The sequence below is a fragment of the Polypterus senegalus genome, chromosome 11 (genome assembly GCF_016835505.1).
Source record: "Polypterus senegalus isolate Bchr_013 chromosome 11, ASM1683550v1, whole genome shotgun sequence".
Taxonomy (NCBI): domain Eukaryota; kingdom Metazoa; phylum Chordata; class Cladistia; order Polypteriformes; family Polypteridae; genus Polypterus; species Polypterus senegalus.
Window position 1 is genome coordinate 54,645,876 of NC_053164.1, and position 277,041 is coordinate 54,922,916.

Below are 277,041 nucleotides of genomic sequence, written 5' to 3' on the forward strand. Positions count from 1 at the left end.
TTCCTGTGCCTCTCTGAACTTAGATTTTAGCTGACTACTAAATCAATAAGTTTCATTTGGAACACACTCCACATCTCCTGAAAATGGGTCTGCAAACAGCTGCAAGATGTTATGGTGTGACCTAAAGTCAGCAAAATGGTGATCAAATTCCTGCAGTGGATTTTCAATAGCAGATGTATATGTATCGCTCCAGAATGCTGTGGGAAATGAGTGAGATTTTTGGCAGAAAGCTGTGTTCTCCATAATTTCAATTTTGTGGTGAAGGCTTTCACACTTTCATAAGCTACTATTGTGACGATGCAGGTTCGCTCCAGGCTCTACTTCTGGGAGCTCTTGAACCCAACACCGTCAGTAATGTCACAGAGATGAGCTGACAAATGAGGACAATTCTCAAATGAAGCCAGGGGTTATTTCCAAAAAGTGCTAAGGTGCTTTTATTAAAACAACAGTTGTGTCCAGACAGAAACAGTCAGTGCAGTGCTCCAAAGTTCCAATATATAAATAAATAAATACAGTGAAAGGTTGGGATAAAAAAAAAAATATCAATAAATAAATCCTTTAAAATCCAAGGTTAAAATCAGAAGTTAAAATGCAGTTTCTAATCGTGATCTCAGCACACCTCCATCTCATCCTCCCCGGGTTACCCATCGCTCCCGTAGCCGGCGGAGACCCAACAGCCACAAGCTCATTTCAGCCAACCTCCGTCTTGGCTGTCTTAAAGACATCACGTCTAGACCGTCCAAGGTCAGCTCTCCTTCCTTCGCGCTCCCGTAGTCGCACCTCAGATCCTTCGGGAGGACACCCGCCTTGCTCACCCCATTCCACCCGAACATTCATTGGGGCAAACTAGCCCTTAGAGCGCAACAGCTTAATGTTCCTTCACGGGGCACCAGCTCGTGCTGTCTCCTCCTTCCAGGTGGCCGGATCACAACTTTCAAGACTGCCTTTTTGTCCTTTAACCTCTTTCTTTTTTCCCTCTTTTCCTCAATCCCTCTCAGTTTCTCAATTCATCTCTATATCCCCTTTCCTTTGTGCCAGCCTGTATATATACACCTGTGTCTCTGTGGGTGCAGTGCCTTAATTACACGCCACAGGAATGCCAATGAAGCAATCGCACCCACAAGTGCAGGTGCACCTCCCTCCAACTACTTCAATTAACTCCCCGCGGCCGTACAATCACGGCCACTGAGAGTGACACTGCTTTACGGATTTAAAACCTGGCCCTTTTTTAAAGCCGTGGACTCGCTATACCACAACTATGATGAGCTCATCAGGACCCTGGAGCTTCAAGTTAAGTATGTTCATCTCCTGTTTAATGCCCACTAAAGAAAGCAAGGTCCATGACCCATTGTGCATCTTCTAAATCAGGAACATCAATTCTACCATGAAATTTTTCACCTCTGTTCTCAACACAAAAAATCTCTCCAGGATATTTTGCCTGCTGAGCCAGAGCACCTCAGTAAAGTACATCACCATAAGTTGACTCGGTTTCTCCTAAAAAGGCTCTGAACTGGTGATGCTGTAAACTCTTTGATTTTAAAAAAATCATCTAGGAAATGATATGTACAGTAAGCATTGCTTATTTAAAATATCCTCACAAGTGATTTATGATTTTCCTGACTTTATCATTTATAGACTGAAGCACACAAAAATTTTACTTTAATGCTTCAAAAGACATTTTAACTCTTCATCGGGTTCTTCTTTCAAAAATGGTGCACTTCAAGAAATTTGATTTGCAGTTAGTCACAGACACTTCACAACTAGCAGTAGGACATCCAACAATGCCATTTTTGCATCATATTTAAAAAAACAAAAATGAGATATCAGACTTTTTGAAGTAACTAAAATGCTCCCATCTTTCAAATCAGGAAACTATAGCCCTGAATGCTATGCCATTGTACAGTTTCTAACTTATTTAAAAATACAAACTACCAAAAACTAAACATTGGGTGCCCAAGTATACAGGTTTACATTATTTAGTACATCTGTGAAATACAGGCATACAATAATAAGCCACTTATCCTAGCCTATCGATTCCATGCATCACTAATTAAATACATTTAAATAGGACATCTGTCAAAATTAAATTATGAATATGCTTTTATCTTTTTAATCATTGCTCCAACAGATTAATGTGGGTACTACTTTATCCATGTCTGCCAATGGCAGGCAGTCTGATGGTCATGCAGCCCCAGGATCAGCACCAGGATCAGCCCCAACCAGTACAGAAAGCAGTGAGCCTCAGGATGCTGCTGGCTCACAAGCCCCTTCCAGTCAAGCTCAGGCCCATCCTTTGGGGACACACGTACCAACCACTCAGCCACACACATCAGCCACATCGTCACAGGCTCCACCCAACCATTCAAGAGTGATTCGCATTACCCACCAAACTATGGAGCCAATGGTAATGATGCAAATGAACATTGATGGTGAGTTTTTGTGTTTTTTGGTTTATTTTGCATCTGAATTTATGCTTGACACTGCTTTAAAAAATCCTATTTCAGTTAAAATCATTACATTACATAAAACAGCCTGAGAAAAAATGTAAAGTGTCTACACTTTATAGTGATAAGTAATATAAATTGTTTAACTGGTGCCTGTTTTTTATTAGTCTAACTACTGTTATACATTTGTACTTGTGCAATTTCTTGCCATTCAGTGTGGAAGGTTTAAGTTATAAGACATGACATGCTAGTAGCCTTAACTTTTGAAAATGACAAAATGCCTTCCTATTGTTTCTATCCTAATCATCTACAACTGGTCACCTTTTAGAGTGTATTTTTTTCTTAATTGCAAGGCATGCTACATCATATCTAGCAATATAATCATACATTTTTTTCAGGATCATTAAAGCATTACTTTTTAGTATCTGTTTGGCTTTTATCATGCCTTAATTTCTTTAAAATTTTATAATTTAAGAAGATATCAGTGTTAAACCATAAGCATAGAAGAACACCTGAATAGTTCTATTTCATTCACAAGTGTAAAATGCTGTTATAGCCTACAACATTGGACTTAAAAAGATCAGAGAAACCACTCCAGTTTTAGCATTCATTCCCTTTACATTTATTTACTTAATGAAGTTAAAATACATTTTGTTATCAATTTTCTAAAAAAAAATGCAATTTTTAAATGCAATCACCTATCTTCAATTTTTGATAAATTTGAAAAAAAGAATGTAAAGCTATTGATAACGAATGTCTTTGTTCTAGTTTTTACCTTTTGTTCTTTTAATTTTGCATAACAGCCTTTGTTTATCTGACTTCTTCCCTAGTAGATTCTGGCCCAGGTTCAGCTGGCACTGGCTCAGGACCCTCTGTACCCTCTGGGCAAAATGGAGGTAAGAAACATTACTATGTTCTTCTAAAATACATATGAAATTAAATAGCTCTAATATAATCAATAACATTTTTGGCAACTTTTTTTTTTTTTTTTTAAATTGGCTGAGAACTCTTAGGCTACTTGTATTCATTTATTATGCCGTGACTTAAAGATTTTAGCCTTCAGCCCCTTTTCCATGCAAATAATTGTCACAAATTGGGATTTTTGATCAATTTAACAAGAGAATTGTTATTTAAAAATATCGTATTCAAGGTGCTGTCCCAAAAAAAAATAAAAATAATAAAATTCCAGAAACGTAAATTAACCCCCACCTACTTCTATTACAGCAGGTAGTCTTTTTGGATAAGCCTTTTTAATTTTGGACAGAGTGATGGAACTAGATTTGCCCATTCATCTTTGGAAAGTCCCTCAAGCTGTGCCAGGTTTTCAGTGTGGTTAATATCTAGACTCTTAATGGCCCCTCGAGGACCTTAGTTGTCTTCATGTTAAGCTGTTCAGTTGTTGCCGAAAAACTCACTTCTCACTTGGAAATGTGAATGATTTTAGCTTTTTTTGTACTCTGGTAATAAGTCAGGTGCAGGGTGACAGCAATTTACCCGGCTCATTAAATTCTAATATGCTTTATCAATGAGTTTATCATTTCATAGAACATGGAAACCAAATAAATGTGTTTTTGTCTTGCACTGTGTCTGTGCAGTTGTAATTAAGTTGTATTTTTTATTTAATACTTTAGGTAGTGCACCACAGATGCAAATTCCAGGACTCCCTGCTGAATTCATGCAGGCAATAGTTCATCAGATAACTCAGCAGGCAGTTTCTATGACAACAGGTGGTCAGCCAGTTCCAGGATTTCAACCTCCTCAAGCTCGTGTCGTCATTACTCGGCCGTCCTTTGCTCAACGACCTCCAAATGCAACTCAGAGGCCCCCAACAATAAACCTGAGGCCACCTCAGACAGCTCAGCCAGGACAACTTGGTCCTCAGGTATATAGGATTGAAAAATAAGTATTGTATATTTCATGTTATACAGGAAGATTCACTTGAAAGCGGCCCCGAATATTCTGTAATAACTGTTGCTAGGACGAAGCAATCTGAATAAAACAATGTGCTATGTGCTCCTTAGTATATGGAGCTTCGAACAAGCCAGGATGCCCCTGCGTCGGAGCGATGAGATAGGCGCCGGATAGCCGTCACAAGGTTTAACCTCTGTAACTTTTGAGTGCATACCGCGCGTACCCCTTCACTCCATCATTCGATTTCTCATCAGGATGGTGGTGTAACAGTATTAAGCAGCACTTCTTCATGGTGCGAACCTGATGGGTCAACAATTCATTTAAACAATGTCAGAATCAACTGGATGATCATGAGTTAATGGAAGGTTGCTTCCAGCAAGGTGGACCAACGTGACACACGTCGGCAAGGAGCATTGTAGAAATTGAGTCCTCCTTCGGCAGCAGAGTAATTTCGAAGGAGCTTTGGCCACCACATTCGCTGGATCTGAAACAACCAGACTTCTTCCTTTGGGGTATGCTCAAAGGAAAAGTCTATCGGAACAAGCCTCGCACTGTGGAAGATTTGAAGGAAAACATCCAACGTGAAATTGCTGCTATTTCCCCTGAAACGCTTGCCGATACGTTCAGGAAAATTGAGCACCATGTCGAAATGTGTCTGGCAGAAAATGGAAACCGCTTCCAGCTTCACATGTAATGCAATCAATTACACATATGTCAAGGTATGTAGCGTATTTTTTTTGGTTCAGATTGCTTCATCCTAACGGGAGTTACAACAGAATATTTGGGGCCTCTTTAGAGTGAATCTCCCTGTATATGTAAGAAGATGTTTTACAAAATGTAAAATAGTTTTAAATCATTGCACATTTGATCAGAAATAATGAAACTCTCAAACTGTATTACAATAACAATTAGGAAGTTGTTTACAAGTACAGGGGGTACGTCGACATATGAAGAAGTTTATGACGCTCACTCCCATGAAAACTAGAAAAAAAAAAATTGAGATGTGAGCATTTTGGCTTACACCATTAGCGTTGTACTTACGGACTACATGGGCAAACTAGTTTGACAGAAGAATATGCAGTAGCACGGCGTTTGAGCGATGGTGTTGGCAAACTAGTTTGGTTGCACGCAGCACAAGTGTTCCGTTTGTGTTGCTTGCTTTGTTGACTTTTGGCCTTGATCATGGCTCCTAAATGAAAGTCAGAGTCTTCAGATGGTAGTGCTTCGAAGAAGGGGAAAGTCATCACAATGGAAGTGAAATTAGACATTGTAAAGAGATCAGAAAACGGAGAATAGGCGACGAACATCGGCCATGTGCCCAGCCTTAGCCTCTCTACTGTAGCAACAGTTATCAAGGATAAAGCCCATATCCTAGAGCATGTAAAGGGATAAGCCCCTATGAAATCAACTGTGATTACTAAACAGTGAAATTGCAAATTGATTGAGATGAAAAGATTGCTATAAATTGGAATAAAGGTAAGGAATTTTGTTACACTCATTTTTTGTCATTTGTTTCTGTTACTACAATACAGTGTACAGTACAATATATTTGTGTCCTTTTCCTTTTTCTGTGGCTTAGTTGTGTTTTTATGTTCTAGATTATGATTTCACAACTGTATTAGGATAGGTAAGTAACTTAGGGTAGGGTGTGTTTTGACTTACACCAAAATTCGGGTTACATCACTGTCATAGGAATGGAACTGTGTTGTAATCTGAGGACCCCCTGTACCAGTTTTCTCAATCAGGCACATCAGTTTAAAAATGTTACACAAAATCATTGCATTGTTTTCTTAATTATACTTTTTTTTTTTTTTTTTCTGTTTCCTGATATTGCTTCTTGTTAACAAGACTGGTCCCATACAAAGTGCTTCCCTTTCTCAGATGATAAGTGGATTAGTGGGCCAGCTTCTGATGCAGCCTGTGGTGATGGGTAAGGCTTCTTTATTTTGCTTCAGTCTTCTTCTGCTGTAACTGCAAATTAAAGGAGTAGTTTGGTGACATGCATTTGTTTACCCCGGAGACTTGTAAATGTTAAATAAGTGTCTCCACTAGTCACCTAACAGTTACGATCAATGGGACATCAGAAGAAACGCGTTCAATTTAACACTTTCTTTTAGGTGTAAATGGACTGTTGAGTCCATTTAGTCCTCATGTGTTGGTCCATTTGGTTATTCTGATTTAACAGTATATACATCTTTGCACTCATCACTTCATTTAACTACATACACAGAAGGATGAGTTGCTTGTTGACACCCTAGCTGCATACGGTATAACCAAGTTATGCAAATCGTAAGTAAGAGTTTTGTCAATCCTGAAAATTCTGGGCATCTCCTTAAGTTATCTTCAGCCTTTTAAGAGGGTTGTGGGTGTTTGCAATGCAGTTCACTTCAGAATATGCTGAATTCATGCATCTGGGACATGTTCATTCACTTACTTGTTTTAAATGAACAATCTGCTGCACTGAATTGAGTAATTGGTGACAGTTGGTAAGTTTGTTTTTCATTGTTATTTTGTCAACGAAAGAAATTAGTTTTATCATTAATTATGGTGGTGGTTTGAACTAATTTAATAAATTGTATTACAATCAATGAAATCATTGTTTTATCATTTTTAATTAAAGTATAGGTATTCTTTAAAATTAAAAATCTTGAAATTTACATACCATACCTTTCTGCATGCATTTACTTTGTCCTACCATTTAATTCCACAAATTGTATTCCATGTGTTTTGATCTTTTATCAGTTTTGTGGTGTTTGTGAATTAATTGACATTTCTTCTCGTTTCCCATATTTTTTTGGATTGCCTGAACTTTTTTTATTACCTAAGTTTTAAATTTTTTATTTTTTTTTGAAAATGCGCAATAAACAGTAAACAGCATCGTAGAAGAAAATTAATCGGTTGCATACATGTTTACGCTATGATTTTTCATATAAACAGAATGAAAGAGTTAAAGACAGGACTAGAATAATGTATGATTCTGGGAATATCTAATAACAGGTAGTCCCTAGGTTACGGACATCTGACCTACGACTTACGAACGGGGCCACAGCAGCAACGCATGCGCCTCAGTACCTGCCATTGAGGGTGAACGGGGCGGCGAGGGGTAGCATTGTAGTGTGCCTCGGGTGGCTGTTGAATGGGGGCGGTGGTGGGCGATTCACTACCCGCCTTTGGCCACACCATGTTCGTTCTCGGTGGGCGGACGCTGCAGGCAGTATACTGTAGTGGAGGTGACTGGGTGGTTGGCAGGTTGTGAACCACCCCATGCCGATCCCATTCATTCTCAATAGCAAGCCTGCTTGTACTGTTGTGCACATAGCAGGAAGTTGTCTCTTGTCAGTACATCAGATGTGTTGACGACAGGTGCCTTCCAGCTGTTATAGTGTATACAGTGCTGTGCAGAAGAGCTCATCTTAACCTATTGTCTTCACCCTCACCCTTCAAGAATGTCTCTGAAATACAAATCTGATGCAAGTGCTGGTCATACAGTAAAGAAGAGAAAAACCATCACCATTGAAAATAAAGTAGAAATAATAAAAAGGTCCGAGAGAGGTGAAACTCCATCATTCATTGGCAGAGCACTTGGTTACAGTCGGTCACCAATAGCATTTATTAAAATAATGCACCACTTCCGACTTGCATAGAAATTCAACTAAGGTACAAATCTACAGGCCCTATCTCGTACGTAACCCAGGGACTTGCCTGTATTCATCTTAATTAGTAATAGTTTATTAACTGCGTTAGTTATCTGTTATTTAATTTATCAACAATGCAAAAAACTTACATGGTACAAACACAAAATAACACCGTAATTGGAAATTTATCTAATCAGGTTATAGAATTTTCAAATAAAGTTGAAGTTTGAATAGGTACGTGTTTTGTTTCACAAGTTGACATATTCATACAATTATATAATTTCTATGTATACGAGAAAGTCAATTGGACAACACTCCAGATTTTTGTTTATTTCTTTTAGGTCAGACTGGTGCTCCTCCAGCTTCTTCCAGTGATCCTTCAGCTTCATCTTCTGCACCTCCATCATCTGCTAGTACCTCGGGACAGACTTGTACCTCCACTACCAGCACTGCTTCCACTGGCTATCCATCACCTACAGCCCCTTCACCTCCATTTGAGGCTCAACAGTTATCCCAACTTCTTGGTTCACTCCTTGGTGCTGCTGGTGGAGTATCACCCTCTATCACTGTTGCTATGCCAGGGGTACCAGCCTTCATACAGGGTGTGACAGACTTTATTCAGGTAAAGTGCTGGAAAAATCTAGAGATTGCACAATTTTAGAATAGCTTTAAATATAAAGACATTTTTGTTTTAAGATTGAAAACTTAATAAAGTTATTTACTTGAAATTACTTTAAACAGTCACATCTCTTTTTTAATTGTTCATGTATGTAGATTTTAGAACATTTTGATTATTTAGAAAGTTGAAATGAATGCAGTTTTAAAGAAACAATTTACTGTATCTTTTAGATCGGCAAATGAATACATTTTTCTTTGCTTTCTTTATTACAAGTAAATTTTTGGTTGACACCTGCATTTTCAATACATGTAGCCTAGCCAGCAAAATAAACTATTTTTTGATTTTTATATGGTTTAATCATTTATTTTTGGCCTTTTTACCTCTAGGCTGCTCAGCCAGTCCATACATCACAACAAACTAATGATGCATCAGGTTCACAGCAACAGAGTCAACCTGATGCAAGTGCTGCTCCACAGGCTCCACCATCTTCTCAGCAACAACCGGGGGCAGCAGGAGTAGGGGAGTCACTAAGCCCTGAGTTCTTTACTAGCGTAGTACAAGGAGTACTTTCTTCCATGATGGGATCTCTAGGAGCACAGCAGGGTAGCACTGAAAGCATTGCCGAATTCATTCAAAGACTATCAAGTACAAGCAACATCTTTGAACCAGGCAGTGGTGCTGCTGTTGGTAAGTAAATAATTTAGTCTGCGTCTTGATGTACATCTGGACTATCTAGAGCTATGTAGCCGGCTGTGGATACCCACCTCTTCTTATCGTCAATAACACTAATGCACTATCCCATCCAGTTTGTTTGGTAACCTGATTGAAGGATCATTCTGCTTTGTGCATGCCTACTATACCACCCAATAAACCTCACTTAATTGCACCTTTGAAGAAATATACTAACATTTCCATGAGTACAATAAAGCATGTGGCAACACAGATTTTTCTGTAATGCTATGAGAACCACATGTTGAAAGCAGTACTTTGAACTTTGCTGTTCTGTGTATTACCATGTGATGCTCCACTGACTTTGGAACTTTGTCCATTGCATTAACTCCCTTCTATCAGATTGTGTTAGAAAACTAAGAGGAAAATGTGTCAATCAGTTTAGGAAAATTATATTTTTTCCTTTTATTATTTAAGTATAGGATGCATAATGAAATGACCAAAACAGTATTAAACTAGCAATCTATGTTTAACTTCTTGTTTTTTCACATATTGCTTTATCACTGCTGCTTTTTCGACTGATGGAGCTTATTTGTGTTGCCTACCAAATGATTATATCCTCAGACTGCTTGCTGGCAGATTAAGTTGTTTTAAAGTTTATGATAGCAATAGAAACAAAGTGTATCATCACAGGGTGTTTTGTAATACATAATCTCTCTATTATATAAAAAATTTTGGGATGAGACAAGACTTTTTCAGAGAGATAATTTCACATCCCGTGAGACGAGACTTTGTGCCAAGAGATGAACTGAAAACCTAATAGGCCCAAACAGAAGGAAATAAAAGACGAACAGTAGAAAAAGAAAAGACAAAGAGTAGAAGACAAAGTAGAACGTCGTTAAAAATGTTGGTGCGATACACATGCAGAGAAAGAGATCAAATATATGGACATAGGTGATATGACAGAGCTACTACAAGTTTCATTTCAAAGAAACCACAATTCAGTCAGGTTTATATTTATGATCATGGAGAAGCGATGCAACATAGAATCGAACAAATTAAACAATCGGACGTATTAGAAATTATACTGCCAATAATGGATATAAATCCATATGTCCAAAAATATCGAACTTTACACGAAATGTATCTGAAAAACATGGACAAAGAAGTTTTCTTGGATTTTTATATGAATCCAAAAGATCACACTCGCATATATAATAAAGCAACATGTGACAAATTGTCCGCGATAATAGTTTCGAAAGACTGAGATATCGAAGACAGAGCTGACATTCGTGTTTATCCAAAAGCACAGCACGATTCGTTGCAAGCGGCAGATCCAGGAAATGACTAGTACGTAGGGCCCGCGTAGGGGTTGGCAAGCAGAGGCAGAGCCCCCTAGTTTTTTAGATGATAAAGAGATATCATTACAGATATCTTTGTGCAGAATTTTACATTTTTTTTTACCACAAACACTGAGTGGATCCTCCCTCTTTTTTTTTTGCCTGCTGATCACAAAGATCTACATGTAGACATGCTTTATCTGCTATATTCCAGGTACTTTCCAGGCTGGTGGGTGGACAGTTGTCTTTCCCGTAATGCCACTGGCAGTTTTGTCTCCAAAAACAAGAAACAAAAGACTTCTAAAGAAAGCAATTTTAGGAAATAATCTATTTTTTATATGAATGTTTTTTTTTTTTACCATGACTTAAACCTTAATCATAACCTTGACATTTTAAAAACTGTAACTTTGGTATAAATGACATAAGCAACTTTCAGTGAAGAATTTATCCTGGAACAAGCAGTTAATAAGTTATATATTTTTAGCTTTTACCAATCTCGGGATATGCCACAAAGTCATCTTATGTTCATCCTTAACTACTTGCACCATTTTTCATCTCATAAGTACTTACGCAGTGTACTTTATGCATTAGTGTTAAAATGGCTATTTATATGCACGGTGTGAGTTTTTAATATAAAACATTGCAATAATTTTGAATTATGCATATTTTTAATGTAATTTAATACCATATTACTGAATAATAGATACTTTATTAATCCCAAGGGGAAATTCACATACTCCAGCAGCATCATAATGATAAAAAAAAACACAATATTAGATTAAAGAGTGATAAAAATGCAGGTATGAGGTTTAACCCCTTGGGTGGAATTGAAGAGTCGCATAGTGTGGGGGAGGAACAATCTCCTCAGTCTGTCAGTGGAGCAGGACAGTGACCGCAGTCTGTATGACAGTCTTGGACTATCTGAAAATAAACCCGATACACTTCTCCAATGCTGATTTGTCACTAGTCACACTGTCATCCACTGCAGGATTCGCAGATTTACTATATTTCACTTCATTTGTTAAATGTTCTTTGCAGACAAAGTCATTGCAAGAAGAAAATCTCATCGTTGTCATACATTTGTAAGTACCCGCACAGTGTACCAAGTGCACATATGGAACTGTGCCATTTAAATGAAAGATATGTTTGGGTAGAGCATGCCCCTGACTATCGTGCTGAGGATAGATGGTGGATGCTGCCAGCAGGTTTAAGTAAAAGGAACACTGGACTAAAATAACTTCGATTGGTGTATAAAATACACCAGTATGAGTACTAGTTAAGGTGAGAGCAGGCAAAATTATATTTCTTCAGAATGCAATTCTAAATAATTTCCTATTATTGATAATCTTATCGTTTAGGTTTCTTTGGGGAACTTCTATCTCTGATTTGCCAGAACTTTTCCATGGTGGATATGGTAATGCTTTTACATGGTCAGTTTCAGCCATTACAGAGAATACAGCCACAGCTGAGTGGCTTCTTTAGAGAGCAGTACCTACAAGGACGAGAGCCTACTGATACCAACATAAGGGTGAGTGCATATGCCTTAGAATGCAGTCGGGTAAATACACAAAGTAATAAATGTAATTGCCCAGATGATTTTGGAGGGTTTTTTTGTAGTTTTTTTTTTTTTTTTTATTATTAATAATAATTGAGATGGTATTAATGCAGAAATGCACAAAGGAAGGTGGCCAAGCAAGAAAATATAGGTGGTCAGCACTGTTATTTTTATTCATTTTTTTAATAAATAACAAGCCTCTCATTTCCTTAGAACATTAATGTGCTGTTCGGTTCACTTTTTTTCCAATTTATCTTTACTTCATAAACAACTTTCTGCAAGTTATTACTTATTAAAGTTAGTACTTTATTTTGTTCCTATACATTTTATGCACTCCATATCAGCAGTATACAACTATGGTATAATTCATATTTATGTTTCTGGGGGAGAAACAAGCAGCTGATGAATGCTTGCCACCACTGCAGTAGTAAAGTGTCTGCCATAGCACAGTTGCTGTTAACATTTCCAAGGCCATTGCAATTTCCATCCATCCTCTTCCGCTTATCCGAGATCGGTTTGCGGGGGCAGCAGCTTGAGCAGAGATACCCAGACTTCCCTCTCCCCGGCCACTTCTTCTAGCTCTTCCGGGGGAATCCCAAGGCATTCCCAGGCCAGCCGAGAGACATAGTCCCTCCAGCGTGTCTTGGGTCATCCCCGGGGCCTCCTCCCGATTAGACGTGCCTGGAACACCTCATCAGGGAGGTGTCCAGGAGGCATTTTAATCAGATGCCCGAGCCACCTCCTCTGACTCCTCCCAATGCGGAGGAGCAGCGGCTGTACTCTGAGCCCCACTCTTGGATGACTGAAATTCTCACCCTGTCTTTAAGGGAAAGCCCAGACACCCTGTGGAGGAAACTCATTTGGGCCGCTTGCAATCGCAATCTTGTACTTTCGGTCACTACCCATAGCTTATGACCATAGGTGAGGGTAGGAACGTAGATCGACTGGTAAAATTGAGAGCTTTGCCTTACAGCTCAGCTCCTTTTTCACCACGACAGACAGATGCAGAGCCCGCATCACTGTGGACGCCGTACCGATCCGCCTGTCGATCTCGCGCTCCATTCTTCCCTCATTCGTGAAGAAGACCGCGAGATACATGAACTCCTCCACTTGGAACTGGATCTAGCTCCTAACCCTGAGTGGGCACTCCAGCCTTTTCTGGCTGAGGACCATGGTCTCGGATTTGGAGGTGCTGATTCCCATCCCAGCCGCTTCACACTCAGCTGCGAACCGATACAGAGAGAGTTGAAGATCACGGCCTGATGAAGCAAACAAGACAACTGCAAAAAGCAGTGACCCAATCCTGAATCCACCAAACCGGACCCCCTCAACGCAGTGGCTGCGCCTAGAAATTCTGTCCATAAAAGTTATGAACAGAATCGGTGACAAAGGGCAGCCCTGGCGGAGTCCAACTCTCACTAGAAACGGGTTTGACTTACTGCCGGCAATGCGGACCAAGCTCTGACACCGATCGTACAGGGACCGGACAGCCCATATCAGGGGGTCCGGTACGTCATACTCTTGGAGTACCCCCCACAGGATTCCTCGAGGGACACGGTTGAACGCTTTTTCCAAGTCCATAAAACACATGTACAGTGATCCCTCCTCGATCACGGGGGTTGCGTTGCAGAGCTCCCCACGATAGATGAAAATCCGCGAAGTAGAAACCATATGTTTGTATGGTTATTTTTATATATTTTAAGCCCTTATAAACTCTCCCACACTGTTAACCTTATTAGAGCCCTCTAAACATAAAATAACACCCTTTAGTCAAAAGTTTAAACTGTGCTCCATGACAAGACATAGATGACAGTTCTTTCTCGCAACAAAAAAAAATGCAAATATATCTTCTCTTCAAAGGAGTGCGTGTGTCAGGAGCAGAGAATTTCAGAGAGAGAGAGAGCGCTCGTTAAGAAAAGCAAACAATCAAAGAATCAATACGTGCTTTTGTGCTTTTAAGTATGCCGAAGCACCGCAATGAAGCGGCATTTTTTAGAGGAGCGTCCGTATCCTCTAGGCAAACAGCCCCTCTGCTCACACCCCCTCCGTCAGGCAGAGAGAGTGAGAGAGACATAGAAAAGCAAACAATCAAGCACCGCGTGGAAAGCAAATCGTATATCATTGAGGAGTTGTAGTTAATATGTAATACGTGCTCTGATTGGGTAGCTTCTAAGCCATCCGCCAATAGCGTCCCTTGTATGAAATGAACTGGGTAAACAAACTGAGGAAGCATGTACCATAAATTAAAAGACCCATTGTCCGCAGAAATCCACAAACCAGAGAAAAATCTGTGATATATATTTAGATATGCTTACATTTAAAATCCGCGATGGAGTGAAGCCGCAAAAGTCAAAGCGCGATATAGAGAGGGATTACTGTAGACTGGTTGGGCAAACTCCCATGCACCTTCCAGGACCCTGCTAAGGATGTAGAGCTGGTCCACTGTTCCGCAACGAAAACCACACTGTTCCTCCTGAATCCGAGGTTCGACTATCTGACGGACCCTCCTCTCCAAGGAGTTTTTTGACCACCTCGGTGACCTCAGTTCAAAGGATGGGGGAGACCACCTCCGAGTCCCCAGGCTGTGCTTCCTCATTGGAAGGCATTTTAGTGGGATTACGGAGGTCTTTGAAGTACTCATCCAACCCACCCCCCTGACCCACAACGTCCCAAGTCGAGGTCAGCAGCGCACCATCCCCACCATATACAATGTTGGCACTGCACTGCTTCCCCCTCCTGAGACTCCAGACGGTGGACCAGAATCTCCTCGAAGCTGTCCGAAAGTCGTTCTCCATGGCCTCCTCAAACTCCTCCCACGCCCGAGTTTTTGCCTCAGCAACCACCGAAGCCGCATCGGCACCGACCACCTTACAGCCGTAGCTCCGGTCATCAGCCTCAACAATAGAGGCATGGAACATGGCCCATTCAATCTCAATGTCCCCCCACCTCACTTGGGATGTGGTCAAAGTTCTGCCGGAGGTGGGAGTTGAAGCTACTTCTGACAGGGGACTCTGCCATATGTTCCCAGCAGACCCTCACAACACGTTTGGGCCTACCAGACCTAACTGGCATCCTCCCCCACCATCGAGGCCTACTCACCACCAGGTGGTGATCAGTTGACAGCTCCATCCCTCTCTTTACCCGAGTGTCCAGACATGTGGCCGCAGGTCCGACGACACGACCACAAAGTCGATCATCGAACTGAGGCCTAGGGTGTCCTGGTGCCAAAAGCACATATGAACACCCCTATGCTTGAACATGGTGTTTGTTATGGACAATCCATGACGAGTACAGAAGTCCAGTAACAAAACACCGCTCGGGTTCAGATCTGGGAGACCATTCCTCCCAGTCACACCTTTCCAAGTCTCACTGTCATTGCCCACGTGAGCATTGAAGTCTCCAGAAGGTATGCCCTGTAGCACCCCCTCCAGGGACTCCAAAAAGGGTGGGTACGCGCAAACAACAGTTAGGACCTGACCCCCCCTTCTGAAGGCTGAGGGAGACTACCCTCTCATCCACCGGGATAAACCCCAATGAACAGGTTCCAAGTCGGGGGGGCAATAAGTATGCCCACATCTGCTCAGCGCCTCTCACTTGGGGCAACTCCACAGTGGTAGAGAGTCCAGCCCCTCTCAAGGAGATTGGTTCCAGAGTCCAAGCTGTGCGTCGAGGTGAGCCCAACTTTATCTAGCGGGAACCTCGCGCACTAGCTCAGGCTCCTTCCCCTTCAGGGAGGTGGCATTTCACGTCCCATGAGCCAGCTGCTGTAGCTGAGGATCGGACCGCCAAGGTCCCCGCCTTCGGCCACCATCCAACACTGCACCCGACCTCCTTGGCCCCTCCCATAGGTGGTGAGCCCATGGAAAAGGGGACCCATGTTACCTCTTCGGGCTGTGCCCGGCCAAGCCCTATGGGTGCAGGTGCTCGCCATCAAGCCCCACCTCCAGGCCTGGCTCCAGAGGGGGGCCCCGGTGACCCGCGTCCGGGCAAGGGAAAACGCCATCTGAAGTTTTTATTCATCATGGAAGGTTTGCTGAACCGCTCTTTGTCTCATCCCTCACCTAGGACCAGTTTGCCTTGGGTGGTCCTACCAGGGTCATAAAGCCCCGGACAACAGAGCTCCTAGGATCGTTGGGACACACAAACCCCTCCACCACGATATGTTGGCGGTTCGAGGAGGGGCAATTTGTGTTTGGCTAAAACTGTAGTTCATATCTCTCGGGTATAAAGTTGATGAAAAAATTTGAAGGTGTTCATCCCAATGTTCTTCATTTTAGCTTGTTAAGCAAATTGCAATGGAAAAATAGCATATTTATTTATAGTAAAATTAGTGGTCATAAGATATTCTTAGTAATTTGTTCTTATTGATGGAAGAGTTGTAGTTGCCATATACTGTGCTTTTTTAAAAAAAAAAGTGTTGTATAAAAGAGAATCTTAATTTAGCTTTTTATGTTTACATGAAAGCACATAATTTTTATTTAATTTAATCACAAACCTTTCAGTACTTAATACCTAGAATAATCAAAAGGTAGAGAATTCCCAGTTAAAATATAAGAATCTTTTCCACTATTTACTTGAAGCTAAATGGAATCAGACTAAACCAAGGTAGAAAGTTGTTTGTGTTTAGTTCAGTTTGCTGAAATGTGGTGCTGCAAGATGAAATATTCTTTCAAAAAAGCACTGTATTCAACAAAACTATTTGATTTGTTTGTATTTTATAAAGCCAATATTTCATTAATATTTGTTGCTAGATTGAAGTTTTTTTCCTTCCCCACCCCCTTAAATGTGTGCTGCTCTTTCTTTTTCAGTGACTGATATGAAGTTGCTTATTTAAGTATAAACCTCATTAGTAAATTATTTGTGTTATTAATAAACGCTTTTATATCACATCTTGCAACAGTAGATGCAGTGTATTGGTTGGTTTGCACAAAGATTTAATGCTGCTCTGAACCATGGAATGACAATATTACGTTCAGAATACTTTTTCTTTTCTTTTTTTTCTGTTATTTTTATTCATCAAATATAAAATGTTATTCATTTATAAATAAATAATTCCAGTTTAAAGTGTAGTACTTAACTGTGTGGATCGGTTTCTTCATTTGGCATCACCCAATATACTTCAACACCTTTTTGCTTACATTAAAAAATGTACTGCATTTTTCATAAAGTTGCCTGTTTAATGTTTTCAGTACACCTCTGCATTAATAAAAATTAAACAATTTTAAGACCTTTTTTCGTTAATTGAGTTTAAATAGTTATTTCACTTATAACACCTGGAGGAGAAACAAAAAATGCATCTCATGTTGTTGGTATACTGAATTTAAAACTGTCAAACATAATTTAGCTGATATCGGGTTTTCCTTTGGTGACAAATGTATGTACTCTTTGCCTGCAGAATTAAAAGCATCATGTTTTTTTGAAGCATTAAGGAAAAAAAAAACAATGTGTAGTGTTTTTGGCACATTTTGCCTACTAGTAAGTGACAAAGAAGACTTGCCATCAATTACTTAGGGTCTTTTTTCATAATATATGCACCACTGTGATGTTTTTGTTTGTTTTTCAATTTTGCTTAGTCTTATGTTCCTTGCATTTTTTTATGCTTTATATTTGTATTGTCTTACGTAACATGCAGCACATCATTAACTCATTTACAAAAAGATGTCATTTTAAAATATTAAGGTGGAATTATCACTAGAGTACTGCAGTTTATTTTAAGTACTGCCCAATTCTCTGTATGCATTATTCTGAATATATACTGCAGAGAATATCCTTCTTTTTTTATTTATAGGCTGCAACTGATAACCTTATAAATGGATTGGAAGAATACATTACAGAGAGTTTTGTAAGTATGTCGTTAATCTGTTTAATTTATTTTATTTAAATTAATAAAGCATTGTGGCTAAAATTCTGAGCTGTACGATCAACTTCCTTATACAATATAACTTACACAATTTAAAATGATTATTTTCTTCCATTGTACCAATTGTAGTGAGTAAGTACAGTATAGAAATAATTTTTTTATCTGCATTGCAAGAAACTTTCAGTGAAAACATAAGCTGACTGGGTCTTATTTAACACATTTAATTTAAATGCTGTAATAAATAGATGCAAATGTCAAAGTAGTCTGTTTCATTACAGATAGTTTATAACATTTTTATCAAATATTTTCTTTTTGTTTAGTCTTCTGTGCATGTGCGAGAAGGTGTAGATATCACAAGGACCAACCTGGATTTTTTGCGTGAGCAGTTCAACCGAATTGCTACTCACATTCTTCATTGTACTGGTAATTCAGTTTTATTTGTATTTTTCATTAGGTTGAATAATTAAAATCAAAATCTATAAAGGCAAAAACCAGTATAAAAAGAATTACTGATGCCTGGTACCTATATATGCATATAGAAATTTATTTATTAAGATTATCACTTTGTAGCTAAAATTACTTAAAATCCTTAATTCAGACTCCTGAAATAATAATGGGCAGGATCCCTTACACTCAGTCACAATAAGGGAAATTCCTACCTTAAATGTTCAGTGTAGATGTGTTGGTGGAACACACTACTGACCTGTTTTGATTTGTAACTATTAATCATTTGAACTGAGACACCCTGATTAGTAAAACACAGGAGGAGAAGATATTCAGGTGCACAACATCTCCCAACTTTTTGTTTACATTACTGAAAAGTATTTCATACTTTTTTTTTAATAAAAAATAGAGGCAAAATGACATACTTGGCAACTGGTTGCAAGTGTAACCTTTAACACTAAGGTTTGCAGCCAAGGAACAGTCTGTCATAGCATCTTTGTTCCTGATATATTCATGTAGCCTGTTGTTATGGTGGAGATGCATGTTAAATCTGTCAACGGCTGCAAGTTGCATTGTATCATCAAAACATGCTACTTAGATACACTTCACATGTGTGGATGATTTTAGTGGTCAAAGTGTATTATGAACACACACATTAACTTTACCTATAAGTACCTATGTCTACACAGCAGCCGAGAACGTCTCTGCTAACCTGTCAATCATATGTTCTGGTAGAACATTTTGTGTCTATAGCACCATTGAATTTAAATGTCTTCATGTGTCTTCTTGAGATATAACATTTGATTGCCATTCAGAAGTCCATTATGAGTGTCAGCATATTGGCTGTGGCATGCTTGGTTTTAAGGTCTTTCTTTTTTGGGTAGCTGTTGACATTGCCTGTAGATCGAATATGGTATCCTAGTTCAAGGTAATCAACTGCTGAAAGGTTTTGCTGTTGGTCACGTAACTAGCAACTAGGGGTGCTCTAAATCAGTTTTTTGATCATGTTGCTAAAATTTACTTATTCTGATTTGTTTTCTTTATCCTGTTGCATTTTTGTTTTTATTTTATGCTAGGTTCCTGCATAACCAGCCATGTAGCCATAACCAGTCTTATATTCCATATTAAAGTGGTAATTTTATAATTAAAATGCAGACCACTGGTGTTACCTGTTCATTTTTAATAGACAAAATTAAATTATGTAGGCGTATTTCTCAGAAACCATAAAAAAAGTAAAATCCCTTTAAAAATACTATTTTAAGCTAATAAAACATGTACAATAAATATTTATTCATATTAAACATGCCATTAAAGAAGATAATTCTGGTCATAATTTCAAGTCACAGTTCTGATAAAATGTTTATTAAGAAGATAAAAGCATAACATGCTTAACAAGTTAACATACAAAATCTGTAAGCCTAATGTAACATGCCTAATTTTTAGTAACCAGAAAGGGCAAAGTCGTCTTTATCTGTTACCTTTCTAATTAAGAATTTCAATTGCTTGGGTGGGGGGTTGACTTGACTTGAACCTAGTTTTATCAAATTTGATTTGTTTGTATGGAATGTTGTTTGATTTTCAGTTGCTGTTCTATACTCAAGCTTGCTTACTGTCCATCCTCTGACAAGAAGTGTCCATTTTAATCACAGGACAAAATTAAAATCTCTGTACTGTTTGTTTCAATTTCTGTCGAAGGTGCACCACTCATTTCTTATACTCTACTGTTCCTCTCCATGGACTAGACAACTCATCAGATTCCCTTTTCTCAGCAGATTACTCCACTTTCTTTAATGTAAAATCTAATATTCTAGCCTTCACTATGTCCTAAAGTCTGTCAGCTCTCTTCTTACAGGAAGTTTGCCAACAAAAAGATGTGTGCCTCCTCAATTACCTACATTGTTTGTGTAAAGCAGCACTACAATTAATTTAAAACTTAGAAAGCAGGTTCTTTTTTTTTGAGATTGACTCATTTTCTGTTCACCAATTGAGTCATTGGGAGTTAGAATTGGTCCATCTCAGTTGGTAGCCAGTTGAACTAAGCATCACTATTGTTAACTTGTCTTATTCTATTGTTTTACACTTCCCCTGACAATCAATTATCATAGTTTTTTCTTGCTATAAAGTAATGTGATATGTAAGTTAAATACTGCCTTCATTCGCTAGTGAACATCACCTCTCAAATTAACTCTACATCAATCTGCAATGCAGCTAGGTACTTAAAGTTAGTATCACAATTGTAAACCTAGAGTCAATAAAATTATCCATTGTAAACTCTTGATTTAGATTATTCAGTTAGTGTTTCATTACTTACTTTCAAGTTATATCTTTTGCAGTTTCTATATGAGCTTAATTTGTGCCATTTTTGATTTGTTTGGTCATTGTCCCTTTAAAATATATCTTTTTAGTTACTGTCTTGTGCATGTTCCAGTTTGAAAAGTAGCCTTGGCCTTAGCTGGTCTTGTTGTCTTTAGTAGACAATTCCATAAATGTTTTCTTTCTTCCTTGCCTAGGAGTATTTTTATGTTATATAATAAGTATTTAACACTTGCATAAGTAATTTGACAATATATTTTCACAAATAATTTTGATAAAAAAATAGGCTGAAACCTGTTGCCCCAATAGGATTAGTTCCTGCTTTGTGCCTAAAGCAGTTGGTATAAACTTTGATTCCACCTACCTCATGGCCTTAATTGTCAGGATGGTAAATGTGTTGATTCATTTTGTGAAATTGGTGTTAAATTAATGATATTTGACTTCTGACAAATTATTTCTAATGTGCTTTTTGCAGATCACTCTTTTGGACAACGGCTTTTGGAACTGTGCAACCAAGGCCTGTTTGAGTGCTTGGCCTTGAATCTTTATTGCCTAAGAGGGGAACAAACTGCCCTTACTGCAGTAATAAATGATCGAATAGTAAGTCAGTGAAATGTTGAAATTATTTTAATTTATGTTGTATTCTTGAGTGCGAGTCCTTTGTGTGTTCAGCACAACTTTTTGCATTGTATGTTTTAATCACTTTTTGAAATCTGCTTCAGCGTCGTATGTCTGCAGATGTGAATCCTTCTTTGGTTAACTGGCTCACTGCTATGATGGGAATGAGACTTCAGGTTATCCTAGAACATATGCCTGTTACTGAAGAGAATATTTTGCATTATGTCAGAAACTTACAGGTATTTATGTTGCTGGAACGTAACCCTATTTAATCTGTTTGATATTACGTTGAGTATCTTCAGTTCAAGCATAAATACATTAAATCTCAGATGTAAAATTTTTCATAATATTAAAAAATAAAGTTTGCATGAAGAATTAAATGAGGTCTAAGTATAGTTTGATTGCACATGTCTGAATGTATCCACTCTTGCTCGTATTCTGTGTAACTACCCTGCTGTATCTTTCCTATTTTTCATACCATGATTATAAAACAGGAAACATTACATTTTTCATTATACTTTTTAATTAATTTGTTTTATACTACCACATGTAGTGTTTTCTATTATTTTATTGATGTTTCCTTCATTTCTGTGATTTTATTATTCATCTATTTTGCAACTAGTTAAAGCAATGTTACCTTTAGTCTTGCATAATTAGAATTAAATGCTTAACAGCTTAGGACAAACAAATTTTGGTATTTAGAAAATTTAAGTTCTTTGGTTTCACAATTGTAACCACATTTTTTTTTTTCTTTTTTTTTTTTTAATAAAATACACCTGAATAGTTGTCATGTAATCGTACTATGTGGTAATCTACCAGTTTGATTTTAATGACCCCATCAGTGAAAATATTAATCTCCCTGCTTTCAGAGTGATTCTACTGGAGAATGTGCAGCCGAGTCTCACATTGAAGAGATGCCAGAAGTGTCAGAGGTAAAATTAATTATAACATTTTTGTCAAAGTATTCTTATTTATTGTTTTATTATAACCACAAGTGTACACAGCTTAAATCATTCTTTGTAATATTGCTTCAGTATACCATTCATTTTTATATTTAGGCCTTGTATAAAACCATCTCTGCAAAATTGAATGTACAAGCCTTTTGCTAAAGGCTAGTGTGTCAAATGCAAGAGAGGTTATGGTCAGTTTTATAGGCTTCATAGACATTGCAAATAGGGCTAGGTATTAGCATTGATGTCCCAATTCAATTTCAATTCACAATATCCTAATTCGATATCATCATGATTGAATTAGCATGGACTGATGTATTTAAATTGCTGGCTTTTAAAGAGATGACTTAACCATACATAGAGAACATTAATATAATGTTAGAAATTTCTTTTCAAGAAGAGTTTGCAGAGTGTCTTCAAAGTGACTTAATAACATATGCATTATCATGGAATCACATTTAAGAAGCAATACTTGATTAGTAATAAATAGTTAACGTTGGAATATGCATGATGTGGAAGATATCATTGCTATTTAGAAACTTTTTCACAGTACTGCATTCATTTAAAATTCACTTTAATTTAACAAACATGTATAGCCACATCAGAGTCGACACACGTTGTGTATGAGGGCGCTTAGTTTTAATACAATGCAATGACATCTAGTTTATATAACATCTATAACATCTTGCAAATAATATTAAAATGAGAGTAGCAAAATACCCGCGCTTCGAAGTGAAGAAGTAGTGTGTTAAAGAATTAATGAAAAAGAAAAGGAAACATTTTTAAAAATAACGTAACATGATTGTCAATGTAATTGGTTTGTCACTGTTCTGAGTGTTGCTGTCATATATATATATATATATATATATATATATATATATATATAATATTTTAGGGGACCAGATGGGTTCGGCTATAAAGGAGGACAAAATTATCAAATTTTCCAACTCCAATCAACCGCTGTCCATTGCACCGTCGGGCGGAAATAGAATATAAAACAGTGTTGCCGCTACTTGATGTTACAATTATTGATAACGTAATGTGATGCGGATTAATGGAGAATGGCCACAGGCTGCTCATTCTCGGTATATATCATATGTAATTAGTCAAAAACGGTCAACTCTGTTCGTGATTCTGCGAAAGGAGGACATTTTCATGAATTTTTGGAATGCCTGGAGGACAGAGGAAACCATGTTAAAAAAAGAGGACATGTCCTCCTTTTGGAGGACGTCAGGTTACCCATATATATATATATATATATATATATATATATATATATATATATATATTGATTGTCATGCTTGGCTCACAGATTAGAGACAGAGACATTCGAGATTGTGGAAATAAGAAGGATTTTTATTCAAACACTGCAAACAAACAATTTGTCACTTCAAACTTGCTCCTTGACAAAGATGACAGTTTTGTCTTTCAATTAAGGGTTTCGTAAGTTTCTTCTTCTTTGAATGTATACGCGTCAGGAGCAGAGGCAGTCTGAGAGAGAGAAAGCAAAACAAATCAATACCAAATCTGACAAGCGCTGCGCATGGCTTTTAAGTCGGCGGAGTACCGCGCAAGGCTTATATTACGTGTTATAGTGCAAGGATAAGGAGTAATGTGAGGGTAGTCAGTGTTTCAGGCTTTGTGGTTTTCCATGAGGTGTCTGTCTCTATTTGGGGTGCGATCAGCCCTCCAGCTCACACCCTCCCCCTCAGCTTTATTCACTCCCTGTACCAAGTTCATGTTCACGTAGTCGTGATAGTACGTCTGCGTTGACGTGTTCAGAACCTGGCCGGTGCTTTACTGTGAAACTATAAGGTTGTAAACCCAGAAACCATCTCATTAGACGAGAGTTTGTATCTTTCTGTCGGTACAACCACTGGAGTGGAGCATGATCAGTTACCAAAGTGAAGTTTCGTCCCCACAAGTAATAGCGAAGTGCTTCCACAGCCCACCTGATTGCCAAGCATTCTTTCTCAATTGTAGATAATTACGCTCCCTAGGTAGTAATTTCCTACTTAAATATGTGATTGGATGTTCCTCTCCATCAAAAATCTGAGACAACACTGCCCACACCAAACACGCTTGCGTCTGTTTGCAAGATAAAATCTTTTGTGAAATCCGGGTTTCTTAGAACCGGGTAAGAAGACAATGCTTTTTTTAAATCGCTGAAAGAACGTTCAATTTTCTGTCCACAAGATAGGTCGGTTTTTCTTGCCTCTAGTAAGTTCTGTAAGGGGAGCAGCTCTATGTGCAAAATTTGGGATGAATCTTCTGTAGTAACCAGCAAGCCCCAGAAAAGCGCGCACCTGCTTCTGTGTCCCAGGTCTCGGATAAGCAAGCATTTCTTCTATTTTCCTTAATTGTGGCCTAAGTAAACCCTTGCCCATAGAATAGCCTAGGTAATGTGTCTCAGACATGCCCAGTTTACATTTTTTTGGGTTAGCAGTAAGGCCAGCCTGTTTCAGGCTTCTAAGAACGGCTTGAAGCCGCTCTAAGTGTGTTCGCCAATCATTGCTGAAAATCACAACATCGTCAAGATATGCCCCAGGATATTCAGAGTGAGGATGCAGGATCTGATCCATCATGCGTTGAAAAGTCAGAGGTGCCCCGTGAAGACCAAACGGGAGTCTTGTAAATTCATAAAGTCCATCCAGGGTCGCGAATGCTGTTTTCTCACAACTGCTAGCCTCTAAAGGCACCTGCCAATAGCCTTTCGTGAGATCTAGCGTGGAGATATAGCTTGCCTGACCCAGTTTTTCCAACAGTTCATCGACACGGGGCATGGGATAAGCATCGAATTTAGAGACCTTATTCAAGCGTCTGAAATCGATACAGAACCGAACCGAACCATCTTGCTTTGGGACTAATACGACCGGGCTGCACCAGTCACTTTTACTTTCATGAATTACACCCAGTGTCAGCATCTTTTTTACTACTTCGCGTACAATATTTCGTCGTGCTTCCGGAATCCGGAATGTCCGCATCTGTACGTGAACGCCAGGCTCAGTGGTAATATGTTTTGTGATGTTGGTTTTGCCTGGTAAATCTGAAAAGACATCAGTGTTCCGTTCTATCAAAGATAACAGTTCTGTCTTTTGCGTGTCAGTAAGATCGTTACCAATGGTAACATCGGTCTGAGAAACAGCAGCCAAGGAAGTGTTAACCTTTTGTCGGTGGTGCCATTCCTTCAAGAGGTTAATGTGTAAAATCTGGAATGGTTTGCGCTGGCCTGGTATTCTAACCTTGTAATTTACGGACTCACACGCTCCTCAATAATGGCGGGGCCCTGCCATTTAGCTAAGAATTTGTGTGGATCCGAGGGAACCAGTACCAAAACACGATCGCCAGGTTTGAATTCACGGAGCTTACTGCGCCTATCGTAAAGACGCTTCTGAGTTTCCTGTTCTCGTTGTTGGTGTTCCACAGCAATAGAGGAAAGCATAGAAATTCTGTCTTGCAACGAAATTAGTCGATCTGCAAAGCTTGGACCTTGAGCTGCTCTCTCGTTTCCCTATCCATTCCTCACGTACCACATCCAGGATGCCTCACGCCGCCTGCCAATAACAACTCGAAGGGACTCAAGCCAGTGGACACCTGTGGTGATTCTCGCACCACATACAAAACAAAAGGTAGGACAGTGTTCCATATTGTGGGATCATTATGAGCAACTCGCCTGATCATCTGTTTCAATGTTTTGTTAAATCGCTCGGTTAAACCATTGTTTGAGGATGGTAAACAGTAGTACTCAGTTTCTTAATAGCAAAGCTGTCACACAATTGTTTCATCACGCGAGAAGTGAAAGGTGTGCCTTGATCAGTTAAGATTTCTCTAGGGATACCAATACGAGTAAAAGTATCACATAGTGCTTTGGCTACAGTCAAGAGTTGGCCTTTTCAGCGCGATCATTTCTGGATATCGTGTCGCATAATCAACCAACACCAGCAAATATTGGTACCCATCCTTAGTCTTAGGTAAAGGTCCCACAATATCTAATCCCACACGCTGAAAGGGAACTTCCAATATGGGCATAGGACAAAGGGGAGCCGAGGAGGCTTATAAGCAGAGACGATCTGGCAGTCTGGACATGAAGTACAAAACCATTCAACATCTTTTCCCATATTAAGCCAATAAAATCGTTTTGATAACCGGTCTCTAGTTTTGTTGGAACCGAGGTGCCCCCCCCAAGATGTGTGAATGTGCCAGATGCAAAACAGTTTCCCTATGTGCTTCAGGTACCACCAGTTGTTCAATAAATTCCCCTCAAATGATCTGAGATCACTCTGAAAAGGCAACTGTCCTTTTCTATAAAGTGTGGGGTTTTCACACCCCCGGAATTACGCTCTTGGTAATAAGAGTCATTAGCAGAGCGAGCCTGTTTAAATGCATATTCTAATGAGCTATCCGTATGCTGCAAACGCACAAAATCTGATTGTTCGTTAACACTCGGTTTGTGTTTGGAGGCGTTTGCAATCTGGGAAGATGTAGGACCACCAGCCCATTCTGGAAGATTGTCAGGGGTGACCTCCTCCTTCTCACTGGAGAGATCGGGTTCAATATCTAAGTTGGGATTTAGATTTTCACCGGCCGCTACCAGTTCTTCGTCTTGGTTTCTTCTTCTCTCCCCCCCCAAGTTCTATATTGGACTGAGCTACTGGTCCCTGACATTTATTAATCAGTTTAGGAAAAAGGGCATTTCTCCGTCCTATGAGTAATGGCCATGGGCAGGAATCTAAGACTGCAGTCCAGACTTTAAAATGACGACCCCTGTAAGTTAAAGGAAGAAGTAATGTCTGATAAACTTTAACATCACCATGTACACATCGTATTTTTACAGTCTCACAGTCTCTAAGGGATCTTTCATCAAGACAGTCTCGTCTCACAATACAAAGTTTACTCCCCGAATCTAACAATGCTGAGATTTCTCTGCCCCCCAATTTAACCGGGACAAATAATCCATCTTTTCCTTCCGACGAACATGTAATATTCGAGCAACAAACCTTGGCCAGTCCAACTTCCATCGACTGAGCTGGAGACAAACGATATTCTCTTGCCAAATGAACGAGTTGATCACACTGGAAACATCTACGGTCGGCGCCGCTGCCAAAATATCCTCTGTGACATCCTCGGTTTCCTCGGCCAGCTGGTGCAGCTTCCCCAGAGACTGGCATCTCTGTTACGACCAGGTTCCCCGGAGGCCTACCTGACCTCATTCGATTTTCCGGTCCACCAGCTTGTCGATGTTGTTGTCGCCGATCGAAGTAACGAAGATGTCCGGGGCGTTCATTCCCTGTTTGCGAAGATTTGCCAAATCTACTGCTTTTCCTCCAAGTGGTTTGTGAACATTCCAGTCATCTTGACATAATCGTTAACGCCTCAATATCATGACGTAGAAATTCATCTCATATGACTGTAGGTATACCATTCAACAGTATATTCATTACCACTTTCTCTACAACTCGCTCCATCTCATTTCCTTCAAACCTGCAGGTCACTTTATGTATTAAATCTTGAATTTGCGCACGGATCGGGCCATCCATATTCAGCTTCCAGTCGTTTAATTCGAACCCTTTTGGCGGTCTTAGTTAAAAAAGTCTTAGTTTTACATAGAACCACTTGTTCTTTCAGGAACTCATAATCGCCCAGCTTATCTCTGGGCACATTACGTAAAGAGTAAAGAGCATCTCCAGATAAAAAGGGTGTGATTATAACGGCCCACTGTCGTCTGTCCCATCCCAGCATGGTTGCGACTTGTTCAAAGGCTATTAGGAACATCTCTGGGTCATCGTTAGGGACCATTTTCGTTAGTATATTCTTCGCATTTTCAGGTAGAGGTGGTAAAGGGATGTACGGTTGACGGTTAATAATTGGAACATTTGGATCATGAATATATCGTCGATTTCCCATATCAGGAATTGTAGGCATGTCATCTTCCAGATCATCAGGGAGTAGAATATTTTGAGCCAATTGATATAAATCTTCACTGGTATCCATCTGTGCAACCACTCCTGGTACCACTTGTCACGCTTGGGTCACAGATTTGCACAGAGACACTCGAGATCGTGGAAATAAGAAGGATTTTTATTCAAAATCTGCAAACAAACATTTGTCTCTTCAAACTTGCTCCTTGACAAAGATGACAGTTTCGTCTTTCAGTTAAGGGTTTCGTAAGTTTCTTCTTCTTCGAGTGTATACGCGTCAGGGGCAGAGGCAGTCTGAGAGAGAGAGAAAACAAAACAAATCAATACCAAATCTGACTGGCGCTGCGCACGGCTTTTAAGTTGGCGGAGTACCGCGCGAGGCTTGTATTACACGTTCTAGTGCAAGGATAAGGAGTAATGTGAGGGTAGTCAGTGTTTCAGGCTTTGTGGTTTTCCCAGGGGAGTCTGTCTCTATTTGGGGTGCGATCAGCCCTCCAGCTCAATATATATATACATACATACATACATAGAGTAATCCCTACTCGATCGCGGGGGTTGCGTTCCAGACCCCCCCGCGATAGGTGAAACTCCGCGAAGTAGAAACCATATGTTTGTATGGTTATTTTTATATATTTTAAGCCCTTATAAACTCTCCCACACTGTTAACCTTATTAGAGCCCTCTAGACATGAAATAACACCCTTTAGTCAAAAGTTTAAACTGTGCTCCATGTCAAGACTGAGATGGCAGTTCTTTCTCACAATTAAGAGAATGCAAACATATCTTCTCTTTAAAGGAGTGCCGTTAGGAGCAGAAAATGTCAGAGTGAGCGCTCGCTAAGAAAAGCAAACAATCAAAAAATCAATAGTGCTTTTAAGTATGCAGAAGCACCGCGATAAAGCGGCATTTTGTAGAGGACCGTCCGTGTCCTCTGTGCAAACAGCCCCTCTGCTCACACCCCCTCCGTCAGGCAGAGAGAGTGAGAGAGAGAGAGAGAGAGAGAAGCAAACAATCAAGCACTGCGCGGGAAGCATATCTTATATCATTGAGGAGTTTTAGTTGATATGTAATACATGCTCTGATTGGGTAGCTTCTAAGCCATCCGCCAATAGCGTCCCTTGTATGAAATGAACTGGGCAAACAAACTGAGGAAGCATGTACCATAAATTAAAAGACCCATTGTCCGCAGAAAGCCGCGAACTAGTGAAAAATCCGTGATATATATTTAGATGTGCTTACATTTAAAATCCGCGATAGAGTGAAGCCGCGAAAGTCGAAGCGCGATATAGCGAGGGATTACTGTGTGTGTGTGTGTGTATATGTATATGTGTATATATATATATATATATATATATATATATATATATATATATATATATACACACACACACACACAAAAACATATCTATACTAATAAAAGGCAAAGCCCTCACTGACTGACTCACTCACTCATCCATCACTAATTCTCCAACTACCTGTGTAGGTAGAAGGCTTAAATTTGCCAGGCTTATTCCTTACAGCTTATTTACAAAAGATGGGCAGGTTTCATTTCGAAATTCTACGCGTAATGGTCATAACTGGAACCTATTTTCATCCATGATGTTAATTATATTTTGTCTATGAATACTTATTAAATAATTCCAAATAGTCTGTCCGCTTCCTTTCATAGCTTTTCCGATGGTTTACTGCTTCCAGGCATTTATTTTCTTATTAAAGCATTTAACCAATCCCATTTCAGCCATCATTTGTTGCCAGGCAGAGAGACCTTCACAATCCGTTGTGCAGGCAATCTAACACAGAATAAATGTAAATTTATTCAGACCCATTGATTGGATAGAAGCCAATATGAGGAACTCTACGAGGCCACTGAACATGCACGGCAAGCGCTCCGAGCGTCCTCTTGTGCACTATGGCCAACTCCATGGCAGGATTCTGGACAATATTATTTGCCAGACACAGACCAGATTTTAAGAAAAACGAAAACCTGATTTTTGTAAAGCTCCTCGCACCGCAGAAGTTTCGGGAATGCAAGAAAAATTTCACGCATGCAGCCTTCTCTAGTTTAACACAAGAGCCCCGGAGCGGTTTTTGATTTGTCTCAGCTAAAAACAGAACTGACTGTAATGCATGCCATGGATGATTTTGCAGGAAAAATCTCCCACTGATCTCCTTGACTTCCTTCATCAGAAAAATCTGAGTGAGAGCATGGGGCGGCTGACGTCCGAGGTTCGATTCCCGAGAGGGGGTGCAGTGAGTGTGTATGCCTGATGAGCCCAGAATTAGGGCGAAACATGTGCCGCATACTCTTTGCATTATTTGACAGTAAAACTATACATATATACAGGTATATATACACACACACACTAGGCTGACCCGCCTTTTAAGGCGACTGACTTTTAAGTTGACCACTTCTTAAGGCAATTCAATATGTAGATCAATTTGATATTTTATACAAACTCATTAATTTGGTTATATTGCATTTGAGCGGTATTACTTTAATACTCGTAGTTTCTGTTATTTTGTGATGAAATTTAAACTTTTTCTATATTGAGGTCGCCCTTTTGAACCCCTCTGATATTTACTATGTGGTGAGGCATTTGTACTCCATCAACATTAATTATTTCCAGAGACATAATTTTGTCTATTTTTCCAGCGCATCGCGCACAAAAGCAAGGGAACGATGGGAGCACCAGAACTCTGCTCACATCATGTCGCCGCATAAGCTGCAAGTAGTAAGTCTGTGATAAGCGGAATACCGCAACGCTTTCCACTCCCGGGACGGAAGCACAATCCCGACCGCTTTCATATTTTAAGAAAGAAGAAGAAGATATCGCACAGTCTGGAGTAGAAAATCATCTTTTACCTTGGAAAACAAAACTACAAATCCCATCGCATTGCAAAATGGACGGGGCGTGTGTGAAACTCCGCGCCTGCGTAGCACTCACGGGACGGAATGACAACCGACGGCTTTTATATAGAAGGTGATATATATATATTGCTCAAAAGAATTGAAGGAACACTTTTTAATCAGAGTATAGCATAAAGTCAATGAAACTTATGGGATATTAATCTGGTCAGTTAAGTAGCAGAGGGGGTTGTTAATCAGTTTGAGCTACTGTGGTGTTAATGAAATTAACAACAGATGCACTAGAGGGGCAACAATGAGATGACCCCCAAAACAAGAATGGTTTAACAGGTGGAGGCCACTGACATTTTTCCCTCCTCATCTTTTCTGACTGTTTCTTTACTAGTTTTGCATTTGGCTACAGTCAGTGTCACTACTGGTAGCATGAGGCCATACCTGGACCCTACAGAGGTTGCACAGGTTGTCCAACTTCTCCAGGATGGCACATCAATACGTGTCATTGCCAGAAGGTTTGCTGTGTCTCCCTGCACAGTCTCAAGGGCATGGAGGAGATTCTAGGAGACAAGCAGTTACTCTAGGAGAGCTGGAGAGGGCCATAGAAGGTCCATAACCCATCAGCAGGATCAGTATCATTACCTTTGGGCAAGGAGGAACAGGATGAGCACTGCCAGAGCCCTACAAAATGACCTCCAGCAGGCCACTGGTGTGAATGTCTCTGACCAAACAACCAGAAAGACTTCATGAGGGTGACCCAAGGGCCCCATGTCCTCTAATGGGCCCTGAGCTCACTGCCCAGCAGCATGCAGCTCGATTGGCATTCGCCATAGAATACCAGAATTGGCAGATGCACCACTGGTGCCCTGTGCTTTTACAGATGAGAGCAGGTTCACCCTGAGCACGTGACAGAAGTGAAAGGGTCTGGAGAAGCCATGGAGAACATTATGCTGCCTGTAACATCATTCAGCATGAGCAGTTTGGTGGTGGGTTAATGATTGTCTGGGGAGGCATATCCATGGAGGGTCACATAGACCGCTACAGGCTTGACAAAGGCACCTTGGCTGCCATTAGGTATCAGAATGAAATCCTTGGACCCATTGTCAGACCCTATGCTGGTACAGTGGCTCCTGGTGCACGACAATTCCTGGCGTCATGTGGTGAGTGTATGCAGGCAGTTCCTGGAGGATAAAGGAATTGATACCATTGACTGGCCACCACACTTTACTGACCTAAATCCAATAGAACACCTCTGGGACATTATGTTTTGGTCCATCCAATGCCACCAGGTTGCACCTCAGACTGTCCAGGAGCTCAGTGATGCCCTGGTCCAGATCTGGGAGGAGATCCCCCACAACACCATCTCATCTCATTAGAAGCATGCACCGATGTTGTCAGGCATGTATACAAGAACACAGGGGCCATACAAAGTGCTGCGTACAATTTTGAGTTGCTACAATTAAATTTTGGCAAAATGGACTAGCCTGCCTCATAATTTTTTTCACTTTGATTTTTGGGGCGTCTTTGAATTCAGGGCTCTGTAGGTTGATCATTTTCATTTCCATCAAACGATGTGGCATCCTTCCATTCCTAACACATTACCCAGTCTATATCAGTATAGATATCCAGGAGGATTTCTTTTTCCCATTGAGATCTGATGTGTTTTCAAAGTGTTCCTTTAATTTTTTTGAGCAGTTTATATATATGTATATATATATATATATATATGTGTATGTGTGTATATATATATATATATATATATATATATATATATATATGTATGTGTGTATATATATGTATATATGTATATGTGTATGTGTGTATATATATGTATATATATATATATGTATATATATATGTATATATATATATATATATATATATATGTATATATATATATATATATATATATATATATATATATATATATATATATATATATATATATATATATATATATATATATATATATATATATATATATATATATATATATATATATATATATATATATATATATATATATATATATATATATATATATATATATATATATATATATATATATATATATATATATATATATATATATATATATATATATATATATATATATATATATATATATATATATATATATATATATATATATATATATATATATATGTGTGTATATATATATATATATATATATGTGTGTATATATATATATATATATATATATATACATACATATATATATATATATATATATATATACATATATATATGTGTGTATATATATATATATATATACATATATATATAGATATACACATATATATATATATATATATATGTGTGTGTGTGTGTGTGTGTGTGTGTGTGTGTATGTATATATACAGTAATCCTTCCTCGATCGCAGGGGTTGTGTTCCAGAACCTCCCGCGATAGGTGAAAATCCGCGAAGTAGAAACCATTTGTTTGTATGGTTATTTTTATATATTTTAAGCTCTTAGAAACTCTCCCACACTGTTTATAAATATTCTCCGCACAGAATATAGATTATACAGATACAGAATACAGATTATACAGTAAACCCTCGTTTATAGCGGTTGATCTGCTCCTGACAGATAAATGAATTTCCAAGAAGTAGGATTCTTTATTTATAAATCTAATATTTTCGCAGTTAGAGCATTGAAAACCTGTTTACGACCTTCTAAATACGTTTTTTTAACATTATTAGAGCCCTCTAGACTTGAAATAACACCCTTTAGTCAAAAGTTTAAACTGTGCTCTATGACAAGACAGAGATGACAGTTCTTTCTCACAATTAAAAGAATGCAAACAGATCTTCCTCTTCAAGGTGCGCGTCAGGAACAGAGAATGTCAGAGAGAGTAAAGTAAGCAATCAAAAATCAATAGGGCTGTTGCGCTTTTAAGTATGCAAGCACCGTGATCAATTGAAGGGATCAATGTGAAGGTAGCCTTTCAGCATTTTTTACAGGCGTCCGTATCTTCTAAGCAAACAGCCCTCTGCTCACACCCTCTCAGGAGCAGATAATGGGGCCAATCAAACGCCTCCCTGATGGTATTGCATGATGGATAATTATCTGCCTGTATTTCTCAGAGAGAGTGAGAGACAGAGAAAAGCAAACATTGAAAAATCAATACGGGCTTTTAAGTGTGCGAAGCAGCGCGCTGGAAGCATATCGTATATCATTGAGGAGTTTTATTTAATATGTAATACGTGCTCTGATTGGGTAGCTTCTCAGCCATCCGCCAATAGTGTCCCTTGTATGAAATCAACTGGGCAAACAAACTGAGGAAGCATGTAACATAAATTGAAAGACCCATTGTCCGCAGAAATCCGCGTACCAGCAGAAAATCCGTGATATATATTTAGATGTGCTTACATTTAAAATCCGCGATGGAGTGAAGCCGCAAAAAGTCGAAGGATATAGCGAGGGATTACTGTATATATGTATATATATGTTTATATATATATATATATATGTATTTATATGTATATATATGTATGTATATATGTGTGTGTGTATATCTACATATATGTGTGTGTGTGTGTGTATATATGTATATGTATGTATATATATATATACACACACACATATATATATATATATATATTATATATATGTGTGTGTGTGTGTATATATATATATATATATATGTGTGTGTGTGTGTGTGTGTGTATGTATGTATATATATATATATATATATACATATACATATACATATACATATAGCAAAATACCCACGCTTCGCAGCGGAGAAGTGGTGTGTTAAAGAAGAAACATTTTAAAAATAACATAACCTGATTGTCAATGTAATTTTTTTGTCACTGTCATGAGTTTGGTGTCATTAAGGATTTGATTATCATTATTTCTTTCAATCAGGTTCGTATTTGGAGGACGTGGTGTTATGAAGTTACATTCCGTGTTTGTCAACCGTTGTAAAGATAACAGGTTTCATTCATTGAAGTGTTCACTACGCAAAACGCTACTCGTGAATGTAAGATGTTTAACAGGCATTCCCGGTTTTAACTTGTGCCAATTGTACCATTATGATAATGTTCCCGCACGGAGGATTTGGAGAGACGCACTGGGAGAAGTATAATCTGAACTTCTCTACAGTTTTGTTTATTTTCCGGTTGTAATGTTCATCGAATTTACGTATCATCTGGTCCAGTGGCGGACCATGCATCTCACACCTAGGCCTTCAGGAGTGCTCTGTCTGAATCAACCCGCCCCTCAAAAACTAATTTAAGGTTATAAAAAACATCTTAATATGCGGAAATACAGTATAAAGAGCTGCTGCATCGCAGATAGATAACTCCTGTAGCCACAATAAATGCCTTTATTGAATAGACAAACCAGGGGTGAATAAGTTCCTTTCTACTGCAGCCACAGCCGCAACACACATAAAAAACATCAATAATAACTCATAAACTTGCAATATTATTTAGGAAAATCGCAACATTTTACTCACCAAAAATTTGGTTTATTTGTAAACAAAATCCATCCTACTCTCTTTCCTCAAAAACAGTTCAATTACTCTGTCGTACAGATTATCTGTGCGCTTCAGTTCCATCAAAAAGTCTCTTTCTATCGCCATCAAAGCCAATGTTGAAAGTCGAACCTGCCCTGTCGTATTTCTGGCATAAGTTTTAATTCGCTTTAGGGCTGAAAATGTCCGCTGGACAGAAGCAGTGTACACAGGAATGGTCACCGCCAAATATACCAATGTGAACAGCCGCCCCATGCTCTCATTCAGGTTTTTTGATGAAAGATCAGTGGGAGATTTTCCTGCAAAATCCATGGCATACATTACAGTCAGTTCTGTTTTTAGCCGAGACAGATCATAAACTGCTCCGTTACTCTTGTGTTAAACTGGAGAAGGCTGCATGCAGGAAATTTATCTTGTATTCCCGAAACTTCTGGGGGTCGAGGAGCGTGACAAACATCAGTTTTTTGTGGTCTTGAAATCTGGTCTGTGTCTGGCAAATAATATTGTCCAGAATCCTGCCATGGAGTTGGCGGTAGCGTGCGTGAGGATCTTGCGCTCGGAGTGCCTGTGGTGCGTTCAGTGGCCTCGTAGAGTTCCTCATATCGCCTTCTTTCCAGTCAATGGGTCTCAATACGGTGACGTTGCCGTACGCCTGCTAGAGGACCGTACTGACACCAACTCAAAATCTGATTGGTTGAAGCAACAGTTTAATTTACATTTATTCTGTGTTAGAGGGCCTGCACCACGGATTGTGGAGGCCTCTCTGTTTGGCAACAAATGATGGCTGAAATGTGATTGGTTAAACGTTTTAATACGAATATACATGCACAACCATCAGAAAAGCTATGAAAGGAAGCGGATAGACTATTTGGAATTATTTAATAAGTATTCATGGACAAAATATAATTAACATCAGTTTGTAATTCAGATATTTTTTTAGGTCAGCAGAGAAAGGCATGACTTTGCCAGGTCTTTAGCATCGAGGCTTTATACCCTGCGTCTTCTCATTAAACTTTTATCTCGCGAATATCTTGTGCAATCTTGGAATGTCCATGGCTTTATTTAATTTTAGCTCATACCCGGCACTTAAGTTTCTCTCGCACTTTCGCTGAGGGAAGGTTTCCGCAGTAGCTGCACTTATGAATATGCTAAGCACAGCTCTTCACCCACGAATATTTACCTTATATGGGCAGGCACTCAATTATGTGGGAGGCGTGATGATGCGAGACACACCTCCGCCTCACACGGCGAGCAAGCTGCAGGCTATTACAGTATATGGACAAAAGTAGGTTCTAGTTATGACCGTTGCGTGTAGAATTTCGAAATGAAACCTGGCCAACTTTTGTAAGTAAGCTGTAAGGAATGAGCCTGCCAAATTTCAGCCTTCTACCTACACGGGAAGTTGGAGAATTAGTGATGAGTGAGTGAGTCAGTCAGTCAGTTAGTGAGGGCTTTGCCTTTTATTAGTATAGATAATCAAATATTGCTTCTTAAATAGTAAATGTTATTCAGTAACCTATTTGAGTGTTTTGAATGTACATGTGGGCACCCTTCAACTAAATTATTAGCCAAATTTATATCCCATTCGGAAATTTACACTAATCTTGAATTAGTCAAAATGAAACATACAGCAGGAAGACTCGTATCTTTTTATAATTCTACAAGTTTCACAAATCTTCAGTTGCTCATGTGTAGCAGTTACATTAATCGGTCTCAAAAATGTGTCCTCACATTTCCTACCCAGACAAAAAGCTTTTTGAAATAAGGATCTAGATCTAATTCTTGTTGACAGTGGCACTGGGTGAATGGAACATATAAGACATAAACCCAGACATCGTGATTGACAGTGCTGTTAATATGATCTGTGCAGTACAGCTTATAGTGCTACTTCATGTCAGCTGCTTTGTGCATGAGCTTTCTTTGGTATAGCAGGCTGTTCTTAATATTCTGACAATTGCCCACTTGCTTAGCAAGGTGATGCATGTTGGAAAACATTTCCACTGTAGCAGTACAGCTAGCTACATGGTTAAAGAGAAGTAAGGTTTATTGGACATGTTAACATACAGACTTGTGATTGATGCGATCATTAGATGGGAAACCGCATAGGAAATGCTAGAAAGGTTTTTGGAACAACAGCCAGCTATCTCAGCTGCTCTTTATTTAGGCAGTAAGGTTGCTCCTGGTGTGACTGGAATCCAGTACTCTTTTCTGCAACACATCCTCCACAAGTGCCCAGTAGTTATTAATGTAGTGACATGGGATTTTAATATAGGAATTGGCTGCCATATATGGGCAGCTGTCACAGGTTAAGGCTGCTGTCTTCTTTGACCTGAGAGACCTGGCAATGCTTTGCCCAAGATCTTAATAAAGCCTAGGTACAATAACTTCACTCATTTGCTTTCTGGTTAGTATAGCATACCACAGCTCCAAAACCTGTTTCACTTGTCGAAAGCCCTTGTTTTCAAGAACAATGTAGAGTCTCAAATCTTTACAGATAAAAGCTGCTATAGAGTATTATTTTTTTGGACATGAGGCAATTTAACTGGAAGCTTAGAGAATAGAGATTAATGAGATCGATCTTGTGGGACAATGAATGTATATTGAATTGTTTAAACGAAACATAACGATTAACAGGAAAATAGATACTTTTATCCAGGCCTAATTGTAAATGTGATGGTTAACAGTTATATTTTGGATTGAATGAGTCTGTTGTGCAAACCATGGGTGGTTACTGCAAATAACCATGCATTTAAATACACGTTTTTATCTCTGTTTTTAAAAACTTACACTAACAGCTGATTATTTACTGAGCATAGAGTTGTAAAACTATATTTACACTACTTTCCTTTTCTACAGTTAATTAGTGTCAGCAAATATTGTTTATTTATTTATATATTTTAAATTCTACAGAGAGATGATCCTTCTGCTTCTCCAGTTCCGGCTACCACAGCTGAGGAAGCGATGGCTTCACCAGAGCAGCCGGTTTCCATGAGCAGCCAAAGAGAAGACTCTGAGGCAGAACCTTGGGCTGCAGCTGTGCCACCAGTAATTTTTAAACCTCATACTTCTATTTAGCAGTGAAAGGAGTGCTGTTACTAGTCTATGAAAAGTTAAAAATTTACCAATAAGTTTTCAGAAATTGCTATGTACAGTAGATGTTAAAAGTCTACACACCCCTGCCAAGAAAATTTGCAAAATTGCAATCCATACAAAGAAGATGAAAACAAGTCAGAAACTGATTATTGAACAAAGGAAAAAAATCATATAAAAAACTGGTTGCATTAGTGTGCACACCTTTTAATAGTCAAGTATGTGCCTGTGCTTAGAATCAACCAATCACAATAAGTCTTATCTCAAATACTGTAGTAGTTTGTGTACACCTGACATCAATTAAAGTGGCTCTGCTTGAGCTCAGATAAAGTTGGGCTGTTCCTGTAGGATTATTCCAATATCCTCTTGGTTGCTACTCACTCCAAAAGCTGTGATCTGTAAAGAGCTTTTTAAACATGAACGGGGTCTCATCATTGGAAGATATTAATTAGGACAGAGGTACTTTCTGTATCCAGTGTACCTGAATTTCTTAAATACATTAAGATAGCAAGTGTTACTGTGTTACACTAAGGTTATGTGGCCAAACCAGGAGTCTTGTTTATAACATTTTGTGTGGATTTGAGCATGCAAGTATGCATACACCAAAAAAACGTAAAATGCATACAGTTAAAAAAAAAAAAAAAAGTTTTTCTTAAACATAGCATACGCACATTTGTGTACAATATACCCTTTATCAATCACAATCCTCCTGTAACTATGTGTACATGAATGCGCCTTGGAACTGGCCTGGTTGCCCCCCTGAAACAGCTATATATATATATATATATATATATATATATATATATATATTCATCCTTGTGCATATGCCTTCACAATAATATAAGCCTTTGTTGATTAGTAGATAAGCCTCTCACCTGACTTATCCAATGTGTGTCATTGGATAAGGCATCTGCATCTGAGAGGGTAGCCACCGACATTATATTGAATGCTATAGACCAGTGAATGGCAACCTTTTTTCGAGTTGCGGTGCACTAAATCCAAAAATTTTCTTTTGCGGCGCACCTGAGGGGACTGCCCATAAATAAAGTCGTGACGACACAATCTATGGACAGTCGCCAATAAAAACAGTTAATTTTACAAGTTTGAAAGACATTGTATTAATAAAGGATTCAAAGGATAAATCTTAAATTTAATTAATGTGAACGTTGAGATTGTTTTTCAGCACATATGAGATTGATGTGAGGATCAATTTTCGAAAGACAGACGCGCATTTCCTTGTCGATTATTTAAAGTCTCTCGCGTTTCTTAGACTTCATTTCCGTAAGTGTTCATTTATCTGTTTTTCCAACATAAAATATATTTTTTAAACAACACTAGCAATTTTAAATATTTTACAAAAATTTTCGTGGCCCCCTTAGAAAATTCTGCACCGGTTGCCCGACGATGCTATAGACTATATGAGAAAGTGACGGTTCAGCCAGTTATCCTACCACCAAGCCAGCCATTATATACTGCACCATCGGCAAGTCGTCTGTCAGTGCTAATTTGCATCAAAATAAATGAATCCTGGGATGACTCGAGCATTCAAGAGATGTTTGTCGTTCTCATTTTAGCATCACAGATGACTTGTATCCTAAGAGTGGAATGTAACTGGTTACTGTTAAAGTCAGATCCATTATTATTTTCAAAGTGCAAATAGGAATTGTGATTATGTGGCATATGTCTGTGCAACAAGGTTTACAAAATAAGATTGACTTTAAATGTTACCAGTCATAACCCTTCAAAATATTGATGTTAAGAGGAGGCTATCAGCTATTACTTACTGTTGTGCAGGTAGGTCTCCTTGAAGGGAAACATAAATAATTTATCGACCAAAAAACTCTTTTAGGTTTTATTAATGGCAGCAAAACGTTCCAGACTCATCTGCTAGCACTGAAAATTTCAGTGTGCTCCAGTGCTGAGTGAAAACCCCAGTGCTAGTTTGCTACCACTACTGAGCTGGAAAATCTACAACCACTCAGCTGCTTTGATGAAGGATCGGTTGGGTCATGAATTTCAATGATATTTGCAAGTCACCAACTCAGTTTGTATTAAAATTTCCAACTGCTGTTTTACATCTGGTAAGGTAAAAGCTTTGCGGCCCATTGGTACAATAATGTGTGTGACTAGAATAAGGGGTATCGAAAGATACGTTTTTGATTTTTCTGTATTAATCAAATTGTGGATAGGGTCATTTGTGTATGCAAAATCAAATTACAAGGAATGTCAAAATGATAATATTTTTGTTTACTGTTACTCAGTATACGACTACTGGTCAGATGTTCAAAATTATAACAGATATTATTTGGTCCTGTAGGTGGATATATCATATATGTCATCTAAAAAGTAGGTCATCACTTTATCTTCAACATGTAAGTGGAGTGAAATTAGTATTAACTAAAACCATTCAAACGAGGTCGCTTTTAGACCATTATACATACGGTATAATGCAGCTGTATAAATGAAGTATTTAATAAAGTACAAAGTTAAAATATTTTTTAAATTATGATTATTAAAAAAAGTAGCTCTTCGCATTTGATCATATTACAGGATCTGTGAGTTTTGCGTAATGGGTTGTATAAAGTATGCCACACCCTTAGTCCATGTTGTAATTTGGTTTAAAAAGATTTTGTCTTCATTGCAGGAATGGGTTCCTATAATTCGTCAGGACTTGCAGTCACAAAGGAAAATGAAATCTCAGCCTCCCCTCAGTGATGCATATTTGTGTGGAATGCCTGCCAAACGCAGAAAGGTTAGTTTAATTAAGCTTTTTTTTTTTTTTTTTTTTTTTATGGAAAACGGAGTCATGAAGCCATAAAGTAATAAGAGAAATGTAGAGTGTCTAATCAGCATAAACACATGTCTGACATGCACAAGAGAAAGTACATCATTGGAATGCTCTGAGCCTGTGACAAGATGCTCACCTTAGCATATATTTTACTAATGAAAGACAACAGACAACATGGAAGCTTAAAATTTATTTGATAGAAGACACCCTGGTGTATGGAAAAATAACATTTATTGCTTTGGATTAACTTAAACGTTTATTGCAAACAAACAACTTAGAAATATGGAGGGGTCTCACCAATGGAACACCTCATGCATTAGTGACTATGGATCTTTTAAAACACAATTTTGGTAGCTTGATGGCTTGAAACTCTATATACAATGTCAACAGGGTTAACTTTTCACTTCGTCTCTAGCAGTTAATGTAGTTAAGATTAATATCCTAATCAATATTGTACTCGTAATTATTAATAAATCATTTTTTAAAACTGTTAACTTCATCTGGAAAGAAAATCTTGCAAGGAGTCCCCTCAATATACTGTTTCTGTACTCTTTTCTTTAGTAATTAATACCAGTGTACTAGTAAACAGATTGGACTTCACTAACTTAAAATATAGAACCAGTGTAGGAAACACTTTTAGCCACTGGTTTTTGCTAATCCATTACCAGATAACATTGTATTTGTACCCTCCCTATTTTGCACAGTATTTTAAGTCTAGGAAGTTACTGGATATTCCAACCTATAGAGAGTTTTATATTGATAATACGTTTGCACCTTTTGATCAGCTCAGGTGTAAACATGGAATTTGGGATTTATAAGTTGTTTTTGTCAAAGTTACTTCTTCCCTAATCTTACATCAACACATTCAAAGATTTAAATTATTAATATGAAACATTGACAGCATTTCTAGACTTTATAATTATTGTCACAATGTTCACAGGTAGAACACCATCGACAATACTGGGGTAAAAAGACCTCTCTATTCCTTACGCAAGGAATACAATTCAGCAATTCATAGTATTCATTCCTCTTTAGTTTGTGCAAAACACTCTAACTCAAACTGAAAATGCAACAAACCTCTCTACATTTAAATTATTAAAAATTTTCTTTGTATTGGATCTTAATTGTGAATGATGTGAGGTAGTTGCACTTGGTCATTTGTATTGGGGCTTTCAAATTTGAGAAAAGATTTATTTTTTATCTGTCAGATAGTGTAGGATTTGCAGTCACTGCTGAACCTCTAACAGCAGGGTCTGGCGTTCTCAGGCAAGTTTAGAATAATGATAAGCTGATAATTATTTCCTATGCTACATTGTTAGTGTGTCAACTATTTCTGTTCAACTGGAAGAATCATAATTCACCTTCCATAGCTCAGTGGGAAAATGTGAGCTATATGATTTTGTCTTGCTCCCATGCACCCTTCAGCAACCAAGGCATAGAAAAATTACAGTGCATCCGGAAAGTATTCACAGCGTATCACTTTTTCCACATTTTGTTATGTTACAGCCTTATTCCAAAATGGATTAAATTCATTTTTTTCCTCAGAATTCTACACACAATACCCCATAATGACAACATGAAAAAAGTTTACTTGAGATTTTTGCAAATTTATTAAAAATAAAAAAATTGAGAAAGCACATGTACATAAGTATTCACAGCCTTGGCCATGAAGCTCAAAATTGAGCTCAGGTGCATCCTGTTTCCCCTGATCATCCTTGAGATGTTTCTGCAGCTTAATTGGAGTCCACCTGTGGTAAATTCAGTTGATTGGACATGATTTGGAAAGGCACACAGCTGTCTATATAAGGTCCCACAGTTGACAGTTCATGTCAGAGCACAAACCAAGCATGAAGTCAAAGGAATTGTCTGTAGAACTCCGAGACAGGATTGTCTCAAGGCACAAATCTGGGGAAGGTTACAGAAAAATTTCTGCTCCTTTGAAGGTCCCAATGAGTACGGTGGCCTACATGATCCGTAAGTGGAATAAGTTCGAAACTACCAGGACTCTTCCTAGAGCTGTGTTCAGGTAGATAGAGGCAGGCAGCTGGGAGAGGGGGCCTAAGGGAGAACATGGTAGATGCTCAAGGGGATTGAAGAGGGTCTACTCCAGCTGAACATGGCCATGGCTGGAATGACCCTATCCTTGTAGTGGGCTTCAACGCAAGTCCAGGGAGAAGCGGCTGGAGATAAGTGGAGCGAGGTGAAGTTCAGAGAGGGAGCCCTGCTGGATCCACCAATCAGGCCTGTATTGTAAAGTGGCCAGACGGAAGCCACTCCTTAGTAAAAGGCACGTGGCTGCCTGCCTGGAGTTTGCTAAAAGGCACCTGAAGGACTCTCAGACCATGAGAAACAAAATTCTCTGGTCTGATGAGACAAAGATTGAACTCTTGGGTGTGAATGCCAGGCACCGCTCATCACCAGGCCAATACCATCCCTACAGTGAAGCATGGTGGTGGCAGCATCATACTGTGGGAATGTTTTTCAGTGGCAGGAACTGGGAGACTAGTCAGGATAAAGGGAAAGATGACTGCAGCAATGTACAGAGACATCCTGGATGAAAACCTGCTCCAGAGCGCTCTTGACCTCAGACATCTTTCAGCAGGACAATGACCCTAAGCACACAGCCAAGGTATCAAAGCAGTGTCTTCAGGACAACTCTGTGAATGTCCTTGAGTGGCCCAGCCAGAGCCCAGACTTGAATCCAATTGAAAATCTCTGGAGAGATCTTAAAATGGCTGTGCACTGACGCTTCCCATCCAACCTGATGGAGCTTGAGAGGTGCTGCAAAGAGGAATGGGCGAAACTGGCCAAGGATAGGTGTGCCAAGCTTGTGGCATCATATTCAAAGAGACTTGAGGCTGTAATTGCTGCCAAAGGTGCATTGACAAAGTATTGAGCAAAGGCTGTGAATACTTATGCACATGTGATTTCTCAGTTTTTTTTTTTTTATTTTTTAATAAATTTATAAAAACCTCAAGTAAACGTTTTTGACGTTGTCATTATGGGGTGTTGTGTGTAGAATTCTGAGGAAAAAAATGAATTTAATCCATTTTGGAATAAGGCTGTAACATAACAAAATGTGGAAAATGTGATGCGCTGTGAATACTTTCCGGGTGCACTGTAAGTACTTTTCCTTGGCCGAGACAGATTCCAAATCGTCGCTCCTGTATCTTTGGCTTTACTATTGGACTGAGCCCTCCTCTCTGCACTCTTGCTATGCCTTACCTGGGAGTGTGATAAGTGGTCCGTGGTGTTGGGAAAGTTTTAAGTAAATAATTATGTGTGGGGCTGCAATCGGGTGAGGGTGTGTGCAGGTACTCTCTGCTCCGTGGCTGCTTGGGGTACTTGGCCGATTGTGTTGCATAAACATGCTGAAGCAGGAAGATTGGTTGGGCACTTCAGTTGAGCCTCGGAGGGATTGGCTGCTTGTACCTGCACCCAGTAAAATAGGAGATTTAAAAGGAGCCTGTACAGGACAGAGAGGAAGTCGAGGAACAAGTCTGGAGTCAAATGAATAAGCCAGAGTAAGAAAGAACAGGAACAATAAGGAAACACAAAAGTTGAAAGAAGGGATGACAAAGGTGGCAGATGTATGAGCAGTGTTCAGGTAGATAGAGGCAGGCAGCTGGGAGAGGGGGCCTAAGGGAGAACATGGTAGATGCTCAAGGGGATTGAAGAGGGTCTACTCCAGCTGAACATGGCCATGGCTGGAATGACCCTATCCTTGTAGTGGGCTTCAACGCAAGTCCAGGGAGAAGCGGCTGGAGATAAGTGGAGCGAGGTGAAGTTCAGAGAGGGAGCCCTGCTGGATGCCTGTAGTTAGCCAGGGACCCAAGGCAGTGCTTGTGTTGCTTCCAGAAGAATAACATGCCATGTCTCAAAGCTGAAATTATCTCAAACTAGTTTCTTAAGCATTCCAATGAGTTCCCTGTGCTCAGATGGTCCCCACCGTCCAGATCTCAGTCCAATAGAGCACCTTTTGAACATGGTGGAACAGCAGGTTTGTGTCATGGATATCCGGCTGACAAATCTGCACCAACTGCATGGTGCTATCATGTTAAAAATCCCTGAGGAATGTTTCCAGCATCTTTTTGAATCTATGCCATGAAGAATTATAGCAGTTCCGAAGGCAAAAGGGGGTCCATCCCGGTACTAGGAAGGTATACTTAATAAAGTGGCTGGTGAATGTATGTGTGTATATGTATGTACACACTGTCACGCTTGGGTCACAGATTTGCACGGAGACACAGGAGGTTGAAGAAACAAGAAGGATTTTTATTCAAACACTGCAAACAAACATTTGTCTCTTCAATCTTGCTCCTTGAAAAAGGTGACAGTTTCGTCTATCAGTTAAAGGTAAGTGTGCGTATCTTCTTCAAAGGAGTACACGTCAGGAGCAGGAACAGTCAGAGAGAGAAAGCAAAACAAATCAATACCAAAACTGACAGGCGCTGCGCAAGGCTTTTAAGTAAGAGGAGTACGGCGCGAGAGTTGTATTACACGTTATATTAAAAATGAGAAGGGTAAGGAGCAATGTGAAGGTAGTCTGCGTTTCAGGGGTTGGGGTTTTCTAAGGGGCGTCTGTATCCTCTTGGGGTGCGATCAGCCCTCCGGCTCACAACACACGTACGTACAGGGATGAGGAAAAAACGGTCTATATTTATTCATATGGAAAAAGACCTTCTGGTTATTATTTCAATAGCTTTATTAACTCAAAAGAATGTCACATTGGCACAGTGCACTTAGGTACAATTTTGTTAATAATGGTTTGAGTTAATAAAGTTATTGCCCACCCAGTTTTGCATACACAGGTGAAATTCCGCTGTAACGAAGTTCATGGGACCATTAAAATATTTTGTGGTTATACGGTTTGACAATGACTCGCCATCTCTAATGGCAGTAGCATAAGAACAGCTCAGTAGCTGCACTGCTTCATCTGGTAAACAGTAAAACTAGGACAAAGTAATTGGTTGTCCTCAGCAGGGTCAGGCTTACTGCGTAATGTACTTGTTGCATGAACTTTAGAACTTTTAACACCAGGATTTGACCTGCTCTTCATCATACTTTCCTGGTCTGCCACAATGGTGATTCCAAGCCACTGGTGTTCTTCTAATCAGAAGATGGGAGCTAAAGCAAGATTGCTTTTCGCGGCTCCTAACAGCTTTTGTTTTGAATGAAGTCTTGAGATTGTGCCTGCCTTCTCTATACAGTAATAAAGTACATGTATTTTCCTTGAGAACCGGGACTCACCTTCTTGTCTCTCGTGCAACTCTGTGACCCAAGCTTGACAATATCTGTATAAAAAAAATCACTTCTTAAACTACAAAAAAATTTGAAAATGAGACATTATATGTAACTTTTTATCGAAATACAGGTATGAATACAGAGCAAAATTGTGGATCACTGACTGACAGCTATACCTGTATGATGTCGCACCTACACTCTCGTTGGGTCTCTCCAGGGCTGGAAATTTCACAACAGACTGTCTCTCTCTTTCGTTGTAACAAGAAAGAGACAGCCTATTGCAGGGTTCCTCAGACTCGGCGAAAGTGTAGGTGCAACATTAAGTATTTTTTGCATCACATTATTGTGTATGGTGGCCATTTTTGGTTGAAAACACATTTGTTATATTGAAATTTACATTTCGTTAAAACTAAATCTGTTAAACATGACGTGTGAACGTTTGACCAGGCCAACAAAAAGTGTTTGCTATCCTGAAAATTTCATAACTTAAGTATTCACTATTGCGAGAGTTGACCTATGTTTCTATCATTTGCTGTTGTCTTAAGATTTCATGCTATTGTGATATGCAGGTGCAATAAGAATTTTTTTTGTGGGGGGGATCTCTTTTAGACAGTCCAAAATGATGGTCCTTTCCTGTCCTTGACGGAAGCAGTAAATAGAGCTGCCAAAACAGCAGGAGCTAAGCCCGTAACAAGCCCAGAGAGCCTCCAAGGAGATTTGGAAAAACCTCAGTTGCAGGAGGCCTATTCAAAACAAGTATGTAATGCTCTTCTGTCATTTTCATATTTATTAAAATCTTTACAAGGCAATTCTATATTGTGTCTAGACCCTGCGCTGACCCCTAGATGTCATGCGAGAAAACAAGTTCCCCTTGGGGCATTAACAAAGTATATCAAATCAAAAAAATATATATAGTATTTAAAGCTTTACCACTTTCTGTTATCTTTCTTAAAGGCTCCACACATTCCTCTTATTTATTACATGTTTGTATGTAGTAGGGTGTTCTACCGTGTTAGCCATTACGGATGCAATGAAAGTCAAGCAAAATGACACCTTTTATTGGCTAACTAAACAGATTACAATATGCAAGCTTTCAGGGCAGCTCAGGCCCCTTCTTCAGGCAGGTTATAATACAGAAACTGGAGTTACCTGAGTTTATATAGACACTAGGACAGAGATAGCATTGGAAAACCTTTAAGTGGGTCATCTTCAATGTAAAAAATTAACAGACCCCTCCAGCCTAAGGGCATACTCACACTGGCAATTTGTTCTGTGCCCAAGCACATTTGTCCACTTGTAACCACACAAAGTCTAGTTCGTTTATCTAGTGTGATCGCTCTGTGCTGGGCCAACCGTATCGTGCCCTGACCCACTTGGAAGAGGTGGGGCCGAGTACGGCTCAGTAGCATTTGGGAACAGTGTGACAGTTAAACGTGCCCAAGCACAGAAAACAGATGTGATGTCATTGTTGCAACAAGTCTGTGCAATTCTCATTTCATTCAACACCATTCGAGTTAAAAATACACCTTACACATGAACGTGAATTGAAGCTGGCAAGAAAAGCTGCAAACTCCTTCCTTAACATCATTTGTCTCTGTAAAAAGTGCAGCATGGTTAACAGCAAAACGCTGCACTTCACACTCCATAAATCTGTAAGATGTAGAGCAGTGTTATCCTGCCCTACATGACTCCAAAAACCACAAAATAAGTAAAATAATTTTGACATGCATGCTGTCACTCTGTTTGGATCTTGTTTTAGCTTTAAGGTCATGGCGAAAGCGTGCACAGGCCTGAAATGTTAAGCTCAGTATGAGTGCAGGCCATCAGGGTAGTAGGAAAGGAGGTGCAATCTTGCTTGGGCACGGTATGGAACAAACATGCCTAGTGTGAGTAAACTCTAAGATTCATTTAACAGAACAGGAGAACAATGTGTAGTCAAGATCTTTTGATAACTAACAAAATCTTTTGAAGTTTTTGATAGTAGTAGGGTGTTTTCCATATAATTTGGATGTGTAGTCAGATTGTCTAGGTTAGTAAGAGAGATTTAAATAATTCTTGAATCTGGTCATAATACTGTTGTCTCTATTTAAATAAACCATGTTGTAATGTGTTAAATTTTAACAAGAGAGAAAGGGGAATGGGAAGTTAAATTGATAACTAAGATTTAAAGGTGTCATTTTGCTTGACTTCTCATTACTTGTTTGTAGTAATAATGGCTGAGAGAGAAAAAAATCATTTTTTGATAACTGACATAACAAAAGTTTATAATAAAATAGACTGCAGTGCTTCAAACAATATAATAAAACATGAAGGAAAAACTTTACTTACATAATTTATATGTCAGATATCCAGTGATATGCTTTCAACATTCTGAACATATATGTATTTTTAAAAAAAATATTGTTAAACACTTCTAGTAATACATTCAAGGGAGCTTTTAAATTGAAGACCTGCCTTATCAATTGGTCAAGAGCCTAGGGCTGTGAGCCCTGTCTTCAGTTGACCATCAAATGAAATAGCTGGTTTGTAAAATATTCAGACACTTCCTCTAAAGTACACACTGGCAAGTAAATCACATTGATGAACACAAGCTATGTGGCTCACCCAGTTATGACATAAAAAAATCAACACCATCAACAAAACTGCCACAAGACTCACTGGGTCAGACTCTTTTTAATTGCAAAATTGTTAAAACTTTTTCCCTCTCTTCACCTATGGAAATATCCCTCTTTTTACTTACAGAGATTTGTTTTTCATGTAGGAAACAGTCTATTAGGTTTCTTTTATTAGCTGAGATTTACTTGGTTACTCTTTTCAAGATTGAAAACTTTATTCATCACACACAGTTATCCAGGTACAACGTTCAGTGAAATTAAAAGCTGGTCTACTCCAAGATTGTGCAAAACAAACACACAACAGAATAAATAATAAAATTAAGAAAAAGAACATAAAAATTAACTAAGTTAAACTAGATTAAAATTGAGTTAAAATCTGAAACAGTAAAAAATATAAAGTGCCTGTGCAGTAAGTTACTGTGACTGTGCCATGAGTTTCAGGTTTGAATGTTTGTTGGCATGTCATAGTTCAGGATCCTGGTCATAGTTGGAGCTCGACCGGAATGCGTCCCAGTCCCTGTCATCAAGTGTGTCATGTATGCTGCTCAAAAAAATGAAAGGAACACTTTTTAATTGGAGTATAGCATCAAGTCAGTGAAACTTCTGAGATATTGATCTGGTCAGTTAAGTAGCAGAGGGGGTTGTTAATCAGTTTCAGCTGCTTTGGTGCTAATTTAATTAACAGGTGCACTAGAGGGGCAACAATGAGACCACCCCCAAAACAGGAATGAATGGTTTAACAGGTGGAGGCCACTGACATTTTTTCCTTCTCATCTTTTCTGACTGTTTTTTCACTAGTTTGGCATTTGATTACAGTCAGTGTCACTACTGGTAGCATGAGGCAATACCTAGACCCAACAGAGGTTGCACAGGTAGTCCAACTTCTCCAGGATTGCACATCAATACATGTCATTGCCAGAAGGCTTGCTGTCTCCCGCAGCACAGTCACAAGGGTATGGAGGAGTTTCCAGGATACCGGCAGTTAATCTAGGAGAGCTGGACAGGGCCGTAGAAGGTGCTTAACCTATCGGCAGGACCGGCATCTGCTCCCTTGGGCAAAGAGGAACAGGATGGAGCTCTACCAGAGCCCTACAAAATGACCTCAAGCAGGCCTCTGACTAAACCATTAGAAACGGACTTCATGGGGGTGTCCTGAGGGCCTGACGTCCTCTAGTGGGCCCTGTGCTCACTGCCCGGCACCGTGGAGCTCGATTGGCATTTGCCATAGAATACTAGAATTGGCAGGTCCACCACTGGTGCCCTGTGCTTTTCACAGATGAGAGCAGGTTCACCCTGAGCATGTGTGACAGACATGAAAGGGTTTGGAGAAGCTGTAACATCGTTCAGCATGACCGGTTTGGTGGTGGGTCAGTGATGGTCTGAGGAGGCATATCCATGCATGCATGGATTGACTCACCAACCTCTACAGGCTAGACAACAGCACCTTGACTTCCATTAGGTGGCGGGATGAAATCCTTGGACCCATTGTCAGACCTTATGCTGGTGCAGTGGGTCCTGCGTTCCTCCTGGTGCATGACAATGCCCGGCCTCATGTGGTGAGTGTATGCAGGCAGTTTCTGGAGGGTGAAGGAATTGATACCATTGACTGGCCCCCACACTATCCTGACCTAAATCCAATAGAACAACTCAGGTACAATTATGTTTCGGTCCATCCTATGCCACAAGGTTGCACCTCAGGCTATCCAGGAGCTCAGTGATGCACTGGTCCAGATCTGGGAGGAGATCCCCCAGGATGCCATCTGTCATCTCAGCAGCATGCCCCAGTGTTCTCAAGCATTCATACAAGCACGTGGTGGCCATACAAACTACTGAGTATAATTTTGAGTTGCTGCAGTGAAATTTTTGCAAAATGGACTAGCCTGCCTCATTTTTTTCACTTTGATTTTCAGGGTGTCTTTGAATTCAGCCCTGTATTTGCCTGACTTGAACTGGGTGTAACAATGGTCCAGTGTGTTTTCTCCCTCTGGTTGGACATGTGACATGCTTGTGAAAGCTTGACATGACCCATTCAAGGTTAGCTTTGTTAAAGCCCCCCCAGCACAATAAACATTGCTTCTGGGTGCTTGATTAGATGTTCACTGAGCACATCATGGAGTTTAGACCTCATCTATGTTAGGTGATAATAACAGCAGAAAACCCATGCTCTGAAAAATGGAGAAATGCAGGTGAAAGCCGTGTTTAAGTCAAACAAAGAACACTGCAGTCCTCATTGTCCTGTTGAAATTTAATTATGACGCAAAAGGTCATCCATCTTGTTTTCGAGTGATTGGACATTTGCTAGCATGGTACTGGGCAGAAGAGAATGATGTGGTCTGTTCTGCACGCCAGCTCTTTTGCCACAATGTTTCTTTCTCCACCACTTTGGTTTGGCTGCTATAGGGTCTTCGTTATTGTTCCCCTCATCACATAGGATCTCACGGAGAATCTCACTTGGACACATCAGGTCAATAGGTAGATATGCAATGTGATGAAAAATAACCAAAAAGTTAAGTAAATGCACAATCAAAGTCAGACAACTGAGCAGTGCCATCTTGGAGAATTAATTAATCCTCTCAGCTGTCATCAAGAAACAAGCACAAAAGCTTCTTATCTCATATCTTCGTAGTAGTGGCATCATGTATTAGTTTCCAAATGGCAAGAGCGTGCCTCCATTACCTCCTGTGGTAAGCGTAGCTATCAATCTGTGCTACTTCTACATGCCTGACCCTGTAGCTCCCATACTCTCAGCTCTGCATCATTACCTGCATTTGGCTTGAGTTTTACGTTTCCCTTATCTCCGATATTATTAAAAGGTAATAAACTAATCAGCAGGCAGAAAATAGAGTTACAGCACAAGTGTTTAAACAAAACAGGTCAAATTGACACTTTCCAATCAGAACAATAAGACTCCACCCATTTTATATTAACAGTACCATTTTATAACATTGGTTAAATTGGTTGAGTATCCTTTTTTAGAAATAGTTCACACAGCGTAATATAAACTTTTTTCCCCAGGCATTTGTGAATTGTTTTACTTTGATTTATTTTGAAATACTTCTCTGATATCTTTTTCATAATAAACAGATGTAGGAAAATAGTTATTTTTTGTTTGCATGTCATTTTTAAAAGGCAGAAGGTTAAGATAAAATGAAGCGACTAAATGTTTAGAATCTTAACATACAGTTGATCTAAAATTAATAAAACATAATAATTAATACAAAATGATATTGACGTCTATTAATGCATTTTTATAGATAACCAGTCAATTAGCAGTTTATGACTTCAAAAACAAAGAATTTAAACGAGAATCCTATTTAAATGAATAAGGTGGACAATATGCGTATCACATTAAATGAATGAATCTCCATCTTGCAATGTTGCTTATTCAGTTGCTGTTTCCCCACTGCAGATTTTTCTTGTGTGTTCCCCATATTCAACCAAGCTAGACAACTTTTTTCCGCCCTAATGAAATTTTAATATTGTAACTGTATCATTCTAAAGGTGTTCATTCACATGTGTGCTTTTCTAGTAGCTTTAATCCTTTTTATTTAAAGCTTCAGTGATGCAAACAATAATTTTTGTTTGTTGTTTTTAGCTAAAAATGGACATAAAGAAGAGAATACAGGATGATCCAGATTATAGTACTCAGCGCTTTCCCAACACTCATCGGGCTTTCTCTGAAGACTCCTAACTTTTTACCAAACTGTTATTCCTTCAAGCTACCAGCCACATTTTTTCTGACACATTTTAGCTGATGGCTGTCTTTTCTGCCATTCATAGATTCCAGAATTTTTTTTCCATCCCCTATGCTATCCATGTTTGAAACTGACTTTTCTCAAGGATGGTACTTATTTTACTGGTCAGACTGTTTGTGAATAAGCACATGTGCAATCAAGAAGGCCTAAAGTGAGCAATTCCAAATGGAACTTGACTTTTTGGTATAAAAAGAAGACACTGTACCTTGAAGAACAGACATACTTTCTTTTAGACAAAAGAGCAAATATTTGAGACTAAATGTGTTTTCATTAAATATTTTATTCATATTTGTCTCATCTATAGCATGGACTAGTAAATTTGTGCCCAAATCTGTGCTGTACAGTATGTGCAACTTATCCACTTAAGGTTATTGCTGCTGACTACTGCTTTTGCAAATCTCCTTGAACCATTGACTCTTTTTGCTTATAATAATGCTGGATGTTCTGTGATCAGGGTATAAGCTCCCTGTTGGCTTTTATCACTATGTATAATTCTGTTTTGTTTCCAAATGTATAGTGGCAGAAGTCAGTTTAAATATTCTTGCAGTGTACAGTATAATGACTGAAAAGAAAAAGTTTGGTTGAACTGTCACATTCAGGAATTTCAGTGTAAACATTTTGTAAGGAAAAATAAGACAAAATACCAACCATGGCCTATTACAGCTAACAACATACACGCAGGAATGTACTTTTTGTTTTTAAATTAAGTCTTTAATCTTATTTTTTTGTTGTTTGAAACAATTGAGTTGAGTTCTAGTATCATTAAAAGTACAAATGATTATGCAGCCTTTTTGGAGATTTTTGTGTGGACCATTTTTCAATATTGTATGAATTATAATGTATTTGTTTTGCATTAGCTCAGTTATAACTTGCCATTCCTTATTAAAATCAAAATGTACAGATAAGTTGATTTCTGAGGTCAAAATGGGCCTTTTGAGTCAGATATTAAACACTGTGTGTGATGAGCAATCATTATAGGTTAGGCAAGTCTTTTTAAGTGGTAGGATGTGTCCGCAGATTGATCAGAGAATGAAAATGAGTTAAAGACAGAGATATTGATGAGAATATTCATATCAGCACATTTTTTACATTTCTCTATCAGAGCTAGCAGTATAAAATGTATTGATCTTTAAATTTTGAATTGCTAATAACACGTTTTGTATTTTGAAAGGTTTTTCTAATTTTCACATCCTTGAATATAGGCCCTTTGGGCAACTGAAAGACTACACCTTTTTAGCCTTTCACACGCATTCAGGCCCGCTCAGTCCTTTGCTGACAGCAGCAAGAGGCATTATTTTCTGGCCAGAAGTTTGTGACATCATTTAAGAAGTTATAAAATATGAATACAACATGTTGCTTTATGTAGTACAGGGTGAGCCAAAAAGAAGTACCACATTTCAAATGTTTATTCTACAAAAACTCTACAAGATGAAATAGATGAATTTCATTATGACACAAGAAAGGATATACAAAATAGATTTTTTTTTTACTGTGTTTTAAAAATGATGTCTTCAAGTTGGTGGCCATTCTTCACGATACACTCGGATGATTTCTGAACACTCACATGACTCGTTCAGCCATTTCAAGGGTAATAGCAGCGATTTTGTGGTGAATAGCATCCTTGAGGGCTTCAAGTAATTGAGGTCAGTGTCTGTATACCTTGGATTTGTGATATCCCCACACGAAGAAACTGCAAGGAGCGAGATCAGGCGAACGTGAAGGTAACCCAACATCACCTCTCAGGGAAATAACCTTCCCCAGAAACATCTCCTGCAAAACTTGCTTGGATCTCTGCACCATGTAAGCTGTTGTTCCATCTCGTTTAAACGGGGCATCCACCACATCCATTTTGTCTAGTTGGGGTTGCAAAAAGTTCTTTAGTATTTCAATGTAACTTTCTAAAGTGACAGTGACTGTTGCTCCCTTATCCTCAAAAAACTAAGGGCCTACAATTCCAAATTCTGTAACAGCACACCAAACTGTAACACACTCGCTGAGCAGGGATTTCTGATGAAGTTCATGAGGGTTGCTTTCACACCAAAAGAGAAAGTTTTTCTTATTCATGCAACCATTCAATTGAAAATGTGCCTCTTCACTGAACACGACGATAGCATCTCAAATGGTTTGCAGATTGTTCACGCACAACTCTTTCCCAGTCTCTCTGTGACCTACTGCACTGCCATCATTTTGTGTGGATGGAAATTAAGGTCCTCATGCAAAATCCTCATTTAAGACGTGTTGGAGATACCTGAGGCAGAAGCATTTTGCGCAGTGAATGTCTAGGAGACTGCAAAATTGATCCCCTTACAGCTTGGATGTTTTAAGGCAATCATGCAGTCCAAGGACAGCCTGTAGATTTTCTGTTCAATGTTCTACCCAGCTGCCTAAATTTAGCCACCCACTGACGAATATGTTTCCGATTTGGGATGTCACCATTAGGAAGAATGCTGAATTGCATTGGTGAGTTTGCATAGTGATGATGGATTCGTTGTTCTTGAAGAACGTTTCGACAGTGAAAGCACAGTGCCCACTGGACCAAGGGCATGTTGCAGATTGAAAACTACAAGGAATCGCCTATCAATGAACCTGCACCCCAACCCACTCAGCTGCCTCCACCTTGCACAGTGACCTTGAGAAATGTGGAACTTCATTTTGGCTCATTTTGTATTACATTTAAAGAATTATTTAACAACTCATATAGAAAACTAAGCTTACAAAAATACAATTGTAGTATTGCCCCTTTTAGCTTGTAGGCAGTTTGCATAACTGCCCTCCAGTCCCTGACATCGACTTGTTGAAATCTTTGACCACTCCTTCATGCAAAATCTATTCAGTTGCAAGATGTTTGTAGATTTTCTATCATGTCCTGCTCATTTCAAATCCCCATAGCATCTCAGTTTAATATAAATCAGGGTTTTGACTAGGCCAGTCTATAACCCTCTATTTCTTCTTTTTGAACTATTCCTTGGTGGATTTCATACTCTGCTTTAAATCATTATCCTGTTGAAAGGTCCACTTCTGGCTCAACCTTTTGCACAGATGGCATCACATTCTCCTCAAGCACACTTTGGTGTGCAACAGAATTCATAGTTGTTGTGGTGATTGCAAGCTGCCCAGGACCTGAGGCAGCAAAGCAACCCCAAACCATAACTTTTCCATCATTCTGCATAGTTGGTATAAGGTTTTTCTCCTGAACTACTTACTGTCTTTGGTTTGTGCCAAGCATGCCTACTATAACTATGGCTAAACAACTTTTATCTTTGATTCATTTAATTGTTCCAGAAAGCCTGCTCTTTGCCTATTTGTTCCATGTCAAATGGTAGTCTTTCTCTAAGTTCTTCAAGACAGCACAGGCTTTTTCCTGGCACACTTCACATGCAGGTCCAGTTTGTCCAATCTCTGATTGTAGATGCATTCACTTCGACACCAACTTTTACAAGTTACCTGCAGTGGTAGGACCAGTGCTAGGTCCTACAGTGAAATTTTGCAGTTCTTGTAGGCTTCTTTTCATATTGAACAGTCCGCTCTTCGGGTGAATTTGCTGGGCCAACCAGTCCTGGATGAATTGCCAGTCATTGCCAGAAATGTCCTAACAGTTTCAAATCATTTGGCAATCTTATTAAATTCCTTGCCAGACTCCTAGGCATCCACAGCCCTTTTTTTAGGAAGGCTTGGCATGACGACACTGCACAGGCCAATAGCAAAGACAACATCAGAGCCTTGATATACGTGATTTAAATCAAAAAAGGTTCCAACTGCATACACCGTAACAACAAAACCTGAAAAACTGCTCAAAAAAATTAAAGGAACAATTTGAAAACACATCAGATCTCAATGGAAAAAAAAATCATGCTGTATATCTATACTGATAATCTGGGTTATGAGTTAGGAATGAAAAAATGCCACATCATTTGATGGAAATGAAAATTATCAACCTACAGAGGGCTGAATTTAAAGGCACCCCAAAAATCAAAGTGAAAAAATTATGCGGCGGGCTACTCCATTTTGCCGAAATTTCATTGCAGCAAATCAAAATTGTACTCGGTAGTTTGTATGGACCCCACGTGCTTGTATGAATGCCTGACAACATTGGAGCATGCTCCTAATTAGACAATGAATGGTGTCCTGGGGGTTCTACTCCCAGATCTGGGCCAAGGCATCAATGAATTTCTGGACAGTCTGAGGTGCAACCTGGCGGTGTCGGATGAACCAAAACATAATGTCCCAGAGGTGTTTTATTTAGGTCAGGTGAGCTTGGGGGCCAGTCGATGGTATCAATTCCTTCATCCTCCAGGAACTGCCTGTATACTCTCACCACATGAGGCCAGGCATTGTTGTGTACCAGGAGGAACCCAGGACCCACCGCACCAGCACAGGGTCTGACAAGGGGTTCAAGGATCTCATCCCGATACCTAATGCCACTCAAAGTACCGTTGTCTAGCCTGTAGAGGTCTGTGCGTCCCTCCATTGATATGGCTCCCCAGACCATCACTGAACCACCAAACCGGTCATGCTGAACAATGTTTTACATGGCAGCATAACATTCTCCACAGCTTCTTCAGACCCTTTGACGTCTGTCATATGTGCTCAGGGTGAACCTGCTCTCATCTGCGAAAAGCACAAGGTGCCAGTGATGGACCTGCCAATTCTGGTATTCTATGGCAAATGCCAATGGAGCTCTACGGTGCTGGGCAGTGAGCACAGAACCCACTAGAGGACATCGGGCCCATAGGCCACCCTCATGAAATCTGTTTTTGATTGTTTGGTCAGATACATTCACACCAGTGGCCTGACTGGAGGTCATTTTGTAGGGCTCTGGCAGTGCTCCTCCTGTTCCTCCTTGCCCAAAGGAGCAGATACCGGTCCTGCTAATGGGTTAAGGACCTTCTATGGCCCTGTGCAGCTCTCCTAGAGTCCTGCCCTTGAGACTGTGCTGAGAGACACAGCAAACCTTCTGCCAATGGCATGTATTGATGTGCCATCCCAGAGAATGTTTGACTACCTGTACAACCTCTGTAGGGTCCAGGTATCACCTCGTGCTACCAGTAGTGACACTGACTGTAGCCAAATGCAAAACTAGTGAAGAAACAGTCAGAAAAGATGAGAAGGGAAAAATGTCAGTGGTCTCCACCTGTTAAACCATTCCTGTTTTGGGGTTGTCTCATTGTTGCCCTTCTAGTGCACCTGTTGTTAATTTCATTAACTTTAAAGCAGCTGAAACTAATTAACAACCCCCTCTGCTACTTAACTGACCAGATCAATAGCCCAGAAGTTTCATTGACTTGATGCTATACTCTGATTAAAAGGTGTTCCTTTCATTTTTTTGAGCAGTATATACAGCGCCCTCCACAATTATTGGCACCCTTGGTTAAGATATGTTCTTAGGATTCTAATAAATTGGGTTTTTTTCCCAAAAAATATAGGCTCACAACAAAAAAAAAAAGAGAAAAATCCAACCTTTAATTGAAGTACATTTATTCATTGAGAAATAAATCCCACATTAAGAAATACATTTTTTAAATGAAATCATGTGTGCCACAATTATTGGCACCCCTGCTATTAATATTTCATACAACCCCCTTTTGCCAACAAGACAGGACTTAATCTTCTTCTATAACATTTCGCAAGGTTGGACAATACAGAGACATGGATTTTTGACCATTCCTTTTTGCACAATTTTTCTAGATCCTCCAGAGTCCTGGGTCCTCTCCTCTTCAGCTCACCCCACAGGTTTTCAATGGGGTTGAGGTTTGGGGACTGAGATGGCCATGGAAGGAGCTTGACTTTGTGTCTGCTGAGCCATTTTTGTGTAGATTTTGCCATGTGTTTAGGGTCATTATCGTGCTGAAGACCCAATGATGACCCATCTTTAGCTTTCTGGCAGAGGCCTCCAGATTTTGATTTAAAATGTCCTGGTATTTCAAGGAAATCATGATGCCATGCATCCTAACAAGGTTTCCAGGGCCTTTGGAAGAGAAACAGCCCCACGGTACCACATATCCTCCACCATACTTTACAGTGGGCATGAGGTGCTTTTCCGCATACTCATTCTTGAATTCATACCAAACCCACTTAGAATGTTTGTGGCCAAAAAGCTCATTTTTAGTCTTATCTGACCAAAGCACACAGTCCCATTGGAAACCCAGCACTGCTTAGCAAACTCCAGACATGTACATTTGTGATTGTAGGTGAGAAAAGGCTTATTCCTTGCATGTTGGCATGGAGATAGCGTCTTATGGTTGTAATGGAGACTTACCATTCTTTGGTGCAGTTCTCTAAAAGTGAGCTTTGGAGAACATTTTACTTCTCTTACCATCCTCCTCACTGTGCGTGGTGGCAAGATAAACTTGGGTCCTCGTCCAGCCTTGTTTGTCACTGTTCCTGTTGTTTTACACTTCTTTATTCCTCCTTTGACTGTAGATACAGGTGGGTTTAGGCGAGGAGCTATTTTCTTGTAGCCATTATCTGACTTATGAAGGTCGACACACATCTTCCTTACTTGAACAGCATGTTCTCTTGTCTTTCCCATGTTGAGGAGTGGCTAAGAGCAATAGGACTCTGTCACATCATATTTATACCCCAGGGACAAAGGAAGTCATTAATTACTATTCAAAAGTTCCAATTTTCTCTGATCAACTTTAAAAAATAAACTAGAAATTACAAAAATGCTTCTATTACATTTATTTTATAGGAATTGTTTGGGGGGCCAATAATTATGGCACACATGATTTCATGTAAAATATGTATTTCTTAATGTGGGATTTTTTTTCCCCCAATGAATAAATGTACTTCAATTAAAGGTCGGATTTTTGTTTTTTTTGTGTTGTGAGTCTATATTTTTTGGGAAAAAAACAGAATTTATTGGAAGCTTAAGAACACATTTTAACCAGGGGTGTCAATAATTGTGGAGGGCACTGTATATATATATATATATATATATACACACACACACACACTAGGGAGTTCCCCCCGCTTGCTTCGCTCGCCAGTTCCCCCGGCCTGCCTTATGCGCCAGCCACTTCACGTCTCTGCCGCTCGCGTTGTGAAGAGGGGGACTGAACTAACCCCAAGGAGACACAGTTGCTCCTCGTAAACCCCCTCTTAAACGGTGATACAATGGGAAACAAATAGTTTTTTTTTATCTTCTCTTTGCTCGATCATCTGCAGGCTTGCTTCTGCTGCCGTGTCACGTGATCTGCATCTTACACCGTGCTTTGAACATTTAAAAGCCTGTACAGCAGCTGTCCTACTCTTTGTCTTTTCTTTCCGGCCCCGGGATTGGTTAAATCTTTTGGCACAAAGTCTCGTTTTGCAGAACGAGAGTTCTTGATATTTTTTAGTTTAGAATTTAAAAACAGAATAAGAATCTGAAAATCTAACAAACAACATCTCATTAAAGTTTGGTAAATTCTGAAAAGAATTATACCAAACATATATATGTAGGTTTTAAACTAAGCCTGATTTAAAGCATGACAAAAAAGTGACATAAAAACATCACATAAAATCGTTGCACAAAATCATTGCACTTTTAGGCTTAGGATTTTATATATAGAGAGTAGATATATATGGACCATGCAATGATCCTTCGAGACGGGCAATTTTTAATCGTGAGACATCACTGATTTCAAGGTTTGATTGACATTTTTGCCAGGAGGGGGAGCTGAATTGGATGCAACACCTCCTGCTTATCCTAAGCCAATTTCTCCTGATGCTGGTCCTGGCTGTAGCACAGCAATTTTAACTGTGCAGCGCATCTCTTTTTGAACTGCAGTGCTGGTGTTATCGGGGACAAAGGTCGTCGACTGAGTTTCATTGCTTAGTGGCATGATGGTACCTGTTGCTTCAATGGGGTCTCAAATCCCCCCAACCCCTTGATGGTTGATCTGTATCATTTCTATGTGACGCTTGATGCTTTATAGGATACCTCAATCCCTGGATCGTCAATCAAGTGTCTAAGCTTCACAAGAGTATTGAAATATTGAAATTTATAAAGGCAAATTATTCATCTATTGCAGTGTTTTGTGGTTCAGTGTTCTAATCTTGATAGTACAGATTTGCGTTAGAGTGTATAATATCAGGTTTTGAGGGCACTTAGAAGGGCTAGCTGGAAAGTGCAGTGTTGCAGTATTTTAAGGTGGACATTTTAAATTCAGCATTTATTTAAATAAATTAGATTCAATAATATTTATTGAATTCTTTACTTTCTCTGTTTATAGTGTGAAATAATGGCAGTAAATTTAGAATCACTATGATATATAATAAAACAGAATTTTCAAAAATCAAGATGATGAGAAACTGACTCTCGCCCGCATCACTAGACTCAAGGTAGGAACCAACCCATTGGGAAGGCAGTCCATCGTGGTCCACACATCCTTAAGACCAGGTTAAATTTGCCAGATAATCTGAAATGCAAAAACATCAACAAATTGTCTCCATGTGCATGCTGTGTTCTGAGCCCGTAATTTCCACCTCAAGCTTTGAGAATGGTTCGACTTTCTGTGTCCAGCTCTTCAAATGTAACTTTCAGGTCTAAGCATGAAACAGTGCCCTCATTCCACAGGCTGTATGAATTCTGCATTGGTGATGGTAATAATAATAATTCATTTTATTTATGTAGAATCTATCCCATGCTCAAGGTGCTTAGTGACACAGTAGTGCCATTTTATATGCAGGGGTAGCAAGCATCAAGTACCTTCTTTCCATTAGTGGTCGTTGTGCTTAATGTGTCATGATTTGCTTGAGTGGGGCTATGATTTTTACCAATTTAAGTAGATTACAAAAAGTAAATTAAGCAACGTTTGGTTACACTTCACAGTAACTGTTGAAGAATAGTTTGAAAACGTTTACCTCCCTCAGTACTGTTGTCTCAGTATGAAAGTGAAGACAGCGTGACTCAACGAAAACTTTATGAAGGGATTGAAAGGTTTAAAGCAAGAAGTGTAAACCAACGAAACTGGACGTGATCAACCATCAACATCACATCGACATGGCAAAAGCCTTCATCAGAAGAGATTGATGGATTAAATAGTTTGCTTTTGCTTAAGTTTTCAATATCAGCTATGGATCTGCACTTGCCCTAGTGCATGATGTCTTCGGGGTACCGTAAACTTTTCTAAAAGATGGCTACTGAAACAGCTTACTAATCTGCACAAGCCAAAATCATTTAGTGAATTCCAGCAGGTTTCACTCCTCCTGCCCAAAGAAATCTCACTCTTTCCATTTGACCCTGGTTTCAACAAGACTAACGGCAAAGTGCTGCGCTGTGTGTGTTCAAACTACCCACAGGCCATTACAAACGTGCTGTGATTACTGCGCAATTATCAAATTGACTTCACTGTTCGGTTTACCCTCTTAATAGCTTTAGTTTCAGCTTCTGTTATACCTGACCATCATTCTAGAATGCCTTTATAAAAGAAACAAGATCTCTGCCACTCTTCTGATGCTGTCCGAGATGATTTGCATATGAAATTCTTATTAGTAATGGTAGCTTGTTCCTGTGTTACACGCGGTGTAAGTATCTGCCTTTGTGAGCACAGTGGATTGGCTTTACTCCGCTTCAAACAGAAGCCAATAAGGAGAGAGAGAGAAAGATAATACTTTATCTGTCCCCCAAGGCAAAATTAAAACTTTACAGAAGCTCAAGAAAAAAAATACATATATACTCAGCAAAAAAAGAAACGTCCTCTGACTTTCAACTATTTTTACTTTCAGTAAACTTAATGTGTAAATATTTGTATGAACAGTAAAAGAGTCAACACCATAAGACATAAACTAAAAATGTTTCACAATGTGTCCCTGAATGAAGGGAGGCTCAAAATCAAAAGTACCAGTCAGTATCTGGTGTGGCCACCAGCTGCTTGAAGTACTGCAGTGCATCTCCTCCTCATGGACTGGACCAGATTTGTCAGTTCTTGCTGTGAGATGTTACCCCACTCTTCCACCAAGGCACCTGCAAGGTTCTGGATAATTTCTGGGGGGAATGGCCCTAGCCATCGATCCAAATCGATCCCGCTCCAGGGTACAGGCCTCGGTGTAACGCTCATTCCTTTGACGATAAACACGAATCCGTCCATCACCCCTGGTGAGACAAAACCGTGACTCATCAGTGAAGAGCACTTTTTGCCACTCCTGTCTGGTCCAGCGAAGGTGGGTTTGTGCCCATAGGCGGCGTTGTTGCTGGTGATGTCTGGTATGGACCTGCATTACAACAGGCCTACAAGCCCTCAGTCCAGCCTCTCTCAGCCTATTGCGGACAGTCTGAGCACTGATGGAGGGATTGTGTGTTCCTGGTGTGACTCGGGCAGTTGTTGTGGCCATCCTGTACCTGTCACGCAGGTGTGATATTCGGATGTACCGATCCTGTGCAGGTGTTGTTACACGTGGTCTTCCACTGCGAGGATGATCAGCTGTCCTTCCTGTCTCCCTGTAGCGCTGTCTTAGGCGTCTCACAGTGCAGACATGGCAATTTATTGCCCTAGCCACATCAGCAGTCCTCATGCCTCCCTGCAGCATGCCTAATGCACGTTCACGCAGATAAGCAGGGACCCTGGGCATCTTTCTTTGGGTGTTTTTCACAGTCGGTAGACAAGTCTCTTTAGTGTCCTGCGTTTTTAGAACTGTGACCTTAAATGCCTACTATCTGTAAGCTGTTAAGGTCTTAACGACCATTCCACAGGTGCATGTTAATTAATTGATTATGGTTAATTGAACATGCATAGAAAACATTGTTTAAACCCTTTACAATGAAGATCTGTAAAGTTATTTGGATTTTTAAAACATTATTGTTGAAATACACAGTCCTGAAAAAGGGACGTTTCTTTTTTTGCTGAGTATATATCTATATGTACACATATACACACAGGGCTGGGCAAAAGTATATGAGGCTAGCAATTTGAGCACTTACGAGCTTGTACCTAAGTGTACTGGGCCATTGTGACATTCTTTTGAGTTAATAAACCTATTGTAATAATGAAACCTGCATGTCTTTTTCTATACAAGCAACTGTAAACCTACTTTTACCCACCACTGTATATACATGTGTGTGTGTGTGTGTGTGTGTGTGTGTGGTCATACCTAGTCCAGATGTACCACAATTAATAGCATTAACATTTATACAACATGTCCAGCTTGTTGTATCCACAAAAGGAACATCCTGCCAGAAGTTTGTCCCATCCAAAGTGGCCTGGCTGAAGTTACCAGAATTCAGAATGACTAATCATTACAGTGTTGATCACAGAGTAAATCATTTATGTTGCTGTTTTTAAAAATAAATATCCACAGGAAGATGCAACTGGGCATCTTCAGTAGATAGATGGTCTCATTGTGCTCAATAATCGCTGTGGGCTTAGTGAGTTGTTCATGAAGTTTTGTCCTTTTTGTCATTAATTTTAAAACGATGTTTAAAATGCTTGAGTAACACTTTAGGTACTACAAAAAAGCATCTATTGCTCCTTTACTCTTATTTAACAAGACCTTAATACACAGTTTTGGGTGTCCATAACAAAACATCAGTCTTCAATATCAACCAACAATCAAAACGTCACTTTTACTTGTTCTGAGGTGGCGTAACTGAGACCTGTAAATCGCAACGATGAATAACCCACTGTATCTGCTGATCTATACTAATAAAAGGCAAAGCCCTCACTGACTCATCACTAATTCTCCAACATCCCGTGTAGGTAGAAGGCTGAAATTTGGCAGGCTTATTCCTTACAGCTTACTTACAAAAGTTAAGCAGGTTTCATTTCGAAATTCTACACGTAACGGTCATAACGGTCGACAACATCCGCCATGTTGAAATTTCTTATTTATGGGCCCCATCTTCACGATATTTAGTAGGCGGCTTCCCCGTGCTAACCGAAACCGATGTACGTACTTATTTCGATGGTATGACGCCAAATTGAACTTTCCAACGTCACTAATTTTCCAACTTCTCTTGTAGGTAGAAGGCTGACCCCATCTTCACGAAGTAAAGAAAAAGTGTCAAATCAAGTCAAAGTTCATTAGTAAAACACAAAGAAAACAAGCTGATGTGTCATTTTAAATATGTGTACTCTGGTTTTATAAATCAACTATGACCTTTCATTTTTGATGTACATTTAAATTGCATCAACGGGACTCTGGAGTGAAGTTCATCCTATCTCCCTCAAACTTTCTGTGTCCCAGTGGCACCTGACATTTGTAATTTCTGTTATTCAGCCTTTCCAGGACTCATTAATTTGCTCCCTTAAGATGTTGAAATGCTAATTACAGTATTTTATTTTATGATTGTTAGTACATTTTTAAATACAACAACTGAAAAAGCAAATTGAACTCTTTATGTCTTTGTATATAATCTTTAATTTACACTAAATTAAGGTTTTTATCTTTATTCACAGAAAACAGCAAAGTAAAAAAAAAAAAAAAACAAAATCTGAACTGAAAACCATCCCACATCTTCATAATATGCAGGATTTGTGAATTTGTACTTTAAATTGGATGTGCGTGTAACTGTGCCCATTCATGGCTGATTTTAGTCTAATTTTTCTTCACACAGCAGAAATGGATTAAGAAACTTTAGAAATGGACAGATGAATGTTTAGAAGAAGTAATATTACTTTTGATGATTTGTTTAGCTTTATGTTTCTATCAGTGTCTCAAGCAGTGGATAATTTATGCTTTTCCTCAAGTTCCTGTTAAATCAGTTTCTATATTTCTGTGTCATTTGTGAGGGATACCCACCTCAGGATCTGGAAGTTGCAGTCTCCGCAGTCATTATGACAATACTGTTTTCTTAGATTAGATTAGATTAGATTAGATTAGATAAAATAAACTTTATTAGTACCATGGGGAAATTCCCTTGCATACAGCAGCAGAAGCATAAAAACAACGATAAAGACTTACTGGGCAAATAACACAGCCAGTCAATCATCCATCCACCCATTATCCAACCCACTATATCCTAACTACAGGGTCACGGGGGTCTGTTGGAGCCAATCCCAGCCAACACAGGGCACAAGGCAGGAATCAAACCCTGGGCAGGGCGCACACACACACCAAGCACAATTTAGAATCCCCAATGCACCTAACCGGCATGACTTTGGACTGTGGGAGGAAACTGGAGTACCCGGAGGAAACCCACACAGACATGGGGAGAATATGCAAACTCCACGCATGGAGGACCCAAGAAGCGAACCCATGTCTTCTAACTGCGAGGCAGCAGTGCTACCACTGCGCCACCATGCTGCCCGCCAATCTATACTAATAAAAGGCAAAGCCCTCACTCACTCACTCACTCACTCATTCACTCACTCACTCACTCACTCACTCACTCACTCACTCACTCACTCACTCACTCACTGACTCACTCACTGACTCATCACTAATTCTCCAACTTCCCGTGTGGGTGGAAGGCTGAAATTTGGCAGGTTCATTCCTTACAGCTTCCTTACAAAAGTTGGGCAGGTTTCATTTCGAAATTCTACGCGTAATGGTCATAACTGGAAGCTGTTTTCTCCATTTACTGTAATGGAGATGAGCTTGAACGCCGTGGGGGCGGAGTTTCGTGTGACATCATCACGCCTCCCACGTAATCACGCAGTACATAGAAAACCAGGAAGACCTCAAAAAAGCACTGAAGAAAACATGCATTATATAATTGAGAAGGCAGCGAAACAATAAGAAGCGAGCGAGTGACATATACAACCATATTCATGAGTTCTGCTACTGAAACAAAGCACGATGTAAACCTACACTTTAAATTAAGTTCATAGACAGGCTGCGCTGGCGTTTGTAATTTAGTGCCTGCCCATATAAGGCCGTCCGTCAGCGGCAATCCAATAGCAAACTGCCACGGGTAAATATTCACGGGTGAAGGACTGTGCTTATGCAGAGGAAGATGAGATGGTCAGGGTGGTGTTTGACACAAACTCAGCGAAACTGCAAGAGAAAGTTTTAAGTGCCAGGACTATGGTAACATTAAATACAGCCATGGACATAGCACGAGATGGCACCAGCACAGCTGGGAACCTTCGATGCAAGTACACCGAGTGGCTCACGTGAACTGACGCAGTGCACAGATAAAAGGCAACAGTTCCAAAGAGCGCTGAACAAAACCGAATTACACAATTGAAAAGGCAGCAAAAATATGAAGCGTCTGATAAGCATATTCATAAATCCAGCTACTGCGGAAACAAAGCACACGGTGGAAAAAGTCAATGTCCCGCTAAAGGAAGACAGTGTAAAAACCCGTGCATGCAGTGTGTCAGGTCTCAGATAAAGAAGAAGACAAGCTGTTTATTGATGCAGTAAGAAACGAATCGATGAATGAAACCTGTCATCTTTACAACGATTGACAAACACGGAATGTAACTTGAACACAACACATCCTACAAATACGAACCTGATTGAAAGAAATAATGATAATCAAATCATTGATGACAGCAACACTCAGTAACACTCACAAAACAAATACTGTATATTGACAGTCATGTTACGTTATTTTTAAAATGTTCCCTTTTCTTTTTCTAGCTTTTTTAACACACTACTTCTCCGCTGCGATACGCGGGTGTATATATATATATATATCCCGATCTACATACTCGAATAATGGATACTTTATTCGCCATCAATGATTGTTTTGGTAAAGCCATACTCAGTGTATTCATTAGATGAACGGTAAAAAAGTAAGAGCGAGGGGAGGATGACTTATTGAGGCATGCAGGCTGTAGTGCGTGTCAACTCTATCTGAATTGGCGATCACATTTGAAAAAATATATCTTTTCAAGTTCTATTTAGTCCATATGTGTCAAACTCAAGGGCCAGGCCACATCCGCCCGGCGTAATTATATCCGGCCCGCGAGATCATTTTATATACTGTATTATTGTTATCAAAGCCCGGGTATATGAAGCGCTGGTAACACAAACTATTCTACACTTATTGCGTTAATCAAGTCTAGCTTATGATGCTGCAAGTTATTGCGAAGCTAGTTCACACGATGCTGAAGAGAAAAGTTGATTCTGAAAACAGAGCCTTTAAAAACCGATGGGAGGCTGAGTATATGTTTACTGAACCCGTGTGTCTCATTTGTGGAGCTAATGTGGCTGTAATTGCAGAATTTAATCTAAGACGGCACTATGAGACAAAACATCAGGGTAACCTGAATGCAATGCAGAAGATACAGAAAGCAGAAGAATTAAATAAGAATCTGACACTTCAGCTGACGTTTTTGCCCGTGCACAATCACAAAGTGATTTCAAGTGAAGCTGCTTTTATGGGAGACACAAATGCACCAGTGCAACTTGCCCCACTTTCCCTGTTGCCAAGTAATGTTGAACCAAGTCGTCACTACGGTGTTCCCAAATATGCACTTTGCTGATAAACTGAGCGCACTGAGTTTGCACGGCGCTTTGGTGACTTTGAAGAACAAAAAAAGTCCGTCTACATGCGGCTCGAACCTTGTGCATGTTTGGTAGCACATATCTGTGTGAGAAGCTCTTCTCAGTGATAAAGACTAACAAAACAGCACACAGGAGTCGCCTCACTGATGAGCACCTTCAATCCATCCTGAGAATCTCCACAACACAGAACCTCACACCACACATAAACGAACCTGTGGCCAAAAAAAGATGCCAGGCGTCCAGCTCTAAAATGACATATGAGCAAAGACAACTGAATGATTTGATTTGTTATTGCTAAAAGGAACACATTTTATTTATATTTCCAGGTTTTGTTATGCAGCATGTTCATATTTGAATTTGTATAATTTTGACAGGATATATTTTTATGGAGAGCAAAATCTTTTGGGATATTTAAAATCTTAAGTTTATTTTTTATATAAAATTACATAAGAGTAAAGAAATTTGAATGTTTGTTCTTTTCACGTTTACTTTATTTCTAGCTTGTATAATTTAGACAGGATATATTTTTATGGAGAGCAAAATATTATAAGTTGTTTAAGGTTTGAGTTGATTTATTCACAAATAATATTCCTGTCTGTTTTTACCATTCCTACCAAAGATATTTCTGTCGACTAAATAAAAATTCCTTCTATTTAAAATTTAAATAGAACTTGAACAAATACGATAGTTCATAATATCCACGCAGACTTGCACGTAAGAGCGGGAGTTATCCGTTTTAACAAGCAGCGTATTGCACTGATACGAAATAGCTGTGTGTGTATATATGTAGATATGTATGTATATGTATATATATGTTTATATATGTGTGTGTGTATGTATATATATACAGTATATATATATGTATTTGTGTGTATATATGTGTGTGTATGTATATATATGTGTATATGTATAGATATGTATATATATATGTTTATGTGTGTGTGTGTAAATATATATATTGTGACGGACAGCCGGGTCCAATGCCCGGCCGGGACGCCTCTGATGCATACGTCCCGGGGGAGCCATCATGGACTTTGCAATACCTCCCCTGGGGCGCTTGGGGGCACTCTCCCTGGCAATGGATTCCTCCTCAATCTCCCCCGTGGCTCCATGGGACATGGAGTCCACCACAGCAGCCCGGTTGGGAGATGGGGTGGCCGCTAGGGGGTGCTGCAGAGAGCCAGCCACCTCACTGGACGGTTTATCAGCCCCACCCGGAGGTGCAATTAAGACCAGCTGGTCAGGCACCTGGATCACTTCCGGGTGGGGTATAAGGGCCTGCCTCCCAGCAATCGAGGCCAGAATCGGGAGGAAGAGGACGAGGTTGCCTGGGAGGAGTGGTGGAGCAGGAAAGTGTGGGTTTGTGTTGGTTTCTTTGTGTGTTTGTGCTTTGGACTGTGTTGGGCCGGTGGGACACGGGAAGACGTGTGCCCATGGCTGAAGAGGAAAAAATAAAAGACCTTGAGTGTGAACACGTGCCTCTGCGTATTCTGTGCCGGGTCGGGCGCTATAAAGCGCCTAGTTTACAATATATATTTATATATATATATATATATATATATATATATATATATATATATATATATATATATATATGACAGCAACACTCATCACTCACAACAGTGACAAAACAATTACATTGACAATCATGTTACGTTATTTTCAAAATGTTTCCTTTTCTTTTTCATTGCTTCTTTAACACACTACTTCTCCGCTGTGAAGCGCGGGTATTTGGCTAGTCAATCAATAAACCAATAAACAAACAAACAAATAAATATGTATATTGTGCAGAAATTTCAAAATTAATATAAAGGGTGTCAGGAGGAAACAGTGGGTTGCCTGATAGTAGTTGGCAGTAAAGTAATTACAAATCTATTTTTTTTTTTTTCTTAATCAGTATAAATGTTGGGTAATTGGTGACCAAAAATAGCCTAAGAGGTTTGTGTGTAAGTTTGTCTATTGGTGTCTTCTTGATAAACGGCACTAAGGCAGATTCTGTTTCTGCATGACCTGGTAAGAAATTCAGTAAATTAGTTAATATATAAAATTATATTATTTGCTCTGAAGAAATTATAAAACTGTTGGTAAAAAGGAAAAACACATCATAGCTTAATGTGCATATCTGGAATCTAAACATATTTCTAAAAATTATTTTATAATTTAAAGCTCCTAGCTTGACACATATTGGTGATATAAAATAATAATAATAAGATAAAGCCAAATTTCTCTAAAATAATGATTAAAAGTTTGGATAGATAAACAGATGGCTGCTTGCAAACAGCTCTCAAAAGCTACTAATGGTTAATGTGGATATAATGCAAAAATTCTGTAAATCTGATTGCAGTTATAATATTTTTGGAGAATGAATATGCATGTTATATAAAATAAAGACTTTGTACTTCCCATGGACTTTATGCAAGCAACAATTTTAGGAGCACTTCCTTCAAGTGTCTGAGTTATGAGTCTAAGCCTGTTAAACATAACATCTTCATACTGTTGTATGATGATAGGGAAGATGTGTTTTTTACTGCTTCTCTAGTTTATTCCAAACAGTTTATTGCAGTGTTTCTCAACCTTTAAGTATTTGTGATCTGAGTTTTCATAACAGTTTTAATCGCACCCCCCTAACGTTTTTTTGAAAGGAGCCCACTAATACCAATTTGTTTTTTTTAATTAATAATGTATCATAGATGCATATTTTATTATACCTACTTTACTTTTATCGTTATTTATCTAACTCTATATTTATTTTTCTAGTATCAGAATGTAGTTTAAGTTAATTTGTTTTAATTTCAGCAGATATTTTTTTCATATTTTTGATTCTTGTTTTCTTTTTTTCACATCTTCGCACCCCACAGGTTTAGAACCACTGGTTTATTGATTTAGATGGGAGTTCTTCATTAGACTGTTTAGCAATATTATTAACAATAAGACACTGCTCAGATTACTCCAAGTGACCTCACTAAGTTTCCACAGAGGAGTAGCAGACTTACAGACTGCTGTGAACAGAAGCAGGGCAGCCAGGCATATCAGTGAGCCTCAATGGCAGCTCCTCATGGTTCATACTGCTGGGTGTTGTGGACGAAATCTCAGACCCGACAGCAGGTGTGGTTATAAAGCAGCTTTATTTTTAGAGTCACAGTGAGAAGAGTTTCAGAAAAGCAGACAATCAAATATACATGACAGCGTCAGGGCTCTTCTGAACCCAGTCTGTTGGGTGGGGTCCAGTTTTATACCCCTAGAATGCGTAATTTAATAACATTATAAAATGTAACAGTCAACACATTTATTATACACAAACCTTTAGCCCCTTCAACGCCCCTTGTGCAACTTGATTTCTTGGCCCTTTTGTTATGGCGTTCAGATGTAAGCTAAGGGAAAACGTGATAAGGCAGACTCATGTGTGGAATGCTCAGACCTTGAGTCCTTTGCACAAATATTTTTCTGTTTGCTAAAACAAAGCATGCTATTACATGGTTTTGTAAAGCTTACTTCTCAGACATGAATTAGTACAAGGGAACGAAGAGAACATTCATCTTCCACATTCCCCCCTTTTTTAGCAAACAAAAATATTTGATCAGGGGAGAGTTGAGTAGGAAAGGGTAGGAGAGAGGGATGGAGTGGAGTGGGCGGAGGAGTGTGGGGTGGCTGTGCTGATCTGAAGCATTTTTCTTTGTGTAAAAAGTAAGCCTTTGCCATGAGGCAGTAAAATACTTGGATACAATGTATCTTATCAAAGGAACAATACAGCAAGCTACAAGCAGGAGAACAATTAAAGCAACCGTAAGAGAGATGAAAACTGATTTAAGCCATTGGCCCCAGGACCCAAAAGTGGACATAAACCATTTGTCCCAAGGATTAGAAATGCCAGAATTAGTAGCTAGTTCATGTCAAATCAGCTAAAGCACGGGTGATTGATCCATCAGGAGCTGTATTATTAGGGATATAGGTACAGCATGCATCACCAAACATAGCACAAACGCCTCCTTTCTCAGCCAAGAGCATATCTAAAGCCAATCGATTTTGCCAGGTCATGAGGGATGTTTTATCAAGTTGCTCATGGATACCTTCAACAGCTTCTTTAGTAAAATTTAAGAATCTTTGTTGATTATAATAGAGGTAATTAATCCAATCTACATTTTTGTTTATAGTAACCTGAGGAAAAATAGACTCAAATTCGGCAGCAACTTGGTCCCTTGCCTTGAACTTATCAGGGACTCCACGAGGGACTCGAATGGAATCAAAATACACCCCAGGGCCATGTAGGGAAAACTGGGAAGGGTCCACAGAATGGGGTTGACATTGTCGGCCAAACATGGTCGACACATGGAAGGCAGTTAAAGGGAAAAGTCGGAAAGGCATAACAAATTGTATTAAAGCAGAAGTGCCAGTCCAGTCAGGTGGAAGGATGTCAAGCAATTTAGACCTATGGCACATCCACCAAATATCAGTATTCTGAGTAATCAGAAAAATTGATAATTTGGAAGCTAAAGAGGAAGAATTAATCGGAAAAGTTTGGAAACAAAAGAGGATGGGATATTACCAACATTTGTGCCACGAGAGGAAGTGAGGTTTCTAAAAACAGGTATAAATACCTTCATCAGGCTGGAATATCGGGAGTCATGGGAAGAGTAGGGGAAAAGAAGGGAAAGTGTAATGTAATTAGAGTCGATTGGAATAGAGGAAGAGATAAAAAGGGCAAGTAGGCAAGGAAGGCCAGTAGGATCAGATATGTTAGAAAGAGGAAAAGGGACAGTGGCCAAATGTGGCCTAGCTATAGCACATGCATAGCAATCAGATTGATTCACTTGTCTAGCGAATATAATACCCATTGCAGCCAACGGTTCTGATCCCCATACCCAATTTCAATCGAAAAAGTGGAAGAAGAGGTGGAAATATTCATGACCTTGACAGGGGGCGGGTTTGGACCAGGGGTAGGAGAGAGAGGTGTGTGTGTGGGGAAATGGGAGGTGTTAGTAACAGGGTTCTCAACCTTAATTTGAAATCTCCCTAGAGGATCTATTCCAGATACACATGCCCCTAAAATATAGGTTCCTGAATCATGTAAAGAAGGGTTCTTCAGAGTAATGATCAAAGGTTACAATGGTATTCGCACATTCATGAGGGGCATGTCCTTTTATAATAGAAAACGATATTTCAGACCATACTTCTGGGCCTTATAGGGTTAATAAACCCCAGTCATCAGTTCCAGTATTAGCCAAAACCCAGTCCCACATGTCACAGTTACTTCGAATCCAGAGTTTGTAACAGTTACACATACATATTTGTCAGACCAGTTCCACTGGATTTGTCGATCAGTCCCACAGTCAATAATAGAACAGAAATCCACCTGAACTGATGTGGTGATTCCGAAAGGAAAAGTCAAGGTGACCAGAGCAGTCGACAAGGGGATGGAAAGACATAGTAGGACCACAATCAAGGGTGCCATCTTTTGCAATGTGAGATGTGAATCCAAGCAGGCAGTCCCTCAACTTTAACAGCATGTGGTGTCTACAGCAGAACTTGGAACGGTCCTCTCCACCGAGGGTGATGCCAATGTTTCCTTCGAGTATCTCTAGCCAGAATCCAGGTTCCTAATGGAATCGGGGAGTCCTTTGATGGAGGACTAGTTCTCCAGGCCTGATTCACCTGCTCGTGGACTTCCTTCAGAGAAGCTCGGAGACCTGTAAGACTGGAAAGAAGATCATTGTCCACAGTATGCAGTGTAACATTACCTATGACCATGCCGACTGGCATGGGCCATCCGGTCAGAATTTCGAATGGCACAGCCCTAACTGCCAATGTGTTCTTCCCCTTAATCCCATCAAGGCCAGAGGCAGAGCATCAGGCCAAGTTAAATTTGTTTGCTCACAGATTTTAGCCAATTTAGATTGCAAGGTACCATTGCATCGTTCCACAATACCTCCACTCTGGGGGTGGTATTTGCAATAATGATGCACATTTATCTGGAGCCAGGTGGTTCAAATGTGTGCCATTATCAGTTTGTAATTTCTGTGGTATTCCCCATCTAGGAATGATTTCCTTTATCAAAGCTTTTGCCACAGGTTTGGCATCTGCATGTTTGGAAGGGAAAGCTTCCACCCATCGGAGAACACATCAACAGTTACTAAACAGTATCGGTACCCCTTTGATGGTGTTAATTCAATGAAGTCCATTTGAAGGTGTTCTAATGGACCCATTAGGTTAGGTGTAATGGCGGGACTTACCTGGGTGCCCTTTCCTACATTAAACTTTTGACATAATGCACAGCACCTGCAGAACTGCTCTGCATATGTAGAGAAACCTACAGCTTCCCAATATTTTTCAACATCTTGAACCATGGCGTCTTTTCCAGCATGGTCTAGGCCATGGGCGATTTTTTCCATACCTGGGAAAGAAGCTTTTGGGAGGAAAGGTTTGTTAGTTTGCTTATGGGTCCAGACTCCATCAGAGAGGGACCCTTCTTTGGACCATTTTCTCTTCTCTGTGTCCGTGGCTGCATTCTGTAAAGAAATAATTTGATTATCAGTGTCCTGGTCATTTCTCTGTTGGAATAAAAGATTGGTGTGTTATTATACGCAGCCCGTTTAGCAAAATGATCAGCTAATTTGTTTCCTTTACTGACAGGATCCTGTTTTCCTATGTGAGCTTGACATTTAATGATCGCTAGCTTTGATGGTTTCGTTATGGCCTCTAAGAGGGATTCTTTTAGTTTTTTGATGCTGAATGGGCTTGCCAGTACTGGTCTTGAATCCCCTGAGTTTCCATAATGCCCCATGATCATGGCAGACTCCAAAAGCATATCTAGAATCAGTATAGATAGTTACAATTTTTCCCTCTGACAACTGACAAGCTCAGGTGAGAGCTATCAACTCAGCTGCCTGCGCTTAAACTTGAAGAAATTGGTTTGCTTCCAGCAGGTGTTCCCCTTTGACCACTGCATAGCTGGTTGAAGGTGTTCCATTTTCCAATCATAAAGAACATCCATCCACAAAAATTATCTCTCCTGTTCCTAAGGGTGTTTCCTGTAGGTCTGGTCTAGGTTTTATAACCTTAGTTATTTTATCATGACAGTTGTGGGTTCCCCTTGATTTTCAGTTGGAAGCAATGTAGCTGGATTTAAGGTGGAGCACCTTTCTATGGTAACGTTTGACAATGTACAGAGTATATTTTGGTAGTGTATTGCCCTAGCAGTAGTGAGATGTGATGTTTTAACCTGTACTAAAATGGAGTGTACGGCGTGAGGCACTTTTACCACTAGGGGGCTCATGAGCACTATATCTGTACTGGCTAGCACGGCCTCTGTTGTGGCTGCTACAGCTCTGAGACAGGTTGGATGTCCCACAGCCACTGGATCCAATTTTTCAAAAAATAGGCTAAGCCTTTGTTTTTCTCCATGGAGTTGTGTAAAAACTGCATTCATATATCCCCCCTTTTCGTCCACGAACAGAGTGAATGGACGAGATAGTCAACAGTCCCAACGCATGCAAACAGTTGGGCATTTTTTTTAAGTCACATAGAGCCTTCCCAGCTTGATCATTCCATGCCACCTGACCAGAAAGGGGGAGATCAGGGGTGACCGCTAAAGTTTGCAAAAGCTGTGCTCTTTCATTGAAGTTTAAAATCCATTGCCTGCAGTATCCTATAATGCCTAATACAGACATAACCTGTTGCTTTGTAACAGGTCTAGGAAGATTTTGAATGGTGTTTATAAGATCGCTAGAGAGAGAGAGCTCTTGTTTCACAAGAAATGTCATGACCTGAAAGTTCACAGTTGTTTGAATGAACTGTAGTTTTGTTTTAGAAACTTTATGGCCATTTTCTGCTAAATAATAACAATTGCTGAGTATCCCGTGCACAATCTGCTTTCGTAGTACTAGATAGATAGATAGATAGATAGATAGATAGATAGATAGATAGATAGATAGATAGATAGATAGATAGATAGATAGATAGATAGATAGATAGATAGATAGAACACAACATTCCACATACTGTATCAATACACTGTCTTTTTCCGGCCAAAAGCCTTTTTTTGAGCAAGAGCTTATCCAATACACAAGGGTTAAAATATATTCCTGAGGCATAACGGTCCTTGTCCAACGGCGGTTTTGGAAAGTAAAGGCAAACCAGAATTGAGAGTCGGAGTCAGAGAAATAACAGGCGGACGAGGGTATCGTAGAAAGAATAGTGGAAGGATTAGTAACAATAGGTGCCGTAGGAAAAACTGCAGAATTAACGTGTCGAAGATCTTGAACAAAAACGCCATGAACCGTCAGCCTTTTAAACAGGTAAAACGGGGGAGTTGACTGGAGAGTGTTTAATTTGAATGATTGCTCCACGTTTCACGAGATCGGAATGTACGGCGGAGATGCCAGCCTCTGCTGCTGGAGACAGAGGATACTGGGAGCGATGCGGGCGGAAGGATGATTTTTGGGTAAATCACCAGTGGCTCACAGTGTGCTATCCTTCCATAATCATTTTTCCCCTGGGACCAAAGTGCATCGGGAAGTGAGGAAAGCCAAGTGGGAGAGGCGGTTTGCAATGAAAAGCAGAAAGGGAAGGACGGCACAATGCACGATGTACTAAAAAATCATTTTGAAGCACAAACTTTAGTTATCAAATGATCTGAGGTATCAAAGATACCCGAAGCAACATGTAGCCAGTCCGTCCTATTGAGACATTGTTCCACCCAATCCCCAATTTCAACTCAGTGAACGGTGCTAGAATTGGCTAAAGAAAACATGGGGAACCGAACCTCCGAAATAGAAAACGCTTTGGGAATATGTAAGTGCACTGACAGCAGCAGCTGTGTTTGCATGAGAAAAAAATGCAAGGGATATGGAGGGTCTCTGGGCTAGTACCTGAAAAGAGAAAAGATTCTAACCAAGGTGTGTCCACTTCAGAAGGGAAGTACTGGGCAGTGCAGTGGAGGGTGTTGGGGACTTGCAAGTGGGGAAAAGAATATAAAGGAAAAGAGTGTAGGGCTTTAGAAGAATGGTGTGTGAGGAGATGTTCAGGGTCCGAGCTGCAAAAGAGGGCTTAGTGTTGGGGGAGGTTTGGCACAGGAATTTAGGAATAGAACAGTGAAACCCTCGTTTGGTTAGAGAAATAGAGAGGGAGAGCTTAGTCATCATCCCTTCCTAAACAGATTAACAGGGCAGAGCTGATTTAACAAAAAACGGTGCATCAAAGTGGAACCACTGAAATGAAGCTGAACCCGAAGAGTTTTAGACACCAGCAAAACATGAGGTTGTCCAGAAGTAGTAAGTACAGTCAGTGTATCGTTCGAGGCAGACTAGAAAAGCAGTTTCAGTGCCATTCAGCAAAGTCAATAAAGGATCTGTGTCCGCATGGCAAGTGAGCAAAGGCAACTGAAAAGAGTGGCTGGGGGTCCCTGTGAAAGGAATATCCTCAGGTTCAGGTAAGGAAGGCGGGGGAGGAAGCTGATGTGGGCAATTGCGGCAGAAGTGTCCCATCGTAACAGGCAAGATGTGTAGGTGCTTGATCTGAGGGGAGAGGCGGCTGAGCAGATGAAGAATTCGGATTAGGAAGCAAAAATCCACGACCTCTCCCCCAGCTTCGCCCCTGTTCTCGGAAAATCCACGTCTTTCACGTCCTCGCCCCCTGCCTGAGGCAGCTCCACCTGCATAATAATTCATTTGTGCCACGATTAACTTGGTCTGAGTGTCTGACTCTTTTTGTTTAGTCTGTCGTTCAGCATGCTCCCGCGTGTCTTTTAACTTCATCAAAAGTGGCACTTTCATCCAAATACAGGACGTGCGTACTTTATTTTGGATATCACTTCTGAGTCCTGACAGAAAAGGAGGAACTCCTGCCTTGGCATGGTCGTCTGGGCTGTCTAAGCCAGAATGGTTTGTCAACAAGTCCTGAATGCGGTGTGCCCATTCATCTACCGTCTCATCTTTCTTTTGTTTGGCAGCTGAAAAGGTAGTCGGTGCCCTTTTTATATTTTGCAGCTATTGCAGTTTTCACGGGTTCCCATTTGGCAAGGAAAGGACCCTCATTATTTTGTCCACGAGGAAATGCCTCATTCCACTGCCACTGTACTCCATTATGCTGCCCATGATTGACAGTAGCTCAAATGGTGCCCATCTTTCTGTGTAGCACTTGGGTCCACTCGGCTGCACTGGGTTTGTACATATTATCTAGCTGCTGCACCTGTTCCACAAACTTCACCCCCCCGATTACCTTACGATCAGGCAATTCGGACACTACGTCTTTCAGCTCTTGAATATCTCAGTTACGATGTATCATTACAGTAGTGGGGTTAGCATTTTCTGGGGATTGTGTGGGATCGTGTCGGGGGTCAGGAACCTCAATTAAAGGGCATGAAAATGTGGGTGCTAAAGGTTTAGGGGACTTAAATGGGGTAAGGTTTTCAGGGGTCTTATCTCTGAGGGTTTTGGTTCTAGCACGTTGTGAAATGGAGGGCTTTTTGTGTGAGTTAGAAGAGCCTCCCATAGCCCCTAACAAGTGGCCGTCAGTCTCATCATCAGGATGTGTAAGTGAGGAGGGGTCGCACTGATATTGTTCATCAAAGAAATCATCAGTAACTGGGGCATCGGTAACCACAGGAGCCGTTGGGGCAATGAGTGAATGTGGCAGTGGAAGGGGTTGTGGGTAAAGTGTTGGGGAAGAGAGCACTGGATATAAAAGGGTTTTTTTTTTTATCACTCCTCTTCCTCCTTCCTTCAGACTGGGGTCCCGTATCAGCCTACACTTTCTGTAAAGCTATAAGCAGCTCTTCTTTTCCTTTCTATTCTTAAGTTCAGCAACTAAAAGCTCATTCCGTTTTTGTGCCACTTCCAATGTAGGGTCTTTAATAACCAATTCCCATCTGTCATAAATATCCATCCGATAAGGACCTCCATTACAACAACCCTGTGTATTTCTGCAAAGTGTTTTTCTAATGTCCTGTGTCTCATTCATATCTCCGGTTCCTTCCACTACACCATCTACCTCCACTGTCCTTATTCTACTTTCTACATGCTTTTTTAAATCCTGTCTTCTTTTCAATGAGCTTTCTAGGGGACCCGCCTTTCGATCCCGACAGCGCACTAGGAGCCTGGCGATCCCCCAAAAATAATCCTTCTAACGTTAGGTTTTTTAGGACTCTTGGGGGACTGTTTGACTGGCTACTGATTGTTTTTCCCATAGTGAGTGGCAGGATCTCAGCAGAAAGTGACTCAGCCCTCGATAAATCCCGTTCCACCCGCCGTCCGCTCCTATTCCCGGATTACAGCTTCAGGTGACTTCTGGTATTCGCATCAGCAGAATCCTACATCAATACGCCCCGTGGAGTCCAGGATATGGAGGTTTTTACCCCGATCCCTTCATCAGACGGTTTGTATGCGTCAATCTGCCAGGGTATTGTCTCCGTCACCTTAGCAACCCGTTGAAACAAGAGTATGACCAGACAGCAGATGAAAAACTCGACCTCCCGTTTATTTAGACACACATTCTCTAAATAGCCCTTTCACCCCGTTCCTCAAATTATTATAGGAGCGTGCCACTCGCCCCTTTTCTAATCCTTTCCACAGGGGTGACTAGCTAACATTCACACTGTGCCATTTTCCGTAGGGTCCCAAGTCACTTTCCGTGAGCCCTTAGAACCCTCCTATGTATTTTCCATACAGTATGCTTTCTTATTCTTTATTTTGCATATGCTTTTTATTCCTTTTCCTTCTATATTCATATTACTTCCAGCACACCAGTCAAACTAACAGGAATCCCCCGATCTACTCACCGTGACTCCATCCACCTGCATGGAAATGCCCGTCAAGTCGTGCCTCGTATCGGCTAGGAGGAGGTCAGGGACTCCCCACGCAGGAAACACCCAAGGCAGGCCAATCCTACATTTACCGAAGCTGGACCCGACCCGGCCGGAATCGGCTCCACCACGGTCCTCTGGACGATCCTGCACGAGGAGCCGTCTGCCATCTCCTGCCCCACTTTGGGCGCCAAAACTGTGGACGAAATCTCAGACCCGACAGCAGGTGTGGTTATAAAGCAGCTTTATTTTTAGAGTCACGGTGAGAAGAGTTTCAGAAAAGCAGACAATCAAATATACATGACAGCGTCAGGGCTCTTCTGAACCCCGTCTGTTGGGTGGGGTCCAGTTTTATACCCCTAGAATGCGTAATTTAATATCATTATAAAATGTAACAGTCAACACTTTATTATACACAATCCTTGAGCCCCTTCAATGTCCCTTATGCAACTTAATTTCTTGGCCCCTTTTGTTATGGTGTTCAGATGTAAGCTAAGGGAAAACGTGATAAGGCAGACTCATGTGTGGAATGCTCAGACCTTGAGTCCTTTGCACATACATTTGTCTGTTTGCTAAAACAAAGCATACTTGGTTTTGTAAAGCTTACTTCTCAGACATGAATTAGTACAAGGGAACGAAGAGAACATTCGTCTTCCACAATGTTCTCTGCTCAAGTGAAGTCAAGCCTCTTCTGTGCCCTCAGATCACAACATCTGCCATGCCAAACCTCATGCACTGCTCTGTAACCCACCAGTCACACACATCTCCACCCTCCAAAGATTCAGAAGTGGAAGCCTAAAAAAGTGACAAGTGAGATGACTCGTGTCAATGTGTCAACATTTTATTATTTCTTCTTTTTTGTTATAGACCTTGCTCTATACTTATGTAGATGCTTTCGTTTGAAAGGTAAGTGGAATTAGTAAAGATTTAATTCAGGACTGCCATTGAGTAATATGAATTCAAGACGTGGTGCACTGGTGCTGCTGTGGTTTGCAGGATTGCCTAGTGGGTAGCACACAGTTCTGTTCTGATGCTTTGTTTCCCAGTAACCCCCATAATGTCTCTTTTTCATTGTCTAGAACTTTTACATTTGTACTTTTAAAATGATTTTTTCCTGTATATAGCATGGTTGTGATACACAAAATCCTATCACTTTTTGCCTTCTTATTCAAATGTGTTTGTGTGGTCTACTCAGTTCTCTCTGTTTTGATGTGAGGCACCTTAGGTGACTTTGGTTTCTTTCTTCACTGCAGAACATTCATTAAAGGCTGAACGATATCCTGACTCTGTGTGTGTGTGTGTGTGTGTGTATGCATCGCTGTCTCATCACACACTTGATCTCTGCCAGTAGAATCTCCATTTACTGTTAAAATCAATTATTCAAAAAATAAAGAGATTTATTTTAGTGAAAGATTGTCATTTTATTTAAGCTTTATGTTTCAGGTTTATATTTCTTTTCATTAATTGTTAATGGAACACACCAATTAATGATTCAATTAATAGTTTAACTCATTAACCACATCAATACAGCCAGTTTATTAATGCTGAAGCTTTCATATGAAAGGATGCCACACGCATCCATCTTTTTTTCTGATTGTTCTTAATCCATTTACTGTGTTTTGAAAATTCTGGGCCAAAAGACAACACCAGCCTGGACATGGTGTCAGTCCATCACAGTACAATTACACTCAATGTGTTCAGTAAAACAATTCACTGTAAGCAGCAAGTGTTTGGATTAGAGGAGGAAAATCTGTGTACCCTGTGCAGACAGCGACTGTGCTTCAATCTTCTATTACAGCATATGAACAGAAGATGACATTCCCTAAGCTGTTAGCACCTTCATTATGATGTTGGTCCTCTGGGACCCAAACTCTCCATACTGTGTCCATTTCTCATTTGATTTATAATTCTGCATACATCCCTTTGCTGAACTCACTTCACAGACATTGGATTTAAGTACAGAATGGCTGCTCTCTTACCTAATCCACTACTTTGCTTGCATTTCTGTTGTTTCTCCGTGTGTAACAACTGTATATTACAAATTTGTATTTCTGCCTGACATGAAAACACATTTTAAAGATGTTACATATGTTGATTATATGAAAACAATATAAAAACAATTCTCAAGAGAGACAGATAGAATATAAAATGTTTCTAATCCGATGCTTAATTATTAAATTGTGTTATTAGAAGAAAATGAAACAATCTCTACACAACTACTTGCCTATTTCAACTAACAACCTAAGTTTGTTTTTTTCTTACACCTAGAAGGAGCTTCTTCAGTTACCTATTTGCATAAACATTACTGTAAGATTCACAGATGTACAGTCCATTGGCCATTCAATACAGAGGATAAATCCATACTTGAGTTTTTGATCATCTTTTTGCACAAAGGTACTGTTGGAAACTGTGGTTAATCTGAGCAGCATTAAGCACAAAGCAGAAATCAAGCATAATAGCTGCAAACCCTCACTGGCCCGGTGGTTGAACAGGAACCCACATGGAAGACGTTTCAGTCCTCACGGCTGCCACGCTGCGTGACCATCTGTTCACAAAATGTGCCAACAATTGAAATACTATTAATTGGAAGCTTTTTAAAAATAATCAGGTTGATAAATATGATATTCAGTTTGGGTTCAGGTATCAGAGTGCTGATGCAGGTGGTGTTTCTGAAGTGATGAACTCACCAGTTTTCATGAAGCCCCGCATTTGGGTCCTATATGTGGATGTCCATCCAGAGTTACATGTACTTCATGACACAGAATTTTACTTGGCAGAGCCAAATCACAGAAGGAGTTTTGATTATTAATAATTTCATCTCAATAATCAGGGAAGATATGAGTTATCATCCTTATTCTGCACAGTCGGGCAAGCTGCTCGTTCCTCGTGTTTGCCATCTACGAATGATTAACACTACCTGCATCAGCAGTTGGATTCTTAAATGTAACTTTAATATTATCTATCGGAGGATTTTTATTTGAAGCAGCTTAAAAATAACAGTACTCATGTTAATGTGTATTTATTTTTTGAATGTATTCAAAACAAATTCAAACATGAATCACGCACACAGCATTCTGTCAGCTGCTCAGAGATATCTGATACTTGATGGATTCCTCCTTTTATTCAGGTTCAATACATTTTATTGTACGACTTTAAGAACACTCAGTGTCCAGTCTCACGTAACAGCTGCAGACTCACACAGGTTTTTATGTCAGACTCGGCCAATGCTCCAGTTTGCCACACTTATACTTGTCATGCCATATCAGCCATTATCAGCATCAAGTAGACATTTGCAGTGCCTCTCTGATGTTCGCAGATGAACTGCTCTCTGCTGGAAGTTGAAAGGCCTTCCTCCCCAAGCCATAAAGATGGTATCGGAAACGGGGAGCTGATTTTAACTACCACAGGTGTGCTTATCATTAGATCTGCTCTTCCTACCACATTATTACTTCAGTGCAGTAACCACACAATCCACAAGTGCGGATGTGTGCATAAATGATCATATATAATCATATGTAAATTGCTGCCATTGTTATATGTTGCAGTTTATTTTCCAAAATAAAAAAGAAATTACTATCAAAACAAATGTAATAATGGCAGGGCACAGTGGGTAGCGCTGCTGCCTCACAGTTAGGAGACCTGGGTTCGCTTCCCGGGTCCTCCCTGCGTGGAGTTTGCATGTTCTCCCCATGTCTGCGTGGGTTTCCTCTGCGTGCTCCGGTTTCCTCCCACACCTGCCCAGGGTTTGTTTCCTGCCTTGTGCCCTGTGTTGGCTGGGATTGGCTCCAGCAGACCCCTGTGACCCTGTGTTAGGATGTAGCAGGTTGAATAATGGATGGATGGATATTGCAAAAACTGTAAATAGTAGATATGATATACTGTACAATAAGTAAACATATGCATAGAGTATATGTATTACCATACAGTTGTTATTTTTGTATATTTTAAAAATATATTAACCTGACTTTCAAAAATCATCCAATAGATAGCTCACAGGTATTTTTATACTGAGATATAAATTCTAAATACTGTATATTCCCATTGTGACACATCACAAATTACAAACCCAGTGTTAATTTAATAATCTGCAATTTTCTGTTCTCAGTAGAGTACTTTGTTTGTAAATTGTAACTAAAAATTGGCATTTTCAGAAAAAGTATATCTAAATTGTTTTATTAATTCTTAAACATACATGCCTTTCATATGCTGAGTTTTCAATCAGTGCTTTAATAACCCAGTTATTCACAGAGACCTGATTTCTAAATTGTCATTTTTTACTCTTATTCTGGTTTGAGAAATGGGTGTGATGAGGATTGGATAGGATTAGAAATTATTACATTAGAGGGTCTGCTCAAGTTGGACAGTTGGGAAACAAAGTCAGAGAGGCGAGATTGCGTTGGTTTGGACATGTGCAGAGGAGAGATGCTGGGTATATGGGGAGAAGAATGCTAAGGACAGAGCTGCCAGGGAAAAGGAAAAGAGGAAGGCCTAAGCAAAGGTTTATGGATGTGGTGAGAGAGGACATGTACAGTAGGTGATGGGTGTCACAGAACAAGATGCAGAGGACAGAAAGATATGGAAGAAGATGATCCGCTGTGGCAACCCCTAACGGGAGCTACTGAAAGAAGAAGAAGAAGATTCTGGTTAGAGAAACCAGCATATTCGAATAGGACAGGGGCAGGCAGCATCGGTCCTGGAAGGCCTCAGTGGCTGCAGGTTTTTGTTCCAATCCTGTTTCTTAATGAGAAGTCAATTATTGCTGATGAAGCACTAACTGCTCAAGTGACATTTCGATGCTTCATCATTTTAGTGGTCTTACTTGTTAAGGTCTTCCCTGCCCCCATTCATTGCTTATTTCAGTCTTAAACAGCTGCATACACTGTTTTAATGGCTCCTAATTAGCAAAAAGATGCAAATGACAAAGGAGCCAGCAGTTTTCTAACTAACTTGTTTCCAGTTACACCTGTGTGGATTCATCATGTACAGTTTGGTTTAATAAAACACTTAACAGAAAAATGTGACAGTCTGAAAATGATTTGTTTTATTTAGGCTTCAAATCATTTGGATGATTTCATTGGAAAGGAAAATAAAATCTACGATATAAGAACCTAACATTGCAGACTAATACGCCTTAAAATTAAATAAGATCTGAGACTGGCAATCATTGGTTTCTAATTAAGCAATTGAAGAAGGGGCCTGAGTTGCCTTGAAAGCTTGCATGTTGTCATTTTATTAGTTAGCCAATAAAAGGTCTCATCTTGCTTGACTTCTCACTACATTCATAATGGCTAACAGGGTACAACACCCTAGTACTATCAATAAAGTGTCAGCTTTGTTTTCATCTAGCTATTTGCTATAGATAAATTGAAACAGTGTGATTGGGTGCCATAGGGGCTAATGTCCATACCACAAATCATGGGTGGCTCAGGTCAGAGATGTTAAATGGGGCAGATGTTATTTACTTCACAGCACCTGAACGACTAAATATATTTATAAAGCACAAGACAATTATCACAGGCTTCATGTTTGTTTTCCATCCACGGTGGCAGATGATGACATTTAACTCTTTTTATATGCAGTTTAATGATGTCAGAGCATTTTGCCAAAGGACAACTCCAGAAGCGTAATTGCTCATGTAAATGGAGTCTTTTAAAAAACCAGGATTCAGCTTTAACTGGGTTACTCATGTTATCCTGGTTTTCTGTGTGCATGTTAACACACTCGTTGTGATTGTAGTTTATTGGTTTGTATTATGATATACACTACATGACAATGTAACTCTTCTCACTAATGGGTTTTTGAGCGAAGCGATCGTGACCAGATCGGAGCACTTCTCCTTAGCGTGCATTCAGCTGTGACACACAATCCTCCTCCTCGTCCTTCAGAACGCACACAGCAATAGAACAGCAATCTTGGCAGAAGCAGCACAAAGCCAGTAGCTGATCTGTCCACTTCTGCTTAGCGTGCGTTCAGACCCCACCCTTCACAACACGGGGAGCGTTATAAGTGCCGCGAGAAAGAGATTTAACCACACCTAGGGCAGGAAATAAAGGACAAATATTGCTTTCACAAAAGTAAAAATGAAATTAATGCATATTTAGCAATTCCCATGAAACTAACAATCTCTTTAAATTTTTTATCTGGTAAACCAAACGAGGAAATGTGGGCAAGCGAAGCGAGCAGGGGGGGAGCCCCCTAGTGATAATAATATAATCTATACTAATAAAAGGCAAAGCCCTCACTGACTGACTGACTGACTGACTGACTGACTCACTCACTCACTCACTCACTCACTCACTCACTCATCACTAATTCTCCAACTTCCCGTGTAGGTAGAAGGCTGAAATTTGGCAGCCTTATTCCTCACAGCTTACTTACAAAAGTTAAGTAGGTTTCATTTTGAAATTCTGTGCGTAACGGTCATAACTGAATCCTACTTACGTACATATATACGTCCATAGCCTGCAGCTCGGTGGCCGATTTAGGCAGAGTTGCGTCTCCCATCACCACGCCTCCCACATAGTTGGCTGCCTGCCTATATTGAGTCCCCCATCCCCATGCCTCCCACGTAATGGACTGCCTGCTCATATAAGGCCGTGCGTCAGCAGCAATCCAAGCTGTGAGAAAACAGTAAGAAGGAGGCGTGTCAGACGTTGTGCTACATTTTCTGATGCAGCTAGACGAAAACAACTTCGTGACGCTGCCGCCAAATACTCGCAGACAAATCCACAAGTTAATAGACACGCTGTCGCTAAATACCATCCATCCATTTTCCAACCCACTGAATCCAAACACAGGGGGTCTGCTGGAGCCAGTCCCAGCCAACAAGGCAGGAACCAATCCTGGGCAGGGTGCCAACCCACCACAGGACACACACAAACACCAGGGCCAATTTAGAATCACCAATCCACCATGACTTTGGACTGTGGGAGGAAATCAGATCGCCCGGAGGAAACCCACGCAGACACGGGGAGAACATGCAAACTCCACGCAGGGAGGACCGGGGAAGCGAACCCGGGTCTCCTAACTGTGAGGCAGCAGCGCTACCACTGCGCCACCGTGCCGCCTGGTGCTAAATACTCGCAGGCAAATCCACAACTTCATAGAGACGCTGTCGCTAAATACTCGCAGAAAAATCCACAAGTTAATAGACACGCTGCCGCTAATACTCACGGGCTAATCCACATTTTCATAGAGACGCTGCCGCTAAATACTCACGGGCTAATCCACAAGTTCATGGAGAAGCTGTCGCTAAATACTAGCAGGCAATTCCACAAGTTCATAGACAGGCTGCCAGTAAATATTCGCAGGCAAATCCACAAGTTAATACCGGGAATGCCTGTTAAACATCTTAGATTCACGAGTAGCGATTTGGGTGGTGAGATGCCTATCGAGGTGATCACCATCGATCAAAGAACAGTCACTTACCGAGTGGTTTCCATGCCCGGAGATGCCGCCTGCCTTTTCCATTCTCTGTGTTACATATTGCACTGACATATCAGGCTCAATCTTGATATCCAGAGGAACATTGTGTCCTTTGTATTGAATGACTGGGACAGGTTCAAGGTGTGGACTGATGACGGTACAGGAGATAATTATACTACACAGGAGCACTAGAAGAGTGAAATGCTTAAGCACTTCACCTATGCTTCTGCATATGAGTTGATGGCTGCCGATGAATTGTTTGGTTATCACTTTCAACTGTACCGAAATGGCCAAATATTTTACACCTTTGGAGAATCGCCAATGCCTCTTAAACATCTTAGATTCAGACGTGACAATTTGAGTAGTGGACACTTTGATGTTTATGAATGTTTCAACTCTTAAAAGCTGGATGCAAAGTTAACGATGAAGCCGGTTGTATACTTACAACGCTTGACAGTTGCCAAATGTCACTTCAACACAAGTCCTGCAAATACTAACGTAATTGAAACAAACCATGAAACTCAAACCGATTATGACAGCATCAATCCCATCTGTGAGAAAACAATAAAAAGGAGGCATGTCAGACGTTGTGCTACATTTTTTGATGCAGCTAGATGAAAACAACTTCGTGATGCTGCCACCTAATACTCGCAGAAAAATCCACAAGTTCATAGACACGCTGCCGCTAAATATTCGCAGGCAAATCCACAACTTAATACCGGGAATGCCTGTTAAACATTTTAGATTCACGAGTACCGATTTGGGTACTGAACACTTTGATGAATGAAACCTGATATCTTTACAACGGTTCACAAACACGGAATGTAACTTGAACACAACACATCCTCCAAATACGAACCTGATTGAAAGAAATAATGATAATCAAATCCTTGATGACAGGAACACTCATAACAGTGACAAAACATTGACAATCATGTTACATTATTTTTAAAATGTTTCCTTTTCTTTTTCATAACTTCTTTAACACACTTTAACACACTACTTCTCCACTGCGTAGCGCTGGTATTTTGCTAGTAGTATTAATAAATCCGCGATGTAGTGGGGGTGCAATAGCTGAACCACGATAGAGCGGAGGATTACTGTATTGATAAATGAGATGAGACAGAGTAGAGGAATCAGGTGGAGAACGCCTGAGCTTGTGGATCTTGCTTAGAAATGGCTTCTTCTTTGCACTGTAGAGTTTCAGCTGTCAACGGCGGATGGCACGGTGGATTGTGTTCACTGACAATGGTTTCTGGAAGTATTCCTGAGCCCATTCTGTGATTTTCTTTACAGTAGCATTCCTGTTTGTGGTGCAGTGTCGTTTAAGGGCCCGGAGATCACGGGCATCCAGTATGGTTTTACGGCCTTGACCCTTACGCACAGAGATTGTTCCAGATTCTCTGAATCTTCGGATGATGTTATGCACAGTTGATGATGAAAGATGCAAAGTCTTTGCAATTTTTCGCTGGGTAACACCTTTCTGATATTGCTCCACTATCTTTCTGCGCAACACTGTGGGAATTGGTGATCCTCTACCCATCTTGGCTTCTGAGAGACACTGCCACTCTGAGAAGCTCTTTTTATACCCAATCATGTTGCCAATTGATCTAATTAGTGTTTATTGGTCTTCCAGCTCTTCGTTATGCTCAAATTTACTTTTTCCAGCCTCTTATTGCTACTTGTCCCAACTTTTTTGGGATTTGTTGACACCGTGAAATTTTGAATCAACATATTTTTCCTTTAAAATGATACATTTACTCGGATAAAACATTTGATCTATCATCTACGTTCTATTACAAATAAAATATTGACATTTGCCATCTCCACATCATTGCATTCAGTTGTTATTCACAATTTGTTTAGTGTCCCAACTTTTTTGGAATCCGGTTTGTACATTAATTAAAACAAGTTCTGTGGCATCTGAACTCATTTCCCACTCCCTGGTCATAAACTAATTGAAAAAAAAAACATCTGGAAAAGATGCATAAATTACTGGTACAATACAGAAAAAATGTACAAGAAAGGATGCTTTCAATTCCTGTAATTAAAGTCCTGTAACTTCAGTTCATTCTGGTTCATTTGAGCAAAATAGATCAGTGCTCAAAATGGTATCATATCAGATTATTGGGTCAAACCCTTTGGAAGCTGATTTGGTTTCCGGCTATTGACAGTAGTGCTAAAAGGTCAACTTGAAGTGAGGATTGCTCATATAAATGCATTTTTATCTCTTTCCAGTCTCTCCAGGATAGCTTTGTAATTTTAAGCATGATGCGTTCTGTTCTCCCACTGATTTATTTTCATGATGTGTGGATATTAATGTTTGCTAATTGTCTAAATGAGTTTAAATAAAAATAAAGTCACAAAGAAATCTGTGAGCTACATTCAGCTCTCTAGTTTCTCATGATTTGTAGGGTTAGTGCAGACAAGTGTTCTGCTTTCCAGTGTATTTTATTGTACAACTTTAAAAATAACCACTGTTCACTCTCGTATAAATCCTCCAGACTCAAGTAGGTTTTTAGGTCAAGCTGAGTCAATGGTCCTTTTTAACACTCTTGTACTCACCATTTCCGATATAATAACAGTTGCATAGTTTTTTTCAGTGTCACCCAGTCTCCTGCACTATCATTCAGATCTTGACAAGTAAGCTGTATATTCTGGTGAAAGTAGGAAGGCTTTGCTCCTGTTGCCATAAATATGGTTTCAGAAATGAAAAATGGATTTTTATAACCACACATGTGCATATGCTTCCATCTGCCCTTCTTATCACATCAGTGGGTGTAACTTCAGTGTAGTAACCACATAATCCACAAGTGCAGAAGTGAGCATTCAGAAGTTTGAATAAAGAGGTATGCACACTAACTAAGTAGTCAGCCTGTAGTTTTTCTTGTATTTTACTTGTTTTTCTTGTTTTCAACAAGGACTCATTAAAAAAATTCCAGTCTTTAAATCACAGCTCTGAAAGTAAAACCTTTTTGGCAACTAAAACATTTTTTATTTGAAAACTCAATAAAAGGAATATTAGCCCGGAGAGAGATGTGATTTGCACCAAGCAATAATTTAACACACATTTAATAATAATAATAATAATAATAATAATACATTTTATTTAATAGGCACTCAAGGTCACCTTAAAATGAAATTAAACAACATTAATAAAATAAAAACAAAGAGAACAATAAATCAAGAAGCAATAATTAGCAAACAAACAAACATTCACAGTTGCTATGCCAGTTTGAAAAGATAAGTTTTGAGGGTAGTTTTAAAATGTGTTATGGAATCGAGTTGACGGATATAAGAGGGAAGAGAATTCCCGAGTTGAGGAGCACTATGAGAGACGCCCGAGCTCCCATAGCACAGAGTTTGATGTGTGGTACAGAAAGTAGAGCTGCAGATGAGAATCAGAGTGAGCGAGACGAGTGTCAGTCTGTAGGAGATCAGTGAGGTTGTGGAGAGCTATAAATGTTCAGAGCGATATTTTGTATTGTATTCTGTAGTTAACAGGGAGCCAGTGAAGTTGAGAGAGAAAAGGTGTAGTATGTTCAGTGGATTTAGAACAGGTGATTATCCTAGCAGCAGAATTTTGAATAAATTGTAAGTGATGGATACATTTTTTGTGGGATGCCAGATAGAATAGCATTACAGTAATACGTGAGGTGACTCAGGGCATTAACCGATGCTTCAGTACTGTGTTGTGTAAGAACAGGACAAACTCTAGAAATGTTTTGGAGATGGAAGAAGGCAGTCTGAGAAATGTTTCTTATATGGGAAGAAAAAGAGAGTACTGTCTAGAATGACACCCAGGCTCTTAACCTGGGAAGAGATGTTTGTGTTAATATTGTTAATCAAAACAGATGAATGTTTAACCTTAGGAAGTGTGGATTTATTGACTTTTTTTTGCTTTGCGCCCTAGCCCATCATATTGTCTATGGGGGAGGAACAACAGCTTTAGATTGATCCAAAATTTCAATCTCTGGTTTTTGGCGGATCTCGATGTTATAAGATCCCCTGAGACTGACTATCTTGATGATGGGTGTGTGTGTCTGTCTGTGTGTCACAATTTCTTGAGGACGGTCTAGAGCTAAAACGGCTGGACAGAAAAATGCCAAACTCAAAACTTAAACCTGTTATTAGATGACAATGTGCTGATTATTTTTTGAGCCAAATCGTGCAGGAGAAAGATACACTCTAGAGGAACCCTCATATATCATAATCCCGCAATTTAATTATGAATTCTTCTCATCAATTGCTATTTTAATGACCTATTTTATGATCAGAAAGATCAGCTTCAGAGCGGTGAATAATTACAGAAATATTATAGAACTAGCCAACCTGCGGCGTAGCATACACTGCATAATCAGGCCGCTTTTTAAATGATTTTTAAGCACAGAGGAAAAAATAAACATTTGAAAAATCTGTAATTTAATAAACCACCAAGAAAAGTAACATTGCAACAATGCACGCTACGAACCAACATACAATTGTCCGTGACTGAAAACCGCACTGCCCGCTTATGTGCCCGCCCCCAACTCCCTACCTGAGTCGCTTTCGTCTGTGTACAGTCCACACACACCTGTGAGTCACGTTGACTGTTAATTTTCCAAACACCGCCTCTGTCGGTTTCCACGTTGATTTTTCATTGTTCTTTGCGGTTCCGGCTGCTTTTTTTTATATATAATCCACCAAGTCACCCGACCATGGGGGGCTTTACAAAGGGCAGGTACTTAATCAGTGCAAGCGTATGACCTGCACATACTGGGAATTTCTCGTTCGTGGGGAACAATTGGAAGCCACGGTCTCCATCACGAATGGGGTTCAACGGCTTACCCACGCCTCCCCGCGCCGGGTAGACACACGTTGATCCATTCAGTGTAGCGCCGTGCAGTACCGGATATACAAGTGCATCACAGACCTGTTAATGCTCAATCTCACGTGGCTGAAAGCCACTTGTCCCTCTAAGAATTTGGATGTCGACCGCTGTTGTGTCGTTTTTAGAAATAACCAGCCAAATCGCTCCATCAACTAAGAACTGCCATGCACCACCACCCACAGAATCGAGAAAGAGCTATCAATCTGTCAATCCTGTCCGTGTCCGGGCCGGGTGAGGTTTCCTGTGTTGAGTCAAATGAAGCGAAAGGCTCCACACCTGGTGGTGCCCTTCCGTCAATTCCTTTAAGTTTCAGCTTTGTAACCATACTCCCCCCTGAACCCAAAGACTTTGGTTACCCGGTTGGATCACCTGTTGCGGGGCCTGCATTGGTGAAGCAGGTGAGACGGTAATGAAACAGAGGCACAGGGCTTATTGGTTTTTAAAGACTGCTTCTTTCATTGGGTTTTAACCAATGCACGGAACGAACCAACACACAATCGTCCGTGCGGCGCTCAGGGTGGAACGGGAGGAGAGGAGAAGGACATCCACTCCGCTCCCTCCGTCAAGCTAGTCTGCTGATTTCTCGTTCAGTATACACTGCCTGCTCATGTGCCCACCTCCAACTCGTCACTCAAGTCGTTGTCGTCTTTGTACAGTCCAGATGCACCTGTGACTCACGTGGACTTTTCATTGCTCTGTGCGGTTTTGGCTGCCTTTCTATATATAATCCACCAAGACACCCGACCACGGTGGGAGGGGGGTGTGTACAAAGTGCAGGAGTATCTAAGAAGACGCATGTTTGTCGCGGATGCGAATTGCTGTATGTAGCGTGTAAAACAGTTTGGTATAGTGCACGCGTCGCAAGGCGTCGAATCAAAACTCGTTTTTTAAAGACTGCTCACTTCATTGTGTTTTAACCTCAGTTGTAAAGGAACGTTTTAAGGATCCCATGGGATACCCCTCGCAAACAATTTTACACACCGCATATGGCGATTCACCTCCGCGAGAAACATGCCTCTATTAACAGTCAACGTGGGTCAGAGCTGCATGTGACCTCTACGACAGACGAATATAAATGACGCCGGTTTTTCTGTGTCGTCGCGTCCGAGTTGGTGGGTGTGGCTCTGTGAGTTGTCGTCGTATCCAATGGTCTTGGAGTTGGTGGGCATGGCTCCTTCCTGCGTGCGCCATAGGTGTCTCACTTGTCGGCGGCTTAGTGAATCCATGCCCCTTCCGGCGTGCTTTCCATGGTTGTCTTGCCTTAGTGAATTATATATATAGGTTGTTCAGGTAACTTGGTTCCTACAGCACAAAGCCTACAGATGCTCATGTCCAAATTTTAATGTTTTTCAGTCAAGATTTTGACTTGTTCAGGAAACTGTTCATAGTGTTTTTGTCCACATTTCTGGTCTACACTGATCATTATCCAAGATTCTTATCCTCAATATCATCATAATCAGGACAGAATGATTCCAAAGAGGCATGAGAATCTGTCAAATGAGAAAATTATCTTCAGCAGTTTCCGGCTTAGGTACATTACGGGGTGCTCGACACCATCGACACTTTGGCTTAACACGGCACCCAGACCTGTGTCCGAAGCGTCGGTCTGGGGAATAAAAGGTAGACCAAAATAAGGCATCCTTAATACTGGTCCCGACGTTAGGGCCTTTTTAAGGTCACTGAATGCATGTTCCGCTTTGTCATTCCATACCATGTATAAGGGGGCGCCCTTCTTTGTTAAATTGGTCAAGGGTGCTGCCCTTTCGGAGAAATGGGGTACGAACTGGCGGTAGTACCCCACCAACCCCAAGAAAGCCTGCACCTGTCTCTTGGTATTCGGACGGGGCCATTCCAAGATGTCCTTGATTTTTGAACATTGTGGTCTCACCTGTCCTTGTCCCACCAGGTAGCCTAAATACTTGGCCTCCTTCAAGCCAAAAAAACACTTACAAGGGTTTATGCGGAGGCCGGTTTTAGCTAGTGTCGCGAGGACAGCAGAGACCTGCAATAGATGCTCCTTCCAGGTGCCGGAATAGATGACTACGTCATCCAGGTAGGCGGCACTATAGGACTGGTGGGGCTTCAGCACTCTATCCACCAGATGTTGAAAGGTCGCCGGGGCCCCGTGCAGCCCAAATGGGAGGACCTTGTATTGCCAATGTCCGCTAGGTGTGCTAAAGGCCGTTTTCTCTTTTGCAGATGCCGTTAAGGGAATTTGCCAATACCCTTTCGTCATATCAAGAGTAGTCAAGTATCGAGCCATACCTAGCCGCTCAAGCAGGTCATCTATATGGGGCATCGGGTAGGCATCGAATTTGGAGACCTGATTTAGACGTCTAAAGTCATTACAGAACCTCCAGGAGCCGTCCGGCTTGGAAACGAGGACGATAGGACTGGACCAGGGACTGTGGCTCTCCTCAATAATGTCCAAATCCAACATCCGTTGCACCTCCAGTTCCACTTCAGCGCGTTTTGCCTCCGGGAGTCTATAGGGTCTCTCCCGGACGATTACTCCGGGGTCCGTGACTATGTCGTGCTCAATCAGCGAGGTCCGGCCAGGTGATTCGCTCACTACTTCGGGGATGGCCCGGATTGCGTGGGTTATCTCCTGCCGTTGTAGGGGTGTCATCTCGTCACTGAGGTTAAGGGCAGACATGCATGTGAATAGGGAGAGGGATCTACGTGTGTCGGGAGACTACTCCCTTTCCTTCCAGGGTTTTAATAAATTTACGTGGTAGATCCTCTCACTCGGCCGACGATTGGGCTGTTTAACCAAATAGTCGACGAGCCCCTTTCTTTCCTTAACCTCGTATGGCCCTTGCCAGTGAGCTAGTAACTTAGAGTGGGAGATAGGAACGAGCACCATCACTCGATCCCCCGGATGGAACTCCCGGAGGACGGAGTTACGATTGTAACACCGGGCCTGCGCTGCCTGTGCACGAGTCACGTGGTCTTTTAGGAGTGGCCTGATTTTAGCGAGCCTGTCGTGCAGTTGCGCCACATACTCCAATATATTGGAGGAGGGAAGGGCCTCAGCCTCCCAGCCCTCTTTTAGTATGTCCAAAATTCCTCGGGGCTGTCGCCCATACAACAACTCAAAAGGGGAGAAGCCCGTAGAGGCCTGGGGCACTTCCCGGTAGGCAAAAAGCACGAGCAGTAGGAGCTGGTCCCAGTTCATGCCATCCGCGTTGACTACTTTGTGGAGCATCTGTTTAAGCGTCTGATTAAAACGCTCCACCAACCAACCAACCAGTCTGTTTGCGGGTGATAGACAGACGTCCTCAGGTGCTTTATCCGGAGTAATTTGGCAACCTCCCTGAACGTATCCGAGGTGAAGGGTGTACCCTGGTCCGTGAGGACTTCTTTGGGAATACCCACCCTAGAAAATAGGTTGACTAATTCCCGTGCGATATTTTTGGTGTTAGCGGAGTGCAGGGGAACCGCCTCTGGGTATCGGGTGGTGTAATCCACCATAACCAATATGTACTTATGGCCACGGTTTGAAGTTTCCAGGGGTCCTACTAAGTCCACCCCTATTCTGTCGAAGGGAATATCGATCAGGGGTATAGGGACGAGATGAGCGCGGTCCCTCCTAGGAATCTGGCGAATCTGACACTCCGGACCTCCTCGTTGATCCCAGGCCAGTAAAAGCGGAGTTTTATTCTCTCTAAAGTCTTTTCGGCCCTGAGGTGGGCGCCTAGGAGGTGAGCGTGAACTAGTTCACATACCTCCCGCCGGAAGGTACCTCGCCCTCGTGGGTCGCCACCCGATACAACAGATCATTCTCAAGCACAAAAAAGGGCTCGCGTGGTATGGATCCGTCAGCTTGTGAGCTGCCTGGAAGAACAACCGCATTCTGGGCAAACCGCAGGGAATCGTCATTCCACTGCTCCCTCTTATATGAGGCAGGCGTGGACCGAAATTGGTGATCCAAGTTACTCAGAGGGTCTTGTGAGCTGGCTACCGGAAGAGTTCCCTGGCTCGTTCCTTCCCCGGCGGATACTTCCGGGTCAGGGTCCATCACCGAGGAAGCATGTGCCTGCGACATTAGGGCCTGCCCCAGAGCATGGCGTGGAGACCGCAGGAAGGGCGCCTCGCCCCTTCATAGCCAGAGCCAACGATGCCCCGGGAGCGGTGTGTGTCATACCGCATTTTTTGTCTTGTCCCAAAATGACCGGATAGGGGGGTTCGGGCAACACTGCGACCACCAACTTAGTCAATTCCCCCTTCCAGGTGATGTAAAATTGTGTGGAACGATACGACTTGGTCTCCCCATGCACGCAAGTGACTTGCAAATGTTGCTTTAGCCACTGTCGCGGTAACACATAACGGCGAACCACAATGGTTATGTTGCTGCTTGAGTCAAACAGAGCCACCACCGAATGCCCATTCAGTAACACCACTCCCGCGTTCGGACTCGCCAAGGGATGCGACGGGGTACAGTACCTTTCCGCTGGGGCCCAGGTGCAGTCCATTGGCTCCGTGGCTATGTTCATTGGACAGGTCGGCAGCAGGTGGCCGGTCTCACTGCACTTGTAACAGCATGGGGAGGCCGGCTTTTCTTTGGGTTTCTGTAGCGCTCGGGGGTGGCCGCCCTTCCCTGTCGGTTCCCACGAGCTTGCCTTTCTGACCCCCCGGCTTGGAGGACCGTGAGCTGACGTTCAAGGACTTCCAGGAGTCCTGGCATATCCTTATAAGCATGGCGCTGGACCTAACCAAGCCCTCACAGGCCACCTGCTCCACCACCTTTCGGGCTTGGGGACCTTCAGGCCGTAGCCAACGCCCCATTTTTCCCCAGAAGTCGAAGGCCTGTGCTCGGGCTTGCTTGTCTGGATCAATTTGCCAGTTCCGCCATTCACCCGCCTGCTGGCCCGGTGTGATGCCGTAGCGTGCCAGGATCTCCTGTTTTAGGAGGTTGTAGTTCGCGGCCTTCTGCTCGGGGAGATCATAGTAAGCCCGCTGCGCAGGTCCCTTCAGGTAGAGCGCCAGAATGGACTCCCACTCGGACCGCTGCCACTCGTTCCGGGTGGCCGTCCTTTCAAAAATGCCCAAGTACGACTCAACGTCGTCTGCATCCGTCATGGGTACTAGAGGTGGAGGCGTTGGTCGAGGCGGATCGAGCCTTACCCTCTGGGCTTCTGCCAACCTGGACTTTGTTGCCTTCAACTCCCGGGTGGTAGCGGCTTGCGCTTGCTGCAGGGATAGGATCTGGGCATTCATCCCCTGCAGCACTGTGTTGAGGTCCTGTCCTTCAGTCATTTTTTCGGAACAGTTATACTGCCGACTATGCCACTGAAATAAATGAATCAAAAGACAGCATAAAGGTTTGGGGTTTCCAGCTCCGTGTACTGTAAAATTCTCCACAATAAACAAAAAAATTCCAGGTCAATACATGAACTCAAAACTGCACATATGCATGACACCAAAGATGGCGTCGCTGGATATATTATTGGGGAGGAACCGTGGGGAAAGATGGGATCGATGAAGTCAGGAACAATGGAGGAGGAAAGGCGGAAGTAACGTGCTGCGGGAAGAATGAAGCTTATGGCGGCGGAGCGTCTTTTTTTCTGTAAGAAAGAAAAGGAGAAAGGTTAGTACCCTGCCACTCCTTGCCGGCGAATGTCTTTCCAAGCGTGTTAAGGTCCGTCCGCGGTCTCCTACTTACACGTGCGTGACAATACCTATGTCTCTGTTTTTTGTCATCATGGACCATAAGGTGCATACTAATTCAGCGTGAGCAGGGACACTCAATAAAACTGAATAAAAAAAAATTCAAGTGACGGTGAGATACAAAGAAGGCAGATTCACCAGCATTTGTGTGTCAGCTTTTATCCCTCCAGATCAGTGAATTTTTAGTTCCATTGCCTGAAAACACCACTCGCATCTACAGTTATTCCCAGTTTCAGATAAAAAGTAACCGCGTCAGATCTGGGGCGGGGGGGGGGATGTTGTATCGTGATCGCGACTGAGAGAATAAAAGTAAAAAAAAACGCTAACTTTTACAAGTTCTATAAATTTACAACGGCTTTTACAGACACAAATCAAATGTATGTTTTTATTGTATAATATTAACAATAGGAATAGCTCACTACTCAAAACAGTAAATTTACAGGGAAGCTTGTTTCGAACTCACGCCCTATGGGTTATAAGTCGGCAGTTCTAACCACTGCACAACGGAAGCTTTTGTATTGTATGTGTACCTTTTGTGAAAGTGTTTATTTGATATTTGGCCATCAGCCTTCACATATTACACAGTTCATGTGTACATATTCTCATTTATTATTAAAACTTGAAAAATGTTTCTGTTTTAATGATTTGTTTACATAGATTGTTGTAGACACAGAACACACATCACATTATTTTCAATTACAATTCTGGGTAGCTCACTCCCAGATAATCAATCAAGACAGGAACTGGGATAACTTCTTGCCCGTTCTGAGGTGGGTTGCAGGGATTGTATAGCAGGCTGCTTGTTGCTTGTGTTGATCGACACATTTAAAAGACAAAAGACGAAAAGACGCTGACAGAGAGTTACAAAGGGATTTAACCAACTTATGCCTCGTGTTCCATTATTGGAACAACAGTCACGTTGGAGTTATTTATATCCTACTGCTCAAGGCCATCGCCGGGCTCTGACTTTTCATGCACGTCTGCTTCCTGGGGGTACACCTTATCACGTCGTGCACAGAGTTAGTCAGTGTGCTGCAGATATTGGTGTGCTGGGATCTCCTCAAGAAGTGATGTGAATTTTCTCACATTTTTGAAGAACCAACCCGAAGACAGGTAGATATAACTTTGGAATGGAATATTTTTTTTTTCTCTTCAAATTCTTGTTCCTTATATCTTTCTATGAAACATATGTGAACTTCATGCACAAACTCAAAAATTTCGTCCTTAGGCATAAATGGGTTAACACTAGAATTACCAAAGCCTACGAAAAAACTCGTAATTCCGTCCCACCTTAAACTGCTTCTTAAATCCCTTCACACCTCTCCGCCAGCGTCCTTTGTTCTCTAAATGTGCTGTGATAAAGAGAAGCTAGGAGCAGCCGGCTATTCCACCTCCCCACCAATTTAGAACGTGCACAAACTTCTCTCAGCTCATGCCTTGATTGAGTATCTGGGAGTGAAGTGGAGTTTTAGAGTGGAAATAATAGATCGTTGTTTGGAACACACGCATTTCATGTCTGTTCCGTTTCTACAGTAATCTGTGTCAACACATTGTTAAAACAGAAACGTTTTTTTATATTCTAGTAGTAGATGACAAAATGTCTCTTTCTTTCAGGTGTGTAATAGAAACCACAGCATAGAGAGAAGTGTGTCCATTGCTTCTTACAGGAAAAGGCGATGGAAAAAGTGCACTTGAATAAAAGTGCACTTTTGTTATACTTTTACACCAATATATGTTCCTGTGTTTGAACGACACGGGCAGATGGGGAGTGTCTGATGATTGCATATAGCGCCAAAGTTACTGCTCTTTACCATTCTTTCCTCTGCATGTCCTGGAGTACAAAAGAAACAGCATACAGCAACATGCGGGGACTGGCAGGAACACTCAATAAAACGAAAATCAAGTGACGGTGAGATACGAAGAAGGCAGCTTCGCCAGCGTTTGTGTGTCAGAACCCGGGGTGTTTGGCGTTAGTATGCATCGTGGTACACTGCAGAGCTATAGCGCGTGTTTAGTGAAAACAGCCGTGTCAGATGGGGTTGTATGGATTGATTCTGAACGCGACTGAGAGAATGAAAAGTGAATAAAAAAAAAAAAAGCTAACCTTTACAAGGATCATACATTGCACCGGCTGTTACAGACTGAAATCAAATGTATGCTTTTATTCTAAGACAGTAAGACTAAGAGCAGTTTACTTCTCAAAACGGAGGGTCGCAGGATCGAACTCGTGACGTCTTGATTCTCAAGCGGGGGCTGAGTCTATTGAACCACAGAGGCAGTTACAGTAAACTGATGTCAATGTCGCATGTTAAGGCGGCTTTTTGTTTCTGCAGTTATATTTTTGAATAAAAGCACAATTGTGTTATTCTTGTGAAAATGTTTCTTTGCTATTTGGACTTCAGGCTTCATACATTATATAGTTTATGCCTACATTTTGTCATCTACTACTAGAATATAAAAAACGTTTCTGTTTTAACAATGTGTTGACACAGATTACTGTAGAAACTGAACAGACATGAAATGCGTGTGTTCCAAACAACGATCTATTATTTCCACTCTAAAACTCCACTTCACTCCCAGATACTCAATCAAGGCATGAGCTGAGAGAAGTTAATGTACGTTCTAAATTGGTGGGGGGATGGAATAGCCGGCTGCTCTTTATCAGCACATTTAGAAGACAAAGGGCGCTGGCGGAGAGGTGTGAAGGGATTTAAGAAGCAGTTTAAGGTGGGACGGAATTACGAGTTTTTTCGTAGGCTCTGGTAATTCTAGTGTTAAGGAGGGCCAGTTTTTTTGTTGGCTCTGGTAATTCTAGTGTTAAGCTGTCTCAAGACTTGGGTGAAATAACCTTAAAAATAAATAAAAATTAATAACCTTAAAAAATATAAATAAAAATGATAGATGAACTTAAAGCTTATACAATAACTTTACCATTTGCAGTTTGAGTCACCTGAATAACCTCAGATTTCCACCAGGGGGAGTCAAGAGCTATTTTCAAAGTTAGAATTGATATACTGCCAAAGGTGTTAATGTCTCCCTCGGCTCTCTCAATCTGAAGTGGAGCCAGGTTCCCTGTGAACAGCACTTGAACACAGGCATGACAAAAAGCCTACAAAATAAATACAAATTTATTTCTGTAAAAAAAAAAAAGACATTTTATACTCTGAAAATAGATGCAGGCAGTGTGGCATAGTAGTTGATGCTTTGGACTTTAATAGTCTTGTGGGTTTAAATATCACTACTGACACAGTGTGACCAGTTAGAAAATTACAAATCATCAATAAAGAATGCTGATGATATTTTGTGTGTATATAAGTGTGTTCAGGTTGTACATCACACCCACCAAACATATTGATATGTTTTTGTTTTAATTTGGATATGTGGCCTATACTAAATAAGATCAACTCATGAAGCCATTGTTCTGCTTGGCTCTGTGCTCTCTCAGGCCTTACATGGGGGTTTGAGTCTGAACTGAGACAAGCACCAAAGGTGTTAATGTCTATAATCTCTCAAACGCCTGGAATGGGGGTTGAGGTATTGGGAGGCAGACAAAATGCAGAATGCAGAACTATGCTTGTGAACATTTGGAAACAAAATTAAAATGAAAACTCCTTAACTTGGCCTGGTATATTAAAACGTTTTTAAGCATCTGTGCCTAGTACACTTTTGTTAGGCTTTATTATACTGTAGATTGTTCTTTGTTTATTATGATGTGGACATCATGTCATGATATCGACTAACATGTGTAACTAACAGTGTAAGTACACAACACACTATAACAATATGACAAAAAGCCTCCATTGGAATATGCAATAAAGTTATTTGTGTAGAAAACATTAAGATAGTTGGCACTATTTACATACGTATGTATATACAGACAATGTGGCATGGTGGATAAGGAGTTGGAAGTCAAACTCTGAAGTTGTGGGTTCACATCCTGCAATTGACACTGTGAGACCCTGAAGAGGACACATGTATAAAGTTTTTATGTAAACGCTCTCTGTTCTCCAAATGAAGGAAGTTTCACTACGTGTGCATCATCCACCTCAGATCTGATAAATTGTGGCCACTCCACCAGAGTTCACATCTGTAAAGTTTTCATGAAAATGCTCATTATAGTTTTTACTGGCACCAGGGTATGCACTGCTGTTCATTCAGATGTGGTAATTTGTGGCAACTGTGCCACTGTACAGATGTATAGGATTTGTATGTGTACAGTCGTTTGACTGACATCTTTGGGGTGTTTCACCTGAGGGGGTGGTTCCCCTGATGGGAGTTTCATTTGAGGGCCAGGGTCTGGATGACCCCTTTAACCCCTTATATAATCCCCATTGGACAAAGACACAGTCAGAACAGAGTACTTCAAACTGTCAGCCTTGACCATTACATCATTTTGAGTTTTGACTTTTGAACTAATTTTCTTTTACCAGTATGGCTAAGTCTGCTGAGCACAGGTAAGTGAAAAATATTTCCACTCTTTACATTTAACTTGCTATTTTTTCAATTTGGTAAAACAGATTGTGATGTTTTTGTTGTTTTTGTGTGACTTTCCCCTGCAGTGGTCCCTAGTACCGCAATGTGGTTTTCTGCTTGATCTGTGAGAAGCCAAAGAAGATGATTTCTGTGCACTTTGCCAGAACATGTATGATAAACAGTATGCCGGCAGAGAGAAAAGCGGAGACGAAGAGGGCCAAGGAATCCCAACGATAATTTCGTGAAGAAGGCAGGGTTTTGGATTTTGTGGAAATTATGGTAGATCATCCTATAACTTATCACATCCTGAACAGCAAATTGTGGCAGAAAGATATTTTTTTTAAAAAACAAGCCCCTGGTCACGCCTCCTCCTCCAGCTGCTGCTTCATTGGCTACTCTGGTTTCTGTTTGATTGGCCCCAGATGACTCTTCTCAGATTTGAAGAAAAATGTTAAAAACTGTGGTCTAATTTGTATATATAAAGCAAATGTACAGTAATGGATGGATATAGTAAAATAATTTTTAAAAAAGCCTAAATATGAACAAATTGTATATTAAAATGTGCAGTACCTCTCCTGAGTTCATTGATCACTGGGCCATTGTAGAGGAAGCTCTAGATCTGGAGAAAATTGCCAAAAACTGTGGTGTAATTTGTATACAAACTGGAAATGTGCATTTATGGGAAAAAGCCTAAAATGGACAAACTGCATATCCAAATTTAGTGCAGGATTTGCTGATTCCATTGATCACTTTGGTATTGGAGAGGAAGGTTTAGATTTGGAGAAAAGTGCCAAAAAGTGGTATTTTATATCCGTAGCACTATAGCTGGAAAATTTCTGGGTAAAGCCTGAAAGCAAAATAAATAGTTTGGTGTAAAATATTATTTAATGTCCCTTTTCTAGCCGTTTTCTTAGTTGACTGTATGTGTACTACCTAGGCGGATGGCCTTCACTTGAGAAGTTTATAGTGTTGCCTTATTCTTTCCATTTTGTTATGATGAATTTAAAGGTGCTCCGTGGAAAATTCAAAGTTTGGGATCATTTTTATAATCCAACCCTGATCTATATTTCTCCACATCTTTGTCTCTGACCTGTTTGGAGTGCTCCTTTGTCTTCATGCTGCCTACTTAATGGTGTTGCAGAATCAGGGGACTTTCCGAATAGCTATATTTATACAGACATCATCTGAAAGATCATGTAAGATCACTTTGATTGCACACTGGTTGACACTAATCAACTAATTTTTTGACTTTTGAAGTTAATTGGCTGGACAGGATTTTATTTAGAGGTTTTATATCAAAGGGGGTGAACATTGTTAAGTTAGTTGCATACTATCCAAATGAAAATCCATTTTAATTCCAGATTGTGATGTGACAAAACATGGCAAACACCACAAGGCACTGTACATTTACGTGAGGGTGGTAACATCAAAGGTGGTTATAAATCCAGAGCAAAGCCAGCACTGGGTTCATCAGAACAAAACTGTATCCAACTTATTCTAATCTATAAACCCATCTTTCAAAACAGAAAAGCCAGAAATAAAATAAGTAAAAGTGTGGAACGAGCATTTTGTTGCACAACTGTTTGGCTGCTTTGAATGCACTAATTGGTCAGTGATTAAAGAATTTGGTGCTGGCACTGATGAACTGACAGACACTGTTTTTTTTTTATATAAAGTTCTCAGAAGATGCATAATTCAGTTCAAACATACCCTAACGACAAGCCATGAATTACCAAAGATCTAAAAGAACTGATAACAAGAAAAAAAAATAATAATGTACATTTCCACATGGAACATTAAGTGAACCGAAAGAAATACAAAATAGGTGAAACATGAAATAAAGCAGGCAAAGCTGAAGTATTAGGGGAAGATAAAGAACAAACTGTGGACTGATAACTTTGATTTGTTATGGAATGGTATGAAGATGATGGCTGGCATTCGTGCAATAAGAAATAATCGTGTTCAGTGCTGGTAAAGGTTAAAACTGACTATTAGTTGACTCAAGACTAATATCCTAAGTCCTATTTAATGTTTGATACACTGGATTTTTCTTCAGAAATTAGTCAACAGAAGAGCAAACTGAAGACTGGAGCCAGGAGTCAGCCCTTCTTTGACCAGAATGATAACAGAAAGGTCCTTAAGCAAACAAAAGTTAAATAATCTCTGGTCCAGACAGCATAAGTGGGCATCTGCTTCACTCCTGTGCAGAGAAGCTGTCTCTTATATTCCACTTAGTATTTAAGATGTCTTTCTGTTTACAGCAAAACTACACTCCCCAGAACATTAAGTGATTTCCGATCAGTGGCAATAACATCTCATATCTTAAAAAATGTTTGAAGTTAATTTAGGGACAACAATTTAAGAAAACCCCAGCCCATCTGGACCCTTACCAATCTGCAAACCGAGCAAAAAGCAGGGTGGAAGACAACAACACTTGTTTACAATTTATTGTATGAGCACTAAGTATAAAAAAAACCCCACAAAACTGCTGTTTATATATTTCTCTTTAGCATAATTCAGAGTCACATTTTAGGTGAATTTGTTTTAATTCAACATTCTGACACACTGACACATTTGCTGTGTGGAAAAAGCAAAGTATGTAATTGTGGAAATGGTTCTTTTCCATCTGTGGTTACATGAGTTCAATTATTAATTTCAATTATTCATTTCCTCAATCCTTTTATTCAAATATGGGTTTGAAGGGAATGGAGCCTATCCTGTTTTCTTAGAGTGCAAGACAGGAATAAACCCGGTACCAGACACTAGAATACAACAGAACACACACAAAGTTGAACATCTACTTGTTTTAATGATGGTTCTGATAGCAATATATCAAGGTGAACAAATTAGGTCACAATGTCTCTAGTATGCCCTTGGTATGATCCTGTGTCTTTACCCAATGGAACGTGCCAGGTAAAGCTTAGAGGAAATGTCTAAAGGGTATCCTGTCTACAGGCCTACTTGAACATGAATTGTTCATCTTGATCCAGTTAAGCAGCAATTTTAACCTTATCAATGCGCTTTTCACAATTTAATGGAAAGCCATGCCACATTTACATACAATGGAAATTTGTGAAGTTATTAATTGTGGTGTCTCAACTTACCTCCTCATGTTCACATGAATGGTGAGGTCCTTATTTTATACTTAATATATTCTGTACCAAAAAACATTAAAATATTTTATATCATTGTTTCTTTTATTAAAATAAAAATCAAAAGTAAACTCATTAAGCATATACTGAATTGCTCCGAATACAATACAACCCAAAATACTATTTCTGACATTCCGTGTTAACATTTTTATGTTAGATTATTGAATGAGGTGAGAGGTAAGCATTAATGTCACCCCTCAGCTAATCAAAGTAGCTTTTGAATAATCACACTAGAAGTTATCCTGCATGAAATTTCACACACTGGGAAGGTCATATTTCCCATTTCTTCCATTGGGATCCAGCATGGGTCCAGGAACCACTTGTACTTGTCAGTACATGATCACAGGCAAACGTGTTAATGCAGATTGACCAGTAAAGAGAAAGCTTGTCCCAGGGCCTTTCTCAAGCTTTACCTCCATAATTCAGTACAACTTTTGCAAACTGCTACCACTTTACTGACTCATTGACCGTTCTTATAATCTTCTCTGTCCTCACTCATAAATAAGACCCAGAAGTCCATGAAAGTAAAGGGAGAAGTGCATTGAAGACAGGAGCCAAGGAAGCACTTGATCACACAAGTTACCACTGGAATACGGAATAAGCTGAAGTGGAAACCTAAACAACTCTAAAAAATATCTGGATGAAATAGATGTTTGCTCTTTACGTCCTCACCTGTCTCACCATTCTGACGGGTGACACTGCCTAGACAACTGAACTTCTCTGTCCTGGGTAGGTCAGCACCATACAGTATACTTTGATTAGTGCAGGGAATTCCACATTCAGTGTCATGATCTTTGTTTTCTTCAGGCTCAATCTCATGTCCACCTGACCTCCAAAGAGGCATAGGCATTCAGTTTTTTCATGCATGTGTTGGTGTGTGTGGGAGAGCAAGGCAAGATCATCTGCAAAGTCAAGGTGTTCTAAGGTGGTGAAGAGAGTCCATCTGATACACCTCTGTGCATCTTCCTTTGTTTTTGTCATCATCTCATCTATGGTCAGGTTGAAAAGCATGGCAGAGATCACACAGTCATGTCTTACTCCTGTCTTGACTACAAATAATAGGCTGCTGTTGCCTATCAGGGTACCCGGGTATTTCACTAATGTGCAAAACAAACACCTAGTTAACCAGTTTATAATAAATTGTATATTGTTTGAGTTCTAGAAAAAATAATTCACATAACTATTACCAGAAATGTCTGCCTTGTCTCGACTAAAACTCTCCAAAATGTTTCCAGGACATGATCCAACCTGTGAACGCTGCAAATTAGCTCCAGCCTCACTAGGTCACATGTTCTGGGCCTGCACCAAATTAACATTATTCTGGACAAAAATTTTTAATTACCTCTCAGACAGTCTTGGACTCACAATCCCTCCTAACCCATTAACAGCTGTGTTTGGGGTTCTTCCAGAGGGTCTTAAAGTGGAGAAGGACAAACAAATTGTGATTGCATTCACTACACTTTTGGCACGCAGACTTATTCTGATAAACTGGAAGAACCCAAACTCTCCTCTTTTAAGTCAGTGGGAAACTGATGTGTTATATTATTTAAAATTGGAAAAAAAAAAATCAAATACTCAGTTAGAGGATCTGTGCAGACTTTTTTCAAAACATGGCAGGATCTAATCAGTAATATTTTGAAATAAGTTTATAAAGTACAGAGAATTTGTTGATTTAGGTATTTTTTAAAAGCCTTAAATTTTACACCGTTTGGCTTGCTCTCTCTCTCAAGGGTGGGGATTGATCTGTTCTTAGCATAATTCTTTTTTTTTTTTTTTTGTAAAAATGTGATTGCTATGTATTGATTGTAATAAAATTAATAAAATAAAAAAAAAAAAATGTCTGCCTTTATGAATATTTATTATAGTTGAAGAGAAAAGTATATCATAAGTTCATGTCTGTTGTTTAAAAAATATAAAGAAAACTATGAATTCAGGATGTTCATTAGCAGAGTAACAATTTACTTTATGAAGTAGAAATGAATAATAAACAAGAATAGCTGTGTCAAATATTTGAAATATTAAAATGTGTGCTTCAATTTAAATGTTTAAATTCTATATATTCTCACTTGTAATAGAACTTTTTTATCCAGTTAAATGTTCACATCGGGTAAGATCCCTAGTAAAGAATCAAAAATCAAACATAACATAGTATTCAAAATACACGTAACATCAGATTCATAGTCACTGACCTTGAGATCGTCTAAAACCATACCCCCATATTTGAAATGTGTCATTTTTAATCTTCATGGAGTAGCTTTTAGAGCAGTGGTTCTTACACTTTTTTACTTTTTGTCTCGTGGCCCAACTTTGTCTTTCTTATTGTCTTCGACACTCAATTCATAGTGGAGAATGTTTAATGTCCTCCTTGAAGAATCACCCTCAGCAGTCAGAACAGGAGGGGTGGCCCTTGGAGCATTGCTGTCAACAATTATTATGGAGAAATATCAATTACTTAAACTCATTCAGCGACCCATCTCAAAACGTATGTAACCCATAGTTTAAGAAAATATGTCTTAGAGGGTTTAGGACCATTGGTGAACAATTAAATATCAAAAATATTATCATATTCTTCATCAGCAACATTGGAATAGCATAAAATGACACTGCACATGCCTGTATCTTTGATCCTAATTTTTTCAAAAGAAGTAACTTTGACCAATCATATCCCACTAGGAGGTGAACCCCTGTGCTCAGTTGATGTAGCATGCACAACTGCAAAGTTCTTCCAATAATTTTTGCTGAAGACACATACTTGTTTAATGTGTAATGTCCTGCACAAAACATGGTTAAAATGACCTTTCAGATATAGAGAACCAAAATAGAAGGGAATCTCAAAAAGCTTGATGTCTTGCATTATTAGACATCAAAGTGAGTTGAATAGAATCATATATGTGAGGGCTGGCTTTTACTGGTGAGTCAAGAGGCATTAGACCAAAAATAAATAAATAAAACTGAAATGATTTCAAAGCATTCAGAAATACCAGGGTGTTGTACCGTGTTAGCCATTATGAATGTAATCTTTTTAGTTAGCCAATAAAAGGTGTCACTTTGCTTGACTTCTCACTACAAAGCATTCAGAAGTAATTCTTATAAACAAAAATAAACCTTGCAAATGATTTCTGTACTGATTACATAAATGGAGAGTGCTGTCTAGGAACCCGTTTTCAAAAAGATCACATTTTGAGGCAAAGCACGATTTTAATCAATATCATTTAATGAACGGTCAAAGTAAACTTGTAAAAATGATCATTGTAAACATTATTTGACCAAGTTGTGCACAGTATTGAAAATGTTTGTTGATACAGAAGGATTCCTTTTTTATAAAGCCACAATCCTGAAATAACTTTTTAAAATACTGCACCCACTACGTCTTCTAAAGTCAGCAACATATTAGCTAAAAAGGTTGTTTTGGAGGAGATGGCACTGAACTGATCTTGACAATTTTTAATTAGTTTCATAATGAATAATAACAACACGAAAGTCAAGGCAGAAACATTGCTTCCTTCACTTGTTTGTTTCCTTTGACAGACGCACATCAATGCAGTCCTGTTAGTCACATAGCAATATAGCTGGGCTACTATTTAATTCATAAAAGATATTTTAGAAACAAATGTACAGTATATTAAAGCGTAAAATATATCAATGGTCTTAAACTAAAATTTTGTCTAAGGCTAGAAACCTAATTTTGCAGACTAAAAAGAAAATAATTCATCAATGTCTTGGTCACCTAAAAACTATGATGATGGTCTTAGCCACTTAATAATAAATTATAACTGAAAACAGCAAGTTTTGGTCAGTGCTAGAATGTATTAATCAAAAAACCAGGGAGAACACTATTTTGTTCTTGAAAAGCAGTCTTCATACTCTGAGTATCAGGAACTTTAAGAAGTTAACAGACATTGGAAATTTTTAAAAAGAGTCAAAGCCACTCATGCAATGGTTTGGTTCTGAGAGGCTAAGTAAGTTGTAAATTATCCAAAACACTGACTACATATACAGTAATTACAAGGAGCAGTTTACTGTATGTTTTATTGGGCTTGTTAAATAAAAGAAAAGACTCATTTAAAACATGAAAAACTGGACCTGAAAGGAGAAACAAATACTTTGGTATTAAAGAGTACATTCAAAAATATACCTCATGATGTAAACTTTCTGTTCAACAAGTTTTACATTTCAAAAACAGGAATTAGACTTACATTCCTATGTTAACAGTATTATCTTGCAAAATAAAAACTTAAAAAATCAACCAGGATCCACTGTGATACATAATTTGGGATTGTTGTGTTCAGCATGCTGTAGAAGGTGTTGTGGATCATAGTCTAACGTTAGAGTGATTTATTCACCAACAGGCTCATCCTCAATATCATCATATTCAGGAGACAATGGATACTCCATGCCAGCATAAGAATCTGTGAATGAGAGATGCACAAGTAGGCTCAAAAAGTTTTGAATTTGACAAGGTGTCAACATAATGTGTAAAGTCCGAAAAAAAGAGTGCTAAAATTTTATCTAAGCGATTCAAAAATTAAACTTTATTTTCTGTACTTGCTCTGTTCAATTTAACATAATTAGCAGGCCCGGTTCTAGAGGCGAAGCCGCCATCGTGCCATTTAATTTCAGCCACCCCCTCACTCTATAATACCTTCACTCGTTTTCTAAACCAGTGTATTTCAAATTAAAAATTTTTGCAATTTCCTTAATGTAAAAAAAAAATTAAAGAAAGTTTCTTCGTAGGTAGAAAAATTCCGATTAACACTACAAAAAGTTTTGTTTGATGTGCTGCGTACTTGAGCTGCCACAATTCACGTTTTGTGACTTGCCCGTTTTTCTTTGAAGCAAGTTACTGACATTCAACGGGAAAAAACGAACCCTGTGCCGAGCCTTTATGTTCGGCCACCTTTGGGCATGCGCCCTTTGCACGACCAGCAGAACCGGGCTTGATCATAAGGGCACAAATTCCTCCTGGCAGAAAAGGACGCTAGGCCAATACCAACAATTTAGAGCTGCCAAAAAAGCCCTAATAGATGTGTTTAGGGTAAGGGATGAATAGTGCAGTACCTGGAGAAATGTGCATCCGAACAATCAACATGTTATTCGCTAGTGGAGACACAAATATACACCCACACATGGAAAGATGTGCCCACACATATGAAACATTAAAATTTCCACTGGATGTTTCTTTATACTTTTGTACTTGAGGGGAAAAATAGTACACATAGTAACAATAATAAAAAAACATTTTACATACTGAATTTAGAAGGAAAAATATAAATGCGTCATTTATACCATAAAATGACCTTATTTTTGGTTTCACAAAGCGTAAAAAATCAAATCAAACGGTAATTCTTAGAGTTGTTACACAAAGCATTGTATTGTTTTAAATTGAACCTCTCCGACTCGGATCTCTGCACCTTCTCCTCTCTTCACAAATCTCTTTCCCCCTCTCTCATAATACTAATCCAGATGAGGTCTCCCTCTCTTCTCGTGGACAGCTTCCAGGAACATTGAAGTGTTCAAGCATGACTGTTTTTTATCAGCCAGGTCTTATTTCTTTTTTTTTCAAAATTGCCATGCGATTTGATTATTTCTCATTACTTATTTTACTGTTTTCTTGCTCTCTCTGGGTTAGACTACTGCAGCCCTTTGCTGTTGTATTTCCAAGCAGCACCTATTGTACCTCTGCTGCTCATTAGCTGCCTTTTCTCTCTCAGTACACCTTTGATGTCAAAAACTCCTAGTAAATGAGATCAAGGAGCTTCTGAAACACCCATCTCTTCATACCTCAGGACTGTTTAGATGTTCAAACAACTGGATTTTAGTCTATACTGTATATCTAACAACATTTTTCATGTCTCTCAATGCCATTTACTGTTTTTGTTTATTGCTGAGGCTCTAGTTTGTCATATAGTACAGCTACAGGCTTCAGTGGAAATTACTCTGAATAGCTGGCATTGTACTTCCAAACAGCCAAATGTACAGATGTACTGTATCGTGTCTATTGTAAATGTTTTGGATAATAAACAAATGAATGAATGAATAGATAGATAGATAGATAGATAGATAGATAGATAGATAGATAGATAGATAGATAGATAGATAGATAGATAGATAGATAGATAGATAGATAGATAAACAGACAGTAATTTCTTCAATATACTGTAACTCAAAACAAGGTGGCAGCCTGAAATACATGCATACCTATATTGGAGTTTTCCAAGGGTTCCTCAACATCATCATAGCTGTTAGGCAGCTCATCAAGGGGGATTTTTTATGTAGTGGAAAAAAAAGAAATGAGAACAAGTCTACTTAATCTTGCAAGGGAAAGACCACCATAAGGATATCTTAGGGAAGGGCAATAGTCCACAGAAAACGTCCAGGATCTGCAAGTTTTAGAGCTTGCGCAGCTCTGGGATGGTGTGCCCTGTTTGTTTGCTTGGTGCTACACAGTGGTAATATGAAGGAGAAAGAAGAAGCTGTACATAAGCAAAATCTACATATGGACATCAAACCTGGTTTGCTTAACTCAGTGTACTGCTCTTTTTTATAGTGTTTTCCCCCTGTGATCATGTCTCCTTGAGTTTATTTTAACAAATGCATAATTTTTTTGTACTTTTTTGCACTGTCATGTGTGCAAATAACATTCCCCCATTTCACCATTATTATAATACATCTTAATATGATGCATATATTTTCAAAAAACTGGTTTATTAAATATAAAAAAGGCTATGATTTTGTTTCCAAATATTTTTCTGAATAAGTAATGACTGACTACAGATACTGTAAATACCAACATTAAGGCTGCCTTTTAATTACAAATTATGTTAATCTTTTGGCATACAGCTTCTGAAAAACAGGTTACTTTCTATTAGGGTATACAGTTGGATGAATGCCAGTTTAACCATAGCAAATGATTCAATGGTAAACAGAATGCATTTCATTGAAACAAAAAAATTTCCTAAATTAAATATTACAAACTTCAATCTTATTATCTTTAAGGTTGTGCTTCAATATATTGCATTGTCTTATGAGTTAAATTGAACTTCCTTTCCTCCCGTAAGTTTCTATAAGAACATGCTGCACAGTACCTGACAGGTCTTCGGTTTTTTCAACTGCAGTATCATCATAATAACCAGGGATCTCATCATCCAAAGAGGCAACTTTCATATCTGAGAAAGCTATACATTAAAATAAGAGTCTAATTAAAGTTATATGAGGATGGTGATGTACAGACTACCAGATGCCAGTGTTTACCTAGAACACGGTCTTGGTCATCCTCTTCAATGTCCTCATAGTCATATGGTAGCTCATCCGATAAAAAGCTCCCTGTGGAAAGAAAATAAAGCCATTTTTCACTAGTTAATCAGATTTTCACAGTCAATAAATATGACAAGTAATTCATTATCTATCTATTTACTACACCTGCTAGACTTATTACATGGTGATGCGGAACTGAAATCCATCCCAGCAGTACTGGCTGAAAGTCAGGAATCATTGGATGCAAGTTCACTGCTGCTGAAATGACTGAGTGTAGGACTGTGTTTCAGTGTCCTGAACAAATTCAGTCCATCAAGCTTATTTGTTAAGCTAATGGCTAAGATGTCCCAAGATTTTATTCAGGTACTTTTTAAAGTTTGTCAAGGTTTCTGCTTCAAAAACATTGCTTGGTAGTTTGTTCTGTATTCCCACAACTACAAAGTCCTACTTCTGTATTAAACATACTTCCCCTTATTTTCTACTGGTGTCCTCAAGTACGTGATTCACCATTAAGTTGAAACAATTCTGCTGGATCTACTATATTAATGCTTTGAAAATTTTGAAAACAGGGATGAGGTCCCCATGCAGTTTCCTCTGTTTGTGGCTAAACAGGTTTGATTCTCTGAGTCTGTCAGCATACGACATGTCCTTAAGCCCTGGGATGCACTTGGTTGTTCTTTTCTGCACAGCTTCAAATTCTGCTATGTTTTAGGCCAAGTACCAAGTGCATATTATCGTCATTAACCGCACATGCATTTCAACTGCATTTCATTGTCAGCATATTATTATATCTGAATGTTGTAACTCCAAGACATGTTAATGTGAATAAAAAGTTAAATAGTTCCAAAGATTATATGTATTCCTACAGCAGTTTCTTCAAAGATTGCACTGAAATGTATTTTTCCATCTTTAACATAATGTTAAATATTTTGTCATTTTTAAGACAAGAGACCTGTAACTTCAACTACCATCATTAATGTGAGTGCCCAGACAGCAGCCATTGAAGAAGCTCATGATCAGCCAACTAGTATAGTTGAAAAGATAGTATAGTGTTTTTCAGGTCAGAAATACCCCATCCTACCTGAACAGCTAACACATTTACAATGTTACCTTAGAAGGCATATAGCATAAGTAGCTATCAAAACTATTTAGTCCTAGAGAAGCTTTTTGCACCTGCCAAAAGCAATCATCTTCACTTGCTTCCATCTTACCTTTCCTGGGTGCATCATAAGTTCTCTGTCTAGCCAATTTGTACTCAATTTCCTCATAGACTGCATTATGGATTGGAAGAAGTTCATCCATGGCCATTCCTGGAAGAAAAAATAAGACATGCTCACAGATCCCTAGTACTGAATTTAGTAAACCACCATTGCACTGAGCTTAGTGTTCCAGAATGACACTATTATTTGTAAATAATGCAGAGATATTCTCTGTACTACCAGGGCATCAAATCAATGATAATTGCAATTACTTATTCTGTATTCTGACAAGCTCCTGAACAAAGAAATAAAACACACTGATGATTCTTTAACATATCTGGAGAAAGCCAACCAGGAAAGTAACAAAGCATCACTTACACCAAATCATAAGCACACCACTTTGATTTCAAAAACTATTAATTGCAACTTAATAGATAGGACAAAGCCAACTAATGTAGTATGGTATTGGTGTCACTGTGACAGAAAGATAACCTTGTGAGGGATAAGTTTTAGCACCGTGTTATACGTTTCTTACTAAATCCAGTGCAGCACAATATATCACACACAGACACATGCACACATGGACACACACGCAGAGAAAAAGAGAATGTTCTGTGTGTGCGGAGTGGAAAGCCAACACAGAGACTAGCAGTGAGTAAACACCATTTGCAGGCAAAAGAAGCTTCAAAATTTGTCAATACTGAACTAAATATTTGAACTAAAATAAAATTAAAAAGATTAAAGTTGAAGGTTTAAGTACATTACCTTTTTTCAGCATTCTATTTCTTTGCAGTTGTCCAACCAGTAGAACTAATAATAGAAAGAGAAATGCGCCAAGTACAATACAGACAATCACTAGAATTGACTGCTCTTTGGAAGTCTTCACAATGGTGACGTCTGCCCAAAAGAGACAAATGAAAAGAATTGAGCCAAATTACTGTATACTATGCAAACAGACATGACAGTATCTAGATAATAAAGTCAAGAACAGCAATAAATTCACAGATGTTCAGCTGACCTTTTGATACTCGGGCCTTGAAATCAGATTCAAAACCTAAAAAAAAAAGTTTCAGATATTTCAGCAGTTACTGGCAATAAATTCCACAATCTAACAATATTCTAGCAATGTGGATCCATGATTGTTATCCTTTATGTGTGGAATCTGCCCTTTCTTTCACATGAAACTCTTATGGTGATTCTAGTTTAAACTGACAGTCAAGAGAACATTATCTACAGTTAGGTCCATAAATATTTGGACAGAGACGTTTTTCTAATTTTGGTTCTGTACATTACCACAATGAATTTTAAATGAAACAACAAGATGCAGTTGAAGTGCAGACTTTCAGCTTTAATTCAGTGGGTTGAACAAAATGATTGCATATAAATGTGAGGCAACTAAAGCATTTTTTAACACAATCCCTTCATTTCTGGGGCTCAAAGGTAATTGGACAATTGACTCAAAGGCTATTTCATGGGTAGGTGTGGGCAAGTCCGTCATTATGTCATTATCAACTAAGCAGATAAAAGGCCTGGAGTTGACTTGAGGTGTGGTGCTTGCATGTGGAAGATTTTGCTGTGAACACACAACAAGCCGTCAAAGGAGCTCTCCATGTAGGTGAAAGAAGCCATTCTTAAGCTGCGAAAACAGAAAAAACCCATCCGAGAAATTGCTACAATATTATGAGTGGCAAAATCTACAGTTTGGTACATCCTGAGAAAGAAAGCAAACACTGGTGAAAGCAAAAAGACCTGGATGTCCATGGAAGACAACAGTGATGGATGATCGCAGAATCATTTCCATGGTGAAGAGAAACCCCTTCACAACAGCCAACCAAGTGAACAACACTCTCCAGGGGGTAGGCGTATCGATATCCAAGTCTACCATATGAGAAAACTGCATAAAAATAAATACAGAGGGTGCACTGCAAGGTGCAAGCCACTCATAAGCCTCAAGAATAGAAAGGCTAGATTGGACTTTGCTAAAGAACATCTAAAAAAGCCAGCACATTTCTGGAAAAACATTCTTTGGACAGATGAAACCAAGACCAACATCTACCAGAATGATGGCAAGAAAAAAGTATGGAGAAGGCGTGGAACAGCTCATTATCCAAAGCATACCACATCATCTGTAAAACACGGTGGAGGCAGTGTGATGGCTTGGGCGTGCATGGCTGCCAGTGGCACTGGGACACTAGTGTTTATTGATGATGTGACACAGGACAGAAGCAGCCAAATGAATTCTGAGGTGTTCAGAGACATACTGTCTGCTCAAATCCAGCTAAATGCAGTCAAATCGATTGGGCGGCGTTTCATGTTACAGATGGACAATGACTCACAACATACAGCCAAAGCAACCCAGGAGTTATTAAAGCAAAAAAGTGGAAAATTCTTGAATGGCCAAGTCAGTCACCTGGGGCCTCATGTATAAACGGTCCGTACGCACAGAAATGTTGCGTAAGAATTTTTCCACGTTCAAATCGCGATGTATAAAACCTACACTTGGCGTAAAGCCACGCACTTTTCCACGGTACCTCATGCCTTGTCGTACGCAAGTTCTCCGCTCGGTTTTGCAAACTGGCGGCACCCAGCGTCAAAGCAATGCTACTGTTCTTGTGTGATTACTCATTATTTTCATGACGCGGCTTTATAAATACACCGAAACTAACCGCATATTGTTTATTAGTGTAATGCATCTGATTGTAATTAACTTGTAACAATATAATGGTCCAGGGAACAGCCATAGTATTCCAAATACCATAACTGCTTTAGCGTTGTTACTTCTCACTTCTTCTTCTTCTTCTTCTTCTTCTTCCTTTTCTTCTTCTTCTTTCAGCTCCTCCCGTTAGGAGTTGCCACAGCGGATCATCTTTTTCCATATTACTCTCACTGCACGACTCGGAATATTTATATCACTGTATCTGAGTGTGAATCACAGCAGCAGCTGATCGGAAAGAGAATTATCGGTATACGGCATTAAGGATACGCTGTCTCAGCCACTGCAGAACGTTTTAAAGCCTTTCCTGTACAGACCTCGCGGTTCAGAAACAGTTTCATCCCAAGAACTTTAAGTGCACTCAATCAATTACTCCTTGTAGAACGGTTTGTACTTATAAGTACAATCACCTCACTGTAAACTTGCACTAGTTATAATATCTCACAACCTGAGCCACTTTATAAAGCGTATTTACATATGATGACGATATCATTTTAAGGTGAAATGCAGCAAAATATGTTTGTTAAATTATACACATAAAACTTTAAATTCATTTAAATAATCTATATTCTTCACTGGGAGTGTCGTGAAGGATAGAATAATTAAACATGTACTACGAAGATATTTCAATGTTCTTTAAACGTTTTGAAGAATCGGCGCTAAGTTTACAGAGCTGATTGTATGGCGATCGGTTACTTGGGGAAAGAAAAGCAAGGACTGCAGTGACGGCTACGCCAATATATATTGAATATAAAACAGAAAGAGAAAATAACAACACAGCTAAAAACGCAGCGACAAATTTCGACAAAAGATAAATGCTTGTCATGAGCACGAGGCTCATGAAACACATGTTTAATAATGTGCTTTAGCTCCTATCATCATGAAAATGACATCACGTATACATCTCAGTATTTTAGTTATTCAGAGACCTGTAATATCACAAATGTAATGGACTCTGTGTCCAGTTGGAGAAAGAGAGCCAGTTTAAGAAGCAAGTAGTGATTCACACACATAGATCACATACGAGTAGAAGATCAAATACAAAACAAAGCATTTAACGTGCTACTTTAATTACGATGTGATTTGAGAAACTGGTTAATTAAACGATTTTAAGATGAAGTTTATAATGTTCTACTAAATGACAAAATAAACTACGTGATTAAAGTGGAAATGTCGAGATTGAAGTTGACATTTCGTGCTTTTTCCCCACTGTGTGCCTTTTTTCTCTGTACCCAAATAAACTTTCATATGACACTCAGACAGTGGGCTTACAACTCTTCTTTTGACGGCAACTTTGATATGTGACTTCTTTTTTATTTCCGGCACTGTGCGATTTTGTGAATGTGAGCTTTCAAGTTTCTCCAACACGCTATGTCACTCGATCAACTTCATTTTGTTGATTATACCACGGTTTATTTGAACAAATAGTATGTTTTTTCTTTGCCTCCACTTGGTATTCGCTGAAATTTTTATATTTTCCCCGTGCTTTTCCCATTGTCTTTTCACAGAAGGCTGCGCTTAAGGCGATTTATATTGATTTGCATATTCAAATAGGCGTAATTCTGGGAGGTTACATAATGCGCGCACGGCGTTAGTTTTCACGCTGATCGGGATTTATGTAGCGGAAGAACGTGGAAGTTGGAGTACGCACAGATTCCTGCATCTGGATTTTTCTGTGCGTAAGCACATTTCGGCTTTTGTGCTTACGCAATGTTATAGTGCGAGTTCTACGCACGGCGTTATACATGAGGCCCCTGATCTTAACCCAACTGAGCATGCATTTCACTTGTTGGAGACTAAACTTCGGACAGAAAGGCCCACAAACAAACAGCAACTGAAAGCCGCTGCAGTAAAGGCCGGACAGAGCATTAAAAAGGAGGAAACCCAGCATCTGGGGCCTCATGTATAACGCCGTGCGTAGAACTCGCACTATAACATGGCGTAAGCACAAAAGCCGAAATGTGCTTACGCACAGAAAAATCCAGATGCAGGAATCTGTGCGCATCTAACTTCAACGCTCTTCCACTACATAAATCCCGATCAGCGTGAAAACTAACGCCGGCACGCGCATTATGTGACGCCCCAAATCCTCCCAGAATTATGCCTATTTGAATATGCAAATCAATATAAGTCCCCTTAAGCGCAGCCTTCTGTGAAAAGACAATGGGAAAAGCACGGGGGAAACATAAGAATTTCAGCGAATACCAAGTGGAGGCAAAGGAAAAACATACTATTTGTTCAAATAAGCCGTGGTATAATCAACAAAAGGAAGTTGATCGAGTAACATAGCGTGTTGGAGAAACATGAAAGCTTACATCCACAAAATCGCACAGTGCCGGAAATAAAAAAGAAGTCACATATCAAAGTCGCCGTGGAAAGCCGAAGTTGTAAGCCCACTGTCTGAGTGTCATATGAAAGCTTATTAGGGTACAGAGAAAAAGCCACACGGTGGGGAAAAAGCACGAAATGTCCACTTCAATCTCGACATTTCCACTTTAATCACGTAGTTTATTTTGTCATTAAAGTAGAACATCATAAAATTCATCTTAAAATTGTTTAATTAACCAGTTTCTAAAATCACATCGTAATTAAAGTAGCACGTTAAATGCTTTGTTTTGTATTTGATTTTCTATGTGCTCTATGTGTGTGAATCACTATTTGCTTCTTAAACCGGCTCTCTTCCTCCAACTGGACACAGAATCCATTACATTTGTGATATTACAGCTCTCTGAATAACTAAAATACTGAGATGTATACATGATGTCATTTTCATGATGATAGGAGTTAAAGCACGTTATTAAACATGTTTCACTTCGATGAAATAATTTATTGCAGCAGTACTCAGGGGCGGCTCTAAGCTTGTGGTAGCACTGGGCAGAGGAAGAATCGGTGGCTCCTTCGCCCGCCAATGTCATGCACGGTGGATGGCCACGTATGTTGCAGACACTAGCCGCCTCGTGCTCATGACACAAGCATTTAACTTTGCGAAATTTGTCGCTGCTTTTAGCTGTGTTGTTATTTTATCTTTCTGTTTTATATTCAATATATTTGGCGTAGCCGCCACTGCAGTCAGTGCTTTTCTTTCCCCAAGTAACCGATCGCCATACAATCAGCTCTGTAATAGACGTTAAGCCATCTGCTTAGCCCGATTCTTCAAAACGTTTAAAGAACATTGAAATATCTTCGTAGTACATGTTTAATTATTCTATCCTTAAAGACACTCCCAGTGAAGAATATAGATTATTTAAATGAAGTTAAAGTTTTATCTGTATATAATTTAACAAACATATTTTGCTGCATTTCACCTTAAAAATGATATCGTCATCATATGTAAATACGCGCTTTATATAGTGGCTCAGGTTGTGCGATATTATAACTATAGTGCAAGTTTACAGTGGGGTGATTGTACTTATAAGTACAAACAGTTCTACAAGGAGCACTTGATTGGCTGCATTTAAAGTTCTTGGGATTAAACTGTTTTGAACCGCGAGGTCCGTACAGGAAAGGCTTTGAAACGTTTTGCAGTGGCAGAGACAGCGTGTGCTTAATGCCGTATACCGATAATTCTCTTACCGATCAGCTGCTGCTGTGATTCACACTCAGATACAGTGATATAAATACTCCGAGTCGTGCAGTGAGAGAAATATGGAAAAAGATGATCCGCTGTGGTAACTCCTAACGGGAGGAGCTGGAAGAAGACGAAGAAGAAGAAGAAGAGAGAGTAACAACGCTAAAGCAGTTATGGCATTTGGAATACTATGGCTGTTCCCTGGACCATTATATTGTTACAAGTTAATTACAATCAGATGCATTACACTAATAAACAATATGCGGTTAGTTTCTGTGTATTTATAAAGCCGCGTCATGAAAATAATGAGTAACCACACAAGAACAGTAGCATTGCTTTGACGCTGGGTGCCGCCAGTTTGCAAAACCGAGCGGAGAACTTGCGTACGACAAGGCATGAGGTACCGGGGAAAAGTGCGTGGCTTTACGCCAAGTGTAGGTTTTATACATCAGGATTTGAACGTGGAAAAGTTCTTACGCAACATTTCTGTGCGTACGCACCGTTTATACATGAGGCCCCTGGTGATGTCCATGAGTTCAAGACTTCAGGCTGTCATTGCCAGCAAAGTGTTTTCAACCAAGTATTAGAAATGAACATTTTATTTCCAGTTATTTAATTTGTCCAATTACTTTTGAGCCCCTGAAATGAAGGGATTGTGTTAACAAAATGCTTTAGTTGCCTCACATTTTTATGCAATCGTTTTGTTCATCCCACTGAATTAAAGCTGAAAGTCTGCACTTCAACTGCATCTGAGTTGTTTCATTTAAAATTCATTATGATAATGTACAGAACCAAAATTAGAAAAAAGTTGTCTCTGTCCAAATATTTATGGACCTAACTGTACACTTCTATTTCTTTGTCTTACTGCATTGTGGGAAAAAACGTTTGACCAGGGAAAAACTTAAACAGGTAAATTGATCTATCTCTTCTCACTGTTTGCTTTAGGTTATTACTCATATTCGTATATTGAAAATGGCAATTTAAAAATAAAATTTTAAAAGTTTATAATTACAATGCTCTCCACTAAAATCCTCCAACACAAAAAATCTGTGTATTTTATAGATTTAGATTGTCGTTCTGATTCCATTTCTGAAATTGGAATTTTTCTGACACAAACAATTTCTATGGGATGTTGGATTGAGTGAAAAAATTTCATTTTGAATGTTGAATTTTTTTGTTTAAGAACATCAGAGCAGTCTCTGATGAACATGGGGAGAGGTTCCACCAGGGCATCACTCAAATGGAGAGACATTATAGTGAAAGTATGTCCACAATATGTTAACAGAATTCTGTTGGGCATTACACTGTGAAAAACGTTCAGAAGATTGTAAGAGGAAAAAAATTATTAAGTGAAACTTTTTTTTGATAAATGCGGACACATCACCACATTAACACATTTGTTTTGCAATTGTTAAACTCAGTTGTACTTTATTTTAGGATGCCTAGGAGGGGGAGAATTTCCTTTTGCTCTGGATCACCTAAGGTTTATTTTCTCCAAAATCACTCTTTGAGGAGAAATTTGTTTTCCCCCTTTTTTGTTGTCAGCTACCCACATATGTTATGAAACTCCCTTTTCACTCTTCTTTTAAACAGAAGAGTACTTAAGTGGGTTTTGTACTTTTCCCTGTGTTTTAGTAAATCTGCGTCAGTGCTCTAAAACTGTATTCAGTGAAGAGCACAATATCAGAAAAAAATCAATATGAATTGAACTATACACTTAATTGTATAGCTTACTTTGCTCTATCAGGGGTTCCTAAACATTCTCATCTGAGGACCCAAATAAGAAAACTGATACCATACTGAGACGCATTGCTCGTTTTACTTCTCACCTCTGCAGTTCACTCCTGCATCCTCTTTGTGCTCACAGTCATTCCTTCCCAGTGGGTCATGTTGACAGTACCACAAATGAGTCTCGGTGCCCCGGCACTTGACTTTGTTTAGCCAGATGACACCGTTTCCTCCGCCAAACTCCATCTCTGCACTCACTGCTTCTCCGCAGCCAAGTTGTCGACAGACCACCTGTGCATCCTTCAGGTCCCAGTCGTCATCACACACTGTGCCCCATGTGTCTCCAAAGAGCAGCTCCACTCTCCCTGAACAATTACTTGTTCCTCCAACCAGACTCAATTTCTGTGGCTCTGTAGCATAAAGAAAACATTCTTCAAGCCCTTTCTACAGTCAGTCTTACTGTGTGACTAAGTGAGTAAATAGTTAAGCATGAGCTCACCTGAACAGCGCTCCTGGGTGAAGTCCTCTGAACAAGACTTTGGGTGGCTGGTGTTTACTGGATTATTTCCTGACAGGCAATAAATAGAAAACTCAGATTAGACAATTTTCAAGTATAACATTTAGCATTGAAAGCATGTGTGCCTAATTGTGGCCTTTAGACACACACACACACGCACACACACACACACACACACACACACACACACGCACACACACACACACACACACACACACTCTTACACAAACATTACTCACTTACCCCTGTTTATTCATCTATTAAGAGAACATGGCTGACTCAATAGCTACAGTAATAAAATACTCAAAAGGATAATCTCAGAGTACTCAGCCAGGTTGTGAATATTTCTATGTATTCTGAATATTAAAAATATAACAAACAATATTTATCTTCTTTTGTACTTTTAGCAGTGTAGCAAGCAACACGCACGCACACACATTAAAATATTGACTTTCCACTCACTATGAAAAGTGCTTATAGAAGTGCTATATAAATGAAAAGGATTATTACATATTATTACTGTTATTATAGTAATAATATCGCATATTCTATTTTAGTCAGATGCTGTTTGAAATAAATCACTTACTGAGGGTACTTTAAAGAAACAGAGTGAAAATGTTATTTAGTTGTTTGGAGAATTTAATGGAATACTATGGACTATAGATTTTATTTAAATTAACCAAAATTCAACAAGGGTACAAAACAGGCAACATGCCCCAGTTCAAAGTTTAATAGTTTAATACAGTTTGCCTAGGTAACTTTTTCTGAATAATAAGGATGTCATTATATACAAACTAATATTTTGAATACTTTACCTGCTTTTAAGACTGGCTTAGAATGTGATAGGTAGTAAGTATTAAGTCCTTGTTAAAACAAATGTTAACATTTACAATTTTTTTTCTAACAAATAAAAGCTTCCATGTCTGGGATTATTTTTAAGCAATCAATCAGTGCAATTTTTATTTAAAGTACTTCCTTTATTATTATCATAAAGTAAGCAGATAATGTAATTAAAAAGATACAGTAGATAGATAGATAGATAGATAGATAGATAGATAGATAGACAGATAGATAGATAGATAGATAAGACGTTATTTGTTCCTGGGGGAAATTAGGCTTTTTACAGAAGCTCTTTAAATAAATACTGTAAGTACAAAAAGCGATAGAAAAATCAATAAACATGTCATGTCAATCACAAGCTGTCATCCGAGATTGTGGATTCCAGCCCCTGAACCATCCACCCTACAGTCCTGACCTGGCTCCCTTAAATTATTTCCTGTTCTGAGGTTTGAAAAAATTCTCTCTGTGGACAACGGTTTTCAAGTGATGAAGATGTCATGGCAGCTGTGACGTCGTGGTTTGAAGGTCAAACAGAAGATTTTTTTAAAGGGGTTAAAATCATTGCAAGAAAAGTGGATGAAGTGTATGGAGCTATCAGGGAAGTATATTGAAAAAAAAACACATTTTTTGAAAACTCTTTTTTCCATACTGAGGTAGATAAATTATTGAACACCCCTCATATATACAGTACACACATACTATGGTCTGAACTCATACCAGAATGACTAAAAAGGAAGAAAAAGTAAAAGAAAAAAAAATGTCTGACTTGGCTGTCACAGTCACAGTGAGTCATAATGTAGGCGTATTGTTGTTGGCATAAAGTAGCCCCAGTAGCGTTTCTTGACACACTTCTGCTGAATAATTTGTTGGCTGAAAGTACTCAGTGTTAGTGTGTCAGAGAGAAAATGTGCAGCATTTTGCAGCACCTGTTTTGTTTTAATTCTGTCTTTTGCTACGACCTCCAGGGGGTCCAGAGTGTGTCCCATAGCTGAGCTTGCACTTTTAATTATTGATTTGGTGGGCTTCTCTTGAAGTGATGTTACCAGCCCAGCACACCACAGCGTAGCAAATCACACTGGCCATCACAACATGGGAAGGATGTCACTTACCATATTAAAGGAATGTAGACTCCTTTGTAACTTGCTGGATTTATTTCTTTTTTTTTTAAAAAGTTGATTTATAATACTTTTCTTAATGAAAAAAATTACATTATAGAGCTGAGCTTTTCATATTTTTCATGATTTCTACTTTTATTGGTTTACAATTTTGTAGAGTTCATGATGCAGTGTTGTGTGAAATTTATAATCAAAATTTTAGTAGTTCATGCTCCTGCATGGCGATATATGGTATTAAGAACACAAACGAATAACCTTAATCATAAAATGAATTACTATTGTGTAGATAATAGTAACAAGAGATATAGTAGGAAGGAATTTGCTTTAGCAGTGAAAACCATAAACACATCATATGACATTTCCTTTAGAAAATAGGGAAATGTTTTCTTAGCTCTGCAGATCTCTTTGTTGTTAATCACACCTTTATTTCCAGGTAAATATGAAGATATATTTGACACCTACTTTCTCCATGATCCTCATGACAGTTTAAATCAATCATGTTTGAATACCATAGCATTGGATACAGAAAATTATTTTTTACCCGAACAAGTGAATGCTGCTACTTCATTCATGGAGCATTTGTTTTTACCCCAGGGTGAAGAGGGGCACTGCCAGATAGATGACTCATGTCCTCTACATTTCATATTGTCCAGCCATTTTGGATCAGGATCCAGCTTTGATGATTCTTCTGTAATGGAAGAACTAAGATTTCCACATCCTAATTCTTGACAGATCATGGCAGTAGTGGTCTTATCCATGCCATTAGCACATACGCTGCCCCAAGAATTGTTATAGAAAACCTGAAGTTGTCCAGAGCAGCCATTTGTTAACCTCAGGACCTTGAATTCTATCAAAGAATTAAATAAAAAAACAGAAACAATAAAAGTGGTTTTAATAGAACACAAAATTAAAAGCTGTATACGCTTATACAGCAGGTGACTCTGTGGCTACGTCTGCAAGGTCAAGGGTCTTGTGAGTAACAACTCCTAGTAGCTGGTAAAAAATGTCAACAACAGACAAAGAATTCACACAGAGCGTTCCAATGCCTTATTTTATTATACTTGTGAATCCATAAAGAATACACCAGTAGAATCCATCCATTTTCCAACCTGCTGAATCCAAACATAGGGGTCTGCTGGAGCCAATCCCAGCCAACACAGGGCAGGAACCAATCCTGGGACAGGGTGCCAGTCCACCACAGGGCACACACAAACTAGGGCCAATTTAGAATCGCCAATCCACCTAACCTGCATGTCTTTGGACTGTGGGAGGAAACCCACGCAGACACGGGGAGAACATGCAAACTCCACGCAGGGAGGACCCGGGAAGTGAACCCAGGTCTCCTAATTGTGAGGCAGCAGTGCTACCACTGCGCCACTGTGCCGCCCACCAATAGAATAAAAATGATACAAGAAACAATGTACAAGGTACTACCCCCTGTTTCTACTCACCCAATCAGGCACCATCACAAATATTCAAAATTCTGAAGTGGCATAAGCTGCCGTAATTCAAGGTGTTCATAAGAAATGTAATGACTTACTTCATGTAGAAGTACATAATAAACAAGAAAGGTCGCATCCAATATTTGAAATACTGAAATATGTGGTTAACTTTACATATTTAAACTCTAAATATTCGCAATTGTAATAGACATTTGATATTTTTTACCATCTGACAGAGGTCCATAGAGGGCTAGTCCCTTGGTAAAATATCCCAAATTGAAAATAACACCATTTCATAATAACAGATCTAGGAAAACTCTAAAACGATAACCCACATGCTTATGTTTGAAAGGAGTAATTTTTAACCTTCCGGGATAGAGAGCCAGGACCACGGTAAAAAATCAAATAATAAAAATATATTTGTGATCAGCAACCTGGAAATAGCATAAAATGAAATTCCACATGCCTATATTACTGATCACCATTTTTGAAGTTTTGTCAAAAAGAGTAATTTTGACCCCTGGTACCTAATTAGGAGGTAAACCCCTGGGGTCACTTGATGTGGCATGCACTACTTCAAGACCTTCTGACATTTATACTGAAAGCACTGGTTGGCTTACTCTTCATCATAAGGGTGTCATTTCCTGCACAGAGTATGATCCAAAATGGCTTATAAATGAAGGTTTTTCAGGTCTAGAGTGACAAAAATAGAGTGAAACCCTAAAACCCCAAAAAGCTCAACATTGTGCATAACTAGACAGTAAGAAGAGTTGAACGGTATATCATATGTGGGGGTTTTGACTTATCTGTAAGTGTTTTCAAAGCATACTGTATATAAGTAATTATTATGAACACAATAAGAAGTTAAAACAATGAGTAATATTACCTGCAATATTAACACAGTTTTTTCTAACCTTAACCAGAGTAATGTGTGAAATGATATTCTACAAAAAATTTAAAAAATTAAAGTACTGTATATTCAAAAAAGACTTAGGGATTATTCTAATCTCTTTTTCATAGAAACGCTTTTCTAAACCTTTTGCAGACTGACTATACATGTTCTCTGGGAGAGTCTGAAAGGCCTACTGTTAGCAGATCTAAGGTCAAACAGATACAACTAACCAAAGGTGGCATTCACAAGTAAAAGACAGTGGAACTGTTTTTGCCAAACAAAGCTATTGTCTTTGACAACTGTCTAGTACTATATATAGACACTACAGTACATATTATTGAAAATAATGATAACTTAGAAAAATGGCAGTTTAAGATTCAGAGTTCTGGATAAAGAACATAAAGCAATCAAAATTAAGAAGTTATACTGCACATTGAGATTGCATTACTGATTCATATTCAGTCTAGATTATTTTTAACAACTCTTAAGTATTGTCTTAAACGACAATTGTTTTACCTGTACAGTTCACTCCAACATCCTCCTTATGCTTACAGTCATGCTGCCCCCATGTTTGATGTCCACAGTTCTGCAGTGACGATTCATTCCCCTGACAATGCACTTCATCCAGCCAAATGTGTCCACTTCCTGGTCCATATGAAACTGATGCTAAGATATTTGGAGCTGTGTTACACTGCAGCTGACGACAAACTACACTGGCATCTTGTATGTCCCAGGAGTCATCACACACTGTCCCCCAGGACCCATTGTGGAAAATCTCCAGTCTTCCATCACAAATGCCTCTTCCATCAACAAGTCTAAGGGCAAAGTGATCTGAAGAGGAGAAATATGAGGCAATAATTTGACAATTAAAATTAACAAATGTCCATGTGATTAGAGATTAATGTAAGCAGGAAATATTTTTCATGCTTTAATACCAAAAATGTAATAAACAGAATCCCTGTTTTTTTTATTTTATTAATTTTAATTAAAAGCAAATAACAATCCATACAATCAAATCAAACTTAACAAAACAAAAATTCAACCCCCACCCAAAAGAAAGAGAAGAGAGCCAACCAACAAAACAAATCTTTGAAGCAGCAAGGAAGGACGAGTATCCTTTACCCTGATATAGTAGCTTATTCTAAAATGTTATTAATTAGATCCTGCCATTTTTTAAAATTACTTGAGACCTTGATTATAAATAAGCATCCAGTCTGTCATCATGATTATACAAATGCCATTTTAGCCGTTGTAGCAGAAATTCCCTTAAAGCTAAAGACGAATCACAATACTTAATTTTTTACTGTTTTTTTCTTTCACAAAGCCAAAACAATTTAAGGATTAAAGAGGAAGGATTTGCTAATGTTTACAAAGAGCCTTTTATGTCAGTTTAGTCCTATCATAAAAGGATTTGATTGCCTTTATTACAGGACACTTGTCATCTTGTTAAACACATTCTAAGCCAGAAGTAAGTGTACATAAGTTCATCACAAGTACTTCCCTGACACATTAGCTTAGTACTATATATGTATTATTATCATTTATATTATACTAGCTGTGTAAGCCTGTGCTGTAAAAATCCTGGGCTCCTAGCAACTACTGAAATTGTCAGAAAAATATTGAAAAGCAGAGTCGGTAGTTTTGTTTTGTTTATCAGAGGCTAAGCAAGTTTCTGTCTCGTTTGTCTTTCCTCGGCATTTTCACTTTGGCGATGGAGTCACTTTCTTTGAGCTTCATGCTGTAGCCTCACACTTCAGGGCCGGACAGACAGACACACACACTTCCATGCATAGATGTTTATAAATAAGATTGTTATATTTCTACATGGGTGGTGCAGTGGGTAGCGCTGCTGCCTTGCAGTTAGGAGACGTGGGTTCGCTTCCTGGGTCCTCCCTGCGTGGAGTTTGCATGTTCTCCCCATGTCTACGTGGGTTTCCTCCGGGTACTTCGATTTTCTCCCACAGTCCAAAGACATGCAGGTTAGATGCATTGGTGATTCTACATTGTCCCTAGTGTGTGCTTGGTCTGTCTGTGTGTGTGTGTGTGCCCTGCGGTGGGCTGGCACCCTGCCCGGGGTTTGTTTCCTGCCCTGCACCCTGTGTTGGCTGGGACTGGCTCCAGCATAATGGATAATGGATGGATGGATGGATATTTCTACATATAAAAGTAATTCTTTACATTTAGGTAAAATAACTAAAATATTTTCTCACTACTCAAACCATTTTCCATGTAGGGAGGACCCAAGAAGCCAATCCACAATCTCCTTTCTGCAAAGCAGCAGTGTTTCCACTATGCCACCTTTGTGAGTTTGAAGGATAAAATAAAAGAAAGAAACTTTATTGTATTGTATACTCCCTTGTATTGTTTGTTTTATGTATATTTGTTAAGGATTCTCTTTTTACACTGAAGTAAATCATGACAGGATAATTTTGGCATTTTAACAAAAAGCAATGATTTTATAATTATTAAGTTGTATTTCATCTACTTGTGACCTTGTAATGGAATATTGAGGTGCAGAAAAAGGCCCTGGTAGCTGTTCAGTTTTAGCAATACAGGAGCTTTTTAACATTACCATTGAAGATCACAGCATCAATTACAGGTTGTTGGACAGAAAAGACAGAATCTGCCTTAAATATGGATTCAAACCATCAATGAGATTTTCATCAACGGCTTTTGTAAAGACTGAAAGTATCTATCTGGCTACACTCCAGTTCTTTGTCACACATGTAGTTTACTGATGGACTGGTGTGGTCAAAGGCAGAAACAACTTAGCTACTGTTTCGAATGGAGTAGGGGACTGTGGAGTGTGCATATGTGTGTGTGTGTGCTGGTGGTAGTGATGGAGTATTAAGTTGCTGCATTCAGACAGGGAAAAACTGTTAAGCCCCTAAGCTAAGTAAAATTTACTTTTATTATACTCAGGTGTGTTATATATTTAAAAGATATTGAAAAAGCTATCCTACAGCAAAAAAGTATGTTTTTAATAGATAGATAGATAGATAGATAGATAGATAGATAGATAGATAGATAGATAGATGAGACTTTATTTGCACAGAAGATTGGTAAACAACCAAACAATTAAATAAATCAATTAATAAATAACTAAATAAATAAATCAATAAACAATAACATTCCCTCTCAAATACACAACAGAATGACTAAAAAGAAAGAAAAGTTCTGACTTGGCCAGAGGTAAAAAGAACAGTCTAAGCTCAAAGAGGCATTATAAATATAAATTATACATAAAATAAATATAAGCTGTATTATAAAATATAAAAACATGGTGACCCGGTGGTGCAGTGGCAGTACTGCTGCTTCGCAGTAAGGATACCAGGGTTCGCGCACTTGGTCCTCCCTGTGTGGAGTTTGAATGTTCTCCCAGGGTCTGTGTGGGTTTCCTCCTGGTGCACCGGTTTCCCCCCAGAGTCCAAAGACATGCAAGGTTAGGTGGATTGACGATATTAAATTGGCTATGGGGTATAGTTAGAATGTGTATATACAATATGTGTGTTTGCCCTGTGATGGTCTAGCGCCGTGTCCAGGGATTCCTCCTGTCTTGAACTCTATGCTAGCTGGAAAAGGCTCCGGCACCCTCACAACCCTGCTCATGAGTAAGTGGGTTAGAAAATGAACAAATATAAATACATTATAAAATATAAATTGTACCAACAGCAATATTTCTGCATAATGCCTCACTTGACAGTTGGTTCTTTTTAATTTTCTTCCATTTTAGCCATTCTGGTATGTTTTCAGAATGTTTAAATCCCATTATAGCGAATAAAAAAAAAAAGCTATAACTAAATATCTCATTTACAAATAAAATATTTTTTGCAGTTTAAGTGCTGTTTTTTTTTTTTAATATAGTTATTGTCAAGCTTGGGTCACAGAGTTGCATGAGAGACAGGAAGATAAGTCCAGTTTTTTAAAGGAAAATGCAGGTACTTTATTACTGTATAGAGAGGGCAGGTACAGTCTCATTCAGAATAGGCGCTGTTAGGAACCACAGCACAGTCGATTGTCCTGCTTTAGCTACCATCTTGAGATTAGAGCACTAGCGGCTGGGAATCACCACTGACTGAAGAAAACAGATCAGGAGAGTGCAAGGAAGAGCAGATAAAAATCCCGGTGTTAAATGTTAAGCATTGTGCTACAAGAACAATATGCGGTAACCCTGATCCTACGGAGGACAACCAGTTGTTTTGCCCTTTCTTGGTTTACTGTTTACCAGATGCAGGAAAGCAGCTACAGAGCTGTCCTTGCGCTGCTGCAGTAGGACAAGGCAAATTGGCAGCGGTCCTAGTCACATTACAATATATATTCCCCCCATTTTCTTTATCATGAAACTTCCGTTATAAAGAAATATTTTTATGGCCCCATGAGTTTCATTATAATAAGGTTGCTCTTTAATGAGCTTTAGCAAAGCACCAAATCTCCCCCTGAGAACAACTGAAGGGCTGTCCATCTGTCTATAGATGTAGTGCCATTGAAAGATGCCCCAGGAGTGTTTCTTCAAACATTTTTGCTAAATAATCTGTTGTCTGAAAGTACTTAATAATATTGTGACAGAAAGAGGATGTGCAGAAATTTTCGTAATGGCCATTAGTTTTATCTTTATTACTTCCAGGGGGTCGAAACTGCATTCTATAAATAACCTGCCTTTTTAACAGTAAGCATTTGAATCTTAATTCTGATATCAATGTAACACATACACAATTGAAATATTTTGTGGTCTAAATAGGAGTTTTCTCTACAATTCCAGGTAGATACATTAAGTCACAGCACTAGCATGATTTAAGGTTGTTTATGGCTCATCCTTTACATCAGTTCATTACCCTTCTAACATTTTTGTTGAATCAAGTAACTGACTAAGCACTGCCATCTTTTTTAATTAACTGTGGTATTAAATAAAATCATTATTATTGGAAAGTGAGTTTATTAGAAGCAGATTCAATTACATAACTATAAGATTTTACTATCACACCTATATTTAGACAGTACTCTCCACTGCAGTCCATTTTCTCCTCAATATATAATAATTGTTTCATTTGTTAGTTCAGCAGCTCTAACTCTGTCTCATTTTCTTGGAAGAAAAAGATGGAATAACCCTTACCAGTGCATGCAACTGCAGCATCAATACTTTCTCTACATTCATTTTCCTGTGGATGGCTGCAGTTCCCCAGATGTTTTTCATTCCCAAGACATTCAAAGCCTTTTAGACACAAAGTTCTGTTTCTTTTTATGTACTGTGAGGAATTTGGTGTTTGAGTCCTAGAGCCGCACTGAAGTTGTCGACATACAACTGAGGCATCTCTATCACTCCAGGATTGTGCAGCCACTTTCACCCAGGTCCTGTTGTAATAAATTTCTACCCATCCTTCACAGCGGCTGGGACCACCATACAGTCTGACTCCAAAATTCTGGACTAGACACAGTGAAAACAAAGAAAAATAGTGTTAAGATCTGAGGAACTGAAGAAAATAAAGCAATCATGAGTGTAAAAACATTGCACTGCATTTACTTGTTATCTTCCCATTCCTTCATATTATCAAGAAGTAACTAATCACAATATATGATTTTAATATAATAGGTAAACAACAACTGTGAAATACAGTATTCTAGTTGTTTCCACTACCAGCATTTCATCTTCTTGGTATCTGTGCTCTGGAAGTTATACGTGCTTATTTTATATTTCAAACTCACTTATTTCAACTCAGGGTCTTAGGGGAGTGTAAGAAAAGGAGCTATATAGTGCCCGACCTGACACAGACTGGACCCAGAGGCATGTATAAAAACAAAGAAACTTTTATTTTTCTTCAGCTGGATGGCACGTCTTCCCCAAAATCCCTCCAGCCACAACACAGTCCCAAGTACAGTAAGCCCCACACTAACACTCCTTTTCTCTCTTCCACCACCACTCCCCCACAAGTTTTGTCCTCCTCCTCCCGACTCTGACCGCTGAGTGGTGGTCGTTGGCTCCCTTTTATTGGGTACCCAGAAGTGCTCCAGGTGTTTGATTGCCGACATCCGGCTGCACTTCCGGGTAAGGCGAAACCAGTGCCCAAAAGGGGCCAGCCACTCCTGTTGCAGCACCCCTTGGCGGCGCCTGTGGAACCCCACAGAGCTGCACAGAACTCCAACCCCCATGAAGCCCTGGGGAAGTCCACTGCAACCCAGGGAGGCTGCCATCTAGTGTCCAGGGGGTGATACTGGGCTTCCCACCCTTGTCCCCCTGGCAGATGTGGTGAAGGGGCATCCCGGCCAGCCATGGGCCCCGGCCATCCATCACAAGAGTTATCCCAGAGTACAAAGCAGGAAACATCCTTGGATAGGGTGTCAGTGAATCACAGGGCTAACTTGCACACCCACCCACACTAAACCAGTTTAGAATTGTTATTAAATCTAACCTTCATATCTTTGAGAATCTGGGAGGAAAACTAAAGTACCCGGAGGAAAATCCACGCAAACATGGATATCCCTAATACTACAAGGATAACAACCAGACACAAAGATTTTAGCCCAGCACACTGGATCTATACAACAGCAGGGTTAGCCAATAAGCTACCATACTATCACCAATTCAGGTCTACATTAAACTGTACAAAAAATATAAAAATGACACCTTTAGAATTTTTAAAATATATACATTTTTCAGCAAACAAATGATTTTTAGGCTCTGTCAATGACAGAATTGGATCCTGTTACTTATTTCCATTCTTATGTTGAAGTGGTTGTACTGTGGATTTAGTTGGTTGTCATTTCAAATTGTTTTTGCTGTTTATTTGCATTTTTGTAAATCACCTGTAGGCTTTTATGATCTTACATGCTTTACTGTGAATATAAGATTTTATATACATGTGTATATGTGGTTGTATGAAATTTGCTACGAGACCACAGAATGTTAGAAACTCTCACCAGAACAGATAACTCCTGCATCATTCTTATGTGTGCACTCCTCCTGCCCATAATCGAGAGCTGGGCACTTTGTCAGGTCAGCTTCATTGCCCTCACATTGAAGATTATCTGTCCAGATTTCTCCATGTCCTTCTCCAAACCTGGCCTGTCCAAGAGCTTTAATTGCATATCCACACCCCATTTGGTTGCAGAATACATTGGCATCCTGCAAGTCCCAATAGCGGTCACAGACGGTCCCCCACTGCCTGTTGTAATAAAATTCAACTCGACCAGAACAGGAGTTGAAGCCATTTACCAGTCTGTAAGCTGTGCAGAAAGTAGGAAAGAAAGAACTGTTAGACAAACAGTGAGCCAGGAAAAATATATAAACTGATTTCTCATTAAAAAAATCAAAAGGTAACCAGATTGCCTCATTATTTTAGGAGGAAAACATAAAAGATTCAGAGCATTAACAGTATAGTGGATTTCAGTCTATACATTTTCAGGAACATTTTCTCCATTACCGAATCGAACACATCACGTACAAGCCAGAAACCTAACCAGGAATAATTTATAATATATAATGTGTATATCTTTCATTCAGAAACATACATTGGTTCATATATATATATATATATATATATATATATATATATATATATATATATATATATATATATATATATATATAGGTTCAGATGTACAGTATATTAATTTTTAAAATCAATGTTTATAACATGCAATATGGGTTTCACAAGTTAAAATTAAAACGATTTTAATGATTTGTACTTTAACTAAATCCACCAAACATACATACACCTTCATACTTTCTTTACATTATTTTCACACTTCAGGAGTCAAGATTATATGAAGAAATAATTTTTAAACATCTCTCTGTTTGTTTGTATTTTTTTTTTTGATGATTCTTTCTTTCAGGATAGATCACTTACTCACCCAAAGCAGAGTTAGTTGCTTATCACTGATCAAAAGCCACATTTTCACTTCAGTCATTCATTATTAGCTGTGTTTCATGTAAGGGCGCTCTAGGTCAGCAAGAGGGAAGTGTGTGTCTGTTTTGCTGGCCTCCAGTACTTATACTTATATAATATACTTTGAATAAAGCAAAGAACATCTGAACCTACAGTTGTGGGATGTTATCTCAATGCTGACTAAGTTGCTGGCTGTTGGCAAGCACGGGAGAAAATCTTTGGATGTTGGAATCCAGGATATCTCAAAGGGTTTCTATGAGGTTATGGCCAGGACAGAAGGCAGGTCAAGGAAACACCTCTACACCAGCAATCTTTCTAGAGGATAGCTGTTTCCCAAAGCAACAATACACAGTCTGCTTTTGTCTGGCTATGGGGTCATTTATGCATAACTAACAGAAAAAAGTAAATGCATGTAACAGATAAAACATTCAACACAAGCAATTTACTATCAGTAAGAGATGACAAAAATAATGTAAATCCTTAAAGAAAAAACAGGTTTATAAACCCTTAAGTGTAATTATGAATCAATCATTAAAATAAAAAATGAAGTCTTATCTCAAACCTTACTGAGGACTCAGCACAGAACTCAACATCAAATAATTTTACAGTATCATTTAATAGTTCATATACAATCCAGTGGACTCATAAAACTATCAAATACACTAGAATGGGCGAAATGGTGGCCCTGAGGCTAGGGATCTGCACTGGCAATTGGAAGGTTCGAATCCCGTAAATGCCAAAAGAGACTCTGCTCTGTTGGGCCCTTGAGCAAGGCCCTTAACCTGCAATTGCTGAGAGCTTTGAGTAGTGAGAAAAGCGCTATATAAATGCAAAGAATTACTATTAAATGTCTGTGTTTTTCTTTTCTTACACTTATGTACATATTACATTATCCAACCCGTTATATCCTAACTACAGGGTCACGGGGGTCTGCTGGAGCCAATCCCAGCCAACACAGGGTGCAAGGCAGGAAACAAACCACCGTGCCACCCATATTACATTATTATTTTTGTTATTTGTTTTTATTGATCGTGAATTGCCTTTAGGGCGACACGGTGGCGCAGTGGTAGCGCTGCTGCCTCGCAGTTAGGAGATCTGGGTTTGCTTCCCGGGTCCTCCCTGCGTGGAGTTTGCATGTTCTCCCTGTGTCTGTGTGGGTTTCCTCCGGGCGCTCCGGTTTCCTCCCACAGTCCAAAGACATGCTGGTTAGGTGGATTGGCGATTCTAAATTGGCCCTAGTGTGTGCTTGGTGTTTGTGTGTGTCCTGCGGTAGGTTGGTACCCTGCCCAGGATTGGTTCCTGCCTTGTGCCCTGTGTTGGCTGGGATTGGCTCCGGTAGACCCCCGTGACCCTGTGTTCGGATTCAGCGGGTTGGAAAATGGATGGATGGATAAATTGCTTGTGTTTCATTTTATATTTGTTACAGGCATCTACTTTTTCTGCTGTACAGTCAGAAATCAATTGTCTAGTTGGTGATGTGTACATCCTTCCTGTCAGCAGTTTCATCAGGAATATGGGTGATAAATTTAAATCAATTCTCAGATAGATCAGTCTATTACGTCTTTTCTGCCCTATTGTGGGTTTTGTACCAGGAATGTGCGGTCATTATGAAAAGTAAAAATACTAATAATGATAACATAAAATAAATACGTCCACTGGTCTGTGCTACAAATTTTGTTTTCTGTATGATTCCAATAATTTTGATCATTTTATAGTCAAAATTGCTGAATTTCCTGTTCAAATACAGGGGAGAAACGCAAGGTGCAGCATATTTAGTCTTGCTGATTGGGACATAAAACCACAGTGAGAAGGCACAAAGTGAAGCAGACAATACTGTGCTGCACCAAAGGGGGCGCATGTGAGCCCAACAGGTGTTCGTTGCTGCTGTTCTTCTACAGAGAGGCTCTGGGCACCAATAAGTTAGCGATATCAGAAAGTGCACTGCAGAGGTCCGTTTATTTTTATTTTTTCTTCCTACTGACTGCCAAAACAGAAGATTATGACATTTACATCTAAAGGAGAATAAGGAGGACATTTACAAGAAAGCAACAAGAGATTTTCATGGAGAAGGATAGGCGCATGAACTTCTTTTACAAATAAAGGTAAGACCATAAATGATTTTCAATTTTATAAAAAAAATGGGATTAGACTAAGAAAAAAAAATCCAAAACTTAAAAACTAAATTTTGACCTTAAAAAATATTCTTTTGGTTTACTTGTTATCCTTTTGTTGAACAGTCTATATTAAAATTGATTAAAGCATCAGAATTAAAAGCTTTTAAAAACAATTAAATATTTCAATTAAACCCAAAATTGAAATCCAGTTTTTTTTGTACACCATTCTATACTTTCATTTGTATTGAATGAGTATGAATTGTGGAATTGCAATGGGAAATTTAGAACACATGGAGGTGCAGAGCAAATATGCTTTCTCCGCTCTCTCTCGCCACTATAAATGTAACATTCTTTCTTAGCTAAATATGTACCTTACCTATGTGTGTGTAAAGAATGCTGATGAGATATGAAACATAACCAGTAGTCAATGTGCATCCTGCTACTTGAATAGTGAATAAGCTACTCTTTTGGGTTCATATATTTGTAAATCTGACTCTGAAGGAGTCAGTGCCTCACCAAACATGAACCTCACCCCACATCACTGTTTTGCACAGATATTGAACAATTATTTGCTAACCTGCTGAAACCTTCCTGTATGTCTAATCATTTTCCTTTCATGACGATACCTGGTGGATTGTTGAAAGCTTAGGAATAAAAAATGATTTTAAGATACATGATGCATTTTCCCCCTTTGTGGATTACTAGCTACAAATATGCAAACCACATCACAGTCCTTCGCTTCCATATATATACCGTATATACTCGCGTTTAAGTTCTCCCGCGGATAAGTCGGGGCTTGATTTTACTGTATAGTTTCTGGTATTTTATAATGTCAGTCGTATAAATTCGAATGCAGAAAACTCTATTGGTCCAAGACATTATGATATGCTAACACCCACCTGGGAGAGTAACCACGGTGCACATGGCCTTTTTTTTCTATTGTGCCTACTTGACCACATGGTAATACTCAAACTATTCCAAAGCAACGTTTGCACTGTTTTGTGCTTTTTGTATCTCACACCCTCATACACCTTTATCGTAAGAGCATCCCTCATCTACGATGGAGGATTCCATCAGAATAAAATATGAAGCTGGGTTTAAATTAAAAGCTGTTGAAGTGGCAAAAGAAATTGGTAACTGCGATGCTGCAACAAAATTCCATGTGTCTGAGAAACTGGTGCGAGATTGGAGGAAGCAAGAAGATGTAAAAGAAAAAAATTCAAGTGTCGATTTTTGAACGGGTGTATAAGTTGGGGTCTGATTTTATGATCAATCTTTCAGATTTCAAAACCCAACTTATATGCGAGTATTTACAGCATATGTACATTTTGCATACATAATGTGATGGATGGCCGGGGATCCTACTCGGACGGGACTCTTTTTTTAGGAGAAGACCGGGGGAATGGGCATACTACAAGGAGTACCTTCCCCAGGACACAAGAGGGCAACCCCTTTGGTTTACATCGGGGCCATGGAATTGGAGCTTAGAAGCTCAACCCGGTGGACCAGGATGAGCACTGCCAGAACCCTACAAAATGACCTCCAGCAGGCCACTGATGTGAATGTCTCTGAGCAAGCAATCAGAAACACACTTCATGAGGGTAGCCTGACATCCTATAGTGGGCCCAGTGCTCACTGCACAGCAACGTGGAGCTCGATTTGGATTTGCCATAGAATGCCAGAATTGGCAGGTTCACCACTGGTACCCTGTGCTTTTCACCCTAAGCACATGTGCCAGACATGAAAGAACGTTATGCTGCCTGTAACATTGTTCAGCATGACTGATTTGGTGGTGGGTCAGTGATGGTCTGGGGAGACTTATCCATGGAGAAATGCATAGCCCTCTACAGGTTAGATAACGGCACCTTGACTGCCATTAGGTATTGGGATGAAATCCTTGCACCCATTGTGAGACCCTGTGCTGGGTTCCTCCAGGTACACGAAAATGCCCAGTCTCATATGGAGAGAGTATGTAGGCAGTTCCTTACCATTGACTGGTATCACCTGACCTAAATAGACCACCTCTGGGGTATTATGTTTCAGTCCATCTGACGCCACCAGGTTGCACCTCAGTGATCCCCTGGTCCAGATCTGGGAGGAGATCCCCCAGGACACCATCCGTTGTCTTATTAGTAGCATGCCCTGAAGTTGTCAAGCACATTGGGGCCATACAAACTACTGAACAGCCTGCCACATCATTTTTTCACTTTGATTTTCGGGATGTCTTTGAATTCAGCCCACTGTAGGTTAATAATTTTCATCAAACGATGTAGCATCCTTTCGTTCCTAACACATTACTCAGTCCATATCAGTAGAGATATCCAGCATGATTTTTTTCCCCATTAAGATCATATGTGTTTTCAAAGTGTTCCATTAATTTTTTTGACCAGTCGATATATATATTGTGATGGATGGCTGCAGCCCCTGCAGCATATGTTCCAGGGGAGCAAGCATGGGAAACCCAATATCTTCCCCTGGACGTTAGATTGCAGCCTCCCTGGGTTGCAGCGGTGCCTCAGACTCCTGCAGGGCTTCATGAGGGTTGGAGTTTGAAGCAGCCCTGTTGGGTTCTGCAGGTGCCGCCAGGGGGAGCTGCACCAGGAGCTGCTAGCCCCTTCTGGGCACTAGTTTCGCCACACCCATAAGTGCATCAGTATGTCGCCAATCAAGCACCCAGAGCACTTATGGGTGCCTAATAAAAGCAGCCAGCAACCACCACTCATTGGCCAGAGTCGGGAGGATGAGGACAAAGCTTACAGGAGGAGTGGTGGTACCGAAAGAGAGGAGTGTGGTGTGTTTTAGTGCTTTATTTGTACACTTGGGACTGTGTTGTGCCTGCGGGGATTACAGGGAAGATGTACCCCACAGGTGAAGAACAATAAAAGTTTATTTATTTTATATGTGCCTCCCATGTCCATCTGTGTCAGGTCAGGCATTTATATAGTGCCTTGTTACAATATATACAGATATATATTTATATATATATGTATCCTACATGTACTATATTTATATATACCTATACAACAGAAAAAGGTAGGCGCATTGCCAAATTATTTGAGTAATTATCTGCATTTCCAAAGGCAGAACAGATAATTAATCAGCCAACTTAACTCTACTGCATTATCATCTATGGTATATTTTGCTATTTGTATTATGTAAACGTTGAAAGAAAAAAATGCTGGATAATCCAGGAAATGTTGCTGGAAAGAAATGCAGTGCTAGATTTTTCACACAGCTGTTTTTGCTTCTGGCAGCCTCTTTTGAAAAATTGTCATTAGCCCACTGTGACCCAATTAATTTGTGATTCAAAATGTCTTTGTCTTGTACAAAAAACAGTACTAGCATTCAATGAATTATTTCATGCTTCCCAAGCAAACTGTAATATTAGGCTTTCCAGATCTATCTGGAATCATTATTTTACTGTCAAAATGATAAAAAAAAATCTAGTACAATAGGCACTACATAACATAACATTGTCAATACAGCAGATTTTGTGAATTTATTTTAAAAGACTGAATTTTTATGCTCAATCTAGCAAAGAAAAAAAAAACAACTTACGAACACAAACAATGCCCACATGATTCCTTCTGGTGCAACCGTTTGCTGTGCTGTTAGGGGATATACAATTAATAATTTGATTTTCATCTCCAAAACACTGGACTTTTCTTAGCAAAACTGAATCACTTCCTTGACCAAACATGCCTCCACCAAATTGTTTTGGAGCTCCACATTTAAGCTCCCGACAGACTACCTCCGCAGCCATCTGATCAAAGTTAGCTTCACAGATACTCTGATGAAACACTTCCAGTCTTCCAGAGCATGGGCTGCTACCATTTATCAAAATCATTCCTGTAAATAAAGATAAAAAATTTAGACCAACCAGTGTAAGAAACAAGAAACACAAGAAACACCCTGCACAATACCTGCTACGTAACATTTACTGCTGTCCAGGTAGGTCCATCTTAGTTATAACCCAATAGGAAGATGGTCTTCACATACAACTTAACAAATAAAATTATTTCAAACACTGCTATATCTTAACTAAAGGGTCATGGGGGTCTGCTGGAGCCAATCACAGCCAACACAGGGTGCAAGGCAGGAAACAAACCCAGGTAGGGGGCCAGCCCACCGCAGGTTAAGGAGTTTAAAATATACAAAATCTCAAAAATGAACGAATCACAAATAAGCCCAATTAATCAATGGACAGTTGTTTAGTAGATATACCATGCTAATAGTTTTTGACTCGACACAGAAGTGGTGTTATGGATCTTGTTGGCTAAACGGTGTGTATAACTTCATTTTGGGATCAGGGTGTAAGTTTGTGGAGTAAGCAGTCAGTGTTTATCATGCCTGCATTCTATGTCCTTTAGTTGACACATGTTCATTGGCACGTTTGATTTTCCTCACTGTCAGTGGTGGTAACCGGTGTACTTCACGTTGTGAGCATGGTGGCGTGTACCTCAGGGAGCCAAGTATGGCTGCATAACCATGACTTTGATGTCTGTCATGGCATGGCAAGTGTGCTACATTTCCACCATCACCAAGCAGCCTGTGCATTGTTCTTCACAAGGTTTGCCATGGTTCTTGTCAGCAATGCCAGTGCCTCTGTTCTGCTTTTATGCTAAACATGCAGCATGATTGCTCAGTCGTTGCTTTCATGTCAGCTAAGGTCTGCTGCTGCATCTCTGGTAACCATGAAATAGAGTCACATCCAAATTTCAGGGCTGCTGTCACCCAGACATCCAATTCATTGGTCGTATTGAATGTGCCACGACATAATCTGTCAATTAAGAACAAAACAAAACTTTAAGCTAATGGAGTGTTTGTGTTTTTACCTAACAGACAGACAACCGTTAGCATTTTATATATGTTTTTTTTTGAGTTTTAACATTCAGAAATCCTTGCATGCAAAAGAGCATTTTAAGTTTCAAAACAAAGCTGTAGTGAAGCTATAACAGAACATTAGGGTCCCACCTGAGCACACCACACCAGCATCTTCACCGTGATTACAGTCAGAGGAACCCCACTGTCTTGATGCACACATATTCAGAGCTGACTCATCCCCAGTGCAGGAAACATCATCCAGCACAATTTCCCCAGTTCCCTGTCCAAAGCTAGCCAAGGGTGGTGCTAACAGAGCATCTCCACAGCCCAGCTGTCTGCAAACCACGGCAGCATCATTCAGGTCCCATCCATCATCACACACTGTGCCCCACTCTTCATTATAAAACACCTCCACTCTCCCCTCACAGATCCTGCCTCCATCCATCAGCCTCACGTCCTGATTATCTGGAAAGAAAAAAAAAGAGTGTCTGTTTGTTTTAGTTATGTACTTGAAAATCTGTATACACATCTGGTAAAATATATGTTTCATGGTCCAGGTCTGTGACTGACCCCTAACATAATGGTTTTGCTGGTTAAAAAAAAAAGTGAAACGTGACATATTACAAGCCCATATTAACATAACATAACCTTATTAATCCATTTCAGGATCACAGGGCACTTAATCATATCCCAGCAGCTCTGGAAATAAGGCAGGAAACAATCCTGGAGATGGCACCCTAGTATATCTCAGGGTACATTTACCCTCTGAAATCATTTATTCCATTATATATGGAATTCTGAAACCTTTCCAAGCACAAAATCAACTCTTAGTTGTTTAACAGTTTTTCACAGGGCAAATGTACTCACCCAGACCTGTTCATGAATAGGACTGCTATTGTTAAACAGGTGTGTGGGGTTGGGCTGAGAAGTCTAATGAGTTTATCGTGGGGTTTACTGTTTTGTTTTGTTGTGTTGGGTGTCGGGGGATAGCCCTTCGTTAATTTCTTGCAAATTTGGCCAGCAGTGGGTAGAGGGCTTTGTGGTTAGACCAAGACTGGTGGCCCATGAGTACTCACGTTTTTTGTCTTTCTGTCTTTCATGGGCCTTCTTTAACTCACTTACAGCCATGGCCAAAATTATCGCCACCACTGGAATTTTCCCAGAAAATGCACCATTTCTCCCAGAAAATTGTTGCAATTACAAATGTTTTGGTATACACATGTTTATTTCCTGTATGTACATTGGAACAACACAAAATAACAGAGAAAAAAAGCCAAATCTGACATCATTTCACACAAAACTCAAAAACCGGGCTGGACAAAATTACTGGCACCCTCAACTTAATATTTGGTTGCACGCCCTTTGGAAAAAATAACTGAAATCAAGCGCTTCCTATAACCATCAACAAGCTTGTTACACCTCTCACCTAGAATTTCCAACCACTCTTCTTTTGCAAACTGCTCAAGGTCTCTCAGATTTGAAGGGCGCCTTCTCCCAACACCAATTTTGAGATCTCTCCATAAATGTTCAATCGGATTTAGATCCGGACTCATTGCTCCAGCACTTTGTCTTCAACCATTTCTGGGTGCTTTTAGAGGTATGTTTGGGGTCATCGTCCTGCTGGAACACCCATGACTTCTGACACAGACCCAGCTTTCTGACACTGGGCCCTACATTGCGCCCCAATATCTTTTGGTAGTCTTCAGATTTTATGATGCCTTGCACACAGTCAAAGCATCCAGTGCCAGAGGCAGCAAAACATCCCCAAAACATCTTAGAACCTCCACCATGTTTGACTATAGGTACTGTGCTCTTTTCTTCGTGGGCCTAATTCCGTTTTCTGTAAACAGTAGAATGATGAGCTTTACCAAAAATCTCTACCTTGGTCTCATCTGTCCATAAGATGTTCGCCCAGAAGGACTTTGGCTTCCTCAAGTACATTTTGGCAAACTCCAGTCTGGCTTTTTTATGTTTCTGTGTCAGCAGTGGGGTCCTCCTGGCTCTCCTGCCATAGCGTTTCATTTCGTTCAGATGTCGACGGATAGTTCGAGCTGACACTGTTGCACCCTGAATCTGCAGAACAGCTTGAATATGTTTTGAAGTTGATTGTGGCTGTTTAACCACCATTCGGACTATCCTTCATTGCAGTCTTTTATCAATTTTTCTTTTCCGTCCACGTCCAGGGAGATTAGCTGCAGTGCCATGTGTTGTGAACTTCTTGATTATGCGCACAGTGGACAAAGGAACATGAAGATCTCTGCAGATGGACTTATAGCCTTGAGATTGTTGATATTTTTCCACAGTTTTTGTACTCAAGTCCTCAGACAATTCTCTGCTTTTCTTTCTGTTCTCCATGCTTAGCCTGGCACACTCAGACACACAACAGAAAGGTTGAGTCAACTTTTCTCCATTTTAACTGGCTTCAGGTGTGATTGCTATATTGTCAGCACCTGTTTCTTGCCACAGGAGAGTTTAGAGGAACATCATATGCTTGAAATAAAATGATTTACCCACAATTTTGAAAAGGTGACAATAATTTTGTCTGGCCCATTTTTGGAGTTCTGTGTGACATGATGTCAGATTTGGCTTTTTTTCTCTGTTTTTTTGTGTTGTTCCAATGCACATAAAGGAAATAAACATGTGTATACCAAAACATTTGTAAGTGCAACAATTTTCTGGGAGAAATGGTGCATTTTCTGGGAAAATTCCAGGGGTGCCAATAATTTTGGCCATGACTGTATTAATATTTCTACAATAATTTCTTGGAATGTATATGGGGTAGGGTTAGACACTTAAAGGGTAGCAGTTCTTAATCTCTGGTGTAAGCAGGCTGACATAACCCCCTGCCAAGAAACCAATATCAGCAATATTGAATTTGTGAGTTATAAAAAAACACGGGATGGTAATTTTATTTCACCACAAACTTCAGATTAAAATACCACATATGGGGTCAGGCAACCAAGTAAGGTTCTGCTATGTACTGATCAAATTTGAGCAAAAGGAAATAGCCTTGTGTTCAACATACTGTTCTATGCCATTTCAACTATCATTTAATTTATACATAACTAATGAACTCCTCCAAATATAATATTTAGACTTTGTTGTATGTATTGATGCAAATGCCATTATTAGTTCACTTTTGGACAACTCACCAGCTCTTACTCAGCACTGCCTCCCACAGTCTCCATCCCTACGCTATGTAGATTTGCTATTGACTTATTGTTCTCAGGCACAATCCGCTTGCCTAACCTATCCTCAAAATAATTTTTTCTCCACTTTTGTGGGGTTTTAACCCAGTTTTCCCAAGTGAGTGTATTTGCGACCCAGTGGTATCCCCATTGGTGATTGTAGCACGATCGTCAGAGGATTGACTTCTCCATAGAATACAGGGAATGATATTGTCTGGCAGTTTTGATTGCTTAGGCAACCTGCCGTGTCTCACTACCTTAAAAAATGGTAAACCATGGCAACTCAAGACCAACTGGCGACAGCCCACAACCCAAAAGTGTGTCACAACTCAGTGCTTAAGATACACTGCTCTAAATCTTTTTCCTATTTATGTTCACAGCTCCATTCTTATTCAAGAATTGGCTACATTTTTAATTCTCAGTCTTTATCCTGTTCATTGCCGAACTCCAGTCTTAATTTCACTACTGTGTGATTGGTCTCGTCCGTTACGGGAGATGGATGTCTGAAGCGGAGCTCTGTTAGCATCGGCTTTATTTTTTTCACTTATTTCTTATTATTTTGAGGTATCCTGTATTTACCCAACCAGAGGGGTTTCCACTACAATATATAAACATGAGTAACAAGAAAGGGGGTTAGAAAGAACTGGAAAGGAAACTTAAAGCTACATCCAAGACTAGACAGACATCAAGCCCAAGCCCAAGCCCAAGTGCGAGGTATGGCCTTTCAGAGACGGACCTGGAACAGGCAGGCGAATGCACAGACTTCCCAGGACCCTGCTCCACTGCAAATTCTCCAGTCGAGAGCGAAAATGGGAGCGAAAATGGGAGCGAAGGTGCAAGTGATGCAGGTCATGAGAGCTCACCAATTCCAGTTGATCACTTGAAGCCAGAAATGGCCTTGCCGTCTATGCTTTCATTCATTCCTCGCGAGCCTGAAAACATCGGCTGTAACCGGGTTGCTACCCACCTGCGAGCATGAAAGCAAACGATTTCTCCAACTGAAGGAAATGATCACAACATCGCCACGGCCATAAGTGAGCTTAAAAAAGACATTCAGAAAAATATGAAGAAAGATATTAAAGAACTGGAAATGCGTCTATACAATTGTTTTGACGCGACCTTTAAAGGTATGCTGGGGAAAATTGAGGATCACATTTAAGAAAATACGTCTAAACTGAAGAAACTTGCTGATTAGTTGGATGAAGTTAAGCAGACATTCACAGCTCAAATTGAAACAGCGGAACAACTGGCATATAACGCCGATGGAAAAGGTACAGCTGCAAATTCTGAATGCAAGAAACTCGGAGACAGACTTGCTGCTCTGGAAGATGGATGCAGAAGGAATAATATTAGAATGGAAGGTCTACCTGAGAATCGTGAAAGTCCAAACCCAGTGAAATTCGCAGTTGAACTTTTCTCTAAAATAACTGGAGAAGAATTTAAATCAGATACCGAGATAGCAACAGCTTATCGCATACATGGATCAAATACCTTTAGACCTAGGTCTTTCCTTTGCCGCTTCGAGAGATTATTATTTAAGCTAGATGTGATGGCACGTCTCAGACACAAGCAAGAAATTATATTTGAAAATAACCACATTCGTATTTTCCTGGATTTCTCTCCTGCAACAGCTGCTAAATGTGCAGCCTTCTACAACATTAAACAGCGGTTACGGCAAGCCGATATCAAATACAGCCTCTTGTATCGTGCCAAACTGAAAGTGGAATTGCAAGGTCAATTCTATGTCTTCGCCAGCAAGGAAGAAGCAGAAAAGGAATTAAGGAAGCTGATCCCGACACTTTTTTGAAACACAATAGTGAGTCACATCCTCTCATGGCATGACAAGTACTGTAGATATCACCTGCTGTCTGATCCACTTGTAATGATATGGGTATTATAATTATACATTCTTTTTATTACTCGGATGCTTTCTGTTTTACTTACAGTTATAGACATGTGTGGAAGAAATTAATAGTTTAAAAAAAAAATGTTTTATTTTTATTTCCCTAAAAGATACTGTTTAACATCATACTCTTGGTTTATTGTTACTGTTATTATTGCATTTGGATTTACTATACTTATCCTGGACCACTTTTTAACACCATTCCCTGGGTTTTATTATCTTAATACTTTAAGATTGCTGAAGATTATATTTTATGCTTATAGTTTGTTAATGATTATATTTAGGCATATAGTATTTAGACTTTATTGGCAATAGATATCTCTACTTTTAACCCTCAAACGCCGCTGCTGGGGGGATTGTTTTGTTTTGAACGTGCTCTGTCTCTAGGTATGTTAGAGGACCGGGACTCTGTGAAATGGGGTCCAGCCTCATGTGGGGAGGCAAAATGGGGGATAAGGGAGGGAGAGAAAGAGAGCAGGCTATATCTAATCTATCCTTTTAACCCTTATAATTACAACTATCAACGTAACAATAGGCTGTATGGCAATAGCTCGTGGGGAAATTGGAAATTAAGGTTAAAGCTGTCTCACTTCCAGTTAAGACTTTAAAATGACATCAAAAATTCAGAATCAATGTCTCCATGATGGGACACTTAACTGTGAGCTGGAATGTTAAAGGCCTGAATCACAAATTAAAGAGAAAGAAAGTATTCTCTCACCTAACAGGTTTAAAAGCTAAAATAGTATTTTTACAGGAGACCCACTTACTAAAAGCAAGGATCAGTTCCGGCTGCAAAAAGACTGGACTGGCCAAATGTTCCATTCTAGCTTTACAAAGCAAACTAGAGGAGTGGGAATTTTCATACATAGAACAGTCTCATTTGTAGCATCAGATGTAGTATCTGATCCTGTAGGGAGATATGTGATTGTCATGGGCAACTTATTTAATTATAAAGTGATTTTGATAAATGTTTATGCACCTAATGTCGATGATAAGGAATTCATGCAAAATGTACAGTATTTGCATCAATTCCCAATGTGAACACTCATAAAATTATAATGGCTGGGGACTTTTATTGTGTTTTAAACCCACTCTTAGATAGGACTCCTGTCACAGGGGGGATGACATCTAACACAGCTAAGACAATTACACAGTTTGTCACTGACCACAATTTATCAGACCCCTGGTGGTTTCTAAACCCAAACTCAAGAACATATTCGTTCTACTTACCAGTACATCATTGCTACTCAAGATTTGATTATTTCTTTATAGATAATAATTTCTTGCCTGCGATTAAATCTTGCAAGTACGACGCTATTGTTATCTCCGACCATGCACCTCTGATCTTGGAGCTAAAGTCATTATGCCCAACACTCTCACCTCGCAGATGCCGTCTTAACTCGCTTCTATTAACAGACAAGAACTGTACAGAATTCATATCCAAACAAATCAAGTTTCTTCCTAGAGACAAATAGATCCTTAGAGGTGTCTGCAGGAATACTCTGGGAAACTCTCAAGGCCTTCTTAAGAGGACAGATTATTTCATATCTTTCCCACAGGAATAAATTAGAAACCAAGAAAGTATCAGAGCTAAGAAGCGAAATTACTAAAATAGATGAAGAACATGCCAGGCATCCAAGCGAGGTCTACATAGGAAAAGGCAGGCTCTGTATTCAGAACTTAACCTCCTGACAACTAAAGAAACTGAACAACTAATTTACATCACTACTATGAACATGGAGAGGAAGCTAATAAGCTTTTAGCTCAACAAATCAATAATCAAGAAGTTCGCAATGCAATCCCAGTAATTACCAACACGAACAGAGATGAAATCATTGACCATAAAAACATAATGTACACATTTAGAGACTACTATAAATCCTTATATCATTAGGACAGCATTTTTTCACTTAAGAAACATAAGTAAAGTTAGACCGCTTATATTCACTGAAAGATGCTGAGAAATTAGTTCACGCATTTGTTTTCAGTCGACTAGATTACTGTAACGACTCTCTCAGGACTACCCAAAAAAGATATAAATCGTTTGCAACTAGTGCAGAATGCAGCTGCTAGAATCCTAACTAGGAAAAGAAAATCCGAACACATTTCTCCAGTTTTAATGTCACTACACTGGTTACCTGTGTCATTCAGGATTGACTTTAAAATTCTGCTTATGGTTTATAAAGCCTTAAATAATCTCGCCCCATCTTATATATCGGAATGTCTGACACCTTATATTCCAAATCGTAATCTCAGATCCTCAAATGAGTGTCTCCTTAGAATTCCAAGAACAAAACTTAAAAGAAGTGGTGAGGCGGCCTTCTGCTGCTATGCACCTAAAATCTGGAACAGCCTGCCAATAGGAATTCGCCAGGCTGATACAGTATAGCACTTTAAAACACTGCTGAAAACACATTACTTTAACATGGCCTTTTTATAACTTTATTTTAATCTTAATTTAACTTAATCCTGATACTCTATATGTTCAATTTCCTCAAAATAACTATTCATGGTGGCTCTAAAATCGGTACTGACCCCTACTCTCTTTTCTGTTTCTTTTTCCGGTTTCTTTGTGGTGGTGGTGGCGCACCTACTCAAAGCTTCATGATGCTCCAACAATGATGGACGGATTAAAAGGCAGAAGTCTACGTGACCATCATCATCATCAAGCCCTTCCGTGAGAATCCTAAATCCAAAGAGGACTGTTTCATTTATGTTAGGTAGAATGCCCAGAGGGGACTGGGCGGTCTCATGGTCTGGAATCCCTACAGATTTTATTTTTTCTCCAGCCGTCTGGAGTTTTTTTGTTTTTTCTATCCCCCCTGGCCATTGAACCTTACTCTTATGCGATGTTAATTAATGTTGATTTATTTTGTTTTATAATTGTGTCTTTCATTTTTCTATTCTTTAATATGTAAAGCACTTTGAGCTACTGTTTGTATGAAAATGTGCTATATAAATAAATGTTGTTGTTGTTGTTGTTGCTTATATTCTCCTGAGTTTAAAGAATACAACACACAATCTAATGCATTTCTGGATACATTACAAATACCACAAATAGACACTTTTAGTGCGGTGGAACTCGATAAACCTTTGGCACTATCAGAAATACTAGATGCTATAAAGTCACTTCAAGGTAGGGAAGCAGCAGGCCCTGATGGCTACCCTATAGAATTTTATAAGAAATTCTCCACTCAGCTAGCTCCCCTTTTATTAGCAACATTTATAGAAGCTAGAGACAATCAAATTTTACCTCAAACTTTTCGTCAACTATTAATCACCGTCTTTCCTAAACAAAATAAGGACTTATTACAATGTGCATCATACAGACCAATTTCACTTTTGAATAATGATGTTAAAATACTCAAAAATCATAGCTAGAACGATGGAGAAAGTGCTGCCTTCAATAATATCACAGGATCAAACTGGATTTATCAAGGGTCGACACTTATCTTCCAATCTTCAACGCCTATTTAATGTAATATACTCACCAGTAAAGTCAAACACCCCAGAAATATTATTATCATTGGATGCAGAAAAAGCATTTGACATGATTGAATGGAAATACCTTTTCACTACATTAGAGAAATTTGGGTTTGGCCCAAACATTTGTGCATGTATCAAACTACTGTATACCAATCCAGAAGTTTCAGTCTGTATTAACAACATTTGCTCAGAATACTTTAAACTAGAACGTGGTACCAGACAAGGATGCCCCTTGTCACCACTGCTATTTGCAATCGCCATTGAACCACTGGCGGTTCACTTTGAAATGCTTATCAGATAAAGGGGATTATCAGAGAGGGACTGGAACAGAAAATTTCTCTATATGCAGATGATATGGTACTGTATATATCAGACCCACAAAATTCTGTGCCTGCAGTCTTAACAGCACTCACAGAATTTCAAAAGATCTCCGGTCTCAGAATTAATTTGAATAAAAGCGTACTCTTTCCAGTGAATTCTCAAGCATATAATATTAGATTAGACACCCTACCTTTTATCATTGCAGATCAGTTTAAATACCTAGGGGTTAACATCACAAGTAAACTCAAAGCTCTTTATCAACAAAATTTTGCCATCTGTATGGAAAAAATTAAGGAAGACTTGCATAGATGGTCAACCCTTCATCTCACTCTAGCTGGAAGAATTAATGTTGTTATGATGAGTATTCTTCCTAAGCTTCTTTTTTTATTTCAAAACATTCCAGTATACATTAATAAATATTTTTTTAAGCAATTAGATTCAACAATAACCTCATTTATTTTGAACTCAAAACATCCACGTATCCAAAGAGCGACCCTACAAAGACCTAAGTCAGAAGGTGGCATGGCTCTACCTAACTTTCAGTTTTATTACTGGGCAGCAAACATACAAGCTATAAAAACCTGGACACAAATAGATGAACATACACAGGCTTGGTCCGCAATAAAAGTAAAATCCTGCAGTACTTCTTTATATTCCCTGCTCTGTGCCCCAACAAATGTAAGTTATTGCCATTTTACTAATAATCCATTAGTGCTTCACTCACTCAGAATATGGAACCAATGTAGAAAGCATTTTAGGAAGGAGAATCTTTTTTTTGTGGCACCTCTGCAAGAGAACCACTTCTTTCAACCCTTGCAAACATATGCAGTTTTTAATATCTGGAAAAGATTTGGGATTAGACTGCTTAGAGATACAATACAATACAAGTTATTTTTGTATAGCCCAAAATCACACGAGGAGTGCCACAATGGACTTTAACAGGCCCTGCCTCTTGACCGCCCCCCAGCCTTGACTCTCTAAGAAGACAAGGAAAACTCCCAAAAAACCCCAGTAGGGAAAAAATGGAAGAAACCTCGGGAAAGGCAGTTCAAAGAGAGACCCCTTTCCAGGTAGGTTGGGCATGCAGTGGGTGTCAAAAAGAAGGGTGTCAATACAATACAATACACAAAACAGAACAAATCCTCAATACAGTATAAAATAAAAATTTTAGAAGTACGAGCAGAATTTAACAGTAGATGATATCACATAATATGATTTGGATTTGTTAGAGTCCTGAGACCTCATCCATCAAGCTGCCTCCCCATTTGGCCATTCCACAGCTGAAACAGTGCTGGGCCAGCCAATCCGATGAAAGGACCCTCTTTCCCATGATTCCTGTGATCCTCCATCAGGGATGACTTTACCATAGGCAGGCAAACAACTTGGCAGGTGGCCATGGCACCAAGTGCCACATTTGAGTACCGAGAAGAGAAACAGAATAGGTGAGGGTTAGTATCAAATTATAACTATCATGTTACTTATGTTTTAGTGCTAATGACTAACAACAGAGATGCAGTATGTACAGTTAATCAGCAGCTCTAGTCAGGATATGCTAAACTGAAGTAGTGAGTCTTCAGCCGGGATTTAAAGCTGAGACCGAAGGGGCATCTCTTATGTAGCAGGCAGACCATTCCACAGTTTAGGGGCCCTGTAACTAAAAGCTCGACCTCCCACTGTTATTTTATTAATCCTTGGAATCATAAGCAGACCGGCATCTTGAGATCTTAATGTGCGCTGGTTTGTAAGTCATGATAAGTTCAGACAAGTAAGCGGACCTTGGTCATTTAATGCTTTATATGTTAAAAGGAGGATTTTGAAATCTGCCCTAAACTTAACTGGGAGCCAGTGTAAGGATTTAAGAACTGGAGTTATGTGTTCATATTTTCTTGTTCTTGTAATAATTCTTGCAGCAGCATTTTGGATTAACTGGAGGCTGTATAAAGAACAGTTTGAACATCCAGTGAACACCGCATTGCAGTAGTCAATCCTACTAGAAATAAATGCATGAATTAATTTCTCAGAATCCTGTTTATTTAGAAAGCCTTAATTTCCTAACATTTTTAAGATGGAAAAACATGATTTGGACAACTTTGTAATATGCTTTAAATGACATGCTAGAGTCAAAGATAACTCCTAGATTGGGCTGATTCAGTAAAATTAATGGGATTCCAACTGAGTTAAATGATGACAAAATATTGTTGTGATCAATCATTCCCTCCAACAATTAACATCTCTGTTTTATCTGTATTTAAAGACAAGTAGTTCTCATCCATCCATTCCTTTAATTCACTAACACAACTAATTAAAGACAACATCGAGAAACTTCATTTGATTTAAATGAAAGGTATAACTGGGTGTCATCTGCATACAAGTGAAAATTAACATTATGTTTCCTAATGAGAGATCCCAGTGGAAGCATGTAAAGTGAAAACAGTAAAGGTCCCAGTACTGAGCCCTGCAGGACACCATATTGAACTTCTGTGTATAATGATGGAGTACTGTCAGCACATTTCTGTACATATTGGAATCGATTTGATAAATAAGAACTAAACCAAGCGAGCAGGGCCTGTAAGCCCAACATCATTTTCTAGCCTGTGCAGTAAAATAGAATGGTCAATGGTGTCAAATGCTGCACTTAAGTCTAACAACATAATTACAGTGGAGTTTCCTTCATCAGAGGATATCAGAATGTCATTTACAACCCGTGTTAGTGCCGTTTCTGTACTATGACCAGTGTGAAACCAGACTGGAATTTCTCAAATAAATTGTAATGCGTAAGGTGTGACTGAAGCTGACTGGCACTACTTTTCTAGTATTTTAGAGAGAAAGGTAAATTTGAAATAGGCCTATAATTATTTAGTATGTGTGGGTCTAGGTCTGACTTTTTAAGTAATGGTTTAATGACTGACACTTTTAGTGCATCAGGTACTGTGCCATGCAATAATGAACTATTGATAATGTTTAGAATAGGCTGCAAGAACATCCATTGCACTTTTTACTAGTTTTGTTGGCACTGGATCTAGGGAACAAGTAGTGGGCTTCATTTTAGAAATTAAAGTTAAGACTTCCTGCTCAGTTACAGGATTAAAATTACTAAAGTGCTGAATGCAATGTGAGACAGGGTCTGCTAAGCTAGTATTTGGTTTGTACTGTGATGCTGAGATCTGGGATCTTATATTTTTAATTTTCTCATTGAAGAAGTTCATAAAGTCTGTACTGCTAATATCTGTTGGTATTTTGCACTGTAGATCTGAATTCCCATTTGTTAATTTAGCCACTGTTCTAAACAGTACCCGAGGATTTTTATTATTGCTATCTATTATTGTAGAATAGTATTCTGAGCGAGCTTTAAAGAGGGCTTTTTTATATTTATTAACACTCTCTGTCCATGCAATTTGAAAGACATGTAGCTTTGTTGTTCTCCATCTGCGCTCCAGTTTTGACACTCTAATTTAAGAGCTCGAGTGTTTTCATTAAACCAGGGAGAGTTTCTATGTGCTTTGATCACTTTTGTTTTAAGGGGAGCCACTGTGTCCAGAGCATCTCTCAAGGTCACATTATAATGTGATGTTAGCTGATCTAAATTGTTTTCCACGTTTACATTTGATGTTAACTGATCTAAATGGTTTTCCACAATTACACTCGACTTACTCAAAGTATCTATAAATTTTGAAGCAGAATTACAATCTAGATGTCGCACTGTCTTTGTTTTAATCTGTGAGTGCATTGGCAAGGGCAGAACTAAATCAAATGTAATTAAGTAGTGATCGGAAATAACTTCATTTAATGGAGTAATATTTAAATTTTGAATTTAAACTTTATAAGTTATAACTAGCAAAATACCCGCGCTTCGCAGCGGAGAAGTCGTGTGTTAAAGAAGTTATGAAAAAGAAAAGGAAATATTTTAAAAATAACGTAACATGATTGTCAAAGTAATTGTTTTGCCACTGTTATGAGTGTTGCTGTCATCAAAGATTTGATTATCATTATTTCTTTCAATCAGGTTCGTATTCGGAGGACGTGTTGTGTTCAAGTTACATTCCATGTTTGTCAACCGTTGTAAAGATAACAGGTTTCATTCATCGAAGTGTTCACTACCCAAATCGCTATGCGAGTATTTAGCGGCAGCGTCTCTATTAAGTTCTGGATTTGCCTGCGAGTATTTAGCGACAGTGTGTCTATTAACTTGTGGATTTTTCTGTGAGTATTTGGCGGCAGCGTCACAAAGTTGTTTTCATCTAGCTGCATCAGAAAATATACCACGACATCTGACACGCCTCCTTTTTAGTGTTTTCTCACAGCTTGGATAGCTGCTGTCATAATCGGTTTGAGTCTACACACACATATATATATATATATACAGTATATATATATATATACATATACATATATCTATACACATATCTACATATATACACATATACATATATATATATATACCTATCTACATTATATATACACATACTGTACATACATACATACACACACACACATATATATATATATATTTGTGTGTGTGTGTGTGTATGTATGTATGTGTGTGTATATATAATGTAGGTAGGTGTGTGTATATATATACAGTGGTGTGGAAAACTATTTGCCCCCTTCCTGATTTCTTATTCTTTTGCACGTTTGTCACACAAAATGTTTCTGATCATCAAACACATTTAACCATTAGTCAAATATAACACAAGTAAACACAAAATGCAGTCTTTAAATGATGGTTTTTATTATTTAGGGTGAAAAAAAATCCAAACCTACATGGCCCTGTGTGAAAAAGTAATTGCCCCCTGAACCTAATAACTGGTTGGGCCACCCTTAGCAGCAATAACTGCAATCAAGCGCTTATATAACTTGCAATGAGTCTTTACAGCTCTGGAGGAATTTTGGCCCACTCATCTTTGCAGAATTGTTGTAATTCAGCTTTATTTGAGGGTTTTCTAGCATGAACTGCCTTTTTAAGGTCATGCCATAGTATCTCAATTGGATTCAGGTCAGGACTTTGACTAGGCCACTCCAAAGTCTTCATTTTGTTTTTCTTCAGCCATTCAGAGGTGGATTTGCTGGTGTGTTTTGGGTCATTGTCCTGTTGCAGCACCCAAGATCGCTTCAGCTTGAGTTGACGCACAGATGGCCGGACATTCTCCTTCAGGATTTTTTGGTAGACAGTAGAATTCATGGTTCCATCAATCACAGCAAGCCTTCCAGGTCCTGAAGCAGCAAAACAACCCCAGACCATCACACTACCACCACCATATTTTACTGTTGGTATGATGTTCTTTTTCTGAAATGCTGTGTTCCTTTTACGCCAGATGTAACGGGACATTTGCCTTCCAAAAAGTTCAACTTTTGTCTCATCAGTCCACAAGGTATTTTCCCAAAAGTCTTGGCAATCATTGAGATGTTTCTTAGCAAAATTGAGACGAGCCCTAATGTTCTTTTGCTTAACAGTGGTTTATGCCTTGGAAATCTGCCATGCAGGCCGTTTTTGCCCAGTCTCTTTCTTATGGTTGGAGTCGTGAACACTGACCTTAATTGAGGCAAGTGAGGCCTGCAGTTCTTTAGACGTTGTCCTGGGGTCTTTTGTGACCTCTCGGATGAGTCGTCTCTGCGCTCTTGGGGTAATTTTGGTCGGCCGGCCACTCCTGGGAAGGTTCACCACTGTTCCATGTTTTTGCCATTTGTGGATAATGGCTCTCACTGTGGTTCGCTGGAGTCCCAAAGCTTTAGAAATGGCTTTATAACCTTTACCAGACTGATAGATCTCAATTACTTGTGTTCTCATTTGTTCCTGAATTTCTTTGGATCTTGGCATGATGTCTAGCTTTTGAGGTGCTTTTGGTCTACTTCTCTATGTCAGGCAGCTCCTATTTAAGTGATTTCTTGATTGAAACAGGTGTGGCAGTAATCAGGCCTGGGGTGGCTACGGAAATTGAACTCAGGTGTGATACACCACAGTTAGGTTATTTTTTAACAAGGGGCAATTACTTTTTCACACAGGGCCATGTAGGTTTGGATTTTTTTTCTTCCTAAATAATAAAAACCATCATTTAAAAACTGCATTTTTTGTTTACTTGTGTTATATTTGACTAATGGTTAAATGTGTTTGATGATCAGAAACATTTTGTGTGACAAACATGCAAAAGAATAAGAAATCAGGAAGGGGGCAAATAGTTTTTCACACCGCTGTATATATATATATATATATATATATATACTCAGCAAAAAAAGAAACGCCCCTTTTTCAGGACTGTGTATTTCAACAATAATGTTTTAAAAATCCAAATAACTTTACAGATCTTCATTGTAAAGGGTTTAAACAATGTTTTCCATGCATGTTCAATTAACCATAATCAATTAATTAACATGCACCTGTGGAATGGTCATTAAGACCTTAACAGCTTACAGAAAGTAGGCATTTAAGGTCACAGTTCTAAAACGCAGGACACTAAAGAGACTTGTCTACCGACTGTGAAAAACACCCAAAGAAAGATGCCCAGGGTCCCTGCTCATCTGCGTGAACATGCATTAGGCATGCTGCAAGGAGGCATGAGGACTGCTGATGTGGCTAGGGCAATAAATTGCCATGTCCGCACTGTGAGATGCCTAAGGCAGCGCTACAGGGAGACAAGAAGGACAGCTGATCATCCTTGCAGTGGAAGACCACGTGTAACAACACCTGCACAGGATTGGTACATCCGAATATCACACCTGCGTGACAGGTACAGGATGGCCACAACAACTACCCGAGTCACACCAGGAACACACAATCCCTCCATCAGTGCTCAGACTGTCCGCAATAGGCTGAGAGAGGCTGGACTGAGGGCTTGTAGGCCTGTTGTAAGGCAGATCCTTACCAGACATCACCAGCAACAACGCCGCCTATGGGCACAAACCCACCTTCGCTGGACCAGACAGGAGTGGCAAAAAGTGCTCTTCACTGATGAGTCACAGTTTTGTCTCACCAGGGGTGATGGACGGATTCGTGTTTATCGTCGAAGGAATTGAGCACGTCTGGGACCTGTTGGATCGCAGGGTGAGGGCTAGGGCCATTCCCCCTAGAAATGTCCAGGAACTTGCAGGTGCCTTGGTGGAAGAGTGGGGTAACATCTCACAGCAAGAACTGACAAATCTGGTCCAGTCCATGAGGAGGAGATGCACTGCAGTACTTCAAGCAGCTGGTGGCCACACCAGATACTGACTGGTACTTTTGATTTTGAGCCTCCCTTCATTCAGGGACACATTGTGAAACATTTTTAGTTTATGTCTTATGGTGTTGACTATTTTAGTGTTCATACAAATATTTACACATTAAGTTTACTGAAAGTAAAACAGTTGAAAGTCAGAGGACGTTTCTTTTTTTGCTGAGTATATATATATATATATATATATAGCTGATTACCCATTGGCTTTGGTCACTGAGTGCAAGGGAAAAAAATAAAATGTAGTCTATAAGTTATTAAACAGTAAAACATTAACGTTTTAAGAAGTAAAGCTACATTGAGCACTACTGAAGTGGTTTCGGGTAAACTACATTTTAAAGACGGTATAACACAACAGGTAAGTAGTACTAACAGCAGCTAAAATGTATATGGATCATTTCTCTGTAGTAGATCCCTTTTAAAAGGTGCTACACGATGGCTGTGGTATAGAAATTACATTTTCTATGTGAACGTCCAAATTTCTGCCTGTGGTAATGTGCCTTACCGGCATTACCAGCAATTAAAGAAAATTAGTTGTGTGTCCTCTGCAGTGTTAAGAGAGAAACGCTTTGGTTTGGGATAAAAGGAAAAAAGGTGTAAAGAAAGGAAACTTGCCTTTTGTTTTATATAGTGTAGAGAGACGTCTTCGCTGACGATATGAGCGCCTTTTGGGGACCGTCGCGGTGAGTCTCGTGTAGACTGGTGAGACGTCCCTGCCATTAACCGGCCGGGATGGCACTGTCGGTCCTCCACTCCTGTGCGTGTCTTCCGTGACCTCATAATCGTATACGTGCAAAAAAAGTGCGAAGCGCCTTAATATTAGTTTACCGCGGTCTAGAAAAGGGATCCCGTGTTTGCAGTTGTCTGGGCTATAGCTCAGGGGAAGGATGAAAAAAATGAAAAGTGCTCACTGAGGGACGGCCTTATATGGGCAGGCACTCAATTACGTGGGAGGCGTGATGATGCAAGACGCAAGACGCAACTCCGCCTCACACAGCGACCGAGCTGCCCGCTATGGCCGTATACAGTATATGAAAGTAGGTTCCAGTTATGACCATTATGCGTAGAATTTCGAAATGAAACCTGCCTAACTTTTGTAAGTAAGCTGTAAGGAATGAGCCTGTCAAATTTCAGCCTTCCACCTACACGGGAAGTTGGAGAATTAGTGAGGAGTGAGTCAGTCAGTGATTGAGTGAGTCAGTGAGGGCTTTGCCTTTTATTAGTATAGATTAAATCTAATGTGTGGTTATGATTATGAGTTGGACCTTTGACAATCTGACAAAATCCTACTGAATTTAACAAATAAGTAAAACATTTGCTAAAAGTGTCAGTTTCTACATCAATGTGTACATTAAAATCCCCCATCAGTACTACGTGATCATAATTTATAGCCAAATCAGATAGAAGGTTGCTAAATTCAGTCATGAACAATGAATATGGCCCTGGTGGTCTGTAGACTAGCACTATAATTGTGTTGAAATCTGTTTTAATATTTAAAATGAATGCCTCAAAGGATGTAAAGTTGCCTAAATTTTTAGAGTGATTTGCATTTTGTTACAATGAATTATTCCAAGGCCTCCTCCTCGACCAGAATCTCTAGACTTATGAAGGAATGAGTATCCATCTGGTGACGCCTCAGCTAGGGGAACAGTGTCACATTTACTAAGCCAGGTTTCAGTGAGAAGACACAGATCAGATTTTGTACTTAATATAATATCATTTACCAAAACAGCTTTAGTGCCAAGAGAGTGAATGTTCAATAAACAGCATTTAAAACTGCATGGTTCTTTCTGAACTGGTGATATATTTTTTGTTTTAATTTGAAGTAAATTTCTATTACAGATGCCCCTGGTGGAGGGTCTGGTTTTATCCCTTGGTCTAATTATACACCTTATTTTTTGGTTATCAATTAATTTAAGGTTTGTATCAAGACTAAATTTACTGGATGCCCCACAACAAGGGTTTTGGGTAACAGCTTCAGGAAAATAACAGGTGGGATAAACAACAGCCTGTGATTTAAGATCACATGACTGCGGCCTGGATGGTGCTCTAATCAGTCAACCAGGCAGTTTTGCTGCCATATTTTGGGATAATACATAAGATCCCCACCAGTTAGGATGAAGACCATCTCTTTGAAAAATCCAGGCCTTTCCCAAAAATCATCCCAATTGTTCACAAACGCTATGCTTTTATTTGCACACCAGGTTTCTAGCTAGCAGTGAAGGGTTGCAATCTGCTATAAATCACATCCCCTCTATATAATCTTGGTAAGGGACCAGATACAATTAAATTCCGACATTTTCTTTTAGCTTTGGTGCATAGAGAGATGAAGTTCCGCTTTAATACCTCAGATTGCTGTAAATAAATATCATTAGTGCCGACATGCAGCAATAAGGTAGATACTTCATCGTCGGCGACATGGTCCAATTCAGCCTCTATGCCAGAAATCTTGGCCCCTGTGAGGCATTTAACATTTAACTGCTGGTTTAACATAGTTTGGAATTCTAACATTCCGCACTATGGAATCGCCAATTATGAGCATTTTCTTATTCTCAGTTTCCACAGGCGCGCTGCAGAGTGCTGAGAATCTGTTCTGGGTCCGAATTGGTGACCTGGGTGCTGGGGGACTAAATTTTGGATTCTTAGACCCCCGTCTTACTGTTACCCACTCGCCCTGTGGTTGAATTGGTGCTGCTGACTTCGGCCGCGCATTGACTACAGTGGGACCTGGAGAGACTGAATCCAAATCAGAAGTAGCCAAATTGTCTAAACAAACCGAGTCGATCCAATTTTCGGTTTGCCTAATTGCTATCAGGTTCCTAACGCGGTCCTCCAATTCACGTATTTTCCCGACCAACTCTAAATTAACTAAACACTTTTGGCAGGTGAAGCTGTCTACACTCTCAGCCGGAAAACCTGAGCTGTACATGCTGCAGGACACGCAACATATAAACGTGCCCTCAACGGGCAGAGAGCAGATAGAACTTACGTTTAGTGTTGATGTCATCTTCGCCATTTTTGTAGGTGCTTCGGCGTTTTTCGTGTTCAGCTGAATCACTAAGAGACTGTCGGCTTTAAGATTCCACCACCCGCAGAGCGATCAACTTTGATTTCTCACTGCCGGTTATTTCTTTATATATATTTTTATATAGACAACATCTTTGCATCCTATGAGCAATTACAATCCAAATTTAACTTTCCAGCTACACATTTCTTTCACTATCTTCAAATTAGGAACTTTGTTAAACAGAACCTGCCCGATTTTCCTCATCTTGCACCCTCCTCCAGGCTGGAAGAAATATTGCTCAATTTCAAGGACTTAGACACCATCTCTGCAATATATAAAATTATTTTACAGTCCCTCCCTTTCAAAGATCCAAGAGGACAATGGGAAAAAGATCTCTTAATCAATATATCAGAAAAGGAGTGGAAGGTAGCAATGCAGAGAATTCACTCGAGCTCCATATGCGCACAGCATACAATTATTCAACTCAAAATTATATATTGAGCACATCTGTCTCACTTAAAACTGTCCAAAATGTTCCCAGGTCAAGATCCAACCTGTGAACGCTGCAATCAAGTCCCAGCTTCACTGGGTCACATGTTTTGGGCCTGCAGCAAATTAACCCATTAACAGCTGTGTTTGGTGTTCTTCCAGATGGTCTTAAAGTGGAGAAGGACAAACAAACTGTGATTGCATTCACTACACTATTGGCACACAGGCTTATCTTGCTAAACTGGAAGAATCCTAACTCTCCTCTTTTAAGTCAGTGGGAAACCGATGTTTTATACTATTTGAAATTGGAAAAAATCAAATTCTCAGTTAGAGGATCGGTACAGAATTTTTTCAAAACCTGGCAGGATCTAATCAATAATATTTTAGAATAAGCTCTTAAAGCACCGAGGAAGCAATTCTTTCCGCGTTACTTTTTCTTCTCCATTCATCTCTATTGTCCTTTTAAACTAATCAATTTAGGTATGTTTACAAGCTTTAAGTTCTACTCTGTTGGCCATGCTCTCTTTCTTAGGGGTGGGGATTAAGTTGTTTTCATCCTATTTGGGTTTTTTTTTTTTGTAAAAATTGATTTATTTGTATGGAATGATTACAATAAAATTAATAAAATTAATAAAAAAAGATAATAATAAAAATATTTTCACTACTTTTTCAGACCACAGAGTTGAATTATGTTTATCACCATTCACCTCACAAGCATGATAGCATTTTTAATACAATATTAAAAACTTTCATCAATGCTACTGGATTTCTAAGCGATTAATATAGGCCTACTTTCAGTTGAAGACCCTACATATCTCCGGCTGGCACTTAAACATGCAATTCGTAACTTGTCGATTGCATACTCCACAACTTTGGCACAGTCGCAGAGACAACAGATGAATAAATCTGGAGGCAAGAATTGTGTGCTTAGAGTATCAGCACCCTAGTATATTAGACCCTGATTATGAGCTTCAGATTACTTTTGTTCAATCTGAATTAAATGCCTGTCTTCTTTAATAGGAAGAATTTGTCTTAAAAAGAGCATGTGCTTAGTGTTACTCTTGAGGTTCTAAGCTTTAGAATGCACCGATGCGAAGCATTCACCAGAATCACAGCTGTTAAAACTAAACTTTGTACCATTGTTAACAACCTCCAGCAAACAATGAATTTTGGGATTTTTTTTTTCCAACTTATTTCAGGCAGATCTGGAATGTTCCTAACTGAACAATAACAAATACTTTTCTATCCACTATCCCAATATCAAAGCCATCAAATATCTAAGGCTGGATATTTTTACATTTTTACATTCCATTGTGACTAGTAATTATCAGTGAGTATTACTGAGTATTAAAGAATCAGCTGTATAGCGCCCAGACTCTGGAATGACCTACCGAAATTAATCAGATCAGCTGACTCCATGAAATCTTTTAAAAAAACAATTCAAAATTCATCTGTTCAGAAAGGCTTTTAGCTCTACCTGACTTTATTACCCTTCTCTTAGTTTACCTCTCTGTCAAGATGCTCATGTGACCTGTATGTGTGTGCTAGACCATCAATTATGTTGTCTGTTAGGCTTTTCTCTATTTACTATCTTAATCTTCTTTATTTATTTATTTGGTTTGTACAATGCTATATACTGTATACCCTACCATTTTTTTTCTTATATTCTGTAAGTGCCTTGAGCATGGGAAAGGCGCTATATAAATAAAATGTATTATTATTATTACCTGGTCCACTCTCCCACTTTCATTTTGTTCCAGACTGGCTATTTTAAAATAAATATATTTTTACAATTTAATTATGCCGCGGTGGGCTGGCGCCCTGCCCGGGGTTTGTTTCCTGCCTTGTGCCCTGTGTTGGCTGGGATTGGCTCCAGCAGACCCCCACGACCCTGTAGTTAGGATATAGCAGGTTGGATATTGGATAGATGATGAATTTAATTATGTCAGCGCCCTGCTATCATATTAAGTCCTTGTTTTCTGTATTTTTATGTTAGAATAGATGGCAATTGCACATCAATAGGAGTATCTTTGCCAGGCTTGGAATTACATCACTAGATCTTTGTATTGAATCCTGTTTTGAAATGGCTTTGGCCTAATGATCTTAGGAGTTTCAAAACTCGTCTTGATGTTATTTTTAAGAAGAATTAAGTGGATAGGAGTGGGGAGCCTTGTTGGGCTGAATGGCTTGTTCTCATCTGGATTGTTCTAATGTTCTAATTTAAAATGTGAATTTTTATCTGCTGCTATTGTACCTTAACACATTTATTAGAATATGGAGAAAATCAGAATATAAGACAAAAAGCAACCATTGGGAATCTTCTTTAGTATGTACTATAAAATTATCAGGCAAATAAATATTTTTCTTTTTTCTGGATCTATAAAAGTCAAACATTTATGTTACATAAAGCATAGGCAAAAAGCTACTGTTGTAAAAATTCAAAAATAATTACTTTTCATTGTTTTACTCTGAACAACAAAATAGTGGTCCTCTCTAAAAGCAAAGGAAAACCTTGTAAGTATATTTTAATTAATTGATTATTTTGCTTACTTTGCAAACGTATGAATTAACATTTCCATTATATATGGAATTAAATTTATTCTAAACTTTTTTCAAATATTCACATTTTTACTTTCTCATATACAAAGTGTAGGGAAAGTATTGGAATACTCCAAAAATTAGATTTCTAGATTTTGATGAATCTCAACATTTTAGACCCCCCTGAGTCCAAAAATAACATTTTTTGAATTATGTCTGTGTGTGTGTGTGCGCGCGCGTGTGTGTGTGTAAACATGATAACTTGAGTGTGCTTTCATTTAGGTCAACCAAATTTTGCATTCAAGCTTTAGGTACAAAATGTAGATTTCTATCAACTTTTGGGTATTTCTGCTAACTGGAAGTGATATTTTACCATTTATTCATGCAGCAGCAGAGTCTGATTTATTCAACTTTACTTTTATGATAATTGTTCAATATATTAATAATTTGATTTTATTTGTTGTTGATGGTCCTTTAATTGTACATAATTTAAAAATATAACCATTGTCTTGCAGTTTACTCCTCAAATATCCATCTGAATATATGAGAAAGTCTAGAGGAGACCATTCCTGATTTTTTAAAAAGAAAGTTTACAAAGTGCTTTATAGGTAGCAGCATAAGAAATTAAAAGATAGATTTCCCCTTTTAATTGATTTACACACAATTTAAAGTGTATATGCTATATGAGTAAAAAATAAACTGTTCAACATGCTTTTGAGGTGTGATTCCAGCTTTTGTGAGTATATCAAACAGCTGTCACATTTAAACAAAAACAGAAATGTATATTTTATTTTACTGAAATTTGTCAGAGAAAACTCCAATGATGTTTCACATTTACTTGTTGGAAAGAGGAATGTTAGTGCCCATTTATGGTTGTTACAGAATCAATAGTATTGTGAATTGAACACCTCCATGTACTCATTTTAGGTGCGTTCGCATATAATGTAAAAGCATTACTGCAGTTGCCATGTCTGTCTGTCCATGTGCTCGTCTGTCTGTATACACCAAACAACACATCTTCCTTGGAAATAAATTTTGTTAAAATTTGTCATAGTTATTCTTCAAAGAAGTTTTGTTGAGATATCGCAAATGAAGCATTCACAGCAAATTTTTTGAATTTCAAAACTTTCCATTGAAAAGCATTAGAAAATTTGCAAACCTGTCTCCCTTTAAAACAGAGAAACATTCTGAGAGACTTTAATTACAGAAAAGTCTGCTGATTCAAATTTTTTCTATATTTTGTATATTTTACTTTTTTACAGCATTTCTGATGGCAAAAGAGACCCTAATACAAGTTAGCCAAATTGCAAAAAAAGTGCATAGGTACTCCAGCTGACAAATATGTACTCAGAATTTACTCAACTCTAAAAACAACTTCACGATTTCTTTATTCTGCACATTAATAACGACTCAGTATTTCACTGGCATGGTCTGAAGCAGCAACAGTTTTACCTTAAGTCTTCAACAGATGTTTTAACTCTCCATTGGGTGCTTCTTTCAAATTGGCCACCACAACCCTATCTGGACTATGCTTTTAACTACTTATTATTGTAAAATGTTGTTAAAAAGCAGGTATTAAATTTTGTCTACTAATGAATTTAACTGCATTCTGCCATCATTGTTATTTCTGAATATGACTCACTGTTACAACAATATCTAATAAACAAAAATGTGACAATTGACTTTTTAAACTAAAATATGTAGAATGGTCCAACTTTTATATCAGTTAACTAAGTTATCAAATGCACCTGAATATTATGCCACGCTTATATATTTTCTAACTTTACACCTCATATACCAAAATATATGAAGAACAATAGCTAGACAACTTATAAAAAAAAATGAGAAGTTCATTCTGTAACAGCAAATTAATAAACATTTTTGGAATTACATATATTCAGCAATACTGAACTGACATATGTATCTATCATAAACTATAATGTATTAATATCTTCTTTGATAAAAAAGATATTGAACCTTTGTGTAACTCATTTGAATGTTATACATTTAAAAAAATGGTTACAATTTTCTAAGATGTCATATTATTTCCACAATAACGTTTTTAATGTGTTGTTTTTATTTTATATAGTTTTATTGTCTGGAAGCATAACAACATCTTTTGATTTCCTCTAAATTTTCTGTTGCTATCTTCTGTCGTCCCTGGCCATTGGACCTTACTTTTATTCTATGTTAATAAGTTTTGTCTTATTTTAATTCTTACTTTGTCCTTTTTCTCTTTTCTTCATCATGTAAAGCACTTTGAGCTACATTATTTGTATGAAAATGTGCTATATAAATAAATGTTGTTGTTGTTGCATTCTGTAATTTAAACTTATTACATTATTAATGTCACAAATCAGAAAAAATCAGAACTGTCTCTGTCTATCCTGCATTGTTCTCTTTAAGGTTCACATGTATGACTTTTGTCTGCATAATTATTTAGCTGGTACTTTACAATTGTCACTCCAGTTTATAACTGCATCATTAGTATTCCATAAATTTTGCTTTTCCTATATCTATTATCATGATTCCATAAGACAAACAAATTGGCTTTCAGAATGCAATTCTTAAATTATTACCACCATATGTGTATGTGTATTCTGCCTGTAATAAAATCTTCAAGTTCACTTTATATAGGAATTCACAATGTACATCAATAAATATCTAAATATTTTTCAGGTTTAGTTTGTATATTATTTAATTGCACATAAATATGCACAAAAGTTACACGGCCCCCAAGGCATTCTTTGTGTGATTTTAGGCTAAATACAAATAAATTGTTATTGCTAATATGTAAAACTTTTAGCCTAACTAATTGCATGTAAGGAGTCACCACTGAATATTTGTTTAATTTCCAAGTTAAGTCCTTCTTTAATAATAATTAAAAAAACTCTTAAAAAGTACATATGTTTATGAAGTATATTTCCATTAATCTTTTGAAACGGTTTGGAATCTAGAACAAAGCAGATTAGGTGTCTCCTTAAAATAACTGCAACTTTCCTAAAAAGTTAGAAGTGTGACTTACAGACTGGTGTGAGCAGAAGCAGGGTGGCCAGGCACGTCAGTGACCCTCTTCGGCAGCTCCTCATGGTTCATCAGCCTGCGTGTTCTCTCCTCACAATGAAGTCAAGTCTATTCTGTGTCCTTATATGACTGAATCTGTTAATCTGTCATCTCACACCTGCAACTAGAAGCACAGCCCCCAAACCACCAGTCACACACATATCATCCTTAAGATTAAACATTAAAAGATACATTTAAAGAGACATTCTGAAAATTCAAGTGATGCTTTTCACTTTTGACTATATATTGCTATGTTATTATTCTTTCCTTTAATTAATGACTTTTCAGATGTTACAGTGCCCTTTTTATAATGGTAGTAAAACATTCATTATAGATGAAATTATATTTTAAAGAAAAAGTTGAGCTTTCATTTCATGTAACCTGTTTCTTTAACACTTAATTATCTGGTTATCGACTGATTCAACATTATCAGTATTAATCATTCTAATTCAATAAACATCATTTGACCATGCTGGAGATTTTTGGGGGCTTATTATTAGTGATTCAAGCGCATAGCCATCATGCACATTCACAAAAGGTATTTTGTTTAAGATGATCTGATTCTGAACTCAATAGAGCAATACTCTCAATACACCTGAAGGTAATTTTGGCAGCAGTTTACAAAAATCCAGTTTTCTTCTTTCCCAGAAATGTTATTTTAGTTCCTCTTCCAAAAATATGCTTTTAAATTAGGTGTGAATAGGTGTTTTGGTGGTGACGACAGATAATGAGTCAAAAGATCTAACCCTAGAAAAAGCCATGTACAACTGACCGTGGCTGAAGACTGGTTGTTAGAATTATTGTGAAGAGTATACAGCATGTGGGTATGAGGAAGGCTGCGCTTCTGAAATTCGATTACGTAAATACTGTATAATCAATAACAACCTAAAAAAGATGCGCGCCCTCTGTTTTAACATACGCATCTACGACGTACTGTTGGAATAGTTCGTCGCTGGAGTGCAAAATACTAAATATATTCCTCATTGCTAACCTGTATGCATGAAATTGCCATTGAGTAAGCCTTCTTTGCTTGGCGGTTCTTTTATCGGGAACATGGATGTAAATCTTTGTGCCAGCCAATGTCTCCGTAAGGGAATAAAAGTGGGTAAACCATAGGATCGCAATTCATATTGAGCGTGGAAATCTGTTTACAGGAGTTGCCTATGGGACAGATGCAAATGGTCCTTTTGGCAGGTGGTTCGCCATCTTCTTTGATGAAATTCGCTGCAACATTGGTGTGACATGTCGGGGCATTGTATCATCGTAAATCCTGCCTAGGGTTTTCCTTGAAAAGCATTCGTACAGATGCTGTTGGATTGGACTGAGCGATTTCATGCATGTGTTTGTATGATTTAGCGAAGGGTTTGATGATTCTGAGCATGGAATCTAGCTGGAGAAGTAAATTTTCGCTGCATGTAGAGTTTGCTTTATTTTGTAAGCGTACTGCAGATGCTTGGCGAGAAATGCCGTGTCAGCTGCGTGTGGGCGGGATCAGTTTATGGATGCAGGAGGAGAGTTAGAGTTGGCGGGTGGGGCTCTGTCGAGCGTTTTCCATGGTCTTAGAGCTGGTGGGCGTGGCTCTGTGAGTTGGCGGGTGTGGCTCTCTGTCTTGCGTGCGTCTTGCTTGCCCTTAGTTTTAGTTGCCGGCCGGGGCTCTGTGAGTTGGCGAGTGTGGCTCTCTGTCTTGCGTGCATCTTGCTTGCCCTTAGTTAGAGTTGGCGGGCAGGGCTCTGTCGAGCGTATCTCATGATCTTAGAGTTGGAGGGCGCGGCTTGCTCTACTTTCACACTGATGTGTTCTGTTTTGCAATTGGATATGTGGAGAAACAGAATGAAAAGAAATGTAAGGACAAGGGCTGAGATTGATAATATTTGGATATGAGAGTACAGATGCAATAAAGAAAGCCCGCCCAAAATAATATCCATTGAATCCTACCTGCCACTAGCTCATGAACCCAGCACATACACATTATTAAAATTAAACAAGAGGCATGTAGCTAATACCCAGTCATGCTTAAGCCTCTTTGTGCCTAGAATGTAAGGTGACTTTGCAGTCACTAATGGCTTTTTTACAGATACTGTGGCAAAGTAGCTTGGAAGTAAGAAAAAATGTCTTCATCTGAGCCAATTCGACAATGTGAAAAGGGAAGTTTTTTTGGTGGACAGCTACTGGCTTAGGGGGTATCCCCTTCATAGTTTAATGTTTAAATGTTAAACTCAAAAAATGTTCATGTAAAAAATCATATAATTAATATATTTTTTCATTCTGATTTTTTCTCGAACAACATAATACTTAAACACACCAGTAATATCAGTACATTACAGTATGTATCAGAAATTGGTCACTTTTGCAGCCCACCTATCAATATCTTTATCTATTTAAAAATATCATATTGGTTGGGTAGTATTCAGGAATTCAATTTCTCTTGGCCCTGGCTTGTTGTATTGATAATTTTGAATCCTTGATAACAATTTGGTTTCTGGTGAGTGTTGAATTAAATTTATTTTTAAGTTAACTTGTTTGTATAGAATTGTACTTGCTTTTAATACATTTTGTTTTTGCTTTTTCACTTATGTTTTTGGTCTGCCTCTTTATTTCTCAATAATTTTTTTCAATTGTATTTCTAAGGACACCTTAGTTTAGCTGTCCATTTAGGATAGTATTTTTGAAATAGCCCTTTTCTAGGAAATTTTAACTGTAAAACATGTCTTTTTAGTTCAGGCCCGTTTCCATCCTTAGCAGGTATAAAAGTATGATTTCAAAGATCTGAAACTCCAAGTAGTCTCAGCCCTAAGACATTAAGCGCTGTCCACTTGTTGGGTATATCAGATTCCTTTTAAAGTCTTTCCAGGAGTAATTCTGCTGCCAAGAGGAAACACACTAGAAGTACTTATGGGTCAGTCAGATCAAAAATATGAGTCTGATTCCTGAGAACTCCCTTATGCATTGTTATGACATGGCAGATTTGACTTTATTTTGTGGCCTTTATTTATTTTTAGCTATCTAAAATATTATTGCCTCCATAAGTTGCTTATATCTAATGATGAGCAAACATTGTGGAATTCACTTCGCTATGAGTTCTGCAAAATTGCAGAAATGTTTGTAATATTTACTGAACTTGGTGAAATGCATTAAAGTCATTGGCGAAGGAGGATCTAAACTAATTTCCATTTGATTGTAATTGTGCAATTGTCTTTTAAGTGTCCCTGGGGGTTAGGGACAAGTCTGCCATATGCTCCACCAATTGATGTGGCAAAATATGCCGGAGGGGTAGATCTCCCTGGGGGGCACATGGTGGTATTTGCCATACTAACAAAATTATGTAATTAATAACTAAGTTCTGCGGTGGGTTGGCACCCTGCCCGGGATTGGTTCCTGCCTTGTGCCCTGTGTTGGCTGGGATTGGCTCCAGCAGACCCCCGTGACCCTGTATTCGGATTCAGCGGGTTAGAAATTGGATGGGTGGATGGTTGGATAACTAAGTTTCATAAAAAATATTTTGACATAAAACATTTCCTGTGCTCAGCCTTCCATGTAAACTTCCCTTCAGAGAACAATGGATTGATCCAGACACCCCTTGGTCTCCTCATCCTTTGTTTTCTGCCACTACAAATTTAATGGCATGTAATTTATGGCTTTGAGATCATCTGTCTCGGGTGAGATAATGAGATAATGCTACAAATAATTCATAAATTCTCTCCTTTTTCTCTGGGTCTTTGTGGTGTGTGATTTGCAGCAAGGTGTTTAGCTGAAGTTAGCATTAAATACAGTGGTATACTTAAAAAATAATTAAATCCATTATAATTCCATATTTTATGTTTACAGCATTTATATTTTGTTCTATTTATTATTTTTATTTTATTTGCATGGTTTGAGAGCTCCATTTTACCCTAATACTTACAAATATTTGTCACTGCACACTTCATTTTCTATACATATGCAGTTATTTACATACATAATTAGCCATGTGGTTCTCTGCTTCCAGTGCACAAGGACCAGTGTTATGTATCTGGTGGCAGTACACAATATTCTCATTATAGTCAGCTAATGTGCCCCTCAAATGACAATACTTAAAGTTTATTGTTTATTTTTTTAAACACATATGGGATGTAAATTAGACAGTGTTTCTCAACCTTTGTGTCTTTGGGACCCATTTTTACTATGTCAATCTCAGTGATGACCCATCCTAGTAGGCAAGCATCTGTTAGTCCACCGTCTGTTTTAGGGCAGCATGTTGCCATTTAGCAGACTGATACCAGGGGACAGCAGCAATTCAACAACCTGTTCGGCCGTTGGCCCACTGTTGGCTTGGCGGCAACTGACCGCTCAGTAGTTAGCGGCTCATCAGCAGCTCGTAACTGGTAGAATGCTGGTGGTAAACAGCCTGTGGGTCACCATTGGCTCTCTGTTGGCTAGCCAACCATTATTATAGCTGGCAGCCCTGCAATGGTCCACTGGCAGCATTTAATAATTGCAAGGTCAACAGACAAAATGTTCATTGATTATGGGCTGCTTTATTCTCAGAGAAGCAGGCCAATACCTGCATTTTATTCTATTTTGCCTAAGGTGAATATGCACCGAAAAATAGCTAAAGACATAACTGGGACATGTTTTGGTAAATTGCTTTGAATACAAACAAAACAACTGTGCAATTTAGGCCCTATATGGTTTGTTAATATTTTTGTTTTAAATTGATGTGAACAAATCAAACTGTTTAGGCTTAACAACGGGAAAGGGGCCTAAAGTGGACCCACTTATGAACAAAAATGGCCCACTGAAAATATTAAGTTAAACAAACATTTTTGATAAACCAAACCTACAATTTAATAATATTGCATTTCAATACACAGCAATATTAAAACTATTCAGTTGCCAGGATCCTACTGGTGTTTATTTATTCATGTTTTGTGGCAGCATGTCCAGAATTCAAACATTTTTTACTGAGCAGAAATTGTTTTGCTAAATACTCTGAAAGGAGAAATTTTAAAAGTATGTTAAAAGTTTGTTGCACTGGCGACAAGCTGGGACATGGGTGAAGTAAATGGATTTCCTCTGTGGAGTTTTGACACTGGCGTCGAACACTGAATGGGAAGGTGGGAGGGTTCTGATTTTTTATGGACAATCAAATGTTTTATCCAACATGTTTCATTCATCAAAATATTTTACAGACAGTTGTCAACCTGACTGAACCCCACAATAAATCTTTCAGAAAAGCTGCAGATATCCTTTGATGTGCCCAGAAATTTTTAGAACCTAGAAATGCCTCTTTATGCTCACAGCCAACTACTTTAGAAGCCTGCGTTATAAAAGGGTCTCATTCAGCCTATAGGTTTGTTGTTGAACTCTGCTGCTTGTTTCCAATACATTGATAAAGCTCGTTCACTAAAAGTCAGCAGCATGTTTTTTAAAAAACAAAAAAGAACAACACTAGACAGACCACATAATAGTTTCATTCTATTTTGTACAAACAATAACCAATAATACATGCAGAGCACTTTCAAAACTTGTTATAACCCTGGTTCTATGAGGTAGGATTAACTCCTCTGCGTTACCTGCAGAAGCCAGCATGAAAAGAGCTTTGTGAGCGTGAGCATTAGCATCTGTGTTGGCGTTGGTGACAGTACTGAGGGGGTTAAGGCACAACTCAAGCTGCGTGAGTACTTGTTGTCAAATGGTGGAAATAATGAAATAAGCTTCATTTATAGGGAAAGAATATAAGCAGTCTTAAGTGTTCACTTTTCATTTATTATTGCCTAGATGTCTACAGAACTGAGACAGAAATTCTCATCTATGCATCAACAATTAAGGTAAGTACTTCTTAACTCTGTAATTTTTGGCAGCATCACACTGTTAGGAAAGCGATTTTTGTTTTTGTTTTTCAGATTAATATGAAATGGCTCATGAATGGCATGGACTGAGGCAGAGGAAATCTCAGCCGATCGTATTCGCTGGAACTTGTTGCCTGATATGCTACATAAGCATTGAGGGAACTAAACTAAATATGAATACTTGCTTTGAGTGGAAAACAGATTCAGCTTAGACACAGAGACAGAATGCATGAGACATGCAATTTCACAAAATTCATATCAACAGGTTATCTGTGATATATTGTTTTATGCTAACCAGAAAATCATATTTTAGACCAAATCGGAAGTACAATGCTGCACTTTCATCAAGTGATGAAGATGATGACACCCTACCAGCAGCCCTGTGACCTACAAGATTTAATAATAGTAACTTAGGTATCTTGTCTGTTTTAACTGTTAAGTGCTACATGGTTAACATGTGGTATGTTTAATTTCTATTTGCTTTTTACTTGGGTAGTGCATAACAAAGACAGCATCACAAAACCTGCAAACTTGTCATTTTTATAATTTCTCAGTTGGGGCAGAATAAGTGGCGCTACCATTAACATGAGGTAAGTACAGTCATATGAAAAAGTTTGGGAACACCTCTCAGCCTGCATAATAATTTATGCTACTTTCAACAAAAAAGATAACAGTGGTATGTCTTTCATTTCCTAGGAATATCTGAGTACTGGGGTGTTTTCTGAACAAAGATTTTTAGTGAAACAGTATTTAGTTGTATGAAATTAAATCAAATGTGAAAAACTGGCTGTGCATAAATGTGGGTCCCCTTGTAATTTTGCTGATTTGAATGCATGTACCTGCTCAGTACTGATCACTTGCAACACCAAATTATTTGGATTAGCTTATTAAGCCTTGAACTTCATAGACAGGTGTGTCCAATCATGAGAAAAGGTATTTAAGGTGGTCAATTGCACGTTGTGCTTCCCTTTGACTCTCCTCTGAAGAGTGACAGCATGGGATCCTCAAAGCAACTCTCAAAAGATCTGAAAACAAAGATTGTTCAGTATTATGGTTTAGGGGAAGGCTACAAAAAGCTATCTCAGAGGTTAAAACTGTCAGTTTCAACTGTAAGGAATGTAATCAGGAAATGGATGGCCACAGGCACAATTGCTGTTAAACTCAGGTCTGGCAGGCCAAGAAAAATACAGGAGCGGCATATGCACAGGATTATGAGAATAGTTACAGACAACCCACAGATCACCTCCAAAGACCTGCAAGAACATCTTGCTACAGATGGTGTATCTGTACATCGTTCTACAATTCAGTGCAATTTGTACAAAAAAGATCTTTATGGCAGGGTGATGAGAAAGAAGCCCTTTCTGCACTCGTGCCACAAACAGAGTCACTTGGTGTATGCAAATGCTCATTTAGACAAGCCAGATTCATTTTGGAACAAATTGCTTTGGTCTGACAAGACACGAATTAAGTTATTTGGTCATAACAAAAAGCGTTTTGCATTGCTGAAGAAGAACACCTCATTCCAAGAAAAACACCTGCTACCTACTGTCAAATTTGGTGGAGGTTCCATCATGCTGTGGGGCTGCGTGGGTAGTTCAGGGACTGGGGCCCTTGTTAAAGTCGAGGGTCAGATGAATTCAACCCAATATCAACAAATTCTTCAGGATAATGTTCAAGCATCAGTCACAAAGTTGAAGTTACGCAGGAGTTGAATATTCCAACAAGACAATGACCCAAAACAGAAACAGTTCGAAATCTACAAAGGCATTCATGCAGGGAGAAGTACAATGTTCTGGAATAGCCGTCACAGTCGCCTGACTTGAATATCATTGAAAATCTATGGGATGATTTGAAGCAGGCTGTCCATGTTGATAGCAGCCATCAAATTTAACTGAACTGGAGAGGTTTTGTATGGAAGAATGGTCAAAAATACCTCCATCCAGAATCCAGACACTCATCAAAGGCTATAGGAGGCGTCTAGAGGCTGTTATCTTTACAAAAGGAGGCTCAACTAAGTATTGATGTAATATCCCTGTTGGGGTGCCCAAATTTATGCACCTGTCTAATTTTGTTATGATGCATATTGCATATTTTCTGTGAATCCAATAAACTTAACGTCACTGCTGAAATACTACTGTTTCTATAAGACATGTCATACAGTATATAGTAAAAGGAAGTTGCTACTTTGAAAGCTCAGCCAATGATAAACAAAAATCCAAAGAATTAAGAGGGGTTCCCAAACCTTTTCATATGACTGTAACTTGTGATTGATGCAACTATTCTCAGGACAAACCTGAAAAGGTTAAACAAATGGTGTCACCAGAATGGAAATACACTAATGTATGCATTTTGGTAAGCTTGCTTTAAGCAGTTTCCCACCCCACTTGGACATCCGTAGGGCAGAGTACTCCTCATTCTGAAAGTATTTTGTCTTTGCTCAGTACACACTGTGTGCTCTGTTTACATTCTGTTTATGCATTGGAAACAAAAGGTATACTCATGTTGAGGTTAGATATTTAAATTAATCTTTAAACAGGATCCAACCAAATGTACAGTCTCATTCACAGGAATAACTCTTTACAACATGCAAGTCTGTATAGTAGCTGTTTTCAGGAAGCATTTTCATGATTTGGAAATCAATCAGTTCTATTGTATAATCTTTGCTGTTCAACACTAATAAAAATATTAAGTATTTTTATAAGTGTGTTGCAGTCTAGTTAAAATTTTGCCAAAAATGAGTGGTTGTCAATTAATCGACTACAAACAACAACATTTAATACAAGATAAAAGAAATATTCATAAAGCACCTAAAAAGTGGATGTCTGTTGGCAAATGCTCGCCTGCCACCTGAGGACCGACTGTCAGTCACCCACTGCTGCCATTAGCAGGCTGGCTGCCCAAAAGCCAATGTGCAAAATCTTGGCGCACCACTTGTTGTAGCCCCTGGTGAACTGCTGTTTTTGCCACTAGTGGCCAGTTGGACCTTTGCTATCAGGGACATGCAGCAAACAAAGTCTAAAAGTGGGCTTAGGAGGTTGAAAGGACTGCAAGAGAAACAGCGAGGTTTCCCTAAATGTAACAAGTGTGGTTAGGGAGAGAAAAAACATCACCCAGCATTGTCAAAAGCATTGGTGGACAGAGGGTGGTTTCAGCGCATCTCAGCAGCTATAATGGCATTTTTTTTCCCGTGTGCTTTCAACTCAGTGACAGCAATATTGGCAACAAGCTGATATTGCTATAAAATTTCCTTGTGCAGTATACTATACATTGGGTTTTGCCATGGTCTTGTTCATTTTCACATTTTTGAATTCAAAAATCTAAATATCATACAGCACCACACAAGGAGCTAAATGGAAAATGACAAAAGCATCTTAGGAAACCTTTACTCGAAGAATTTGAAATAAGCACACACAGAGGTAAATTACATAGATTTCACAGCTCTCTGTAAAATAGATAGACTGTATTGCCCTTGACTCAACCATCAGCATGTCCAGCTACACTTTTTTCTTTTTTTCATACATTCAGAATACAGTATGGCAATAGGTACGAGTGTACTTCTATTTTATGTTAGCATTTTGAGAAGCCTGCAGCCGTCATGTTTTATGAATGGGTAAAACTGTCCATCAGAGCCATGTACACTTACTGTATAGTCTCAGCACCTACATCATGACATGTCATTCAGATGAACGTGCTTGGACAGTTTAAGCACATATACAACTATCATGCAGTCGGAGTAGTTGCTTGACCATGATTTCTAAAAATTCCATTGTGTACGTCTGGCATTACAGTACAGCCCTTGCTACTTCGTGGTTCACTTTTCGCGGATTCACGACTTTGCAGGTTTTTAAATATAGTACAGTAGTAGTATTTCCTAGTCTAAGAACAACAAAACAAGCTCGGTGACTAAGTGCGTTGTAACATGGGCTGTGATTGCTACATGGGAGGGAAACGACAAATCACAGCTTCCCGCTTTCCAGTCGGGCCCGTGATTGGTGCTTTGACTGATGCCCAGATCCCACAGCATCTCCCCTTATCTCTCTGTCGCGGCCATTTCGCTTCAAGCTTTCTCGCCAAGCATTTTACTTTACACTGTACTGTGTGTGATTTTTTTGTGGAATCTTTGTGTTGAACTTCGCTTCAATTTTCACCCCCTGCAATTGCTCCCAAACGTGCTCCTTCTTCCAAGGCTGGAGCCTAAACGCCAACGAAGAATGATGACGATCGCTAAGAAGGTGAAACTTCTTGATATGTTGAAGGAAGGGAGAACGTTTGCGGCTGTGGCACGCCAATATGCAGCCTCGCATAAAAGTGCCAGTTCCCACTACTACTACGGATACACCTTCGGAAACCGTGGAAGAGGTGCCCCAGGAAATGGCACCGCCGTCTGAAGAGACGTAAAATACAGTCATCGGTTGCAGTAAAAGTCATCATCACCTTCATCGTCATCATTTTTACTGCACAGCATATTCATCACCATCATCACGTCATATATAGCTATGTGTACTTCGCTATACAGTAACTGTAAACTTATCTACCGATTTCATATTGCTTAACAGTTGTCCCTGTTATTAATAGAGTAAAGGGTGGGTTTAAACAGTACAGGGAGGGTTTAAAAATGTCCAAATACTCATTAAATAATTAAATAAATATGGTGTCCCTACTTTGCGGAAATTCAGTTATTGCGGCCGGCCTTGAAACCTATCTCCCACGATAAACGAGGGATTACTGCAATCATGTATTACAGTTCTATACATGGCTGTTGCAGCTCTAGGATGTCACATTGTCCTCACAAAACATAATGGTGTGCTTGGAAAAAATGTTTGCTTAAGCCAGGCAAAAGGTGAATTTTCCAGAAAGGTGTTTGTTGAACAAGGTCCCCATTCAACACAGCACTCTCACTGAGAAAAACATTTTCATTTCACCTTTTTTTTTTTTCAGGATTGGCCACTGTTTTGTGCTTCTATCATCAAGATAACCGTGATCCATTGCTGGGTTTTGTCCCAGGAAGTCTGGACCTGTGACTTACACATCTTATAAGCAGTCACTTTATCCAAGTAAGTTAATAATACCTAAAATTTTCTTGTGCTCATCGTCTGCATTTTTCTGGTTCTCAAATTTATTGCCTATTTTATTACAACAATGACTTTAGCTTTATGTTTTGGGTATGATGCATTGAATTTCTGATTTTCTGGTTATTGAGTATAGACCTGTTTTTTGCTTACGATTTTTTCACCCAAGCCTAATAATAATAATTGTTAGAGGAAACCGCAAATATCCTCTGCAATTTTTATGGCTTTTTTCGTGGCAATACTGTACTATAGAGAGAACTGCTGCTTAGTGAAAGTAGCCAATAGAATTTGAAACGGCAACTCCCTGCAGTGGATCTGATTGGTCTTCTGCTGAGTGTGCTGGGACTGTTGAGGTCAAAGGGTGTCAGCACTGCTTTTAAAAAGGGCACCAGTGACCAAAAGCAAAAAAAAAAAGTTTTTGTACTTTGTGTTTCATGCTCCTGTCTGTCTGCCTTCCGTTGGGTTACCTGTACTTATTAATTTTGTCCTGGATCGTTTTGTGCATCTGGATTGTGTGCCGTCTACCTGTGTACATGAAGACTGTAAGTGGATTCATGGCCTGCAAAAAAACCTGAACCGGTCCACCTGTCTTCACCATTTCAGGAACTACTGGTAGGACTATCTTTACATTCCCATTCAACGTGTGGATCTCTGGACTATCGTTTTTCAACATTATATTTCATCCATTGCCGTTTTTCATTAACGTTTTCATGATTTACTGTGTGTGTTTTGTTTGTGCTTTGTTGTATTTAATGTGTAATCGCCGTAGGGGGAACAGGGGTGGTATCGTTGTTTTTTTTATTTCATTTGTTTTCATTACATTCTTTATTTGCTGTTAGATTACCGGTTTGCTTTGTTTTTATCTCTGTCTGTGAGTGTGCGCTGGTCAGGTTAAGGCTGGGTGCCTCCCTGGAATCTCCACCATAAAAAGAAATAAATCACCGTCTTCTCAACGGTGTGAATCTTAGCGGCACCGGACCGCTACAGCATTATTCATTTCTCCTTGCTGCTGATTGACTGTGATACATCTCTAGCTGAGTATTGTTGTGTTTTCCGTTTAATTAAAAGGATGAACAGCACCTGTCCTTTTTGGCTGATTGCTTTGTTTCTCTCTCCTCCCCCAGACATTCTCTGTTCTTGTTGAGGATTGTGCTCCTCCATGATGTTTGTCTATTGTTTAATCAATAACTAATATTCAAAATTATCATGTTTTCTAAAACACATATAACAAAACTATCTAAAACTTGTCTTTTTATCGTGAAATATTGGAAAATTGAGATGTTTTATAAATATGGAGGACACTGAGAATTTTTTCGTAATGTTTGTGAAAAAACATTTCTGTTTTCATACTTTATTAATATATTTTTTTGTTTCATATTTTATGTTAATTCTGTTACTGTATTTGTGATGTCGTTCCCCCAAAGGGGTGACAAAGTTCTATCTATCTATCTATCTATCTATCTATCTATCTATCTATCTATCTATCTAGTTTTTGTATGTTGAGACAAAGTGAGCTGGGCCTAAATTGTTTCACTCCTTTTAATTATTTATCCTGATTGTATTTTGCTTTGATTTAGAAAGGTTTTTACTGCTATCTTTTTAACTTCTTTCAAAATTTGACCACAAAAAATTAATTTTGCTTGAGAATTGTAATTTACTAACACTCATCTCTGAAAATTGTAATGTTTTGTATAAGACAAGTAAATGTCTTTAGAAATGAAATATTTTTTCAAAGATTAGAAATAAATTGTTATAAATGTGATTTAATGTCTGAAGAATCAAAATAAAAATACATTTTTGAAACTCTTCCAAACCAATCCTTACAAATGTATTATAAAACTATTATAAAAATATATTACAAAAATACTATTATAGACAAAGGCATTGTTCGATTTAGAAGCTCACCAGTAAAACAATCACATATAAAGTAAGGAGCAATATTTTATTAACACCATTTGATGATATTCAAAATAATTAACCAACCATGAAAAATTAGGGCGGCACGGTGGTGCAGTGGGTAGCGCTGCAGCCTCACAGTTAGAAAACCTGGGTTCACTTCCCAGGTCCTCTCTGCATGGAGTTTGCATGTTCTTCCCATGTCTGCATGGGTTTCCTCCAGGTACTCTGGTTTCCAAAAACATGCAGGTTAGGTGTGTTGGCGATATTAAATTGTGTGTGTGTATGTGTGGCCTGCGGTGGGCTGGCGCCTGCCTGGTGTTTGTTTCCTGCCTTGCGCCCTGTGGTGGCTGGGATTGGCTCCAGCAGACCCCCGTGACCCTGTAGTTAGGATATAGCGGATTGGATACTGGATGGATGGATGAAAAATGACTATTTTTGACAAAAATTTATCAGTTTATTATTATTTTTGAAATATATAACTGTATCTTAATCAAAATAGATTTTTCTTTTCATAAACCCATATTCTCTGTATAAATTATTGTAAAATACAACAATACTCACTTCAACTGCATATGTTAACAGCACAATGGCTCTAAGGGTGGTTATGAAAGAAAAGTCACTGAATTGATTTTAACATTTTCTAAAATGACTACCATATCTTCTGTCCTATGGAATTCTACTTCTCTTAATGTATACTCGTCAACATGAAGAAACCATGAAAACATAAACAAAATAAATTGTTAGATTTTTCAACATGGAATTCATTTCTTTTGTTTTTTTTCTTTTGACAGACACCTACTGATGTAGCCCTGGTCCAATTTCACCACAAAGCAATATGGTGGATGTGTCACTTAATTTATGATGAAAATAACAAGCATATGTGGTTATATGTGCCTAAATTTACAAAATATACCACAATATTTCTTAACTTGAATTTGTTGTAAGGTTACACACCAAATGTTGTTGATGATAAAAGCAATCAGCAAAGACAGCAAAGAGTGATATAACATTTAGTAACTAAAGATAAGAAGTGCTTCTGCAACTGTGATGTATTCATCGAAAACTTAAAAGTGTCACAGTTTTGCCCCAAGCAGAAAATCAGAATAGCTGCAGCTTCAAGAGGTCAAGAATATTAGAAGAGTCAGGGACACTCATCTGTTTTGGAACTGACAGACCAAGCAAACTGTAAATTGTAGATGAGATATACACTGACAAAGCAGTGATGCCTTTGCACAGTATTTACTACATTAAAAAAAAATTTAATTAACAATATGAAAAACTGGACCTAAAAAGAGAAAATACTCAAAAATGTTCTTACTGTTAAAGATTAACTTGGAAAGTGCATCTCATAATTTACAAATTTTGTTCAAAATGTTTTACATTTAAGCATTGGTAAAACAGAGACACAAGAGCATACAAATTTTACTAAAATCCAGTCATCTGTCTCACATCTCTTAGGCAGTGATAATATATAATAACTAATATTAAAACTAAAACACTATTTTACAAGTGATCTGTAATTTGGCATTATTACAATAAAGTTTTCGACATATCCATCACAATGTTTAAGTGGCTTCATGTTCAATATCATCATATTCAGGAGGTAAATTGTACTCCACAGCAGCATGAGAATCTGTGAAAGACAAATGCAAAAGGAGGCTCAAAGAAAAGTTGAATTTGCAAAGATCTCAGTAGCATAAATGGCTGTAAGTAATTAGATAAATTGGTTTTATAAAAATTATATTTAAAAAAATTCCTATTTTTTGTACTTGCAATAACTAGCAATGGATGGGATGCTAGTCCATTACAGATGGGATTCCCAACCTTTTTCATGCCAAGTCCTCCATAAAAGACTTGGCTGAGGAACACTACCCACTCATCACAAAAATGACACATTACCTACGTACTCCTGTAGTAAACTGCTATACACAATTGCTTCATGTTTAAGTGTAATAAATATATATGAAAAACAATGCACATTATAGAAATGTATTTTACAATGCTGACAAAAATGTAGCTATAATTTCTCATGAAAAACACAAAAAAATAAAAATCACCCTAGTGAGAATTCTGGGTTTGATTATTCTTGCAGTTTGTCCTTTCTTGGTAGCAGTTGACTTAGTGACAATTACATGTCCTTCACCACATGTACACACCTTTTTTGATTACTTTTAGTGTGGAAACACCTGCCTCACACAAGTAAGTTTTTGCAAAAGGTATGAGACAGCGGATGTCTTTTTCACTCAATACTGGGTATTCGATTCTCAAAGTTCTCTAAAAATCCTGACAGAAGACAGCAGGCAATTTCATTTTCAAACCTCTGTCATTGGCAGTTTCAATTAATTGCTTCACTGATTTCAAATCAACACTCTCGTTATCTGTTGTTGCTTCAATTGGATTACTTGTCCAATTTAAATGAGGATTGTCCAGCTCTTGGAAGTTGTCACTGAAGTCTCAAAATTGGACATCTTTGGCCGGCAGCAATGTCAGGACTTTTCCAACTGTGTATGGTTCCTTCACATGTTTCTTGGCATCAGCTGGATGTTTTTGTTTAAAATGTCTTTTCATCTCTGGTCAATCATTTGATAGAATTTCTTTTTAAAGAAGGTTTTTGGTAAAATGAACATCTTTTTTCTTTGCCTGCATAAATCCAAATTCCATTTATGATATCTCGTATTACCTGGATTTACATTATGTTTGGAAGATGACTCACTTTTGGAAGATGCACAAGAAGCAGACCAACAACTCGCTTGTTCTTCAATATTTTGCCTTTTTTAAAAAAACTACCCAAAATTTTGTATATTTTTATCCATTTTTGCAAATGCATTTAACTTGCTTTAATCTACACTAATACAGCACAGTGAAATATGTGTTAACTAGGCCTACAGTAGTATACGAGGTGTGGCAGAAAAGTAATGAGACTGATTTTTTATTTACCAAAGTTTTTACTTTTTTCAAACATCAATGTTATCCCCTTCAAAGTAGTTCCCTTGGGCAGCTACACACCGATGGAGACGTTGTTCCCACTGTTGGTAGCAGCTGGAAGTCTTCAACCGTATGGTCTTCAGCATGTCCGTTACACTCTTTTGGATGTTTTCTAAAGTCCAAATGACGTCCTTTGAGGACATTTTTCAGTTTAGGAAAAGGAAAAGTCACACGGACTAAGGTCAGGTGAATAAGGGGGCTGGGGAACCACAGGAATGCCTTTTGAGGTCAAAAATTCTGTTATGGAGAGGGCAGTTTTTCAGCACCATTTTGGCACAGACCTTTCGCATGTGCAAATATTCAGTCAAAATTTGACGAACGGTAAATCTGTTCAAATTTAATTGTTCACTCAACATTCTTAATGTTAAACGACGGTCTGATCTCACAAGAGTGTTCACACGTTCGATGTTTTCGAAGTTGAAGTCCTCCCTGAATGGTGTTCATCTTCAACGTGTTTTCTGCCTTCCAAAAATGATTTGTGCCAGCAAAAAACTTGAGCTTGGGATAAAGAATGTTCCCCATAGGCCTGTTTTAACTTTTCAAACGTCACACTTGCCATTTAATGGCACAACGTTGCTCCAAATTCCGCTGTTCCATTTTGCGTGACGCACAACCAAAAACTCAACTTCGCTATTAGCAGTCACAAAAATCACGTAGTTAACGGAAGGAGTGGAAACTGGCACTGAGCTATGGGAGGGTACTGATACACGTGTTCTATCAAGGACAACAGCGCAGCGTTGCCAAATCACTTGCAGTGTTGCCAGTCTCATTACTTTTCTGCCACACCTCGTATGTCTAATATTTGAAAAACATGTTTATTATTAGGCCTAAGCATCATAGCGGTAAACATATTAATGAAATGTTGTGAGTAAAGTAGAATTGTGATCACATTAGTACTAAAAATACAATTCCAACCAGACAATTGCTTTAGTATTTATAAATAAGAAATGCTGGCATGAAAATTAAGGAAATATGAATTTTTCCTCCACATTTAGTTTTTCTCTAATCTTCCTATGGACCCCTGCAGTATCTTTGAGGACCTCAGGTTTGGGAAACTCGGCAATACAGGATACACTCACATCTACACTTTACAGTTGTGGGAGGGACCACAAGAAAACAAATTAAAATTCTGTTAATTATTTGCTAATGGAGACTGACAAATATGTAGTCACACACACACACAAATAAATCCTTGTGTCCTGACTTAATTGTTTCAAATGGATGTCTCTTTACACAGTTTTGCTTGAGATTAAATTAGTAAACAAAATAACAATAATAAAAATTAGAACATTCCACATTCAAGATTTATATAAAAAATAAGATGTTCATGATCATTACATTATACAATAAAGTATTCAAACTTTAACAGAGTAATATTCAGTTAAAGGCAAAGCTTAGTTCTGACATTCATTTATAGCTAATCTACCCAGAGTATTGTATTGTCTTCAAGTGATAATCTATACTTTCAATGTTTGTGATTACTTTCTGCTTCTTTATAGAGATCTCCCGCTTCATATTGCTATAGTCAATGTCTCTCTTTCCCCTTCAGCTGTTACCAGTACCCTAAGTGTGGCCACATATGACTTTTATCATTAACCCAGTCCTGTCTCTTCTTCTTACAGAAGGTCCATACTGTTTGCTTCTTCCTCACAACCCATGACCATCAACTTGTTCTTCTTTCTAGACTTCACTACTGCAACCCCCTGCTGGCGTAGCTTATAGTAACAGCTACTTCACCTCTTCAACTAATCCAGAGTGCTGCTGCTGTTTCTGCTGGGTTTTTTTCTCTCAGTACTTCTCTGCACTTCTTTGTCCAGTGCTGTCTGAATATTTCTAAAATTGACTTAAAATCTCTACTCCTGAGGTATGACTCCTTTCATTGAATAATTCTTATTCTTGTCTCCAAGTTGCAAAACAAATGTTCCGTGACTGTTAAAAAAGCACCCTGTACATCAGGGTGCTTCTTGAAAATTCAACCCTCAACACCTCTGAATTGTTTAAGGGCTAAATCAACTGAACTGTACTTCTGAAAACTAACAGCAAATCCCAACCCATCAATGCAATTTACTGTTGATGATGTACTTGTTTGTCATCAGGTCCACTGACCAGTTTGAAACTTTTTGTATTCAAAATGAAATGACTATTCTCTATAGCTGGGACTGTACTTTCAACCACTGAAATATATGGATGTATTTTACCTTTCATAAGCTGCCTTGGGTAGCAAACAAATACATGGACAAGTACTATAGTGTAACCTAAATCAAGAAGATAGTCTGGCACACATGCATACCTATTTCGGTGTTTTCTAAAGGATCTTCAACATCATCATAATTGTAAGGCAGCTCATTATTAGATATATTTTCTGTAGAGAGAAGAATGTATTAAAAGTCATATTTTTATTAAAGTAGAGCATAACCAGATCTATCTTGACTGAGTACTTAGGGAATGATTTTATGGAGTGCTTGTTATTTATCTGTCGACTTGTTTAAATTAATTACATACTGTACTTTCAAATTTTTTACTGAAAGAAAATAAGCTTTGTTTATTTCTCTGTGACAAATGTATTTGTCAGCTAGCAAGAGATTGCAAGGGTAAAGTATTCAGCAAAAATGGCATAAGGCAAAGCAAGGACACGCAGAAAGTCTCTAAGACAAAGGCAGGTGTTTGGGCGGCTAGAGGAATGATTGTTTTCTGTGTGTCTCAAACAATAGACTACAAAAAAGAAGGAAAATGACAGCCAGGGTGTAAGCATACAATGCTTTTCCAAGACATTTTGGGGTGGGTGACAATGAGGTGCTGAGGCCATGTTGTCCATCTAACAAAGATCTGAGACTCAGCTCTCTAACAAAAACTAAAGTGTAAAGACTGCAGTGGCACAAGGAGTTATGGGGTTCTTAGTGAGTTTTCTGGTGCCAATGTAAGGCCATCCCTTACATTGAGTGTGGATTCATGAACCATTTGTAGAGAAAACTGAATTTGCAAGAAGGCCAAAGTCATGATAGACAAAGAGAGAGAGAGAAGTGAGAAAATGAGTGCTCTGTACTTTATAAGCGCGTAAGCCTTCCACCAGCTAGACAAAGGCATAAACCTGGATAGGCAGACTAAGAGGTGTGGCTGGATTTTATTTAATGTACTACTTATTTGAATGTTGTTGTTTTCTATAACCATCCATCCCTTTCTTATGCTTTGTTTAATAAAAGCAACACATTTTGGTACACTTGTTTGCTCCTATTACATTATCAATATAATTTCCTTCTTAAACAATCTATCCATTATGTAGTGTAATTGCACACATTTTCAAAAGATTAGTATATTATAAGTTAATACATATTGTTTTACTCTTGTTATTCATTCCTTTTCATATAATCTTTTACAATTTATTTTATGAATATTGGCACACTATTTACAAAGAGGGGTTATTTTCTTTGTTACCCTGTTACGGTATATTTTTAGAAGAATGCAAGTGATTTAACTCCGAAAAATATTAACAAATGAACAAAGAGAATGCATTCCAGCAAAACAAAAAACTTTGCCTTGATTAAATATTGAAAAATAAAATCAAATCATTATCTAATAAGGTTACAGCTAACTATGGTGTATTCTCTAGTGATTTAAACTGAACTCCCTTTACTGTCCTGTGTTCCAATAAGAACATGCTGTGCAGTACCTGCTAGGTCTTCACTTTTTTCTATTGCAGTATCATCATAGTAGCCAGGGCCACCCACCTCCAAAGAAGCCAGTTTCCCACCTGAAATAATCAGACAATGTTTGTTAAATTATTGTTATTTGAGGGAGAAAAACATAAATGTATGAAGTACAATTTCCAGAGTTTACCTAAAACATGGTCTTGGTCATCATCCTCAATGTCCTCATAGTCATATGGTAGCTCATCAGATAGAAAGCTCCCTAAGAATAGGAGGCAAAGTCAGTTTGGGCTCGTTTCATACTGTAAAATACATGCTAGTTTAATATGCACCAAGCACTTCATAATTTAACAAAAAAGCGTTTGTCAATCACATATGTTTCATCCAAAATTGCCTAAAATATACAGTAGGTCCAACCTGTGAACAACATCATCAAGTACCTGCATTGCTAGGTGAAGGACAGCATATCAGGGGTCCATGGGGGATTAGTGAGATGCATGATTTTTTTTTTTTTAAAATAGTGCGCCTCAGATTCTGTGATTGTAAGTTTATGCTAGAGAGATAGGCAATCACTGAATGCTTAATGAGGAAATGTCTTGTAATTATTCACGTGTGTATACATAAAAAGCACAGCTATCTCTCACTAGCACTCAATTGATCATTTAGGGGAGCACCTGCGCTCACGGGGACATATAAAACATCTGAGTAGGTCAGAAAGAAAAAAAAAATGTAGAGAGAAAATATAAAAGGAAATCAAAGAAAGGGGAGTGGGAGAGCAGAATTGGGTCAACCGAGTGTGAAGAGAAAGGAGGCATGGTAAAATGAAGTGAATGGTGTCCTGGGGCTGCTCAGATATCCAGACTTGGTGGGTCCAAGCAGGTACCAAAAGAGATAAATGAAATGAGAGCTGACTTGAGGACCAGGTTCGTCTGTGTCTCAGTCCTGTTAAGTGAGGGTGAGTAGGCAAGATGAAAGAGTGATAGTGAGTGGATGAGATAAGAGAACTGATGCTGATTCTGTTTTTTCTGGTTTTAGCTACTTATTTACTGGATTTATTTATTTTTTTATTCCTTCCATTTTCCTTTTTATGGATAATTATTTATTGAAGAATTTTGAACTGCACACTGCATTTTGAACACTTGTTGTTAAAACACATTTTTGTACCTTTGAACTAGTTGTTGTGTCCTCACTTGCCCTAGACCATCCTCTGTTATGTACTAAATGGGTGATGCCATGGCCGTGGGCTCAGAGCATCACACTAGGTCACATGATTTAGGATAGATCTACAATTAAATCATTCTGGGAAAAAATATTTGTATATCACTTGGATAGTTTTTAACTTAAAATAACTCCTAATGCTTCAACTGTAATATTTGGAGTAATACCAAATGGAGTAAATATGTGCTATAAAAATAGTTGCAATGCCCTATACCACCCTTCATACCCAAAGACGTATAATGCCCAAATGGAAGAGTCCTAACCTACCATCTATAACTTAATATGAAAATGATGTTCTATATTATCTCAAATTGGAAAAATATATTTTTCTTCGCAAGGATCAAGTCTGATTTTTTTTTAGAAATTGGAAATAATTCATCAATGTAATTCTTAAATGCTCTGTGTGTGCTGAACTTGTTGACATCTTTATTTGCTGAGGTAATCCACTCAATATAAAGAAAAATCTTAAACAGAGCTCTGTAGTCTCTCTTTATTGGGTGGCTCATGGACTGTTTTTGAAACATACTGTTGCTCTTTATGTTATTTTCATTTCATTTCATTGGTTTGTGCTTTGACATCATGTTTAATTTCTTAAAGAAATATTTAAAAAGACATAAGATATACATATTGAGTAGATGCCAATACTATTTACCATTACTTATGTCTTTGTACAGTATGTCTACTAAATCTGATTCCTTGTATTCCTTGTGTTCCATCTTACCTTTCCTTGGTGCTCCATAAGTTCCCTGTCTGGCCAATTTGTACTCAATTTCCTCATAGACTGCATTATTGATGGGAAGAAGTTCATCCATGGCCATTCCTGTAAGTGAAAATGAGTACAACTTCACTAGTTTCTGCTGTGCACAATTTGTGCAGAACATTTCAACAAGCTTAGTGATTCAGAAATAATTGTACTTAATAGACTCTCAGTACTCCTATGGCATCTTACCAATGAAAACTGTGCTGTCACATTTATTGGTTTTCTGCCTTTGTCTGAGCTTACTGGGTACACTGCTATAATAGAGGTGTCCAGCGTTAAAGGGTGCAGTTACTGCATGTTAGGTTTTTCAGTTGGATAAACACATTTATCACAATTGCTATGCTTTTGTCATTTGCTTTCTTTATTTTCCTTTTGTATTGTTTTGGAGATCAAAGATCATTATAACATAATAGTCTTCCATGGTGTGGTCACATGCTTGTGATAACTTTTCTAACATGTCAAGTTCCGTGCATGCCTCTTCGACTGGAGAAAAAGCTCAAGGCTTTGAATCTTGATGCCCCCACAATCTTCTGGGTCATGAACTACCAGACCAGCAGACAGCAGTTTGTGGGGCTCAGGCACTGTGTGTCAGAAATGGTGTTGTGTAAAACTGAAGCACCTCAGAGAACTATTCTGTCTCCTTTCCTGTTCATCCTCTACACAACAGACTTTTCAGGACAGTAACAGCACTTGCCATCCACAGAAATTTTCAAATGACTTGTCCATCATACTTGAGGATCCTGTATTAATAATTGAGACGAGTAAGAATACAGGAAGGTTGTGGAGAACTTTGTCTTGTAGCAAAGGGTCAACAACCCAGAACTCAACATCCCAAGACAAAGGAGCTGGTGACTTCCTGCCTACCAAGAAACCCCTGAGACCAGTCACTATTAAGGGGGAGGAGGTGGATATGGTGAAGATTTACTTCCTAAGGAGACTCAGGTCTTTTGATGTATCCATAGTAACCAGTGCGTTGTTCTATGCTGTAGTCTCCAGTGGAAACAACTTGAGCTCAAAAGAATCACAATGCCTGAACAAACTTATCAGAAAAGTCTACTCCATCACAGGGTGAACTCTGGACACTCCATACATGTTGTGGAAACAACTATGGTGGCAAAATTGAATGCCATCATGAAATATCCTCTCCATCCCCCTGAAAAAGGTGCTGTCTTGGAGCACTTTTAGCCAGAGACTCATTCCACCATGGTGTGCTAAGAAACACCTCTGGGGGTCTTTTCTGCCCACTGCTATCAGGCAATTCAATGCTTTCCCCTGATGTATTTGTTAAGTTCATTTTGAAACATCTGCACAATATACATTTATTAATTATTGATTGTTTGAATCATTGATTAAATATTTTTTGTCCTGTAAGTCTGTATCCTTGATTTTTTTATATTTCTGCTGCTGTATGCATTTGAATTTCCCCATTGGATTAGTAAAGTTTATCTAATCTAATCTAATCTGCAGTTAGGTCCATAAGTATTTGGCCAGTCATATAATTTTCATTATTTTGGATCTATATGACACCACAATGGATTTGAAATGAAGTAATCAATACGTGACTGAAGTGTAGGCTTTCAGCATTAATTCAAATGGTTTAACAAAAATATTGTACTGTATGATCTTTTTAGAAGTGTCAGCCATTTTATGCATGGTCTTCCCATTTTCAGGGCTCAAAAGTATTTGAACAAACTAACATTATCATGAATATAATTGTTTTCAGTACTTGGTTGAAAATCCATTTCAGTCAATGACTGACAGAAGTTTGAAACCCATGGCCATCTCAAAGTTCTGGGTTTGCACCCTACTAATGCTTTGCCAGGGCTTAACTGGAGCTGTCTTCAGTTGTTGTTAGATTTTTGGAATTTCTGCCTTCAGTTTTATCTTCTGCAAGTGAAATCCATGTCCAAATGGGTTGAGGTCAGTTGATTACTTGGCCTTTGAAGAATATTCCACTTGCACTTGCATTGAAAAGCACTTACTTTGCTTTCGCAGTATGTTTTGGCTCATTGTCCATCTGTACTGTGAAGTATTGTCCTATCAATTGTACAGCATTTGTTTGAATCTGAGCAGGCAGTATAACCCTGTACATTTCCAAAATTATCTTACAACTTTTGTAAGCAGTTATATCATCAATAATAGTTAGTGACCCATTTCCATTGATAGTTATGCCTGCCCATGCCATAAGACTGCCTCCACTATGTTTCACAGATAATGTGGTATGGTACAGCTCATTAGCCATTCCTTCCCTTCTCCATGCTCTTCTCTATCCATCATTCTGGTATATGTTGATTTTAGCTTAATTTCTCCAAAGAAAATTTTTCCTGTACTGGACTGGCTCTTTAAAAATGTCTCCTGGCAAAGTCTAATCTGTCCTTCCGATGCTTGATGCATACCGGTGGTTGGCACCTTGTGGTAAACCCTCTGTATTTACTTTCATGGAGTCTTCTTTTGATTGTAGACTTTGGCAACGATAGGCCTACCTCCAGCAGAATGTTTGGCTAAATGTTGTAAATTTTTTTTTGTTCACTAAGGAAATATTTCTGTGATCATCCAGCACAGTTGTCTTTCATGGTTGTCCAGGCCTTCTGGTGTTGGCTGAGCTCACCAGTGCATTCCTTCTTTTTAAGAATGTTTCAAATGGTTGATGTAACCATTCCTGGTGTTTCTGCTATCTATTTGAAAGGGTTTGTTGTATTTTCTCTGCCTAATGATGGCTTGTTTTTACATGCAAGGTTAGCTTTTCGGACCTCAATTTAAGAGTTAACAGTGACAGCTTCCAAATGCAAATTCCACACTTGGAATCAACACCAGACCTTGTACCTGCTTAATAGTTACTGAAATCATGAGGGACCTGCTCACATCTGGCTATGGAACAGCTCTCCAAATATCACTGTAAATGGAGGGACCATGTATAAAAATGCCTGTCATTCCTAAACGTCTCGTACAATTTTTTTGTTAAACCCTTTGCATTAATGCTGAAAGCCTACACTTCAGTCATATAATGATTTTGTCATATCAAATCCTGTGTGGTAACATACAGAGCTAAAATTATGAAAATTGTGTGACTGTAATAATCTTATACCCCACCATATACCATTGGTTTTACTGTCGTGCACCATACAACCCTGATCTAGATTAGGTGGCCTTGAAAATATAATGTTATTTTTTATTTCCCTTGCCTTCAAAATTTGTCAGCATTTATCATTACTTTTAGTTAGCTAGCAGGAGTCAAATATCACATAAGGCAGTCAGCTAAATTTGTAAAATTCTTCTTTTTCGTGTTCATCATAAATTAGGTCTCTTAGCAAAATACAATTTAGAATTCTTATAATTTAAATAGAAAGGTGAAAAAAGTGTAAATAAGTGTGTTCTGTTTTTATAGTTACCTTTCTTTAGCGTCCTATTTGTTTGAACCTGCCCAATCAGTATGACAAATATAAGGAAAAGAACAGCTCCAAGTACAATACAGACAATCACAAGAAAGGGCTGCTCTTTGGAAGCCGTGATTTTGGAGACTTCTGTTCAAAAGAGTCAAACAAAAAGAGTTTAAAAAAATTAGCTACTTTCTGCTCTGCTAACAGACATAATTGTAATAAGATAAAGACTAAAACAAAAGTGAATTTACAAATGTGCAGCTGACCTTTTGGTACTGAAGACTTGTTATCCTGTGTAAATCCTAAAAAAAAAAAAAAAAAGTTACTTGAATTATGTGCAGTTAACCTGTAAATAGTGTGCACTAAAAAAAAAAGAGTATTTACAGTATTGGGGAAAGAAGTGTTTTTATTCTAGCAATGTTAATTCATGGTTTATCTGTAGATTCTTACTTTTCACTCTGTGTTCATATGATACTGTCCTGGGGCCTCATCTATAAACAGTGCATAAGTACAAAAATGTTGCATATGCCCATTTCAATGCTCGCTTCGAGATGTAAATAAACTAAAATTGGTGTGAAGCCACATACATTTTCACACCACCATTACCCTGTGTATACACAAGTTTCCAGTCTTTTTTGCAAACTGGCGGCATCCAGTGTCAAAGCAGTGGTACTGTTCCTGTGTGGTTTCGCTTTCTTTTTTAGATTTACATCCCTGACCAGGCTTTATCAAATATGCTGAAATTACCTGAAACTTGTAACAATATAATGGTCGATGGAATGGCCAAACTATTCCAAATACCATAGCCGCTTTAGCGTTGTTACTCTCAGTGCCCCACTTAGAGTATTTTAACCCACTGTATTTGAGTGTAGAATCACAGCTGTACAGGATTTGATCGGAAAACTCTACAGCAGGCTGTGTTGAGAGTGAGGGGATTATTGGAATACATCATCTAGCCCTGGAGAACAATTATAGCACACAAGTCTGCCATGAGCACAGTCTATTTGAGCTTCTCCCATTCGGAAAATGCTTCAGAGCTTTTCCTGCACAAACCACGAGGTTCAGAAACAGTTTCATTCCAAGAGCTATAAACGCACTCAATCAGTCCATCAAGTGCTCCCGGTAGAACCGTTTGTACTTAGAATTACAATTACCTCAGTATAACTTGCACTACAGTTTTAATATTGCGCAAAGTGTGCCACTTTATGAATCATTTGCATCATATGTACATGTATATTGTACTTATGCTTTCATATTTTATATTTTTCATTGTTTTTTATAGTATTATTATTATCATTATTATTGTTATTTTATTATTTTATAGGAAAATAAACTTATGAAGGATTTGCATATTGTACCATACAATAACAATAAAGAAATTCAATTCAATTCAATAGAAGAGAGCACGTATTTACAGATGATGATGACTGGCTTCTAAGTCGATTTAGAGTTCCAAGAGCTATCTTCTTGGAGCTCTTGGTATCATTTTTAAGATGAAATTAATTAAAGTATGTATATTACATTATGCAGATACATTTTTAACTTCATTTAAATAATGTATACTGTTAATTATCGTGTGGGCACGGTGGCACAGAGGTAACGATGAGCTGGCACCCCATCCAGGGATTGGTCCTGCCTCGCATTGTATGCTTGCTGGGACTGGCACAAACCTGGATGGGTAGATGGATGGAATAATTAAACATGTACTGTGAAGATATTTCGATGTTCCTTAAAAGTTTTGAAGAAGATGGTCTGAAATGTAGAGCTTATTGTGTGGCGATTGGTTACATGGCAAAAGAAATGGAAGGACAGGAATTAAATCTTACTCAGTAGATTATGTAAAATATAACATCACAAAATATAATACAGTAGGTAGTAATGTGCTAAACATCAAAGTTGCCTTTCAAATACAGTTTCATGAGATTGCCGTCAAAATTTGTTTGGCATGCAATTTTGCAATCACTAAACTCACTAAAAATAATGTTTTGGAGATTAGAAAGAAAGAAACCTTGCTCCCTAAGGGTTTGGCAAAACAGGACTCTCCTTTTGGACCTGTGATTTGTACATTACTATCAATGACTTGATAATTATACTCTTCACCTTTTCTCCTGGCACTCTAAAAAGTTCCTTATAGTTGCTCTCTCACTGTAAAAACCGACACCATGAATTCAACGGATGGTGATATTGCATTCTTTGAATAAACTGATAAAAATTCGGCAAACAGGAATCATGGGGAAATGTTTAGGCATAATCATTATACTTCAATTTCATTTCATTTTGTGATTATATTAGGCTATTATTTCATGGTCCTCAATAAAGTCTATATTGTTATATGTTATGGAGCTTCATATTAAAATTTGATCCTGTCACCATAACTATGAACTAGCTGGCAGGCTCACAGTCTAAATACAGACCTACCATAAGCTTGATTATGCTGCATTTTGAAAAACTTATTTTTCACTAATGTAATACAGATTTTCTCTGAATTTACTGTATTAATCTTCTTTATTTATTTATCTGGTTTGTACAATGCTATATACTGTACACCCTGCCATTCTATCTTAAACTCTGTAAAGTGCCTTTAGCATGGGAAAGGCACTATATTAATAAAATGTATTATTATTATTATTATTATTTGATCCTTTTAGAAATTGTAAAATGAAAAAATAGAAAGCTTGCCAATGCAACCCAGTTTTTATAAATGCATATTTTCTAAGAAAGACATAGGACAGATCTTTGAGCACTGGCCAGCGTGAGCTGACCAATTTTCAGACATAATGAATTGTAAATAAGTTAGAGTCAGCATCAATAAATTTTTGTTAAGTTTGCAGACTTGTAAAATTCAAACTTAAACAGTCAAAAAAAATCAAGAGTCAAAAAATGAAATTGAAACACTTTTACCATAACCAAAATGTGAATGCTTATAGCAATATGTAGAATCAGCAAATACTTTATATATTCTTCAACTCATTTTTCCTATCGTAACTTTTTTAGCTTTGCTCAAGGATTGCCCTCCAATACGGTGCCTGGGCAATATTTAAAAATCAAGAAAAAGAACACCAGCATCATTTACTGATATGTGGCTTTGAAATGTGCCCTTGCCATTTTTGATTATTGGATGTGGGAAGCATCAGGGTGGAGATGTCAACCACATAATGAGAAATTAAAAACTTTTAAAATGAAGATACTTTTCTCAGTTTTTAAAGATAGTATAAAAATAAGGTACTGGATATTTACAGTATATAATGCTTAAGGGTCACAAACATTTTTGTATTTTTGCTTTGTAATGTTAAAAATACCACCTTGACCAAAGTGCCGCCTGAGACGATCCCCTTGTTCACCAACCCTGACACAGCAACATATTTTTCTAAGGTTTTTAATTTTAGCATCTTCTGTTCACTGCTCCTTAGGAGAAAGGATTGCCCATTAGTCTTTTATGGTTAAATTCAGATTTTACTAGTTCCAAAAAACTGTAGACCAAATTTATTTCCTTCAGAAACACTGTATTATATTTTATTAGGTTTTCCTTCGTCTGCTGTTTTTTATAGCTCTCTTACCTTTGTTTTCTTTACTTTATATTTTGTTGTGTATTTTCCTCTGGTCCCTTGCTCTCCTGGTTAGTTCTTTGTTTGAAGGAACAGAGGATTGTGTTAAATTTTAACTCTCAGGTGATGTGGTCACTGCATTTTGCATCTTGGATTTTGGATTACTTATTTTATTATTACTGCCTTTCTATCTTTCCTACTTTTTTCAGTTCTTTTGTTTCTTTTTAGCCTGCTACTTTGTAAGTATATTCTTTTTATTTTCTGGTTTAGTTAGTTAATTGAACTATTTAGTTTCTTAATTTCTTTTTTTTGTTCTTTGGCTTTGTTTTTTGCTTTGAGGTCTATTATTACTTAGTTTCTTTATTCCTTAATGCATGATTATGATTTTTTTTTGTGAATTTTCAATTCTTAATTAGTTTAACATGGAGAGTGGGGCCGATTTTTCTTTATCTTTTAGGAATTAACTTTATCTGTTTTTTTTCTTATTCTGTTCACATCTATCTCACATTTTTTTAAGGACACCTCTGTTACTCTACATTTAAACAAATGTGTAATTTTGTAGACAAATAATACATTGTTTTTTACTTTTCAGTTACTGTATGTATTTGTATGTGTATGTGTTTCAGTGCTATGAGACTATCCTATATATATACTGTATATACATACTGTATATATATATATTGTAAACTGTGCTATATAGCGCCCGACCCGGCACAGACTTAAGCAGAGGCACGTGTAAAATAAACAGGCTTTTTATTTTTCTCTTCAGCCGTGGGGCACATCTTCCCCGTGTCCCACAGTCCCAAAAGCACAAAACACCGTCTAAACAACCCTTCCTGGCACCACCACTTCCCCCAGGCAACCTCGTCCTCTTCCTCCCGATTCTGGCCTCGAATGAAGGGAGGATGGCCCGTTTTATAGCCCACTCGGAAGTGTTCCAGGTGCATGACCGGTTGGCCCTGATTGCACCTCTGGGTGGGGCTGATAACTCGTCCAACCGGGTTGTTGGCTCTCGGCAGCACCCCCTATCGGCCAACCCATCTCCCAACCAGGCTGTGGAGGAATCCATGTCCCATGGAGCCACGTGGGAGATGGGGAAACGAATAACGGCCGGGGAGGCTGCCACCAAGCGTCCCGGGAGGTATTGAGCTGTCCATGGTGGCTCCCCCGGAACATATGCAGCAGGGGCATCCCGGCCGGGCATGGGACCTGACTGTCCGTCACAGTATATATATATATATATATATATATTGATAGACAGCCGGCAGCTCAATTCGGCCGGAGCGTCCCAGAACTAGAAGAGTGGAGAAGGGCAGCCTTTCCAGGAAACTGCCTCCCCCAGGACGCTAGGTGGCAGCTCCCATGGACAGTAGCTGTACCCCGGATTCCCTCAGGGCATTGTGGGACATGGAGTCCATTTTCTCAGCCCTGTTGGATGCTGTGGGTGCTGCCAGAGTAGAGCTCATAAAGGACCTGGGGACTCCTACTTTTCTTACAACCCGGAAGTGCTTCGAGTCACGAGAACAGAAGCCCACAGTACTTTCAGGCACCTTGAGGAATGATGATGAGGTGTTTGACTCGGAAGAGGAGGAGGAGCAATTCTAGGTCCAGGAATATAAAAAGGACTGTTCGAGACCCAGCAAGCTGAGCTGGAGTTGGGAGGGTGTGTAACAGAGCTGCTGGGAGTGAAGGATTGGATTATTTGTATTGTAATTATTGATTATTAATATTAGTAAATTGTGGCGAGTATGGTCCTTTGTGCACTTCATTGAAGAAAAGCATTAAAAATTATACTTGGTGCTTTTACACGTGTGCCTTGGACGTCTGTCTGTTGGGTTACACGGGGCAACAGCGACCCCTAGTGTCCACAATCCATATTTATATTTGAAAAAAATTGATATGAATAAAAATATACACCACATTCTTTATCCTAATTTGTAATTCCTAATTACCTGTGCAGTTTACTCCTGCATCCTCCTTGTGCTCACAGTCATTCTTTCCTAGTGGTTCATGTTGGCAGTCCCACAGGTGGGCCTCAGTGCCCCTGCACTTCACTTTGTTTAGCCAGATGACACCACTTCCTCCACCAAATTCCAGTTTTGCACTCACTGCTTCCCCACAGAGAAGTTGTCGGCAGACCACCTGCACATCTTTCAGGTCCCAGTCATCATCACACACTGTGCCCCATGTATCTCCATACTTTATTTCTACTCGCCCTGAACAGTTATTAGTTGCTCCAACCAGTCTTAAATCTGTTGGCTCTGTAAGACAAACCAAGGGTTTATTAATTTCTTTAATTTAATTTTGATTAAATCTTAGAAAATAGCTACAGAACCAAGTGTTTATTAATTTCTTGAATTTAACTTAGATTAAATAGCTAAGTGTGAGCTCACCTGAGCAGTGCTCCTGAGCAATGTCCTCTGAACAGGGCTTTGGGGTGTTGGTGTTGAATTTCATAACTCCTGGCAAACAATAAATCGAACAACCAGACATATTATATGCTTATGAAGTTGAGAAAGAGTTAGGTCTACAGTGTATGAAAAATAAATTCAAACTTGGGCATTTTGAGAAATATGATTTATAATGAGTGTGTTATAGCAGTCCTGTCATCTTTTTAAACTCTTCATATGTATCAAGGCATTTCTAGTTAGACTGACTGTGTAATTACAATAATAAAATAGAGTCATGTCTGAACTCTCATTTGGAATGAATTTAGAATGTTTAAAGAATATGGTATCATTCAGGTAGTGCAGAAATGGCTAATGACAGAGTTCTCAGGCAGACCGTGGTTATCTCAGCTGCTTAAAAAAAGGAACAAAAAACAACAACAATTACCCTTTCTTATTTTTGAGACAATTTTAAACTACTGGTAATATAGAAGTCAGTAAAAATAATCAATTATCAGTGATCAGTATTTATGTTAATGTGAGTTAAAAGGCATTTTAGGTTGATTAACCTCCTTAGCATTACATTAGCCCCTAGAAAAACATTTTCAGCAATAAAAAATGGTATTATGTGTAACAGAAGTATGTAAAAGCATCAACATAAATACAGTACAAAAAGTATGTCTAATGTCCACTGCTTTACTGATGCAGGTTTAGTGCGCATCCTTTGTGTGATATGTTTTGAGACAGTCACCAACACACAGCCTGATATTGCAATTCGGACAGTAGAGGTGTGTTTATTTGCTCAGTTTTCTTATGATATTTTTTCTGTTGCTTAAACATGAGAGGGAACATGCCTGAACTGCACAACTGACAATCCTTTTGTGTTATTGTGTGCTATCACAGCTCAAGGCTTTGTGACTTCCACAATGCCTATGACACAAACAACAATTCCTTCATTGTGAACAGTGCTTAGGGCTCCAACATCTTTGTTGTCCTTCTACTTAACACTAGAATTACCAGAGCCTACGAAAAAACTCGTAATTCCGTCCCACCTTAAATTGCTTCTTAAATCCCTTCACACCTCTCCGCCAGCGCCCTTTGTCTTCTAAATGTGCTGATAAATAGAAGCTTGGAGCAGCCGGCTATTCCATCCCCCCACCAATTTAGAACTTGCACGAACTTCTCCCTGCTCATGCCTTGATTGAGTATCTGGGAGTGAAGTGGAGTTTTAGAGTGGAAATAATAGATCGTTGTTTGGAACACACGCATTTCATGTCTGTTCCGTTTCTACAGTAATCTGTGTAAACACATTGTTAAAACAGAAACGTTTTTTATATTCTAGTAGTAGATGACAAAATGTAGGCATAAACTATATGATGTATGAAGCCTGAAGTCCAAATAGCAAAGAAACATTTTCATAAAAGGTTCAAATATAACACAACAATTACGCTTTTATTCAAAAATAACTACAGAAACAAAAAGCCGCTTTAACATGCGACATTGACAGCAGTTTATTATAACTGCCTCTGTGGTGCAATGGGATCAGTTCTCGCCTTGGAATCAAAAGGTCACAAGTTCGATCCGGCACTACTCCGTTTTGAGAAGTAAACTGCTCTTAGTCTTACTATTTTAGAATAAAAGTATACAGTACATTTGATTTCAGTCTGTAACAGCCGGTGCAATTTATGATCCTTGTAAAGATTAGCTTTTTTTTTAATACACTTTTCATTCTCTCAGTCGCGTTCAGAATCAATCCATACAGCCCCATATGACACGGCTGTTTTCACTAAAGACGCGCTATAGCTCTGCAGTGTACCACGATGCATACTAACGCCCCAACTGGGTTCTGACACACAAACGCTGGCGAAGCTGCCTTCTTCGTATCTCACCGTCACTTGATTTTCTTTTTATTCAGTTTTATTGAGTGTTCCTGCCATTCCCCGCATGCTGCTGTATGCTGTTTCTTTTGTACTCCAGGACATGCAGAGGAAAGAATGGTAAAGAGCAGTAACTTCGGCGCTATATGCAATAATCAGACACTCCCCATCTGCCCGTGTCGCTCAAACACAGAAACATATATTGGTGTAAAAGTATAACAAAAGTGCACTTTTATTCAATTGCACTTTTTCCATCGCCTTTTCCTGTAAGAAGCAATGTACACACTTCTCTCTATGCTGTGGTTTCTATTACACACCTGAAAGAAAGAGACAATACATGTGAAAATATCATCGCACTAATGCAATATTATTTGAAAACGAACAGCGTCAGATCGGGTGTGAATTTATGCATTATTGAATATCATGACTTGCTGCTACTCTCATTCTGCCACAACAGACTGTTGATTTTCTGTTTTTTCTAAGACCATCGTCAAGATGTTTTGGTGATTTGAGCAGACCAACATGACCAAGACCTTCACCTTTCTTTATTTTCAGGTTAGCTGGTCATTTGGTGGCTTGTTTTGTGTCTTATTGTTTGGCTGCTCATTAAGGAAAAAGAAACCACTAAGGGGTCTGAGTCATGTCAATTAAAACTAAGGCAAATCTAGTTAATCAGTAGCAAAAATGGCTGACTAATTAAGAAGATGGTTAGAATGAAAACCTGCAGCCATTGTGGTCCACCAGGACCGGAGTTGGACACCCCTGCCTTAGAGTGACAAAACACATAGAAACAGTAATGATTTTTTTGGTGAATAATGTTATTTCATCTACAAGATAGCAGCAGAATAATGTTCCCAGCATTTATCAGGCACAATACTATAAAGCGGATGATTAAACACCACCCAGAGTCTGACTCTGAAACAACTGTATTTACATAGAATTCTGAGCCTGAGTTACACTTGTGGTTAGTGCCAAGGTGGTTAAAAGAGGAAGTGACATGTCTGAAAATATGTTTATGTTATCAATTAATCTATCAAAGCATATTTTAAAAAGTGTTAATATTAAACTAACTAATATTAAAATATTTTAATGAGCTGTTAATGTATGGTTCTACTCTTATTCATAAGTTATTAATGACAAAGATGCTTTAAAGCTAAGATGTTACTATCAGTTTCACCCTGTGACCAGCAGAGGGCAGCCAAAAGCAGACATAACCCATTCCCCCCACCCTACATAACAATAAACCAGTGAGTTCTAGATAAAAAAGGAGATTTAGTAACAAATACACAAGGAAAGCTAAACAATGAATTTGAGATCATTTCTATCACGTGGGGTTGCTGGTTCACTTACCCACAAACAAAGAGAAAACTGTGCTCCTTCTTCACATACTGTGCCTTCTTCTAGAATAACTCTGACTTTTGTTTCTCCTGCCAGTTTCCCTCTCAGTTCACTCTTGACTCTAAGCTTGTTAGCACACTGAGCAGTATGAGCTTTTAAACCCTCATTCTGGAACTGTTTCCTGATTGGCTTCTTGAACAACTTCCAGGGTCAGGAATGCCCTCTGGAAATCATGGGGCCACTCTCATAGAACTGGGTAAGAAAAACCCAGAAAAGACGAATCAATCATTTTTTGGACTAAAGGAACAGGCATAAAAAATCTAATTGAAAAATATTATAACAGTTTGTTTATATGAAGAAACAGTGCAGTATTTGCCCTTAACATTTTTTCAAGTGTCCTTCTTTTCTTTTTGAAGAAATTTATTTTTAAGTAACATTACTTCCATCATTTCATCTCTTAATTTCCGTTTGCTTAACACTATAATTGCCAAAGCTTACAAGAAAATTTGTAAATTCGTCCCACCTTAAATCCATTTGCACGTCTCCATTCAGCATCTTTTGTCTTGTAAAGGTGTTGATAAGCCCAAGCAGCAAGCAGCCTGCTATTCCATTTCCCCCCCCACACCGCCAGAGAAACTGCAAAAACTTCTCCCAACAGAAGGCTTGTTTATCAGTGAGTCAGGCTACCTAGGCTAATAAAATATATCATTATTCGGAACACATGCATTTCACATGTGTTTTGTGTCTACAAAGATCTTTGTAAGTGTAGGATGACAGGAAATGTTGAACACGTACCTAAAAGACAAACTTTTTCCATGTTTTAGTACTAACAACAAAATGCAGACATGAAGTGTATAAATTGTGACTGAAGTCCAAATATCAAATAAGCACTTTCACAAAAGATACAAGTATAACAGAACAAATGCGCTTTTTCACCCACAAGACATTAACCGAAGGAAAAGAAATCAGGTTAGTGTTGCTGGTTATCCTGACTTCTTGGTTGGCGTACAGCGGTTAGAGCGGATGACTCCTATTGAGGAGGTCCTGGGTTCGAGCCTTAATGTGTCCCAAAATAAATGTTTTGAGTAGTGAGCTGTTCTTATTTTTACTATTATACAATGAAAGCATACATTTGATTTGAGTCTGTAACAGCCAGTGTAAATGTATGGTACTTGTAAAGGTTAGCGTTTTTTTTTATTCACATTTTTTCTCTCAGTCGCGTTCATGCTCGCCCTGATCTGACACTGCTGTTTTCAAATAAAGATGTGCTATAACAGAGGTAAACTCAGATTGGAGAAAGAGAACAGAAGCCCTCCTCGCAAGAAACGTCCACCCATATATAAGAACAACGCAGCTGCACCAGGCGTAAAGGCGCCAATCACCTGTCCTACAAAGAAACAGCAGAGCTTACAGAGCTCACCAATGTATCGTGCAAACTCCTATTTGCAATTATGTTTTGTGATGGTCTTTACATAAGAAGCATTTATATGTTACTTATATAAAAGCCTGATCGAATGTTACCTATCTTGATTTATTTACAATTTTTCAACAGTGTAAAGTCACAAGTAGACTGCAGCACTTTCTTTGTTTGATCGACAAGGGCATGCTCACAAATTACACGTGTAATGCCACAAAAAATACCTGCAGACACTTTAGTAAGCAAGCAATGGTACAAGAATGCAGTCAGACTTCTTTTCTGGGCACATACATCGTCCAGATCTAAACACTAGCGTGGAAGAGTACTGAAGAGTCTATAGCTGCAGGTGGAAGCTGCTGTACTTTGTATATAAAAGCCAGATCGAATGCTATTTACCTATTTATCCTGATTTATTTACTTACTTCCTACAGCGTAAAGTCACAAGTAGACTGCAGAGCTTCCCGTGTACATATACAAAGTACAGTGATGGCAAAAGTGCAACGTGCCTTCTTGCTCTGATGTAGAACCGTCGTCACCATCTGAGTTCACCTCTGTTATAGCGCGTCTTTATGTGAAAACAGCAGTGTCAGATGGGGACAGGGGGGTGGGATCATGAATGCGACTGAGAGAATAAAACTGAATAAAAAAAAAACAAAGCTAACCTTTACAAGTATCATAAATTTACACAGGCTGTTGCAAACTCAGATCAAATGTATGTTTTTATTCTAAGATAGTAAGAATAAGAGCAGCACACTTCTCAAAACGGAGTCACCCAGGGTCGAACCCATGAAGTTTGGATTACCAATCAACAGTTGATACTGTTGCGCCACCAAAACGATCATTATCAAAGGGATGTGAATGTTTTTCAGCAGTTATATTCTTGAATAGAAGCACACTTGTTCTGTTATATTTGTACCTTTTGTAAAAAGTGTTTATTTGATATTTGGACTTCAGGCTTCATACATTAAACACGTCGTCTACATTTTGTCAGTTATTACTAAAACATGAAAAACGTTTCTGTTTTAACAATGTGTTTAAATCGATTGTTGTAGACACGGAACACACATGAAATGCATGTGTTCCAAATAACCATGTAGTATTTATAAAAGGTGAAATTTTGCTTGACTTCTCACTCTATACAACTCTAAGCAACTGACACACAGGTAAAACAGACTTGAGCTGAGAAAACTGTGCGGCAGTGCGGGGATGTGATAGTAGGCTGCTTGCTGCTTATCGACACATTTACAGGACAAAAGATGCTGATGGAGAGGTGCAAAGCAATTTAAGGTGGGAATGGATCTATGAGTTTTTTTGTAGGCTCTGGTAATTCTAGTGTTAAACTGAAAAAGTTTTACTCGTTACTGTTTCCTCATAAATGTCCTAGAATTAGCCTAGTTGCTCTTTTCTTCACTTTCTCTAGCACTGCTATGTGATATTTTGTTATATGGAGACCAAAACTGACCATGGTGCTCCAGGTGAGTCCTTACTAGTGTATTCTGTACACCACATTTTGTGCTATATAACCTAACATCTTATTAGCTATTTGGATTGCTTCTGTACACTGCAGATAGTAATGAATCCACTATGACTGTTTGGTCCTTCTCATAAGGTCTAGTGTATTTTCATTTTCAAACCTCCCAATTGTTGTTCATATCTAACATTTCTACTTCTTACATGTGATACTTTACATTTGCTTACATTAAATTAGGCCTGCCCAAGCCTACATGCTGTTCAGATTCCTCTGTAACAATTGAGATGATTCCAAATTATCTGCTCATCCACTTCATTTGGTATCATCTGCAAACTTAATTTGCTTGTTTTATTTTTTCCTAGATATTTTAGGTATATTAAAAACAGCAGCGGTCCCAGCACTACCTGATGGACAACAATTTTAACATTACTTAATTCTGAAAATGTTCCTCTCACATAACCTTTTCCTTCCTATTTTTAAGATAATTTTATACACACATACACACTCTGCCTTGACACTTGTTTTTGTTTTCATTATCAAAAGGCTTCTGAAAAGTAAAATAAATAATATATATGAATTTCACAGATCATATGCGTGTGTTGCTTTTTCATAGAATTCTAGCATACAGTATTAGTGAAACATGACCTCCCTTGTCTGAACCCATGTTAACTTTTCTCTAAAATGTCTGGTATTGCCATGTGTCACTTGATCTACCTTAATAATTGCTTCTATTAATTTACCTGAGGTGTATGTTAAGCTAACTGGTCTAGAGTTAGTTTTATCTGCCTTATCAACCCTTTTATACAATGGAATAGTCCTTGCCAGTTTCCAATTGTTAGGAATTTCCTCAGTGTGCAGAGGTTTTCAAAAAATACACATCAAAGGTTTATATATGTACTCATTAACCTCCTTAAACATTCGAGGATAAATGTTTTCTAGTTCTGGTAATCTGCTAAATTTTAGCCTATTTCATCTAAGCGGTACTTCTCAATGTAAACTTTCAAATCACTAAGTTCCACATTAGCTGTCATTGTTACGTTTGGGAGGTTTTCCATTTTTTTACACACTATTAATTTTCGTTTCTTTCTCTCTATTAAATAAACCAACTTTTTTCGAATGTATAGCTCTGAGATTTGTAAATTGTCTTTTCAAAAGCTATTCTAACGGGAAACTGTTAATGTTTTAGTCGAATGGCATATGAAGATCTTCTTTATTCTGTAATGTTATCCCCTGAAGATGTACTACATTACCTTTCTTGGATACATCCTTCTTTCAACAGTAATTTGTGTGGTGGAAGACCGGACGGTGTTAACTGTTGTAGTTATTCTTCAGAATATTGTGAGTTGATGTTTTCATCTTCCACACCATCACCACCAACTGTTTCAGCATAGTCTATTGATATGCATTTAACCAATTTGCAGTGTAACCAAATGAAATTTTTGAAGTTAATTCATTTGACTTCATCGTTTCTCAGTGCTAGGATTGCCCGTGTACAAATTTTTACTGTTGATAACCCTTCATAATGAAATTCTTCAATAAGATTTAATTTAATTGGGAACTTAAAGTGAGGAAAACATTAAGAGCTGAGAGAGCAAGAACTGTGAACTGTGTCTGTCAAAAGCATTCTCATGAATGAGAGGTGAGAGTACTGTGTGCATGGTTTTCTATTGTTGAGAGGGAGGGCAGGACTTGAAAACATCTCATGGCCAAAGTGTCGACTAGCGGGACTTGAAAAAATCTTCCAAAAAGTTTTGTTGTCTTCCAAAAAGTCTCATCTCACCGGAGGATTATTTTATTATAATAGAGAGATGTAAACTTCAGAAAAATGCAAATTTAGAGCATTTTCTATTTCTATGTACTGTATATGTCTGTATATTCTAGTTCCCCCTCCTATTCCTGATGCATTTTAGATCCTCCATGACTATTGCTTTAATTTTATAATATTGACAGAATATCTTTACTTATTTTCCCCTTTTCTGCAATACTTCTCTCTAAATAATTTTTATTGTTTCTTATATCCTTAACAGTATGAGTTACTTTTGAGGATTTTTCCAACATTTAAAATCAATTTTTTGCAGGATGGGTTAGGGTTGTGCTGTGATGTCTGCCACCACCAGAGTTAACTTTACAATCATACTAACAGCTCTAAACTACATATTTTTTAACAAGAGAAGGAGGTACTTGGTATTAGGATCTTCAGAGATTCTTATGTTGACAGCATGTTTGATTGACTGTGCCTTAAAAATTAACTTTTTGCTGCCGGCAAACTAAATATTTTGCTAGAAGAAACCTGAAAACTTTCTTAATCTCCCTTAGCATCTCCTGTGGAAACTGTACTATCTAGCAGAAATGAAGATACAAGTAGTGTTTTCAAACTTTGCCATCTTTTTTAGGCTACCTCTAAATAATAGAGTTGAGGGTAACCTTTCAGATAGAGGTACCAAATGCAGGTTTTTCATGGTGCTAGAGAGTAGTGACATTTTGCATGTTTTGTTGAATGAACACTTTACTTTTATATAGGCCCACTCTTTCCTGTTAAGTGTTTTTTTTATACTGTAAGACTAAATTTAATGCTGGTGATTTTCTTGTGTACCAAAACTCAAGATGAAGTGTTGCCTTGTTTAATAGTATCTATATTTGTTGAATCAGCACTGCATTACCTATTGTTAAATATTTACCATAAAGCAGTCAGATTAAATCAATATTTGTATTCCAATGAAAGGCTATAGAATACATAATTACTAGACCTGTGAAAGTTAACGAGTTAATTTTTGCAATTAATGTGGCCTGTTTAAAGCGTTAAAAAATGTTGTCGCATTGAGGGCTGCCAATGAGGCAAATGCTTTAGGCAGTGCTTTAGTCAGGGCATGTATTAATATTATTTTTTTTAGCATTACAAAACAATAATACAAAAAAGTTAAGTGTGTACTTAAAGAATTACATTCACATCCAGTACCATATTTATATAGTACTTTTAAATATTTTTATGAAATAAAATTTTCATTTAAAGGTTTAAAATTTTGTATTACTTGGTTCACAACGATACACCACATGTCAATGCATAACATTGGTGTTCATTTTCTTGATATATATACATGCTGACATAGGTGCGGGGGAGGAAAGGGGGTGGGGGGTAAGTTTATGGCAGTCCTGGTGCAGTAGAGAAAAGCTGCGAAGATAAAAATTACATTTTTACATTTTTATTTTTTTCATTTCATGTTTCTGTAAGAAGATCAAATCAATGTCATATCACATAAGTGCTAAAAAGTCTATCTTTGAGTAGCACTAAAACCAAAATAAGTCTCTAGTACCTTTGAATTTAACTCTGCGGTGTGCCAGGTAGCTTACATATATAATGACAATATTCTATGAAATAAAAATGTAATGATTATCCCTATCCATTATTCCAGTTTGCAACATCTTTACAAATGTATGCAAATAATGCAACATAACTATCCAAGTAATGCAGGTGTCAGTTTTTAAGTGAGGTAGCAGCCATAGAGATCTTTTTTAGCGTGTCAGGAGCAAAGATGTAGGTAGATTCTACTAACCAAAAAACATTAAATCTCTTAGACATGGTAAACTGTCTGTAGGGGGTGGGGGGTCAAAAAAAGCAGCTACAGTAAGTGATTGCCGTTCAAAGACACCACTTAGTGTACCCTTTGGATGCATTACCCAGGCACTTTGTCCCTTTGACTGTTCATACAGTTGGTCTTCACTCTGCCTCACTTCACTGACCCAGGGTCAGAGGCAACTCATATGCCCACTGGCCCTCGGTTCTGCAAGAGTCGCTGGTGAACATGTACCCAGGCAGATTGACCCCCCAACACGTCTCCTGACTGCTAAATTGCTCCTTAAGTGCTGTGTCTGCAAAACGACGATCACAGAGATGCTTTTATGTTGGCTTCTCCAGGTAGGTCTATCCTCATCATACAAGTCTCAACCATCTGTGTCTCTCTTAGGTCTGGACCCAGTGGCACTACATTGTTATTTCCATGGCATGCAAGTTGAAAAACACTTTTGTCGGGTAAAATTATCAAGTCACTGAGGATAGTATTTGTGGAGTTTTAACACAAGTTTTAATGTATGCCCATACAAGAAATCCATATATACTTTCAATGAAATTAGTCTTTAGCAGTGCAATCAAAGTCAGCAGTAATTTTGATTGTCTGTGTCTCATATGCTATACCAATTTGAGAATTAATACATTGGCCTCGTTTTCTTATTGCCTTCTTTTCAACTTATCTTTAAAGAAGGCATTCAGATTCAGGCTGTATTTGCTCAAGTAGTATTTTGTTCAGGTTTAAGGTAATTGTTTAAGTTTAAACTATGTCATTAATGTTTTTATTTAACTCCTCTGTGTTGATTCTACATTAATTTTGTGATTCAGTGTGTATTTACTTCATGATTTATGTATGCATTTCATACAATTACATTTTAATGTTAGATTTGATTACTATTTACATTTTTTTTTTTTTTACCTGAGCATGAGAAATTTGCGACTTCACTCCTGGTGCATGCATTTTTACCCCATGGTGAAGAGGGACACTGCCAAATGGAAGCTTCATGTCCTCTACATTTCACATTGTCCAACCACTTTGGATCAGGGTCCAAATTTGATTCTTCTTCATGAATGGTAGAAGTTAGAGTTCCACAGCCCAGCTCACGACAAATGACCGTAGCAGTGGTCTCATCCATCTTATTAGCACAGACGCTGCCCCAAGAGTTATTATAGAAAACCTGAAGCTGTCCAGAGCAGCCATTGGTTAACCTCAGTATCTTGAACCCTGTCAAAATAGAATTTAGAAAGTGATAAGAAATGTTTCGTTAAAATATTGTATATATTACTAAAACAGAATATATTACTACAGCACACACTATAAATCATGAAACATGATTTTTAAAGATTCAGACTCCTGGAAAACAAAAATAAAGTAGACAAGATAAGATTTTATTCATATTGGTTTAATTCCAAGTTCATACAGTATATACTCTGGACAACTAGTTTTTATCAACTTTTGACAAGCTTACACATTGATTTACATTATAATTAGTGTACCTGTACAGTTTACTCCCACATCCTCCTTATGCCTGCAGTCATGTTGTCCCCATCCTCGATGTGTACATTTCCACAGAAATGATTCATTCCCCTGACAGTGCACATCGTCCAGCCAAATGTGCCCAGTTCCTGGTCCATATGAGACTGGAGTTATGGCATTTACAGCTGTCTCACACTGGAGCTGCCGACAAACTACATTTGCATCTGGTAAGTCCCAGGAATCATCACACACTGTCCCCCAGGATCCATTGCTGAATATCTCTAATCTTCCATCACAGACACTTGTTCCATTTACCAGCCTGAGGGCAAACTGATCTGGAAAACAGAAATAAGAGGTGCTAAAATCTAAGCGGGAAACCAATTAAAACTTAAACTATTTAAAACCTGAAAGCCATAAGACAGTGAAGAAATGATCTGCTTTATTATCAAAAAATAACACTTAGTCCACCATTATGATGTTCCAATTATCATTTTAATGACTGGAGTAAAATATATTGTAACAAAAACCTTAAGAAAGATCTCACTATTATTATTTTTTCCTCCTCAAATCTAAAACAATTGTTTCATTTGAAAAGAGAAAGAACTTGTTAATGAACCTACAACCATCCATTTTATATCACTTTCAGTCCTATCCTCAATTCACACCAAAGAAAGAAAGTAGTAGCAACCATATTTGATCATTATACACTTCCTGTGTTTTTGTGAAGAGCTTTCTATTTTGAATAATTAAACAGGTTATATGAAAAATAATGCACAAATCATATCACAGAAAAGTCTGGTTATAATGACTATATTTGCAAACACCTTACTTACCTTTCTTTATGAGTTTACATATTATGTATTGAGACCTTTAAACAACTGTTTTATCACTTTTTTATGTGATCTTCTCAGCATTGTGTTGTTTCTTTTTTCTAATTGGAGACAAACTGATTCATGCATGCACTTGTATCTAAACATTTCTACAGGCTTATCCATAAGGCCTCTGAATATCCAAGCTGCTCTTAGTTTCAAATGAATTAATTTAAAAAATACCATATACCATTGTTGCACCTTCACCTGTTCGTGGATTTTCCACCTAGGAGAATCTGTGCAAAATTATTAACTGGGGAAATCACAGCCATACTGGCACAGTAAATTCATCACCTGACCTCCAATTTTCGATATAAAGATAACCACCATCACTAGAAAGAGAAGGATATCTGCTGTCTAATACTGTCAATCATTAAATGCAGTTCGACACAGTGCACAGATAAAAAGGTCTTAAGAAATTGATACAAAAAGGTAATTGCAATACAGCAAGTGCATCACAAAGGGGAATACAATATAGAGTTATTAAATAAAGGCAAAACAGGCAAACAAAATGTTTATTATACTGTATATTGAGAACATAGACAGAAACCTATAATGTATGGTGCACAAAAACCAAAAAAAGCATGAGAGCTTGTTGATGGTGTTTTACAATGTTGTTGTTCTGAAGTTATTTCCTGAGGTCCAGACATGGAGGTATAAGTAGACTGTGTACCAGATGAGAAGGAGATGAACATAAAATTGCCCTTGTGTGAAGAAATGTCATAAGAAGGTGACTGTGGCATTTCTCCACACTTAGAAAAAAGATATAAAAAAATTAACAAAACGTTGCATTAATAAAACAAAAGTAACACAAAGAATGAACACAGGAAGTAATCAAATTACAATATAAACAGAAGAACAATAAACATGTTGCTCTCTGAGCCTGATTATATGGGGTTTGATCCACTATCTATCCAATTCAGTAACTCTTCTCACTTAGCCACCACAGCAGTACAGGAAAGTATTGTCCTTATTACCATCTTTTTCTCTCTCACTTTTAGTTCATGCCATGGCCACCAACTCACTAAATCTCTAGATGACAGACATCTTTAAACCCCATCACAATCGTTTAAAACTAGAGATGGCTTTATATGTCCTCCAGGACCACCAGGCTGGAACTCCCTTGATTACTGATGTTTCTAAATGTCTGAGCTTTCTGTCTCCCTCAAATGAGTGGGTCTCTAATGTGGTTCCACAGACAGCAGCTCTTAACAGCACAGTTTCATACTTTCCCTTCTATAACCTTTTCCTCTGAAGTGGCCAGGTCTTTTTTCTACCTCTGGCATTTCCATCCTGGGGTCATTCTTTTTGGAGATAGATAGATAGATAGATAGATAGATAGATAGATAGATAGATAGATAGATAGATAGATAGATAATTTACTTGTCCCAAGGGAAAATTTTACTTTTTAAAGAACATCAAAAATATAACAAACAACAACAACAGCCACCCTCAATTACACATCAGAATTACATAAAGAATAAAACGTCTAACTAGGCTAAACCAAAAACAGCAGTCATAGTAAGGCATTATAAAGGCATATTGATGTAGGCATGAAGAAACTCCAGTAGCATTTCTTGATACACTTTTGTTAAAGAATACATTGGCTAAAAATACTCAATGATAGTGTGTCTTGGAGGGGGAGTGCAGCCTTATTGGACATGAGTTTTGTCTATAATAAGAGGCAAATTTTATGGAAGAAGAAACCCTTTTGTACTGTCACTCTCCACATTAAATGAATCTGCCATACTTGTTCAGTTCACAGTGAAACCAAGCCATGCACACTTTAATCTTTAAAGCATATGGGAAAAAGACAAACATATAATAATATAATTAACAATTACTCTATAATTCATCCTGTTGCTTGGTCAAATGAGGCAAGATGACAAAGAGAGACAGAGAGAATAAATAGTTTGTATAATACCTTGGGAATTAAATGCTGGCAGTGGCTCATCACTGTCCACTAAGAATATAATGCACATTATACTGATAGATGTGTATTTTTCATTGTGTATTACATTATATCTGTAAATTCAAATGCAGTAATTTGATTTTGTTACTCTTGAAGTGATGCATGTTCACTCACCAGCACATAGGACTGCTGCATCAATGTTGTCTCCACATTTGAATTCCTGGATTTGAAGGCTGCAGTTCCCCAGATGTTCTTCACTCCCTGAGCACTGAAGGCCTTTTAGACACTCAGTTCTATTTCCCCTTTTGTATTGTGATGGGTTTGGACTTTGAGTCCTGGAGCCACAGCCAAGCTGTCTGCACACCACTGTGGCCTCTTTGTCACTCCAGGATTCACTAACAACTCTCATCCAGGACTTGTTGTAGTAAACCTCCACCCATCCTTCACAGCGGCTGGGGCCACCTGATAATCTGACTCCAAAATTCTGATCTGGACAGATTAAGAGAGAGAGAAAGAGACTGAGAACAGGAGATGAGGTTTTAAAATCTAAAGAAAGTGAAACAATCTCATAAATGAAGATGGGTTGCTGTGCTTTCATTTCATCTTTCTGTTATTTCATATTCAACAAAATTAGTTGTTTAAGTTTTTACTGTAAGATGTACATAACAGCTGACAAAAAAGGAGTAGTTGCTTGCACTGCATTTCATCTCCTCTGTATTCACACTTTGAAAAATGGGTTTTCTCTTTTTTTTATATTTTGCAGTGTCTTGCAGTTTGCAGTAGAACTCACAAAAACCTTTGGTATAACTGAAGCTGTCAGTTAACCCACCATGTGTTATTAAAGTTTGTCATCAAGAGCTATAGATGACTACTATATAATAGTTATGAACCTTTCTCACAAACAACTACTGTATATATTCTACCAAATATAAAAATGTATAGCTAGTGTATATGTATTGGGTGTCTCTTTTTTATACCTGATCAAGTAGTTTGGGGCTGACAAACCCCAACGCTGATCAATGAATGGCTCAGCTTCCATGTACTCTGCACCACACTGAAGCTTCATACCCACCGTGGTGTTATATTTTGGATATTCTTGATCCTTTGGAGGTTTATTCTTCATGATTTACACATTATGCTGCACTCTAAATTTTATTCTTAGTTAATTTCTCTGTATTACTATTTAGTCATTCAGCTGGGTGGCAAGTGTAAGGAACTACCCAGTTCAAACAAAATAAATTTGGGATTCTGGTGTAGATTTTTAAGGATATTATAGAATGTTGGATGTATCTGAGAGGGGGACAAGTGTTGTTTACTGTTTTTAGGTATTGTGCAGTTTTGCTGTAATGGGGATTGTCATTCATTGGTTTCACAGACGCCTAGCTGGCTGAGAATGAGGGGAGTGGCCATGATGCAATTACAACCCTCTGTTTCTACTTTAGTCACTTTGTCTGCATAATATTATGATTAATCTAAAGACAGTGTCTTGGAATATGTGAGGCACTGGATCAAATAGCCAAAGTATGGCTATCATTAGGTATTTTGTGGCACAAAGAATAGATATAGCACTACTTAAGGAGACTTCTAGCAGATGACATTAAGCAGTTGTGCAATAAATGCATGACCAGCTCAGCAACTACATCCACTAAGAAGTTCAGGGTAGCAATTCTTTTCCATCACAAGTCAAGTCAAGTTGGGGAGCATGCTCTGGTACAGTGCGTTGCCGCACCCACTACACGATGAAACAACTTGGGATCCCGGTTGGCAACCCGCAGGCAGACACGCGCTCCAGTCCCACCCTCCAGAAATGGCCCTGTATCTGCCGCAGCCACGTGTTACGTGGGCGACCCCTTGACCTGGTCCAGCCACTCAGGTCCCTAAAAATGAGGATCTTATGAGCTGGATCACCCTCAGGGAAACGTGACAAATGGCCGTAGTGCTATAACTGACGCTCATTCACTATACAGGTAATGTGCCTCATTCGGGACTCCATGAACAACCGCTCATTCGAAACAAAGTCAAACCAATGGTATCCAAGGATTTTCCAGAGAGACACAGTTCCAAAAGAGTCCAGTCTTCATCTCTGGTCACTGGATAGCGTCCATGTCTCGCAACCATATAGCAACACAGGAAGCACCAGGACTCTAAAGACTTGGACCTTTGTCCTTTTGCATAAATATCGTGAGCACCACACACCCCTTTCCAGCGACCTCATGACTCCCCATGCTCTCTCAATCCGTCTACTGAAAGACGGATTTTCCATCACAATTAAAAATAAAAATACTGGATACTCAGACCATTCTGTATAGTTGTTGAAGGCTTTGAGATATGGGAAAGTTTAGATTTTTACAAAAGCTCAATAAATGCATTAATAAATAAATAGATGAATATATATCCATTCACACACTATGGTCTAAACCAGGGGTGCCCACAGTTTTTCGGCTTGCGAGCTATTTTTAAAATGACCAGGTCGACATGATGTACCTACATTAAAAATATATATATATTTTGCGAGCAGTAGGGCTGATCGCACCCCAAGAAGATACAGACGCCCCTGGGAAAACCCCAACCCCTGAAACACAGACTACCCTCACATTGCTCCTTACCTTCTCACTTGCGCTATAACGCGTAATAAAAGCCTTGCGCGATACTCCGCTAACTTAAAAGCCTTGTGCAGCGCCTGTCAGTTTTGGAATTGATTGTTTTGCTTTTATCTCTCTCTCTCTCTCCGACATTCTCTGCTCCTAGCGGAACTGTCATCTCTGACTTGTCATGGAGCACGTTTAAGCTTTTGAAAAAGAAACAAATGTTTGTTTGCAGTGTTTGAAAAAGTGTTTTCTATAACCTCCTGTGTCTCTGTGCAAATCTGTGACCCAAGCGTGACAAGATATATGTATATACCTGTATATATATATATATACAGTGGAACCTCGAGATACGAGTTTAATTCGTTCCAGCACTGAGCTTGTATAGCGAATTTCTCGTATCTAGAACAAACTTCCGCTTTGAAAATAATGGAAATCCAGTTAATCCGTTCCGCACCCCCAAAAATATCAACATAAAAATCAATTTTCCTAACAAATAACACTGATAAACAATATATACAAGTGGAACCTCGGTTTGCAAGTAACTTGGTTTACGAGTGTTTTGCAAGACGAGCTAAATTTTGAATGAATTTTGACTTAATATAACGAGCAATGTCTTGCAATACAAGCAGTATGGATACACTTTGTCTCCTGAGCATCATGTGAGCGTAACTGAGCTGATGGTTCTTCTCTTTCGTGCGCATCTCTCTCTCCTTATCTCTCTCGCACGCGTCTCTCTCTCTCTCTCCTTCTCTCTCTCTCTCGCTCGCTCATGCGCATCTCTCTCTCTCTCTCTCCTTATCTCTCTCGCTCGTGCACACTCTCTCTCTCTCTCTCTCTCTTATCTTGCTCGCGCGCCTCTCTCTCTTTCTCTCTCTCTCTCCTCTTGAGGGCAATCGTCTCCTATTCTCCGTCTGCATGTCCGCGATATTTTTGGATACGCTTATACAGTGAACTGCTACAGCAAAACAATGAAATCACAAGCGCACAAACGCGTAGATCCTCACGCTACGGGAGAACAAAAACACTGAGTGAGCTGATGGGCTGGCAGCGTCAGCTTGGGTGAATCCCCGAGTCGAGGCGGATCGTGAAAAGCGTCACGCATAACCACAGCCTGGCTCGTGGCTCGTTACGAGCCAATGCTCGTATTTAGATCCAAATTTTTCGCTCATACTTTCCTCTTATCTTGAATTTCTCGTATACAGAGGTGATCATATCTAGAGGTTCCACTGTCTATATATATATATATATATATATATATATATATATATATATATATATATACTGAGTATACTTTATACATAAAATATATGCATCCTTATGGCACAATAACAATTCAATACATTTATGGTCACTACAGCATTTGGATTTAATAATCCTCATGTGGGAAGTGCCTGACTCACATAAATAAGTAGAGCCGAATAATGCAGTCAAGGAGGTTTTGAATTCAGCCGAGTGAAAAATGACGGCTGTCCGATTAACTGCGATTTTAGTTCCCTCTCCTTTCTCTTTCTCAGATCGCTTTTCTGAAGGAAGACAGTTTCATAGTTTTTATGAACAGTTCGAAAGTGCCTTTCCACATTTTCCTTCTTTGGAAGATTTTGTTTTCTGAAAATCAAGATAAATTATATTACAGTATATGCACCTCTCTTATCGAATGCTTTTGTTGCTTCCTCATACAATTCCAGCAATGTTAGTGAAACGCGACCTTCCTTGTGTAAATATTGTATGTGCTGCTGGAGCTTTTCCTTAATAATTGCTTCCATTAATTTACCTGTGATGCACATTAAGCTTACTGGTCTGCAGTTACTTGGATTAACCTCGATCATCCATTTTAGACAATGGGATACTATTTGCTATCCTACAGTCCTTAGAAATAGCCCCAGTACTGAGATTTTCTAAAACTATGTGTCAAGGGTTTATGCAACAAAGACTTTTTCCCCTGGGGATAAATTCTATCAAATTGGCTGTAGCCTCCAGTGGAAACTGTCAGATGCTCTATCTCTTAATATTTGGAAGACATCTTTTCTCAACATGAGCTTTTAGCAGCAAAGAGTCATCCAGGGCCAATAGTGTCAAATGGCCGCACCTAGTGGATATGGTGCAGTGCTTGATATCTGATTGTTCTTGCTGATGGCTGGGTCAATGTCTCATGAAGTGTGGGCCAGATTGACTGGTGGTGCCTGTTCTCTTCTCCTTGTTCATATTGGGCATCTTATATCATAGGTAATAAATGGACTAGGACAAGCATAGTTGGGAGGGAGATCATTATGAAGGAGGAAGTCATGTAGAATAGCTGCCATTGTATATTTGCACTTGGTTGTGTTCGAATACACTTTTGATCACAAGACTCTATGACTGTGATTTCACTATATGTCACTTCTAAAAAGAGTGTCAACAAACCTAAAAATTTAAAAAAAGAAGTAATGATTCTTAGTCTACAAGGAAATAAAGCCACCCTGCCTTCAAAGAAAACTTGAGTTTTACTCAAGTACTCACTTTGTTCTTTTTTCTATATTACTTATTTAGTAAACACTACTGACCTATGATTTGTAAATAGGTGGATATTTGTGTTAATTATACCCATTTGCAGGGCATTTTTCAATTATAATGTATTGTCAACCTTGAAACTTGATTTGATATGCAGCTAACTAAAGAAGAGCTGTCTGAATAAAATCATTTAGATGAACAAATCATGTAAAAATACTCACGAGAACAAATAACTCCAGCATCATTCCTATGTGTGCACTCCTCTTGTCCATAATCAAGAGCTGGGCACTTTGTCAAGTCAGATTCATTTCCCTCACACTGAAGATTATCTCTCCAGATTTCTCCTTGACCTTCTCCAAACTTGGCCTGTCCAGGAGCTTCAGTTGCATATCCACACCCTATCTGATTGCAGAAAACACTGGCATCCTGCAGGTCCCAGTAGCGATCACAGATGGTCCCCCACTGCTGCCCATAGTAAAGTTCAACTCGACCAGAACAGGAGCTGAAGCCGTTCACCAGTCTGTAAGCTGTGGAGCAAAGAAGTAGGACAGAATCATCGGAAGAAACTTTGTGAATTTAGTTAAACAACTGCACTGGTGTCATCATATCTAAAAAGAGCAAATAACTTCTAATATCTGTGCACATGACTTGGTGCTTTTACCATAAAACACTTTTGTAAAGTAGGGCTGAACAGTAACGTGTACCATTAAGAATAAGTTAAAGTTGATTATTTTAGGTTTCAACAGATGCCATAATATGTGAAGACTAAGCAATTAATGAGACAAATTCAATTGAAACTTTTCATTAAGTTTTTGCTTCATTTGAATAACAGTCTGAGGGAATGAGCACGGCTGTTTATAGCATGAAGTGATACTAAGAGGATCTCAGGAAATGCAGAGATACATCTTCATGAAATGCAAAGATAAAATCATAAATGACAATTAATTATGTAATATTTTGCACTTCTATAGCACATGCTATAAAAAAGATGAAAAATTAAAAAAAATGATGAATTTGATAAATGCAAAATTATAATTTAACATGTATTGTATAATGTAAATAAGCTCTGTAACAACTAAACATGGGGTCTCTGAGTGCCTTCTATTTTATAGTCTGTGTCATTATAAAATTAAGACTCAAATGTGGCACTGTCTACTTGCCTTTCTATTATGGTGTAATACAGTGACTCTTAAACTTTTTGAAACTGCAGAACCCTATGTAAAAATATTTCTGTTTATGGAACCCCTGTGAAATTTTTTGAAAAATAATTGGAAAGGAAATTACAAAATAAGCAAATATTCTATGAGAAAAATATTTTCATCAAGGTTTCAAACAAGATAAATGTAAATGCACAGTCTTAATGAGAAGGATGCACTTGCATTCTATGACACAAATCATCAATAGTTGGTGTAAGGTTTGTTAAAGATAGTCTTAATTGTAGGTGTCACATTTATTTCAATGTTTTGAGTTGGTTGCAGTAAGATTTGAAGTCCAAAAACATGCAGGTTGCTGTGTGTGTGTGTGTTTATCCTGAAATGGACTAGCGTCCTGTTCAGGGTTTGTTCTTTAGTCATTATGTTGTCCCATATTACATTTTTAAATATGAAATGCCACATTTCTCAACTTTTTATGTAGATAAAATTTGTACTAATTAAACTTTGGGGGCAGTTCTGACATTGTATATGCTGGACTCAGGAAAAAGAGAGGCGCAGGTGGTTGTGATTCAGATTAGATTGATGAAGAGCTTGCTGGACTGTTTAGGAAGATACAAACAGGTAGTATGTTGAGAATTGCTACCAGATACCTCCATGGACATGGAAAACGTTTATCAGCAAGACATGTTCTGGGAGGTACTACAAAAGAATGGAACTCCAGGCTTGCTGCCCCTGTGTCTTATTTCTTATGCCACTTATATTTGCTTAACTACAACCAGACCAACCGAGCTATGCTCTTGCAATTCAACATTTATGCATTGAGTTATGAAAATATTGTTGAAGGAAACTTAGTCATTATTTTGCAAAGGGAAATGATTTACTCAAAGTGGAATGTTATACAGTATGAAGGAGTCAAGCAGTATACATTTTAAAGCACACGTTGTACTCCAGACAGCCTCTTTGAACAAAGGGATGCTAATCCTGTACAATGAAAATTTAATTTTGAATCCTAATGGCCTCAGTATTGAATAAAATACAGCACCTGCCCTCAGTGCATCACACTGGCACACACAGCAGTAAAAAAGGGAGCACTGGGTAATATTCAGTTGTCAAGATTACTCTGTGCTCTAAAAGATAAAAATTCAAGAATGTTGTGCATTATGGCTATTAAATATTGAAGTGACCTGTAAACATCACTTTTTATTTATTCAACTATACTTTAATATTCAATCTTGCAAAGCAAAAACTTACGAACACAAACAAGGCCAACATCCTTTCTTTGAGTACAATGCTCTGCTGAAGTTTCTGAGGATGGGCAATCAAAAACGTTTGCTTCATTTCCTGTGCACTGAATCTTTTTCTCCCAAACTGAAATCGTTCCTTGACCAAACATTCCTCCTCGATATTCTTTTGGAGCTCCACATTTTAGTTCCTGGCAAACGATCTCAGCTGCCCTTTGATCAAAGCTTGGCGTTACAGATGCTCTTCCAGCTGTCATCCCGTAACACCTCTAGTCTTCCGGAGCAGGAGTTGTTGCCAGCTACTAAACGAAAACCAGCACCTGAAAGACACATAACATGAGTTTTAATGTGAAAGTATGAGAAATTAGCAGACACAGAAGACCAAAATAGAATGCCACCTCACAACACCTACAACATAGTATTAACTGCTGGCAAACTAAGTAAACTTATTGAAATAAACAGTATAAGGGAGCTATTTTTCCTTTCCAGCTAAATAGAATAAATCATTTGACATACTGTGTTTGCTTTCATTATTTATATTTTTAATAAAATATTTTAAATGTTGTAATATGTATTTTATAGTGCACTGAATTTGGAATGATAATAATTACAGTTGAAAATATTTTAAATACAGTTGCAAGACATTTAATTTTTTAATTAAATTCCTTGCCTTGTGTTTTGTTGTTTAATCACACTGTGATACATCCTAGTCTGGACATTTACTCTGATGTAACTGCGCGAGGCGAGCTGCAAACTCTCGATTCCTGCATTACAAAGGTCTCAGAAGCAGCTCCTTTATGTGCTGTGAGGTAATAGGAGTTCTCATATTCTCGTGTACAAATGGATCACCTGTAGACGGAGCACATTCTGTTGATTTCAGCTAAGTTCTCTATCTCTCCCTCAGAAAGAACCATCCGCAGAGGAACAGAACATCAGCATTCTTGGCTGCCTATCGGCCAGAAGATGATATCTGGTGGCTTTTGTGGTCTTCAGATTTTCTTATCATATAATATGGCCAGCTATTGAATCTGAGCCTTAAACAAAATTATACAAGCAGTACAGAGTCTGAAGTTAGATGATAAGAAGAAGAATGTAAAGATGCTAGTCAAGTTGGCTAGATGCTGCTATAAATTTCCGGAAGAATTAAAACACATGGAAAAGAGTTGTGAAATTGTGAGTCTAAAGTCAACAGATCAGAGAGTTGATGATTGGCAAGCAAAATGTTAGAAGCTGGTTGTGGAAGTGGCAAAGGCAAAAAGGGATGCCACTCAGTATAACTATGATTGCCCACTGCTAATGTATGTGCCTTAGCAGCAAGATCATGGGAAACAGAAAAATGGGATGGAAATGTGTGGTTAGGTGATGATAACTGGGCTAACAAGAGGGAAGGGGAAGATCAGGCCAGACGAGAAACAAGTTACATTTCCCCCCATAGTCACTTCAACTTCCAAAAGTATCAGGCCAGTGATGAACAGTAAGTAGTAGACGGTATATAATGACGCTTTGCTGATGTATTTTCAGGGATTTCTCCCATCACAAATTGTTACACATGAGCAGAACAAAGGGTGTTTGATTGCTGCTATGGTCACTTACACAGGAGTCATACAAGATTTCTTTAATCAGAGCCACATTAAGTAGCACAGTGAAATCCCTTTCTGACTTGCTATAAGAGGAATTCAGTCAGATTAAGGTTCTCATTTAACTGTACAGGAGGTTCACATGAGCTACGCAGAGAGGTATCAAATGGGTCTTGCCCATGCCTTATCCTTGACAGGCAGAAGGGGTAGTTTATAGCATGAATGGTTTGCTAAAACAGCAGCGAGAAACTCTGGCAAAAGCACCACACAAAAAAAATTGGCTAACACAGTTATAGCCAGTACTGTATCATTTAAATGACAAAACCTGTCTAAATTTATTTTGTCCAAAATTGTTTTCAATCACACCTCTCTGTCAGGTAGATGAACTGAGCAGAGGAGCTAACAGACCAAGACTTGTGTGATAACTGGGAGGAACACATCATTTGTGAGAGAGGATCCTTTTCTGGTCATCCTTAAATTCACTAAATTCATGGAAATTACAGGAGATATATTTTCCTCTTATAAACCATTTACTGTACATTTGCTTTGTACTGTAAAACTGATTAACAAGTTGTAATTAAGATAAGCTACACTGATATTTCACAAACATGTTAATCTAAAGACTGCTTAAACTCAAACAAACTGAAATGTTAGCTGCTAAAATCTTTACTTGGTACTTTACATCTTTTAACTGATAGATGTGCAAACTGACAGGTATTGATATAAACTCTGAATCTTTATTGATCTGAACCTTTATTTTTTACTTAATTTCTTTAGTGTCCAAAACAACCTTATTTCCAGCATTAGTGTTAGGTAACTAGGAATAGTGTCACCTTGGGAAAAAGAATACAATTTTGTATTATAAAAATTACAGTGGTTTGAGGTTTTATTGATCATTAATGCAATCATTGTTAACACCACAGACAGAGAGACTTTTAAGTCTGTGATGCATATTGCACAGAAAGCTATACATTCTGACCTGAAGGGGCTCATCTCATCCTCATCATTATTTGTATCCTTATATAATTATCTTCCAATAAAACTCTTTTAAAATGCATTTCCATTTTCCCTATTTTCTATTACAGGTTTTATTAATTTTGCTTTATTGAATTAGCAAATACATATTGTTTGGTTGAGCCAAGTATACTCTTAACAGCTGCTAGTGTGGGTGATTTTGATATTCCATAGGAGTTAGAGACTGAGAAAGGAAGGCCTACAGGCAGTTGGTTTGGTAAGTTGCACAGGTGTTGAGTGATGGTCATGTCTCAGGAGAACTGTTTGGTGTGCTCATGCCAAGTACGTCACTTTGCTCGAGGCAGATGTCCACATGCAGGTGAAGATGTACGTGTGGGGTGCTATAAAGCAGCGATACTGAAGTCTCATTTTGCTTAAGGCAGCTGTCAATGTGTTAAGCTGTACTTGTGAGGTGCTTTAAGGCAGCTGTCCACATGCAGATAAAACTGTACATGTGGGGTGTTATAAAGCAGCTATACAAAAATCTCATTTTACTAAAAGGCAGCCATCCACGTCTGGGTTAAGCTGTACTTATGGGGTGCTATAAAGAAAATATTCCTTGCATTCATACATACACCTAGTCAGTTAATGTAGTGTCGGTGAGTAAAATCACAAACAATTGAATTTCCATTATAACACATCTTGTAGACAAGCAGATATGATATGGTGGTGTAGTGGTTAGCAAGGTTATGAGATATCTCAGTGTCTGTACCTCTGACTGTTATTTTATTTTACTACTCCTGATTGTCTCACATCCCAAATTCTTTGTGGATTAGGTACAAGAAATCATGTCACTGCAAATTGACTTAGATGTATACTGTTTCTTGTATAACACCTGATACTGTCAGGATGAGCTGTAGCCTCAGAGACTAATGAAATTTTTAAGTGGATTTAATATGGGTGGATATGTGTAGACATATGTGTAGTACATGATACTGACAAAACTGTATCCTTATATATTGTCCTATACCAAAAATAAAAGCTGCGCTGCAGCCATGTAATCTGACATCCAGTGAACCCACAGTATATGTGAGCGTGATAGAATAATCAGTTTTCTAGACATAAAATTTGTGTTCCATGTATTAGGATACTGTAGGCAGATGTGGAAGACTGAACTGACTTTTGGAGAGCCAAGATTATGTGCAGAATTTCTCTCTTTGCCAGCGAGAGCCTCACAAATGTTATAAAGCCATGAACCTAAGAGGAGTGTCCTTGTTGAACAGCTTGTATACTGTACTTGGCAATAGGAACCACTGTATTAAGAGTAGCTTAGCTTTACTCCTCCCTTCTTTAATTGTAGGATTTGGAATATTATGTAATACATGACCATTGTGCAAAAGATGTCATGGAATTGAAGAAAAGAATAATTAAGGATAGTGTAGCAGTTCTCAAAATTACTGACTGCAAACTGCTATCTTTAGGGCTGGCCAGTTTTGTTGGGTCTTTTGAGCTCAGGTTTCCACTGCATGTTGCTTTAAAAGAAAATTGACTTTTGCTAAACATCTCAATGTGTGCTTTATCAGAAGCAGTGTGCCAGGTAAGACAATTAAGAAATATGATTTCCAGAAGAGTGGTATACATTTACAGCTGGTGTCTGCTTTCTTCCAGTGATACAATATCAATAATGATATATTTGCAATACTTCTACATTATAAAACTAGATTTGTTTTTGCTCTATAAAAAAGTAATTATTTAGTGTTGAGAAGCTTATTGTCAACTAGCCTCTTTGAACAGTTTTCTGACAAAGTGAGAGACAGCAACTGGTAAATGTTATTAGCAAAAAACAGAAGACACATAAGGTTTTTAATACAGAAGCTAAAACAATCAGAGTTCTAAATAGACTGTGGATTGCTATCAAAAAGGAGAGGACTAAACCGCTACTGTTCTCAACCAAGTATAGCTGGAAGTCATTAACAAGAGCACGATAGTTAAACACGAGCCAAAATATTAAAACTGAGAATCAAATCAAGATGTGGAAAACAGTGAATTTTTACTAGAAAATCAGAACCTAAAGCACTAAACCAACACTTGTTCACATTTCAAACCTGTACTCTTTGACAAAGGACTGATGGTGCTGCACTGGAATTTATAAGCAAGTCTTTGTGATGCAAATCGTGGTACCACATGGGAGGTCATCCCTTGCAACCATGCTGTGCTTCTAGTGACCCATTAACTACCCACTGACATTATTCAACAGTGGTGAGACAGACTTAAGAATTAGTGAAAACAAAAATTTCAATCTCACGAACCAAATACAAAGCTTTTAACCTCAGTCTATGAAATATTAAAGTTCCCAAAACAAAAAAAATGTTTTTTTTATATCAAAAAAATTGTACTAACAAGGAACTCAGGGTTTTCCTTTTCTGTCTTTTTTAGGGATTTGTGTGTAATTTTGGGCTGCCAGTAAGATACAAGATTAAAGAATCTGTCTTTCAGGGACTGTGTGACTTGATGAGCTGAGTCATCTGAACTCTGCCATAAAGACAATTTTCTCCATCGGCTAAGTTCACTTTGCTATTTAATGTTAGTTGAATTCTTGTGTACGGAAACACTAATTTATTTCAGTTTCTTAGTGTATAACAGTTAGAAATATCAGGATAACTGAAGGTTGTTTTTCCATAGCTAATGAGAGTACCAAAGCTGAGAGCATTTCTTCCTAAATGATTTCTTCCAAATTATTTTTAGCTGAACTTTACTAATGTTACTAGCAAAAAATGAATTTGCACTGCAGGTCAGCCCCACTGTTAGGGAAATCACAAAGTACCTTAAAAAGAAAAGCAATGTCAGCAGTTGTAATGAGACAATTACTGTAATAAGAACTTACTGTACTGAATAAGAGTGTGATTTGTATTTATGACTTTGAGATGAAGGATAGGTGACATGTTGGCACAGTGGCTTCCCAATTGCCATATGAGAGAAATATGTATGTTTTCCCTGTGTCTGAGGTTTTTCTCGAGGAATTTGAAATGTTAGCCTTTTTTCTTACATGCAGGTTATGTTGACTGGTGGCTCTGAATTTTCACAGTGTGCATGTAGGCGAGTATGGGTGTGCCTTACAATAGACGGTCACCGAGGTTTGATTCTGCCTTGTGGCCAGTGCTGCCTGGAAAGGCTTCACTCCTCTAAGACCCACGGCTTTAGTAAAAAGTTATGAAAATGGATAAACAGTGCTTTAGGTAATGCTACCGTGTCCCATTGCTTTAGTCAAATTTCACTCTTGGTCAGTGTAGCCTCTTCAAACATTTTGCTTGCCTTCTTCACATATGTGAATATTCTGTGTGAACTCTGACTTCTGCTTACAGTCGTAACTCCAGGCTGTGCTCAAATGGACCCTCAGTAGACTGACAGCCCCCAGAGATGTTGGTCCTGCCTGGCACTTTTTGCACCAGTAAAGGCTCTAATTCCTTACAGCTTGAATTAGAATGATTTTTCTTTTTAATAAATAATTCATGATTTTAGGTTTGCTGTTTTTAGCAACTGCTTATAAATTTTTATATATTTCCAAATTGTAAAACGCTCCCAATCACTTATGCGTCTATCAGAATTGTGTAAAAAATAAGTAATCACTACAAAGGAAGAAGTAGGCATTTATTGGTGCACTTTATTATATAAACAGAAGGCAGAGAACATATGAATTAAGAAATATTGCACATTAAACATACTGTACATATTATATGTTTAAATCTTTCACTGTTTTATTTTCTCTAGCCTCTTTATTTTAATGTGTTAAAAACTATAATATTCTAAGTATATATTTGATAATTAAACTTTTCCTAAGCTGACTGAATTCCACCCGTAGGATTCCTGTGGTCACAAATGTCTGATTAGAAACAATAATATTTGCTTAAAAATTTTGTTAAAAATGATTTTAGTGAATCTTTTATTGTATTGTTTTTTTGTGCCCATTTCCTCCTAAAGGCTCAAAAGGCAAACCGAATTAATAACGTGGAATTCTGAAGTTGGAGGACTATTTCTTGATGAGAATTCAGAAATTATTATTTATACACAAGCAGGATTATGAGAAAGAACTTATGAGTAAATCAGACAGAAGTTTCAATGCCTACCTGAGCACCTCACTCCCGCATCGTTTGCATGAGCGCAGTAATTAAGATTCCAGTTAGGTGTTCTACAGTCCTTCAGCGCAGACTCCTGTCCTCTACATGCAACATCACTCATCAAGATTGGCCCAGTTCCCTCTCCAAAGTAAGCACTGTATGTTGCTGACAGAGCCTCCCCACAGCCCATCTGTCTGCACACCACGGCAGCGTCCTTCTCGTCCCAGCCATATGACACACGGTGCCCCACTGTCCACTAGAAGCACCTCCACTCTCCCTTCACACGGCTGTCTCCCGTTCACCAGCCTCAGGTCTTCGGCGTCTGAAACGTAAAGAAGACATTTTTAATCTCAATTGTACAAACTGCATTTAGAAACGCGATAGGCTACTACTACTGGCGAACTCTGCATTATTTAGAAAAACAGAATCAAGGAGATGTGTAGTGAAAAGAAGGAAATACGTGTGCATTTTTGTTTCTAGTATAATAGTAATTGCTTTTACTATGCACATTTCCAAATCTAAACCAAACTCTCAAATTCTGATTTGGCATAAATGTGGCAAAAACACATGTACGTTATATAGCGCCTTTCTGTTGCAAAGGCCAGCTGAAATGACTTCAAAAACCAACAGTTCTTATGCATTTCTTACAGTCTTAGTAGAGGCAGGCAAGTGATTTGTTTAGGGTGACAGTGACTGGGGGTGGACACTGAATCAGGACCTTTATATTTCAGAGCCACTTGAAGTTATTGACCTGTCTTGCACCTTTTTATTTGCTGTTCTTCAACTATATGGGATGAAGAAATATAGAAATCAATGAACAGTTTTAGATGCTAAGGAGTTCTGTTACTCATTTTTTACATGACACCTATTTAAGATATCAAGTCTTTTCTAATTTTGCATATGTGTTCATATATCCATTATTTTCTGAAAATGATTTTGTTACAGATATTTATCTGTTAGATCTGCCACATTATTAAAAGGTTCTGAGCACAAAACAATCATAAAAGCAAATACACATTAAAATGGACAATTACAAATATTCAGCACTTGCCAAAGATGAAGTAGAAACAGAAGAGGGAAAACACAAACACACCAGTGGGACCACTCGTCTTACATAATATAAATGTTTAACAGACACAAGCCAGCAGGATTCCCAATGAAATTACTGAAAATGTTTTGGGTAGCAGGGAGCACAGTCCAGTCCACACAGCAAATAACATTAAACAGAATCTCATCTTTAACTGAAAACAGAAATCATCATTATTATGCCCTTCCACACATTCATCCACCACATAAGGTGGGTCATAAAATCTAAAAACAGAACCCCATACTGAGTACCAATCTATAGAAGAAAGCACTCAAACACACACACACACATCACATCTAATCAATTTAAACTCTCCAGAATATCTTTGGAATATGAAAAGAAAAAAGTGACTCTGGAAGAATGTACAAACTGCACAGGCAGTTATTGACCGAGTAAAGACTGAAACAGTATCCTTGAAATGTAAGGCAGCCTAGTTAACTATTGTCATCATCCCAATAAATCATATTCTGTCTTTCATATTAATATCACTCTTGAAGGTTTTTTTTAGAAACATACATCATCTCTTCACATTCTTGCTCATCTAGATATTATGCCCAGAGAACAGAGGAGGAACCAACCTAGTGAAGACATTTGTCAAATACACACATAAACACACACACACACACTTTCATCATGTAATCAAATGGACAGCATGTGTTTAGTCAATGGAAGAAAACTGGAGAAAATAAGGGACACTCGTAAAGTGCAGGCTGCACACAGAAATCTCTTTGGCAAACACTGGCAGGCTGAAGGTGAAGTGAGGTGAAGTGCTAAACCTCCTTTAGCTGCTGCTCCAGGTTTTGCCAGAGTATAAATGTGGCTTAAATTTATAAAAGTCAAACACTGATTTTATTTTATTTTTTTCCTTATTTAAAATTTCATTGCATTTCCACATCTTGACCAAACTTTATTTTAAACCAATGTTACTGTATCAGTTTAAATTACAAATGCTTAGTCATTCTCTGGTGAAATCTACAAAAAAGAATATCTGGTATCACGGTGCTTTTCAGAGCCGTACTGTATGTCCTGTTAAACTGCCTATAACTTCTCTCCTGTCTTTGTGGCGTTGTAGTTGTTAGTGCCGTTATTTATTTTATCTCTTATGAAATGTAAACTGTTTCTAGCTCTAATTTTGGATGGTTGATTATTTTTATCTTATTCAGATTTTCAATAAAGCATATCGTCCACCTTTAATTAAAACCTCTCTTTAATTAGACTTCATCTCACTTTATTTTTCAAAACTCTAAACCTAAAACCTCTGCATAATTTACAGATCATTCTAATAGGCTCAAACTTTTTAATTTGTTCCTGCCAGTTTCTTATTTAGTGGTGAGATTCTGATTTTAATTGAACTCTTTCTTTAATATGTTTTGCTTATTTCTATTAAAGTTTTGAGCAACAAATAATAATAACAATAATACATTTTATTTATACAGTATAGCACTATTCCCATTCTCACTTTGTTAAACTTTCAAAGTAATGAAGAAAATTGTCTTTGGTTATAAAAAAATATGTATTACTATCATCACATTTATCATCAGCATACTATTCAATATTATTCTATTTCATTTATATAATTTACTTCTATTTTAATCAGCAGTTTCATTAATTATTTCTACAGATCAATCAACATTTTTTTTACCTTTCTCTCTCATCAAGAAATCACTTTAAAAGTGACATGAAATAAAAAAGCAGAACTGAAGGGAAAACATCATTGAATGTGAGAAATAAATATTTGCTAAATTCGTGATTTAGAATAAAGGCAAACCTGGTGTATATTTGGAGTTGATTTAATAAATACAAAAATGGGAAAAGAATATATTTATGTCAGCGAGGAATTAAAAGCACAAATAATGTAGCACTATCATGCTGTTGTTGCCATTATTATTGATTTATTTTTTTGTTTCATACCATAATCATTACAGATTCTTCCACAGTGGATTGTTTTTACAGTAATAAAGTTCTATTCATTTCATACTTTGTAATACAGGTAAAAGTCTAAAAGATTTTTAGTTTGTAAAGGTATTTTGAAGTTGTGATCTTTGCTTGTGATCAATTTATCTTTTATATAAAATAAGGGAAATACTTTTAAATATAAATACATAAAACTGTGTAATTGTCTCACTAATTTTTTTTAAGTCCAGAAAAAAACAAAACAAATTGTATGCATTTTCTCTTTTCATTTCACACTGGATTTCTTACAAATAATTTCTAAGCAGCTGTTTCTTAGATTTTTAGATCAGTTCTTCTCATTATCATATCATGTTAAGTGTCCATTGAGGAGTTAGAAGTGCGACTTACAGACTGGAGTGAGCAGAAGCAGGGCGGCCAGGCACATCAGTGACCCTTGTCGGCAGCTCCTCATGGTTCATCAGCCTGAGTGTTCTCTCCTCACAATGAAGTCGAGTCTCTTCTGTGTCTTTATATGACTGAATCAGTTAATCTGTCATCTCACACCTGCACATGAGGCGCAGTTCTCCAACCCACGAATCACACAGATCTCAGCTTTTTAAAGGTATAGTAAGGAAACTTTAGAAGATATTTTCATATAAATTAATGTTTTGCTTTTCTTTTTTTACTACAGGATATACTTTTTTTTTCTTATTTTTGGATCTTCCGATATTCTTTATAGTTCATTAACTAATACGGTTAAAAGGCAGGCAAAACAAAATTATTCAAGATCAAAACAAACAGGAGGATTTTTGAATATTGGCATTAGAAACTTTTACAATTATATGATAACCTAAGCAGTGAAAAGCTTTTCTCTGGTTAATTGTGTGGGTGCAGCTGGGGGCTCCTTGTGATGTATGTCAAGACAATATGAATTGGATTGATTGATGTTAATTGATTATCACATTTTTGTGCAATGCTAATAAGTAATTAGACAGTTCACTAAGACACCTACTTTATTTGGTTTACCTTTCTCTATAAAAAGGATCGTTCAACATTTTTTTGACTTTTCTCTCTCATTAAGAAATCACTTTAAAAGTGACATGAAATAAAAAAGCAGAACTGATGGGAAAACATCATTGAATGTGAGAAATAAATATTTGCTAAATTCGTGATGTAGAATAAAGGCAAACCTGGTGTATATTTGGAGTTGATTTAATAAATACAAAAATGGGAAAAGAATATATTTATGTAAGCGGAGGAATTAAAAGCACAAATAATGTAGCACTATCATGCTGTTGTTGCCATTATTATTTATTTATTTTTGTTTCATACCATAATCATTACAGATTCTTCCACAGTGGATTGTTTTTACAGTAATAAAGTTCTATTCATTTCATATTTTGTAATACAGGTAAAAGTCTAAAAGATTTTTAGTTTGTAAAGGTATTTTGAAGTTGTGATCTTTGCTTGTGATCAATTTATATTTATTTTATATAAAATAAGGGAAATACTTTTAAATATACATACATAAAACTGTGTAATTGTCTCACTAATTTTTTTTAAGTCCAGAAAAAAAACACAAAACAAATCGTATGCATTTTCCCTTTTAATTTCACACTGGATTTCTTACAAATAATTTCTAAGCAGCTGTTTCTTAGATTTTTAGATCAGTTCTTCTCATTATCATATCATGTTAAGTGTCCATTGAGGAGTTAGAAGTGCGACTTACAGACTGGTGTGAGCAGAAGCAGGCGGCCAGGCACATCAGTGACCCTCGTCGGCAGCTCCTCATGGTTCATCAGCCTGAGTGTTCTCTCCTCACAATGAAGTCGAGTCTCTTCTGTGTCTTTATATGACTGAATCAGTTAATCTGTCATCTCACACCTGCACATGAGGCGCAGTTCTCCAACCCACGAATCACACAGATCTCAGCTTTTTAAAGGTATAGTAAGGAAACTTTAGAAGATATTTTCATATAAATTAATGTTTTGCTTTTCTTTTTTTACTACAGGATATACTTTTTTTTTCTTATTCTTGGATCTTCCGATATTCTTTATAGTTCATTAACTAATACGGTTAAAAGGCAGGCAAAACAAAATTATTCAAGATCAAAACAAACAGGAGGATTTTTGAATATTGGCATTAGAAACTTTTACAATTATATGATAACCTAAGCAGTGAAAAGCTTTTCTCTGGTTAATTGTGTGGGTGCAGCTGGGGGCTCCTTGTGATGTATGTCAAGACAATATGAATTGGATTGATTGATGTTAATTGATTATCACATTTTTGTGCAATGCTAATAAGTAATTAGACAGTTCACTAAGACACCTACTTTATTTGGTTTACCTTTCTCTATAAAAAGGATTTCCCAGCCATCAGACTTACTGTACATTGAGGTAAGTGATGCACACCCATTTTAAGAAACAAAACAGTACACTTTTTTGGTAAACACAAGGATTATAGAAATACAATAACTGTTTAAATCTTGACATAAAAGACTGAAAGCAACACAAATGCAACAGAAGTGTAACACAGAAGAGGACTCGTGTTTGATCATCTGGAGATTTTCTGGATTTTCTTGATTTTAGACACAGTTAATTCTTCTCTTGTTGCACAGTAACAATTCAACCTGAGAAAGCAAGGCTTAGCTGGCTATTTACTAAATACGTAGAGCTCTAATATACTGTATCCTGGAATGTGTAAATCAATTTTACAATATAAATCTTTTAGGGATGATGTTAGATGGAACAAGGAATTGTGTGTCATTGGTCTTCTTTCATGTGTAGACCAATGCTTATTGTGGAGGACCGTCGCCACGTGGTCTTTATTCTGTGTATGTGATGTGGTGTTGTCTTCTCCTAGGGCCTCATGTATAAACGGTGCGTACGTACAAAAATGTTGCGTACTCCCAGCTCTTCACTAACACTGCACCACCGTGTTCCCATGTTTAATATATGCTTTAAATCCTATGATCATGAAAATATACATCTCAGTATTTTAATTATTCAGAGAGCTATAATATCACGAATGCAATGGATTCTGTGTTCTGTCGGAGGTTTAAGAAGCACATAGTGATTCACACACATAGAGCACATAGAAGAACACATACAAAACAAAGCATTTAACGTGTTACTTTAGTTACAATGGGATTTGAGAAACCAGTAAATTAAACAATTTAAAGATGAAGTTTATGATGTTCTACTTTAATGATTAAATAAACTACGTGATTAAAGTGAAATTTCAAGATTAAAGTTGACATTTCGAGTTTTTTTCTCATTGTGCATTTTTTTTTTTTTTTGTCTTTTCTCTAAAGCCTAATAATCTTCCATATGACACTCAGACAGTGGGCTACGACTCGTCTTTTCACGGCGACTTTGATATATAACAACTTCTTTTTTATTTTGGGCACTGTGTGACATTGTGAACTTGAGCTTTCGAGTTTCTCCGACACTCTATGTCACTCAATCAACTTCCTTTTGTTGTTTAAACCACTGTATAGTACATACAAATAGTAAGTTTTTCTTTGCCTCCACTTGTTATTCACTGAAATTCTTCTATTTTCCCCCATGCTTTTGCCATTGCCACTTCATAGAACACTGAGCCTAAGGGCTATTTATATTGATTTGCATATTCAAAGAGGTGTAATTCTGGGAGGAGTTGGGGAGTGGCGGCAGGAGCGTGCAAGTGCGTTACTTTTCACGCTGACTTTATGACGTGGAAGAACATGAACGCACAGATTTATGCATCTGGATTTTGTTGTGCTTACGCACATTTCCACTTTTGTCCGTATGCCATGTTTTAGTGTGAATTCTATGCACGGTGTTATGCGTCAGGCTTTATGTTTCTTAGTTCCCTACAGAACAGGAGACCTTGACAATTGTATATTGTGCATCACTCCATGAGAGGTCATTCTTTCAGTTCAGCATCTACAGTTTTCCTCCAGGTTGTTTTTGGCTTTCCTTGCTTCCTTTTCCCAGGTGTTCTTCAACTCATAGCTACTTTCATGGTTGCGGTTGTGGTCCATCCAGAGGACATGCCCAAGCCATTTCATTCTACAGTGCTTGATCTCCATCACCTATGTGAGTTGGTCTTCTTATATAACTCAACATTTGAGATCATCTCTGGCCAGAAAATACATATTCTACTGAGAAATTTATTGTGAAATACTTCAATCTGCTTTATATGACTCTTGCTGACATGCCAGCATTTTGACCCGTACATAAGAACAGATTTGATGTCGCTGTTGTTTAGTCTCATCTTTGTTCTGAGGCAGTATTGTGCGGATTTTCAGATGGGCTGGAGTCTAGCACATGCATTGCAGGGTTTACCTAGGCTTGCCTTAATGTTCTTAGCTGCAGTATTGTCCTTACTGAAAAGACTGCAAAGTTAGGTGAACTCTTTAACATCTTCAAGTGGGTTTCCATTCAGAATAATTTGTTCATCAAATATTGCATTGATGTACATCACTTCAGTTTTGGCAATGCTTATGTTGAGGTCTGTTTATTTAGCAAAGTTAACCAGTCTATTGGCTTTCTCTTGTAGGTGGACATGCATTGATGACAAAAAAGCTATGTTATCTGGAAAATCAAGATCTTCCAGCAGTTTGAAGAGATTCCATGTATGCCACTAGGATTTTCTGATGTCTTCCTTCTCATAGTCCAGTCAATCAGTACCAGGAACAGGACTGGTGAGATGATACATCCTTGTTGTACCCTTGATTTCACTGAAAACCACCCAGATAGGTTGCTATCTAGGATTACACTACACTCGAACTATAGATAAAATAGTTCAATCAGTGTAACCATCTTCTGAGGTATTCCGTGATCACCTAGGATCTTCCATAAGGTGTTGCAGTGTAGGCTGTCAAAGACCTTTTTGAATTTAAAGAAGTAGATGCATAAGGAAAGAATTTCACTCCAGACATTGCTCAATGATGTTTCTTAGTGAAAAAATCTGGTCTACACAACCTCTCTCCTTCCTGAAACCAGCTTGCTCTTGTCTCATCCTGGGAACCTAAAGAAACTAAACTAAGATATGTAAGTCTTAAAAAGAAAGATCATAAGCAAGAATTTATATTATTTTTTGCATAATTATTATAAATTTGATTTTGTTTGCCCTGTTTTAGCTTTCAATTTCACTAAAGCTTTTGCAATGAAGACAATTGGAGGTTTTGTGTAAGTGTAATACTCGATGCTTGAACCTTTTCATTAGCTGAATTTTAGAACTATTCTGGAAACCCTCTGCAAATGCAGCTACACTGTAACCCATACAGCATTTTTTGCACACAGTTAAGGAAAATATTGAATGTCTCCAATACCTGTAAATCCTTATGCACAAAAAGTAAATTATTATATGGTGATTTTTACTCAACCCACTGACCTATTATGCCAGATAAATGTGACTGTGGTTTATGCTCAATATTAACAGAAAATTAGTATGTCAATTATTTTTTTTTAAAGTGAAAAGCTTTGTATAAATGTGTAATTTGTAGCTATGCAACTCCAACAAAATGTATCAGCAAACTTTAAAATTAAAATCCACTTATCAGTATTAAATCTCAAGCAACACTGCATGAATCTTCCAAAGGAATTCAGTGTCATGTCACAGATGTGAATTTCAAATGACCTGGTAACATCACTTGCATTAATATAATTCTAAATAAACATTCTAAGGTGGAAATGTTCAGCAAAATTTGCAGTCATTTATTGAGCTTGCAGTTCCTCATGTCCTGAACCTGGCCAGGAACAGGGGTGAAACAACAGAGCCATTTCAGTGTGCTGTCCATTATTAGCTAATTATGCATCTTTTGAGCAGGAGGTGACACCTACATGGAAGAAATCTGCTTATCAGTATTATATCCTTTGTTGCCCCTAAGTAAACTTCAAATTAATTCAATTTTTTAGGTGAGAAGACCAGATTACAACATGGGACCATTTACACTAATAGAAATCTATAAATCCACACATGCAACCAAAGGAAAAAATAGTCCTCAAAAAATGCAGGTATTTGTTTACTTTCAAGTGCTTCATGCCAAGAAGCTTTCCCAGTGGTATGACACATGGATGCCCCCCTTTCATTGTATTGTCCATGCTGATGTTTCTCAAATTTGTCCTTCAGGAAGATCTCCACGGGAGGAGGCATCCACAATGAAGAAATCCATTTTTTACTGCATTCCAAGCAACACTTAATAAAGCTCAACATTAAGTCAGTGTCACAGGTGTGAAATCTAGATGTGCACATGGGCAGACTTCCTAGTATCTTATGATCATAAGCTATCAACTGGTGTGATACAAGAATGTTATGCCAGTCATTGTGGTGTCCATGTTGAATGGCTCACATTATAGTGGCCAGGTATACATCCACTGACCATGGTGCTGTAATGTTTGGCTCAGTGCCATAAATGACAAGTTCAGCAGACTGGAGTAGACAAACTAGTGCACTCAATATGCAGTGCATAGAAAATTGGAAATTTCAGAGAACCTATTGTAACAGTTCAGTCTTTGAAATTGTTAAATTAATTTCAACATGCCACCATATTGAAATCTCAGCTTTTGTTCTTGTAGGATGTATTGAATAATCGACCAATGGCTGAATATTTAGTAGAATTTATCCAATGCTTTTGTCATTGATCAATCTGTTTAAGCTGTAGTGAGAATCAACCCAAATCAAGTTTATTTATATCAGATCTTCAATATAGCTTTTTTCATGTGTTCATAAATGGATTATTTACGAGCACAAAATTTATTTAAATGATAACTGATGATTTTTGTGGTTGTAGAAGATGCATTTTACACATCATACAAATAAATGAAACCTGTACACTGTCAACAGAGCCAGACTAGGAATTTGTTAAGTAAGAATATACCTTAAAGAAATCGTGTAGTTGATTGCTACCCATGGAACTTGTGGTAAGTCTGCATAAAATGCACACTTACTACATCAGCAAGGATAGCTGTGGTCATTAATCATACTCTCCGGAGCCTCACTTGATGTCTAAGTCAACTAAACCTCTGGGAAGAGATGTCCAGCTATACCCACCGCCCAACTACACCCCTCCTACCTAACTACCCCATCCTGAAACTTTTTCCTCCCACATCCCAATCACATCATAGACAGGCCTTTGCATTACTAATGGTAGCCAGTGGTTCTGAAGTGGTAATTACCTGGTTAGTTTACAGCAACCCATTACAGGGTTGCTTTAAGTAATATAATGTTACTTCTCCACACACAGATGTAAATAGTGCTATGTAATCATAAAGAATAATTTATAATAGGCCACTACATACATACAGTTTCAGTTATATCACAGGGTTGGGTGACAAGGTTATCATTTCAATGTTTTATGTATTAATATTTGATAAAAGGTGTATGTTTGCATATCAATATGTTTGCACTGTTAAGGAGGCAATCCAGAAGAGTTTTAATTTAAAATATATAAATATGATATTTTTGGTTGAGCAATCTTGTAAAATATTTATAGTACTTTGGAAGAAAAGTATGATATTTCAGTAAATAATGCTAACTCAGTAGTTATGTTAGAATGTTTCTGCGCATCTAAATGTAAAAACAGCAAAGTTACACTAGTGAATGGTAATGACATATTTTTATAATAACTGAGCTCCAATAAATAAAAGTCATTCACTTAAATCTTTTGATCAAAATAGTAACACTTTCTATAAAATGAATAAATCAGTTTTCTGCAAGTATGCAAGTAAATAGCGGCTTTAGCTGCAACATTTTCAGTAATGTACAGTATAGTGCATTTCATTGAAATAAAATTGAGAAATTAGTTGACATTTAAACATACACATATGTTTTAAAGCCCACACATTAAGTACACAATGAATTTAAATATTCTAGCATAAACCACACTGTACAAAAGCTTTTGTAATAAAAGTATAAACAATAAAGTATCACCAATATAAGGAATATAAACAATGGTGGGGAGAAGGGAAGGTCAAATAGGAGGTTTATGGATGTGATGAGGGAGGACATGAAGGCAGTCAGTGTGGCAGAAAATAATGTAAAAGACAGGGATAGATGGAGACGGATGGTCCACTGTAGCCACCCTTGTATGGGAGCTGTCAAATGAAGAAGAACTTACACAATACATATGAACAGCTCTACACTCCTACAATTTTTATTATCTTTGAAATTCTTTATTAATCTCCTTGGCGTTAACCCTGAGTGTGACCCAATATTCTATGCCAATACGGTTATTCTCGAGTCACATTTGAGGTAATGAGTAATAATCCACTTTATAGTGTTGTGGAAGTTGGCCCGGACACAGACAGGCGGACACGTACATTTCACCCACAGCACGTTTATTTTCCACAAAGTCAAACATGCACCACAAAACCCCCAAAGTCCTAGCCTCACAACAATGCCTTCACTTTCTTATTCAGGCCGCCTCCTTCAGCTCAGTCCACTCCGCTCCCGACTCTCACCCTGAATGAAGGGAGGCGGCCCCTTTTATCATCACCCGGATGTGCTCCAGGTGGGTTCTGGCAATCACCCGCTGACACGCAACTGTGTGGCGGAAGTGCCAGCTGCATCCACGGAAACACTCCGGGTGTCCATGCTCTTCTTTCCCCCAGCACTTCCTGGTGTGGCGGAAGTGCTGAGGTCCAGGGCCCCCAAGCCATGGGAACGCTCCCTGGCGACGACCACGGGCCCCTACAGGGTGGAGCTTCAAAGCTCTGTGCCCGCGGCCCCCAAAGCAACCAGGATGGCGGCCCCCACGTGATCCAAGGCGCACATAGACCCTCCTCCGGTCCCTCAAGGCGTCCCGACCAGGGTCGTTGCCCCTGGCATCCCTGACAGTGTTTAGCCAAAGAAATTCTTAGGATAGTGTTCAGCTAAAATCTAGTGGGTGAAATCACATCATGCTGCAAAAAATCATGAATATTTCTATGATTTCTTCCAGTTTATAGTGTCACACTTTGGTCACACAGTTGCACAGATTCATTCAGGGTTTTCAAGAAACATAAACTGTATTTGTAAACAGCATAATAAAGCATAATGAATAAAGCAGAGGATGTCTGGGGGAAGATAGACAAGGCAGTGAACCAAAGGACAGCTGCAGTACAGGCTTTTAAACGTTCGAAGTGCAGCAAAAGATGCAAATCATGTGGCATGGAAGGAAACAGCAGCAAGCCTGCAGTAAATCTAGCAAAGTGGAAATAAAAAACTGGAAAGAGGAAATTTATTTCCCATTGAATCACCGTTTAAGAGGGGGTTTCTGAGGAGCGGCCACGCTTCAGCTTCTTCACAATAGTAACTTTATGGTAATCCATTATTGTTGATGAGACGGGTGGAGCCTTCAACCAAAAGCACAATGGCAAATGAGAAGCGATAAAGCCAGGTTTTAGATCAAACTGAAACTGAACCATTGCTCGAATCAACCAATATTGATAATGATATGAATTGGTCATCAGATGCAGAAGCAGATTCTGATCTGCAGGTTTCAGTGATGTTCATGTTTGATGCTGACAATCCTGCAGCTTTTTGTTACCCATTTACAGGTATCTCCAATCTAAAGATGACTGTTGATCATGATTATGTGAATTATTTATGATTTATTGATTATAGTCTGGTAGGGATAACACCGTTGTTGATATAAATGATGAGCAATATGGGAAAAGTCACTGTAAATAAATTGCTCGTTACTGCAGTCGGTATGTGAGTACATTTCAGTCAACTGATACTGCAAGGCAAAATGGGTAAACCATTTCAGAGATGGTACTGATCCACTAACCAGTTGTTATAGACAACAGCAAAGTTGTGTGTTGTTTTTCACTGATTATGAAATACCCGGATTTCACTAATAATGATGACTATGATAAAGTCAATCACTAAATACCAAAACTGTACATGCTATTGTAAGTGTATCAGGTGAGCATCAAAATATGCAGAAGTTTATGTTGCCAATCACTCCATTACTATTTATGAAAGACTCATGGATTAAAAGGGATGGCTGTCCTATATATAGTACATCACATACAAATGGACATGATTTGGTATCAACTTCTACATGTTGTGTGAAGCAAGGTCTGGATACATGTGGGCTCAATATGTTACACCGGTAGAGGAACCAAGTGCAGTGACATTTACAGTCAATACAGCATTACTAAATCATCTGTGCGGTCACTGGCAATCCCTTGCTTGACCAAGGTTATTTTATAACACTGGAAAGTTTCTATACCTCACTACTGAACTGTTTGAATTTTATTTCAAAGGAAAACTGAAGCATATGGCACTATACACCCAAACTGCCATTGTATGCCCGGTGACTCTGGTCATGTGAATGCATCAAGCTGCAAGTGTGGTGCAGTAGATATGTGGCAAAAGGCAAAATAATTGAGATCAAGTTGAAGGATAAGAAAGATATCTGCTTCCTAAGCACTGTTCAATGTCAACATCAGGGAAAATGTGGAAGTCACTATGTTTTGCACTGTAATAGGTTTCAATGACACAATGGGTGGTATCAACTATACAGGTCAGGAAAATGTCATTCTACCCTATCATATGCAATCAACTGTAAAAATGTTGCAAATAATTTTTTACATCTGCACAAATGGTTTTATATGCATTGATGACTATTTCAAAACATATCATACAAAGCAAGTATACTAAATCTGCATCAGTACATCAGTGTTTAATGTTTTGTTGTTTACATGTTTCTGTTACACATTTTACTTGTTGAAAAAAATTCCTTGCTTTTGGCTTGCTTTTCCGGAAGTAAATAAAACGCTAAGGAGGCTGCAAAGCTATACAGCACTAGGCAGAAATGAACTCCTGCATGAATTTGTATGGGTCTTTAAACAGCTATCCTCCTGATTTACTGAAGCAAGGTTCTGCGTGGAATGAGTGTGTATCATCATCAGAGATGATTTTCATTTTAACATTGCCCTCTGACACACAATCTTCTAAATACGCTCCAGTAATTTGGGCTACATGTTTGCTAACTGGCTTGAGCTTTTTTAATTTTTTATTTGTCAGACTGCTAAACCATGCAGTGAAACTAAAGGCAATGACCGAGTGGATCACACTGCAATAAAAGGGGAACATGAGCTCCATGCCAACTTTAAACTAAATTTTTTATATTCAGTCACTATTTCTGCTTCCTCCCCCCAAAACGAGTGATGAACATACATATTTCTGCCTTTTAAAGTCAAAGATAATTTCTTTAGTCTTTCTGACATTCAGAGTAAGATAGTTTTTGCACCAGTTAATCAAACAGTCCATTTGATTTAAATAATGTCTTTCATCTTCCACAGATATGCTTCCTATCACCATTTGTCATAAGCATACTAAATAACATAAAAATAATCATTGTTCTGTCTCAAATCACTAGTACAGAGTGTAATTTATAATGGAGACAGAACACAGCCTTGAGGAGATCCTGTAACTGAATGAAAGACCTTTGAGAATGTGTAATGGGTTTAACTACATTAAAGTCCTGAATTAATAAAGTAAATAAATGGATGAACATTCATACTGTTTAATTTCTCAATCAGTTTGTGATACTAGATGGTTCTGGAAACTAAAGAAAAATCCAGAAATACTACTCTGACATAGAATCTAGGCTTGTCAGGAAGAGAGCAGATATGATGTAAGATAACCAGCAGATCACCTTCTTTACTTGTCTGTTATCAATAAGAAAGTGTGAGGATATTTTAAAAGGACTTTTACATGAATGGAAGTGAGCAGCACTGGCCTATAGTCAGTCAGACTACTTACTGTAGTTGTGAAACTTTAGGAACTGGTGAAGTCATTGACTGCTCCCACAGCTCATGTGCCAGTTAAAGAAAGCTGTTTAATGCAGGATTTCAGGAGACATTCTGATATGCCCTCTGGCCCCGATGCCCTGTTGGCTCTGACCTGCCACATACCTAGCCTGTTTATAACAAATTGTCTGAGTTTTTGAAAAGCAAATAAATCAAGATTTATGTAGTAATGTAATCTACCAGCACTCATCCCTGAAAATCAAAATGACTTCCGTAACAGAAATAGCTTCAAGGAAGCACACTTTTGTCATAGATGATGGAAACATTTTGTACAATAAGTCCTTGTTTACTAATTAAAAAACAATATAATATTAATGTTTCTTACGTTTACAGAAAAAAATTTTGACTTCATAAATACAGCAGACAAATAAGTTCACCCTCCTATTCCAATACATGTCAGGAGTGAAGGTTATGGAGTGGATCACCGCAATAAATGGACGTATTGGTAAAAATGGAAGGTCACAGTTTTGCCTCAAGAGGTTCTTGAAATTAATACTTTTGAGGAGTTGCAACTTCAAGAGGTCAAGAGACATTGGGAATTTAGAAATAGTTATATTTTATGGCTAAAAGCAAATCTTTAGTGGATGAGACATACACTGACAGAATACACTTATAAAGAGGAGTTTTACTCAGCATTTATTTAATGAAAAAACAGCCTCAATTAACACTAATGAAAAATGGATCTGAAAGGAGTACAGAAGATTGCAGACAAAATGTTCTTTGCCAGTAAAGAGATTGGATTTTGTAATTTCAAATTTTTTGTTCAGATCATTTTAAACTGAAATTTTGGTTAAACCAAAAACATTTTCTAATATACAAACTTTAAAAAATGACACAAGTGACAATAAGTTACAATAAAGATTTAAACATATTCATGTCATTGTTAAAGGTGTCTTTAAGCATGATTCTCCTTCAAGAGTCTCATCCTCGATATCTTCACATTCAGGAGGTAAATGGTTCTCCAAGAGTCTGTGAAACCCAAATGCACAAAGAGGCTCAAAGAATAATTTGAGTTTTCAAAAACTTCAGCGTTAAAATGCTGCTGGTATTCAGATGAATTGGTTTTATATAAGTGATATAAAAAGTCCCTCCATCTTCTGTGCCTGATCTGTTCACTTGAGGGTCCCATGGTCAGAAGTTGATGTAGGTAGTAATAGCTGGTATGCCAGTCCATTACAGGGCATATTCACATTGACACTCAATCACACAGAGCCAATTTACAGTTGCCAAAACAGAACATGTCTTTAGGTAATGGGAGGAAAACTAGAGTGTCGGAGAAAAGACGACCATTCTGTTAATTACTTTGTAATGGAGACTCTCAAATATGTAGCTACACGCTGAAAAGAAAATGTTTCTTATTTCCACATTTGATTTTGAAGTTTAAAAATAGTAAACATTATAACAATAATAGAAATTGAATTTATAAGGGAAAAAATGTACTGATGAGCTGTATTCACATTTCAACAAATAGTAATATTCACTCAAAGGCAATACTATGTGTGCACGATAATTTGCATCTAAACCACCCTGGATATTGTGCTGTCTTCCAAGCTGAACAATTATACTTGCTTTTTGCTTCACTCCATAGATCTCTCTCCTAATGTTTTTACAGGGAAATATCCTGCTCTCTTCTTCACGTGTGGGCAGTAACTCTGGTGTGACCATGGATGACTGCTCTCAATGATCCAGTCATGTCTCTTCATCCTTTACATCTGTAACATTTGTCACTTCCTTATGATTCATGCCCCTCAGCATTTTGTTCATTTGCTCTCCTCGCTGGTGAGACCCTAGTTAACAGCTCTTGAACCCTTTAAACTCATCCAGAATGCTGCTGTCTTTTCTCTCTAATCACACCTCTGTGGTACTTGATCATCAGACTTTGCATTACTGCTAGCATTCGTTCCAAAACCCGAGTTCTGACCTGTGACTTCTTTCACAGGTTTACTCCTAAAGCTTTCACTAGCTGTTAAAAACCTCCCTGTAAACTGACTTCTGGGTGCTTCTTGAAAAATATGTATGTTTTCCCCGTGTCTGAGAGGTTTTTCTCGAGGAATTTGAAATGTTTGCCTTTTTTCTTACATGCAGGTTATGTTGACTGGTGGCTCTGAATTTTCACAGTGTGGGTGTAGGTGAGTATGAGTGTGCCTTACAATAGACGGTCACCTACTGAGGTTTGATTCCTGCCTTGTGCCCAGTGCTGCCTGGAAAGGCTTCAGTCCTCTGAGACCCTCGGCTTTAGTAAAAAGTTATGAAAATGGATAAACAGTGCTTTAGGTAATGCTGCCATGTCCCATTGCTTTAGTCAAATTTCACTCTTGGTCAGTGTAGCCTTTTCAAACATTTTGCTTGCCTTCTTCACATATGTGAATATTCTGTGTGAACTCTGACATCTGCTTACAGTCGTAACTCCAGGTCGTGCTCAAATGGACCCTCAGTAAACTGACAGCCCCCAGAGATGTTGGTCCTGCCTGGCACTTTTTCCACCAGTAAAGGCTCTGATTCCTTACAGCTTGAATTAGAATGATTTTTCTTTTTAATAAATTAATTCATGGTCTTAGGTTTGCTGTTTTTAGCAACTACTTATACATTTGTACATATTTCCAAATTGTAAAATGCTACCAATCACTTATGCGTCTATCAGAATTTTGTGAAAAATAAGTAATCACTGACAAAGGAAGAAGCAGGCATTTATTGGTGCACTTTATAATATATCTATCTATCTATCTATCTATCTATCTATCTATCTATCTATCTATCTATCTATCTATCTATCTATCTATCTATCTATCTATAAATAGAAGGCAGAGAACATATGAATTAAGACATATATTGGACATGAAAAATACATATTATATGTTTAAATCTTTCACTGTTTTATTTTCTCCAGCCTCTTTATTTTAATGTGTTAAAAACTAGTTAACTAAAATTCTAAGTATATATTTGATAATCACACCTTTCCTAAGCTGCCTGAATTTCACCCTTAGGATTCCTGTGGTCACAAATGTCTGATTAGAAACAATAATATTTGCTTAAAAATTCTGTTAAAAATGATTTTAGTGAATATTTTATTGTATTGCTTTTTTGTGCCCATTTCTTCCTAATGGCTCAAAAGGCAAATTGAATTAATAACGGGGAATTCTGAAGTTGGAGGACTGTTTCTTGATGAGAATTCAGAAATTATTATTTATACACAAGCAGGATTATGAGAAAGAACTTACGAGTGAAATAGAGAGAAGTTTCAGTGCCTACCTGAGCACCTTACTCCCGCATCGTTTGCATGAGTGCAGTATTAAGATTCCAGTTATGTGCTGTACAGTTCTTCAGCGCAGACTCCTGTCCTCCACAGTCAACTTCACTCATCAAAATTGGCCCAGTTCCCTGTCCAAAGTAAGCACTGATTGTTGCTGACAGAGCCTCCCCACAGCCCATCTGTCTGCACACCACGGCAGCGTCCTTCTTGTCCCACCAATTTTGACACACGGTGCCCCAACGTCCGCTGCGAAGTACCTCCACTCTCCCTTCACATGGCTGTCTCCCATTCACCAGCCTCAAGTCTTGGGCATCTGAAACGTAAAGAAGACATTTTTAATCTCAAATGTACAAACTGCATTTAGAAACGAGATAGGCTACTACCGACTACTGGCAAACTCTGCATAATTTAAAAAAACAGAATCAATGAGATGTGTAGTAAAAAGAAGGAAATACGTGTGCATTTTTGTTTCTAGTATAATAGTAATTGCTTTTACTATGCAAATTTCAAATCTAAACCAAACTGTTAAATTCTGATTTGGCATAAATGTGGCAAAAACACATGTACGTTATATAGCGCCTTTCTGTTACAAAGGCCAGCTGAAATGACTTCAAAAACCAACAGTTCTTATGCATTTCTTACAGTCTTAGTAGAGGCAGGTCAAGTAATTTGTTTAGGGTGACAGTGACTGGTGGGTGGGCACTGAATCAGGACCTTTATATTTCAGAGTCCACTTGAAGTTATTGACCTGTCTTGCACCTTTTTATTTGCTGTTCTTCAACTATATGGGATGAAGAAATATAGAAATCAATGAGCAGTTTTAGATGCTAAGTTCTGTTACTCATTTTTTTACATGACATCTATTTAAGATGTCAACTCTTTTCTAATTTTGCATATGTATTCATATATCCATTATTTTCCGAAAATGATTTTGTTACTGCTATTTCTTTGTTAGGCCTGCCACATTATTAAAAGGTTCTGAGCACAGAACTACCATAAAAACAAATACACATTAAAATTGCCAATTACAAATATTCAGCACTTGCCAAAGATGAAGCAGAAACAAAGAAGGGAAAACACAAACACACCAGTGGGACCACTCGTCTTACATAATATAAATGTTTAACAGACACAACCAGCAGGATTCCCAATGAAATTACTGAAAATGTTTTGGGTTAGCAGGGAGCACAGTCCAATCTACACAGCAAATAACATTAAACAGAATCTCATCTTTAACTGAAAACAGAAATCATCATTATTATGCCCTTCCACACATTCATCCACCACATAAGATGGGTCATAAGATCCAAAAACAGAACCCCATACTGAGTACCAATCTACAGAAGAAAGCACTCAAACACACACACACACACACACCACATCTAATCAATTTAAACTCTCCAGAATATCTTTGGAATATGTAAGGAAAAAACACAGAGACTCGTGAAAAGCTCCCAGTGACACAGGGAGAATGTGCAAACTGGACAAGCAGATATTGACAGAGTAAAGACTGAAACTCAGCCTTCTTGAAATGTAAGGCAGCCTAGTTAACTATTGTCACCATCCCAATAAATCATATTCTGTCTTTCATATTAATATTACTCTTGAAAGTTTATTTTTTGTTTCGAAACATACTCTACATCATCTCTTCATATTCTTGCTCACCTCGATATTATGCCCAGAGAATAGACGAGGAACCAACCTAGTGAAGACATTTGTCAAATAAACACATAAACACACACACACACACACTTCCTTCATGTAATCAAATGGACAGCACGTGTTTAGTTAATGGAAGAAAACTGAAGAAAATAAGGGACACTTGGAAAGTGCAGGCTGCACACAGAAATCTCTTTGGCAAACACTGGCAGGCTGAAGGTGAAGTGAGGTGAAGTGCTAAACCTCCTTTAGCTGCTGCTCCAGGTTTTGCCAGAGTATAAATGTGGCTTAAATTTATAAAAGTCAAACAAGGATTTTATTTTTTTTTCCCTTATTTAAAATTTCATTGCATTTCCACATCTTGACCAAACTTTATTTTAAACCAATGTTACTGTATCAGTTTAAATTACAAATGCTTAGTCATTCTCTGGTGAAATCTACAAAAAAGAATATCTGGTATCACGATGCTTTTCAGAGCCGTACTGTATGTCCTGTTAAACTGCCTATAACTTCTCTCCTGTCTTTGTGGCGTTGTAGTTGTTAGTGCTGTTATTTATTTTATCTTTTATGAAATGTAAAGTGTTTCTCAGCTCTGAATTTGGATGGTTGATTATTTTTATTTTATTCAGATTTTCAATAAAGCATATCGCCCATCTTTAATTAAAACCTCTCTTTAATTAGACTTCATCTCACTTTATTTTCAAAACTCTAAACCTAAAACCTCTGCATAATTTACAGATCTTTCTAATAGGCTCAAACTTTTTAATTTCGTTCCTGCCAGTTTCTTATTTAGTGGTGAGATTCTGATTTTAATTGAACTCTTTCTTTAATATGTTTTGCTTATTTCTATTAAAGTTTTGATCAACAAATAATAATAACAATAATACATTTTATTTATACAGTATAGCGCTATTCCCATTCTCACTTTGTTAAACTTTCAAAGTAATGAAGAAAATTGTCTTTGGTTATAGAAAAATATGTATTGCTATCATCACATTTATCATCAGCATTCTATTCAATATTATTCTATTTCATTTATATAATTTACTTCTATTTTAATCAGCAGTTTCATTAATTATTTCTACAGATCAATCAACATTTTTTTACCTTTCTCTCTCATCAAGAAATCACTTTAAAAGTGACATGAAATAAAAAAGCAGAACTGATGGGAAAACATCATTGAATGTGAGAAATAAATATTTGCTAAATTCATGATTTAGAATAAAGGCAAACCTGGTGTATATTTGGAGTTGCTTTAATAAATACAAAAATTGGAAATGAATATATTTATGTCAGGGATGGAATTAAAAGTACAAATAATGTAGCACTGTCATGATGTTGTTGCCATTATTATTTTATTTTTTTTTGTTTCATACCATAATCATTACAGATTTTTCCACAGTGGATTGTTTTTATAGTAATATAGTTGTAAGAGCCAATCTTAGAAAGTTAAAGTTTTGAGTTAGACTCATATTGATGTTTGCTTTATTTGAATAAAATATAAATTCCTTTCATAGTCATAACTTATGGTATAGTCTTTTCCCCCTATAAGTTAGCAAGAGATAGAACCTTCTTACTATAACTGAATAACAGTGTGATAATAAGCTGTTTGTTTGGAACAAGTCCCAGTAAAGAAGGACTTGAAAGACCCATTTAAGCTTAGAAATGGGATAAGCATACAGTTTTCTGACCGTTTTGAAATGGTTCAGAAATATTAAGTAAATAGTAACGATTTGAGATGTGACAAGATTAAGCTTAGAATTGAACTTTTCTTAACCTTAATTTCTCTCTTTTTTTGCTATTTTAATTTACTATTTTTTTGTATAAACTGTTTTACTTTAAAAACTTAACAAAATTCTAAAAAACGAAGATACTTTGTCTGTGGAATCATTTCTGCGCGTCAGGCTTTTGTTGAATCCCATTTTTTTTGAGTTGAAGCTGCAGAACTTTGATAATTTTGGGAAAAACGCAGCTACAATAGTAATAATAATAAAGTTCTATTCATTTCATATTTTGTAATACAGGTAAAAGTCTAAAAGATTTTTAGTTTGTAAAGATATTTTGAAGTTGCGATCTTTGCTTGTGATCTATTTATCATATAAAATAAGGAAATACTTTTAAATATAAATACATAAAACTGTGTAATTGTCTCACTAATTTCTCCAAAGTCCAGAAAAAAAAACAAAACAAATTGTATGCATTTTCTCTTTTCATTTCACACTGGATTTCTTACACATAATTTCTAAGCAGCCGTTTCTTAGATTTTTAGATCAGTTCTTCTCATTATCATATCATGTTAAGTGTCTATGAGGAGTTAGAAGTGCGACTTACAGACTGGTGTGAGCAGAAGCAGGGTGGCCAGGCACGTCAGTGACCCTCGTTGGCAGCTCCTCATGGTTCATCAGCCTGAGTGTTCTCTCCTCACAATGAAGTCGAGTCTCTTCTGTGTCTTTATATGACTGAATCAGTTAATCTGTCATCTCACACCTGCATTTGAGGCGTAGTTCTCCAACCCACGAATCACACAGATCTCAACTTTTTAAAGGTTCAGTAAGGAAACTTTAGAAGATATTTTCATATAAATTAGTGTTTTATTTTTTGCTTTTCTTTTTTTTACAACAGGATATAATTTTTTTTTCTTATTCTTGGATTCTTCCGATATTCTTTATAGTTCATTAACTAATATGTTTAAAAGGCAGGCAAAACAAAATTATTCAAGATCAAAAGAAACAGGAGGATTTTTGAATATTGGCATTAGAAACTTTCACAGTTATATGATAACCTAAGCAGTGAAAAGCTTTTCTCTGGTTAATTGTGTGGGTGCAGCTGGAGGCTCCTTTTGTTATATGTATGTCAGAGACAATAGGAATTGGATTGATTGATGTTTATTGATTATCACATTTTTGTGCACTGCTAATAAGTAATTAGACAGTTCACTAAGACATCTACTTTATTTGGTTTACCTATCACTATAAAAAGGATTTCCCAGCCATCAGACTTACATTGAGGTAACTGATGCACACCCATTTAAAGAAACAAAACAGTACACTTTTTTGGTAAACAGAAGGATTATAGAAATACAATAACTGTTTAAATCTTGACATAAACGACTGAAAGCAACACAAATGCGACAGAAGTGTAACACAGAAGAGGATGGCTCGTTTTTGATCATCTAGAGATTTTCTGGATTTTCTTGATTTTAGACACAGTTAATTCTTCTCTTGTTGCACAGTAACATTTCAACCTGAGAAAGCAAGGCTTAGCTGGCTATTTACTAAATACATATAGCTCTAATATACTGTATCCTGGAATGTGTAAATCAATTTTACAATATAAATCTTTTAGGGATGATGTTAGATGGAAACAAGGAATTGTGTGTCATTGGTCTTCTTTCATGTGTAGACCAATGCTTATTGTGGAGGACCGTTGCCACATGGTCTTTTATTCTGTGTATGTGATGTGGTGTTGTCTTCTCCTATCCCCTCATGTATAAATGGTGCGTACGTATAAAAATGTTGTATACTCCCATTTCCACAATAAATCATGATGAATAAAACCTAAACTTGGCATAAAGCCACGTATATTTTCATGTCAACTCAATCCCTGGCATATGCAAGTTCTCCGCTTGGTTTTGCAAACTGGCAGCACCCAGCGTCAAAGCAGTGCTTTTGATCCTGTGTGGTTTCCCTTTCTTTTTTAGATGCACATCCCTGATGCAGCTTTATAAATACGTGGAAATTAACACACATATTGTTTATTAATTTAAGGCATCTGATTGTACAATATAATGGTCCACTGTATGGCCAAACTCAAGTATAAATCCCACTGTATCTGAATGTGTAATCACGGCTCTACAGCAGCTGATCGGAAAGAGAATTATCGGTATACAGCATCAAGCACATGCTGCCTCAGCCAAGCTGTCTATTTAACTGCACTCATACAGTAAACGCTTCAGAGCCTTTCCTGTAGGACCTCAAGTTCAGAAACAGTTTCATCCCAATGGCTCTAAACGCACTCAATCAGTCCATTAAATGCTCCTTGTAGAACTGTTTGTACTTATAAGTACAATTACCTCACTGTAAACTTACGATACTGTTGTAATATTGCACAACAGGAGCCACTTTATAAAGCGTGTATTAACATATGATGACGATATCATTTTGAAGATGAAATGCAGCAAAACATGTTTATTACATTATACGGATAAAATGTTAACATCATTTAAATAATCTATGTTTTTAATAATTAAATATGTGAGGGCACAGTGTCGCAGTGCTGGCAAGTTCAGGGATTGTTCCTGCCTTATGCTGTATTCTTGCTGGGCCTGGCGTGAAACTGGAAGGATAGATGGATAGAATAATTAAACATGTACTACAAAGATATTTCAATGTTCCTTAAAAGTTTTGAAGAATTGGAGTTCTAAGCTTACAGATGGCTTAATGTTTGCCATTATTGTGTACTTGGAGAAAGAAAAGGAAGGACTGAAATTGGAGGTTAGTACATTTGAAAGAGACAGTGTTGCTGCAGTAAATTATTTCATCTCTGGATGGAGTTGCAGCTCGTCACTATCACTGCACCAACATGTTCCCATGTTTAATACATGCTTTAACTCAGTATTTTAATTATTCAGAGAGCTATAATTTCACGAATGTAATGGATTCTGTGTTCTGTCGGAGATTTAAGAAGCACATAGTGATTCACACGCATAGAGCACATAGAAGAACAAATACAAAACAAAGCATTTAACGTGTTTCTTTAGTTAAGATGGGATTTGAGAAACTAGTAAATTAAACGATTTAAAGGTGAAGTTTGTGATGTTCTGCTTTAATGATTAAATAAACTACGTAATTAAAGTGAAATTTCAAGATTAAAGTTGACATTTTGAGTTTTTTTTCTCACTGTGTACCTATTTTTTCTTGTCTTTTCTCTATACCCTAATAAGCTTCCATATGACACTCAGACAGTGGGCTATGACTCGCCTTTTCACAGCGGCTTTGATATGTGACAACTTCTTTTTTGTTTTGGGCACTGTGTGACTTTATGAACTTGAGCTTTCGAGTTTCTCTGACACTCTATGTTACTCAATCAACTTTCTTTTGTTGTTTATACCACTGTTTAGTACATACAAATAATACGTTTTTCTTTGCCTCCACTTGGTATTCACTGAAATTCTTCTATTTTCCCCCATGCTTTTGCCATTGCCTTTTCATAGAACACTGAGCCAAAGGGCTAGTTGTATTGATTTGCCTATTCAAAGAGGTGTAATTCTGGGAGGAGTTGGGGAGTGGCGGAAGGAGCGTGAATGTGCATTACTTTTCACGCTGACTTTAAAAAGTGGAAGAACATGAACGCACAGATTTATACATCTGGATTTTGTAGTGCTTACGCACATTTCCGCTTTTGTCCATATGCCATGTTTTAGTGTGAATTCAATGCACAGCGTTATGCATGAGGTCATTCCTAGGCTGTTTGCTATCATGTTTTTAACTTCACTTTTATTTTTTAAAGTATTTATTTGCCTTTAAAAAGACTAAAAAAATAATACTTTGGCGGTTTCAGAGGCCAAGAATTTCCTTGATCTTATTTTTTTTTGTTTTTGATGTCACTACCACAATATTATAAAGATGTGCATCGTACACTTCCTGGTTGTCCAAGTTTCAGATACACTTTAAATTATGAGGTTAAATAATTTAAAGTCTAGTTTTTCTGTTTATAAGTCCTTCCTATTTCTAAGATATACACTTTTGTTTCAGCTGTGGTTATGTACTTTGTTCTGGATTTTAACCCTTTCGCTTTGTTCTTTATTACTCTGATTTCCATCTCACATCCTTGGCTTGATTTAAAATAGATTGACTTTCTAGTTATGACCTTGTCTAGTTTCTTGTAATTTCTGTCTCCAGATATCTTCTCAGATGAAATGTTCAGACTGCTACCACCCTCTTCTCTTCTTCTCTTATGTTTCTTAGTTCCCTACAGAACAGGAGACCTTGACAATAGTATGTTGTGCTTCACCCCATGAGAGGTCATTCTTTCAGTTCAGCATCTACAGTTTTCTTCCAGGCTGTTATTGGCTTTCCTTGTTTCCTTTTCCCGGGTGTTCTTCAACTTATAGCTACTTTCAGGATGTGGTTGTGGTCCATCCAGAGGACATGCCCAAGCCATTTCATTCTACAGTGCTTGATCTCCATCACCATACTATGTGAGTTGGTCTTCTTATATAACTCAACATTTGAGATCATCTCTGGCCAGAAAATACAGCATATTCTACTGAGAAAGGTATTGTGAAATACTTCAATCTTCTTCATATGACTCTTGCTGACATGCCAGCATTTTGACCTGTACATAAGAACAGATTTGATGTTGCTGTTGTTTAGTCTCATCTTTGTTCTGAGGCAGTATTGTGCGGATTTTCAGATGGGCTGGAGTCTAGCACATGCACTGCAGGGTTTACCTAGGCTTGCCTTAATGTTCTTAGCTGCAGTATTGTCCTTACTGAAAAGACTGCCAAGTTAGGTGAACTCTTTAACATCTTCAAGTGGGTTTTCATTCAGAATAATTGGTTCATCAGATATTACATTGATGTACATCACTTCAGTTTTGGCAATGCTTATGTTGAGGTCTGTTTTCTTAGCAAAGTTGACCAGTCTATTGTCTTCTCTTGTAGGTGGACATGCGTTGATGACAAAAAAGCTATGTTATCTGCAAAATCAAGGTCTTCCAGTTCTTTGAAGAGATTCCATGTATGCCACTAGGATTGTCTGATGTCGTCCTTCTCATAGTCCAGTCAATCACTACCAGGAACAGGATTAGTGAGATGATACATCCTTATTGTACCCTTGACTTCACTGAAAACCACTCAGATAGGTAGCCATGTAGGATTACACTACACTCGACCTGTAGATAAAATAGTTCAATCAGTGTAACCACCTTCTGAGGTATTCCATGAGCACTTAGGATTTTCCATAAGGTGTCACGGTGTAGGCTGTAAAAGACCTTTTTGAATTTAAAAGAAGTTGATGCATAAGGAAGAATTCCATTCCAGACATTGCTCAATGATGTTTCTTAGTGAAAAAATCTGGTCTACACAACCTCTCTGCTTCCTGAAACCAGCTTGCTCTTGTCTTATCCTGGGAACCTAAAGAAACTAAACTAAGATATGTAAGTCTTAAAAAGAAAGATCATAAGCAAGAAGTTATGTTATTTGTTGCATATGTATTATCAATTTGATTTTGTGTGCCCTGTTTTACCTTTCAATTTCACTAAAGCATTTGCAATGAAGACAATTGGACTGTGGAGGTTTTGTGTAAGTGTAATACTCGATGCTTGAACCTTTTCATTAGCTGAATTTTAGAACTAATCTGGAAACCCTCCGCAAATGCAGCTACACTGTAACCCATACAGCATTTTTTGCAAACAGTTAAGGAAAATATTGAATGTCTCCAATACCTTTAAATCCTTATGCACAAAAAGTAAATTATTATATGGTGATTTTTACTCAACACATTGACCTATTATGCCAGATAAATGTGATTGTGGTTTATGCTCAATATTAACAGAAAATTAGTATGTAAATGATTTTTTTTTAAAGTGAAAATGCTTTGTATAAATTTGTACTTTGTAGCTATGCAACTTCAGCAAAATGTTGTATCAGCAAACTTTAAAATTAAAATCCACTTATCAGTATTAATCTCAAGCAACGCCGTATAAATCTTCCAACGGAATTCAGTGTCGTGTCGCAGATGTGAATTTCAAATGACCAGGTAACATCACTTGCATTAATACAATTCTAAATAAACATTCTAAAGTGGAAATGTTCAGCAAAATTTGCAGTCATTTATTGATCTTGCAGTTCCTCATGGACTGAACCTGGCCAGGAACAGGGATGAAACAAGAGAGCCATTTCAGTGTGCTGTCCATTATTAGCTAATTATGCATCTTTTGAACAGGAGGTGACACCTACATGGAAGAAATCTGCTTATCAGTATTATATCCTTTGTTGCCCCTAAGTAAATTTCAAACAAATTCCGTTTTTTAGATGAGAAAACCAGATTACAACATGGGACCATTCACACTAATAGAAATCTATAAATCCACACATGTACGACGTATCCAAAGGAAAAAATATTCCTCAAAAAATTGAGGCATTTGTTTACTTTCAAGTGCTTCCTGCCAAGAAGCTTCCCAATGGCACAGGGATGCCCCCCAACCCATTTCATTGTATTTTCCATGCTGATGTTTCTCAAATTTGGCCGTCAGGAAGATCTACACGGGAGGAGGCATCCACATTGAAGAAATCCATTTTTTACTGCATTCCAAGCAACACTTAATAAAGCTCAACATTAAGTCAGTGTCACAGGTGTGAAATCTAGATGTGTATATGGGCAGACTTCCTAGTGTCCTATGATGATAATCTACCAAGTGGTGTGATACAAGAATGTTATGCCAGTCATTGTGGTGTCCATGTTGAATGGCTCACATTATAGTGGCCAGGTATACATCCACTGACCATGGTGCTGTAATGTTTGGCTCAGTGCCATAAATGACAAGTTCAGCAAACCAGAGCAGACAAACTAGTGCACTCAATATGCAGTGCATAGAAAATTGGAAATTTCAGAGAACCTATTGTAACAGTTCAGTCTTGATGATAACATTACAACAGCTTTGAAATTGTTAAATTAATTCCAACACGCCACCATCTGAAAATCTCAGCTTTTGTTCTTGTAGGATGTATTGAATAATCGACCGATGGATGAATATTTAGTAGGATTTATCCAATGCGTTTGTCATTGATCAATCTGTTTAAGCCGTAGTGAGAATCAACTCAAATCAAGTTTATTCATTTCAAATCTTCAATATATTTCTTTTCATGTGTTCATAAATGGATTATTTACGAGCACAAAATTTATTTAAATGATAACTGATGATTTTTGTAGTTGCAGAAGATGCATTTTACACATCATACAAATAAATAAAAACCTGTACACAGTCAACAGACTAGGAATTTATTAAGTAAGAATATACCTTAAAGAAATCCTGTAGTTGATTGCTACCCATGGAACTTGTGGTAAGTCTGCATAAAATGCACACTTACTACATCAGCAAGGATAGCTGCGGTCATTAATCATACTCTCCGGAGCCCCACTTGGTGTCTAAGTCAGCGAAACTATTGGGAAGAGATGTCCAGCTATACCCCTCACCCAACCACACCCTTCCTACCTACCCAAACCTCTTCCTGAAACTTCTTCCTCCCACATCCCAATCACATCATAGACAGGCCTTTGCATTACTAATGGTAGCCAGTGGTTCTGAAGTGGTAATTACCTGGTTAGTTTACAGCAACCTCTTCAGGGTTGCTTTAAGTTATATAATGTTACTTCTTCACACACAGTTGTAAATAGTGCTATGTAACCATAAAGAAGAATTTATAATAGGCCACTACATACATAGAGTTTCACTTATATCACAGGATTGGGTGACAAGGTTATCATTTCAATTTTTTATGTATTAATATTTGATAAAAGGTTATGTTTGCATATCTATATGTTTTCACTGTTAAGGAGGCAGTCCAGAAGAGTTGTAATTTAAAATATATAAATATGATACTTTTGGTTGAGCAATCTTGTAAAATATGTATAGTAATTTGGAAAAAAAGTATGATCTTTTGGTAAATAATGCTAACTCAATAGTTATTTTAGAATGTTTCTGCGCATCTAAATGTAGAAACAGCAAAGTTACACTAGTGAATGGTAATGACATATCTTTCCACTAATCATGTCTTATAATAACTGAGCTCCAAAAAATAAAAGTCATTCACTTAAATCTTTTGATCAAAATAGTAACACTTTCTATAAAATGAATAAATCAGTTTTCTGCAAGTATGCAAGTAAATAGTGGCTTTAGCAGCAACATTTTCAGTAATGTACAGTACAGTACAGTGCATTTCATTGAAATAAAATTTAGAAATGTCTTAGTTGACATTTAAACATACACATATGTTTAAAAGCCCACACATTAAGTACCCAATGAATTTAAATATTCTAGCATAAACCACACTATACAAAAGCTTTATTAATAAAAGTATTAAAAATAAATTATCACCAATATAAGGAATATAAACAATGGTGGGCAGAAGGGAAGGCCAAAGAGGAGGTTTATGGATGTGATGAGGGAGGACATAAAGGCAGTCAGTGTGGCAGAAAATAATGTAAAAGACAGGGATAGATGGAGACGGATGATCCACTGTAGCCACCCTTGTATGGGAGCTGTCAAATGTAGAAGAACTTACACAATACATATGAACAGCTCTTCACTCCTACAATTTTTATTATCTTTGAAATTCTTTATTAATCTCCTTGGCGTTAACCCTGAGTGTGACTCACAATTCTATGCAAATACGGTTAATCTCGAGTCACATTTGAGACAATGACTAATAATCCACTTTATAGTGTTTAGCCTAAGAAATTCTTAGGATAGTGTTCAGCTAAAATCCAGTGGGTGAAGTCACATCATGCTGCAAAATATCATAAATATATTTCTATGATTTCTTCCAGTTTATAGTGTCACACTTGGGTCACACAGTTGCACAGATTCTTTCAGGATTTTCAAGAAACATAAACTGTATTCGTAAACAGCATAATAAAGCACAATAAATAAAGCAAAGGATGTCTGGGGGAACATAGGCAAGGCAGTGAACTAAAGGACAGCTGCAGTACAGGCTTTTAAATGTTCGAAGTGCTGCTCAAGATGCAGATCATGCGGCACGGCAGCACCAGCAGCAAGCCTGCAGCTGATCTAGCAAAGAGGAGATAAAAAACTATTTATTTCCAGTTGAATCACCGTTTAACAGGGGGTTTCTGAGGAGCGGCCATGCTTCATCTTCGTCATAATAGTAACTTTATGGTAATTCATTATTATTGATGAGAAGGATGGAGCATTCAACCAAAAACACAATGGCAAATGAGAAGAAATAAAGCCAGGTTTTAGAGCAAACTGAAACTGAACCATTGCTTGAATCAACCAATATTGATAATGATATGAATTGGTCATCAGATGCAGAAGCAGATTCTGATCTGCAGATTTCAGTGATGTTCATGTTTGCTGCTGACAATCCTGAAACTTATTGTTACCCATTTACAGGTATCTCCAATCTAAAGATGACTGTTGATCATGATTATGTGAATTATTTATGATTTATTGATTATAGTCTGGTGGGGATAACATCGTTGTTGATATAAATGATGAGCAATATGGGAAAAGTCACTGTAAATAACTTGCTCGTTACTGCAGTCGATATGTGAGTACTTTTCAGTCAACTGATACTGCAAGGCAAAATGGGTAAACCACTTCAGAGATGGCACTGATCCACTAACCAGTTGTTATAGACAATAGCCAAGTTGTGTGTTGTTTTTCTGATTATGAAATACCCGGATTTCACTAATAATGATGACTATGATAAAGTCAATCACTATACTATATACTGAATATACAAAGGAGTAATAATTGGTGATTGGTTTTGTGTTAATATTTCAATTTAGATTATTATCTAGGTCCGTTCATAACTTTTTATATTCAGTCACTATTTCTAGTGTTCTATAACAAGTGATGAACATACATATTTCTGCCTTTTAAAGTCAAAGATAATTTCTTTAGTCTTTCTGACATTCAGAGTAAGATAGTTTTTGCACCAGTTTATCAAACAGTCCATTTGATTTAACTAATGTCTTTCATCTTCCACAGATATGCATCCTATCACCATATGTCATCAGCATACTAAATAACAGAAAAATAATCATTGTTCTGTCTCAAATCACTAGTACAGAGTGTAAATTTATAATGGAGACAGAACACAGCCTTGAGGAGATCCTGTAACTGAATGAAAGACCTTTGAGAATGTGTAATGTTAACTACATTAAAGTCCTGAATTAATAAAGTAAATAAATGGATGAACATTCATACTGTTTAATTTCTCAATCAGTTTGTGATACTGGATGGTTCTGGAAACTAAAGAAAAATACAGAAATACTCTGACATAGAATCTAGTTGGCTTGTCAAGAAGAGATCAGATATGATGTAAGATAACCAGCAGATCACCTTCTTCACTTGTCTGTTATCAATAAGAAAGTGTGAGGATATTTTAAAAGGACTTTCACATGAATGGAAGTGAGCAGCACTGGCCTATAGTCAGTCAGACTACTTACTGTAGTTGTGAAACTTTAGGAACTGGTGAAGTCATTGACTATTCCCACAGCTCATGTGCCAGTTAAAGAAAGCTGCTTAATGCAGGATTTCAGGAGACATTCTGATATGCCCTCTGGCCCCGATGCCCTATTGGCTCTGACCTGCCACATACCTAGCCTGTTTAAAACAAATTGTCTGAGTTTTTGAAAAGCAAATAAATCAAGATTTATGTGTAATGTAATCTACCAGCACTCATCCCTGAAAATCAAAATGATTTCCGTAACAGAAATAGCTTCAAGGAAGACACTTTTGTCATAGATGATGGAAACATTTTGTACAATAAGTCCTTATTTACTAATTAAAAAACAATATGATATTAATGTTTCTTACGTTTACAGGAAAAAATTTTGACTTCATAAATACAGCAGACAAATAAGTTCACCCTCCTATTCCAATACATGTCAGGAGTGAGGGTTATGGAGTGGATCACCGCAACAAATGGACGTATTGGTAAAAATGGAAGGGTGTCACAGTTTTGCCTCAAGAAATTCTTGAAATTCGTACTTTTGAGGAGTTGCATCTTCAAGAGGTCAAGAGACATTGGGAATTTAGAGTTATATTTTGAGGCTAAATGCAAATCGTTAGTGGATGAGACATACACTGACAGAATACACTTATAAAGAGGAGTTTTACTCAGCATTTATTTAATGAAAAAACAGCCTCAATTAACACCAATGAAAAATGGATCTGAAAGGAGTAAGGAAGATTGCAGAAAAAATGTTCTTTGCCAGTAAAGAGATTGGATTTTGTAATTTCAAATTTTTTTGTTCAGATCATTTTAAACTGAAATTTTGGTTAAACCAAAAACATTTTCTAATATACAAACTTTAAAAAATGACACAAGTGACAATAAGTTACAATAAAGATTTAGACATGTTCATCTCATTGTTAAAAGGTGTCTTTAAGCATGATTCTCCTTCAAGAGCCTCATCCTTGATACTGTATCTTCACATTCAGGAGGTAAAGGGTTCTCCAAGAGTCTGTGAAACACAAACGCACAAAGAGGCTCAAAGAATAATTTGAGTTTGAGAAAACTTCAGCATTAAAATGCTGCTGGTATTCAGATGAATTGGTTTTATCTAAGTGATATAAAAAGTCCCTCCATCTTCTGTGCCTAATCTGTTCACTTGAGGGTCCCATGGTCAGAAGTTAATGTAGGTAGCTAATAGCTGGTATGCCAGTCCATTACAGGGCATATTCACATTGACACTCAATCACACAGAGCCAATTTACAGTTGCCAAAACAGAACATGTCTTTAGGTAATGGGAGGAAAACTAGAGTGTCGGAGAAAAGACGACCATTCTGTTAATTACTTTGTAATGGAGACTTTCAAATATGTAGCCACACACTGAAAAGAAAATGTTTCTTATTTTCCACATTTGATCTTGAGGTTTAAAAATAGTAAACATTATAACAATAATAGAAATTGAATTTATAAAGGGAAAAAATGTACTGATGAGCTGTATTCACATTTCAACAAATAGTAATATTCACTCAAAGACTATGTGTGCACGATAATTTGCAGCTAAACCACCCTGGATATTGTGCTGTCTTCCAAGCTGAACAATTGTACCTGCTTTTTGCTTCATTCCATAGATCTCTCTCCTAATATTTTTACAGGAAATATCCTGCTCTCTTCTTCACGTGTGGGCAGTAACTCTGGTGTGACCATGGATGACTGCTCTCAATGATCCAGTCATGTCTCTTCATCCTTTACATCTGTAACATTTGTCACTTCTTCATGATTCATGCCCCTCAGCATTTTGTTCATTTGCACTCCTCGCTGGTAAGACCCTAGTTAACAGCTCTTGAACCCTTTAAACTCATCCAGAATGCTGCTGTCTTTTCTCTCTAATCACACCTCTGTGCTACTTGATCCACAGACTTTGCATTACTGCTAGCACTCATTCCAAAACTCGAGTCCTGACCTGTGACTACTTTCACAGATTTACTCCTTAAGCTTTCATTGGCTGTTAAAAACTTCGTGTAAACTGACTTCTGGGTGCTTATTGAAATAAACATCTCTTCACCTCTCAGGATTATTTACACTTTGAATAAATCAAACTCTACTCTGAATAACTAATAGCCATCTTTAAATCTTTTAATTTAATTTACTGTTAGTAAGGTACCAGTTTGTCATCCAGTTCAGCAACAAATGTAAGCTTGAAACTTTAGGCATTTAACTGAAATTATTATCCTCAATGTGCTTTCAACAAATCCAATGTATGGATATATCTTGTCTTGTGTAAATTCCCTCGTGATGTAAATAAATAAATAAATACTGCCTTTAGTGTAACCTGAAACAAACTGGTGGTCTGCCACATAAGCATACCGGTTGTGGATATTTCTAAGGGTTACTCAACATTGCAGCTCATCATGGTTGATGTTTTCTGTAATAATACTTATTAATAGATAATATAGTTTGATTAAATCTATCTTGACAGAGTACTTACAGGATGATTATGTAGGATGGTTGTCATTTATCTTTGCACTTACATGAAAGAAAATATGGCTTGTTTCAGTCTCAGTGCTCCAAAGTAAAGCACAAATCAATTGCCAGCTATTAAGATGTTGGCAAAGTGCAGAACAAGAAAGACACAGAACAAAGTAAAGACAGACACAGGACCTGCAGGTGTTGGTGCAACTTAAGGTTTGGGTGGTTGTATGTTTCTTACACATCCCAGAAGTCCATTAGGAATGCACTGGTATAAAAATGTAATGCTTTCCCAGGTCACTAGGGGGCAGGTGAAATAGGATCTGAGGTTATGCTATACATCTAATAAAGAGGGCAGCACAGACGCAGCCTTTGACATTCAGATCTTGAATGATGAGGAAGGATGAGGACTGCAGGGACACCAAACGTGATGGAGTTGTAGGCTGCTGTTCTTGGAACCAATATCAGGTCATCCCTGGTTCCAGAAGAGTGACACAAAAGCCAGAGCACAATTGAGTCTGCAGTCACTCATCACTTGTGGAGAAGGCTCAACTTGGAAGTGGAAGGCCCGAATCATGAGAGAGAGGAAAAGAAGGGAGAGTAAGAAGTGAGAAGAATAAGTTCTTTATACTGTAGAAAGGGGCAAGTGAGTAAGCCATTCCACTGTTTAGACAGGGTTCAAAACCTGGATGATCAGAAAAAAATGGCTGCAGAGTTGGAATTAAACTACTTTACTTATTTATAGGCTTTTGTCCTTTTAACCATTCCTCTGTTTGGTGTATATTTATGTTGAAGAAGCACCATGTTTTTGGACTTTTTCTCTCCCAGTAACACTGCCAATGCATTTGCATTTCATCCTAAACCTTCCATTTATAATTAACTGCAGTTGTATATGTTTTTAAAAGATTGATCTATACTAATAAAAGGCAAAGCCCTCACTGACTCATTCACTCACTGACTCATCACTAATTCTCCAACTTCCCATGTGGGTGGAAGGCTGAAATTTGGCAGGCTCATTCCTTACAGCTTCCTTACAAAAGTTGGGCAGGTTTCATTTAGAAATTCTATGCGTAATGGTCATAACTGGAAGCTATTTTTCTCCATATACTGTAATGGAGTTGAGTTCAATGGCCGTGGGGGGGAGAGTTTCTTGTGACATCATCACGCCTCCCACATAATCACGTGAACTGACTGTCAACGCAGTACGTAGAAAACAAGGAAGAGCTCCAAAAAGCGCAGAAGAAAACATGCATTATATAATTGAGAAGGCACCGAAACAATAAGAAGCGAGCGAGTGACATATACAACCATATTCATGAGAGCTGCTACTTCGGAAACAAAGCACGGTGTAAACCTAAAGTTTAAATTTAAGTTCATAGACAGGCTGCCATTCGCATTTGTCATGCCCACGGCTAATGCGGGATACAAGTTTAATGATAGGACGCAGAATATAAACGAGAGTTTTGATCACTTTGTAACTAAGTTAACATTGATGGTGAGAGACTGTCTTTGTGGGGGGGATTGACAGTTAAGGCGGGTGGGGGAGTCACGTTATCATCTCTCCTCCCATTCACCTCATTTCGCTCTGAGATGAGTTCCGCAACTAACACAGTCTTGCGGAACCAACTTTGTGACGCTGCCACCAAATACTCACAGAAAAATCCACAAAGTAATACACACGCTGTCTCTAGAGTTTCTCCAAACTCTGAATCCTCCAGGCACTATTTACAAAAGGTTACATTGACAATCGTCTTACGTTATTTTTAAAATGTTTCATTTTCTTAGCACAAGCACAGTTGAGAAGCTTCGATGCATGTGCTCCATAATGCGGTAAAAAATAATGCATTTAATCACACTTTGCATTCCAAGCAAAGGGGAACTTCTGTCAATGCATGATTTCCTGGTACACCGATTACATTGATGCACACATCAGAGCTACAAAAATGTAACAGTCGGAAGAAAGCGCGTTGCTATGACTGATTGGAGGCAAATTTCATTTCAAAAGACTACCCGACGGAAGCCTTGATAAAAGCGTGGTTTTGTGCAAACTGTGGAAAAAGGAGTTTGCATAACACCGAGGCACTTCAACCTTACGGTACCATCTAAATGCAAAACATGTTACAGCGAACACAGAAACTGTGTATGCTGTTAGCACTAGCAGTACGAGTTTGAGTACCAACAAAAGGTGTCGTCAGCCCAAAACTGATGAAATGACTGGCTTCAGGACCAAAATTAGTAAGTCAACATCGGTCAAACTTACAAATTCTCTTGCAAAATGGATTGCTTTGGACTGTAGACCATTAACAGTTGTGGAAGATAGGGGGTTAGAAAATGTGCTACAGTTAGCGTATTCCAAGTAAAATGCAACAGCTTTATGACATTGAAAAACAAGCAAAATTAGACGAATTACAGAAAGCGGACTTTGTGGCTCTTATTGGGGATCATTGGACTTCCGTGACCGTTAGTAATTTTAATTACATCTAATTACAAAATGTTCAATGATCACACTGTTTTAGCCTAATGTACAAAATAATTTTGACTAAGGTTACTCAGAGTTTAAAGGTGAACATGGTCAAATTACATTTTATGTTTCTGCCTTATTTTTTTAAGAAGAAAAACTGCACTTTATGTTGAAATTTTTCTTATTATTTAAAGACAATACCATTCTGAACATGTACTTAAAGTACTTAGAATACCACTTTATTTTTAAGTCTGCCCAATTTTAGTCAGGGATGATATTTTTGTTTCTGTTTTGAATTGAAATGCAGTTTAAAAAATCAGAAATCAGAATTTCATAAATTAAAAGAGCTTGAGTTAACAATATTCATGTCCATGTCCATTATTTGATTCTGTCGCCCACTAAAACCCTTTTACATTAAAAAATGTGCGATTACATGCGATTAATCAAGATTAATTAATTACAAAGCCTCTAATTAATTAGATTATTTTTTTTAATTGAGTCCCACCCCTAATATATATATATACTCAGCAAAAAAAGAAACGTCCCTTTTTCAGGACTGTGTATGTCAACAATAATGTTTTAAAAATCCAAATAACTTTACAGATCTTCATTGTAAAGGGTTTAAACAATGTTTTCCATTCATGTTCAATTAACCATAATCAATTAATTAACATGCACCTGTGGAATGGTCGTTAAGACCTTAACAGCTTACAGAAAGTAGGCATTTAAGGTCACAGTTCTAAAAACGCAGGACACTAAAGAGACTTGTCTACCGACTGTGAAAAACACCCAAAGAAAGATGCCCAGGGTCATCTGCGTGAACGTGCATTAGGCATGCTGCAGGGAGGCTTGAGGACTGCTGATGTGGCTAGGGCAATAAATTGCCATGTCCGCACTGTGAGACGCCTAAGACAGCGCTACAGGGAGACAGGAAGGACAGCTGATCATCCTCGCAGTGGAAGACCACGTGTAACAACACCTGCACAGGATCGGTACATCCGAATATCACACATGCGTAACAGGTACAGGATTTCCACAACAACTGCCCGGGATGTCCAGGAACTTGCAGGTGCCTTGGTGGAAGAGTGGGGTAACATCTCACAGCAGGAACTGACAAATCTGGTCCAGTCCATGAGGAGGAGATGCACTGCAGTACTTCAAGCAGCTGGTGGCCACACCAGATACTGACTGGTACTTTTGATTTTGAGCCTCCCTTCATTCAGGGACACATTGTGAAACATTTTTAGTTTATGTCTTATGGTGTTGACTCTTTTAGTGTTCATACAAATATTTACACATTAAGTTTACTGAAAGTAAAAACAGTTGAAAGTCAGAGGACGTTTCTTTTTTTGCTGAGTATATATGTAGATATGTATATGCATATATAGTTATATATATATGTGTGTGTGTGTGTGTATATATATATATATATATATATCTTTATATGTGTGTGTGTATTGTCATGAGTGTTGCTGGCATATATATATACAGTATATATATATGCCAGCAACACTCATGACAATGACAAAACAATTGCATTGTCAATCATGTTACGTTATTATTAAAATGTTTCCTTTTCTTGTTCATTACTTCTTTAACACACTACTTCTCCGCTACGAAGCGCGGGTATTTTGCTAGTAAATTATAAATGAACAGCATGTTGTTTTACTGTAGTTGTGTATTCATTTTCATATTATTTTCTACTCTTCATTTGATGAATGACTTCAGATAGGCTACTTCTTAATAACATATTACTTCATCTTTTGACACATTACCTCAGAAGAGGGGTTATTTTCTTTTAATCTAGGTATATAAGGAAGTATGTCACAAGAACAATAAAAATTCAAAGCGAAACAGAAACCTTTGTCTAGATTTAGTATTAAAAGAGTGAAATCCTATCATTATCTTTTGAGGTTAATCACTAATTGTGGTGTTTTCTCTAATGCCTTAAATTGAACTCCCTTTACTGTCCCATGTTTCTTTGAGATCATACTGTGCACTACCTGGTAGGTCTTCTGCTTTTTCTATTGCAGTTTCATCATAGTAGCCAGGGCCATCAGCCTCTGAAGAAGTCAGTTTCCTACCTTAGAAACCATAAAATGTTTTTTTAAACTATAGTGATCTGAAACCAAATAACAAATCTATATTACTAAACGAAGGTTGTATATATGCACGGATGCCAGATGCCAGAAGCCAGACGCACCGAAAGTGCACGGGCACAGCGCCTCATCGCCCCAGAGTCAAACCCAGCGGCTTCCCCGAGTCAAACCTAGCGGCTTTCCAGAGTCAGTAGGTGGCGCCCAAACAACAGAACACAACCTATAAACTAAACTTCAGGTCACAATTCAACCGTCGTCCGAACGTGAACGCATACACCACTGCATATACAACCTTCATTTAGTAATGTAGATCTCCAAGCCAGGATCTGCTGCCATGGTTACTTCAGCATGTGAATGCACCACAGTCACCATCAGGGAACTAGATGGCGCCAGAATCGCATGCGCACAGCGCCTCAGCGTCAAACCCAGCAGGTGGTGCCAAAACGGCACGCGCTCAGTGCCTCAGTGCCCTAAAGTCAAACCCAGCGGCTTCCCAGAGTCAGTAGGTGGTGCACAAACAACACCAACCTGTGAAATAAACTTCAGGTAAAGTGTGCACGGCCAGCAGTTAGTGTGCCTCAACAGTGCCAGCAGTACTCCACTCCACAGTGCCAGCAGTCAGTGTTCTCCACTCCAAAATGCCAGCAGTATTCCACTCCACAGTGGCAGTAGCTACTCCACTACACAGTGCCTGCAGTCAGTGTGGCATATTTGAATCACATTAGGGTAATTCAGTGTTGAAAGTAAGTTCAATTATGATTCCTAACAGCAAACGACTTCTAGCTAACGACACAGCAACAGAAATACAAAAACAAGCCCGCATGGATAAAAACAATGAACGAAGCCGCCTACAACGTGCTTCTGAAACAGCAGAAGCAAAGGAGTCACGGCTCCAAAAAGAAAGAGCTCAACGATTAGAAATACAAAAACGAGCCCGCATGTATAAAAACAATGAACAAAGATGCCTACAACGCGCTTCTGAAACACCAGACACAAAAGAGGCACGGCTCCAAAAAGAAAGAGCTCAGGTATCGGATAAGGCGTGCAAACGAGACAACAGAACAACGGGAGAAGCGTTTGGAAGGCTTGCGCAATTGTTCATCACGAAGAATATCAGAGGAAACTACAGAAAGGCTAGAAAGTCGTTTAGAAGGTTTAAGACGTTCAGTGTTCCAACAAAGAAAAAGCCAAAGAGAGGAACGACGGACAGCCGATGAACAATTCCGCCTGTTAGCTGAGAACGCATTCTATAATGAGTCTACTGTTTATGAAAATTCATTGGGATTAATGAGTGTCATTTGCAGTCATTGTCATTCACTTAACTTCCTTGAAGAAAAAATTGACGAGTTTACACATTGTTTTCAAAAGGATAAAGTTAAGCTTCCTCCTTTGGATGAATATCTTGAATATTTACGACAGCTCTTGACTAACGATGTACCCGAAAGTAAAAGCTTTATGGAGTGCATTAGATCCTACAATAGTTCATTTGTTTTTGCATCTACCGGGGTAAATATCAAGCCACCACATGGGAATGGCCTATACTGCTTTCGAGTGTGTGGACAAATACTGCATCAGATTGGAACAGTGCACCCTGAGCCAAATCACGACCGCAAATTTGCCCAGATTTACGTGTTAGATCTAGATGATGCAGTTTATCAATGAATGAACCTTCCTGAAAACAAGCAATACACAGAGCTGATAATTGCTTATATCTGTGCATTTTCCTCCCCATAAGATCCACTGAACCTCTGGAATACAAACAAGTGAGGAATGATAGAAGACATATGCCACAAGCTGCATGGAAAGGATGATTCTTGTGTCAACTGTGAAGCCTATGCACTTAAAGACATTCAGTTTGCTCTCATACTCCTTGGATATACGTTGAAGAACTTCAATTTGCCAAATGTTCCAAATGCATTACCTGATTTGAATTCAACGGCAATAAATCTTCAGGAAGAGCAGGAGATTGCGCAAAGAATGATTTCCAGTTTGAATACCTTACAATCTGCTGCTTTTAATAAAAGTGTTCATGCCACGAAAGACAAAAGCCCAAAACCTACTTTCTTGACGGCCCTGGGGGAAGCGGAAAGACATACCTTTATGAAACACTTATACATTATTTTTGTGCAAAGAAAGAGTTAATTTTCGTGTCAGCTACAACCGGGGTAGTGGCTAATTTGTTGATACATGTCACTGTTTATTCAAGCTTCCAGTTCCAATCACGGAAACATCGGTTTCAACTATAAAAATGCAAAGTGACAGTGCAAATGAGAGCCGTCTGGCAAAACTATTGATTTTAGACGAATGTACAATGGCATCCAGTCATTTACTCAATACCATTGATAAACTTCTCAGAATGTTAATGGATAATAATATTCCATTAAGAGGAAAAGTACTTTTATTAGGAGGAGATTTTAGACAATGCTTGGCTGTTGTTCGTACGTAGCGTTCAGCTATTGTTCAGTCCAGTTTGAAATACGCAGAAAATTGGCATTACTTTGAGAAACTAAGCTTGGTAGAGAACATGCGGTGTACAGATCCAGAATATACCAATTGGTTGTTGCAACTAGGAAATGGAAACCTTACCAATGTGTTTGAACTTCACCCAGATATTATTCAAATCCCTCACGCCTTTATTTGCGACGACTTGGTAACAGAGGTTTTTGGTGAAGCAATATCATTAGACCAGATACCACTTTTGACGCACTGAGCTATATTAGGTCCAAAGAATATTGATGTTGACCAGATAAATAACCAAGTGATTACATTGCTTCCTGGAGAAAACCATGTCTTTCTAAGTACTGACAGTGTTGATTCTGATAACGAAACTGAGCATCTTAATTTCCCATTAGAATATTTAAACACTATTAACCCAACCAGATTACCAAAACACAACCTTAACCTTAAAGTAGGGACAATAGTCATGCTATTAAGAAACCTTAATACTAAAAAAGGTTTATGCAACGGTACACGGTTAGTCGTGAACAGCATGACAGAAAATGTTATTGAGGCACAAGTGCCTATGGGATCCCATACTAGCAATACTGTTTTTATTCCCAGAACTGATCTTACAAGTTCTGACCTGAAATTACCTTTTAAACTTAAACGACGCCAATTTCCCATTAAGGCTGCATTTGCCAAGACGATCAACAAATTTCAAGGACAAACCATGGACAAAATAGGGATTTACCTATCTGAGCCTGTATTTGGACATGGACAACTTTATGTTGCCTTTTCAAGAGTCTGGCGTTCATGTGACGTTAAAGTGAAGGTTTTAACTACTCCATACTAGGAACAGCTAATTCAAGGACAGGAAACCATCTTTACCAAAAATGTTGTTTATAAACAAATTTTTGATTAAACTATTTTCAATTTACTATTTTATGAATTTTTTGTTTCCAATTTACTTCATTTAAACCTTTGCACTCCAATATTTTTTTACTTATAAGTGCAGCAACTCAAAGACATTTTGGACTTAAATAATATAACAATTACATTTCAATTTTAGTTTTAATAAATTGGTTAATTTTAGTACAAATATATTTATTTCATTAAATGAAAACTTTCTCAGGACGCTCCCACCCTCCATCATTTTTCATCCCTCCAAATATCGGAGGGAACAGAAAGTGATTGCCATTCTTGAATTTGCGATTCTTAGGGGTTTACTGGTGAATGTATAAACTACAGTTGTCAGTATTTACCTAGAACAGTGGTTCCCAAACTCGGCCCTGGGGACCCCCTGTGGCTTAAGGTTTTTGCTACAACCAACTTCTGTTCTTCATTGGACTCTTAGCCTAATGAAGTCAGTCAATGTAGAAATTACAAAATTGAGTTAGGTATATTTTTATTAAAATGTGCTAAGCAGTTATACAAGGAATATATAGTTTTTTTAAGTCGTAAACAGTATTTTCAACCTAATTTTTATTCTGCTTTTTGAAGTGTTCTGGTTATTTAATTAATTATTTAGTAATTAGCGGGTCTGACACTGAAGTCATTGCTGCTTTCCTCATCCCAGGTGTCTGCTATGCTGGTTGTTAATTGTCACTATTAGGGTTAAATGAAGGGAGCAAACTACATAAGAAAAGGGGAAAATAATAGGAAAGCAACAAAAGAGAGTTAAGCATTTATAGCTTTAGAAAAAAATGGAGATATTTCTAAATGTCTTATAAATGTAAAATCCATACTGTTGTGTTTTTCTAAATGCAGAATAAGAGAAGAGTGAAAAAGACCAGCTAATTAAATGAGATCATTTGTTATCGATTATTTTCACCAATTGTGAATCTGGTTGGAACAAAAACCTGCAGCCACACGGGTTCCCCAGGACCGAGTTTGAGACCTAGAACGTGGTCTTGGTTATCGTCCTCAATGCCTTCATAGTTATATGGCAGCTTATTAGACAAAAAGCTCCCTGAGAATGAGAGGCAAAGTCTGTTTTTTTGCCAGTTAAAAATGTTTCTTTTTTTGTTAAAATACTTACTAAACATTCTAAGCTCTTTACAGACTTATTTGAAAACTGGAGCCAATCACAGCAGAATCAGGTACAAGTCAGGAATCAATACAGAATGAAATGCAAGTCCAATGAAAGGAAAATGAGGGAATGATAGTGTGCTGGATTGTCCCTTGCAATGGATCAATGTTTCATCCAGTTCGACTGCTGCCTTGGACCCAGTGCTAATGGCATAGACAGCAGCCTCCAACTATCTTGGGTTTGTATAATGAATAAAACAGGTTCAGAACATTTATGTTCAGAAAGTAGATTTGATTGCATTCACAATGGTATTAATACTGTAAACCGTTAAATAGCTTCCAAGAATAAAGGCATGCCAATTTCAAAAAATTGGTACAAATGGGCTACAGCAGGCATGTCAAACTCACTACCATTGGTGGGCCACTTCGACTGCCATATAGTATGTGTGTCAGCGGGCTATTATACTATTATACAACGTTACTGTAGCTTTCTTTTCAATATTGAAAACTTTAAAAAACGTAACACTGAAAGTTTAAAGTTTAAAGAAAAGCAATTTATTTCCATACACTCTCCATACAACAGCGTACAATTAAAGTCTAAACCTCTTAGCTAGGTCCTTATATTATTATATTATATTCATTATATTATATTCATTGCTTATATAGGAGTCTTACAGTGTGAGATCTATTTCTTTTGTCCCGACACTTGCCATCTCTTGTTAGTAACCAGTTTGTCAATATCAGGCTTGAAATCTTGTGCAGCTGCAACTTTTATGAGGGATGAAAGGTGCTTGGCAATAGTCTTGAGCGATATGGGGTTTTGGTAGCTTTCATTAATAAAAACAATTGCTCACAAAGGTAAGTGCTTCCGAACATAGACAGTACTCTCAATGCCAACTTACGGATCTACATATACGAGGGTGGCAGGTAAGCATACATGTCTGGCACACCAACTTCGTTGTATTTTTCCTTCAGAATAGAATCTGACTGCAGTTCAATCAATTCCATTTGGATATTCTCAGGCGCATTCTCAACTTTTTAAGAGAACAGCGCAAAAGTCCTGTTCATGTGAACTGAAATCACGAAAACGCTCACTGAATTCATTGCTCAGTAATTCAAGTTGGAAAACAAATCCTCCAAAAATCTAATTTTACTTTACTTAGTTTACTTCAAAGTTGATATTGTAAAATAAGCCGATATGCAAAAAGCCATCTGACCTACATTAATTTTACAAACTCAAAATCACAAAAATATGTTAATAAACAACTCACCAACTTCTCGCGTCCAGCTGTTTGTTACAATACTAGCACAAAATTACATAAAACTAGAGCAAAAAAACATGAAAATATGCAAGCTATTACTACTCATGATGGTCAGTTCTGCTTAGTGGCCAGTCTTAGCAGCCCAGCCAGTAGTGTAGCCTAGCAGGGGCGGCTCTAGGCTCGTGGCGGCCCTGGGCAGAGAAAGAATCAGTGGCCGTTGCGGATACCGCATAGCCACCTCATGCTCATGACACGCTTCTATATGCGCGTGTCCATAACTTGAAAACCAAGTAGGGACCCATGATAGTCTCATTATGGCAGAACGTTATAATACTACATATGGCTTACTGCTCCGACTCTAGCAACATTAGTAAATACAGCGTACTAATTAACAAGTAACACAATGTTTTTCGTCCACATTACCATCAGTTATTTTCTCTTTCTGTTTTATATTCGATATCTATTGGCGTGGCGGCCCTGTGCAAGTAATTTCCTAGCTGACACGTGCCTAAAGTCGCCCCTGCTGCCCGCTGCTGAAGCCTAGCACTTCAGTTGTGAATTTACGGCTCAATAACTTTGGTCAAGGCTCGTGGCTATACTAGCTGATGACGTTTCCGGTACTGTAATGCCATGGGAAAACGCGCTTTTGTCAGAAGGCATAAGTAAGAATAGTCCATAAGTATTGCCGAAGATGTAGAATGATTCAATCACAAACAATAGTAATCATTTTGTACAAGTTCAGTACTAACTAAGATCTGTGATGTGGGTTGCACAGATTTCTGTTGCGGGCCGCCTGGTCCCGCGTGTTTGACATGCCTGGTATAGATGATTGGAACACCACAACGGAAGTGGTAAGGGACAGAGCTAGGAAATTACTTGCACAGGGCCGCCACGCCAATAGATATTGAATATAAAACAGAAAGAGAAAATAACGACACAGCTGACGGCAATGTGGACGAAAAACATTGTGTTACTTGTTAATTAGTACGCTGTATTTACTAATGTCGCTAGAGTCAGAGCAGTAAGCCATATGTAGTATATAGAAGTATGTCATGAGCATGAGGCGGCTATGCGGTATCCACAACGGACGTGGCTATCCGCTGTGCATAAGATACCATATTGACATTGACGGGCGAAGGGGCCACTGATTCTTTCTCTGCCCAGGGCCGCCACGAGCCTAGAGTCGCCCCTGCTAGGCTACACTACTGGCTGGGCTGCTAAGACTGGCCACTAAGCAGAACTGACCATCATGAGTAGTAATAGCTTGCATATTTTCATGTTTTTTTGCTCTAGTTTTATGTAATTTTGTGCCAGTATTGTAACAAACTGTTGGACGTGAGAAGGTGGTGAGTTGTTGTTTTTGTGATTTTGAGTTTGTAAAATTAATGTAGGTCAGGTGGCTTTTTGCATATTGGCTTATTTTACAATATAAACTTTGAAGTAAACTTAGTAAAGTAAAATTAGATTTTTGGAGGATTTGAATTAGTGAGCAATGAATTCAGTGAGCATTTTTGTGATTTCAATTCACACGAACAGGACTTTGCGCTGTTCTCTTACAACATTGAGAATGCGCCTGAGAATATCCAAATGGAATTGATTGAATTGCAGTCAGATTCTATTCTGAAGGCAAAATACAACGAAGTTGGTGTGCCAGGCTTGTATGCTTACCTGCCATCCTTGTATGTGCAGATCTGTAAGTTGGCATTGAGAGTACTATCTATGTTCAGAAGCACTTACCTTTGTGAGCAATTGTTTTCATTAATGAAAGCTACCAAAACCCCACATCGCTCAAAACTTACTGTCGAGCACCTTTCATCCCTTTGCAGCTGCGCACGATTTCAAGCCTGATGTTGATGAACTGGTTACTAACAAGAGATGGCAAGTGTCGGGACAAAAGAAATAGATCTCACACTGTAAGACTCCTATATAAGCAATGAATATAATATAATGAATATAATATAATAATATAAGGACCAAGCTAAGAGGCTAAGACTCTAATTGTACGCTGTTGTACGGAGAGTGTATGGAAATAAATTGCTTTTCTTTAAACTTTAAACTTTCAGTGTCACATATTTTAAAGTTTTCAGTATTGGAAAGAAAGCTACAGTAACTTTGTATAATAGTATAATAGTATTTGTTACAGTGCGGCCCGCTGACGCACGTATGGCAGTCGAAGCGGCCCACCAATGGTAGTGAGTTTGACATGCCTGATCTATACTGTCTTCACCACCACCCAGCACCTGTCTCACTTCCTCTCTGAATTTCACACAATACTCATCCTCTTTCAGTTTCCACTACGTGATCCTTGGTTCCATTCTCACTCTCTTCCTCTTTTTCACCTTGAAGTTCACCCTGTGTACCACAAATCAATGCTGCTTAGCTACACTATCCCCTGCCACCACTTTACAGTCTCTAATCTCTTTCACCTTGCATCTCCTACATAGGACATAGTTCACCTGTGTGCACCTTCCTCCACTCTTATATGTAACCCTGTGTTCCTCCTTCTTCTAAAAATATGTATACACCACTGCCATTTACATCCTTTTGCAAAGTCAACTACCATTTGCCCTTCAGCATTTCCCTCATTAACACCATACCTGCCCGTCACCTCGTCATCACTACTGTTCCCTTCACTAACATACCCGTTAAGGTCCTCTCAAATCACTGTTCTTTCTTCTTTGGGTATACTCAAAACCATTTCAACTCACTCCAGAAATCTTCTTTCTCCTCCATCTCACATCCAACTTGCAGGGCATATACACTGATGACATTTAATATTACCCCTTAAATTTCCAACTTTATGCTCATCACTCTGTCAGACATTCTGTTCACCTCCAAAACACTCCTAACATACTCTCCCTTCACAATTACCCCTACCCATTTCTCCTCCTGTCCACACCATGGTAGAACAGTTTTCATTCAATTCTGATTTTTCTAGCCTTACTCCCTGTCTGCTTGGTCTCCTGTACATATATTACATCTACCTTTCTCCGCATCAGCAGCCTTCTTCACCCAGCTGTAGCATAGTTTCTGCCGATACCCTGCTGCAGAGCAGCATCAGTTGTGGTTGTTGGTAACCTGGGCCTCAACCGATCCGGTATGGACATTCTGTTTCTCATCCACATGTTTGATTTGGCACAGGTTTATTGCCTGAGGCCTTCCTGATGCAGCCTTCCTCAATTTACCAGGGTTTGGAACTGGCACTGTTAATGTAAATATATGATTTAAAGAATTAGGTGCATGGTAACATGCTGCTGCCTCATACTATGGTCTTGTGGTTATGGTCCTGGGCGATCACTGCATGGAGTTTGCACATGAGGCCCGTGGGTTTACTCTGTTTTTCTTCGACATTCCAAAGTCAAGCAGGTTAGGCAAATTGGTGATGTTAAATCGGCCAGTTTCCCTAAGTCTGAATTCTTTCTTTATTTTTCTTTTGGGTTTCTCCATTGTTTGAATGATTAACACTGCCTGCATCAGCAGTTAAACATAAATGTAATACATTTATCTATCTAAGTATTTTTTATTAAAAGTAGCTTACAAATAACAGTATTGGTGTTAATGTCTACTTATTGTTTGTATGCCTTTAAAAAGAATATTGATATATGAATCACGCTCACAGCATTCTGTCAGCTGCTCAGAGATATCTGATATTTGATGGATTCCTCCTTTTAGTCAGATTCAATACATTTTATTGTACGACTTGTGGTCCCGGCCGGGTCACCCAGGAGGACCAGAGGAGGGCTTGTGCCTCCTCCAGACCGCGAGGGGGTGTCCGTCCTGGTTATGTTGGGGGCCAGGCGGCGCCCAGGTGCCTGAGGAACCCTGGAGCCCAGCACTTCCGCCACACCAGGAAGTGCTGGGGGGAAGACGACAGGGGACACCCGGACAGCTTCCGGGTGCGCAGCCGGCACTTCCGCCACACTGGGGTGTGGCTAGGACAGATTGCCGGGAAGCAGCTGGAGCCCATCCGGGTTCCTATAAAAGGGGCCGCCTCCCTCCAGTCATTGGCGGAAGTCAGATGGCAGAAAGACGGAGCTGGAGAGAGAACTGGAAGCGGCCAGAAGACAGAGAGAGGCATTGTAAGGCCTGAAGAGAGAGAGAGAAAGAGTCATTGTAAGGCCTGGACATTGGGGGTTCGTGAGTGCATGATAAGACTTGTATTTAACAATTGTAAATAAAACAAGTGTGTGGTGGAACCAACGATGTCTGTCTGCCAGTGTCCGGGTTCAAGTTCACAGACTTTAAGAATGCTCAGTGTCCAGTCTCGCGTAACTGCTGCAGACTCAAGCAGGTTTTTAAGTCAGATTCAGCCAGCACTCCTGTTTGGCACACTTATACTTGTCAGGCAAGCTTATAATATCAGTTGTGTGCAGCCATTATCAGCATCAAGTCGACATTTGCAGTGCCTCTCTGATGTTCACAGGTGAACTGCTCTCTGCTGGAAGTTGAAAGGCCTTCCTCCCCAAGCCATAAAGATGTTGTCGGAAACGGGAGCTGATTTTAACTACCACAGGTGTGCTTATCATTCGATCTGCTCTTCCTACCACATTATTACTTCAGTGCAGTAACCACACAATCCACAAGTGCGGAAGTGTGCATAAATATTCAGTCAAAAGCTTGAATATACGGCTTGGATTAAAAGATGTATGTTGTAATTCAAAGTTTGATGTTCTCCTTATACCAGATTCTACTTTTTTCGAGCAAGGATTTAATTAATAAAAACAACACAAGCCATAAATAGCCCGTCATTCACTTTTACCCCTATCTTTGAGAAAAAAACTTTATAAACACAAGATTCTAGGCACTTTTGTGGACAAATTATTTTACAGATTCTTTTTGTGTACACTTGAAGCTGTCTTCAATTAAAGAATAAAAGTGTAGAATTTTACAGAGCTTATAGGAATTACTATGACATGAGATACACAGGGCAACCACACAACCACAAAGTTGCTCTTTTTCTACAGTTAGATGTGTTATGCTGGCATGGAGAGGATAAAGACAGGCATGTCAGCAATTGTGACTTAACATCCCGGATTTGTAATTCAAAGGAAAAGAGCAAATGAGCAAATTACTTGACTTTCTCCGTCAATTCAGGAAAGATTTTTCATTTTTATGTTGACATCCCAGAAACAGAATATTTATCCACTTGATTGCTTAAAAAGCTTTTCCTTGTAGATTGTTTTGTTGGAAATAAAATGAAAGGACTGATGTATCTTCCTTGCTTTTCTTAGCAGAGGATGGTATCAGGTTGGTCATCCCTGCTCTTTGACTTTTTAAAATTGTCCTTAAGTGTGTATTTTTCTCTATTTTTTACCTAATAAAATTGTCCATCTCATCCTGCTGCGTGATTGTTGGGTGGGCACCTGGTATTGAAGTTTTTGTATTTATAATTTTTGTAAATAAATAAATAAGTAAGTAAGTAAGTAAATAAATACATAAATAACCACACAAACACATTTTGGTCTGAACACACACCAGAATGACTATAAAGCAAGAAAATATAAAAAGAAAGAAAATTTCTGACATGGTTGTCACAGTCCCAGTGAGGCATTATGCAGATGTATTGCTGTTGGTATAAAGGAGACCCAGCAGAGTTTCTTGACACACTTTTGCTGAGCAATTTGTTGGCTGAAAGTCCTCAGTTTCAGTGTGTTAAAGAGTATGTGCAGCTTTGTTCATAATGGCATTCAATTGTGTTTTGTCTCCTTCACTACTACCTACAGGGGGTCCAGAGTGTGTCCTACATCTGAGCTTGACTTAATTAGCTTGTTGGTTCATTGGGCCACTCTTGAAGTGGCGTTACTAGCCCAGCATACCACACCATAGAAAACTACACTGGCCATCACAGTTATTAGAAGATGTGAAGAATGTCACCTCCCACAGTAAAGGAATGCAGTCTCCTATGGAAAAAGAGCCTGCTCTGCCCATTCTTATCAAGTATAAAAAGGTTTGTCAATTTAATGAGGGGAACAAGATTTAGGGTGGACAAGCAACCAGTTTGTTGCTTTTAGTGTCTTTATTGATGAGGCAGAAATAAAATGCGTTACCACATATTGTTATATAAAGTGTTGCTGCAAGCTTATGACAAATGTGCTTTGAGATTTTTCAGGTAAGGAAGACAGATGTATAGTGTCAAGATAAGGGTGTTCTACTCACTCATAATGGAGCCAGAGAGTGAAATGTTAATTAACACATACAAGAAAAAATTTCACTTTACTTTGTACACATGACAATTACATCATAAACCTTCAAGCAAGTATATTTAAAAAAAGTATTCATTCGAATTTGAAAAATATAGGAGGGCAGGTTCTCTTTTATGATTTTGAATTGCATTAAACCAGTTACAATAGGTCAGTTGCAGTATACCAGCAGATTAAGATGGGATTATGTAGTATGGCACTAATTGGAGATGATCCTAAGGTCTAAGTGCTGTCTGATCTAGACAATCCTTGAAATGAGATCTTCACAAATGA

At 38.4% G+C, this 277,041-nt stretch overlaps 3 protein-coding genes across 6 annotated transcripts in view; 1 reads left to right on the forward strand and 2 right to left on the reverse strand.

The window, feature by feature from the left end:
• LOC120539003 (large proline-rich protein BAG6-like) overlaps positions 1-53,920 on the forward strand; it is a 152,521-nt gene extending 98,601 nt beyond the window's left edge. For 3 of the 4 annotated variants that reach the window (XM_039768671.1, XM_039768670.1, XM_039768673.1), the window contains 16 exons: positions 2,129-2,429; positions 3,275-3,340; positions 4,076-4,326; positions 6,204-6,285; positions 8,332-8,612; positions 8,996-9,296; positions 11,977-12,146; positions 17,962-18,015; positions 18,354-18,456; positions 21,266-21,390; positions 21,513-21,647; positions 22,278-22,340; positions 38,552-38,686; positions 41,376-41,483; positions 47,373-47,519; positions 52,974-53,920. In XM_039768671.1, the coding sequence (XP_039624605.1) occupies positions 2,129-2,429; positions 3,275-3,340; positions 4,076-4,326; positions 6,204-6,285; positions 8,332-8,612; positions 8,996-9,296; positions 11,977-12,146; positions 17,962-18,015; positions 18,354-18,456; positions 21,266-21,390; positions 21,513-21,647; positions 22,278-22,340; positions 38,552-38,686; positions 41,376-41,483; positions 47,373-47,519; positions 52,974-53,069 (2,418 nt within the window). In that variant the 3' untranslated portion in view covers positions 53,070-53,920. The remainder of the gene's footprint in view (positions 1-2,128; positions 2,430-3,274; positions 3,341-4,075; positions 4,327-6,203; positions 6,286-8,331; positions 8,613-8,995; positions 9,297-11,976; positions 12,147-17,961; positions 18,016-18,353; positions 18,457-21,265; positions 21,391-21,512; positions 21,648-22,277; positions 22,341-38,551; positions 38,687-41,375; positions 41,484-47,372; positions 47,520-52,973) is intronic. The other variant, XM_039768672.1, reaches the window with a different exon arrangement.
• Positions 53,921-109,123: 55,203 nt separating this feature from the next.
• Positions 109,124-212,936, reverse strand: LOC120538548 (scavenger receptor cysteine-rich type 1 protein M130-like). Its single transcript, XM_039767943.1, has 28 exons — positions 212,819-212,936; positions 211,988-212,302; positions 209,053-209,367; positions 208,475-208,780; positions 197,897-197,965; positions 197,456-197,764; positions 192,225-192,260; positions 191,971-192,102; positions 188,543-188,641; positions 186,794-186,865; positions 186,627-186,707; positions 185,250-185,321; positions 181,589-181,607; positions 172,731-172,801; positions 142,132-142,446; positions 140,716-141,006; positions 134,076-134,381; positions 132,274-132,585; positions 127,680-127,994; positions 125,371-125,676; positions 122,857-122,925; positions 122,459-122,767; positions 115,367-115,402; positions 115,114-115,245; positions 114,361-114,459; positions 113,147-113,218; positions 112,981-113,070; positions 109,124-110,304 (listed from the first exon to the last, which is right to left on the reverse strand). The coding sequence occupies exons 1-28, from the start codon at positions 212,934-212,936 to the stop codon at positions 110,231-110,233; spliced, it is 4,740 nt and encodes a 1,579-aa protein (XP_039623877.1). The 3' UTR covers positions 109,124-110,230.
• Positions 212,937-217,074: 4,138 nt separating this feature from the next.
• LOC120538550 (scavenger receptor cysteine-rich type 1 protein M130-like) lies at positions 217,075-219,555 on the reverse strand. Its single transcript, XM_039767944.1, has 2 exons — positions 219,294-219,555; positions 217,075-217,415 (listed from the first exon to the last, which is right to left on the reverse strand). Exons 1-2 carry the CDS (start codon positions 219,538-219,540, stop codon positions 217,075-217,077), a joined length of 588 nt encoding a protein of 195 aa, XP_039623878.1. The 5' UTR covers positions 219,541-219,555.
• Between the last annotated feature and the right edge of the window lie 57,486 nt (positions 219,556-277,041).

Coding starts and splice junctions, on each gene's coding strand:
- LOC120538548 (XM_039767943.1), bottom strand. CDS start 212,936: ATGAAGAATAAACCTCCAAAGGATCAAGAATATCCAAAATATAACACC. Junction 186,708..186,793: donor TGACCAAGACCATGTTTTAG/GTAAACTCTGGA, acceptor TGATTATTTCAG/GTGGGAAACTGGCTTCTTTG. Junction 110,305..112,980: donor AAAAACCGAAGACCTGTCAG/GTACTGTGCAGC, acceptor TCTCATTCACAG/ATTCTTATGCTGGCATGGAG.
- LOC120538550 (XM_039767944.1), bottom strand. CDS start 219,540: ATGACAGCTGGAAGAGCATCTGTAACGCCAAGCTTTGATCAAAGGGCA. Junction 217,416..219,293: donor TGTTGGCCTTGTTTGTGTTC/GTAAGTTTTTGC, acceptor TTTGCTCCACAG/CTTACAGACTGGTGAACGGC.